Below are 268,268 nucleotides of genomic sequence, written 5' to 3'. Positions count from 1 at the left end.
TTCACTGAGGCTCTCGGAGGAGTTTAAAGCTCTGATGTCCTTCCTCTGCACTGCACTCTCCCCCCCTGACACAGAGTTTTAAAAAGTCGGCAGAAGAAGTTTAAATTCTGAGATGAAAAACATTTCACGCACTTAGAGTGTAGCAGGAGATTTCATGACGCTGTTCCAATGAGAGTCCAGCATTCGCCGCGATCGCCTTCTGAATGTCAGTTCTGTAGTCGAGCGGGTTCCGCCGAGTCTGACTGTATTTAGAAATCACAAAACAACAACAACTTATCAAGAAGTCCTTCCGCTGCTCCTCTCTGTACCCATAGAGATGGAAAAGAAGTCAAAAATAACTTTGGGAGAAGTAATCAAAGCAGATTGTCCAACGTTCTTCCGACTGAAAGATTTTTATGACAACGGTTCATCCAGGGACGAAGCTGCGCCAAGGAAAGGCAAAAGTGCTGGATGGAGTGATGTGCAAGAGGCTGCGATGGAAAAAAAGACAAAACTAATCAGCCCCATATCTCATCTTCTCTCCAGCTGGCTTTGCGAGGATGACGGGAGGAAGGGTGGGGGCAGCGACTGTCCTGCATCCCACAGTGAGTGTGTGTGTGTGTGTGTGTGTGTGTGTGTGTGTATATATACACGTATTTGTGCCAGTGATTTAAAGTGTGTACGGATTTAGCTAGGGTTGCACACTGTCAGTGCCAGTTGCACTAATTTAATTGTGTTCTACAGCTGTGCAGGTGTGTGTGTGTGTGTGTGTGTGTGTGTGTGTGTGTGTGTGTGTGTGTGTGTGTGTGTGTGTGTGTGTGATGGCTGGCAGCGTAAATTACATGAGGCTGGTGAGCTTGAGGTGACTGCTGCTTAGCTCTAATCTGCTAAACTATAATCTGAGGGTAAGACCTCTGCAGTGCCCACTTTATGCCCCTACCCATGTTCATCTGATGCCAAATAAACACCTGCTTAACTCACCTGCACACACACAGACACAGACACACAAACACACACACACACACACACACAGCTTCTTTCTGCTGCAATAACAACTACTTTTGATGTGTGCGTTTCTGTGTAACTTGGACCCTTAAGGCACAAACCACTGGTCCCAGTAAAGTTCTAAAGTTTTTTATGTCATGATCAAATGTCTGTGTTTGTGTGTGTCGGTGTCGGTCAGTGTGTCGTTCTCGCCTGGAGTCTGGCTTCCTTTTCTGTGGAAAACCTGTAGAGGCAAAGAGAGAGAGAGAAAAAGATAAGAGACAGAATGCCATTTACTGCCATTGGCCTCACTGACCAAATTGACATCTTTAATCCTCCTCTCCTTTTCCACTTTGATCCTCTTCATCTCTTTTTTAATTCTCATTTCCTCTTCTCTCCCCTCAGTCTAACCCCGCTCACCTCAAACTCAGGGGCGGAGGCAGACGTCGTAAACGTTCGTGGCTCCGGCCAAACCCATTTACGGCAGCTACATAGAGCTATTTTTCATGTCATTTGATAATAGAATGCCTAAAAATCTGTACATCATTTGGGAAAAACATGATAGTTGCCAAGGTAAAGAATCATCCTGTAGAGCCTGCATTCCGCTTTTATATCTAATTGTTCTTCAGCTGTCTTCATCATTCTGAAACCAGAACACAGCAAATGTTGAGGATGACTACTTTTTTTTTTACTTCTGCCACCTAAAAAGAGGCATACACTGTCTGATGTTACTATTTAAAGTTACATAACAAAAGGTAGGGCAGGAATTTGGCATCAACAGCATTACGGATCTTGAAACCTATTTGCACAGAATTCCCCAGTAATAGAACTTCTGCTCCACTGATTATCCGGTCCAGTCAGACAGACTGAGGGGAAATGAAGTTGAAGTTATTTTTAAAAAACCTAAAAGATTCAGGGCTTTTGAGAAAACATTAGGGGCTGGAGCCCAAGAAGCCACCCTGTCGCTCCACGCCGGTTTTTATTTGTCTTCAGAAGCCAGTAGTTTTGATTGCATCTGTTCTTTTTACACATTCTCTTCTTTTCTTCCTTACTCCTCTTGCTCAGTTTGTCTTTGAGTCCATCACAAGGGACAAGGGCAAACATTATGGAGCTAGAACAGGAGCAAACTTCTGCTCTGTCCTGTTTGTATGTCTGCTGATCGATACTGAAGAAATTATAAAATGTCATTATACTGAATTGGAAATGCTGAAGTAGATTGACAGGATACAGATTGAAAGAGTCGAGGCAGAATACTAAGCAGAGAAACAGACCTCCCATAAAAACTCCTCTCAGATCTGGAAGCTGCTGTGTTTATGGCTGCTACACCAGATGATCATGCATCTGGGGGGAGTTTTTGCTAAGCCTATTTTGCTAAATATTTAAATGTCATCAGCTCAAATAAAAGGTCAGTGATTGAATAAGATGTGAAAAATGCTCAATAATGTGGAGATTTTTGGTAAAACTTCTAGTCAAGTCAGGTCAATTTATTTATAGAGCACATTTAAAACCAACCTAGGCTGAACAATGTGCTGTACAAAGTTATATTATGTTATAAAAACAAAGGAAGACAATAAAAATACAGAAACAATGAACATCATACAAACAACACACTTCCATACAAATGTCCCTAAACTAAATCACACGCCAAAGAATAAAAATGTGTTTTAAGATGAGACTTAAAGATCTCGGCAGTATAGGAGGACCTAATATGAATGGGAAGTTTGTTGCAGAGTCTCGGGGCCACAAAAATAGCTAAAAAATAGCTAAAAGGAACCGATTAGACGACCTTAGGGTCCTGGAGGAGTGATGTAGGGTAAGGAGATCAGCAATATATAAAGGGGCCAATCCATGTAATGCCTTAAAAACAAGCAACATTACCTTAAAATCGATTCTATATTCGACCGGTAACCAGTGAAGAGAAGCCAATATCGGGGAGATATGATCCCTCCTTCTGGTACCAGTCAACAATCTAGCAGCCGCATTCTGGACGAGCTGCAGGCGTGATAAAGATGATTGGCAAATCCCAGAATACAAGGAACTGCAGTAGTCAATACGAGACAAAATAAGAGCATGAATAACAGTCTCCAAGTCCTTACGACAAAGGAAGGATTTGAGGGATTTTTGGATTTGTAGACTCCTTTCAGACTGTTGCTGTAAACAAAAGATTAAAATAATCTAACAGGCCTACTTAGTAAGTATTAATGGCTGACTTAAATCATCGCACACTAAACTTTGCCCTCTGACCTGCTATAGGCCGCTTAAAGTCCGGAAAAACACAAACGCAGGAGACCACTGACAGAAAGGTAGCCGAAATCATGCGATTTATCTGGTGTGCTACTTTAATAAAGTAACTTTGTAATGCATCTTTAAATGTGCTGCATTCTCATTTTGTCTAACGATCAATAAAGTAGAGCTGAGAGGAGCGATTAGTCAATCCACGGAAGAATAATTAGCTGACGAACGACCGTCAGCTAATCGATCGTTTGGGTGATTTTTCAATCTAAAATGCCAAAAAAAGCATTAAAATTAATATTTTGTTTGGGGTTTAGGAGTGTTGAGGGAAGAAAACAAGCAATTTGATGAAATCATCGTCAGGTTTCAGAAATTTGGATTGGCATTTTTTCATTATTTTTTGACATTCAATAACACGACCAGTTGATTAATTGAAAAAATAATCTGCAGAATAACCTATAATGGAAAATGGACACCACCATTTCTCCACCAAGAAATGGACATGTGTCGCACAATATCTGGGTGTGTGGGGGGAAGCAACGTGCTGTTGGGTAGATTCTAACTTATTTTGATTTGTGGGTTTATGTACTTGTAGGAATTTTATAGCTGAGTATGTATAAACATGTTTCACAATCCTTTTATTTTACTTTATATCATTTATTTATATCATTTACTTATTCTTATTTACTTACATGTAATTATTAAAAAATGTTCATTGTCAGGGAATGTTCTGTTGCTTAAAAAAAATGAAACATAAACAGTTAAAAAAAGAAAGAAGAATAATCGATAATGAAAATAATAGTTGCAGCCCTGCTATTGAGACTTTGTGAGACAAATGTCCTTCCCCCCCCCCCACCCCCCCTTGCTTCTGTTTTACCAGCACCTTACCTCTGTGTGGTCCTTTAGTAAGTAAGGACCAAAGCAATCAGGCTTCTTAAAGGCGCTGACACACCAACCCGATTATTGGCCGTCGGACAGTCTGGCGAGGTCGGTGACCCGAATCTGTTCGGTGTGTTCCGTGCCATCGTCAGTCGGAGGAGGAGGAGGAGCCGTTGGCGTTCATCTGGGCCGATTTTACATGTCGAATCGGCCAGCGGGCAGTCGGAGTCAATGACCAATTACCGGAAATGACGAGCGGGAGGAGCGTGACTAGAGCCTCTCAAAATCTGATGAAAATCTTTTAAACTGACCTTTGTCGATCTGAATATGAACACAGATCCAGCGACTGCGCGGCCTATTTCTCGCTTAAAATGGTTTGAGAAACACTTTTCGGTGAACTATTTTAGTACAATACGAGATCGTATACCGAATGAGCTGCCATTATGGTCTGGCTTTGAAATTTGGGAGAAGCCAGACCCACGTGAAGCGTTCGTCCAATCGTACGCTCAGGTCGGCGTCGCTTCGGTGTGTTCCGAATGCCTTTTCTGCCTTGATGGTCGGTCGTCGGGTTGGTGTGTCAGAGCCTTTATGCTGAAAACTAAAAATATCCCTGTGTGCTGTTCTGAGTCAAACAATACTTAGTTGTGTACTGGAATGTCTTGCTCTTTGTCCCCTCTACCTATGAGGATCAAATGACATTACCAAGACACTCTGCTTCCCTTTTTTGCTACCAACCTAACAACCCACCCAACAATCGACGAATATTTTCCACTACTCTATTTTTGATGCATCGCCATGGCAGCCAGCGAAGCAATGCACGGTTGTTACGGCAACACAAACCACAGAGTCCCCAACCTTGACCCATCTAATCCATGCTAGAGAACCAGGACAGACTCTGCTTTCCTCCAGTTGACAAATGTCTTTCTTTTTATGTTCCATTTATATAATTGCTGTATATATCACGCCTTCCGTGTCAGAGAGTTGCACATATTTACAACTGGAGTCACAGTCCTGGCTGTCCTGGTGGTTTGTCATAACTTTCCCGTTGTCACTGGATGTCATCCGGGTGTAAAAGTGCAGCTACAAACTACAGCTGATGCACACAAACACACATGCAAACTTATGAAGACAGCTGTATTCTGAGTCCTGCAGGTTTACAATATGAACTTAAGCTGGTTTACTTTCCTTCTAGTTACACTTGTTACACTCAAATTGTGCACTTTTCATATTCGGTGTAATGGCTTGTTAGCATTCCTTCTATTTGTCACTGAAGCCAAGGGATGCAATTAATTTGAGCATGACGCTCACCTCTGCCCCTTTGGTTTTAATTAGAAATCCTCCCAATGCAACTGCGAGCATTTTTTTATTGAATCCATTATTCATTTTTGAGAAAGCAAAGGACAAATGCAGATAATTGTTGACTATGGCAGCCGTTAATAAAAAACAGCTGTCAAGTATGTTCTTTAGAGTCCACACACAGCTGTCAATGAAATCTTCTGTCGAAATGATTCATCGCTTCCCTGAACACATTTCTATGCAGCGATCAGGCCTCATTACAGGGTTAATCTATGTTGCATTGATGCCAGGTAATAAGTCCTGCACATGCTGCATCCTACATCAGCCTGGAGACATCACCTGTCTAGGTGTTAATACATCTATACACCTTGGAAGCAGCTTTCGGTATGTGAACTTGGCTTCTGTGTTTTGTATTCTGCACAGTTTTTGTACACTGCTCTGCCTCCTGAATGGTAACTTTTCTCTTGCATTGATTTTTAACTTAACAGAAGCTCACCACTTTAAACTGTCAATCACCTCCCCCACGTTCCCCTACCTTCGCTCTCGCTCTTCGCACTTTTCTACTTTAGGCGTACCCATTGTCCCGTCAGATTCCTGGATGTTTGTTGCAATCACATTTCTACAGCTAGTGATTATCATCCAATAACCTCCTGCCGGCTTCCTTCCTGTAACAAATAACAGGTGCCGAAAAACGTCCATCTTTTCTCTCTGCCTCCTGTTGAGTGCTCTCGTCTATGACGCCGCCAGTCTACCCAGTCTCACCTCCTCCGTTTTGTGCTGTAGGTGAGAGTGTCTATTGACTGAACAAAACAATGACTAACTCGAGTATAAATCTCTCCCCATGCATCTGGCTTTCAGGCACGCAATCGTCGGCCCAAAGCCCAGGAAACATGCTCCACAGTGTACTGTACGTAAGTGGCAGACAGTTCTGGCACTCGCGGCAGCGGTTTTACTCCACGTTTCTGTGCACTGCTGCAGAACAGCGAGTATTATTATTGAAAACTGAAAACCCGCCGTGGGGAGACTTGACAGTTCTGCTCCAGCTTTGCAGTCCATGAAAAAAAAAATGTATTCAATTCAATTCAATTTTATTTATAGTATCAAATCATAACAAGAGTTATCTCGAGACACTTTACAGATAGAGTATGTCTAGACCACACTCTATATTTTACAAAGCCCCAACAATTCCAACAATTACAGTAATTCCCTCAAGAGCAAGCAGTGCGACAGTGGCGAGGAAGAACTCCCTCTTGGGAAGAAACCTCGGACAGACCCAGGCTCTTGGTAGGCGGTGTCTGACGGGCCGGTTGGGGATATGATGAACAGTGGCGATAATAGCCAAATTAATAATGGAACAGTGACTTTGAAGCAGCAGGGTTCAGCAGGACACAATTACAAATAAGTATAAAGATGGTTTTGTTATCCTAACATAATAAAACATTCTTTCACAGAGGTATATTGTGAAATATATCAATGTAGAATTTGCCCTCCGCCATTTAAATGGTAAGTCTGCCAATATTCTATTGTTCCTAATGTCAACAATTTCCATGAAAAGACCAAAACCAACATGGATTGATCCTACGAAGACTTGTAGCCTGTGTTGCCAAAGCATGACATAGCTTATTTCTCTGTGTCATAGAGCTCCATTGTTGTTCAACAAGGCAAAGGCCGCGTTCAGTGTCGCGTGAAAAAAAAAACCCACAGGACTCTCATTCATTTCAATGAGGCAAGTCTGGCGCCTCAGTGGGGACGCCAATGCAGGGAGCATCGGCAAATATTTCCCTTTTTTCTTCCACAAAGTCATGTCAATATAGTGAGTTGTTGACTCTAGATGAAACTGAGTGTGAGTAATTGTGTTTAAGTTAGACATGTAATGGGCTAATGGGCTAATGAGAATATCTATTCTGGGATAGGGGAAAAAAAATGCTCTGGCTCGTTTGTATTTCTTTAAACTAATCACAACCGACCGAGTCTAGTCTGGATCAACGGAAGTACATTTCAAGGATAATTGCCTTACATTCTGCACATGTGCTTTATGTCCCTCACCTTCCGCTCTCTGGGCCCTATTTTAACAATCTAAAGTCAGCGCGTGAAGCGCCTGGCGCAGGTGCGTTTAGGGTGTGTCCAAATCCACTTTTGCTAGTTTGACGGCGGAAAAAAGGGTCTGTGCGCCTGGCGCGTGGTTCAAAACGGTTGTAATTAGTGTCCTTATTAATCATGGGTGTGTTTTGGGTATAACATGCGACCAATCAGAGTGTCATCTCCCATTCCCTTTAAAAGCCAGGCGCGTTTGTACTTTGGTGCATTGCTATTATGATGGTGGATTTGCACCGTAATATTTTTATTTGTAATCTTCTGCATGTGTGTGTGCTGCTGCACTTCCCTGTGTGTGTGTAACAAGCATTGTGTGCGCGCGCTGTGCATAAGCCTAGGCGCATTTTACTAATTTGCTGTTAAAATAACAATGAACTGATGCGTTATTGACTTTAGACCAGGTTTTTGTTGGTCAACGGCGCGATCACTTCCCGCTGCCTCAAGATAGCAATACGCCCAGAATGCACCTGAACACACCTCCCTGTAAGACCAGCACGCCCATGGGCGCACAGATGGGCTCAGGTGCATTTGCTATTTAAACGACGCGGGCGCTGGACGGGACATTAACGACTGCGTCGGTCTTAAACTAGCAAAGACACTTGGGTCGGGCTTTGCGCTGCGCTGCATCGGGTGTGTTGCTGTTCTCAAAATCAGTTCGCTTTGGGAAACAACAAACTGAAAATGGCAAGTTTTGAAATTTGAATTCTCAGTCGACCCACGTCTTTCTCCCCCCTCCCCCATATCTCGTCTCGTTTTTTCTCTCATCATCACGGTTTCAAATGAAGCGTCAGCAACATTCTGCTGTAAAAACATCTGTTATTAGCAGCTGTTATCGTGGTACAGAGCATTTTTAATTACTTCTCCCAACCACCCTCCCATAATCTACTCCCCACCAGACACCGTTTCCTCTTCCTGCTACGGTTACCATTTGTTTCTGTTTATTGTCCTAGTCCCCTCATCCATTCCCATCTCCTCCGGTCATGACTATAACTAGAGTGTGTTTATGACGCCGAAAGATTGATGCCGACATTACAGGCGCACAGCGCCGAGTGTGACACATCCCCCCCACCACACGCGTCTTCATCGCTCCCATCTTGTTCCCTTTCTGCCGTCCATCCTCGCAGTAGAAACATCTGTCAACAGCTGTTGATCTCATTGATCTGCTTTGAAGGTTCAAACTGATCATTTTCCATCACTTCCCACTCCTTGCTTTCTTCCATTTTAGTCCCCTTAACTCGCAGTTTCATTGTCAGTGTTTTTCACCGTTCCACTCCATCACGCCTCTCTCTTTCCATTTCAATTACCGCTGCAGATGGCGCGAGTCAGAAACAATAAAATACAGCCATTTTGGTTGCAGGTGCCAGATATTCCTCCCCTCCTTACCCATACCCATGTTTTGTCACTCTCTTTTCTCCCCCTTCCCTCTCTTTCTTCTATGTATATGGGCTGTAGCGTTTGGCAATACAATGACAATACTTCATTGCACTTTCACAAACCAGAGCATTACATTTTAGATGTACGTTTCAATGGACAGTTGTCGTAAAACATGATCTATATTTTTGTCATGCAATCCTCTCTTCTTCACTCTGCCTGTTTGTGTTCTTTTTTTATCTACACATTTTGTCCGTCTGAACTTCACCTGTCCTCTGTTTCCTGGTCTCTCCATCCTCACTACAGCTACAATCAGTAACAGTGTGTGGATGATCCCACGGCTGCTGCTGTCTCCACGCTTTTGTAATGTAATAACCCCTTTTAGTCTCTTATTCCTATTACGGTGCACACAGACGCCTTGCAGAAACAAACTAAGCCTGTATGACACTCAAATACTTGACCATGCTCTTGTATGGATATATACAGTACAGGCCAAAAGTTTGGACACACCTTCTCATTCAATGCGTTTCTTTATTTTCATAACTATTTACATTGTAGATTCTCACTGAAGGCATCAAAACTATGAATGGACACATATGGAATTATGTACTTAACAAAAAAGTGTGAAATAACTGAAAACATGTCTTATATTTTAGATTACTCAAAGTAGCCACCCTTTGCTTTTTTTGACAACTCTGCAAACCCTTGGTGTTCTCTCAATGAGCTTCATGAGGTAGTCACCTGAAATGGTTTTACCTTCACAGGTGTGCTTTGTCAGGGTTAATTAGTGGAATTTTTTTCCTTATTAATAAAAAAGCAAAGGGTCGCTACTTTGAAGAATCTAAAATATAAGACATGATTTCAGTTATTTCACACATTTTTGTTAAGTACATAATTCCATATGTGTTCATTTATAGTTTTGATGCCGAGAATCTACAATGTAAATAGTCATGAAAATAAAAGAAAACGCATTTGAATGAGAACGTGTGTCCAAACTTTTGGCCTGTACTGTGTGTATATATATATATATATATATATATATATATATATATACATACATACATACATACATACATACATATATATATATATATATATATATATATATATATATATATATATATATATATATATATATATATATATATATATTGTAATGGGTTTTTTTTTGGTACATTTGGTTGCTGGTTTAGGGAACTGTCAAAACCCAACCATATCTATTTCTTTAATGTCATTTGGGTGAAAGCAAAAAACCACAAGTCTTCACAAAACATCTGGTTCGACAAAACTTGGTGACATAGGCATGTAGGGACTGCTCCTATGGCTAGATGAACTACTGTGGCTAAAGAGCTAACCGCAAACACACTAGCCACCAAGGTTCAACTTGACAAAAAAAGGTTGTGTAGCTAATCCATTAATCGCAGCAATTCCTTTTAAATGAATTGATTTTGCTGTGAAGTTTCTATATTGTCTAATATGACTATTTTGCAGCCTTTCATTTGTAAATGTTTGTATAAACCGTAATTATGCTACACAAAAAGGTAGATAAAATGCAAAATGCATTATATAAAAAAAAAAACACACAAACATTAACATACCAGAAAATATTGTTGAGCACCTAAAGACTAATTACAACATGGAGATGTTTCATCTCCGGTAAGATCACACTTCCCTGGTTGACGCTCTTTTTAAAGTTTGAAGGTGTTGTGGGGATATTTCAACCTCCAAGCTTTACTCAAAAGTCAATAGTCAAAGTTAATACTCTAGAAGTTAGCAGTCTAAAAACATGACCACATCTTTGACCAAAAAAACCTTTCTGGATTTTTTGAAGAGAAAACCACTTAAAAGGTCCAATGTGTGGGAATTTCTCCCATCTAGCATTAAGATCATATTTCGCAATCAACTCTCTGGTGCCACGCAGTTCAAAGTAGATATTACAGATAAAAATCCGGTCTCTTGCTCTTTTCGCTATCCTCCATCCTCCATCTTTTTCTGGGCGAAGAAGAAGACTCCTGTTCCTGAAATTTGGAAAATTGGATTTTGAATACGTGTGGTCCTCCATGTTTGCTTCTTCAAACTTGCCGGGGCCGGGAAGCTACGATACCCGTTAGCAGCATTAGCAGCAGCTGTGAGTTTATAATGTGACAGCGAAAACGTGAAAGGCGGAGCAGTATGTCCTGTATGTCCCTTACCGGCTAACGTATTTCAAGATGGCGCATGAATATGGAGCGTCTACCCGAGTTCATGCGAATGCAAATGTAAAATTTCAAGCCAAAAGGAATACTTGGAATTGATGGTGGTGGTAAATATTCATGGAAAAGGACAAGTTTGTGAACGGGCAACAGACCTTCAGCAACAACCTGGATCTTTTGTCTCTGCTTCGATGTATCTGAGACAAATACTCCTGACTTTAGAGGTAATCTCCACCTGGAAACAGCCTCGAGCAACACAGTAAAAAGAGAAAATGAAAACATGAAATGAAACACAGCAAGATGAGAAAATAATCCCAGACACAGTCAAAGTGCAGCCAATTTGAAAGAAGATAATAGGTTATTTATTACCCCAATTCTAATGTCTCCATTTTTATAAACTGCAAGCAGAAAACCGTTCTCTGCAACTGGGCTGTAGCCATGGAAACCCACTATCTGTATGCTATGAAAGGATATTATTCTTTCATTCCTGCCTTCAGTTAATTGTGTCATACAGCCACTCTGATTACACAAAATTACTGTAGAAAATCTTGTCTTGTAATTGGCAAAAACAGCTTTATTATACAATTTCACTCTGTAAAAACTGTAACTGTAAATTGGAAAACCTAATTAGCAACAAAAACAAAAACCATCCAGGATGCTTACAAAAAGGCCCAGGTTACCTCTAGATCTGAGCTCTAAAGCTGCTTACACACCAACCAGACGGCCAGCCGTCGGCAGAAAAGGCAGTTGGACTCCCCCGAGTTGGTCAAAACAAGTGCATCGGAACACAGCAAAGAGACAAGACGTAATACGTCTCCATAACAGTAGGCGGCGCTAATCTGTATTGTTGCCTAAAAAAGTGAAAACCGGCAGCTGATTGGACGAACGCGTCACATGGGTCTGGTTTCTCCGGAAATTCAAAGACAGACTGTCATGGCGGCTTGTTCAGAATACGATCTCATATTGTACTAAAATAGTTCACCAAAACGTGTTTCTGGAAACATTTTAAGCGAGAAATAGGCCGTGCAGTCGCTGAATCTGTCTTCATTTCAGATCGACAAAGGTCATTTTAAAAGATTTTCGTCAGATTTTGAGAGACTCTAGTCACGCTGATTCTGCTCCCCGTTTCCAGGTTAGCTCTCCAACCAATCGCCCCTCCGATTATACGTGTCAAATCGGCCAAAGTGAAGGCCGACGGCCCCTTGGACGGACGACGGAACAGAAGACACCGAACAGACTCGAGTCACTGACCTCGCCAGCCTCAGTTTTGTTTGACAATATTTTGAACGTCAACAAGAAGTAATGTCGCCCAACATCCTTTATTGCAACTTTAAGAAAAAGTTTCGTCACAGGATATAGCTCTCTAGCACAGTGATTTTCAACCACTGTGCCGCGGCACACTAGTGTGCCGTGAGAGATCGCCCTGTGTGCCGTGAGAAATTATCAGATTTTACTTAATTTGTCCAACAACTTTTTTTATTGAGTTACTGCAAATAATTTGCCATTTTTGCACATCTGTGCTGCAATATGATGACTGGATAAATCAAATACTATTCTGTATCAGTAGGTGACAGTATAGCGCAATAATGACCTTGTTGATTTAAGACAATAGAATTACTGCCAGCAGGGCTCCTGACTGTGACCAAAATTTGAGAGCGTGCGACTGAATTTTACATCCAGTCTCACATGTGCGACCAGTAAATTTGCCCCCTTTTTTACACGTTAAAACGTTGAAATGTCGGTACTTGAGAGCGCGTAAGCGCAAGCTTATCTGTCAAAATTGACAGAGAGCAGAGCTCTGACACAAACACACACACTCGCACACACGCAGAGCTGCAGACGGTGCAAACTACGTTGGCTCTGCAGTTTTGTTGAAGTCACAGCGAGTCACGGAAATGCAGATAAAGTGGTTTTAAGTGTGGTTACAGTTTTTCATAACTTAATGCAGACAGAGTTTGCTGCGATATGATATTAATGGCGAGCCGAAAGCGGTCGCGGTGCTGTTGATGTTACACTTCCTCGGAGCAGAGCAGCCAGGCACAACAGTGGTTTCTCTGCCCTGGGGACTGACTGACAGGCTGAGGTTGTAAGGCAAGGCAACTTGACTTCTACAGCACCTTTCAGCAACAAGGCAATTCAAAGTGCTTTACATGAAACATTAAAGAGCAATTAAAAAAATAATATACAAATACAATAATAAAAAAATATATATATTTGTTTTTACTGTCATGACAGCGATGGGGCTGTGAGTTTACCTTATATGTTGCATCTTCAAAAGTGACACTGAATTTGAAACAGCACATTGGAATTTATGCATCTATTATCAAAGTATTTATTAGTAATAGAAATGTAAATATTTGGTTAGCACGTTGATTTACAGTGTGTGTGTAGGGCCGAGATCATTGATGTAAGCCTGCAAAAGCAATGGATAAATTTTTATAAATGAAAAAGGCAGATTCTTATCTTATTAGGCTACAATGTGTCATTTTGTAACATTTTTGGTTGGTGGTGTGCCGTGGGATTTTTTGAATGTAAAAAATGTGCCGTGGCTCAAAAAAGGTTGAAAAACACTGCTCTAGAAAATCCTATAAAAAGGAGAATACACTCAAATTGGAATCTTATCAAAAGTGACTCTATTCTTAGGAAAGTCTTTCCCACTCTTCCTTCACTCCAGTTTCAAGAGGGCCCCTACATTACGGGATAGATTAGTGCCAAGCCATCTACCTGCTAATAATAGGAAAACTTGGCTTCATCAACCATTTAAAGGTACTTATAAATGTGGTCTTTGCAACCATTGTGCTAATATAAAAGAGTACAAGCAATTCAGTGACATTAAAACTCAGAAGGTGTATGACATCAAAACATGTATTAACTGTAACACTACGTTTATGCTGTACCGTTTATCCTGTACAAGTTGCTTTTACATAGGTCGGACAAAGAAACGCCTGAAAGACAGAGTCTCTGAACACAAGTATGCCATCAGAAAAGCTAATTTGGATTATCCGATGGCCAAACACTTTTAAAGTACATAACAGCAACCCAGACAGCCTTATGATTGAAGGGCCTTGAAGCCATAAATAAGAACATTCAGGGTGGTGAGTGACTAAAACTATTATTGCAGAGAGAAACCTTTTATATACAGTATTCTGTATGCAGGCCACAATTTATCCAGGACTCAATGAAGAGACTGATTACAGTCCTTTTTTTGTAGTTGTTCTCACTTATATGCTCTGATATTTTTGCAAAAAAATCCTGTCGATTTACATTCAGTCATATTTAGCTTTGTTCTCTTTTTTTCTGCTTTTCACAACCATGTTTTTTCCATTTGTTCTTTTTCTTCTATATATTTTGTAGAGCCATCTGGTGGTTGTACTTTGCATTTGTCACCTTTGAGATCACTGGCTGTGTGCTTAGGTGTTTACAATTATCAGGTGTTTGCAATCCTGATGTCTACTAAAGGGGACACTGTGTCTTGAGGGCTACACTCTGAAAAAGGCCGCTTTGTGCCGATACGCATGGGTTGCTGCCCAGATCTATTTTTAATGTTAGATCTCGATATGAAATATCCATTTAAATAAAGGCTTTTTAATTTTTTCACAAGAAGAGTGCCTTGGACCTTTTTCTCTTTTGAAAGGATAAGGAATATTGCCAAAATTAGGCTATAGGCCAATTTCAGTTTTAAATGTTGATTACAAGCTCTACACCTCTATTATATCAAACAGACTCCAACCATTAGTACCAGACTTGATAGATGAAGACCAAACTGGCTCTGTCACAAGTCGACAAACACGAGACAATATTAGAAGAATGTAGCACAGAATACATTGAAGCAATAATAATAATAGTGATAACATAAAGTAATAATTCAATCTACACAGCTCTATCAAGAAGGAATGCCACAGCTTGACAACAAATTTTTTCAACAAATTGAAATGATGCAGGAAAGGCGTTCCATATGGTCAATTGGGAATTCTTATATCTAACACTGGAGAAATTTGGATATAATTAGAAATCAATCCAATGCATCAAATCTATCTATAATAAACCCACAGCTACAGTAGAAGTTAATGGCTCTATCACTATAATACAGTAGTGATAGAGGATCGCACATATACGATAAAAATGAAGTACGATAAAAGGCTGGGGAAAATTGTTAATCTATCTAATAAAGCGTGACGCCTCTGTATGTGTGTGTGTGTGTGTGTGTTTGTCTTTGAAATAGGAGCTATGTAACGTTGGCTTTTCTGTGTCTATCATTTTGCTAAGAGGAAACACAATAAAAAGCCATTTGCCAACACTAGGCCTAAATATCAAACAAAAGCCAGACACTATATCGTATTAACTTGCTGTGAGCTCTACATTCACCACTTCTTAACACAGGCAGAACCTAACCTAATCTTGGAGCTTCGATCCTCTACAGCTCTGTGCAATGCAGACTATCTCGGAGCTGACCGGGGCAAGACAGCAGTTTGCATCAGACTCACCCTGGGTTAAGGCTGAGCAATTTTATCGATTCTGCGATATAAATCGATATTTTATTCCCCAAGAAAGTATTGATTTTTATGCCGCGAGTATCGATACATAAGTCCCATTCAAGTCTCCCGTGTTTACCCCCGTTCACGTTGCAGGAAGAGCGATTTGTCAGCCAGCCGCTAGTGTCGCTGTAGAGCAGCCAACGTCAACTGGCGGCCCGCCGCCAAAGCTTTTAGTCTGGCCCCCAGAATAATCATGAATTCACAAAATGTAGAGAGGAAAAAATTTGTTCTGTTATTTATCATTTCAAGCATTTAGAGCAAAAACCCAGCCCCCTGTATTTACATCTCTATTCACATGCCGGGATTCTCTACAGCGATGCCCGAGCTCCACACACACCGCTGAGCCGAGATGTGTGTGAGTTAAAACACACTGCTGAGCCGAGATGTGTGTGAGTTAAAACACACCGCTGAGCCGAGATGTGTGTGAGTTAAAACACACCGCTGAGCCGAGATGTGTGTGAGTTAAAACACACCGCTGAGCCGAGATGTGTGTGTGTGTTAAAGGTTAAAACACGCAGCACCTGACTGGGAACGATACAGAGTTACCAACGGCCGCTGGGGCAGATGAACTCACGCTGGTCTCTTTTCTGTAAATAGGCTACAATTAAACCTTCGTGAGTAGAAAGTCAATACTTATCAATGCACTCACCTGTGTAGACCGGCATCAACATGTAGAAGGCGATATTTCAATCTGCTCAGTCCACCGCGCTGTTTTACGCAAACACAGCTCTACCCTGCAAATAGCGAATTTTTACAAACAAGCTAAAACAAAAGCTGTCGGTTTGTAGTCTAACTGATTATCTTAGGTTGCCGGGAATCTGGAAATTTTGACAAATTCTTGTAAACCTCACTGCTGGCTGAACAAACCAAACTCTCCGCTAGATCGGACAATCTGGAGCTACTTAATATGCACGTGAATGACGCGATTGTTATGTTCAGTGATGATGATGATGCTGGTTGTATTATTTTGCAACATCGTTTCATTGCAAATGAGGCATACATGACGAGTGCATAGCCTGCTTATCAGTCCATTCATCATTAAAGCTGGGCTTTTGGCTTTTCCACTTCAACTTTTTGCTTCAGCCTCTTTGACAGTGACACGTTTACCTGACAACAGCCTTTCTTTCTGCAAGCATTTTCCACCAATCAGGATGCTGCATACTACAATAATGTTTCCATAATCATAGACTTTAACCATCACTCCTCGGTGAACTGCCTCCTAGTCTGAGATCTTTTTCTAGTTAAAGAGCCAGTTATCATTAGGGAGTTTCAATGTTTTTTAGGAGTTTGCTCACACTAATACATGTAAAAAAAAAAAAATAGCATTAATTCAGTAAGAAAGTGAAAATGAATAGGCGTATAGGTATAAATTCATTTTATTTTATTTTATTTGAAAGTCCGGCCGCCAGAGTGCTTAGAAAAATTCTGAAAAAAACACTCACAAGATGTCACCAAAATCACTCGGTCCGCTTTAAATCTTTCAGAAAATTATGTAAGTGTATTGAATTATATCGAATCGTATCGTTGGCTGAATATCGTGATATATATCGTATCGTGAGCTGAATATCGTGTATCGTATCGTGAGATTAGTGTATCGCTACAGCCCTACCCTGGGTCCAGTTAATTACGTGTACTGATAACTTATAACACTAATAACATTACCGTCGGCAAAATACCCCCGTGAATCAAATCCATACTTCAATGTTAACCAAGCCAAGCCAATAAACCGGTATGGAAAAACACTTCTGCTGAAGTGTTCAATCCGTTAACGATAATACAAGACGAGACGAGACGAGACAACACAACGCCGCAGTCATTAAACTGTAGTGATATCAACATGCAATATCGTTGATGAAAAAGACAACACTAAAATGTTTTCTCTCTCCCTGCACACACACACACACACACACACACACACACACACACACACACACACACACACACACACACACACACACACACACACACACACACACACACACACACACACACACACATACATATACATATACACACACACACACACACACAGGAGCCCTTCTGTAGGTAATTTTGAGGAACAATTTGGTTTTGGAGAATTCTACAACCACAGGCCGTTCCAAACAGGCACATTTTGAATGGGCACTGTAGTCTATCTATAAATGTGGATATCTTCTATTCTCTTCTGGTCTTTAAAGGTCCCATGGCATGAAAAGTTCACATTATGAGTTTTTTTTTTACATTAATATGAGTTTCCCCAGCCTGCCTATGGTCCCCCAGCTAGAAATAGCGATAGGTGTAAAACTGAGCCCTGGGTATCCTGCTCTGCCTTTGATAAAATGAAAGCTCAGATGGGCCGATCTGGAATCTTCTCCTTATGAGGTCATAAGGAGCAAGGTTACCTCCCCTTTCTCTGCTTTGCCCACCCAGAGAATTTGGCCCACCCATGAGAGAGAGACATCATGGCTTTCAAACAAGCAAAGTGGCAGTTGGTCAAGGCCACACCCCAACCCTCCACCTTGCCCCCCCCTCTCTCAGAAATGGCACATCCTAAGGAAAGCTCATTGTGGGACCCCCCATCCTCAATAGCTACAGACACAGAAATGGCACATAATAAGGAAAGCTCATTGTGGGATTGGCTTTAGTGGCTGTAATTCTGCACCAAGGCTGAATTTTGGGAAAGAGACTTCAGATACAGTATTAGGGGACCACTAAGGTCTACATAAAAGCATCCAAAGAGCACCATGTCATGGGACCTTTAACACTCACGAAGATTCCAGAATATCAGTTAATTCACCCAACTGGCGATAGTCTCTAGTAACCTCATAACCTCTAGGTGCAACCTCTAAAGCAGTCTGTGTTGCAACACCTACAGTATACCACCAAACAATTCCTATTGTTACACGTCTTATAGAACAGCTTATAGTTAGATAAAGTTGTGGATAAAAAATACTGGGAACCAAGCATTCAGCCCTCTCAGAACAGGCACACGCTCCAAATTGGCACTGCACTAGTATATGAAGAAATAATTGTTTTAATGCTGTCTAAATAGAATGTTCCTCCCTAGGCTGTGCTCACCTTTTATTGTATTTTCTTTCCTTTTCAATAAATAAGTAAATAAAAATGTAGTATGATAAGAAATCCACCAATCAAATCCAAAATGTTATCAATGCAACTAATGCTCATTTACAATATTGATTAATCTGCAAATTTTTAGGGGGGTAATAATTGTTTGGACAGTAAAACATCAGAAAATAGTTACAAAAAATGACAACCACATTTCCCTTAGCCAAACCCAAAGATATCTTGTTTACAATTATATAAAAGAAAAGCAACACATTCTCATTTTGGAGATGATGGAACCAACCAACCAATGAATAATTTATTAATCGTTTCATCTATTTCTGCAGTTTGTCTTGTGGCGAAGACAATTTCCTAATAAGCAAAAAGTTTGCTGTGCATTGTTTTATTGCATAAAATATAAGAACTAAAGTTGTATTTGTGTACATACTTGTAAGAAGAAAAAAAACAGGTCTCAAAACCAAACCCTAATCATGAGATATTTTAAGATGTAAATATTTAACACCTTCCCAACACCTTTCAAGCTAATAACAGAACATGCTTTCCAACCAAAATGTCTCAAATGGCACCAGTAAACACACATACAATTGCACATTAAAAAGTTTAAAACTTTAAAAAGAGGAAATAAATAATAATGTCAAGTCAGATAAGAAGGCAGGTACTCTAGGTCTTTAACTTCCTATTTAAAGGTCCAATGTGTAGCGTTGAGATCATATATTGCAATCAACTCTTCACGCAGTTCAAAGTACGTGTTACAGCTACGTTAGCCTTCACACTTCAAAAAGCCGGTCTCTTGTTCTTTTCAATATCCGGGGCAAAGAAGAAGACTCCTGTTCCTGAAATTTGGATTTTGAATACGTGTGGTCCTCCATGTTTCCTTCTTCAAACTTGCCGGGGCCGGGAAGCTACGATACCCATTAGCAGCACCCGTGAGTTTATCATGTGACAGCGAAAAGGCGGAGCAGTATGTCCTGTATGTCCCTTACCGGCTAACGTATTTCAAGATGGCGCATGAATATGGAGCATCTACCCCAGTTCGTGCGAATGCAAATGTAAAATTTCAAGCCAAAAGGAATACTTGGAATTGATGGTGGTGGTAAATATTCATGAAAAAGGACAAGTTTGTGAACGGGCAATACCGATTTTTTGATAATCAACAACTAAACACGTTACACACTTGGCCTTTAAAAGTGTAAACTGTGTCGGCCTCCCTATGAACCCCAGGTAGTGTCTTTCTTATGGGCGCAGGTTTTACATTTTGCGTGTGGTACAATCAGCGGGAAAGCTGAAGTGTAAAATCCCAGGTTATCAGAAAAAAATGGTATGGGCTAATCCATTAAAATCTTTAGAATCAGATAATAATTGAAAATCTAATGAATCAAAGAGCTTTCAAATAAATTTGAGCTAGCACAAGAAGATACTATAAGTCAAATAGGATGGGTGTTATGTGGTCTCTCCTTTTTTTGTCTTCGCCAAGATCACTGGCAGCAGAATTTTGGAATAATTTCAAGCTCTGCAATTGCTGAGTGCAATTTCTTAGTTTAGTGCTGTCAGCATGACTATAATTTGAAGAGCCTATGGCAAAAGATCACTTCAGAATAAAGTCTCCTGACCTGAAAACATTAACACTGTGCTACCAAGTCTGGATGCCCAATCCTTAAAAAACATTGAGAGTTTTGTAAATGTCATATGTTATATTTGTCACATATACTCACACACACCAAGCTAAAATGAATGCAGTCTAATTGAACAGTCCTGCTATACATTCTACCTTCAGTAAGGTTGAATGACCAGATTTGTTCAAATTGTTTCATAAGGTAAATGTAATTGGCAGTTGAAATGTATTTTTCGCAAACCCCTCTTTATCCACACAGATCACACATGCCATTCAGGGGTAGCTCACTGCCTTGCTAAAGGGCACCTCGGCAGTGCCCAGGAGGTGAACTGGCACCTCTCCAGCTGCCAGCCCACTCTCCATACTTTGTGATTGAACCAGCGACTCTCTGGTTCCCAAGCCCAGTCCCCACCATACAGTCCCCACAGACTGAGCAACAGCTGCCCTAACCCTAACTGTAATGCTAAGTTGTCCAGGACCTCCTTGATTATCCTCTTAAAGCAGCTTTTAGATTTTTTTCTAAATTGTATGACAATATCACATATGTCAGGAAATGATGCTGCTTTATATGATGCCTACCCCAAGTGAAATATTGAAACGTTAGACACTATTTTATGGCTGCACCGTTACATTAAGTTCAGTTGTTTAGATGGATATTCTGGATACCCTTTGCATTTTTTTAAGCACATTCCCTGAAATTCATCCTGACACATTCTGAATCTGAGGAAACTTGTTTGTGGACACTTTATAATTAGAATGTATTATACAGTTTGGTAGGGCGGCTTAACTGAGGTTTTTAGAGGTTAACAAAGTAGTGGAAACTTTTAGGGATTGAAGATGAAAGCACCAATGATTTGCTTTCCCAGAGGTCTCGGGAACTGACAAAGGGTCACAGAGATAATCACGCCAGATGGGGATTTGCATATTGAGGAATAACGCAAAAGGTTCACAGGAACAGCATGTTCCCAGCATAGGAAATTAAAAAAATAAAACGGTGAGGACATACAGATACGACATTGTCAGTGACATTTCTAACGGGTCAAAGGGACATTCAATATGGTTTATTAGGTAAGTTTTGTTCTCTAAGATTAAAGTCAACAGCAAAAATAGTGCAGCCCTTTGAACTGTTGACGTTAATTAATTACTGTCATTCCTTGGCTGAGAGGTATTATTTGCTTTTATAGGGTTTTTGGAACCATCCTTTGCATCACAAACAGACTTACACCCCATGGGCAGGCAAGTGGTTAGTTGTGCTCCGGCACTGTTGAGCAAAGCTGAGCCTTGAAACTCTTTAAAATTCCCAAGAGCAAGTCAGACCGCTACTGAAAGATAGCCTACATCTGCTTGTATATTGGAGATACAAAAACAATTTACCTCGCCTAACATGAAACAATAACAGTATACTCTTTTCATGTGTCAATGGATGTCAGGTAGGGATTGCAAAAATCATTTCGCAGCTAATGTATTCCAATTGTTCCAATAATATTGCAAGTGACATATTTAAATGGGTAAGTCAAAGAGAAATTCCCCAAGGAGATTCATTTAAGATGTCAACCTTTTTTTGAATTAAGTGATTGAAATTCATTGTATTTTCTAGCTGTAGCCTAAATGAGAGTATATTGTCAGCGGTGAGTCGGAATTAAGAATCTTTGTTTTCACCGGGTATGGGCTTTAATCAGCAGTTAAACAGAGAGAGAGAGAGAGAGAGAGAGAGAGAGAGAGAGAGAGAGAGAGAGAGAGAGAGAGAGAGAGAGAGAGAGAGAGAGGTCCAACAGCCCCCCAGTGGCCAATTAAACACATCAGACATTTCTGCTGGCTGGAGGAATTCAAATGAGTAATGTGTGCATGAATCTCTTCTATTGTGTGTCATGTAAGAATGTTTTATGAGTCATTTTGCCACAGTGAGACAGACAGGGAAAGAAAAATCAACTGAGAATTAATATGATACAACTATTTAAGAAACTGAGAGTCCCATTTAGAGCTGGGCAATATATCGATATTATATCGATATTGTGATATGAGACTAGATATTGTCTTAGATTTTGGATATCGTAATATGGCATAAAAGTGATGTCATTTTCTGAACTTACCAGACTGTTGTAACTCTTCTATTATTTGCCTTTACCCACTTAGTCGTTATATCCACATTATGGATGATTATTTATCAAAAATCTCATTGTGTAAATATTTTGTGAAAGCACCAATAGTCAACACTACAATATCATTGTGATATCAATATCGAGGTATTTGGTCAATAATATCATATTTGATTTTCTCCATATCGTCCAGTCCTAGTCCCATACTGTGCTGCTAGGAGGTGGCAAAGAGGTCGCAGATATGGCTTTTCCACTGAGGAGAGACCAACAAAATGAATTGTTCTGAGAAGCTTCAATGTGACAAAAATCTACTTTCTGTTGACAACAGTGGCTCAATGCCCACTGCTATTTGTTTATTATACAAGTGAACTTGTAACAACTCATATTCCAGCAAAATAATAGATAGATAATTTACCAGTTGAAAAAAAAGTTAAAAGCCTATTACTAAACATGCTACGCGATTATTGCTAAGGAGATCCCACAACTGTAGACGAAGCCAAGACGAGCATAAAACAATCTGCTGCCATCCCAACACGAGTGATCGACCGACAGAGATGGATGCCATTATTGAAAAAACTGATCGAAACCAAGCTGAAGAAACTGGAAAAAGGTAGAATGAAACTTTCTCATTAAAGACTTTAATGGAAAAATGTATTAATGAGAAACTTTTAGGTTCAGTTTTCAGGAAATTCTCTCTCTGATTTTCTTCCTTTATGGCACGTGTCAAACTCAAGGCCCGCGGGCCAAATCCGGCCCGTTGTAGATTTAGATCCGGCCCGTATATCAATTTGGGTTCACAATAAATTTTGGCCCATCTAGTTGTGCGCCAAACCAAAAACACAGGACAGTGTTTTTTAAACTGTACCTGACATTCAAAGCAGAATTTGGGCAGATTTGCCGACTCTGAGACTAAGAAATTCCCTCAGAAGAAGAGAGAGAGTTTTCATATTCAGGCTGAGAAATAGGTTGTTGTTAAAAAAAAATCATTGTTTTGCTTAATTTCCATCCATCCATCTTCGTCCGCTTATCCGGTGTCGGGTCGCGGGGGGAGCAGCTCCAGCAGGGGACCCCAAACTTCCCTTTCCCGAGCAACATTAACCAGCTCCGACTGGGGATCGAGGCGTTCCCAGGCCAGGTTGGAGATATAATCCCTCCACCTAGTCCTGGGTCTTCCCCGAGGCCTCCTCCCAGCTGGACGTGCCTGGAACACCTCCCTAGGGAGGCGCCCAGGGGGCATCCTTACCAGATGCCCGAACCACCTCAACTGGCTCCTTTCGACGCAAAGGAGCAGCGGCTCTACTCCGAGCTCCTCACGGATGAGTGAGCTTCTCACCCTATCTCTAAGGGAGACGCCAGCCACCCTCCTGAGGAAACCCATTTCAGCCGCTTGTACCCTGGATCTCGTTCTTTCGGTCATGACCCAGCCTTCATGACCATAGGTGAGGGTAGGAACGAAAACTGACCGGTAGATCGAGAGCTTTGCCTTCTGGCTAAGCTCTCTTTTCGTCTAACGGTGCGATAGATTGAATGCAATACCGCACCCGCTGCGCCGATTCTCCGACCAATCTCCCGCTCCATTGTCCCCTCACTCGCGAACACAACCCCAAGATACTTGAACTCCTTCACTTGGGGTAAGGACTCATTCCCTACCTGGAGAAGGCATTCCATCGGTTTCCTGCTGAGAACCATGGCCTCAGATTTAGAGGTGCTGATCCTCATCCCAACCGCTTCACACTCGGTTGCGAACCCGATCCAGTGAGTGCTGAAGGTCGCAGGCCGATGATGCCATCAGGACCACATCATCTGCAAAGAGCAGCGATGAGATCCCCAGCCCACCAAACTGCAACCCCTCCCCACCCCGACTACGCCTCGATATCCTGTCCATAAATACTACAAACAGGATTGGTGACAAAGCGCAGCCCTGGCGGAGGCCAACCCTCACCTGAAAAGAGTCCGACTTACTACCGAGAACCCGGACACAGCTCTCGCTTTGGTTGTACAGAGATTGGATGGCCCTGAGAAGAGACCCCCTCACCCCATACTCCCGCAGCACCTCCCACAGTATCTCCCGGGGACCCGGTCATACGCCTTCTCCAAATCCACAAAACACATGTAGACCGGGTTGGGCATACTCCCAGGCTCCCTCCAGGATCCTTGCGAGAGTGAAGAGCTGGTCCGTTGTTCCACGACCAGGACGGAATCCGCATTGTTCCTCCTCAACCCGAGGTTCGACTATTGGCCGAACCCTCCTTTCCAGCACCTTGGAGTAGACTTTACCAGGGAGGCTGAGAAGTGTGATACCCCTATAATTGGCACACACCCTCTGGTCCCCCTTTTTTAAAAGGGGAACCACCACCCCAGTCTGCCACTCCTTTGGCACCGTCCCAGACTTCCACGCAATGTTGAAAAGGCGTGTCAACCAGGACAGCCCCTCCACACCCAGAGCCTTGAGCATTTCTGGACGGATCTCATCAATCCCGGGGCTTTGCCACTGTGTAGTTGTTTGACTACATCAGTGACTTCCGCCTGGGAAATCGGCGACAATCCCCCATTATCCTCCAGCTCTGCCTCTAACATAGAGGGCGTATTAGTCGGATTCAGGAGTTCTGCAAAGTGCTCCTTCCACCGCCCTATTACCTCCTCAGTTGAGGTCAACAGTGTCCCATCCTTACTGTACACAGCTTGGATGGTTCCCCTTCCCCCTCCTGAGGTGGCGAACAGTTTTCCAGAAGCACTTTGGTGCCGACCGAAAGTCCTTCTCCATGTCTTCTCCAAACTTCTCCCACACCCGCTGCTTTGCCTCTTTCACGGCAGAGGCTGCAGCCCTTCGGGCCCTTCGGTACCCTGCAACTGCCTCCGAGTCCTCCGGGATAACATATCCCGGAAAGACTCCTTCTTCAGTCGGACGGCTTCCCTGACCACCGTTGTCCACCACGGTGTTCGTGGGTTACCGCCCCTTGAGGCACCTAAGACCCTAAGACCACAGCTCCTCGCTGCAGCTTCAGCAATGGAAACTTTGAACATTGTCCACTCGGGTTCAATGCCCCCAGCCTCCACAGGGATGCACGAAAAGCTCCGCCCGGAGGTGTGAGTTGAAAGTCTGTTGGACAGGGGCCTCCTCCAGACGTTCCCAATTTACCCGCACTACACGTTTGGGCTTACCAGGTCTGTCCAGAGTCTTCCCCACCCTCTGACCCAACTCACCACCAGATGGTGATCGGTTGACAGCTCTGCCCCTCTCTTCACCCGAGTGTCCAAAACATACGGCCTCAGATCAGATGAAACGATTATGAAATCGATCATTGACCTTGGCCTAGGGTGCTCTGGTACCAGGTACACTTATGAGCATCCCTATGTTCGAACATGGTGTTCGTTATAGACAATCCATGACTAGCACAGAAGTCCAACAACAAACAACCACTCTGGTTTAGATCAGGGAGGCCGTTCCTCCCAATCACGCCTCTCCAGGTGTCTCCATCATTGCCCACGTGTGCGTTGAAGTCCCCCAGCAGAACAATGGAGTCCCCCACTGGAGCCCCATGCAGGACTCCAGTCAAGGTCTCCAAGAAGGCCGAATACTCCGAACTCCTGTTTGGTGCATATGCACAAACAACAGTCAGAGTTTTCCCCCCCACAACCCGCAGGCGTTTTGCTTAATTTGCTAAATTCAATGATGGCTAAGGAACTCTTTTGATGACTTTTGTAGGGCATGTCAACAAAAATGCGACAAAAAGCGTAGAAATTTACAAAAAAGTTTGAACAAAAGCAAATAAACTCTCCATGTCTGGCCCTTGGTGGGATTCTCTTTTTCCAGTTTGGCCCTCTGGGAAAATGAGTTTGACACCCCTGCTTTATGGCTTGTAAAGCACATTAAATCGTATATTTACTTTTTCAAATTATATTTTACACGATACCTGAAGTATGAATTCAGTTAAATTCAACCTCCAAGTTATTCTTTAAGCAAGGCATGTGTTGTGATCAAATCAGAAGATAAATAGAACAGAAACCCTTTGACAAAACAACATGTTTTGTTCCACATAGAGAAAACCCGGGTAGCCTTCACTGCACCGGCCCATGGACCCATCGATACAGAAACTACTCAGTTTACAACACAGATTACAAACGTTGGTGGTTCCTACAATCCATCTACAGGTAAATACATCACATGCAGCCACTGCACTGCCACAGCCAATCAGAATCACCCGTTGATTTTTTGGTTTGAGTATAGTTGAGACATTTTACAAACCCAATTACAATGGAGATGGGACGCTGTGTAAACGTAAACAAAAACAGAACACAATGATTTGCAAATCCTTTTCAACCAATTTTCAATTGAAAACACTACAAAGATAAGATATTTAATGTTCAAACAGATAAACTTTGGGTTTTTTTTAGCAAATATTCACTCATTTTCAATTTGATACCTGCAACATGTTCCAAATAAGTTGGGACAGGGGCAAGGCCGAAAACCAACATTGAATGCTTGTGACCTTCGATCCCTCAGGCGGCACTGCATTAAAAACCGACATCATTATGTAAAGGATGTTACCACGTGGGCTCAGGAACAAATGTTCAAAAGCCAGCATCTGTCATGGTATGGGGGTGTGTTAGTGTCCATGGCATGGGTAACTTGCACATCTGTGAAGGCACCATTAATGCTGAAAGGTACATACAGGTTTTGGAGCAACATATGCTGCCATCCAAGCAATGTCTTTTTCAGGGACCAAGATGTTGGGTCTGGGAACTCACCATTGTCAGGGCTCAATCCGAGGGGCGGGATAAACGGTTGTCTTTCAAATTCCCTCTGCACGTAATAGGATAGCGCTACAACCAACCAGAGCAACGAAGAAGGAAGAGAAGCTAGTTGATGGATTAAACTTTTGCCGTATCCGGTCGGCAAAACTCCGAACACATCTTCCTTTTTTAAGAATGACTTCTGTGCCGTTCTTTTCTCGAAGAAAAGCTTAACTCCAAGTCTTCCAGAAGACCACTGTTCCCAGCAGCAGCAGCAGCAGCCATAAGCCCGCCCACCCACTCTATACACGATGTGATTGGCCTGACCAGAATTTGGTTTTTCCAGCTCACAAGCCAACGGAGAGTGCCTAGACCCCCCCTGGCTGCAAAATTAATTTGCTGCCACTAGGGTGCGTCTAGATTTCTAGGCTAGTCCAGACCTGTCTCCCATTGAAAATGTGTGGCCAGTATGAAGCGCAAAATACGACAACGTAGACCCCGGGCTGTTGAGCTGTTGAGTCGTACATCAAGCAATAATGGGAAAGAATTCCACCTACAAAGCTTCAACAATTAGTGTCCTCAGTTCCCCAACATACCCCATGCCCCAGCTTTGTTTGGAACGTGTTGCAGGCATCAAATTGAAAATGAGTGATTATTTGGAGAAAAAAAAACAATAAAGTTTATCAGTTTGAACATTAAATATCTTGTCTTTGTAGTGTATTCAATTGAATATAGGTTGGAAAGGATTTGCAAATCATCGTATTCTGTTTTTATTTACGTTTTAAACAACGGCCCAACTTCATTGGAATTGCTTAATAAATATATGGTAGCTGCGTATCATAAAACATATCAGTAATCCAACAACTATCCATGCAACAGTTTTTGAAGGTTAACTGATAATCAGTGCAATCCCTGACCAATACAACTTGTATTCTTATTGTATTTTTTTTAACTTCTTCAGGTTTAAAACATTTTTTTGAGAAAAAAAAATACATAAAATAACTAAAATAAAATGTATATGTAGTAAGTTTTGAATGTATTTCAATAAATGTAATTGCATATGATTTCCTACCCATTTAACACTGAAAGTTGTTGGACATTGTCAAGTCTGCTTCATGTTCTACATTAAATTATTTTCTATTCATCCATTCATCTATGAGTTTAGATGCCAACAAAATAACTGACTATTATGACCAAGTACCTGAATTGATATTACTGCAAACATTTGTTTTTCACATCTGCTCAGAGTGCATTATCTGTGCATATCCAAATACATTCCGTTACACCCTTACGATGTTGTGATAGAAAAAGAGCTTGCTTTACATTTGATCCACTTATTTTGAAAACATCTTAAGGCAAAACTAAGATTTTTTTCCACAATTTTTTTTTCAAAGCTTGATGAAATTTGATGAATACCCTGTTGTTTCAACATTTCAAAATCTTAGTTGACTAAGACCAAAACGACCGATTAGTCGACTAATCGACCAAGAGGGAGCAGCCCTAAAAACGAGACATCTTGAAGCTTCGCTGAACAGGCTCCGTCTTCTAGCAGAAAACTTTTACAACAATTTTGCATTCAAACTACCGAACATGTGTACCACCGGGATACATTGGTACAGATCGGAGAATATGCAGGACGCTTTATTACAGACGGAATACTCGACACGCCACGCGAGCTTCGCCTGCTACGGAGACACCTCAGCCTGCGGTGTCGCCCGATGCCGCTAGCCGGTAAGGGGACATCCTCAGCGGTGAAACGCAAACGAGGGCTAGCGTATCGGTCAATCCTGCTTGCAAATGTCCGCTCATTAGACAACAAACTGGACTACATCCAACTTCAACTTAACTCCCAACGCAAGTTCAGAGACTGCTTTGTTTTTGTTGTTGTGGAAACATGGCTGAACAACAGCGTACCGGACTATCCAGCTACCAGGCCTGCTGCTCTGTCGCCGGGTAAGACTAGTGGAGGTGGGCTGTGTTAACACGGACTGGTGCAGAAATGGGCTGCCTGTATCCAACTAACTGCTGGTGGAGTTTGTGACTGTTAAATGCCGACCATTCTACATTCCACGAAAATTTACGGCTGTGTTTACAGCCCAACAAGCGCTAATGCTAGCATGCGTTAGCTGAACTTTACAGAGCATATAATGTGTGTGCACTAAATGTAACCCGAGTTGAATGCGTTCTATTTAAAAGTCGGATTTTCATTGTTTTCATTAGCTCTAGCCTGTTTAGCTATTGTTAGCAATACCAGTTGATAACAACGCATTACGCAGTTTTTTTTTATAACTTTATGTTACTGCAGCTTTCACAACTGTTGATACAGGGGGCAGCCATGTTGGATTTTGAACACTGGCTACTGCGAGGTTGTACAAGTTCCAAGCTCGTAAATACAAGGTCAGGGGACCTGTTTCCGACTTTAACCTCGTAAAAAACAAGTTCCGAGGTAAATAGAACGCGGCATAAGCATGGCTTGGGAGTGGACTCTAAAGCAGCGAAGCAAGTGCATTCTGGTATTTTGGTGTCTTTCATCCACATGAGCCAAAAACACATTTTCTGGCTTTTCTCGGCCTAAATTCACATTTCTACTACATAAGTGACCCAATTTAAGATATATTCATCTTTCAAATGGTGAAATATCTCTTTAACACTATACTGTATAAACATACTGTATGGTCTGTAGGTTCTCACTCATTGTCAATCCCAACGCCTCATAGCCTATCAGATTGATTTGATTCTGATTCCCAAGGTCCTGATTTGATAACATTTCCAATTCAATTTGATATCAATTAACGGTAGGTTAGGAAAATTTTAGTTATAATATCAATACCAAGACCGATTTTAATTGGAAAATCAATTATTTTAACACAGCCCAATTCAGCGTTGCACAATTTGATACTGTACCGTACGTTCTTTATGCTCTTCATGATTACACCCCCTCCTTTTCATGACTCATTCTGTTTGCCTTATCAAAAGGTAAAAAAACACAACAAAAAACTAATTAAACTAATGAGAACCCAACCAGCTACTAATGGTCTTTTCTTTATTTTGCAGTTCATCAGTTTCTATTACTCAGGCAACATTATACAGTCGAGTTACATTATTATTAAAATAATGAGGGAGGGACTATGAGCAAACTTAATGGGGCTTCTCAACACAGGAAAGAAGTGGGTAAACACCTTTCTTTCATCGTCTCTCTTTCTGTTTGTCTATAGCCGTTTTCACATATAGTATGAACTCCGGACATGTCCTTTGAATCAGAAGAGGACATTTTCAGCATTTTCACTAGCCGCAATTTTGTGGAAAAATACGTAATATTCGAATAAAGTTGACTATGGTGTGCTTAACTAATTAACTTGAAGAACCAGATTTACAACCCTTTTAAATGTAAATGAGCACTGTAAACACCCAAATCAAAAATAAAATGTACAAAACTGCAGTCATCAAATATTCAGCTCTGATAATGTGTGCAAAGCTCCTTTTTGTATTAAAACATGCAACCAAATAAGACACAGACATAAAAAGAGTAGCTTCTTATAGGCTAAGTGGTGCAGGGGTGCGCTCGCGTGTCACTTAAGCAGCCGGCACGCGCCCTTGGTGACAGGAAGTGGAACGCACAGACCGAATGTTTTTAACAAGTAAATTGTCTTGCTGTGCGCTCTCTTTGTACTTCTTCTACAAACCTATACAGACACAACTGTTGCCTCAGCTGGCCGTTTCGCGTGGGCACACTGAACAGAGCTCGGGTGCGAATGTCAAGCCCTGAGCGTGACGCCGATTACACGTGGCCAGTTCGTAATATGTTCATAAAAAAACAAAATTGAAATCGTCGTTCCTTGAATTTGTCTAACAATTTGGGCGTTGACCCTTACGGTCTCTCCAGTTTCGTTGGCGTCTTGTTTTCTTCTGGTTTCGCCCCAGCTGCATGATTGAAACATCAGCTACATGCCAACTCGCTGGCTGTGAATCTTCCAGACAGTGAGCAGCTATATTCACACATGAGCTCAATCAGACATGACACCGACTCTGTACTAGGGAGCTCGCAGGGTAAAGACTGTTTAATGTCCAGTCCAACTGATTCGGACATTTGCGGTCCCACATACAGCGCCTCTGGGTAATATAAGTATCGATAATGTATGTATCGATAATTTCAGGATAGCAGTGCATGTGTGAAAGAGGCCTTTTTCTAAGTGTATCTCCAACATATGAAGGTGGATTTAGGCTGCTATACAGGCTATTTTGCATGAAGTCAAATTCAACAATGTACAAAGCAGGTGAGACGCAGCAAAGGCCAATTGAAGTGCACGTGTTCACTTTGTGTTGAACTTGTTTTGATTTCAGTTCCTACCAAAAAGACGGCATTAGCTAATGCACATGCCCGGTTCTATGAACAGCACGGTAAAATGCTATAAGATACAAAACCTAAAGTAATGTATCTGTGCATTTATCAACAGGATAGCTCTATAATTGGGTATTGTGTATTTACAGAAAAATCTCCCACAAGTGACAGCTCCATAGCGCTACTAGTGAATAATAATTTGACAGACCACCAAAAAGAACCTGTAGACACATGATTAAGGTATGAAGACAGGCACATGATAATTTAGAAAATGGGAACTGGACTAGCCCACTAAAATGTTCCTGGATTCCTAGTCAAAACAAACACATTTCTAAAAAAAAGCCTTAAGGCAAGATAACGTATTTGTCTCTACTGGTCATGTTGTGCATACTTTATTATCTTACTGATTGTGCCAAGCAATGCTGCTGAAATGTGAGGTTTCCACAACATCATAAAAACAGCATGTTGCGCATACAGTAGTTAAAAGGTTGTCCATTTTTCTGACAGCAGCATTCTGCTCTACAACCTTACATCATCTTTTGGAAGCAGAGTTCACCAGCCAACTGGGTAATGCCTGCCTGTGTGCTCTCATTGTTAAGCAACCCCAACCCCTGAATGGTGGCAGAGCTGGTAATGGAACATTGTGTAGAGAAGCCGAGAAATGTGGCAGAGGGTTCAGCTACAGACAAATTCATGGCAATCCTGTTACTTGTTAATTATGTTTTTATGGGATAACAGTTATACTAAATGTATGACTGTTATCCGATGAAAAGTACAGAATGAATAACAGATGTGATTTCTTTGTTAGCCCATGGACCTACTAAATTAGATGTACATTGTTATTTGTTTTTGTCTTGCCTTAATACTAGAAAACGCTCTCTATCTCCATCTATTTTTGCTTGTGCCGCTCTTGCATCCTCCCCTTCCATTATCATTCCACGGTCTGCCTTCTCTTGTCAACAATGACTATGTTTACATGCACATAATAATCCGTTTTTCGCACTTAATCCCAAAAAAGAGGATATTCCGACTATGCTGTTTACATGGCTAATGAAAGTGATTATTCTACTAATATTCCTGTTTACACATAGCCGTGCAAAATAGGATTTTTTTTCAAACTTTTCCACCAGTGGCGGACCTGTTTGACCATGCAAACACAGCCTCCCTCTTTCATTCATTCAACCAGCTTCTTGAAAATGTCGGCTCATATCCAAAAACCTCTTGATATCCAAGTCTTTCATAATGTTTAAAAGTAGGTGTGTTTGTGTGTTGGGCATGCATCTCTACCGCTGCCCTGCAATACCGGCACATCCCACATCTTAATCGGAAAATGCTAAATACGGAAAAATACCTTATTCAGAATACCCAAACGGAAAATGCATCAAATTCAGAATATCAACATATTCTGAATAATAGTCGAATATTGCTGTGCATGTAAACATACTCAATAATCAATAACTATCCTTTACTCTATACTAAAAGTTTCCAGCAAACAGTAATTTGTGTGACTGCCTCTCCTCCTCCTTCTCATCCTGGTCTTCGTCAGTCCTTTGATTCATTTTCACCCTTCCCTCCTCTCGCCCTGTGCTTCTTTACGGTCTTAAATCTGACAGCACAGATATATACTTGACCACAGAGTCATTACTGTGAAGTAAAAGGACGTGGCTTTCCTTCTTCAGTTGTTCGCTCACCTTTCTACTTCTGGATTTATGAGTCGTTACACCCTGTATCTGAATGAGATAGCATCACATTTGTCCAATCACTGAAAATAATGGATGCACTTTATGAGCACTTACAATATTTCTTCTCCGACAGCTGAATAAAATGTAGCGACGAAGTGGCCTATCACCAAAAACAATCACCTCTTTCTCTCGCTTTCATTTCCCAGCTTGATTTTCCTCTCGCTCCTTTTTCTTCATCCACATTTTATCATCTCTTCCCCTACGTTGTGCACTTTTAACCCTTTCTATCTTTCCATAACCACCTTTCTATTGTCTTTCATTCTACGGACACCCCATGTGGAAAGGCTTTAAATATCAAATAGTCTAAAAAAAATGAATTTTCATCAGCAATGTAATTGGAAATCCTACTCAGTCACGCAACACAGAGTTTGAGGATTGATCCATGCTAGCACCTCTTGACTCTCTCTGCCACTTGCTTGTCCGTCACATGTTTCTGTGGATCTCAATTATTTGTTTTCAACACTGTTCACATTCACACCCTTCTTATGCCAACACATCTTATGCCAACACAAGCTCCTTTCTCAAATCTGCCCATACTGCAGTACATTTAAGTCTTGATTGCTCCCGGCATCTCAGTACCTTCAGCCTCTTCTCTCTCACTTTTTCTTCGGGCCTTTTATCGTTAAAACACTGCTGTCACACGCAATTTTTTCTCACACTCCCTCCCTGCTCGCTATTTAATCTTTGCTCCATGTTATAATTTTCTCTGTAATTTGCATTTAAGTGAGAGCTCCGTAACCTATATGCAATTTACAACAAGCCCTATAATTTCTATATCTTTTAAACCTGTTTAGACCTGTTCACGGCTTTCATACTGTCATCGACTAGTTCTGCTGACTAGTTGGCAGAAACTGTATTTCACTGTGAGCATATTTTAGGGGCGCATGCTTGGCCATAATGTAGCATGCGCACAACGCGCATACACTTTGCTTCTCTCATCTACACGGACGCAGCAGTTCGGTTTTGCAAACCATACATAATTACAGGGAAAAATATTACTGAAAATGCACTTCAGGTGTTTGGATAGATCAGGAGACACTTTACAGTACAGTCCTCAAAAAGTCCCAGCATTCTTTGTGGCTTGTTGTGTTTTACACAACATTTCCATGAATCATGGATGTGTTGATGACATAACTACGGCGGGACTGGACACTCCGGCGGGATCTGGTCCGGGAGTGGCAATGCGCGATGCGCTCCTGGTGGAGCGGGTGGACGGAGATAGAGTCGGGGGAGGAGGAAGGGGCACAAGAGGAGCAGGTGGTGCGTTTGGAGGCCCACGCCCCATGGCTGCAGCAATCCTCTCCAGACTTGAGGAGTTGCGCCCGAGGGGCCGCAGCAACATCGCCACCCGGCCAAGACGGGCATTTATTACTTTGGCGCATCTCGGGACAGCTCCCGCTGGCGTGCGCCAGGCAAAACCGCCGTCATAATAGCAATCCGCCGTGGAACAAGCGCGCCTGCTCTTAAAGGGAATGTGAGATGACGCTCTGATTGGTTTATTGCACGTTACGCCCAAACCACACCTAGCTACTTCAGACCAAGCCATTTTAGATTTGCGTTGGGCGTAAGTCATTTATCCCGCCGGTATAATAGCAACAGCGCCCGAGATCCGCCCACAAAGCTACTTGCGTTTCACGTTTGATCCTTGCGTTTCAGATCGTTAAAATAGGGCCCGAAGTGCTTTATGGAGGATATATTTATTCATAATCCAAATTGAAAGTCCAAAGAGAAAACAAAGTGAGATCAAATTAAAAATATTATTATTTTACTACGCTTCTAGGAAAAATCATACCAAAATTAAATTTAAAAAAGAAAAAGGAAACTGAAATAGCAAAGTAGCTTAAATATAAATGCTTAAACTGAAATCTTTGAAGTTTTTTATTGAATGACAGAAACATCAAATATGAAACTTAAAATGGAAAATGGAAAAGCTTAAATAGAAATACTTAAATTAAAATCTCAAATAGAAAAAAAAAAATATTTTACCCTTTGCACTTAATAATTTTCAATTTGAAGTTTTAACTTTTGAATTTTACATTTGGTAATTGCCTTTTGACATTTTTAGATTTACCATTTCTATTTTTAATTAACATTAAGGCTTTTCATTTTGAAGTGACACTTGTCAATTCAAATTAGGAGGTGTGGCCCTGCAGCTGGTGGGAGGGTTGAGAGACTTCCAACTGACTGGCGAGTAGGCAATGCCGGTCGCAACCAGCTGGCTTGTCACGTTAGACTGGAGGTTCTGAAGTCCGACAATTTTCCTTTGCTATTTCATCCCTAAATTCACTTCTGAGACTTTTTTATGCGAGAAATCAACTATGTAGAGTTTGAAAATGGGCAGTTTTACAAAAATTGATGGCCAATTTTGCACATTTGCTCCGCTAATTGTCGGACTCTGTATTTCTCAGTATAGCTATGTTCAGAAGATTGTGCATCGAGGAGGGTTGGGGGTGTGTGCGCGATCACGTAAGGCTTGTATCATGTGGGCGCGCCGACAATGTTGTTGTCATTACTTAGAATTCTAAGTAGCTTTAAGAGAAAGTCTGCCGATTTTCAACCAGCTCTGTCTACTGCTGACGATTGGCACCAGTACCCAGAGGTCCAGGTTTACCCGCCAGTAAAACAGTAAAAAGAGTTAAAAATCTGCGACTTTACCACTTTTAGCGTTTAGCTTAGGGCAGCGTCATTGAAAACATGCACAACACTGGCTTAGATGCATTATTTTCCACACTTTTATCCAAATATGGCTCCAAAATACCAAGATGGCAACGGCCAAAATGCAAACTTCTGCCTTCAAAACAGCAGTCCACAGACAATGGTCACCTATGCTACGTTCAATCTTTATATAGGGGCTAAAATACAGTAGTAGCCAAGTGTTACTTAAAGCCAAAGAGCATATCATTAACCAACTAAGTATGTTTGTGGGGTTACAGGTTACATAAAATCCACTGTGTAGCATCTTCCCTGTATGTGGAAGTTGTCCTGATCTTATTAGAGTATGGGCTAACGTTAGCAGCTCTGTCAACCCAAGCCAAAGTTACCCAAGATCGCTTTAGGTTTCTCATTCACATTGCTCCGTCCTCATCATACCTGCCAACATTTGGTTTTTCAAAATCCGGGAGATTTGTGCGGGGGGTACTGTGAAGTGTACTGTAAGTGTTAAGTGAGTTCAGCTTGCATCACGTTTTCTGCCTCTGTCTGTCCTGTCGTGATGAAGGATGAAATCGTCTGTGTGCCCTTATTTGCCTCTTCTGCGCGATGGTGCATCTGTGTTTTAATGTGCTGGATAATGTCATTTTTCTCGCCGTGTGCTACATTAAATTCAATGCGACACACCTTACAAAAAGCGTGGAGGTTGTCAATATGACTAGGTAAGATGCATGTAAATTGTTGCGCCCAACACTGTTGAAATTTACAGCTATATTTCGATATCTTTGCGGGAACACCGCCTTCACCTGCCTTTTTTTAATCAGCTCGCTTTCGGGACTGAACTTTCAACTGCGCAACTGGGTTATAGGTTGCCAGGTTGAGGTGACAAACCAGTTGAAATTGTACATGGTGTGTGGATTAGGTGAATAGGATGCGTTTCATACAAGATCTGGCAACTGGTCAACATTAGACAAACATATTGGTCCGATTATTTATAAAGGAGTTTGGGCCATGCAAATAGAGTTTCCCGTGAGAAATAACAAACCGGGAGGGGTCTGGTAGATAGGGCTAAAACAACGGGAGAAACCCGGGAAAAACGGGAGGGTTGGCAGGTATGGTCCTCATCCTAATATCCTTTTCCCATGTTAAAGTGAAAACATATTACGTCCAAACTACGAACAGGTATGTAGCCAAGCAAGCAAACATGGTTATGTTTAAACAAATGAGCAGTCTTATCTAAGCCGTTCAATTTTTCCTTACCATATTTTAAATACTAGGACAAGCTAGCTCTACGCTGCAATACAAGAATAAAGTTTTCTAAATGGATCATTAACTTGTAAGGATTTGTATTTTTTGCCTGGGACATTAAGCTTTAAGTTTTTTTGTACAATAGGTCGCCATCAAATGCATATTTAAGACCCATTATACGATTCTTATTTTAAAAGGCGTCAGCTGGAAATATTATAAAGCTGCCGACAGCCTTTTTTAACCAATTCATAGAGCTAACACTGGCTTAATTAGCTTGCTAGCTATAGTTGTTAAAGTTATCTGGTGAAAATTGACAGTCGTCATCTGCAAATGTAAAGCATTCCCTAAAATTACTATGAATTTCATGTGGTTAATCTGCCACCATTATCATCAGTAAACTGAATATGCTGGATTTAGTTACAGCAGCACTTATGCACTTAAGTTTTCAGGTACTCAATCATCGGGTGTAAAAAAAGACGACTGCCAAAGTTAACAGATGGTGTATCTGCATTTGTATGGCACTCCTTCATTTTTAGCTGCACAGAAAGCATGAACCAAACACTTGTCTCTCTTCCCTCTCGTCTCCCTGCCAGCCCTGCTACTGTCTCTGGGTTTTTCCTTCACTCCCCTCCCCTCCCTTTTTTTTCTTTTCATTAGTCTTTAGTCCCAAAGAGATAGGCGAGAGGAATAGAAAAGGGAAGACGAGGAGGAGAGTCCTCCGTCCTGAGGCCCAGTGCCAGCTGCTACTGTACTGCTGCAGAGACCATCCATCCAAACCCAGGCAGGCAGGAATGACACTAGGGACATCACAATACCAAAAATCTAGTATTCACTACCGATACCAACAACAGAACACGATACTAGATACTAAAGTCGATACCACGGCGTGTGTAAGAAAATAATAATAATACTTTACATTACATTAAACATTAATACGTCAGTCTTCTGGACCCCACAGCCCGTTGCTTTGAAGCCCGGCGTCACCACACAGCCAGCGTACGGTACCGTCTTTCATGAGTTCACCTGGAACTCCCAGTTCAACAGCAAGCACGTTTACAGTAGTTGCGTCTGTTTTTTCTCTCTGCCGTTGTGGTTTTTCACCAAGAACCGGGCTGGTTAAAGTTAACAGATGTTATAGAGGTCCGTTCAAACAAGCGCTATCAGAGCACACGGCAGAGACTCGCTTATGGTTTGGGAGTTCCAGGTGAAGTCGTGAAAGCCACCGCCGTAGATGTAAGATAAAGCCAGAAGCTGAATGCGGTCGAGCCGTACAGGGAGATGATCGGGGGGCTATCTTAGACGGTGAAAGGGGGGCTTTTCGCTGTTTTTCCGCGCTGGTCGGTGTTCTTCTTCAGCATTTAGCATTTTTAACGTTAGGCATATATGCTGCCCCCGTCAGGTCCGGAAGGATTGCATCCCCCGGTACATGGAAAAATGAGTAGCCTACCGGCACGTTTTCAGAATTTTGGTACCAAGTTGGTACCGAAATATCGGTTCTCGTGACATCCCTAAATGACACTGCTTGGGGATTTAGCCCTTGATGCAAACTCTGGGTGCTATGGGACGATCTGCCTCTCATAGTGATAACAGAAGTTACCCCAGTCTCTAAACAAAGTGACGGTTACAAGTGTCCCCACCCCTTATCTGCCTTAACATATTCACATCTTTCCTCCATACGTCCATATTACTGTGTGCAGTAGAAATAATAATTACATGTATGTGTGCATGCACAATTCTGTCCACCCTGCTGTTTTTGGTATCGACAGTGACTGCGTTGCAATCAGTTCTCTGTGTAACATACCCCTGTCTGGTAAAGGCAGGCAATGGAATGTTTTGTCTAGCGCTATTTAGGGAGGCCACAGTAAGTCTTGTCACTCTGCTACAACAACAAGATCAACTTGAGTCAGCAGCACATCTGGTGTTTGTCACATTTATCACAATGCACGTCTCCCACTCACATAAACTGTGTGAATAAATGCGTCTTTTAAGGAGACAACGCGTCAGATCTTGTCCAAACACCAATGACAACGTATGTATCGGACATGCTTTCATTTCAAACAGCCCAAAGACTATCAAGGATCATGTATGAACTTCCATGAGTTGTCTATCATTAATCAGCTTTCCTATTAGCCAGCCACAACATAAAAGCTGCACTTGTTAACAGAAAACTGCTGTATCAGTTCAATAATAAAGTAAATAGATGCAGGAAGAGAAACAACTGCTTTAGATTACCAGCTGTTATTACCAAGAACGAGCTCTTGGACGAGCCAGGGGCAGTGTCAGCATGTGAGATAATATACTGTATTTCTACATAGGTCGAGGGAGTATAGTAAATGGACAGCTTTCAAAGGCCAGTCTCAACAGATGAGAGTTTACAATGCAACTTCTGCACATCAGGCAAATAATAGGCATGCCTGACATTATTTTGTAATAGCTTAATCAACGAAAAACACCATTATGTCCCAACAGGCATACCGACTGCTACTTGGGCGGAGTGATTTGCTATTGGGAGCAGTAGGCTAGATGGAGCCGGTTACCTCCAGGATTTGTGTTAAGCTAGGCTAGATGGAGCCAGTTACCTCCAGGATCTGTGCTAAGCTGGGCTAGCGGTGGGTGGGTCAGACAGAGTTATGACACGCACGGAGATGAGAATGGTATGTATGGACTTATCTAACTCTGGGGGATACGGTGAATAAGACAAAGTCCTAATAAATCCTTTAACAAATGTGTTTAGCTAAACAACCAGGAACTCAGGAACTCATATCTGGTGCATAATAGGGGTTAAATATATGAAATTGCTATAGTAAAAACAGCACTGGCTATTACTGTATAATAAAGTGCAAAAAGCTGCATTTTGGATACCGGATGTGTTACATTTAGATGTACTCAAATGTTCCAATCAGAATTTAGTGTTGCCATGACAAAAAGTAATCCTTAAGATCATTTCTCAACTTCCATGGTTTTGATAAATTCTTTTAGAGGGGGGACCTGGTTAAGCCATAGATATAAAACAATATTATATAATTGTTTTAATTTTATGGTTAAAGCAATGTTGCAAGAATTCAAGGGTTAGGAAAGTGGTTACCATTGGTTACTAGGAACACATCCAGTTATGTCAACTAGAGAGGGTATAATTATTAAATCCAACAGTCTCCATTCACATAAAACATGGTTGAAATGGCTACAGTTTCCATGTCACGTGTGATCAATCATAGTCAACTAATTTATGTAAGTATATGTAAAGTACATTGTAAATTCAAGCCAGGTGGGGGTTCAGAGCGAGTCTCTGTGGTTTTAGGGGGAAGTCGATTAACTAGGCCTCGTCCCTACACGTTTCCTGAAAAGAAAGCCGAAGGGATCCCTTTGCTCTTCCCCACGCTCTACCTTGGGTGCTTCTTCTCGCTCCACAGAGGGATGCGACGGTGAGAATGAGACAAAGAGATGATAAGGTTTCACGGAAGACAGATGAGATGACGCAAACACTTGACAGACAGCAGCCCTGGAAGCTGCTCCTGTCTGTGTAGCCATACAACAGAGAGACAGAGAGAGAGACAGAGAGAGAAAAGAAACTCACTTTTTATAAAACTTGAAGAACAGAGCCAGCAGGTTATTCTTTACGAGATGGATTAACTAAAAAAAAAATACCGTAAAGGATGGGATGAAAATCAGTAGCCATGTTTCCATCCACACGTTTTTATGTGAATTAAGTAATATCAAATGAAAAATGACTTCTGGAAACAGTAAAATTTGATTGAATTTCATGAATATCAACACAAAGTTTGTACGTTCGATCTCATTGGATTTTCTCTTAATCGGTAAACGGCTTATGCGATAAACGCCGATGGAAACGTTATTTGCCGAATAAATAATGAACTGTGTTTACGTTTTTAGGTCATTTTATGGTTGCAACCGGCCATAAAACGAAGACGAAGTTATGTTGTGTTTAAACCCCCTACCGCTAGATGGCACCACTAGTGTCTTTGCCTAGCAGGGCCTAGCAGTGCCTGACTTTTTGCTAGAAGCTAACAATATAGCTATGGCTGAACTTTGGCCTACTTTAGCATATAAAAATGTGCTCACTAAGAGCCTGTGAACCACAATCCCAAACTGGCAGTTTGATTTTCTGTCTACTGAATGATTTACCTAAAGTAAACTTCTTTGACTTTTATGAAGATCATGTCTTTTTTTAAATATTAGTTTTTCTAAAATTATACTTTAAAAAAATCCCAATATATTGCTTTACGCACAATATCAAAATATATTGCAATATATTGAATCGTGACCCATGTATCGTGACACGTATCGTATTGCCAGATTCTTGCCAATACACAGCCCTAGCAGACAGGTACACACACATGCACACACACGCACACAACATGCACACAACACGCACGCATGCACACACTAGGGCTGGGTATCATTTAAAAAATGACAATACCAGTACCAATACTAGTAGCTAGAGGTGTTGAAATTAATCAAATAATCGATGCATCGAATCGGGGACACGGACGATGCTGCATCGATTATCGGCCGAAAGTACTCCATTGGTATTGTTATCATAATCAATTATTGTTGTTAACAATTTAATGTATGCCTAACAACATTTCTGTTTAATCAATTATTGTTGTTTACAATTTAATGTATGCCTAACAACATTTCTGTTTACATATTCTGTTATGTTTTGCACATTCAGGAAGTGTCATGTGCTCAGTGCTGTAGTTTTATGTATCCAATTTATTTAGTATTAGAGCACTGCAGAATGTTTTGTTTTTGAAGCTATGAAAAGCTATGAATTAAATATCCTACATGGCTTTAATTGTAAAAATGTATTTGATGCATCGTGATGCATCGAGATGCATCGAGATATCGAATCAAATTGAATCACTGACATGATAATCGGAATCGAATCGGGAGATCAGTGAAGATTCACACCTCTACTAGTAGCCTTAACGTGATAACAATACCAATGGAGTACTTTATTTGATACCTTTTTTTCTACTTCATTCGATACTAGAGATGCAGCGATAGACCGGCCGGTGACCGGAATTGGCCGGTTTTCACGTGCTCGGCCATGACCGGCAGGTCAGTCTGACATATGCCGATTTCATGCCGGTCAACGCTACAAATAACTGACAACATAAGTTATACGAGTTACAGTTCTCAAGGACGCACGCATCCACACACACGCCAGCACGCAGTCTCTTTTTCCTTTCTCTCAACTTTTCCGCCGTGTGTGGCGCATGTCCGCGCTATTCTCGCACATTGAATTGAATTGAAAAAACTTTATTAATCCCGATAGGGAAACTGGTTTGCCACCAACCCTACAGCAATCGAACACAATACACAACTAACAGACAAATAAACAAACAAATAATTCTGGACTAGTAGACCAATAGACCCTAATAAGGAGACACAATTTCACAATACATGAATGTAAAAAAAAACATTTTTTTTAAAATTTAAAAAAATGTAGGGAACCTGGTGAATTAACCTGCAACGTGTCAGCTGTTTGGAAATTCTTCAGCGTGTGTGCAGAAGATAACAAGTTTGCAATATGCAACACCTGCAAGGAAAAAGTAGGGCGTGGAGGGACGACACCAAAAACCAAAATCACATTTTTTTTAGTTGGATATTGGACTTGCACTTCAGATGTGTGTGTGAATTTCCCACGCCAGGAGTAATTTATAAAGTTCTATTTTATAGTGCTACATTATCTGTTCCAAAAATGTTCTATGTTCTGTACACAATGTTCTATTAAAGAAAAGATAGAAAATAAATATTTGTGTGTGCTGTGGTTAGAAAAAAATCGGAATCGGCTAAAATCGGTATTGGCTGGCCTAACACAAAGAAAATCGGAAATCGGAATCGGTCTAGAAAGTTGTAAGCGGTGCATCTCTATTCGATACCCATCATGTGATTAGACGCTAAATTGCGAACTCCATCAAATACACCGCGCTTGACTTCACCACACCATAGACTGTATGGGTTGTAGCTTGCGGTAATTGGCTGTGAGCAAAACCATACAAATAGTAATTTTTTTCTACAAACTGGGCACAAAAATGACTGAATGCAGGTATCGTTTGACTGCAGAAGTTTCGACTACTAAGTTTCGGACTACCTGGTTATTTCAGTTCATACCTTAAAGTAGGGGCTGGGCGGCATGGCCTAAAATTTATATCACACTGTAATTTCAAGCATGGACAGTACCGGTAGGCAGATTTATGCATTGATAACACTGAAACACTGCAGCACTAAGCCGTTCATCTCAGCTGAGAACGGAGAAATGTCTGGTTGAGGCGAGTTATGTCTGATGTGTGTATACAGAGGTCTATGTAAGCAACAATAAAGTTGCATTTTCACATAGATGTTAACTTCTCCAAGCGGTCATATTTTACCTCTGGCACAGCCTCTCACATTGGATAGATGGAGTGGTCCCTGTCACGCTCAATCTCCCAAACTAATGCCAGAGCATCTTTATTATACAACCACAGTGACATATTGCAAGGGCCTGCCTGATACTGCACTGCATTAGATAAAATAGCTGGATTCTTTGCAGCAGGTTGGTACACAACTGGTAGTTGCTCTTGCTCAGGGGCTACTCCGGGGGGGATCTAAAGCTGTCACCACAAGTGACTCAAACAGCTACCTGGATACAGTCCTAATCATGCTGTCTGGTGGCATTTTCCTCTTCTTATGATGACGCACCAGCAGATACAACTACACCCAGATATGATCAGAGAGAAAGAGAAAAACAGCACACGATGCCACAATGCCATTTGCCAATTTGTTGCAGCACTGAACAACAACTGATCAATACGTGTGTGATTTCGAAAAGGAAATCAGGGACTGAGTAGCCTCGCAGAGGAGGGTCTGGCTAGTCCACACAGCATTCTGGGATGGGAGAAAAACGTGCTCTGGTTTATTGCCATTTCTTTAAACCAATCACAATCGTCTTGGGCGGTGCTAAGGGCCGTATGGAGCAACAACGCCGATGGAAAATAGCCTCGGGAAGGAACTTGTTTTGGTGGAACGTGTACGTTCAAAGGTTGTTTTAGTCGTGCAACAGAAAACTCAGATTGGACAGATAGTCTAGCTAGCTGTCTGGATTTACCCTGCAGAGATCTGAGGAGCAGTTAACCACAGTCCTCAGAAATCCACCCGAGTTTAGAACGCCAACACAAAGAAAGCAGAAGGTGTGGGACATCCGACCGAAATGAGGGACATCCGGCGGAATTTCCGGCAGCACCTGAACAATCCCGGAAGTGAAACGTCGTCGATATATAGACTAGGGACTGAGTAAATGCAATTGCCATTGCTTCCAGGAACCACAGGTGTCGCCAAATCAACGAGGACTGAAAATAACGATTGTAATGCTGTAGTGCTCAAAACTCTTCTACTAAGTGCTATATCAATATATTTCATGTTCATAATCACATTTAAAAACCAACATTTCGCCTTTTCGTGTACCTGATGTTTCTTTGACCACCGATAACCATTTATATATGTACTAACATAGGGATGAGTACGATATAGAGTCAGATTAAAGCAAAAATACACGGAAAGAGGATAGTATCACTCGGCGCTATCACAGCGCTCACTCGTGGGGCTAATTTAGATCCAGTGGTGTGCATAGACGTTTACCTGGAGCAAGTGTAAAATACAACAACGAAAAAGGCACCTGGGGCCAGAACAGACAATGGGGCATTCTTACACCATGTACGACAGGGACTACTGCATCATTACAAAAATCTGAGAGGAAAGATACAGAGGAGAGGGGTAAAGTGAAGAGGCGAGAAGAAGAAAAACCTAACCCAGTTTGGTTTGCGTGGCTCTATTAAACCTCTGCTCCCTAGGTATTACATTAACCTAGTTAAGCTTTTCCTGCTGAGTTAATTAGACAAGATTGGAAAGGGCTTCTGAGTCCCGCCACTGCAGATTTCTAATGATGTGATGAACGTCAACGGCTCTGGACTAAGAATTGGGAGTGTGAGCAGGATTGTGGAAAAGCCCCCAAAAAATGTAATTAAATAAAATTTGTTTTATTGTCACAACAGAACAGAGGAACATCAAAATATATTAAAGTTATGATAAATAAAATGTTTAAAAATACAAACTTAAGATAGGAAACCTCCTAAGAACCAAGGAAAACATTTTTTTCCTAATCATATTTTTTGTGATTCCATATCTGTTTAAGGTTAAAAAAAACATCCTACAATTTACACATTTAGATTTTTATTTATTTACAGCATGTCCACTGTAGTGGACAACAGGATCATTTGAGTACGAAAACAGACACATTTGGTAGATGTGTCGTCATTATTTACCGGAAGATATTCCTGATGTCCACTATAATTGGCATTCATAAAATGGCAAATTTTTCAAAAGATACATAATGTAGTTGCCATCAGAACTCAATATATGATTCCTAACACCTTAATGAACAAGAAAATATATGATTATCATAGTAACAAAACCACAGACAAACAATATTTGACTCATCTCTTATCTTTCCATAAAATGTGCTTGTTCCTATGCCGTCCATTTTGGATTGAAAGATAGAGGCGGTTCCCGGCCTCCCAGCCAATCAAATAACACATCACTGAAAAGCCCAGGATGTCCTCTGTACAGTACAGCAGGAATTAAGAGACTTGCACAAAAGATTCCAAGGAGAGGAATGAAACTCAAATGCCCGTTGACATAAGTCAACGGGCTGGGTCTCTTAAAGTCCTTTGAACAAAAACACAATAACAAAACAAAAAAATCAATGAGTGTTGCCCACAAGGACGTTGTAGAGCGCCCTCTGGTGGACAAACTATGCAACGCCAACACTCAAAACATGGTTGAAGGGTGTTTCCTCCGTTTTTATTTGAATTTTTAAATATTCATTTATCGGCCATTATAAATGCCGATACCGATAGTTTGGAAAATGCCTAATATCGGCCTGCCGATATATCAGTCGGGCTCGAGTAATTTTTAATTAACATAACCCACAAAATGTTATATTGAACACACAATCTGCAGTTGTTTCCCTACAATATCCGTTCCTGTCAACTGAAGCATGATTGATGTTTTCATGGGAATGGGCAAAGCATTTAGTTAATGTTTGTGAAACATTGTGGTCTTGGTTTAATGTGAGGCAACTGACAGAACACTGTGTCAGTGGTAAAGGGAGACTGTGGCCTTGTTTCAATTAAAGTCAACATTTACCTGAGGCACAGCATAGGATACCAATTCTGGTCTTTGGGTATTGAGTGCCAAACCCACAACCTGTCAAATAAGACAACCAAGTCAGTTTTCTGTGGACTGGCTTGATCCAAAAACATGTGATATCCATGCCTCAGTTGCACTTTGTGTTTAAGGCTTGAGAACTACGTCTGTAAAGGAGCAGAGTGGGCTTCACGAGAGGGGGCCCAGGCGCTAAAACGGAGCGTTTTAGACAGAGGGTGAAAACAGGTATATTCAGACAGACATGAGTATGAGAACAATAATGTTGTTTTTTTTTAACATTAAAGCAACACTGTAACTTTTCCTGCTTCGGTCCCCCTACAGGTTGGAAGCGGAATTGTCCATTACATTACATTGTCCAGTTCATTCAAACTACAGATCCGAGGCGACACGATCTGGCAAACTTGCACAGTGTAACGTAATGGACAATTCCGCTTCCAACCTGTAGGGGGACTGAAGCGGGAAAAGTTACATAGTGTTGCTTTAAAGCATGTAAAACGTGTTCTAGTAGAAACCCAAAATAATACAAGTGTGAACTTGAAAACGAGCATGATGCGTCTCCTTTAAGTTAATAAAGGCAATACTGGAAATGTGTTGTCTAGAAAGGTATTTGGTTGAGTTTTATTTGCAATATAATTCCATTCAAGAGCTGTGTTGGAGAGGGCACATTTTTGGCACAACGATGAGTTTTATTGAATTAAAACAAAGCATTATTCATTCAGTTAACCTGCCTCTTCAGTTCAATTTTGACATTGATTTGATTTAAATGGTGTTTTCCTCTTTTTCCGCTCTGTGAGCACAAAAGTGGTACAACATATCCCTGTCATGTATTGGTGATTGTGTTTTTATCAGCAGTTACAGAAGCCATTGATTGGTAACTAGACAAACAGAGTGGATATAAATGGTATGCCATCGCCTGTGTTATCTAATCTGATGGTTTGACTAGCTGGACGCTAAGATTTCTATTGGAGAAACAATAAGAGATAAACAACAATACCAGATAACCATCAAAGATGTGGCAGACAAATGAAGATTAACACACACAAAAGTCAGACTGAATTGATTTCCAGTAATTAATATAAATAACAGTACAGTCAACTACAAAGTACGAGGCTTTTCTTTGGTTTTACACTGAGTGGTTATTAGCGTTAATTCAAATACCCGTGTGAATAAAGGAATTAAATGTATGGGAGGAAGTTCAGTAGCTTACAATAATAGGACTGCGGGTGTGCACATGTGTGTGTGTGTGTGTGAGAGAATACAGTAACTGTAAGTAGTTTAAAATGATAGGATTATGAGTGGGTTTGTCCGTGTGTGCATGTGTGGAGGAAAAAAAAAAGACTTTTTTTTTTATTTCCACCATGCGCATCGTGTCATGTCCTATTAATTTTTCCCCCGCTGCTACTGCATGTAGTGTCACAAGCTGGAGGGGTTTTTGCATAATACCCACCACAATGTAAAATCAGCCTGGTGTCTTTTGGTATCAAGTCTATCATGAAAGCCCATAAGCCTTTTACCTCTAGGCAGTGTTTAAACTGGATGCACATACAATTTCTTTAGCTCATTAAGCACTCAATTTGCTGCCACAGCCAAATTTGCGCGCGCACACACACACACACACACACACACACACACACACACACACACACACACACACACACAGTGCCCCCAGAAAGCTTTGAAGTTTAAGATCGGTTTCTGATTTTTAAACTCCTAGCCTCCTAACAAAATTGTTGTACAAAGCATGAACTTAATTCCTTTTCTTGCGGATGACCACCCACAGAATTTCACCTCAGAACCAAGTTTCATTGCAGCCATTTTTTTGGGGGGGGATTTTGAAATGTTTGCATTTGGATTTGTAACTGTTTGTTTTAGGATGCCTTGTTGGTGACAGTAAATCAGAGTAACGGTAGGTTTCCGCACAGCGAAATGCCGAACGGCTTCGCTCGCATCTTTCTCCGCCGCCATTAAGGAACTACACCTCAAACTAGCGCACGACCTCAACGTCATCGTTCACAGCCACTCCCTCTGTTCGCTGATTGAACCGGTAAAGATTTGGCCGGAGAGAAAACCCGCTAATATACCGCAAACCCAGACGGAGTACTGAAGGAAAAAGAAAACTGAGCGGAAGTATGTAGGAGGGCGGAGCCAGGCTACAGGCACGATACTGATTGAATAGATTTTTTTCTGAGAAATTTGTATCATGTGGTGACACACTACATTTTGAACAGCATTCTTTTGACACAGTTGCGGTAAAAGGATCCATAACAGAAAACACGCCTGAAGCACGTGAACAGTTTTCATTAAATGCCACTTCTTCAGACCCTCGAGGGAATTGTCACTTCTTGGTGTTTTATGGTGTGACACATTAATATACAGACCAAAGATTTTTTTGGACATTTTAGGCCTTCATTTTTACAGGACAGTGGGGGAATGACACGCAGCAAAGGGCCACGGGCCGGAGTCAAACCAGCAAACCTCTATACATTGGCGCGCGCCCCACCAGGTGAGCTAGTACCCGGGCACCCATAAATGTTATTGCCGTTGATACATTAAAATCAGGGTCGTAACAGTGGCTGTTCTACCTGCGTGTAATCTAGTGTGAAGATAAATCATGTGAGACGATTATATTCTCATTAATTATATTCTATAATTATATTCTATCTATATATAGTAGTTTTTTTCTGCTCAAACAGAAACAACCCACATGCAGTATGTATGGGCACAAACTCTTGCTGTGAATGTGTTGTATCTGTGTTTGGAAATTACTAAAAATGTTAAATATTTCAAAAAAAGAATAATAAATAAGTTTACTTGGCACATCCGTTGTTTAGCTTTTTTAAATTTGTGTGAAAATATTTTGCTGATTTATACAGTTCTCTAAGATTATATATATCTTAACTGAAGAACAAAAAATAGCATCACAAATTCCTTTTGAGAAACACATCTGAGCTGAACAAACAGATGCAAAGCCTTTTATACTGTTCACTTAGCTACAAGCATTACTAAAAAGTTGTCTGTGTGTGTGTGGCTAATAGAGCCCGACCGATAAGGCATTTTTAAGGCCGATATCGATACAAATATTTGATGATTTAAAAATCCGATATTCTGATACATCGGCCGATATATATATATTTAAAAAAACAAAATCCTGAAACGGATTTCCCTAACATTAGTTATTTGTAGTTATTTATGATTCCTCACTAAAATATGATAATACAGTTTAAAAATAAACTTGTTTGTTTAATTGTCAGAAAAGAGGAACATCAAAATATATTAAATTAAAATATATAAGTTCTGATAAATAAAATGTATAAAAATACAAACTTAAGATATGAAAGTCCTTTGAACAAAAAGACAATAACAAAAAAATAAATAATCAAAGAGTGTTGCCAACAGGGACGTTGTAGAGCGCTCCTTTAGTATCCACCAACGCCAACATTCACAACATGGTTGAAGGGTGTTTCGTCCGTTTTTATTTTATTTTTTTAATATTCATTTATCGGCCATTATAAATGCCGATACCGATAGTTTGGAAAATGCCTAATATCGGCAGATAATATCAGAAGAGAAGTTAAAGGTTGATAAAGTGACACAAGGCCACCATGAGAACAGCGTTCCCTCTGATTAAAGGGCAGATTTTAGGTTTCGCTCCACAACTAAAATTCAGAAATAGTAGATTTAAAGCAATGAATACTGGCATGTTGATGGGTCTACAGTGTTATGTTAGACTACGCCAAAACACAATATCTATATAAGCATAAAATTATAGAAGAAGGGGTTTGGGTGTTGTATTGGCCATGATTACAAAGCCAGGTCTGCGTTGTTGCTGCTGCAGCATTTAAGCTTCTTTTAAAGCCAGGAAAAATCCAGAATGGTATGGAATAAAAGTACCATGAAATAATTACATTTATTTAATTATTTATGTATTTACTGCCTCATTTATTTATTTTATGATGTATTTCAAAGGCATATTTATTTATTTATTCATGTATTTATGTATTTATTCATTTATTTATGTATTTATTCATTTATTTAATTCTGAATAAAACGGCATTCCATAGAATGGAAGTTTGAGCATTGTGCTCAATTCATTAAATACACATGGTGTGTGGCAACTCATGGGCTGAATCTTAAAGGCAGTCTCAAAGCTCTTATTCCTGCCCCCAAGGATGGAGGAGCGAGCATCGAGGAGGGATCTCCGAGGAGCTATGAGCGAAGATTACACGGGAGCAGCCTTCCCGGAAGCTGTGCGGCTGAAAGCCGTTGCTAACTCCGCCCATACAGCTGACAAATCCACAGGACGCTTCAGAGGAAAGGACGTCTCATCCCTCTAAAACACATTTCCTCGTTTTCCGGCTCTCCTCCCATGATTTCCTCCGTCTCTCCCGTGCTTCCCAGGTGGGACGCACTAAGACGTGAGGAAGGGAAGCAAGTGGAGGAGCCAGGGATGCAATTTAAGGGAAGTAAGAAGCACCTATGCACAGTGGTGTAGTCTACGTGATACGCAGTATACCCACTAAGAAAGCTCCAGGATTTCCATATACCGACTTAAAAATGCCCAATGACACGCAACATACTTTCCATCATATTTTAGATATATTTTGAATCGTCATCTGTGTTTTTCTTCTTCACATAAGCTACATAAAAGGTATTTCCACCGTAAATTGGTGCATAAAAGTGTATCCGAATACAGGAAATGAAGTCGTGGATGCTCAAAACTTGCCTGGGGAAGGACACCCAGACGCCCCACTATGATATGCCCCCCAAAAAAAAAAAAGACATAAGACTATACCACTGCCTAGAGCTGGGCAATATATCGATATTATATCGATATCGTGATATGAGACTAGATATCGTCTTAGATTTTGGATATCGTAATATCGTGATATGGCATTAGTGTTGTCTTTTCCTGGTTTTAAAGGCTGCATTACAGTAAAGTGATGTTATTTTCTGAACTTACCAGACTGTTGTAACTGTTCTATTATTTGCCTTTACCTACTTAGTCATTATATCCACATTACTGATGATTATTTATCAAAAAATCTCATTGTGTAAATATTTTTGTTAAAGTACCAATAGTCAACACTACAATATCGTTGCGGTATCAATATCGAGGTATTTGGTCAAAAATATCGTGATATTTGATTTTCTCCATATCGCCTAGCCCTACCACTGCCTCACCACAGGAACTAGGAACTAATAAAAGACATAGTTACTAAAACACCTGTACAAAATGGACGCAGTTATATTTAGCCTGTGGAGCTTAGAGCGTGCGACCTGGATGAGGCAGTTCACAGAAACTGTTAGATTATACCAGAAGGCCAGGTTTACATTTAAGCCCCTTGGTTTTCTCAGAGGATGAGGTGTAGTTGTGCTCCTTTAAAAACATGTCCACATGGGATCAAACGAGAGAAAGGACGAGCGAGCCGTTTGCTAATATACTGACATCCAATTTAAGGTGGCTTTTTAAAACCAGGCAGGTAAAAGTAGGGACACATTTAACACGCGTTAAGGACTGTTAGGTCATGTTTCTCCAGCCATGTGATCACCACCACAGTTATAAAGTGTGTTCACTGGTTATCGAGAATACAATAGAACGTATTCCCCTTAAAGGCAAGCTTCTCCTACATGGATACAATATTTTCTGCCGAAGTTTGGGATATTTCACCTGAGAGGTTTCTGTATTTTTTTTATTTCTGTGCTTATTATTTAGTCATTAGTATGTAATGTTGGGCTAGATCCTTCACGTTACACTTCCGGGATTGCTCCAGATGCATGTATTTTCCCTTTCCTTCCGCTTTCTTTGTGTTCGAATTTTAAAGTCGGTGGATTTATGAGGACTAATTGTTGACTGCTCCTCAGATCTCTGTAGGGTAAATTGAGACATCTAGCTAGACTATCTGTCCAATCTGAGTTTTCTCCTGCACGACTATTTTGCAGCAGCTCTGTGCGGAGTTTAGCACCGCCCATGAAGATTCTGATTGGTTTTAAGAAATGCCATCAAACCAGAGGGGGTTTTCCTCCCATCCCTGAATGCTGCGTGGACTAGCCAGACCCTCCTTCAGCGCGCTTTGGAGGAGGGTCTGGCAAAGCGAGACTACTGTTGGCCTAACCTCTACACCTAGCACAGACCAGTTTCCGACTCCTCCACAAAATCAGATGGGAAGATGAAAGTTCATCAGACAGCCTTAACTGCATCTATTAGGAAATACATTGACATTGAAATGTTAGGGAGACACTGATATTATCTTAGTGTCCATGTGCAGAGAGAAGAGAAAAGAAGAGAAGAGAAGAGAAGAGAAGAGAAGAGAAGAGAAGAGAAGAGAAGAGAATCTCCCCTTACAATCTTCAACTCTTTCACGGAGCAGGCGAAGCAGCCCCTCCATCTGCTCTTTCCTTCACGGCAATAATGGCTCATTGCCGTTGTCTCTTAGCAACACCAGCCAAATCGATGGAGGGAAAAAGAGAGCGACAGAGAGATGAATGGGGGGGTGAGAGGACAAAAGGCGAGAAAGAAGTAGATAGAAGTGGGGAGAAGGGCAAATGAGTGTCAAGTGTACACAGAAAAGTAGAAGAGAGGGTGAGTAAAGTGTAGATATAGGGAGGGAGAAAGGGGGAGAGGTTTAAAAAAAAAAAAGCACAGAGAGGGGAGGAAAGGTGACTGGAGGAAGATAGGGGATAGAATAGATAGATAGGACAGAGAAGATTAGAAAGAGGGGAGGGAGACAGAGGAAACACTATCAGAAAGAAACTAGGGAGGGATGCTTAAATGTCAAACAACCAAGTCACTGCATTTAACCAAAATGTCAAAACGATAAAGTCTCAGCTGAGAGGCTGAGCCCTCTGCTGTGTTTTGACTACTATTGCACTAAACTATTGCACAAAAAGAAGATAATGCCTCTGAAAGTGGAAAACGCTTCAGTAACCAATGACGAACTGTGCTGTATGTATTTTGTTTTGGGACTTAATTTGCAAATAAATGAATAAAACGTTTTAAAAAAAAAAAAAAAACTTTAAAGTCGACTACATCATGTTTTCGACTACTTTTCTTGGAAAATAATTCTCTAAGAGTTTGGTTATATATAGGCTAGGCCGACAGAATACTCCCTGAATAGGCTACGATCTGACATCAAAGTAAATGTCAGACATCTTTACTGTAACTTTGTTTCCCGATTCTATAGCCTAATAAAAGCCTGCAAGATTAAATGTGGAACTGAAATAAGAATTGGGTAAGACAAGTGTCCACAGTTTGTCTAAGTGCCCATATAGGCTACTTAGTGTTACTCAACTGGTGCCCATGGGACGGAAAAAAATATTTTCAGCATTGTCAGGCAGGTCAGCGACTACAATGCATCACCGGCCGGGCAGAGGGAGATGTACAGAGCCGATGGCCTCCGACACCAGCAGCACACACTGGAGGAGAACGATGCCTGCTTCTCCATCATTAACGTTACCCCCAAAGCACTTTAACCGAGCGGTTTGTTTGCCCCCAAAACACCCTATGTAGAGACAATGTGGCTGCATAAGAATTTTGTTCTTAAAGGCTCACCTTGCTGTGCCAGTTGTATTTCTGGGTGAAATCCCAAATCTGCGTTATTTTCAACCGCCGGTCCTTTTCAGCATGGCTCGCCGCCGCCGCCGCCGCCGCTGCTGCTGCTGCTGCTTATCTCAGACATCTAGCGGTTCTCGTCGTTCGTGGCATGCAGTCGCGTTGTCCGAACCTAAATGTGTTTTCCCCCACTCTCTCTGGGTGGAAATGCCAAACGAGCAACGTAATTTTAATGGACCTCGGATAACGAAAAAGAAAAGAAAAATACGCTAGCGGTTTCAACCTAGCTATGCAAAGGCAACGGTGAACGTTAACGTACCAGATGCTGAAACGGCTAAAACCTGCTAACCCGCTCGCTGAATAGTAATGAGTGATGACTGGGAAGTGTCCAATACAAGAAGAAGACCGTGGACTGTTCTCCCCGGACGGCCCTCAGCGATGAGGCATGGAGCATGGGCAGAAGGAGCAGGAGGCGGCGTCGGTGGAGGGACGGGGACGGTCCTCGTAAACCCCGGTGGGAACGGGTGGGAACCGCTACATCTACAACTTCCTGTTATCTTTTCACAATTAAAATATTGGGTGTGGTTTAAACCTATGAAAATAAAATAGGCCTACTTTAAAACCATATAGGCAAAACTAGGCTTATATGCAGAACATAATTAATATTTTGTTTTGTTCTATCAAATGTTGCTGTATAAACCAAACGATATTCATAAAAAAACAATATATTGACTAAATTAATACAATTCATACCCCTCAAGTATATAGGCCTGTGTGTGTGTGTGTGTGTGTGTGTGTGTGTGTGTGTGTCAATATGTTATGTCCTGCTGCTTTCCAAAGATACCTGTGATCCAATAGTATATACTACTTCTCCTTTTATTTACCTTTAATATCGTTTATATATGTTTTTTTTATTGCAGCAACACATCAATTCATAGCACTACTGTACTTCAAAAGTCCAGTCTATTTGGTCAAATAATGATCTGTCTCTCATTCCGAGAGCAAATTTGCTCTCAGAATAGTTTAAACCACTATTTCTGACAGTTCTGACTCCACGGCTGCACAAACAGGCTGGAAACTCTAATTATGGGTTGCACTGATTTGGCTGAGAAACTAACCACTGCCTCTCTGATCCACACACCAATCAAACAAACCCACTTGGACTCTCTTCATCCTCATTATATTTTCTGGACAGAGACACCCATCTCTGGGCTATGTTGTGGTAATGATGTCGTTGTCGTCCGCTCATCCGCTCCCCCTCTGCAGTCCTGATGCATGCAAAACATTTGGGAATGTGTAGTTTTTACAAGTAGGCTACTGTAGTTTACTGCATTATCAGGGACTGTTAAATTGGGTTGAAAATCAAAAACCAAACTCTTAAAATGGGATACATAGACATGTTCACTCACAACACAAAAAAGAAAAAGAAACCAGGTTGCCAAAATACTTCTGCTCAGTTTTCCTTTTCTGGTTCACCTGAGCACATTAAATGGCCCATGGAACTGATAATCCATCAGAGCTGATATTAAGTAATGTCAAAATGACTGCAGTCTAGAGTACATCCAATCCAAACATAAGTAAGGCCAGCCATGCAGTAAAAAAGTGATTACACTTTACTTTGCACTACTATAATGGTGTGTGTGTGTGTGTGTGTGTGTGTGTTTGTGTGCGCGTGCGCGCATGTGTGTACGCGTATGTGCGTACAATACACTGCATTGCATACACTGAGAGAGAGAGAGAGAGAGAGAGAGAGAGAGAGAGAGAGAGAGAGAGAATGAAAGAGAGAGAAAATGAGAGAGCGCATGTAGCCTATGTATAACCGTTATTTAGGTCTTTGTCGACATCTGCTGGAGATTGGGCGCTACTACAGTATGTGTCAGATTTCTGTCAGGCACTGTGTCGGTCACCTCACATGACGGCGTATTGACGAAGGACCCACCAACGGCGTCTGATCGTTGGCTTCACGGAGTTCCATGGAGATTGTTTGTGTAAATGAAACGTTATCCATCTGAAATCAGAATCATCTTATCTAACACACCGGTAAATATTTTATTGTACAAATCTACATCTTCTTCGTAATCAAATGAACGTTGTATGCATGTAAACTGTGCACGGGCTTAAGTAATAGAGCACGGAAAAATGGGATAGCGTCCGGCAAAAGTGGCGCTTTCTATGAATGGGCTCACAGTCCGCAGAATAAAAGTCACTAAGTGAGCTGTATAGGCTAACTGTGCTCAGTTTTGACCAACTTGAATTGTCAAAGCTAAGGATAAGTAACGTTGTGCGACCATGGCTTTGCAACAAAGGAGCTAAGTTTGCAACACACGTAATTATTGGTTATTTGGACGTCTTCTAACTGCTAAGCTAACGTTAGCAATGTTCGTCGGTTATTGTCACGTAAACTACACCACAAGTTACGTTTGTGTGTCCAGCCAGCATGTTAACCCTAACTCTTAATGGCTATGTTGCGAGGAGTTTATTTGTTTTTGGAAGGTAACGTTAACTATTTTGACCACAGTGCTACTTCCTTAACAGTGCAGCTCGGTTCAGTTTGAATATCCCTCTTATTATTACAACCCACCGTTGGGCACGGAAACATTTGAAAGACTGGTCGTGGTGAATAAACTGTTCATATTACTAACCGAGATGTTACTGTTCATACATCTTTCTTTGTTTTCCATTATTTCTCTACAGTTTTGAGCTGGGCTAAGTGCTCCGTTCATAGCCCCTGAAGAACTTTGTGGGGAAGCCACAGAAAGGGAGCCATGTTTCTTTACAACATCACCCTACAGCGTGCCACGGGCATCAGTCATGCCATCCATGGAAACTTCTCAGGTGAGATCGCTGCCTGTTTCATCTTTTCTTGTTTAATTTGGTTTATCATTAGTCTGTCTGGCTATTTTCTACCTCTTTTGTCAAATGTGTTTAAAGCTAGAGTAGGGGGTAAGACCACTGCTTGGGAATTGGATGGTCAGAGTGCATTGTGGGTAGGGCTGAACAATTAATCGGAATCGCAATATGAACTAGTGCAATATCCAAATTGTTAAAGGCAAAATATGTGTCAAACCATGAAGTATTGTGGTGCTGCAGAGATGTCCCGGCCTACAAATCGTATCCTACAGACGAAAGGAAAAAAATCTTTGTTTGGTACAGATCCTCGCAAAATAATCACACTTCAATCATGTTTTTTAATATATTTTTCAATGAAAATGAGAATAATGATACACAAATGATCATTCCCTCCAATACCGTGAATCATATCGCAGTCAAAATAATTGCAATTAGATATTTCCTTAAATATCGTGCAGCCCTAATTGTGGGGTGGCTGTAACTCAGGTGTAAGAAACCAATGTCCATTAATTGGGAGGCTGGTGCCTGGTGTTACGATACCTGGCATCTTCTTTCCACATGGCAAAGTGTCCTTGAGCAAAACACCTAGCCTGAAATTGCATAAGCTGTGTGTAGCCTACATGTGGAAAAAGTTGCTTGAGATAGAATTTTGTGCTAAATAAATGTATTGTAATCTGTGTAACGTAGACCTGGTCTTTTTGCATTTTATAAAATGGTTCTTAGTTCATTGTCCTTCTGTCTGTTAGGGTAATTGGTAAGGGTTGGAATCTTTAGGCACCTCACGATTCAAATCCGATTCAGAGGGCTACGATGAGATGATATGGTTATTGATGCATCACTTTTTTTTTTTTTCTCTACATGATTCTTTTTTTTCTGGCTGTCTGATTACTTGCTACTTTTGAAACATAGTGTTATGATAATCCCTAATTAAAATAAACAGATTCATTTACTTCCATTATCGTTTAGTGTAATTTGACACAACTTGCATTAGGACTGTAAATGCAAAAATGATATCTACTCACATGTACAGAAAAATGTAACATTCAATGATGGCTCATTGGCCATCATTCTTGCTGTAAGAGTTAGGGCACTCAAATACTGGCATATTGTCAATAATAAAAAATAAATCCGTAAAGCTCTATGATAAGACTGACCCATTGATAATTTCTGATCTGCAGCGTGCGCTTGTTAATACAGGACAGGCACATCGGACTGATTAAAATACACCAGGCCATGACGCCAAAGGGTCCTGACCAAGCGTCCTTATGTGACGAGTTGGGAATGAAAACCAGTTATGTGCATATGAAGGCAAATTGTAGCGCTGCTCAAGCACTTTGACCACGTGCTTCACTCCTGTATTCTCTACGACGTACAGTGCAGTTGCATATATGCACAGCAATTAACACTTTTGCACGATCCAAATCTGCAGCAGGAGGCTGCCTGAGCGCTGTGGGGAGAACGATTTGCTTTCCTTTCTGTTTTTGTCTCGTTCTGTTAATTCACACATTCGGGCGATGCCGTCGTTAAATTTCCAATCATTTACTTTCTGCATCGAGCCTTAATCTTTCAAGACAGAATCACGATGCATCTAATGCTCAATTATTCCCCCCACCCCTAGTAATTGGCCTGGCCAGCATTCTGTACCTATTCTCTATGCCTATCCAAATGCAAGCTTTTGTGTTCCATTTGTGTTTGTATGTTGGGTCTATTTATCAGATGCACGTGTGATTGTGAGTTTTTATCATGTTCATCATGGCTTTTCTCTAACCTAAATCAGGAGAGAGAATGCAAAACCTATGAATATAACGCAAAAAAACCCCAGTATTGTTTTTTTTCGTGGGATTAAAATGATTAACGTTATGATATAAAGTTTGATTTGTAAAATGCACAACTGAAGAAACTTATAGAAAATTATATACTCACTTTAGTTTGCTGAAAAATGTATTTTTAAATGTAATAATATAACCGTTCTTAACTCAGAAATACATTCTGACTACACTTTTATTTCTGTGAAAGGGGGGCAGATTTTATGTTAAAAATCCTGTTTAAATATAAAGCATTCCATTGCTGGCGTTGAACCATAATACACCTATCTGAGAAAAAAAATATATATACAATGTTTCTTTTCAGTTGATAGCTGACATGTGCTCAATGCTAAAAAGAGATGTTTGTGTCTCGTTAGGAACCAAGATGCAGGAGATTGTCGTTTCCAGGGGAAAGATCTTGGAATTATTGCGGCCAGATGCCAACACAGGAAAGGTGCACACTCTGCTTACAGTGGAGGTGTTTGGCATCGTTAGGTCCCTGATGGCATTCAGACTCACTGGAGGAACCAAAGGTACGTAGCCAAGGGTGCATGCACTACAAACATGGATGATATAGTTAAAGACACCTTTCTAAACGTACGTTCCCCTCAGATGATTGACTTTCATAAAATAATGAAAGAGTGCGTGCAGAGTTAGCTACTGGTTTCACATTCCTGGGGGAAAGGTTTCCCTGAGAGCCTGTGTTTAACCACAATTTTCCTATGTCCTTGTATGTTTATAGACTACATTGTTGTTGGAAGTGACAGTGGCCGTATTGTCATCCTGGAATATCATCCATCCAAAAACATGTTTGAGAAGATCCATCAGGAAACGTTTGGAAAGAGCGGCTGCCGGCGCATCGTCCCCGGACAGTTCCTTGCCGTCGACCCAAAAGGCAGAGCTGTTATGATAGGTAATGTCAAAGAGTTGAAATGGTTGTATGAATCCAGTTGCCCCGAAAAACTGATGACGTCCGACGTTCGTACACCTCCAGAACACCATAACATTTTTGCCATTTTACTCTGATCTTTTTTTGTGGGGGGGTAAACCTCTATAAATGGGCGCCCGCTCCACCAACCGAGCTACCCGTGCGCCCTTACTTTGATCTTTTGTCCAATGCCTTTTTCTTACATACGTTAGAAACAGTTTATTGTATGTAGTGCAGTTTAGTACACTCTGAATACACAACATTTTTTAATTGCGCTAAGACGTGCTTAACATTAAGTACTTTTAATTATTCATTACAAATATTTTGTATTGGGCTGGGTCTCTGTTTTTCTTTTACAGAAACAGGAATTGTAAGTAGAGGCATGTGGACCTTAAGAAAGGGTTGAAGACTAATGTGTATTTGTTGCAACCCACTTTGATGTGCTAATGTTGCTAAAGTGAATTTGGATATTAGTGCAGGTACAGTTTGAGTAATTGTTTTGCTGTAAATTTTAAAAATATGAAGGTAGGATTTATTGCAGACTGCATTAGGCCTTTCCAGAATTCCTAAGAATGATGATGCAATCATAAAAAAAGTCTATTATTAATATATTATGTATATTGTATCCTTTAAATGTTTTATACTTAAAGGACAGCCATGTATATTAAAATGACATTACCACAAGTGAGATGAAATTTAAGTATTTTGAATGCATTTTGTCCCGGTTTAGGAGCCATAGAGAAACAGAAGCTGGTTTATATTCTGAACAGAGATGCAGCTGCAAGATTGACCATCTCCTCTCCACTGGAAGCCCATAAAGCAAACACGTTGGTCTACCATGTAGTGGGAGTCGATGTCGGCTTTGAAAATCCCATGTTTGCCTGCCTCGAAATGGACTATGAGGTAAGGTTATGCCTTTTTAAGACGATGCACAGTGGCTTGTGTCGGAGATGTGATGAGTTTGTCATGTCTCTTCTCTGACTATCACTGGAGAAAGATTTAACCTCTCTGATCTCAGCACATTAAGTAACATTTTCAAGCACTATAGGTAACAAATGTTGTCAAACCTGATGCTGTAAGCATATATATATTTTTTTTTTTACCGTTTGTTTAATTAGTTTAAAGTTGCCACCACTCCCATCGTGTCTTAGGCCGGCTACACACTGGCTGCGTGGTGTGAGCGTGGCGTTTCTGTTGCCTGGCGGCTGCGTGTCTTTACACACCAGAAACATGTCGGGGACGCGGCGCTGCTGCTGCTAGCCTTGTCTGCACACAAGCAGCAGTAGTATACTTCATGTTAAACATAAATATATACTGATTTGATTACAGCAAAGACAACGTTGGCAGTATTGACGGCAAATAGGCTACAAAATATTTTGTTCTGTATTGACAGGTGCAGTATTTGAAAATCGATAAGTATATCTGCATTTATCTCAAAACTTAGAGACTTTCAAACATGAAAATGTCATTTATTAATATACATTTGTGTCAAAATGACAAACAACTTTTCCTATTCTATTTTGCCTGGAAACGCTTCCAACACGCTTGTGTGTCACGTGAAAAATAGGCGTTTGTTCTATTTACCCGTTTTTGAGCCGCGCCTGAGACGTGCGTGTCATGCAGGCAGTGTGCAAGCTCTAACCTGTTAACATGGGAGCCGAAATAAATACGGACACGCCAGGCAGCTGACACGCTCACGCCACGCAGCCAGTGTGCAGCCGGCCTTCGGCTATGCTGTACCTAACATGAGACTCGTTTTGAAAACCTCTGATCCTATTTGTTGACACTTGGCTCTTTCCAGGAAGCCGACAATGACCCGACAGGAGAAGCTGCCGCCAACACGCAACAGACGCTCACCTTTTACGAGCTGGACCTCGGCTTGAATCACGTGGTCCGCAAGTACAGTGAGGCTTTGGAAGAGCATGGGAATTTCCTCATCACTGGTAAGCACACTCCAAGGGTGGGACAATAGTTGCAGGCATCAATTCTTAGTTGCTCAGGTAGTTGTCGGGAACAAAAACTGGCAAGCACACAGCTTTCACTCACTGGTTGGAGACTGTCAAAAGCGGAGCAGAGCAGAGGCTGGTATGTCAAGATACTCATTGTGTTTTGACAGTGTATTTGGGTGGTGATGGTGCAGTGGATATGAGACATGCCTTTGGTGTGGGAGACCTGGGTTCGATTCCCACTGCGATACATCAACCAATGTGTCCCTGAGCAAGGCACTTAACCCATAGTTGCTCCGGAGGCGTGCTCTGACATGTATAGCAATTGTAAGTCGCTTTGGATAAACGCGTCAGCTAAATGACATGTACGTTGCTCCGCTGCACGCTTGACAGGTCTAACATTATCACAGTAACGTTAGCACGGCCGAGTAACGTTAGAGCGACGGGCAACAACAGTGGCTAAATTATGTCCGATTTATTAGAAACAAAAAACTTGGGAACAACAGACGGCTCCTCTCTTGAGCACACACGTTGTTCTGGTGTCTTTCTTCATCCTCTAGCTCAGTGGTTCCCAACCTTTTTTCCTTGGCGCCCCCCCTACTCATGTCTAAGAAAAGCTGAGCCCCCCCACCCGAAACCGAAGTTGAGGTAACTCTCGAGATAGAGCCTCTCTTTCTTTTTTGATACAGAGGAGTTATCAGCACTGTTTCTCCGGCATGTTTCATTCATAAGATTGTGATGCCGTGGCGGCAGGAAAATTGAGGATACAACAAAATATATAGTTTTCATACAGACTTTTGTATACATTATATATTCTAGTGTATTATAATTTGTTTAACATGTGCAAAACATTTTTTTTTACCTCAACCTCAAACCAGATAAAGACTCGCGCCCCCCCTGTGATCTTTGCCGCCCCCCCTGGGGGTGCCCGGACCCCAGGTTGGGAACCACTGCTCTAGCTAACTTTCTTCTCGGTTCTTGAATGTGCAGTAGCGACTGGAGCCTCTCCCAGCTTAACAGACTGTTATGCTACCTGGCTAGCTAGGCTAGCAGCTGTAATGTTACCCAGCATGCCATTCGGCGGTGTAGCTACATTTGTAAATGTAAAATTATTAGTGTTAGAAACTGTTTGTCTCAAATTGTTATATGCTATGGTGTTTTATCCTTTTAAAGAGAGTTAGTGGGTTATTAATTGTTGTGTTATAAAGTTACTACCATGAGTGAAAAGGCTACGCCGTTAACAGGGGCCCCGGTGCTGCGACGGAGTGAAGAAAAAAAAAACTGGATCGGCACGTGGATCTGTTAATTTTTCCGATCCAGCTATTTTGTCAATATCGGGGCCGATACCCGATCCAAATATCGGATCGGTGCACCCCTAATAATTACCCACATCAAAGTGTTGTTGATATGATGAGTTTGTCATGTCTCTTCTCTGACTAACAATGGAGAAAGATTAACACCTCTGATCACAAGTTTACCAACGCAGAAACACACAATGAAGAGCAAGATAAAGTAGAAAGGGGGCACCTTGGTTTGGAAAACAAGAACCCATCTCGCGTTTGGATAGCAACTCCTTTCACTGCAGTCTTAATTAAAAAAAAAAAACATCCCATTAAACGCTCCTCTCTGTCTAGTTCCTGGTGGTGCAGATGGGCCGAGTGGCGTTCTGATCTGCTCTGAAAACTACATCACTTACAAGAATTTTGGAGACCAGCCTGACATTCGCTGTCCCATCCCACGGCGCAGGGTAAGTCCTTGATACAGAAATACAGCATGGAACAACAAAGCTTTCACACAGTCAACTTCACCACACACTTCCCACGCTGGCTTTCTGAGTGTCTCTAACTCCAGCTTCCTACGAGCATGGCAACAAAATGTGACACTTTTCTTGACTGTAAGGATTTAAGCTATAATTTAATGAGCATAAATGTTTTAATCCAGTACTATGATTTCAAATGGAAGTGTTTTTTTTTTTTTTTTTTTTTATTTGGAAGCTGCGTTACAATTACTCATTACACCCAGTCACTTTTTTTTTTTTTTTTTTCTGCACCTTTATGTTAATACTGCTCCCTTTCCTCATCTATCCCATCCTGCAGAATGACCTGGATGACCCGGAGCGTGGCATGATATTTGTCTGCTCAGCCACTCACAAGACCAAGTCCATGTTCTTCTTCCTGGCCCAAACTGAGCAGGGAGACATCTTTAAGGTTACCCTGGAAACGGATGAAGAAATGGTGAGCAAAAACTGAACTAAAAGCTAGGTGGAGGGTCCTGCCTCTGTCTTATTGTCTTTATGCGACATGACAATTCTTTAAGTTCACATTGGAACAATGCTGCGTACTGGTAATACTGGCACCCAGTTCTAATGTAAAACAGAAAAGCAGCCATGCGTTGGTTAATGTTACGTGGATTTTTTATCAACTTAATGTCATAGTACGAAATTGTATATTTAAAAGGGGTCTGTGTTGTTTCACAGGTCACAGAAATCAGGCTGAAATACTTTGACACGATCCCTGTGGCAACAGCCATGTGTGTCCTGAAGACGGGCTTCTTGTTTGTGTCTTCAGAATTTGGAAACCAGTAAGTCATTTGTCAGCATCAAATCTTCTTCCCTCCTTTATGTTATTTTGTATTTGTAATTTCTATTTGAAGGAATACAACGTTCAACCATTTTGTACGTTTCTTTCTGGGCTTCAATTGGTGTAAAAATATCTCCAAAGCCCTGCTCAGAATTCCTGCCTGCTTTTATTTCTGTTGTTCTTTTATTTTTTTCTCATGGAGTTCTACCTACTTTGTTTCCCTTAGTTACCTTTACCAGATCGCCCACTTGGGTGATGATGACGAGGAGCCTGAGTTCTCCTCTGCAATGCCACTGGAAGAGGGAGACACCTTCTTCTTCCAACCCCGCCCCCTCAAAAATCTTGTGCTGGTGGACGAACAGGAGAACTTATCACCCATCATGTCCTGTCAGGTCAGTGTGTGTGTGTGTGTGTGTGTGTGTGTGTGTGTGTGTGTGTGTGTGTGTGTGTGTGTGTGTGTGTGTGTGTGTGTGTGTGTGTGTGTGTGTGTGTGTGTGTGTGTGTGTGTGTGTGTGTGTGTGTGTGTGTGTGTGTGTGTGTGTGTGTGTGTGTGTGTTTGCATGCACCTGTGGCCAAACACCTGGGCCTCCCATATACCTGGGAGCAGTATTGCTGTAATAAAGTTTTTTTTTAAATTTGATTTCTTTTTGCCGTCTCACGGTCTACTCCTCCTTTTATGTTTTGAACAGATTGCTGATTTGGCCAATGAAGATACACCACAGTTGTATGTTGCCTGTGGACGAGGACCCCGGTCAACTCTGAGGGTCCTTAGACATGGATTGGAGGTACACACATGCACTTAACAACATAACATGTAGGCAAAGACACTGCTGGCTGAAAAGTGATGAGTTTGTTCATGTCTCTTCTCTGAATAAAAGCTGAAGATTCTGTCAATCACTCTGATTTCAGCACAAACAGAATCTGGTGTTTGCGTATCAGACACCGTCAAACACTTTAAGCTTTCGTCACTCGCTGCTTGCAGTCATGGCACCAAACAATTACTGGTTGTATGCGTGGTTGGTAGGCATTTCTGGTACAGTACAGATCCTACAAGACCTGCAGCAGAGCTTTTAGAGAAGATGGTTTTTCTCCAGTTAGGTGTTCTGAGCTCAACCGGGTTTCGGTACCAAACCCTACTGACTGACAGTTGCGCTTGGCACCTCATCTGTGCCAACTGAGAAGTTATACTGGGTTATCAGTGCTAGGCTTTTTTTCTGAGCAAGCATTTTTGACTGAAATCTGTGATGCTAAACTGGACCATACGTGCCCCAACAGTTCGGATTTTTTTTTTTTTTTTTTTTTTTTTTTTTTTACACAAAACGTTCCATCCCTACTGTAAGGATAAGCTGTTTTAATTATTGCATTAAATGTGATATTTTATACACATTAAATCCTCTTTTCTTCCTTTTTTTTTGTATTTTGTGCTTTCTCTACTTCCTTCCCTATCTGTCTCGATCAGGTATCCGAGATGGCTGTGTCTGAGCTGCCCGGTAACCCCAACGCTGTGTGGACAGTACGCAGACATGTGGAAGGTAATGCTTTTCCTGTTTCAGACACCTTTTTTTTCCAACCTCCTCTTAAAGCAAATTTACATTTTGCAGTTCAGGTTCAAACCATTACATTGAAAGTCTGTAGAGATGTATTTTTGTCTGTATGGTGCATCGGGACAAGAATCTTCAGCTCATGTTACTTTTGTTAAATGTAATAATTCATCATATGTTATGTATCGAGTGCAAACCAATTTAGTCACATCAATTTCACTTTGTTTAAACTGTGAAATCACACATAGTACTACGCCTTGTATTTAAACAATGCTGCTCAATTCTACTCTGGTTGAACAACTTTCCCATTGTCATAAATATAAACATGCAAGGCTTTAATCAGATGTGGGACTGACTGTGGGAAACACATTAAAGGTTTTTTTAGATAAATGTCACCGAAAATAGGTGTGTATTACAAGTTTTACTTTATTAATGTGAATTATGCTTTTAATGGCCAGTGCTAATTTCCTACAAAACCAACCGGCTGATGTAGTGTCTTCACCATGAGTTTGTCTTTGCGGTCTCTATTGGCTCATTTCCACTGCATGTTACCGGCACAACCCCTAGTCAAGCTCCTGCCAATAGCACCTGCAATCTTTTTTATACGCTCGACCCAGATGTTAAATATGGCAGCCCACAAATCCCCGGCGTGGTCACTTGATAAAGTGCAGATATTCCTCTGTTTATGTGCCAATGAAAGGATTCATGGAGCAACAGTCAATGACGCATTTAAGATGATGTTGAGCCAAACCATGCAGTGGAAATTAGGCCTATCTCTGCTCATTGCTTGCTTTAGTCATCACATTCAGCCTCAGCACAACTCCCATCAGCGTTATTTTTCTAATCAGTGCTTCTTTGTCTTTGTTTTTCTATACCTTTTTTTTCATCAGATGAGTTTGATGCCTACATCATTGTATCTTTCGTGAACGCTACTCTGGTTCTGTCCATCGGGGAGACTGTAGAGGAAGTGACAGATTCTGGATTTCTGGGAACGACGCCTACTCTCTCCTGCTCACTGCTCGGTGAAGACGCCCTAGTGCAGGTGGGTGCAATGTCATGGTTTTCCCTGCCATTATAAAGCCTAGGCGCAGCCCCTAAGCGTTTTTGCGCCGTGTTCTGCCCACAGCACGGGGTCTCTCCCTCTCCTCTTGCGCTGTGTGCAGGTAGTCAGTAGGTACGGGGCAGGCAGGAGGACGCCGCAGTGGTGGGAGTTGAGTTGTAGTGAGCTTTTATGGTTACGTTGACACGCTCGCTCTGAAACTTTCTCTGGATTGGATCTTTTCAAAGTGTGAGAAAGTGGTACATTATAGTAGTAGGCTACAAGCACCATAGCTCTCATGCCATTCAAATGTTTTGATGCAGAGTTTTCTATTGAACCTTATTCAGCCAAGTGGTTTCCCTCCCCTATTTACTGAGACCTATTTTATAAGATTATAATAAAGCAATCAACAATTACACCATCCTACTACTTACTTTCTAACCCATTTTCCTTCTATGCTTCTCTATACAGGTGTACCCAGACGGTATTCGCCACATCCGAGCTGACAAGCGTGTGAATGAGTGGAAGACTCCTGGCAAAAAAACCATTGTCCGCTGCGCTGTGAACCAGCGTCAGGTTGTTATTGCACTCACTGGAGGGGAGCTGGTCTACTTTGAGATGGACCCGGTAAGAAAGTAGATAGTTACAGTATTTCATATCTTATGTAACTTCAACTTCATTTTTTTTACAAGTCACAGATGGAATCAATGGAATCTCAAAAAGAATTTCAGGGTGTGTCTACTACAGCAGACCTCAAACAAAAATTCCTTTTTCATTTTGGAACTCAACCGTTTTTGCAAAATGCCGAGTTGGATACGTTTTTTATTTTTTTACAACATTTTCACACCGGTGAACGGAATGTCTTCATTTAGTGACAGACATGAAACACTCAATATTTGCAAAAGTACCACCTTAGATGTAACTGCACAATTAAAGTAAGGTCTACAACACGCTCTGCAAAAATGAAACATTGAGCTTTACATAATTTGTATTTGCAGAACAAAGTGACACATTTAAATGTGACAAAAGGAATATTAAAGACAAACTAAATCAATCTCTGGTACCATAATAAACACAGGACAGTAGTAGTAATACTGCTCCTCTCTTTGTCTCCTTCCTCTCTAGTCTGGCCAGCTTAATGAGTACACAGAGCGAAAGGAGATGTCTACAGATGTGGTTTGTATGAGCCTGGCCAACGTTCCACCTGGCGAGCAACGCTCTCGATTCCTGGCCGTGGGACTTGTTGACAACACCGTACGAATCATCTCCCTGGACCCTTCGGTATGAAAAGAAACACTAGTTTGTAAATGAAATAGACCAATCGGCACATAAACCAACAGCCAGCACCCTGACACATTACAATTAAATGTTGTGTGTGTTGGGGGGGTGGAAATGTAATGTTATTGTCAGTTGAAGTACTGTTGTAGTCATACTATTGCCTCAGACTTAGCAGTCTTGCTAGTGGTGGTTTGTCCTTTTCAAGTGAAAAAAAAAAAAGAATTAATTGAATGATAATATAACCTATTTTCAAAATATATGACAATTTTGCTGCAAACAAGGATTAAGTTATGACTCGTGAGGTGCAGCTTAATATTTAGGTAAAAAAAAAAGAGGTGCACTCGAATGTGGGATGGAAATTCCGTCAGACGGCTTCAGTAAATACCACTTATCTACTTAATAATGTGGAATCGGTACAGACATTCACTGGTTATTGATTGTTCCAAAAAATTGTAATTAACCAAAGCAAGTAAAAGGTTGATTTCCAATGTCCATACCACTTAATGTATTAAAGTGAGAGAACCTCTTATAACTAAACTACATATTCATGTGTATATGTGTAAGTGAGACTGTTTTGGTTTTTGGCAACCTTCTGTACGTTGAAATAGTCTTCCCTCTCAATCTCTATCACGTTTAGGACTGCCTGCAGCCGCTGAGTATGCAGGCCTTGCCAGCCCAGCCAGAGAGTCTGTGTATTGTTGAGATGGGAGGGGTCGAGAAACAGGATGAACTTGGAGAAAAGGGAACCATCGGCTTCCTTTACCTCAACATAGGGCTTCAGGTATTCTTTTTCATTCACCTAACTGATTGGTTTTAAATCACACCCCTGTAAATGCGCACATAAGACATATATAGCCACACTAAATGTTTGCATCGGCTCAGATTGATCTACTACTTAGTGATAGATCCAAGAGGAAAACTCTGATAGATCTAATCTACTACTACTGTCTTAGAGTAAATGCATGTAACACAAGCACACTTGGTCATAACAATGAAGAGGCATTAATCTACTTCTATAATACCATTAGAATTTTTTTTTATGATATATTTGAATTATATTTGAATATTTAATGCTCATTTTCAGCTTATTATTAATATTTACTACACTACTTAGGCTTATGCATTGCCAATGCCACTATCAGCGTGTGGTGGTTGTTATACGTTCTGTCCGCTAGGGGCGCTTCAAACATTAGCCTCGAAGGGGCACCTACTTCATGGAATTTGTGGCACGCCGCTTTGTTTACATTCGTTTTCAACCACAAGCACACAGCGACAAACACAAAAGAACAGAAAACCCTGTAATGAAACATTATGTAACCAGTGTAGTGAAGCAGCTCTGTTGTAAAGGTAACCTTACTCTGTTAGCACAATGACAGCATGTTTGATAGCACAGCTGAAATATTATAAACAGAGTAGCCTATATTCACGACCTTCCACTTCCAAGATTGCTCAGTTGCCGCCGGAAATCCCGCCATATGTCCTACTTTTCGGCCGGATTTCATTTTTTTATTTATTTATTAACTCCTCAACTAATGTGTGTGTGTCCACTTTCTCAGAACGGTGTGCTGCTGAGGACTGTGCTGGATCCAGTGACCGGTGACCTGTCAGATACCAGAACACGCTACCTGGGCTCGCGACCTGTCAAACTCTTCAGAGTCCGGATGCAGGGACAGGAAGCTGTATGTAACTCATACTCAACATTTATATACAATTAATACACACACAAATTATTTCAAATAATGCTGAAATAACACCAACTTATTTACAAAATGATACATCATCAGTTTGCTCTCATAAGTATGATAATACAATTATTTTTAGCTGGTAATCAGACAAAGGACGGAATCTTAAAATTTTAAGCTCTAAGGACTTTGTAGTTTTTGTCATTTTAAAGGGGAACTACGCCAGTTTTCCACATTCATAAATGTTATTCCCATGGTCTGAGGCCAAGTCCATAAAGACAAAAATCCCCATTTAGGTGGTGTTTCCTTTTTAAAACGTCAAATAATCATGTAATTAATCAGGAATTGTCGGTGTCTCTTCTCACTGACAGGTGCTGGCAATGTCCAGTCGCTCCTGGCTGAGCTACTCGTACCAGTCTCGTTTCCATCTGACCCCTCTGTCATATGAGACTCTGGAGTACGCATCTGGCTTTGCCTCGGAGCAGTGCCCTGAGGGCATAGTGGCCATTTCTACCAACACACTGAGGTATGGATACTGTTATACACATACATTGTAATTATGAACCTCAGCCATGAATTTATAGTGGAAAATGTAAACCCAATTATTTCAGCTGTGCAATGGCTGTTTAGTGGTACTTTTGTATTTGTGATAATGGTAGTAAAGCCATTTCAAGTGCAAACCTTCCAGCCTTTGCTCTGTATCACATCAGTAAATAAAAATGTGTGTTATATAATGAATGCATCACATTTCCTTATTATACTACACCTCCATCTTCTGTCATGATGTTGGTCTTACAGTCAACAAGTTAAATGTCTGGAACAGGCAGAACAGCTCAGTGGAGAAGCATAGATCCAACTTCGCAGCTCCCCTCAAGTTAAAAATGATTTGTAACCGTCTCTCCCTTCTCTTTTTCTTCTCATTATCTGTCTGGCAGAATCTTGGCTTTGGAGAAATTAGGAGCCGTCTTCAACCAGGTGGCCTTTCCTCTGCAGTACACTCCCAGGAAATTTGTAATCCACCCGGAGACCAACAACCTCATTTTGATCGAGACGGACCACAATGCATACACTGAGGCAACCAAAGCCCAGAGAAAGCAACAAATGGCTGAGGTAGGAAGTGCAATGCCAGGCGAATTATAGTGTAATGATCCTACTAGCAAAACTGAACTCTGCTCCTGGTATCTGACAGTATTACATTTATTAGAGCAGAAAGATTATTATTATTATATTATTATTATTATTATGCTTCCAGTTTAAAGCTTAAAAAGGACTTAGATCATTTGTAGCCGACACTTTGCTTTTCTCCCTTTTTTTGAAAAGTGGTCCACTATCATTCTGTGAGTTTCCTATGAAGCATGTTTGGTTCTATCAAACTATACTAGGGCTGACCTGAATGCTTTGAAGCTTTGATCGTTGCCATGGTAATCTACGTCCAATCCAGTATTCGAATTAGAGCTGAGCAATTTGGAAAAAATCAAATATCATAATAATTTTGACCAAATACCTCTACCGATTGTTGTGGCGATATTGTAGGGTTGACAATTGGTGCTTTCAAAAAATATTTACACAATTAGAGTTGAGATAAATAATCACCAGTAATGTGGATAGAATGATTGAGGAGGTAAGGGAGGGAGGGAGGGGCTGGGGGTGCGTGTGCGTAGGCCAAGGTGCGGCACTGTCCCAGGTACTGAAATCAATAGACAGAAAAACATGTCATGGCCTCCCTGACTTCATCCTGGAGCCTGGCCTGAGCTATCATCTAACCTTATCAGCACCGAAATGGAAAGTTTGACCGTGTGAGGGCTAGCAACTCAGCTGCAACTATTTTCTGTAAACGTCTCTGCCGTCTGTCAGCAGCAAGCAGAGTGCATAGCGGCTGGCTGAGTGTCGGGCTGGGCGATATGAAGAAAATCCAATATCACAATAGTTTTTACCAAATACCTCGATATCGACATTGCGACAATATTGTAGCGTTGACAATAGGTGCTGTTACAAAATATTTACACGTTGATATTTTAGAATAAATAATCATCAATAATGTAGATAAAATGACTAAGTGGGTAAAGGCAAAATAATAGAACAGCTAGAACAGACTGGTAATTTTTAGAAAAGTATATTACTTTACAGTAATGCAGCCTTTAAAACCAGGAAAAGACATATTACAACATTCAAAATCTAAGATGGTATCTAGTCTCCCATTATGATATCGATATCATTTCGATATATTGCCCAGCCCTAACTGACCGATACACAGACAGCAGTTTACTAAACTCAAGTTAAAGTTAATTGAACTAAATCCTCACTCACCCGCCGGTTTGTCTGTAGATTGATGAATGGCGTCTTCCGTTTGCCTCTTTTGCATATTCAGTGAAACGAGCCATTACCCCTCCCACAGCCAACTCTTGGTCACTAAACAACAGACATAGATTTTTAGATTGCAAATTTGTTGTATTAAACAATGGAGCGGATAAAAGTGTATGTGGTTTGTACATTCACAAAATCACCTCAAGTGACCAAAACTGTTTGTCACACTGGGTAAGATAATGTTTTTTTTTTTTCACAAATTCCAGCACACTTCTAGAACTAGTTTTTACAACTTGTTTATTTACTAGTTATTAAAAAAAAAAGTACAATCATGAAATACATTCTACTTAGATATCATTGTAGCCGAACTTGTGCTTAAAAAAATAAAAATAAATGGTACTGCTTACATTTGTTGAAATTGACAGTTAATAATATCAAAGCATGCCAAATCATGTGTCTCTCAAAATACCCTCAGACCCCAGAGGGAGTCAGACGACACAAAGTAATAATGGCCAATAAATGGCCTAGTGTCTGTGGCAGGGCCTTTGATGCATGCCGTAAGCCAGACCTCCTTTATGGAGATTGATTGGGCTAAGAGTAGGGGTCAGCAGATGGGGGCAGTTTTTTTTTTTTTTTTTTTTACACTGTTCTTTGCGGTATTACACAAGTTTAGCCCACTTAAGACCTGTAGCCGCTATAAACCTAAACCAAGAGTTTAAACAGAATTGGACTGACATTATCTGCTTGATCAGGCTAATTCAGCAAGGCTGAAGGAAAAAAAACACATGTCGCTCAAAACAAAAGAACAGTAATGAAAAGGGGTTTTAAAAACTCAAATGGATAGAAGTATTCTATCTCACCATTATTATTACCAAATCAGTGTTTGAAGAAAAGAGATACCGTGTTTAAGTTGTACAATTTTAGTTTTTTACCTGCAAGTTTAATTTCAACACCAGGATCTGTGTAGCAGTGTATGGCATGACAAGACATGACTCTGTCCATGTCCCCTTCAATAGCCTGCTTAGCCGGACATTTATACACCCCTGGAAAGCGAATGTGGGAAACGTTACTGTCAGGGGCATCTTCAAAAGCAGCAGTAGTAGTTGTTCATTCAATCGTCATAAAACAATAATTATAAACATATCGTAGCTAACCTGCGGTGTTCTTTGTTCTTGCTGCCTCTGTAGGAGATGGTGGAGGCTGCTGGTGAGGATGAAAGAGAATTGGCTGCTGAGATGGCCGCCGCCTTTCTCAACGAGAATCTCCCAGAAGCCATATTTGGTGCACCTAAAGCTGGAGCGGGACAGTGGGCCTCGCTGGTGCGTCTGGTCAATCCCATACAGGGTTCAACACTGGACCAGGTGCAGCTGGAACAGAATGAAGCCGCCTTCAGGTGAGCATGTTCATTTCCATGGCTCTGTACAACTGGAAAAGTACATAATCACGGTCAGATGATCAATGAATGAAAAGGCAGATGGGTAGCAAAAAGGAAAGGGTGTAAATCAAACCAAAAATAAGGCTCGTTGCCATATCTTCTAGGGCAGGGGTTTCCAACTCATTTTCACAAATTTATATACATTTTATAACTACAATGCTAGTTAGGGCCCGAGCGCCGACAGCGGCGAAGGCCCTATTGAAACTGAAGGAATTATTGTTTCTTTCTATTATTATTTTCCCGTCAAATGAATTGGCTTTTTGAGGGCCTTAAAATATTCAAAAACTCACCAAATTTGGCGGTCGCATCAAGTCTGGTGAAAATTTACGTATTTTAAGGGTTTCGGGAATAAGTGCACAAAAATGGCTCGCTAGCGCCCCCTAGAAATTTAAGAAAATTGAGCCCCTGCAGTGCGTTTAACGTAGACTCACGAAACTTGGTACACATATGTAACATGTCAAGATGTACAAAAAACTTCATTAGAGCCATACCCTAAACCCAACAGGAAGTCCGCCATTTTGAATTAAATGTTCGAAATTAGTGCAATTTTGGCCATCCACATGTCGTACTTTAACAAACTCCTCCTAGAGATTTCATCCGATGGACTTCAAACTTGGTCTGTACCATCCCAACACCTTAACGATGAAAAGTTATTAAAAGAAAAACTTTTCGTCAGACGGTGTGGGCGTGGCGGCCATTTTCAGTGTTTAGCGATGAACAAAGAAGTTGTTGTAACTTGAGTGTACGTTGTCGTATCTGCCCGAAATTTCTCACAATGGACAAGGGTCCAGGCCTGAGGACACCTATAGGCCAAAATTGACTTTTGGTCATAGCGCCCCCCGCTGGCAACAGGAAATCTGCCTTAAATGACAAACATCATCCGATTTGCATGAAACTCAGAATGTGTGGTCTAAGTGTGATACTGAGCCGCCCCCTATAATATGACCATGCCCACTTACTCAGGCCATTTGAACTGTTTAAGGTATGCCCTTGTGTGAGGTATCATTGAACTCAGCAGAGGCTTCCTTCTTCATTGGTGATGGTTTGGCCCACCCCCTATGTTTAAGCCACGCCCCTTTCATAACTTTTGACCCGTTTAAGGTACTCTTATGTGAGATATTAACGAACTCAGCAGAGATTTCCTTATTCATTGGTCATGGTTTGGCCCGCCCCCTATGCTGAAGCCACGCCCACTTTCATAACTCTTGACCCATTTAAGGTAGAGTCTTATGTGAGGTATCATTGAACTCGGCACAGACTTCCTTTTTAATTGGTGATGGTTTGGCCTGCCCCCTATGCTTTGGCCACGCTCCCTTTCACAGCTAATGAACCGCATGACGTAGAGTCTTGTGTGAGGTATCGTTGTACTTGGCGGGTAGTTCCCTTTTTCATTGGTGACGATTTGCGGCGTAAGAGCCGCGCAATGCACGGCCGCAAGGAGCAGCGTCCGCCGGTGACCCAGAGGCTCGAGGGCCCGTCCATCGCTGCTCGCAGCTTTAATTAACATTAGTAATTAAACTAAAACAGGTAATGTAAGTCGAAACTGCCTGCAAGCTTCTCCTTTACTGTACGGTAATTTGTCTACTATGCGACAGTGAGTTGCGTGGTTATGACACAATCGTTAGCCTATTTTTACAAAAACATCTGCTACAGAGCCATAACGTGAGATACAAGGTAATGGAGCCTTTTACACATTGTCGTGTTTCTTTAGAAATAAACAATGGACAAATAGTCTTTAAACGCTTCAGATGTAAAGTTATTCGCTGTCAAAGTGACGCCAACATGAATGGCAGTCACTGGAATGCTAACGGGAGGTGATGGCTTGATAGCACAACAATGGCTCCATAGGAGGTACGCGTTGTGGAGGCTCGCTTACCCCCTTGATCAGTGCCCACGTGAAAGTGTCTGCTCCGCTCTGTACAGCAGAGTCACAGCACAGAGTAGCAGGCCAAGACTGACAGGATGATGGCGGAGGATTTGGTATCAAAGTAAAAAGCAAAAGTGCAGAATCAGATGATTTATGTCATTATATATTTATATAGTTTATTATAGATTTCAGTGTGGTTTCTTGCCTGATTTGCTCGTGGAGAAAATAGACCAGAAACTAGATCGCCAGAAGACCATTTATCTCCGCGATTATGGTCTGAGCCGCCCAATTGGTTATCATCATATTGTCTTATCCCGACAGCTGCCTAAGTGGGCAGCGCGGCAAAAGCTCGTCTGGAAAGTGCATTTGTGGTGTACCCTGGCTCAGCTTGGCATCCCTAATAGTCAGTCGATCATACAGTTGCAGGACTTTATCATCTTACTTTCCTGCAGTAACTGCCTCCCTGCACTGACAGCAAGCACACTAAACATAGTTGCAACAGAAATAGTGTATTATTATTATTATTATTATTATTATTATTATTATCCCTTTTAATTTCTTATACATGTTGAAGATCAAATGTGTAACATTTTAGTGGTACTGATGCTCTGAAGAAATATTTCTGTCGTTTCATTTCTGTGTGGCACATCTTCTATCATTTGTTCTTAATTCTCTTATCTTTTTAACTACTTTTCAAAAAATGAAGAGCCCATATCTCACAACTCCTGGCTTTACCTTTCATGTGTTTTGATATTTTTCAGCGTTGCGGTGTGTCGTTTCCCCAACACAGGAGATGATTGGTATGTTCTGGTGGGTGTTGCCAGAGACATGATTCTCAACCCCAGATCAGTGAGCGGCGGCTTTATCTACACCTATCGGCTCATCAGTGGAGGGGAGAAACTGGAGTTCGTTCACAAAGTAGGTTTGACACTAAATTGAACTTGAATGAAATATGTACGCCGCTGAAAAGAGAACTTCTCTTTTTGTCATTTTTTTTTTTTCTTGTATTCAATCATTTTTACATGCAAACCACTAGATTGCAACTTACTTACAAAGTTACTTTCAAACTCACTCATTCACATAAAGCCGGCAACACAAAGTGGACAACTTAACATTTATTGACTGCAGATGGCGCAAGTGCAAAACAATCGCAGCTGCTATTCTTTCTTTGCCTGAAGAGCATTCTTATACGTTGTTATTATGTATCTTGCTAATAGGTGAAGCAGGTTGGACTGGTACTGCAACTCAATTCAACTAAGAGTTACCTCAGGATTTTTTGTTTTATTAGCTCAGTCCAAATACAGTATAAATAATTTGGATGTTTAACAATCTTTGTTGCACAGTGACTTTTTACTGCACTGCAGTGCAATGCACTTTAATTAAATACAATAAATATATATTTTTAAAATATATTTACAGTTCGCAGTTATTTTGTTTTAAAGGAACACGCCGACTTATTGGGAATTTAGCTTATTCACCATAACCCCCAGAGTTAGACAAGTCGATACATACCCTTCTCATCTCCGTGCGTGCTGTAACGCTGTCTGATGGTTCCAGCATTAGCTTAGCCCAGCACAGATCCTGCAGGTAACTGGTTCCAACTAGCCTACTGCTCCAAATTGTGACAAAATAACGCCAACATGTTCCTATTTACATGTTGTGATTTGTAGAGTCACAGCGTGTACAAAAAAACAATATAACATGAGACACAGCCATCTTCTAACAGTAAACAAACCGGGAACTATATTCTCAGACAGGCTTGCTGCGAGCATATCACTCCGCCCAAGTACTATATTCTTCCGCCTGAGAATATAGTTCCGGTTTGTTTGCAGTTAGAAAACGGCTGTGTCTCATGTTATGTTCGTTGTTTTTTTTTGTACACGCTGCCACTCTATAAATCACAACATGTAAATAGGAACATGTTGGCGTTATTTTGTCACTTATTCGGAGCTGTAGGATTACTGGAACCATTCACCTGCATGTTCTGTGCTGGCCTGATGCCGCTGGAGCCGTCAGACAGCGTTACAGCACGCACAGAGATGAGAAGGGTATGTATTGACTTGTCTAACTCTGGGGGTTACGGTGAATAAGCTAAATTCCCAATAAGTCGGCGTGTTCCTTTAAATGGAAGGGGGGAAAAAATCGAATATTGAGTTTTTTATAAAAAAAAATCGCCCCGGTTCTAATTCTAATTCGAAAAAGTGTGTGCGTGTCAGTTGTCAGCATCTAACGTTAGCTACTCCGCTGTGCTGTGGAGTCATGTCTGGCTATGTGAGACGAGCGTCTAGCAACATTGTTGTGGATGCTGCGGTCTCAGCATGGCAACCTCCATGAACTTCCAGTCCGAGGAGGAGGAGGGGGCTGGGGGCGACTACTCTCTCCGGTATTCTGAATTTGTACTGCAGTAACTATTTTTAACACTAGCTGTCAGTATTACATATTGCACCTTTAAACACAGATGTTACTGCCCCTGGCACCATGCTCTTCTCTCCGGGCAATTCCCCAGAAACTCAAACAGGGTGGACGCCATCGGGGTGAATCAGTCCACATGCGATTGTTACCTGATGTGGATTAACAGGGGAAGTGAGTCATGAGTGGTGTCAGCCACTTATTTTTACGTTAGAGGAATTTCCCAACCACTTAACCAGATCAGATATTTTAGATGAGTCTATCTGGTCTAAACTTTTTTTTACCCAAATCATTCATACCCACATTGACACACTCGGCTACAATAGGTTAACACATTTATGACTACAGACCAATATCTGACCACAAACACTGTCACACATAATACACATGTATTTTCGTGTGCATGCTACAGTCAACATTGGCAGACACTTGTGACGTGTAGAGAGCCATTGTTGATTATTATTGTGTTAAACGGATGTAAAAGGAAAAAAAGAAACAGTGACTCAGTTTGCGATCTGATGGCCAAAAAATTATCCCAGTGTCAAACTGTCACTGAGGCGACTTTTGGTAAGGGGGCAGTAAAAGATTCATTGTAGAGATTTTCTACAGAAGTAGGCAACCTTAAATCATCATATCTTGTGACCTTAGTTGTATGTCATACCCCTATCTCCTACCCAGTTTCCAGTATGCCTCACCCTGTCATCTGTCTGATAAAGGCGAAACGTGTCAAAACATTTTTAAAAGTTAACCTCTCTCAGACAGAACAGCATTTGCATCAGTAAAAAAGTACATTTGAAAGACCTCCCACTGCAGCCTTAATGGAAGCGTAGTTTGTTGTTCTTTTTAAACCCTCTTCAAAGACAACTCAAAAGATTTGCATGCCCTAAACAAGATCCAAAATGTTACTTTTGCCAACCGGAAGAATGTCTTCTTCACTGTTGAATCGGAGCTAATGTGAGAAGGTTAACCACCAATCTGAAGTGAGTAGGTTGTAATGGATCAGCTACATAGTGACCAAAATGGAGTACCATCCTTTTTTACAGACTTACCATCTTTTCACCATCTTTCCTTTCACCTCGAAACATGCCAGTTATGTCGGGCCTGTGTAAAGGCCTTAGAAAAAAGCAAAGCGTGCAGTCTTGAATGGGCTTCTCTGCTCACCTGGACCTCATCCATATTGATCAGTGGACACTTAGACAAGGCAAAACCTACTGTAACAAGGCACTCTAAGTGATTCTCCGGACACATTTGAACTTGTGACCACTGTAATCTTGCTAAAATGTACCTACCTTAAAAATAAACTGCTGGATTTGTTGAGGTCTGTGGTAATTCTTAGGTCATGATATCCAATCTTTTATATTTATGTCTAAAATTTGAGGTAATGGTTTTAAATTCAATTTCACCTTTGCTTTTTGATTTTCATTTCTTTCTTTAAAATCTGATTTTAAGAATTTAGTTCATTGTCCTGGCTTTGCTAAAGTGATATCTTTTGCGGTAGAGATGGCCCAATACCATTTTTTGCTTACCGATTCCGATAACTGAACTTGCGTATCGGCCGATACCGAGTACCGATCCGATACCAGTGTGTCCTATATTTTATTATGTTTTAACAGCTGTATACTACTATCCCTGTATGGATGTGATATTATTTCTATCTTTGCGGTCGGTCTGGCTCAGGTTAAAGTCTTTGTGAAACATGAACAAACACAGAACTTTCTTTTATTTTCCAGTTTGACAGTCAGTTATAACGGAAAAAGAACCTAAATAAACTACTTTAACGTAGATTTTCTTTAGGACTTTATTACGTGGTATCGGATCGGTGCATAAACTCCAGTACTTCCCGATACCAGCGTTTAAGGCAGTATCGGAGCCGATACAGATACTGGTATCGAAACGTTTATTTTGCGGGTGCCATGTGATCGGCAGTGTTACTATGCAGGCTGGTACATAGATGGATTCTTTATTGTCCTTTTCCAAAGAAATTTGTTGCTGAGACTCACATAACTAAAAAAGATTGCTGCATGTTCGTCCGTTTAACTTATATTACAAATTACCTTAAAGTCTTCCCGGCGGGGAGTGAAGCAGAGGGGCCGCAGGCTCTATTCGGTTCTGCCGCTGCTTGAGCAAACTGTCTTTGTTGTGGGTATCATAGCAGAGTAATCTGGTTTCCCTTGTAGAATGACAAATACCAGCCGCCTGCTGGTATGGAGAATGATATCCTCTCACGCAGGCGCAGAATGTACGTGGTACTTGGCCGTCGGCTGTAGTCTCTGCGGTGAGTTCCAGTGCTAATTTTTTTGGCAAAGACAAAGGCGACGTGGGCCGAAGAGAGGCGGAGCCACTGTCAGCCGTCGCCACCACTAGTGTCCGGCCATCGGCTTGGTGTGTCAGGGCATTAACGCCTTCTTGAATCACAGTTATGACCTTAAGGGTGGTGGTGGTGGGCGGGGGGGAGCTCTTCTACCTCTTAAGAAATGTGATCAGTTACTGTTTAATCAAAGCTGCTGCATTTCAACCTAAATACATGTAAGTGTTGCCTAAAATGATCTGATTAGCTGCGGTTAATTAATTCTGTGTTTTGATTGGCAGACCCCAGTAGAGGATGTGCCTTTGGCCATTGCTCCGTTCCAGGGACGAGTCCTGGTGGGAGTTGGGAAACTGCTGAGAATCTACGACCTGGGCAAAAAGAAGCTGCTTCGCAAGTGTGAAAACAAGGTAAGACCAGAACCCAAACACACACAATTCTAGGCACCTAATGTGTTCTGTGAGGTCTTGATGTGAATGTGACAGTCACATTGTGTGTTAAGCAAAGCTGCTGAGAAGCCAGTTTGGTCAAATGAGGTTTCTCAATCTCAAATCTACCTGTTTTAACCAAATTTTTCTTAACTTAATGTTATAAAAGAAACTCTATTACAGGTAAATCCATAGCTGTACTATCTTTCTATCTATCTTTTTTTTTTTTTTTTTTTTTTACGTTTTAAGCCAGTAAACTATAGTCTCTGGGTAACCTCAATTCATTTGTAGATAAATAACCTGGAACTCTGGCTTTTCCCTTCTGCAATGATGTGCGTTTCTGACCATGCACGGCCGCCCTGGTTTAAATAAGTTGAATTGTTTAATTAAATAATGAGTCTCCTGCTCTTCCGCCTCTTCCTTAATTCTGCATGAATCGCAGCAAAGGTGCACGGTCCTGTAAGGACAGAAATTATGATCTGTCTATCAAAGTGCCTGCTTTTCTACAAAGAATAAACTACCTTCAGCCTGGGTATTTTTTCTCCAAATATCAGTATGACAACTGAAGGTCACATCTATGTGCATCAGTGTAAGGGTGTGTCCCTTTTTGTTTGCTGAGGCTTTGTGTTTAGGAGTTAACGGTTATGTCATTGACATAATTGACACAGTTGTCAAGATATACATTTTAGAGTTTCTGAGCTGGTGGTGAAAATGTGCTGTTAAAAAATAAAGATATAGCAATTTGACGTTGACATTGCTGGTTTATGGTCTGTTTAATAAAAATAAACAGGCTTTGCAAATATTTGAGGCAAGATGTGATTTTGCCATGTTTTTGAGATCTTACGGATATTTTTTTTTTTTTTTTTTTTTTTTTTTTTTTTTTTATACAAAGAAAACTGAGCAGCCTATCTGTAAAAGCATGGTTGATGTACAGCTCTCTTTCTGCCCAACTGTTATATTGTAAACCATTGATTGGCATTTTAATTGATACCACATACACACAAGTGTATGTACGGCAGTTGTGGACTGTACCCAGCTGAGGCTTGTACTTGTTTTTCTTACCGGTTTGGTTCCTCCCTTATTGGTTATGTCCTTCAAAAATAACCAACAGGAACAATGAACAGTGCTGCAAACTGCAGCTCGCCGAACAGGGCTACATCCCATCGTGTTTTCCTTTGTCCAAACTGAAATTTCCCTCCACAGTATACATGCGTCATGTCTTTTGAGTGGACTTTATTGCTCTCCTATTTAGCACGTTCCCAACCTGGTGACTGGCATCTATACCATTGGCCAGCGTGTGATTGTGACGGACGTTCAGGAGAGCCTGTTCTGGGTTCGTTACCGACGCAACGAGAACCAGCTCATCATCTTCGCCGATGACACCTATCCCCGCTGGGTGACCACGGCCTGTCTGCTCGACTACGACACCATGGCCTCTGCTGACAAGTTTGGGAACATTAGCATCGTAAGTCTGGGGACACAAAGTGTTGGGTGTGTGCGAATACCTGACTTGTATTAAATGGCAGATAGTAGGCACAATTACCTCTTTGTAGCATTTGACTCAAAAACATCAACAGTGATCGTAACCCAAAAAAACCAAACTTCTGGAGCCCAGTAGGACTGACGAGCTAAAGAAATTCATGTCTTCATTTTCTATTTCATTTTCTCAGGTGCGTCTGCCCCCCAACACCAGCGATGATGTGGATGAAGACCCCACAGGGAACAAAGCTTTATGGGACAGAGGCCTCCTTAATGGAGCATCACAGAAGGTAAAACAGTCATTCGTCAAACCGTCTGCCCTGTGAGGCTTCCGAAAGTGTGCAAACATGTCACGGTTACATCAATCTAAATTTCTTTCCCTTTTATTTGTCTGTGGTAGGGCTGGGCGATACGGAGAAAATCAAATATCACGATATTTTTGACCAAATGCCTCCTATCAATATCGCAACGATATTGTAATATCGTGTAGATAATGTGTGGAGCAACAGCACAGACATGCTGGAACAGAAAGGGTTTATTTTTTACTTGTTTTTTTTTTTTTTTTTCATAGGTGCTTTCACAAAATATTTACACAATGAGATTTTTGCTAAATAATCATCAGTAATGTGGACAGTTACAACAGTCTGGTAAGTTCAGAAAATGGCATCACATTAGGGTTGGGCGATGTCCCCCTAGTCCCGTAGCTCATATCTCTTTACATAAATATTTTTTTCTACTACTATAGGCCAACAGTTAACATAGAAACGATTAGACATACATGTAAATGCCCTCTGTAAATGGTGCCCTGCTGGTAGGTTTTACAACTTGACCTACTTTCACTTAAGTACGGTGCAGTAAAGTCAATCAGATGTCCGTGATCTGCGTAACGACAGTACAGTGGGACGTCTGCCTTCAACAGAGTGACAGTAATAACCTAATATACCATAATTACGGAGTTTAAACTACATTCTCGGTTATGTTTGCACTGAATAACGCATTCAATAAACAAAAACATAACTCTTGCAGCGCACATGAACAGATGCGCAATATTAGCTCACACATAAAATAGCACCCTCGTTAATTAGCCTACTGTTGCTAACGTACATTCATAAATCCTGCATAACATCGTCCCGTACCTACAGGACCTCAGACTTATTGATGCACGCACAGAGTAGTGTCCACAAACTTAGCTAGTCCAATGAGGGGAGAAAGGAAAGTGTGATAGCGTTCCATCGTGATTTCGGCCAGCCATCATCCGATGATATCGTCCATCGGCACAACCCTACATCACTTTACTGTAATGCAGCCTTTAAAACCAGGAAAAGACAACACTTACGTATGCCATATTACGATATGACAATATCTAGTCTCATATCACAATATCGATATATTGCCCAGCTCTAGTCTGTGGTTTTTAACAACATAAAAAGAAACCTCTAGCATACTGTAGGAACCAGTGATACAGATTCCCTGAATAAAATGCTTTCTCTATTTCACCGGTCATGCCAGCATATGTTGTTGCGGTGTAGAGGTCTTGAACTTGACATCATCCTGACAGACTAGGTCAGCCTTAGCATGTTTTGTCCAGGTTCAGGCCAGTGCTGAGGGTTGGGGCCAGAAGTAGAAAAATGACCATCAAAATCAAACATTATGTTGGGATGCTTTGATTACAAAAAGTACAGATCACAAACACAATTTTGCACCTAATGATGATATAAAAGCCAATCAAGCACAAGACTAGGCCACCAATGGTCTATTCCTCAGCGTTTGTGTAAGACAGAGTGTGACAGGAATGTAGAGAACAAAAGTGAGTTTTGATGTTGAGCCCAGGCGGCGCTGGTTTGAATGATTCAGGCCGGCTCCTGCTACCGCCAAAAAAGTCAGGTCTGTGCACTCTTTCTGCCTCCTCCACTGTTCTGACCTCCAACTGCCGACACACAGAGACACAACACACATGCACGAACACAAAGTGCATAACATCGTCAACCACAAGTTTAACCTACTCACAGATGCAAGTGTGTATACACACATACACACACACACACACTCATCCCATATTTAAATTCTGGTCAAAAACTGTTTAGGTAGCAGATAGACTGGGAAAGTCCCTCAAATTTAGACATGAGTTGGTCCCAGTTGTCATTGTGATACAATGTTTGTCAGCTATTTCTGTCTCAGTGCACGTTGATTGAGAATTCCATTTGTGTTTGGAAATGGAGAGAGAGAGAGAGAGATATCTGGCTGGATGAACTTAATTATCCATACATTGCTGGGAGCTAAATGCGGTCTTAAATTAAATTAGATGCATTCCACTTTTATTTGATTAATGTATCTCAAAAGATCAAGGTCAGGGAGACAGAGCTGTCTGTTGAGTAAAAGGCAAAGACTGACTGTCTTAACCCCGTGTGTGTGTGTGTGTGTGTGTGTGTGTGTGTGTGTGTGTGTGTGTGTGTGTGTGTGTGTGTGTGTGTGTGTGTGTGTGTGTGTGTGTGTGTGTGTGTGTGTGTGTGTGTGTGTGTGTGTGTGTGTGTGTGAGAGATTTCTGTCATGATGTTTTAAGCTGTCTACCGGGGAGTCCTTCCCTTCCCCAAGGCTCCATTAGCCTTACTTTCCTCAGCACTTTGGAAACAAAAAGCTTCATTCATAACATTGACATTCAACTTCTAAATTAACATTTAAAAACTTCTCTCTTTTTTTCTTTTTCCCATGTCTATTCATTCATTTCCGACTCGTGTGATCAAAAATTTCCAATAACTCCAGAGTGTTGTAAAGTCCAAAACTCCAAATGTAGGGAAAAAAGATGGACGTAATCTTTTCCAAAATTCTCAACGTGTTTCTATCTAACGAAATATTCTGCTTCAACCCGTATTTGTTGGCGTTTTAGCCAATCATAAACAAAATTTTCACTGCGGTCAAAAAAGCGTTTGCTCTCCTGCTTGCCTCACACAGAGAGAGGCACGCACCTGTATTAACAGCTGGTCTAGAAGCAATCTAACGGCACCATAAATGACATTTCTATAACCAAATTGAGGTTTCAAAAAATTAAAACATTTCGGGTGATGTCATAAAACATGATGACAGACATTCAAAAGCCTTATTTGAAAAAACCTGGAAAAGTTATGGAATTTGAAAAATGCAAATTCCAGGCCTGGAAAGGTTTTGGAAACATAAAAAGACCCAGAAAGTTTTGGAAAAGTCATGGAATTTTTTTTAACTCAGTATGTCATTAATAAATGTATTTTCACATCTATTCGGGGAGCGATATTATGAATCCCACTATAAACCGCATAAATTGTCATTAATTTTATAGTTGTTGAGGGTAAACTTTTAACACTGGTTTTTATTCTTATTGTATAATGTCGACCGACATTTTCAGGAACACATAGCCATGGAAATTTCCCGAAAAATATTGGTTAAAATGCGTATAAACCTTGATTCAGGGGAAAAAAAAAAACTTATAGAAGCTTTGAATGTAAAAAAAAGTGGCATTCAGTTCAGCCCTTTGTAGTCTCATATCTGTGCTTTGGGGTTTATGTTTAATCTTCATTAATCCCTCTCAGGAGACATTGTTGTTGTTGCTCTCATCCAGACCTGTTGTTTCACACCAGAGGGAAGCGGAGTTCTGTACATTTCTGTCTCAGTTGTAGAGGTTAGATTCTCAGCCCGAGCCCGAACTGGACATTTCCCGCCACTATCCTTGGGCCGGGCCCTTGATCAAGCATTTTTTTTTAAACATTATTTTATTAGCCTAATTGGGTGAGGAGAAAGCAATGCCATAATCATGCGCAGCGTCTCCTCCACTAGCACGCATCACACCAGGCCTGCTTGGGCTGTATGGTGGAGCTTAAGTGCACCATGGAGCTTGAAGATGTAAAGAAAAAAAAGAAAAACAGGAGAATTAGCCTACCTTTTGAGCAAGTATGGAGGAAAGTTGGAGGTATGGAACCATTTTAAACAAGTCGTGTGCAGTGACAACATATGTGTTGGCTTTGTCGAGTGCATTAAGTGCCGCACGCTGCTCGCCTATGACAGAAAAAAAAACGGGGACGATGAACAGACACATGAAGCAGGCTCGCCATGGCAGAAAAGATGATAGTCAGCATCAACCTTTTTTGTTACTTCTCCAAGTATACCCCTTCTAAACAGATTTCTGTAGTTCAAACTATTCTGAATTGTAATTGGGAACATCAGTTATAACGGCCCACGTATTAAAAAAAATTTTTTGGATTTAAATCGGACTCATAATTCCAGTTAATGTGTCGGGATGCGGTTTACTCAGACCAATACTGTGGTTTTATTGCTCCCGAATGCTGCCTTTGTATCCAGGGTACATCCTGACCTCCCATATGACCTCTAATTATTGGCAAAACGGTTTTTTGATGATTATTGGATTAGATTTGACCATCCGGACAAATTTCCTCTAAGCAGAGGATGACTGTGTCTTCTTTGTGACCTGTGTACAGAGGCCACTGTTCATGTACTTTAAACGTACATGCAGCTGTTAGAGGATCTTGGGACCTGCATGGCTTCAATGACCCATCTGCTGTCTTATCATATGATCTGACTTGATTCCTCCTATCTTCACTGAGCTCCTTGAGATCTCCATTAGGCTGCCACAGGCCCTCATATTCCACTAATCAGAATAATAGCCCCATCAGAATAAAAATGCCTGTAACCACCTCAACCGGAAGTCACTGGCCCAATCAGAAGACATTTTCATCGGGTTGAGAGCATTTTTACTCTATCGATTTGGAGAATTTCCAAAATGTAGCAGTTATTTAAAGGTGCTGTAGGTAGGATTGTGAAGATCCAGGACTTAGCCAAAGAATTTGAACATCGACAGCCCCCCCTTGCTAAAGCCCAAATGGTCTCCTAAGCCCCTCCCCCCACAAGAGAGAATGAATGTGTGTGCATGAGCAGTGATTGACAAGCACTTAGACGTTCTGTAAATTGGCGCTCCTGAATTTCTGTTCCGTGAGGGTGAATACTAGGGCTGGGCGATATGGACCAAAAGTCATATCCCGATATATTTTGGCTGAATATCGATATACGATATATATCCCGATATTTTTTTCCGCAAAGTGAGAGCAAATGTTCAGTCAAAGCCAAAATCAAATATGACATGTCACAAGTAGTTTCATAGAGACAGTTGCAAAATCAAATAAATAATAAACCGGTTTCTTCACCTGGTTCATGATTAAATGCTCAGCTGTTCAAATAACAATAAAATGTAAACCTAAATACTGTATAACAGGAGTACCTTTTTTGAAATCAAAGCTCCATATTTGTGATTCGTTCCAAAGGTCAATTAAGCTTTTGATATTAATATAATCTACTTTGTTCAAAATGTAATGCCTCATGCCTGTAAGCCTAGGTTTATAGTCCCATTCTTCCACTTGATACTGCTTCCACTTAAGTAAACTAAAAGATGAACTATCGACTACAAAACAAAGAAACTAATTAATGTGTTAATACAAAGAATATTTATTATGATCGGTTCACAGATCTGAGTCCAAACGGAAACTTCACCCTTCTGAACTAAGAGTTTCTGCTTCAAGGTGAAGTTTAAAACAGACTGAAATGTCCAGGCTCATTCCTCCACTATTTATTTCTGTATGTATTTATCGTTACATGTCATTTTAACGGGCACTGAGCTCCAGATCCTGCAGCTGCAGGCGGTCTCTGCTGCCCGCTGTAGCTTCTCTCCGTCCGCCTGCCGCCGGCAAACTTAGTGGAACTTTCCGCCGATATCGACATACAGGTCGTCCTGGACTACGTGTAAGATCCTACCGATCACCACTCTGTCTTTGGCTGGTCCGATTTGGATCAGCGGGGACCGGCGCAGCAGCGAGGCAAAGCTGTGTTTTTCCCGGGGGAAGAGACGCTGCGGCCGGCCACGGAGCTCTCCGCCTCCCGCTGCCGCCGGAGCTCAGGTTGCTGGTCGAAGGCGGCATACATAATCATAAAACACATTGTCACCTGTTAAATGTTATTCATTGCTGTTTGTTCTTTTCATTTCCTCTATCGAACATAATTAAGCAGTACAAAAGTCCGGCATCTTTAGCGTTGATCTGAATGCTTCGCACCCCTGTTCCAAGATGGCGGCGGTTTTGACGTATGTTTAGAACCTCAAGGCGACATCTGTGTATATATCTATGGGAGCAAGGATCACATTTGAACTATATCGATATATGCGATATGGTCTAATTCCATATCTCATTTAAAAATATATCGATATATTTTTAATATCGATATATCGCCCAGCCCTAGTGAATACTAGACATAAATAGACTACTTTTACAGTAATTGTTTGGGTCACGGCGTACTAAGTGTCCTGTACCGAATGTTTGGGGGCAAATACAGGTACCATTACACACTAAACTATTATCTAGATAGATATATTATCGGTTTGTGTCTGGCTGACGTCTTTCTCTCCCCTCACTGTCTCTCCAGGCTGAGGTGATAATGAACTACCACGTAGGAGAGACGGTGTTGTCCCTCCAGAAAACCACTCTGATCCCTGGGGGTTCAGAGTCCATGGTCTACACCACTCTGTCTGGAGGCATCGGCATACTGGTCCCATTCACCTCGCATGAGGTACACCACAAACACCCACACACACACACCGTGACCTAAGGCTAATGTATCATCGTGGCCCCCAAAATCCACACTGTCTCCGTCTCATGTAATGATAAATTTGATTACACAAAATTAGGTTTCTCATCTCCTTTTGCCTCATTGTACTTTTTATTGCCATTGTTTTTTTGGGCTGCTCCACTTGTCTTTTTCCTCATGTCTCGCTCTATTCCTTGTCTTTTTGTTCAGGACCATGACTTCTTCCAGCATTTAGAGATGCATATGCGCTCTGAGTTCCCTCCACTGTGCGGCAGAGACCATCTCAGCTTCAGATCCTACTACTTCCCAGTGAAGGTTGGTTTTTTTTCTGTATTTTTGTTGTTGTAAACATCTCATCTGATCAATTTATCTCCTTCAGATGTGGATATTTAGCATCGCAGACTATTAGAAATCAATATTTCATAATTTTTTTTTTTTGCCGTCTCGTTTTTTTTCTCTCCAGAATGTGATTGACGGAGATCTGTGTGAGCAGTTTAACAGTATGGACCCTCACAAGCAGAAAAGTGTGGCGGAAGAGCTGGACAGAACGCCACCCGAGGTCTCTAAGAAACTGGAGGACATTCGCACTCGCTACGCCTTCTAGGCGTACACCTTCATGCAGCAGGGGTGCACGGAGACACACTCATGAGTAATATTTCACACATACAAACACACACACACACATACAAATCTTTCTTTTCCACAGTATGCCTCTGTTCAGGACACCGATTGACAAACACTTATGGATTGTTATATGGTTGACTGTGGGCCGACACAATCCTTAATACATGCAAACATACCACAAGCTGTCACATGCTCGTTATTTCCCATACGTTGCCCAGTTATGATGCAAGTCACATACACCTCTTTACCAACGTAAATACCTGGAATCCAAACTAAGTGTGTGAACATACACCCACACAGCATTGCCGTAATCCCCCGTGTACGTACTTGCCGACTCACTTACTGAGAAGTTTTATTACATTTTTCACACCTCCCCTGTGCTGTTGTCACCAGAAACCGCACACACACAGCGACACCATTACATGGAAACATGGCAGTTCAGCGCTCTTACATTGCAAGATTGCAGCGGTGTGAACAGAAACCAAAATGTTTGACGAGTAACTCTCTGCACCCTAAGAGAACACACACATGCTGACCCGAAGAAGGGGAGGGTAGTTACGGACGGTAGAAGTCAGGCTTCCTGGACAGAAGACACTTGAGGCCGGGAATATTTTTAGTGTTTTTATTTAGTAAGAAGGTGTATTTCAGTTTGTGTGTCCTCTATCTTTGATCTTAGCTAAATTAAACGAGCATGTTTTTGTATGGTATGATTTGTTTAATGTGTATTGATTACGATTGTTATGATGCACATACCATAGTCCACAATGGTATTGTTAAATCCTAGCCCCTCGCCCTACCTGTCTGTGTGACAGCATGTTGGCCCCAGGCTCATTAAAGCATATTGCTTACTTGCAACTGGGAAGCAAACAGAAGCCACCGACTAACCCACTCGAAGCCTCAGGCCACAGTCAAAGCAGTGTTGCCACACTGTGGCATTAGACGCCGGCTGAACTCAGACTAAATAAGTGGGTGGAAGAACACTGAAGGTTTGCACTGGGTGGTGTTCTTCTCAGTCCTGTAAATTCCCAACCTCAGGCACAGACATAGCATTCCTCAGTAGTCACTGAATTTCGGGGTTTTTGGGATGGGGGCAGTGGTCTGTTTTTGTAAATAAAGTTGTTTTTTGTGCTTTATAATACCATGTGTTTGTGTCATTTCCTGCCACTGTGTGTGCAGAACCATCACTCAGCCAAAAAATGTATGACTGCATTTGTCGCAATAATTAACACATTAGAGGTCCAGTATTAGGTTTTGGGATTTTGTCATGGTGTTAGCATAGGAATAAACGTTATATAGCTTAAAGTGCCATTATTATTATTCCTTTTATTTTGTGTCTCTGGTGCTTCCACACGCATACAAACTTGGGGGGAAAACCCAAGTGAGATACGGGTTTCTAAATGTATCCTGCCTTCAGTCTCCGGGTGAGCTGGTCAAAATCGGCATGGCTTTGTCCGACTTCAGAAATCAGGTGGCTAACCGTAGCATGCTAGCTCGTTCTGAATGGCAAAACACTGCTACAACACACACTAGTTCACCATAATCTACAAAAGAACTACTTCCATGTCCCTGTTCTGCAGGTATTCCACACAAAGTTGGAAGTGCGCCCTCGTTTAGAAGAAGTCTCCCGGCTAATCCTGCTTTCTACTAACTGAAGTTGGAGAAACAAACCGCTACCTGATGTGATCCTTACCTAGCTACTGAGCATGTGCAGAGACTTGAACACAGGGTGAAAAGAAGAGCTGCAGCAATGTGCAGTACAACAAAAATATGGTGTTTTTTTTTTTTTTTTTTTTTTTTTTATTAAACCATGTAAACCTATTCTGGTACAACCTCAAAATACAATTATGAACCTGAAAATGAGCATAATATGAGCACTTTAAAGGTGTAATATGCAGTGTTATCCTAAAAAAACAATGTATAGACTAATACACAAATAATCCCTCTAAATCAACACTTATGACCCACTAAAGGTGTGTGGTGGTGTCTGTATGAGACCCTGCCCTCTGCCTAGGTGTTTTCTTATTTTACTGAGCGTGGGACGTTTGTGTGTCAGCTAAGAGCGTTTGGGTCCCGTGTGGGTGTGTAACCCCCAACAGTGGGCAGGTTGTGCAGCCTGTTCTTATTTCTAACTTCCACTTTGCCCATCAGCTTCTCAGAAGTTTAAATGGACAGATGAAGCTCTGCGTTGGCTCATGATACTTTCCCGCTGAGGTGTGGGTGGTTTTTATTTGTGCTTTAGAGCATAACCATCGTGAAACAATCCAGAAATAATCTTCTATTTCTCTGATTCACAGCAGTGTTCGGGGCTCCCTCTGTCATCATTCACTCTAGCTCCCTCGATCACTGATGTGCTCGCTCTCTCACTTTCTCTCTCTCTTTCCCACATTTGGTGAGATGCAGACCCCACAACGTTTTAAGGCCTAAAGACGAGGATAGCGATTTGTCACAGTGACAAACACTCTGCTACAACAAAGTCTTCACATCTGGCTCAGTGCTTCTGCACATGATGGGTTTTGCTGCTGTGGGAGAATAGCAGAGAACTTGTCAGACTAAACCATCCCTCTTAGAACAATGGCATTGTTTTATAGAACAACAACCACATGGGCAGTTTTTAAAAACAACAACACGGTGCCCTGCAGTGAATTTCGTCGATAGGGCACAGAAAAAAAAGAACTGCATCTATAAGAATACCCATCCAGGGAAATGACTGGTTTCACATGCTACCTTAGCAGTTCATTTCAAAACTACTTTATTTGGAGGGTATGACCATCCTAAAAATTGAAGTAGTGTACAACCTTGTGATGTGAGGAGGTAAGTGGATGGATTGGTTGTTATTTACTGTTTGTTTTGTTGCAAAACGTGAAAAATAAGCCATATATATATATATATATATATAAAAAAAATCAACATAACTTTTCCACCTAACTTATATCAAAAGTATCAATTTAAAAAAAAATCTGATAACATACCGGCCAAATAGCTTTTACTCATGTAAACAATGGAAGAGTATCAGAGATGAATATGAAGAGATGAAGATCAGTTAAAGTACATACATTTAAAAAGTCAAACACCTAAAAAGACAGCCTCTAAAACGTTCACAGTAGAAACAGCAATTTATGCTTTTATTGCATATCTGGCCGTATATACACCGTATTATTACCGATTTATCGGTAATAATGAGCCAATGTTGGCTACTAACTGTGTTGCATCTGCTCTGACTCTAAACAGATTTAACTAATGGTTTGGTTTTTGTTACACAGTAGAATAACAGAATAACAAACTCTGCTTGTGCTGTGCAATTCCTTGTCCAAACATGAATTATTTTTAAAGCAACACTGCAACTTTTTTTTAATTAATATAGGTTTCGGTACACAGCATGGCAAAAAGGGAACCTCCTGGTAATGCTACTACATCTTGATCAGACAAGTTGGTGCCACCATCGCTGCTGTCCTCTTCAGATGTGTCACTCATTTAAACTGCATGACCGTCAGGGTTCATGACTCCGTAGTCCATTTCAGTAGCTCATTTGTCACACATTCCTCTGACACCTACATACATTTTTTTTTTTACAGACGCTCAAAGCATTTCATCTTGACTGTGGCTTTATCGTTACAACAGTGCCTGTGCTTCAGTACTTCCTACGTACTCTTCCCACCAAGTGAGGGTTGATGAAATCTTGGTTCTACTCTGGTTTCTGTTTAAGTTGCAATGTCTGCATAACTTGATTATGATGAAATATAATTATACTCTTTTGCCTTCTGCTTGCTTGTGCTTTGTGAGGAGCTATTGCTTAATTTAAGGATTATTGTTTTTCTAACTTACAATTGTGACTAGTGAATTCTGCCTGAAAGCAAGGGAGGTGGTAGCGTGGTCTGCTTACTTTAAGTTTTTTTACTTATTGTCGGCCAGTGAAAGACGTGTATTTCCATATTTGGGGCTTGTCAGTAAGTGTTCAGACAAACTGATAGATAAAATGCTTCTTCATGGGTTGAGGAGATTCATTGTCAACCCTGATTTTTTTACTGGACACCAGCAATATACAGTAAAGTTACATCAGTGACCAAAAACATCAGTCAAATTAGCCAGTGCTTAAATAAAAAATATCACAAATGAGACTATTGTACCGCTAGCCGGACAGGCCAGACCGACATCAAGATGTTGGATCTGGGAACTCACCATTGGCAGGGCTCAATCCGAGGGGCGGGATAAACGGTTGTCTTTCAAATTCCCGCTGCACACAATAGGACTGCGCTACAACCAACCAGAGCAAGAAGGTAGCAGAGCTAGTTGTTAGATTAAACTTTTGCTGTATCCGGTCAGCAAAACTCCAAACACATCTTCCTTTTTTTAATAATGACATTAGTGCCGTTCTTTGTTCTTTTCTCAAAGAAAAGCTTAAAGGGATACGCCACCGTTTGTTGAAATAGGGCTTAGGTCTCCCCTAGCTGTAGATAGGTGGGCCAACGCATTTTTTGTGCATGCATTGTTTTAGTCCGGTGCAACACCGGCAGCGCCGCCGCTAGTTAGCTTAGCGTAGTGGATGGAATCCTATGTTGCCGGTTAGCATGTTGTGAGTAAAAGTGAGCCAACAAAAGACAAAAAAACAACCTAATTACTTGCACTGAGACAAAAAATGTGTTGGCCCACCTATCTACAGCCAGCGGAGACCGTAATAAGCACTATTTCAACAAACGGTGGCGTATTCCTTTAACTCCAAGCCTTCCAGAAGACCGCTGTTCGCTAGCAGCAGCAGCCATAATCCCGCCCACCGACTCTATACACAATGTGATTGGCCTGACCGGAGTTTGGTTTTTCCAGCTCGCAAGCCAACGGAGAGTTGCTAGACTGACCCTGGCTAGGGCTAGGGTGCGTCTAGATTTCTAGGCTATTGTAGGTCTTTGGTGTTTTTTTTGCTTGTTTTACCATTCTTACCTGTACTGTACAGGTTTTATACACCTAATAGTCTTTATGTTTTTTGTTTTAAAAACCTGTTTATTTTATTTTATTTTGCTGTTTTGTGAAGCATTTTGTAACGTGGATTTTGGAAAGTGCTATAAAACATTATTATTAATAATATTAAATCAGCAGCTCAGAATGGAATTACACTATTGGTCATCGACTAAGTAACACAAATGACCTTCTTACGGATTCAAAATGTATATTTTCAACAATATTTCTTGAGCACTTAACAACATTTTAAATGACATTTGGCACTGTGGCCCCGCCATGGTGTTTGCTGTTAGTTCACCTTGTCATAATCATCAACAGAAACCGCTAACATTAATGGCAAGTGTCACACGGTTTGAAAATGCTCAAGTTATGAAGCTATGACTAAAATTGAGTACTGACACGTGATGCAAAAAATACCAATATTCACGGCTGACACAATTACAATTCATCAAATAGGCCTACAACTTTGATGGATCTGTTTGAAAGGAGCATTTGCCCAACAGCCCTGTTGTTACAACGAGTTTTGCATGTGAGATGTCCCACTGAGACTCCCTGTTGTGTTTGGAACTTTTGGCCAGGTTGTGAATTTTAGGCCATGACCCTTGCCCTAGTCTCACGTTGCCAGACCTACAGTTTGTCCACAGCACTTTGGAGATACACCACACATACATTCTGGGGTTAGGAGAGAAACTGTTCTGGGTTGTTCAGGTTCTTTTTTATTATTATTTTTTGGCATGGGGCCGGGATCTTCAACAGGGGGTCCGGGACCCCTAGGGGGTCCGCAGAGTCACTGCAGGGGGGCCTCCAAATTATTGTTAATTTTTGAAAGTTTTAAAAAAATGAAAAAGTCTTAACATGATTCCAACATATTATTATAAAATATAAATCCCTACTGATGATAGGCTTACTGGCCAATAATGTAGTCACTAAGGTAGCCATCCACAGATACAGTTCATCCCAAAGGATTGACTGTTCTACATGTGTGTTTAATGCTACGTTTACACGTGGCCGGCTATTTTCATTCAGAACACACATTTTAATTGTTCGTTTACATGTACCCGTGTATACAGTGGGGGAAATAAGTATTTGACCCCTTGCTGATTTTGCAGGTTTGCCCACTTACAAAGAATGCAAAAATCTACAATTTTAATCATATGTACATTCTAACAGTGAAAGACAGAATCCCAAAGAAAATTCCAGAAAATCACATCATATGAATTTATTAAAATTGATAACCATCTGATGAGGAAAAACAAGTATTTGACCCCCTGGACAAAGAGCAAGTATTCTGGCTCCTACAAGCCAGTTAGTTTTTCTTTAAGACACAGCCCCAATCCGAACCAATTATCGACATCAAATACACCTGCCTCACCTCGTTACCTGTATAAAAGACACCTGTCAACACCCAAACAACCAGCATCCAACATCATCACCATGGGCAAGACCAAAGACCTTTCTACGGACATCAGGGACAAGATTGTTGATCTGCACAAGGCTGGGATGGGCTACAAGAGAATCGGAAAGCAACTTGGAGAGAAAAGATCAACTGTCGGTGCAGTTATCAGGAAATGGAAGAAGCACCACACCACCGCCAACCTCCCTCGGTCTGGGCCTCCACACAAGATCTTGCCTCGTGGGGTGTCCCTGATCATGCGAACGGTGAGGAATCATCCCAAAACCACAAGGGGGGAACTGATGAATCAACTGAAGGCAGCTGGGACCACAGTTACAAAAGAAACGGTTGGTAACACACTACGCCGTCATGGATTGAAATCCTGCAGCGCACGCAAGGTCCCCCTGCTCAAGAAGAAACATGTACAGGCCCGCATGAAGTTCGCCATTCACCACCTGGACGACTCAGAAGAGGCCTGGAAGAAGGTGATGTGGTCAGATGAGACCAAAATAGAACTTTTTGGCCTCAAATCAACTCGTCGTGTTTGGAGGGCAAAGAACACCGAGTACAACCCAAAGAACACCATCCCCACCGTCAAGCATGGTGGTGGCAACATCATGCTTTGGGGGTGCTTTTCAGCCAAGGGGACGGGACAGCTCTATCGTATTGAGGGGAGGATGGACGGGGCCATGTATCGTGGAATTCTGGACCAACATCTCCTTCCCTCAGTGAGAGAGCTGAAGATGGGTCGAGGATGGGTGTTTCAGCACAACAACGACCCTAAGCACACCGCCAAAGCAACAAAAGAGTGGCTGAAGAAGAAGCACATCAAGGTTCTGGAGTGGCCTAGCCAGTCTCCAGACCTGAATCCGATTGAAAATCTTTGGAGGGAGCTTAAAATTCGAGTTGCCAGGCGACAACCTCGGAACCTGAATGATTTGGAGGCTGTCTGCAGGGAGGAGTGGGCCAACATCCCTGCCGAAATGTGCACAAACCTTGTCACCAACTATAAAAACCGTTTGACATCTGTGCTGGCCAATAATGGCTTTTCTACAAAATATTAACATGCTGTTTGTCCAGGGGGTCAAATACTTTTTTTTCCTCATCAGATGGTTATCAATTTTAATAAATTCATATGATGTGATTTTCTGGAATTTTCTTTGGGATTCTGTCTTTCACTGTTAGAATGTACATATGATTACAATTGTAGATTTTTGCATTCTTTGTAAGTGGGCAAACCTGCAAAATCAGCAAGGGGTCAAATACTTATTTCCCCCACTGTATATGCCGTCAATGTCGTCAAGAGCACGCCAAACCTGTAGGTGTCAGTGTAACGAGAAGCTCAAGCCCACGTTAGCCAATCAGAATCCCGACAATAGCAACAACAGCAACCAATCACGTCCTCTTTCTCTCTCTCGGCTGCCTAAACCTCCGTTTGTCTCAGTTTACATGCAAACGTGCAAACTAAGTTTTCAAAAATCCCCATTTTGGCTGGAGTTTTTAGAAATAATCGTTTTCTGTGATAAAAACAGGGTTTTCGTGTAAATGAGAGGCCAAACCGCAGGAAATCTGCGTCTTCTCTTCGTGTAAACGGGAACTAACATTAAAACATGATTTATAAAATCATGCCAACAATTTTAAGGCTATTTGAATAGCTTAGTATTCTATGAAAAAAAGGTATCTATAAATGCTTTAGGCTACCTTGAAAGTTATTGTAGCCGTCTCTATTTCAGTTAAGGGGTCCTTGGCTTAAAAAAACGAAGACCCCTGGCCTAGGGCATAGGACAGCTTAAGACAGGAAAGTAGGGGGAAGAGGGGGGACAACATGCAGCAAAGGGCCGCAGGTTGCAATCGAACCCTGGGCTGCTGTGTAAGGACTGAGCCTTGGTACACGGGGCGCATGCTCAACCAGGTGAGCTACCAGAGCGCCCCTGTTAGCATTTCTTTAAACCAATCACAATCGTCTAAAGCTCCGCACAGCGACGGTGGCTCTGCAAAATGGTCTCTGGAAGGAACTTGTTTTGGTGGAGCTATTTAGAAGTCAACTAAGAAAGGAAATAGTGACTGAAAAGGCTTACACTGAAGCAAAATCTTAAATATGTCTAGCCTATGTTCCTATCGATTAAATGTATCCACCTCAAAGAAGAATTAAATAAAAACAAAATATAAGTAAAGAAACAAAGAAATTACCCATATTTGTAACCCTCAAAAACTGCTTCACAAAAGGGAAAAGAAAAAGAAACCAAGATGTTAATGAGGAAAGACTAAATTATTCACATTTGTAACCCTCAAAAACAGCATTACATCAAATTAGCTGGATACATGGTTTAACTTCATTTGTTCTTACCAGTTTGTCGCAGTGTGTAACTTTGTCCACAGCAATGCCACCAATCAGTCCCAAAAACATCGTAGTTAGATAATGCCGTAAACATTTGACTTTTTAAATCTTTACGATCATTCTCTTAAAAACAACCAAGCAGACCTGCCTTGTTGCACGATCCAAAATTTCCTTCAGCACTTGCCATTTTCAGCGTGTCGCTTGCTAGAGCGTAAAGTGAGGGACATCTGGCGCGTGGCTCACACGCCGTTTGTCAGGCAATTATCCTGGAAATGTGCTTCTGTTGATCCAGACTACACTTGACCATAACCCTCACCTTGACTAACAATTAGAGTGATACGCAATACCCCCGCATTGGGAGGAGGCCCTGCTACTTCCTGCAATGCCGTGCTATGTCCTGCTATGCCCTGCAGTGCCCTGCTACGCCCTGCAGTGCCCTGCTACGCCCTGTAACACCCTGCAATGCCCTGCTACACCATTAACTACTACAACTACTATTTCTGGTCATAGTTCCATTATCTTTATTGTGACTATTACTACCACTGTTCATCACACCCCCAACCGGCACCGTCAGACACCGCCTACCAAGAGCCTGGGGCTGTCCCAGGTTTCTCCCTATCCATCCATCCATCCATCCATCTTCGTCCGCTTATCCGGTGTCAGGTCGCGGGGGGAGCAGCTCCAGCAGGGGACCCCAAACTTCCCTTTCCCGAGCAACATTAACCAGCTCCGACTGGGGGATCCCAAGGCGTTCCCAGGCCAGGTTGGAGATATAATCCCTCCACCTAATCCTGGGTCTTCCCCGAGGCCTCCTCCCAGCTGGACGTGCCTGGAACACCTCCCTAGGGAGGCGCCCAGGGGGCATCCTTACCAGATGCCCGAACCACCTCAATTGGCTCCTTTCGATGCAAAAGAGCAGCGGCTCTGCTCCGAGCTCCTCACGGATGACTGAGCTTCTCACCCTATCTCTAAGGGAGACGCCAGCCACCCTCCTGAGGAAACCCATTTCGGCCGCTTGTACCCTGGATCTCGTTCTTTCGGTCATGACCCAGCCTTCATGACCATAGGTGAGGGTAAGAATGAAAACTGACCGGTAGATCGAGAGCTTTGCCTTCTGGCTCAGCTCTCTTTTCATCACAACGGTGCGATAGATTGAATGCAATACCGCACCCGCTGCGCCGATTCTCCGACCAATCTCCCGCTCCATTGTCCCCTCACTCGCGACCAAAAAACCCCAAAGTACTTGAACTCCTTCACTTGGGGTAAGGACTCATTCCCTACCTGGAGAAGGCATTCCATCGGTTTCCTGCTGAGAACCATGGCCTCCGATTTAGAGGTGCTGATCCTCATCCCAACCGCTTCACACTCGGCTGCGAACCGACCCAGTGAGTGCTGAAGGTCGCAGGCCGATGATGCCATCAGGACCACATAATCTGCAAAAAGCAGCAATGAGATCCCCAGCCCACCGAACTGCAACCCCTCCCCACCCCGACTACGCCTCAATATCCTGTCCATAAATATTACAAACAGGATTGGTGACAAAGCGCAGCCCTGGCGGAGGCCAACCCTCACCTGAAACGAGTCCGACTTACTGCCGAGAACCCGGACACAGCTCTCGCTTTGGTCGTACAGAGATTGGATGGCCCTGAGAAGAGACTCCCTCACCCCATACTCCCGCAGCACCTCCCACAGTATCTCCCGGGGGACCCGGTCATACGCCTTCTCCAAATCCACAAAACACATGTAGACCGGTTGGGCATACTCCCAGGCTCCCTCCAGGATCCTTGCGAGAGTGAAGAGCTGGTCCGTTGTTCCACGACCAGGACGGAATCCGCATTGTTCCTCCTCAACCCGAGGTTCGACTATCGGCCGAACCCTCCTTTCCAGCACCTTGGAGTAGACTTTACCAGGGAGGCTGAGAAGTGTGATACCCCTGTAATTGGCACACACCCTCTGGTCCCCCTTTTTAAAAAGGGGAACCACCACCCCATTCTGCCACTCCTTTGGCACTGTCCCAGACTTCCACGCAATGTTGAAGAGTCGTGTCAACCAGGACAGCCCCTCCACACCCAGAGCCTTGAGCATTTCTGGACGGATCTCATCAATCCCCGGGACTTTGCCACTGTGGAGTTGTTTGACTACATCAGTGACTTCCGCCTGGGAAATCGACGAAAATCCCCCGTTGTCCTCCAGCTCTGCCTCTAACATAGAGGGCGTATTAGTCGGATTCAGGAGTTCCTCAAAGTGCTCCTTCCACCGCCCTATTACCTCCTCAGTTGAGGTCAACAGTGTCCCATCCTTACTGTACACAGCTTGGATGGTTCCCCGCTTCCCCCTCCTGAGGTTGCGAACAGTTTTCCAGAAGCACTTTGGTGCCGACCAAAAGTCCTTCTCCATGTCTTCTCCAAACTTCTCCCACACCCGCTGCTTTGCCTCTTTCACGGCAGAGGCTGCAGCCCTAAAAGGGAGTTTTTCCTCGCCACTGTCGCGCTAAATACTTGCTCTTGGGGGAATTACTGGAATTGTTGTAAATTGTTGTGTGGTCTTGACCTATTCTATTTGTAAAGTGTCTTGAGATAACTTGTTATGCTTTGATACTATAAATAAAATTGAATTTATTTATTAATAATTTAAATCTTTACGATTGTTCCCCTGAAACAACCAAGCAGACCTGCCTTGTAGCACGATCCAAAATTTCCTTCAGCACTTGTCATTTTCAGCGTGTCGCTTGCTAGCTCGACGTTTGGCAACGCACAGAGAGCGTAAAGTGAGGGACATCTGGCGTGTGGCTCACACGCCGTTTGTCAGGAAATTATCAGCCAATTATCCTGGAAATGTGCTTCTGTTGATCCAGACTACACTTGACCATAACCCTCACCTTGACTAACAATTAGAGTGATACGCAATACCCCCGCATTGAGAGGATTCCCTGCTAAGCCCTGCTAAGCCCTGATACGTCCTGCTAAGTCCTGCTACATCCTGCTAAGCCCTGCTACACTGCTATGCCCTGCAGTGCCCTGCTACACCATGAACTACTACAACTACTATTTCTAGTCATAGTTCTGCAATCTTTATTGTGACTATTACTACTACTGTTCATCAAACCCCCAACCGGCACCGTCAGACACCGCCTACCAAGAGCCTGGGGCTGTCCCAGGTTTCTGCCTAAATGGGAGTTTTTCCTCGCCACTGTCACACTAAATGGTTGCTCTTGGGGGAATTACTGGAATTGTTGTAAATTGTTGTGTGGTCTTGACCTATTCTATCTGTAAAGTGTCTTGAGATAACTTGTTATGCTTTGATACTATAAATAAAATTGAATTGAATTGAATTGAATTGAAATTTTGGGTTCTCCTATGGGCTTGCAGTCAGACTGGACACACAAACTGGACAGAGCAGAAGGGATTGATGTAACATGGTAACTTTTAAGCTACATTTCTATATCAGAAGTAACAAAGGAGAGCCCTGCAAACAGGCCTCAATGTGCATCAAAGTGCTCCAGTCACATTACATGTTCAGTTCTGCTCTTTCCAACAAGTTCGACATACATGAACACGACGTGGTGGAGCTACCGCTGGGCTCAAACTGCCCTGCTTCAGGAGGAACCAATCATTATATGAATAAATGACATTTCTACAAAAATAAATCCACCTTTATGCAAATGAGAAGACATGATTACATAACTATTCAAGCACCTGTAACTCTGATAAATGATGGCATTTCATCAACCACCCAGGATGCCATTTTTACCAGCCGTGTCAGAGACACTACTATTGTTTTTACCTGTTACGTGTGTGTGTGTGTGTGTGTGTGTGTGTGTGTGTGTGTGTGTGTGTGTGTGTGTGTGTGTGTGTGTGTGTGTGTGTGTGTGTGTGTGTGAGAAGGGGCTTTCTGTGTGACAAATATGGAGGGCATAGAGAGCAACAGGAGGAGACAGTATAAATCAAACAAATTATAAAAAGAGAAATAAGAAGAAAAAAAACTTAACTACTGTTACTAAAAACATAAATTGGCCTACAGTATGCAGGCTTGTTAGTATGAGCTTGGGGGCAGCAGGGTGTTAAATAGATAGATAGCTTTTTATTATTAGTGACAAAAGAACAGACACAAATTAAAAAAAGACAGCTATACCAGTATTCCCATGAGGATGACTGGTATCGCACAGCACTTATACATTAGATTCCTCAGTAAAGCAGAGATTGTATTGACTCCCGCTTGGGTAGTATGCGCAACCAATCATTATAAGCAACCCGTAGATTATTGAAGCTTGCCTTTTTAAACTTGACCCACAAGGGGGCAGTGTAAAAAGCAGTACAATGCGCTCTAAAGAGGTTTATCTTGACAGTATCAGAACACCATGACAACTTCCTGGCGAGCATGTTCGCTTGTATATATAACATGTGGCGCTGCTTGTACATGTCATCATCATCTGACATTTGATCCGTTATCAGATAGCACTTGCCCTGACAGATGAAAAGATGGGAAAATAATAGGTTATTCATCATCATAATAGATTATTATCATCACAGAACTGTAGCAAATGCTCAGCAAAGAGTGAACTCCTGGCTGAAAGGTCAGCATTCATATCTCCCACCACATAAACAACTTGTAGGATGGTTATCGGAAATAAAAGTTTATGAAAGCCAGTCTATTCAAGGATTCATCTTCATTTTGATGTGACTCGTATGGTGTATGTACATTCAGGATACTAAACTCCTTATTGTTAATTGTTATCTGGACAGCAATACACCAGTCAACTTCCAACCTGATGACACTACTGTAATCACAGTTTTTCATGCCAAAGGATAGCCACGCCTCCTCATATCCTTCCTCTTACATTTCCCATAGATAGGTCTGTCCGTCACTATAAGAATTCACTTTCTCCAAATCCTTGTTTTGGTAAAAAAAAGTTTCTTGTAAACATAAAATGTCACAGTTTTGCAGCAGGTTATCCACCACTATACGCCGGCTTCTGTCACCTGCACAATTGCCCATACGCAGGCCGCAACAGTTATATGAACCAACCCGCATACAATTTAGTTGGGCAGTGCAGTTGTATCCGCATTCTGTGAACTTAAAGGAACACACCGACTTATTGGGAATTTAGCTTATTCACCGTAACCCCCAGAGTTAGACAAGTCCATACATACCCTTCTCATCTCAGTGCGTGCTGTAAGGCTGTCTGACGGCTCCAGCGGCATCAGGCCAGCACATAACATGCAGGTGAATGGTTCCAGAAATCCTACTGCTCTGAATAAGTGACAAAATAACTCCAACATGTTCCTATTTACATGTTGTGATTTGTAGAGTCACAGCGTGTACAAAAAACAATGTAACATGAGACACAGCCATCTTCTAACCGTAAACAAACCGGGAACTATATTTGTATTTATAGTTCCCGGTTATTTTGTCACTTTTTGTCACAATTCGGAGCAGTAGGATTTCTGGAACCATTCACCTGCATGTTCTGTGCTGGCCTGATTGGAGCCATCAGACAGCCTTACAGCACGCACTGAGATGAGAAGGGTATGTATCGACTTGTCTAACTCTGGGGGTTACGGTGAATAAGCTAAATTCCCAATAAGTCGGCGTGTTCCTTTAAAGCAGGCCTAACTGTGCTAGCCCCCATCACTCCCACTTTGCGTGGCTCATAATGTCGCCTCACAACAGATCCTTCAGGCCACAGTTCTGGTTTATACAACTCGGCAACTTCGTTGCACTCAACTCGCGCACACTTTAAACGAGCTGTATCTGTTGCTCGTGGTGACAATACGCTGACAGTTAATATCACGGCCAAGTTGTTCAGATAAGTATCCAGATAGTGTCTCTTTGGGGTGCAGTGCACCCATAGACTGTATAATATTAATGGATCCGGTTCAGCGAAGTGCTACAAATGCGGAAGTGCCTTAAACCTGCATTCTATCTGAATTCCAGCAGGGGGCAACACGTGCGGTTGCAAAAGGAGTTTGGTTTCTGTAGAAGTCTATGAGAAAGTGACCCACTTTTCACTTGATTTATTACCTCTTTAAACATTTTCATAATGAGTTTATGGTCTCAATTGCTAGTTTGAAGTCTTCTGCAACACAGAGTGATGTTAATTTTTTTTATTAATATTATACAGTCTATGAGTGCACCCCAAATTCTAAAATGTAATTAATATAGTTAATATTGAACACATGGGGCTCCATACTAAGATGATTTAAATGTATTGCACTACACTTAGAATCTACCTCTGAGAGAAGATAAAACTATTATAACAGCTATTATAACAGATAAACGCTATTATAACAGACAGATTATAACAGCTATTATAACGGTCGTTTCTGTTTGCAGTTAGCGTGTTCTTTTTGTGTTTTGCCTGCTGGGTCTTTTCCTCCAACAGCCCCAAAGAAATTTGAGTCAGACTCTCAAAAGCTCATATCAAAGTGAGCAATCCTGTGATTGACGGGTAAACGTGACCAAGATGTTGCCTTGCTCTCTGCCCTGTGCATGCTGGGAACGGCTCAAAACCGCTGCGTAACAAAAGTAAATGCTTTAAGGTAGATTTCTCTTAACAAAAAAATGAAACCCTGTCCCGATTCCAGCCTCTTATCTTTGTTCTTTTTGGACAGCTTTCCAGCGTTTGAAGGATCTGATAAAGAGATAGTCGACATGTAACAAAGAACCAAGAATGCATTGAAACTCAGGACATCAAAAGAAATATACCACACATGCATACCATGGCTGACTGAGCCAACAGGGTTCTTACTTTGTGTTGTTTTAATAATGGCTACCGTTGGGTAGAGTCTCTCCTCGCTAAACTAAAGATCCATTAAATAAGAAGTAAGAAACAGCAGATCCAAGAAACCTGCAGCTCATAGACAACTTGCCACTGTCACAGGTTATTTTTCAACTTATTTTTATTTCATTTACACTCTCAAATATATAAATTCAGTTTTTGGCCAGTCCTTTCCTTTATTAAATCTTATTATATATATAAAAGAAAGGGGAAAAGCCAAAAAGCATAATATGAGCACTTTAAAGGTCACATATTATGCTTTTCCATGTTTTCTGTTATAATGTTGGATTTTCATGTTAAATGTGGCCAAAACTTTATATAAAACTAAAACGTTCACATTTCCAACTGTTCTGCTCAACAGTTTTTTCTACTCTCGGCTAAGTCTTACGCAACTCTAACTCTTGCTGCTATATTCTGTTACTGCTAACTAAAGTAGTTAAATTGCTAATGACAGTAAACAACCAAGTCATCTTGGCTGCCAATGTTGTTAAATTTTCCCCAATTTCGGGTTGCATTACTGCTAAAACATGTCCGATTGGGTAGCGTTTGGTTCAGAAGCCTTTATCTGTGATTTTTGATGGTAGAAAGTGCTACTTCGTTCTACTACAATCTAACGCTAACATACTGCTAACTATTAAGTAGCTACATGCTAACGCAACATAGCTGTAATCTTGGCCGATGCTGGTCATTTCTCCCCAAATTCCAGTCACTTTACTGCTGGGACATGTCCGGTTGTGTACTATTTTGTATAGAAGCCTTTATTGGTGATTTTTCACTTTACAAAGCCCTGCTAGTAGCTCCAGCTTAAAGGGATACGCCAGCGTTTGTTGAAATGCTTTTTTTTTTGTCCGGTGCAAACCGGCAGCGCCGCCGCTAGTTAGTTTAGCGTAGTGAATGGAATCCTATGTTGCCGGTTAGCATGTTGTGAGTAAAAGTGAGCCAACAAAAGACAAAAAAACAACCTAATTACTTGCACTGAGACAAAAAATGCGTTGGCCCACCTATCTACAGCCAGGGTCGACCATGATAAGCCCTATTTCAACAAACGGTGGCGTATTCCTTTAAACTAGTGAAACACGGAGTGGAGCATAGACAGTATATATAGAATGGACCAAAAGATCCCATTGCTCTGGATGGAGACCAGCGAAGGATATTAGAAGCACTTTTCCGGGAGGAGGGATTAAAGAGACAGGTGCTCCTACAGAGCATCTAATACAGAGGGTGAATACAGGTGCAGCAGCCATGGGTAGTATGAGAAAAACAAAGTTTTTTCAAGGAAAAACATGTTCTAGTACAAACACAATATGCAAGTATAATCTTGACAATGCAACATAATAGTTGCCCTTTAACATTAAATGCAGCATAGACTTTATAGGCAGTGTATAGGTTCATCAGTCCACGCCATTAACCAAGTCTGTGTGTGTGTGTGTGTGTGTTTGTGTGTGTGTGTGTGTGTGTGTGTGTGTGTGTGTGTGTGTGTGTGTGTGTGTGTGTTTGTTTGCTGTAGGTAGGTGGGCCAACGCATTTTTTGTCTCAGTGCAAGTAATTAGGTTGTTTTTTTGTCTTTTGTCGGCTCACTTTTACTCACAACATGCTAACCAGCAACATAGGATTCCATTCACTATGCTAAGCTAACTAGCGGCGGCGCTGCCGGTGTTGCACCAGACTAAAACAATGCATGCACAAAAAATGCATTGGCCCACCTATCTACAGCTAGGGGAGAACGTGATAAGCCCTATTTCAATTTTATATTTGGCGTATCCCTTTAAAATGTTTTCTGATCTGTGTTTTATGGTTTGTGATAGGTCTCTATGTTGTTATAAAACTGTTTAATGAAGCATCATTTTGTTTTCTGTTGTGCGCTTCTGAGCCACCGTAGGAATCAGTGGTACTGTATTGATGGACGACTAAAAACACATTTATTCATCATTTTCCCTTTATTTAGACAGTGACAGTGGATAGACATGAAAGGGGGAAAGAGATGGGGGATGACACGCAGCAAAGGGAAGCAGGTCGGACTCAAACCCGCGCTGCTGCAGGACCCAGCAAACATGGAGCAAATGCCCCCACTAGGCGAGCCAGAGGCCGCCCCACATTTATTTACTGTTTGCAAAAGCAAAAAGCAACATGAGGAAACATTTCAGTCAATCTAGAACTACTGTATACAGTCTCCTGAGTGATGGCAATATTTCAAACTGAAAGTTGGAACTGTCTGTGAACAGTATGTAACTTATAAGAGACTGGGACAATGGGAAATGAACAAATACCAAGAACTGAGGGGGCCCAAATACATTTTTGATAAATAATAATTAAATTAAAATTAATAATAAAAACATTTTAAAGCTTATTTTTGGGGCTTTTTCCACCTTTAATTTTGACAGGACAGCTAGATGAGAAAGGGGAGAGACAGGGGGAAGACATGCAGGAAATCGTCACAGGTCGGCTTCGAACCCTGGACCTCTGCGTCGAGGCATAAACCTCTCAGTATATGTGCGCCTGCTCTACCCAATGAGCCAACCCGGGCCACCCAAATCCATTTTCATCACCGTGTGCAGTGCAGAATGTCTCACAGTTGTGAATTTTCAGTCTGCCTCTGAGAATCCGAATTGCTAAGATCAAAAGTTGCTGGCAGTTAGAGCATTCACTGCTTGACAGATAATATTTCCACAGATGGCTGCACCCTACAGAAATCGAACATTGTGTTTTGGACCTGCTTAATGTTTTGCGCATGGACCTGTGTGCTCAGGGTCATGAGTGAATGTACCGGTGGCATACAAATTAGGTAACACACGGTGTGTGTGTGTATGGTTGCCTGGATGCCTCGAAATATGCTCTGACTACATGGGGATCAGCTAATAAAATTTATTTTTAACTTCATTCTGGAGGGAGCAAGTTTTTTTTCTTTTTTTTAAATAATCCAATGCACTTCAGCAGTAACCACTTAGTGGTCTGAAACAGATCAACCTTTGAGGACAGAATGCCACATTTTGTTCACTTCTTCTGGTTGAAGGAATCAAAGGTTGACCACAAGTATTTGCCGCTCTACAGGGACTTGTGGTCAAAACTCTTTTCAAAACCAAAGTCTAAAAATCAAACTTGTTGAAGTGTGTCATGTTTTTTCTGCACATGGTCTTTCTTTTCAGAGATGGATTAGTTTGTGCCTTCCTGAGAAATGCAAGTGAAGACAGCCGGCCCTGCAGCTGTGTGCATGTGTGTGTTGTTTTGAGTAGATACATGTGTTATTTCTTTGCAACGTCAAGTCGGAGTAGAAACAACCGAGATCAAATGCTCTGATACAAAAATGTTTTAAATCTCACTTGGAGAGCCTTTGTGCCTCTTAACCGACACAAAATGCAATTTAAATGTCTGTGCAACATGAACAGGGCCCTTCCATGACAACAAGATGCGTTTTCAACTCAGATATTGTTTTAATTCACCTAGCAACCCTGTCTCGATTCTGCTGGTAGCTAGCTCGCCCTGTTAGCTGCTAGCTGCTAGCTGTTAGCTGCTAGCTGCTAGCTGCCGTCCGTGATAAGTGTGTTCAGCCAAAATATCACGCGGCAGTTCCGTGTGTATTTGTACCTCATCCATTTTGTGTGTGATCGATCTGGTGTTGGTGAGGAGGAGGCTTGGCAGTGTTGATTTGTCTGGTAGTTCCCAATGAAAGGCAATGAAAACAAAGATTTTTGTTTTTGTTTAACTACATTTTAGTGTTGTCTTTTTCGTCAATGATACATAATGATATCGCCACAGTCAGCGTTTAATGACGGAGGTGTCCCGTCTGGTCATTATTATCGTTTACAAATTGAACACTTCAGCTTAGGCGTTCATTTCCCAGCCTGGTCTCCTGGCAGTTCGTGATATGGTCACGTTATTGAATCTATTGAGTCGTGGGCAGGACACGATAATGTCGTTTTTTTTTCGTGTGGTGATTACGAATTTTAAAGCAATGTATTTCAATGGGAAGCATATTTCGTGATCACAGAACTATGACGGTAGCGAGTAGTATTGATAAGGCGAAAGTCCGCTCAGGGAGGTTGGTCGGGGTGGTGGATGGGTCAAACAACACAGGACTTTCACCCCGGAGACAACCGTCCCACACACACACACACACACACACACACACATACAAAGATATCCTGATTTATTAGAGAGATGTCTGTCTCAGGACCAGGGCCTTAAAATGAACACCCAACCACGTCCAAAATGCAGGTGAATTTTGCCATTGGCGAGTGAATCTGTCAATCTACCTGCAACATATTCGGGTAACCAATGAGAATTGAGTGATTCATTAGTTGTTTTTTGCCACTGTTGTTTTTTTTTTCACATTTCAACCAAGTCCGCCATTTCCTTGGATTTAAGTTAAAAAATGTGGCGGCACATTACTGTGCTGAAGAGTCTGGCTGAAACAAGCATATGGAGTTAGAATCATGCCAAAACCTCACACACACACACACACACACACACACACACACACACACACACACACACACACACACACACACACACACACACACAAACAAAAGTGTTTTACTCACGCCCAACGATTCACAAACAAACTCAGTGTGGTTTGCAAATACAAAACATCATTCACAAACTAATGCATTTTGTTCTTCAAATAAGAAACCTACCTATCAAACAAATACAGTATGTTTTACACATAAAAAGAAATGTATTTCTTCAATGACAAAAAATATCCTGCAAGTACAAACTAAAATTTTTCAAGTACAAAAAAAAATGTTTCAAGTACAAAAAAAATCCTTCAAGTACAAAAAAAAATCCTTCAAGTACAAAACAAATTCTACAAGTACGAAGAAAAAAAATCCTTCAAGTATAAAAAAAAAATCCTACAAGTACAAAACAAATTCTACAAGTACAAAAAACTGTCACTTGACTTTTGCCACTAATTTTCCGCCTTGCAGATCCACACACAAATGCAGGTAAATTTACTAACAAATGTCCTGTAATTTGCCCTCCACAACAGCAGGTGGCGCTGTTAAGTCAATTTAAGCCTACCAGGACCATACATACACGCAGATTTTTTTAAACGTTATTACGGTTCATAACTTACTGGAACAAAGCTGAGCAACGTGTTGTTGCTGTGACAAAACCACTGATTATATATATGTATATTGTAGCGATACTGGCGTTAAAGACCCGCTGATCGTTGTCTGATTCTCTGAAATGAATGCCGGCATTGCATTGTGGGAAATCGGCTTTGCATGCGCCCAACTCTGATCATATCTGTTCTGTCTTACAGCATACTGTAATATTTCACCAGTAATAAGACCAAAATAATATTATTAAAATAAAGAAAGGCATACTATGATAATATCTACATATATGTTGCTAGATGTAGTATTATAGTTTAAAAAATATCAAAACAACAAAGCAATCCAGCTTCCCTGGCTGAAATAGACCGAAATAATAACATTAAAAGAAATACAATTAAACCATGATAAGATCTGGTGAATAAATGTTGATTAAAACAGCGGTTATTGGGCTAAAAATACCAATAATAGCAAAGCTGTATACAGCTTCTCTGTACAGAAAGAAACGTGGGGAATCTGTGCGTAGACCACGGATGATGCCTGTCATTGACCTACATACTGTATATCGCATCCGTGGGCCCGTCACAGAATTTTCGGAGAATCTGTGAAACTGCCACAGTTTTTGAGTTAAGGGGCCGTGTTCATTTCACAGAATTCTGTGAGACCGGCAGCCTGTAGGCTACTACAAAGCAAGATCAACATGCTGGATTTCTTTCAGTTACCCGGCTTCACCTAACCTAACAACCGCAATACAGTCGCTGTTTCCTAAAACTGGAAAAAAAGCTGGCAAAAAAAATAGCGGACGCTGTAGCCTAGATTCGTAGGCCTAAATCACATGGCTTATCAATATTGCTTCCCCATCAGTCAGGCCCAATATCTGACCATAATTACACTTGTGCTTTCCATAAACTGTCGCTGCTATAGCCTATTATATGATCAGTTGCAATGTGTAAAACATACTGTATTTGTTTGATAGGTAGGTTTCTTATTTGAAGAACAAAATGCATTAGTTTGTGAATGATGTTTTGTATTTGCAAACCACACTGAGTTTGTTTGGGAATCGTTTTGTGTGTGTGTGTGTGTGTGTGTGTGTGTGTGTGTGTGTGTGAGGTTTTGGCATGATTCTAACTCCATACAGGCAACCAACAAAAAGATGAGCATGATTCAAAGAAAAGTAAAAGAAGACGTTTTAATGCCAAGTGGACCATTGGCTGATTCATGACAAATATACTGCAGTGCAGTGTTGTTTTATGGTTATATTGTTTGTATATGTTGTTATATATAGTAGAGTATTGATTTCATTAAAACCTGATAACACTTAAATGTGTATTCTTAACAAGTTAAATAACAATGCTTGTGCGTTTGCTCTATTTTACTGGATTTTACAGTAATATCCACCTGCCACAGTGGCTGGTGGCCAAAGAAGTTAACTTCAGGTCCTGCTCAGGACTATGAAGCATCCTGTAAAGCCAGTTTACGTGACATTAATTTTCTTATAACTGACTATAATAACAAATCATAATCTCCCTTTAAAGTTCACTGGCAACAATTTATGAAAACACATCAAAAGTTTTCAAAATCTTTGCTGGGAAGACTAGTTCTTTGATATTTTGTCAAAACAGATTTTGTGAATATGAAAAATATCTGCAGAAACCCTAACTTTGTCTTGAGAAGTTGCCAGACATTGGTAGGGACTTTCACCTTGCATCGCAGCTGGATTCTCACGATATCACAAGAATATCATAAAAACATATCACATGAAAATCCATCTTGTCAAGCTTCAAGAAAAACTTTAAACTACCAGCTCACCGAACCAATCAGCGTCCGGTTGAGGAGCTACTGGCAATGTGTGTGACGGCCGCGACTGTTCGTTCAAAACAACAGTGGCAGGCATGAAAGACAGATGGTTCATCCAATCACCTGCCATGTCATTTTTTAAAGTTTTAAATTTTTTAAAGCGCATGCCCTTTTCCAAACAGTTTCCAACAATGGCTCCTCAGATGTTTCTGTGTAACAAACCATCTGGTTCGTCAGGTTAAAGACACTTTCCCTCCAGCATAGATTACCCCTTTGATCGATTGTCCTTAGATGATGTGGTTTAGAGCAGAGTTGTGCGTTTTTTATTAAGGACGTGCCACATGTACCCGAACGTCCCAGGGTAGGGATGTGTGAGCATGCATACTGTTAGTGCAGGGTCCGATCCAGCGAAATACTGCGAGGATTCCAGTGAAACATTACAAGCAGAGTTAAGACAGGCACAACAGTCCAGCTCCTGTCAACACGCACATAACCACAATCTGGCAAATGTTAACGCTGGTATTTCCAGATGATGTAGCTTTTAGGTGGCTAATTCTGATGTTGCTGCACTACCTTAAAGGTGCCATGGCACGTTCACCCCAGCCTGCCTATGGTCCCCCAGTGGCTAGAAATGGCGATAGGTATAAACTGAGCCCTGGGTATCCTGCTCTGCCTTTGAGAAAATGAAAGCTCAGATGGGCCGATCTGGAATCTTCTCCTTATGAGGTCATAAGGGGAAAGGTTACCTCCCTTTTCTCTGCTTTGCCCGCCCAGAGAATTTGGCCCACCCATGAGAGAGAGAGACATCATGGCTTTCAAACGAGCAAAGTGGCAGTTGGTCAAGGCCACACCCTCACCCTCCACCTTGCCCCCCCCTCTCTCCTCCTCTATAGCTACAGACACAGAAATGGCACATACTAAAGAAAGCGCATTGTGGGACTGGCTGAATTTCGGAAAAGAGACTTCAGATACAGTATTAGGGGACCATTAAGACCTATATAAAAGCATCCAAAGAGCACCATGTCATGGGACCGTTAATAGTTAATGAAGGTCCTGTGGTAACAAGGTAATTTCCCCCCAGCTGGTCTGGAACCCTCCTCTTCCCTCCATGCATGAGGGCCATGGTCTATATTATGTGTAGTGTATTGTGTAATATGTCTAAAAATTACAGATTTTTTTGTCTTGTTTTCGTGTCTTTATGTTGTCAAAATGCCTTGTGATGTGATTTTTGCTGCAACCTAATGTTCCCACGGGGATAATAAACTAAACTAAACTAAACTTTCAAGTCAGAATAGCCATCTTGGATCCACAACTCACTCTTTTATGCACTAAATAGACACACAGTTAGCATGAGATCATACACAGTTACAGTCATCCACTGTCATAATTATTTTGGATTGAAATGATGTTTACGACAGTGACTGCTGTCATACGTTGGATATAGAATGTTGGCACTAAGCCCGCAAAAGGAGTTAGTCAGTTATCAGTAATCGACGGCTGTATGTATGTGACCTGCCTGAACATGTTATCATTTAGTTGTGAAAAAGGATAAACAAAGGAATGATTTTGTGATCTTAGTGAGTGGCCTGACTGATGTTGGGGCTAACAGAAGGGCAACAAAGGAAAAAGTCTGATAGACCGAGTGAAGGGCTGACCTGAACTATGAGCACCATTAACATATGGCAGCAGTGCCATTGGAACAAGGGAGCAAGAAGTAGTTTTACAACAATGCAGAGAAACTGCTGAATGTTTAAGGTTTTCTTTATTTCAAAATAACACAAGTTGAGTCCATTATAATGGATCCCTGTAGGGCAGACATGTTGAGCCCACCAAACCAAACCATGTGAGTGCAAAGAGAGCATGACCACCAGAAACAGATGCACTCCGCTGGTAGATAAACACTCCAATACATTTGTGCAGCTGTAAGTTCTCAAAATAACTATGTTGTACAGTAAGTGTCTCCATCCTGACACCTGAATTTGCCTCCTGAACTGTGAACTGTGAAAATATTGAATTTACTTTGTATTAAATGTTTAAAGTTGTTTATTGGGGAAATCTTTCCTTAGAAAACATATGTTAGTTGTTTTATTGTTTAAATCAATGTATTCTTTTATGTGTTAGCTTTGGGGTATTTGAAGAGGGGCAGAGCAGGGTGGAGCACAAATAACTTACAGAGGGGCCAGAAAAACTGAAAAAAAAAAAAAAAACGTAACACAACAGGGTCAGGGAGACTAAGCTCAACGGTACCCAGGACCCAGGGTCATGGAGACTAGCTCAGTATATACAGGACCCAGGCTCATGGAGACTAGGTCATGATATACAGGACAGTCAATTTTTTATTCACTCGACCCAGATTTTAAAAAAGTGGCAGCCCGCCAGACCATGCTGTGACAAAGTACCGACGTTCCTCAGTCTGGTTGCCGATTGAGGATCCAGAACACACCGTGTTTGTGTCGTGTTGAAGATGATGTCACAGCTATGACGATGAGCTAAGAATCCCACCTACATTGATGGGGTACTAGTAGAAAACAGAAAAGTATTGTTGACGTGCTATACAATGCAGTGAAAATTTGGCATTTGGCACACACAATGACGCCAGTCGCCCTGCGCTGAAGTTTTTGCTTCACTGTGCCAATGAATATAAATGAATATATATATAATATAGAGCAGAATAATACAAATGCAGATTTGTAACCTTTGCTATGAGATTTGAGTTGGATTCATAACTGCAGGTAGACTCAGTAGGGCTATGTTAACTTTAACTGCAGGCAACACCATTAAACAGACTCAGTCAGTGAAGTGGTGCTTTTAATGTGACAGCAGCGATTCAGCACAGAGGACTGATGACAATAATTCTATAATTAATCTAATTTGCACACTAATTGGCAACAGCAATTATGTTTGAAAGAAATGTTATGCTGCTCGGAGTACATTTTCTATCAGCCTAACGGAAAATGGTTGTTAATCAACGTATCTGCCAAGTTGCAAAATGTTGACACTGAACTTATCAGCAAAATGTTTACTGACATTGTACAACATCTGCTCTTCAATACATGTTTGTAGCAGTTAAAGCATAATTCAATATGTTTATGGTTATGTTTAGGTATTGGTATCCCCATTCTCAAGAGTTTTCTATGTTTTTGACAGAGACTTTTTTATAACCTTGGTATGATTTTTTAGTCATAGTTTAGTTAATTGAATGGTGTATTTCTTCAGTAGTTTTTTTTTTCAAAACTGCAAATTCAGTAGTATATACATGCACATTTATACATGATAAGAGATACATACAATCTTAAGGAGGAATTTTATCACAATTCAGTCCTATCCACAGCAGAATAAATCAACATAGGCCTATATAGTACGCAACTCAATTAAGACTCATCATCCCTTATTTGAACAACTGTCTATGTATCTGTTAACCTCATGCATGTTTAATATGAAATAATGAACTTACATTAGTAAGTTCATTACAAAAAAAATTATTACATTACAAAAAATTAAATACATTTTGCTCCGACAATAACAGAAAATACAAAACAGACTTGATCCCAGAGCAGGATGTTCGTGCAAGTCACACACTATTCACATCCGACAGAATGCTGCAGGAATCAGTGTCTCCTCATTGAAGATAAGCAATCCCCTTTAAAACTAAATGGATGTTCATAAGAGAGTGAAATCAAAATTTGGGAGGTCCCACTCGGTTTTATGAAATAAAATCAAAACAAAATAAAACACCTGACATGTCATTTGTGTTTCACATTACAGTAATGATTTGATACCAAAGTTCACAAACAGAGTTGTTTCTAGCTCTCTGCAGTTGTGGCTGACAGTGAGCTGCACAGCGCAGTGACGCACAGCACTTACCGTTACAACATGACGGTGTATTATGAGTCACAGGGGAGCCCTACAAGTTTGAGAAATAGATACCTTTAAAAACAGACTTAGGTTTATGTACAGTTTGGGAAATTGTAGCCAGATTTGTCTGTGCCGTTCAGTATCCTAACTCTTGCTTTCACAGCATGTTCTGTTAACAGTCCAAAGAGAGGACATGACATACAACTCTCAGCCATCACTGGTGCTCTGTCTCGGAGGAAATTTCTGCTATATTTAGACTCTTCATTGGATTTTCTTCTCAGCTTTTAAGGGTCTATGATGTAGTGATTCAATAAGTCTCTTTCATTCAGGTCCATGCATGAGCTCACTGCCTGACTTAATTATGGGTTTCCAGCCATGTGTGGTGGAACTCACTAAACTAAATGATAGAAAAGAATTGAGAAATTCATAAATTACGTCTGAGTAAAGCCATGATAATCGTCTTTGTCACAACTGTAGTTGGTATTTCTTTCAAAGCTGTCTTAAAGCGGGCCCGTGTAACTTTTGTAAGATGGAGCCCTTCAAATTCATAAGCAATAGATTGCACTCTTGTCAAATTCAATACATGCAGGGGTTTTGCAGCTACAAGGTTTTTTGACTTTTCACGAAAATGTTTGTCAAAAAAAGAGCAGATGTTACAGTAATTTTCCTAATCCTTATTCTTTGTTTCTTCTACTTTTCACAAGAATTTCATATTTCACAATCAAATCATTTGATTAAATCTGCCACTGACTTTCACTCCTAATTGAAATAGATGTTGAACTGTTGCCAGTTGGACAGTTTTTATTGGATTTTACATGAGATTATGAAAAACCATGACAATTTCCAAAATATTAAGACAGCCTTTGGCATATCTTAGAGCCCATCAAATAAGACTAAGCCAAAACCCATAATTCAGAATACAAAATTCCATTATCTTTGGCTAGTGGCACAACTCTTTCACCATACATCACGCAGTTTGCTTTGAGTTTGAATTCTGCCTCATGTTATGCAACTACAGTCTGCAAATTGCATGTTTAATTTCAAACTACTATAACTGCCATTAGTAATTAACCACATTATAATGGCGTATTAAAATCAAGTATTATATTATTAAAAGGCACACAGTATGGATCTGGCCTAGATCTAGTCATTAGTCTGTTTTACAAATCACTAAGATGGGGTCTTAAGTGTGACAAGAGGGCAGATAGAACAGATGTATAAAACTGTAGATCAATAAGCACAGCATTAGTCAACAAGCCACTTGGCTGTACATTTACAACACTGTAAACCCAAATAATAGGCAGAACTCCAAAAATGAGGCAATCAGTTGCCAGAGTTTTTCAATAACTCTACCAAAAGTATCTTATTTACATGCGCTACTGGTTTGTTCTGTCAAAATAGCACATAAATTATGTTAAAACTATAGAGTTATAAGTAACTGTGAAATTATCATTTTAATTAGTGGTTACTTAATAGTAGTCTATATCCTTCGCATTCCACTTCCGGGATTGCTCCGGTGCTGCTGGATATTCTGCCAGATGCATGTATTTTCTGTTTACTTTCGCTTTCTTTGTTTTGGAATTTTAAATCCGGTGGATTTATGAGGACTGTTGATGACTGCTCCTCAGATCTCTGTAGGGTAAATCCAGACAGCTAGCTAGACTATCTGTCCAATCTGAGTTTTCTCTCGCACGACTATTTTGCAGCGGCTCTGTGCAGAGTTTAGCACCGCCCATGACGATTCTGATTGGTTTATAGGTCCAATATGTAATATATTTACTGTAATGAATCCAAAAATGGAAAAAGGAAAAGGAAACATGCTAAGTTGAAATACAATTTTTTCTGACAACAATGCTAATGCTAATGTATTTTCTCCTTTTGAAATTTCCGTTCCGTGACGGAATGTCTGTTTGTGTTTTGGCCTGTGTGTTGTTATCAACTGCCCAGTTTGACAGCCAGGCCAGGTTGCCAGATATACCTTTAAAAACGTAAACCCAGCGCGCTACAGGTGTAACGTTAGTACAGCCATGAAAGCAGCAAACAAACGAACGGGATAAACAGAGAAAGATTCTACCTGCCCTAAAAAAACCTGGCAGTTGCGTGACCAGAGACGTAAAAACCCCCTAGTAAATATTGGAGATGTATTTGAAAGATGGAGACAGCTTTGATCCCAAAAGGACGCAGAGTTGGCTAATTTCCTCCTGAACAGGTAAGCATTAGCTTCAGGCTAATTTATCACAGCCACTAGGGACAGGCATTTTATTGTCATTTCAACATTTGTTTACTCACATTGAATTATATAGCTAGAGTTGGTTACTCGCAAAAACAATTGAGACACAGCCAGTAAAGTGATCCCGCTTGGTCCTGGCTAGTCCTGGCTAACACCGCCATGCTAATGGCTAACGTTACTGGAAGACCAGGCGAGCAGCCCATGGCTGTTTACAAAGTGTAGTTCAGCGGCCGGAGCCAACAATGGTGAATTATTTTAAGCCACGAGAGGGGGGCTGTAAATCGGACTTTGAGAGGACTTTGAGTTTGCAGTGTGTTTAGCGATTGTTGCCTTAATTCTAAGCCAATGAAGTGTGTTCAGTCGGCAAGTTAGTGGTATTTTTAACGGTTTCTATTGTAATTCTAAGCCGAGGAAGTGTGTCTGTCTGTCGGGTGGAGAGGACGGCGAGGTTGTGGTTTTTTTTGGCGGTTCCTACTGTAATTCTAAGCCGAAAAAGTGTGTCTGTCAGTTGGGTACAGAGCTCCGCGTGAGCACGGGCTTTTATGACTGTCAGTATAGCCAGCATCTAACGTTAGCTACTCTGCTGTGCTGTGAAGTAATGTCTGGCTATGTGAGACAATCGTCTAGCAAAATTGTCAAGCTGGCAACCTCCATGAACTTCGAGTCTAGGGAGGAGGGGGCGGGGGAGACAACTCTCTCCAGTATTTTGAATTTGTACTGCAGTAACTTTTTTAAACACTAGCTGTCAGTATTACATATTGCACCTTTAAAGAAATGCAACTAAACCAGAGCAGATTTTCCTCCCATCTACGAATGCTATGTGGAGTAGACAGAATCTAGTTCAGCGCGCTTCGGAGGAGGGTGTGGCAAAGCGAGACTACTTAATACTTCCGTTAATAGTATAAATGTTCGTATTAATACAAAAATAAGAGTTTAATAAACTCAAAAGAAAGTTACAGTGAAGTCCAAGTTATGAATGAATAGTTACTATTTAATGAAGACTGGCAATTTGGAGCAGACCTCTTGTTTTCTGTTTGTTGCAGATATGTGGTGAATAAAAACTAAATGCTGCATCATGTTCAGTTGTAACTCTGGGGACAGAGCTGCCATAGATGATCTGAGAGTTCGAGACGGTTCGTAACATTGGAACATATATACAGTACAGGCCAAAAGTTTGGATACACCTTCTCATTCAATGCGTTTTCTTTATTTTCATGACTATTTACATTGTAGATTCTCACTGAAGGCATCAAAACTATGAATGAACACATATGGAATTATGTACTTAACAAAAAAGTGTGAAATAACTGAAAACATGTCTTATATTTTAGATTCTTCAAAGTAGCCACCCTTTGCTTTTTTTGATAGCGCTGCAAACCCTTGGTGTTCTCTCAATGAGCTTCATGAGGTAGTCACCTGAAATGGTTTTCACTTCACAGGTGTGCCTTGTCAGGGTTAATTAGTGGAATGTTTTCCCTTATTAATAAAAAAGCAAAGGGTGGCTACTTTGAAGAATCTAAAATATAAGACATGTTTTCAGTTATTTCACACTTTTTTGTTAAGTACATAATTCCATATGTGTTCATTCATAGTTGTGATGCCTTCAGTGAGAATCTACAATGTAAATAGTCATGAAAATAAAAAGGAAACGCATTGAATGAGAAGCTGTGTCCAAACCTTTGGCCTGTACTGTAGATAAGAAAAGTATTTTGGCAGTAAACCATTAAGTGCTTTACAACCCTTTGCTTTTTTTGATAACTCTCCCAGGTGTGCTTTGTCAGGGTTAATTAGTGGAATTTTTTCCCTTATTAATAAAAAAGCAAAGGGTGGCTACTTTGAAGAATCTAAAATATAAGACATGTTTTCAGTACATAATTCCATATGTGTTCATTCATAGTTGTGATGCCTTCAGTGAGAATCTACAATGTAAATAGTTATGAAAATAAAAAGGAAACGCATTGAATGAGAAGGTGTGTCCAAACCTTTGGCCTGTACTCTATGCTTATATAGATTATCATACAGTTTCAACAATGCAACTTCAGTATAAGAAATGAAGAGTTATTTAAAGAAAAGCAACATCAAAAAGATAGGTCTTTAGCCTTGATTTAAAAGAACTGAGAGTTGCAGCGGACCTGCAGTTTTCTGGGAGTTTGTTCCAGATATGTGGAGCATAAAAACTGAACGCTGCTTCCCCCTGTTTAGTTCTGACTCTGGGGACAACAAGCAGTCCTGTCCCAGACGACCTGAGAAGTCTGGATGGGTCATAGTGGAGCAGCAGATCAGAAATGTATTTTGGCCCTAAACCGTTTAGTGATTTATAAACCAGCATTTTGAAATCTATTTTTTGAAACATTTCAGTACTGAAGTGATGTGATCCACTTTCTTGGTCTTAGTGAGAACTGATTGATTTTTTAGGGAGACCTGTAAAGACACCGTTACAGTGGTCAAGTCTACTGAAGATAAAAACATGGACAAGTTTTTCCAAATCCTGCTGAGACATAAGTCCTTTAACCCTTGATATATTTTTAAGGTGATAATAGGCTGACTTTGTAATTGTCTTAATGTGGCTGTTAAAATTCAGGTCTGAGTCCATGACTACACCAAGATTTCTGGCTTTGTCTGTTGTTTTTAACATTGTCGTTTGAAGCTGAGCGCTGACTTTTAATCGTTCCTCTTTTGCTCCAAAAACAACCACCTCAGTTTTTTCTTCATTTAATTTAAGAAAGTTCTGGCACATCCAGTTGTTAATTTGTTCAATGCACATATTCAGTTGTTGTATTGGACTATAGTCCCCTGGCGATAAGGTTATGTAAATTTGTGTGTCATCCGCATAACTATGGTAACTTATTTTGTTGTTTTCCATAATCTGAGCCAGTGGAAGCATGTAGATGTTAAACAGGAGAGGCCTCAGAACTGAGCCTTGGGGAAGTCAGCACCTCATATGACATTTGTATGCTCAGATGTATAATTATCTATAGACACAAAGTAGTCCCTTTCTTTAAATAAGACTCAAACCACTTTAGTACTGAGCCAGAAAGGCCAACCCAGTTTTCCAATCGGTCTAATAATATGTCATGGTCAACCGTATCAAATGCAGCACTGAGATCAAGTAATACTAAGACTGAAATTTTGCCACTATCTGTGTTTAAGTGGATGTCATTAAAGACTTTAACAAGAGCCGTCTCGGTGCTGTGGTGTGCTCAAAAACCCGACTGGAAGGCATCAAAACTGTTGTTTAGTGACAAGAAAAGGTTGAGTTGTTGAAAAATGGAAGGTTTGATCGATATCAAACCTTCCATTTTTAAGTAAAATCATTGAAAAAGCGTTTTTTCAACCTATAGCCTATAGTTGCTTATAAGTGATGTGTCTAGATTGTTCTTTTTTATCAGTGGCTTGATGACTGCAGTTTTCAGGGCCTGTGGGAAGATACCTGAGAGCAGAGACGTCTTTACAATCTGTAGAAGATCAGAAGCCAAACAATTCGAAACATTTTTGAAAACACCCGTTGTTAGAATATCAAGGCAACAGGAGGTTTTCAGATGTATAATGTCCTCCAGGTTTTTATGGTTGATCGTATGAAATTGTGTCATATTGGAATTTGTTTTGCGTGAACAATGTGACAACATATATCCTGTACTTGATATGGAGGCGCTGACTGTTTGTCTAATTTTCTGAATTTTGTCTGTGAAGAAGGAGGCAAAGTCATTGCAAGCCTTGGTAGACAACAGTTCAGATGCTACTGGTACTGGAGGGTTTGTTAATCTATCGACAGTAGCAAACAAAGCACGTGAATTATTATTGTTTCTGGCAAGAAAGGACCGTCTTGCATTCTTTAGTTCCAAATTATAAAGTCTCTCTTTATAGGTGTTATAATGGACCTGGAGATTAGTTTTTCGCCACCTGCGTTCAGCTTTTTGACACTCTCTTTTTTCTGTTCTCACCACTATAACATTTCTTACCAGAGACAGCTTTGACCTTAGTGGGAGCAATAGCATCAATAACATTTGTAATTTTACAGTTGAAATGATCTACAAGCTCAGTGACTGAGACCCCAGTGAGGGTGGGTGTGGAGGAGAAAAGCTGAATGAATGTTTCACTGGTGTTTTCAGTGATATACCGTTTTCTGATTAACTTTGTTTGAACACTTTTGGGCACAGAGATAGTGCCATTAAAGAAAACACAGGAATGATCAGAGAGAGCAACATCAGTCACCACAACCTTGGAAATGTTTAGACCCTTGGAGATAATCAAGTCCAGAGTGTGCCCCTTATTGTGCGTGGGCTGTGTCACATGCTGAGTCAGTCCATAGTTCTCAAAAACGCAACACAGTTCTTTGGTCCCTCTGTCCTGGGGGTTGTCAACATGAATGTTAAAATCACCAGCAATAATTACACGGTCAGAGTTAATACAGATTATAGACAGCAGTTCAGTAAAGTCGTCAAAGAACATTGCACAGTATTTAGGTGGCCTGTAGATATTTCGAAGTATAGCTTGAGGGGAGGATCTTAGCTACAGAGCCACATATTCAAAAGAAGCAAAATTTCCCTAAGATATTTGCGTACATTGGAATGAATCATTACACAAAATGGCAACTCCACCTCCTTTCTTCTTCACTCTATTCTCACTCATAAAACTGAAGTTAGGGGGAGCTGACACAATGAGAACAGCAGCACTGTTATTATGGTCCAACCAGGTTTCAGTTTTAAACATAAAATCAAGATTGTGCTTAATAATAAAATCATTGATTAAAAATGATTTTCCTGCCAAAGACCTGACATTTAGTACGGCTAGTGTTAGTGTGTTTTAATTTTTTGGGACAGGCTGTGGCTGACGAGGAATGGATGCTAAATTTGCTAAATTTGCAGTTAAGTGCTTATTCGCCATTCTTTTTCTATTACCTATCACAACATAAATTGAGGAAGACTTTAATACACAGGGCCCGGGCTTGTCTTGGAAAGAGTCATGAGTGCTACTAGGCGTGCAGCCTGGACCCGGCCCATATCAGTTAATGCTTGCTGCATTTTCTACACAAGCATCCTTATCAGTAGTTTTTTAATGTCTGACACACAGGAAGCCGGTGCAAAAATCTCACAACTGAGGTGACGTGATGCACTTTCCTGGTTTAGTGAGAACTCTAGCAGCAGCATTTCAATCAATTTATAGAGAGACTTGTAATTTCACCATTAGAGGTGAATCATTTCAGGAACAAAGGTATTCCAAGAAGAAAACCGTATGTTGATGGCTCATGAGAACAGCCCGATGAGCCTGGTAGCTGAAGGCTCTGGCTACTATTCTACTTTTGGATACTCTAGGAACCACATGTAACTCTGCTTTCTAGGAGCGCAGTGTTCTGTTGGGCCAACAGGGTATTGTCAGCTCTTTAATATATGATGGGGCCTGACCATTAAGAGCTTTGTAGGCAAGGAGAAGGAATTTATTACAGCACAGAGCTGCACGCTGTGTTTTAGGCGTTCATAAATCAGCTCCTATACGTTGTCTGTTCAAATTAATATGGATTCCCGGAACAAAGGGACAATGTGAAATGATTTTTTTCATTTTGATGATTCTGCTTTCAGAATCAGAAAGCAGTTTGTTGCCACAGTAGTGGAACTACATGGATTTTAACTTGGTGATTGGGTGCATACATACATACAAACATATTAAACATTAAAATAAACAATAAATACCAAAACAGAGACAAATATATGGGGGGGGTGGGGTTGAGTGTCTATGTCAGTGGGGGACGGGGAACGGGGGCCTTGTTGGCGAGGCTGACTGCAGAGGGGAAGAAACTGTTTTTATGGTGTGAGGTTTTGGTCCTGAATGACAGGAAAGGGGAGGAGAGTGTGACCTGGAATGACACGCAGCAAAGGGGCCTGGGTTGGATTCGAACCCTAGCGTAAGTAAGTCGTCCTTAAGAAATAAAAAATTTTGGTCTGATGTCATGATTCTCAACTAACCTAATGACTAAACTATCCTTAACCACCATGAGGTTGATGTTTGTGGTTTTGAGTGAAATATCTCAACAACTTCAAGATAGATTACCATGAAATTTAGTACAGACGTATGTTGGATAAATTGTCTGTTCGACCATGATCAATTTCAAAATTGAAGGTCCCATGGCATGAAAATTTCACTTTATGAGATTTTTTAACATTATTATGCATTCCCCCAGCCTGCCTAAGGTCCCCCAGTGGCTAGAAATGGCGATAAGTGTAAACCGAGCCCTGGGTATCCTGCTCTGCCTTTGAGAAAATTAAAGCTCAGATGATTATGAGGTCATAAGGAGCAAGGTTACCTCCCCTTTCTCTGATTTGCCTGCCCAGAGAATTTGGCCCACTCATGAGAGATAGACTGGCTCTAGTGGCTGTTTTGGGAAAGAGACTTCAGATACAGTATTAGGGGACCACTAAAGTCTATATAAAAGCATCCAAAGAGCACCATGTCATGGGACCTTTAAACTTCTAATACATTGTAATGACCAAATACCTGCGATACTAATAACAATCCTTCATTAGCAAATGTTAGCACACTAACACACAAACCTAAGATGGGAAAGATGGGAAACATTATACCTGCTTACTGTAACATCAGCATGTTAGCATGCTAGCCTTAGCATTTAAGTACAGCCTCACAGAGCTGCTATCATGACTGACTTCCATGATGCAATGGCATTTGTAACAGCAGCTGTGGTTCTGTGGACACATTAGACATTAAAGGTGCTCTAAGCGACGTCACATGTTTTTTAGGCTACAACATTTTTTGTCACATACAGCAAACATCTCCTCACTATCCGCGAGCTGCCTGCCCCCTGAACACAAAACAAACCCGCGGTCTCTGTGGACAGCCCAGGCTCCACAAACGCCGACAAAAACAAACTGTGCCAACCTGCACCATGTAACATAACAAACAGTCTTCCAGCGTTCCAGCCAATAACCGACAAGAAGGATTTGGGGGTGGGGGTTGGGGGGTTAGTACCCGGAAGCATGGAAGGGAGGGAGAGGGGACGGATGAGGAGGAGGGAGGGGCAATTTATCCTTGTTTTGTTTGAAAATACTTTGAACGTCAACAAGAAGTGCCGTCACCCAACATCGCTTTAGAGCACCTTTAAGACTCACAGATGATGCAGTCGCTCTCTGTCAGTCTGTCAATATGTGTAAAATAGCGCAATCTTAGTCTATATCCTCGACGTTCTACTTCCAGGATTGCTCCGGTGCCGCAGTAAATTCCGCCGGATGCATGTCTTTTCGACGATGTCCGTTACCTTCCGCTTTATTTGTGTTGGAATTTTAAACTCCGGTGGATTTCTGAGGACTATGGTTAACTGCTCCTCAGATCTCTGCAGGGTAAATCCAGACAGCTAGCTAGACTGTCCAATCTGAGTTTTCTGTCGCACGACTAAAACAACTTTTGAACATATGCACGTTCCACCAAAACAAGTTCCTTCCCGTAGCTGCAGCGGCTCCGTGCGGAGCTTAGCACCGCCCAAGACAATTGTGATTGGTTTAAAGAAATGCCAATAAACAGGAGCATGTTTTTCTCCCATCCCGGAATGCTGTGTGGACCAACCACCCCCTCCTCCACTCTGCAGCGTGTGTGGATGGTCTGGCGAAGCGAGTCTAGCGCAATCAACATTAACAACAGACATCATGACTCTTAGTCTGGTCTGCATTCCATCTGCAGGGTCAACATTAGCCAACATCCAATCAATAATATTGATTAAATATTTCACATTTTTACTTAATTTACTAAAAAAATTAAATAAATACATTTTCTGGTAAAACTTCTTAGTGGTTCAGTAGCTATTGGAAGAAACAAACATTAAACAAATACAGACAAATCAGCCCCACAGTCAAGAAGGCGATAAAGCACTAAACTGCTCCAGAAGTTCCCTTATGACTCATGTGTAGCCTACCACTGAGGTCAGTGAGAGCGTCTGCCATTTGGAGAACAATTTCAACTTAAAGTAACAGTTCCTGGAGGTCACTTTGGTCTTTCAGGTCAAAAGGTTTATCATTCTGCGGCAGTGATTTGTGGAGCTGCTCTGTAATTAAGATATTGATGTTTCGAGAGACGACTAAATTGAATAGACATGCCAGCACCAATGGTGGAAGAAGTATTCAGCTCCTTTACTTTAGTAAAAGTACTAATACCTCTCCAGTCTTTCTCAGTCGCTTTGGTACATTTCTCAGATCAGAATTGAAATTCTCAAAACTACCTGTTCAATCTTCACATCATTGTGTCACTTGTTGCACATCAAAAAAGCCGTATCTCATTTCTTTGAACAAGTTGCAAATGCTTTGGTACATCCATGCAAATGATGATGTACAATTCTTTGCTGTTTCCTACATTATCAATTGCTTATGTCATGTTGATAAAACTGTATTATAATGGGTCTCTGTTGAATAGTCTCTCATGTCTATGTCTATGTCTCTCTCACTCAATTTTGTGTTTTGCATTACTATATTTTTTCCACATAGGACTGCAAGACAACTTCAAAGGGGTGGAAGAGGGCCCCTTTTCACACCTGAACAGGAGGAGGCTATTTGCACCATGGTTGTAGAACCCCCCCAAACTCCCACATACACTAAGGTGTAACCTACAATTTACAATAATTGTCATCAAAACTTTAGCCATAGTTTACATCAGAACATCCCTCCAAGGTACACAATGACACAAGGACTTGTCATTCTGATGGCACTGACATGTTCCTTGGCACAGATATTTACTTTTGAGAGATGAATTAAGGATTTTGAGCAGGAGACTGGCTTTTGCATGTAATCCATGGTGTTTTGCTATTTGTACGAATTGTTTTGAGAAATGCACTTACTTTTGCGAATGTCGAGGATGATTTGAGAAAATGTACCAAAGAGACTGAGAAAAACTGTAAAAGTAAAAGTCCTGCATTAAAAATGTCACTTAAGTAAAAGTATGTATCATCAGGACAACGCACTTAAAGTATTAAAAGTAAAAGTACTCAATGCAGAAAAATCCTCACACTTTAGAAACTGGAAACGATCCAAAAAGTTCCGTCAATCAACTAAGTGTTTAATCGTCTAATCATTTCAGCTGTGCTTGTAGGCCTATGTTCATTGTTGGGTAGTTTAATTTATTAGAAAACATTTATGTGCAAACATCTTAATTTTAGGGCTGTCAGCATTAACGCGTTAATCGCGATGCGATTAAGGGCCAAGCATAACACGTTAATTCTTTTTAATCACATTAATCGCATGCCGCCATTTATTAATTTATTTTCACTTCACTCAGCTTTGCGTCATGCCTAACAGGCTACTATTTTGATCCTTTGCCGCACTTTGCCATACTTCCTCGTAACACATCCTGCTGTTGCAGGCTGCTGGCATGATGGAGAAAGACAGCAGCAACACAATTCTGAATGGCGCTTTTTAAATTCCAAAACGCCCGGACGGGTCGAAAGCACATTGTATAAAGCCGAATTAAAATATCACCGAAGCACGTCAAGCTTGAGCTACCAGCTACGAGCTAAGCATAGTACAGTTAACGTGACTCAGGTTGATGCTAGCAGGCTCAGGCAAAGCACTATTTTGGAGATTTCTACTTGCCGACCTGTGGATGAAACCAAATCCCAAAAAATGACTACCACTCTTGCAAAATGGATGGCAACTAACTGCAGACCTGTCAGCATCGTAGAAGACTCGGTTCTTAAAGACTACGGTTGACATGTTCTGACCCATATATACATTGCCGTCGAGGGGGACAGTAGTTTCACGCATACACAGCCTGTACGACACGGAGAAGCCCAACTGGAACTGCTGCAAAGTGATGCAAGGTGATCACTAGACGTCAGTGAGTAATCAAAATTATTTAGGAGTTACTGCACAATGAATCCCCTGCACTCTGGATTCAAATGTGTGACTAGATTCAACACATTTTTCTTTTGCTTACAGTAAATGAATAATAAACAAATACAAATCTTAAAGTCAAATTCATAAGAATTGCTTTCCATTGTTAATATGTCCTTAAAAACAGTTCTGAAATGCAAAATAATAGAATTTTAATCATGTGATAAAACGTGATTAATCGCGATTGACTATAGAAATTCAGCGATTAATTGCGATTTAAAAAAATGTATCGTGTGACAGCCCTACTTAATTTGTAAAGTAACTAATAACTAAAGCTGTCAGATTAAAGGTGCAGTAGGTAAGACTTATAAAACTAACTTTCTGTCATATTTGCTGAAACGGACACTATATGTCAGTAGAACTACATGAAGCAGGTAATTTAAAATAAAATCTGACTCCTCTGGCACCACCTACAGCTTGTAGTGCGATTTGCAAAAATCCACCGCTCCCTGTTCAGATGCACTAATCAGGGCCAGAGGGGGGGAGTGGGGGAGGAGTCTAACACAGTCAATCACTGCTCAGGCACACGTATTCATTCTCCCTTGTGGGGGGACGGGCTTAGGAGAACGTTTGGGCTTTAGCAGAAAGGGGGGAGGGACTGAGAAGTTGTCAATGTTCAAATTCTTTGGCTAAGTCCTGGATCTTCGCAATCCTACCTACAGCACCTTTAATGTAGTGGAGTAGAAGTAGAAAGTGACCTGAAAGTAAAGTACAAGTACCTGAAATGTGTACATAAATACAGTACTAGTGGCCAGCACATTATGGCACATTATTCTTTAAGATTGACAAAGGTCCCATATATTTTCTCTTAAGGACCACATTCAATTAAAAACCCACCTGAATAACATATTTGTATTTGTGTCTGTACAGGCAGGACATTTGACCAACAAATCACAAGAGAACATGTGTTTGACAAATGTCTGCAGTGTCCTAATGACTCATTGTGTTTGAAGGCGTCATCCATTAGGATTTATGTTGGTAACCAAAGCTTCGGGTGGCCTTTATGTAACCATGAACAAATGAAAGGGAGAACTGGACACAATAACCAATATAAATACAACCACAGAGTCCTCTATTGTTGGCCACTAAGCATTTCTACCAGAGCTGAATCACTACTGTTGGTGGAAGGGAGAGCACTTCGTAGATTTGACTAACATTTTACTTTTTATGTCAGGATTTAAAGTTTTTTTTTGCTATTACATTTCATGTCTTATTAAAATGTTTGACATGTTTAACAGATACACACACGTATTTGGTTGTTTTCTGTAATTGGTGTGTGTTGTGTTTGCAGGTTAGTCCTCTACTGCAAATCAAATGTCCCCTCAGGGGACAATACAGGACTGAACTGTTTTACCAGTTATACTCAGGAAAACAAATTAGGTTTTGAAAAATCTGTTTGGCTGGTCAGTCCACCTGACAAACTAAACAGCTAAAGGATGTTTTAACAACCCCAACATTTTTCTTATTAATGGATATAGTTTATTTATAAAGAATAAGTAAATTATGCATTAGACATTAATAAAAGACATTAATTGCAACGTAGAACCCCTTTATACTGTATAACCCCATTATAGAGGATGACTTGTTAGAAAGTGGAACCATTTTAGTGTACTGCTCTGCCAATGTATTTTCCCATTAGAGAACCCACAAAAATCTTGCTTTTGCTATATGGTTTCAACGACTTTGATTATACAATATGGATTTTGCATGCAACTCCCATCATAATCCTAGCTGATTTTCTTGACCAGCTCCTTCTTGAAATGATAATGATAATGATAAGAATGGTAAAAAAATAATGTCACTTTTTAAATCTGGTTATAAACAATATCAAAGAGACCTTCCATTATAAATGGAAATATTCATAAAAAAAAAAAAAAAAACCTTGCAGGCCGGGCTGCGTCCACGCTGTTGCTCTCCTGGTTGAGGGGGCTTTCCCCTCTGAGCTAAGCAGCCAGTATGGAGCGGGATATCCGGTTGTGGTAAAGGGTTGGCTCCTTTACCACTCTGACGCCATTCTGTCAGCCTTATCCCATTCTTAACGGAATAGAATTGCATGGCTGAAGGCAGCCCTGGAGCACGTTGTAACGCAACAAATTGAAATATGATTTGATTTGAGAACTATTCGATTTTAAGATTTATGTTTTTTAACAGTCAGGCCTACATTCTCTGATATTGCAGGATAACACATTCGGAAATGTCACATTTGGGTTTAATCTTGAGATCTTATTTTGCCAAATGAGCTGTAATTTGATTTGACCAAAAAAGGTTCAAAAGCTCTAAAACGCATTGAGTCAGTCCTCATTTGCCCTCTTTCTGAGGCTTTTATAGGTCATAGCAGCACAGATGCTTAATTTGTCATTTGCCATGAACATGTGTGGATTTTATTTGTCAGAAATAGATTTCAGGTGACATGTTTTGGAAGCAAGCCCATATGATAAAATAACTTGATAGGAACAAGAATTTCAGCAGGCACTTTTATTGTACAAAACAAGAGGAAATAATAATTTTCTTCTTTTTAAGTCTAACCATCCATATCAATGATCTATAAAATGTAAGAGAAGAGAAGCCTGTAATGTCGATCAAGCCGCTTTGTGAACGCACACTGACAATCAGCAGAAGTCCAGTAGTCTATCATTTGAGAGCCAGCAAGACAATTACCGTCTTTTAACACTACTGTCTATAAAAATGGGATACAGTACCGACAGTTCCGGTTAAAACTCAAGAGAGAGAGAATGAGAGAGAGACTGAGAGAGAGAGAGAGAGAGAGAGAGAGAGAGAGAGAGAGAGAGAGAGAGAGAGAGAGAGAGAGATGACTGCAAGCCATGCAGAGGCTCCGGCAGCGTGCGCTTTTATTTTGAAAGCAGGCTGTATTTATGTGTGTGTCTGCGGCTTGACTGAAGGAGCTAACAGGCCAGCCTATTGCGCACTTGGCGGCACACACAGCCAGAGCGCACAACAGCCGCGTGGATGGACGAAGCCACTAAAGGACTTCCCTTACTGACTTTTACAGGCAATGTTATGATTGGATACCTATTGGATCGGCGTTTCTTCTAATTTAACGAGTGCTCATTACAACGTGCCACCTCTGACCGGATATAGCCTTTACGCATCCCGGGAGCCGGGGCAAAAGGGATTCTCCAGGTGTGTGTGTACCCATGTGTGCTCTTGAGCGCGCGCTCCTGGGTGTATATTTTAATTTCTCAAACTTTCCTCTTGGTCACACAGATGTGCTCTTGTGTGTGTGTGTGACGCAGGTGAATGTGGCCGCAGCTGATAGCCTTTAGTTGTCCAGCAGTAGCCTATACTTTCACTTTCGTCATTGTGCCTCAGTTATTTATTGAGCCCTTCCTTTGGCGGAGGACAGTGACAGGTTTGCAAGGCAAATAAACGCATGCCACCAGCAACAGCTGTCAGAGATCATGCACGATAGTGTGTGAGAGCTTATTGAGCCCAGAAGAGGACTCGGGACGGGTTCTAACAGCAAGAATCCACTTAGATTTGGCCATATAAACATCCTCATCAAACCATTTCAACACTAGAGCAAAGGTAGGAGTGAGAGAGAGTTTCATTCTTATTCTTTCTTTATTTATTTATTTTTATAAAGGACAACACAGTTTAGGTTTCATAATTAGTCAGGCTGCTGGGGCAAGACAACACTGTTACTCATTTGCGGGTTTAAAAAGTGTAGATCTACTGAAGCGAGCAGCGCAGTGTGCGACGCGCTGAGAACTGATGCTGAATTGAAAATGATTATTTTTGATACACATGGTGAGAGGAGTTCGTGCAGCCACAGAGAGTAGGCTACGCTTTTCCATATTGCCCATTTGACCCGGGCTTCAGATTATTTAAATGCAATTGAATGAGCATTTTTGGCCAGGATATGCAACTGCAGATTCTAGCAGATTCTAGCTTCTAGTGCTGCAAAATTAGAGCCGATATGCTACTGTCATATGCAGGGCCTCTTCTCTACTATTGGCTAGACTGTGTTGAGTGTGTGTGTGTGTGTGTGTGTGTACTTAAATCCTTGGGAAGACAAGTCTGAGGTGTGACGACTGTCTTTTTGTGTGAGGACAGTCTCATTTTCAAGACTGGAAGGCGCTAATATGACCAATGTACTACCAACTACAGTAGGCTGCAGATGTGTGACAGTGTGCAGAGCTAACTCAGCTCTGCTGACACAATATTATAATAATACTAATAATAATAATAATAATAATATATTGTTTTTATCTGCAACATAACATCAGAAAAGTATGAATAAAATTAGCCAAACCCTGATAAAGATATATGTCGGTATATTGGTCATTTTAAATGCCACGTAAAATAAAGGAATTTTCATTTTGTCACAAACCAGTGTGCCTTGGATCGTTTTCCGAAGAGATTTGCATTTGAGAGTGGATTCTACCCATGCAATGAGTCCTTCCCAAGAATAGCCCAAAAAAAAAAAAATGGCAAAAGAATATGTAATAGAAATCAATTTATACCTGATTTTTCATTCGTTCCTTTTTTACTCAGATATAGTTTATATCTCCTTGTAGGGCTGCTTGATTATGGAAGAAAATCATAATCACAATTGTTTTGGTCAATATTGAAATCGCGATTATTTAACACAATCACTCAATGACTTTTGGAAAGATGTTGCATTTATTGAACTTTTAAAACGCATCAAAAACACCTTGAACTGTGAAATGTCCCTTAATACTTTTCCCATTTGAACATTTTCAATTCCCCTTCATAAGAACACTAGACAAAATAAGAATTTACTTGCAAATTGTAATGTGAAAAAAAAATAATTCTAAATTACCTTGTTTTTTTTTTTTTTTTGATTGTTAGGAGCCAAAATCAAACTTGTGATCAAAATTCCATTAATTGCACTGCACAGCCCTATCTCCATGCTAATGTATCAAGGTTGAGTCTTTCAAAATTAATCATTGTTATGCTTAGTTACTGAACATTACAGGCAAAGTCAGGATTGTGACCGCACGTGGGTCAGGGGAGTCTTGGAATGGGCCGCTTACGCCTACACCCCCACCCCCCTACCCCAAAAAGTAAATTAACTTACTCTTGTCCTCTTCAGATTATCTCCAACTTAAAATAACTTCCAGAAACAACCCCATTCTTTAACATTTGGTTTTTAAATGGGACACTTGCCTGACACGCTGCCTCTAAAGCTGCATTTACACAAAACTATTCTTCTTTCTCGTCACGTTTACTTTTCCTACATGTGACCATGCTGTACTTACAACCTACACACTGTTCCACTTGTGCGGCAAGACCGCACAAGTGCTAAGGGTGTGATGTGCAGCTGTAGATTGCTGGAATGAGTTTGGCAAAAGCTAGATGAAGAGGACGAGCAAGGGAGGAAGAGATGAGGCGGCAAGTAACGATTTGAAGAGAGAAGAACAGGAATAAGAGAGGGAGAGAGGGAAACAGAGAAGGAAGGAATGACTCATCATTACATAGTGTACCGCCTGGGTAAATAGAAGTGAATACCGAGACGTTTTTAAACCTCTTTATAATTAGCTATGACGAATACCATTGACACATCATCAATACATTGGGTTGAATTGTGTAACATAAACTTTCTCTCCCAAAATAGACATTTTTCGTTTGAGTGAGTGTGTCAAATCAGTGACACTCACCAGTGCTTATACAGCATCTTCCTGTGTGTTTCATCAGAACCACTCCTGAGCTTTTTTTGCTGGCGTTTACTTGAGATTTTAATGATTTGACGACGAGATAGAAAGACGCACGCATCGCAGCGCCACAGTGGTAAACTGCAGACAGCAGTTCAGTGCGGCTGCTGCGTTGCACAAATCTCTCTCTTTTTTTCTCTCTGTCTATTTTAAAATGAGTCGTGAAGACAACAGGAAAGCCCATCTTTACTACTATTGAGATTACCTGCGAGGCAGTGGTTGTCGGCAGGTGAAGTATTTCCAGTAACTGGGAAAAATAGTTTGACACGACAAGGTACGTGTGTTGTTGCATCTAGAGTTCATGGCTGGGCACCTTTCCGGGTTTCTCTGTGTTTCAATTTTCCACATTTTCCACATTTCGAGTCTCCTTGATCACTTTCTCTCTTTTTTAGGTTTCCAATTGGGCTTTCCTCTGCCTAATCCTCTCCTGCGGATTTCCTGCACCGCTCCACGTGACTCACCCTGCAGGTGAACTCGGAGTGCAACCTCCTCAGACTGGCGAACAGTTGTAATGGTTTGGGCAAGTGTAAGATCAGCCATTAGCTGGCAATTTACGTGACAGTTCTTTGTCCAAAATGCCCACCACAATGCGGTCACGGATGCGTTAGTCTCTATTTACACCGAAGTCACAGTGTTCTGATAACTCATACAGGGATCTGATAAACATTTCAGCTTTCTTACCAGGCCGCTGCAATCTCTGGTGAAAACAGGCGCTCTCGTGAATCACGTTGCGTTTAGGATCGAAGTATGTGTTTTCCCAACACAACGCCAATCTCCTTCTCATCCCCCTCCGTCTCGAAGGTGAAAGACTTGAAGATGTTTTCAGCCTCAGGCCCCATGGCATAAGGGGCGTCACTAACGGATGCCGCTCTAATGCCTCTGGGCGCAATTGGATAGTCCTTCAACCAATCAGACCAACGATCCGAGTGATGTAGCAGCGACAGCGACAGCGGCATTAACGAGAAATTGGAAATGGGCTTGAATGGGCTCTTGGCCACACTTGCAGAGCAAATCTCAAATTTGCCGGAAATTCGTCAGGGTTTTCCCAGGCTATGACAATGCTGTTTAAGTGACAAAATTACTGTTGACAAATAATGATACTTAAGGCAAAAATATGTAAGGGATAATGTAGAGTGAGGCGGTTGTTATAGCGAATACAACCCTGACAGGGTGATCAGGACTTTTTTTCTGCTCCTTTACACCTATATGACGTACACTGTCGTCATGCTTCTCAAAATCCACCAACACATACACTAGGCATGGGCCGGTATGAGATTCTGATGGTATGATAACCTTCAGCAAAATTCTCATGGTTTCAAGGTATTGCAATTACAGCTTTAAAATGTATTATTTTGAAATTCCTAGGTAAAAAGAAAACTTTTTTTCCCCCCTTTGAACACAATATATTTTTGAACACACTGCACACTGGCAGGGAGAGGGATTTCTAAACTGCACTTTCTGTCCTTGATGACTCATAAAAAACAGCTCATACCGCAGGAATGGCAACACGGAAATTTTTTGTGGCTTTAATCCTTGTGGTCACTTCAGGTCAAATTGACCCATTTTCAATTTTAGTTTTATATCAGAAAATATGGGACGAAGAAATAAGCGCTGAAAATGTGTAGAAGAAAAATGTACCAATTTAAAATGTTAAAAAAACAATCTGAAAAAAGGCGTTAAAAATGTCGAAATTTTTTTCAATGTTGACGGGAAGACAACACAAGGGTTAAAACCAAAATCTTAAAACTTGTAACTGGCCCATGCCTAACACACCCGTGAGCCTGTCTCAGTTTTTCCTGCATTCTTCTATGACGTGTAACGTTTAGACAGCCAATCAACAGCATTATTAGATCCAGGTACAACCATGCTGCATGCTTATTGGCTCACCTGATGAGATTTACTCCTTAGGTATTGAAATGTGGGATTGAATGACAAGGCGTTTTTCGATACTCGATACTCTGGAGGCAATTCGGTCGGTGCCTAAAAGTATCAAAGTTTGGTACCCAGCCCTGCTGAAGAGGCAAACATTTAAAATGGAATAGATCCCCCTCTAAAAGAAAAAAAACAACAACAATCTTCCCATCAAAAAGCTGTACATCAGTGCAGGTGCCCAGGTCAGATGCTGTAGTGTGAGTCGGAGGCTGGTACGGCGTGGGAAGTGCCGAATGAAGTTGAGACCATGCATAAATCATCATGTACAAAACCAAGCATTCTGTTACAGGTCTGAGATTACGAGTAAATCAAAATATGTGGACATTTTTATTTGAAGACTTAGGCTTTAACCCCATCTGTTTGATAGTTTCCGTATTTCACTCTCTGGCTTCCTGACCGTCTTTTCTCACTTGTTTTCAGATTTTCAGAGCAGGGAGCAACAGAAGTCCAAGAGCCATAAAAACTAGCATCTGTCTCTGCTGGCATTTTCCAAAGATGCTCAACAATGCCATAAAGACCTGAAGCCCAACAACCCATGTGTATCCCACCGAACAAACACACTGAAGAGTTTCAGACACCAGTGTTGTGTGTGTGTGTGCTGAGATTAAAGCACTGTGGAACTGAGGACTTAAACTCAAGAGTATGGTCCAACTGTCCACCTCAGTCTACTTGCTGGGAGGCCTTTTGGGTAAGAGACATCTTACGCACATCTGTGTGTGTGTGTGTGTGTGTGTGTGTGTGTGTGTGTGTGTGTGCAGTGGCCGGGATTTGTCTGTGCTCTGTTGCAGTCTGGTCAGTGGCTACAACAGATTATTGCTTTAATCTGTTTTGGCAGCAGTTGATATCATTGTAAACACTGTCAAACAGTGTTAGTTTAACAGCACAACTTTATTGCAAGGCACATACTGTACAGGAAACTCATTAGGTTGAACTACTGTATATTACTACCATAAATTGTGACTCTTATGCACCCAGGACAAGAATAGCGGGTTGCTTTACGAGAAGCTGCTTGGGCTGTAGTGTTGTAGGACTGAAAGCATCATTATCAATTCATCTGCTGATTATTATTATATGCTGATTATATTTTGGGGCACTTTTCCCTTTATTATATAGTGACAGTGGAAAGGTGGAGTGATATGGGGGATGACACACAGCAAAGGGCAGCAGGTCAGATTCGAACCTGTGCCGTTGCAAAGGACTCAGCCTACATGGGGTGAACGCTCTTACTGGGTGAGCTAGAGGCCACCCCAAAATATGGCACTTTTAAAGCTGGTTCACCTCTTACTCCTGTTATTTCCTTTTTCCAAAACAGTGGTGAAGAACACCAGGAGAAAGGTGCCAGGAGTTGAGTTGTCATTATAACTAAATTGTATGACTGGTGTGTTAACTGCACGCCCAATTCATCAGAGCACACAGAAATTATTTCCTTATTTATTCATTACCATATGACCAGCATTTAAAAAGGCTATTTTTCAAACGAAGTGCGGTGCAGTGCTCAAACTACGCTACCGACAATGTTAACTTCCCTTCACCTGTCTCTCCTCCGCTCCATGTGGAAAAGCTAAGCCCTGCACTCGGTGAAACACGAGCTTTGACACGAACAATAATTAAAAACAAACTGCTTAACAGTGACAATGTCTGGGGGTGTTAGATCTCAAATCCTCGCTCATCCTCGACTCTTAAAGTAGAGATAGGGAGTTGTTTGCTTTGGGGAAGATTTTTATATCATCATTTTATATATTTATTTATATTATATATCATTTAGGAGCTATATGCGGGGTTAACAGTGGAGCCATAGAACTGCAACTAATAGAATGTGCACTGTAGCATGACAATAACGATCATCACTGTAAATGCAGATCCTGGAGACATTTTAATCGTTCACGATCTAATATTGTCATATTGAAAAATCATTGAGGACTTTTGTGAATCATTAGTGCAGTCTGGAAATTAGGAATAGCAATATTTCACACTGCAATGTTCAGTTTATTATTTATCTATGTATTTATAGGTATTAAACATGTAAGACTTTTGGATGTTGCTAGATAAGACAACAATTTCCATTCTGAGATAAATTGCTACCGTAAAGACAAAAGGCAAAAATGGGCTGGCTGAGTTTCTGGAGCAAATTAAGTTCTCTATAGTGGGCTTCCCTCATGACAAATCACTAGACTAAGTTATTTCCCATGGGTAATTCAAAGGGTTTCACCCACAGGGGTCTATCATTGAAGTGTACATAGTCTGTCTCAACACAAACCCTATGCAGCACACTAAAGAAAAGCGTCGGCAAAATAGGCTACAGAATATTTCATTTTACTGACGGGTGCAATTTTTTTAATTATATTTATATCTGCATTTATGTCAAAACCTAGAGACTTCAAAATGTAATTTATTAATATGTATTTGTGTCAAAGTGACATATAAACATCTTTTCCTATTCTATTTTGACTGGAAACGCTTCCAATACGTAAAAAATAGGCGTTGGTTCTATTTTTGGCGCGGCTCGAGCCGTGCGTGTCACGCAGGCAGTGTATAAGCTCTAACCTGTTAACATGGGAGCCGAAATAAAAACCGACACGCCACGCAGCTGACATGCTCACGCCACACAGCCTTAACTGACCTTGCCTTAAACCATAAAAACAGGGCTTTTCATCTTTGTGAGAAAATTGAGTTGATTGAAGCTCCTTAGTGTTGCTGACATTTACAGAGAGGTCGTTCTCCTGGCACCAGTTCTCCAGGTGAGTCACTTCCTCTGGGTAGGCCTTCTCTTTGTTGTTGGAGATCAGTTGTTGGAGATCAGGATCTGGCGAGGTCGGTGACTCGATTCTGTTCGGCGTGTCCCGTGCCGTCGTCCGTCTGGGGTGCTGTCGGCCTTCATTTTGGCCGACCTGACACGGAGCCAGGGCAGTCGGGACTCACCCGGAAACGGGGAGCGGAATGAGCGTGACTAGAGTCTCTCAAAATCTGACGAAAATCTTTTAAACTGACCTTTGTTGAGCTGAAAAGAAGACAGATTAGCAAGTGCATGGCCTATTTCTCGCTTAAAATGTTTTCTGAAACACGTTTCGGTGAACTATTTTAGTACAATATGAGATCGTATTCTGAACGAGCCGCCATGACAGTCTGGCTTTGAATTTCCGGAGAAAACAAACCCATGTGATGCGTTCGTCATATGGGTTCATTTCTTGGGCAACAGTACAGAGTAGCGCCGCCTGCTGCTATGGAGACGTATTACGTTTCTCAAGTCGGTGTCGCCTCAGTGGGTTCCGAGGCAGTTATTTGGACCTCGGGGACCCGACTGATCATTCCGACTGGCTTTTCTGTCGACGGTCAGCCGTCTGGTTGGTGTGTCTCGGCTATTAAATGCTGAGCTGTCCCTCCTCCCCCACATGGATCTGTTGGAGCGGTATGCAAACTGCAGCGGTTCCCTCAAAGCACTTCATCACCACAGGGGTCAGAGTTACTGGCCAGTAGTCATTTACACAGCTGGGATGAGGTTTCCTTGACTGTTGATAGCAAGGGGATTAACAGACTGGGGGAGGGAGAGGTGGTCGGAACACAAGTCCTGCTGCCTTCCTAGTGTTGACCTTTCTGAAGCTATTCTTCACATCTTGCTACTTGTATGACCCTGTACCTGCAGATGATTAGATAATCAGAATGAAGGTCTATTTATCTCCCTTGCAGTCAGGCTGGAGTCGCTCCCTTGTCTTCTTCACCAGTCACATGAAAGATTTACAAAGCTGCGTTAGCATCTGGAGAGCCACCAATTTTTTTCTACAATAAAATAATATTAAAAGTAAGTGTTTCTAAACAGGTATTGTACGTAAAATCGAGGACCGGTCGTGAAAAAATTAAACTTTGACAAATTATTTTCCGGGAGACAACACTAAAAATATAAGGACATAGATAGAAATGCGTGGATGTAGATGTGACTGAACAGCATGAAGAAAAACAGCACTCTGGGAAGATGTTTTAACTGCGTCTAAATGTATGAACAAACCAGTGTTTCATGCCAAATACATGTCAAACTACACTGGCATTGAGTATATACTGTACTTTGGCTCGTAAACGCCATAATACATTTTCTGTTCAATATTTTAAATGTTTACCTGTGATATATCTCCAAATTCCACAGTACCTTATGATCAAAGCATTACAGCCAGGGGAAACATGCAGACACAGTATACTTCGATCACTTTACAGATGATTGATTTCAAATGCCAAGGCAACAGTCAGTTCACTACAAACGCAGTTGGACATCTGTTATGTATTTGCTACAGATGTCCCTGCAGTTAATCCAGAACACAGTACTGTACAAAGAGAATATTAGCATATTTCCCAATCACAGTACAACTTTTTAAACCTACACATGCATATGGTCATGCATGTGTTCTATGTGTCTATGTGTCTGTGTATGTCTATGTGCATTCAGCTATACTTATTTAAAATTGTGTTGGAAAATTTAAACAATACCAGAGTAAGTTATTCTGATAATAAGCTCTGGGTAAAGAATGGCCTTATCTAGAGACAAAGAAGACAGATGTGTTGCAGCAGATAACTGACAGCTCACATGTCATCTACTGTGTAAATTGTCAATGTAGCCAGTCTTGTTACTCGGGCATGCTTTGTAATGGTAATGTGGAGTGCAGTCTGTCAAAAGAGTCAAGAATTTGTTTTCCCCCTAAGCAATGCAAATGTCCACTCATGGACACAATGTGCTTTTAATTAAGGCTAGGGCTGGGAAAGATATCTATATTATATCAATAGCGTGATATGAGACTAGATATCGTCCTAAAATTTGGATATCGTAATATCATAATATGGTAAGTGTTTCCTTTTCTGATTTTAAAGGCTGCATTACAGTAAAATTATGTAATTATTATTATTTATCTAAAATTTAATTGTGAAGATATTTTGTTAAAGCACCTATAGTCAAACCTTTACGGTGCCCCAGACATGACATCCGAAAAAATAAAAATAAATTGTGGCCACAAAATGCTAATTTGTGGCCTGGAAATGCTATATTGTGGCCATGAAATACTAGTTTGTGACCAAAAAATACTAATTTGTGTCCACGAAATGTTAATTTGTGGCCACAAAATACTAATTTGTGGCTTCAAAATGCTAATCTGTGGTCATGAAATACTAATTTGTGGCCACAATATACTAATTTGTGGCCACAAAATGCTAATTTGTGGCCAAAATACTAATTTGTGGCCACAAAAGTATTTTGGGGATAACGACTAACTATAGCCTAACTATAATACGGGCAGATCTGCTATACCTGTGTGGGGCACATAGGCTACCCAGAGCAAACTAAAGGTGCAGTCATGGACAGAGATGATTTGATTGAATTGTATTTTAGGCTGGGAACGGCGCAAACATTAATACATTACACCCACGCGTGCAAGCTGTATGATTATTCACGGTTTGTTATTGCTTCCTAAGGAGAGAGTAAACCGCTGGTGACCATATTAACCACCTCAGGCATAGTAACATATGTTTATCTGAAAGTAAATAAAATATTTTAAGGTACATTTTCTCTGAAATGTTTCTAATCATGTATTTCTTTGTGACTGTATGCACGAGTTACATTTGTAATAACCTACCTAAAACCTTTCTCTAGACTTACATTTAAAACTTAAAATAATCATATTCTACTGTAAAGAAAAGAAAGAACGACATATTTAATGGACCAGCACATTGGGTAAATTGTTAGAATATGTGACCCCACTGTAACTGCTTAATAAAGGAGTTAAACTTCAAAATATTGTTTGGGGTAGTTATATCATCCCTTCACACTAATCTGGACACATGTTTTCTTATTTGGAGTCATCACAGAGCCAGTACAACAGAGGTCACCATATCAAGTAGCAGCCATCAGAATATGTGACCCCGCTGTAACTGCTACTGTAATTATAATATATGGTGGCCTCTGAGGTCCTGGCTCTCTGACTGTGATGACTATAAATAAGAAAACATCCAGATTAGTGTGAAGGGATGACTACCCACAAAATATTAATATTTTGTGGCCACAAATTAGTATTTCGTAGCCACAATTCTTTTTCGGATGTCATGTCTGGGGCTCTGTAAAACCTGGAATAGTGTCGAAATATTGACATCGAGGTATTTGGTCAAGAATATCGTGATATCTGATTTTCGCTATATCGCCCATCTGCATTTATTTTATTTTGCCACTTTGATAACATTCTCTGTTTAGATTATGCTCAGCATCATCATTAGGCTTGGGTGGTATCTATTTCTATATTATATATGCTGGGGTTACTGTATGTGTGTAGAGAAAGAGCAAAGAGTTGTAGGAGTGTGCATTTATGGTTCAGCTGATCCCATGGAAGATACTGGTGTGATTAAGTGATAAAATATATGTGACTGCAACAGTGTAACTCGGAATCTATGTTCTGCATCGTGAATAAGATGTTTACACTGCAGAACCACATATATGGGAAAATATTTTGTGTGAAGGACTGTTTTGCAATTGTGGTGACCCATACATTTCTACCAACCACTATGATTGGTTTCTGTGGGTTTCCTCTGCAGATATAGAATCACAAGCAGCTTGGTAAACGTCAAGTGCACTCACTGTCTGACCTGACTTATTATAGCGTCAAGTTTCCTGCCAGGTGTGTATTTCAATCAGGAGAGCAGAGAAAGGAACCTTTTTAAAGTTGGACAGCAACGATATGATTGGCTCAAAAAGATTGCGTCAAAATCTGATTGGTTTAAAGGTGCTCTAAGCGATGTTGGGTGATGTCACTTCTTGTTGACGTTCGAAGTCTTTTCAAACAAAACGAGGCTAGCTTGTCCTTCCCTCCTCCTCCTCATCCCGTCCCTTCTCCCTCCCTTCCGTGCTTCCGCGCACTAACCCCCCAACCCTCACCCCCAAATCCTTCTTGTCGGTTATTGGCTGGAACTGTTTGTTATGTTTGTTGGTGCAGGTTGGCACGGTTTGTTTTGTTGGCGTTTGTGGACCCTGGGCTGTCTACAGAGACCGCGTTTTTTTACAGTGTGTTCAGGGGACAGGCAGCTCGCGGATAGTGAGGAGATATTTGCTGTATGTGACAAAAAAAAGTTGTAGCCTAAAAAACGCGTGACGTCGCTTAGAGCACCTTGAACTGAAAGAGTGAACGCTTATAGTGAGCTGACTGAGTAGAAGCGAGAGAGCGAGACACAGAGAGAAAGTGTGGATGAGTGAGAGTCTTCCTGACTGAACTTCCACTAAGCTTCATGTGTTAGGGTATTTGTTAAGTTGGAGGTGGATTTGTTTAGTGTAAATGTACATTTTTTTTAGAGGGAATGTGGGGAATGCAGAAACATGAATTACCCACATACCCACAAACAGTGTTTTTTTGACAAACACAGATTCCATAAATGGTTGTGGTTGATTGAAGACCCTAACAGGAGATAGTCTTCTATGTGCAAATCAGAGGAACTTAGTTTCAACTCTTATGACACACAGGACACCACTCAAGGAACTCAGTTGCACTACCTAAGGGGGGTTAATTTTTGTTGTTGGATCACCCACCCCTTATGCCCCATGTGGTCATTAACCACGTGCCAAAGACAAAAGAGAATTATGACTCTTTTAGCATGTAGGGTGGATGATTTAGCAGTTTTCTGCAGATGACACATCAGCCCCCCCAAAGGTGAAATGAAACCTACGCAATTGCTGTCTACTAAGAAAAACCTGTTTAGCCAACGAAGCTCCCTTGAGTGTGTGTTTGTGGTTCAGTTGTATCCAGCTGAGTGAAACACACAATGAAAAGCTCACACAATTTACAACAAAAAAAAACGTAAAAAATCTTAGGTTGTACAGTACAAATAAATCAATTCACACACACACACACACACACACACACACACACACACACACACACACACACACACACACACACACACACACATTTGCATGTGTACAAATGTGCCGACATGCAGGCTAAGATACAAAAACATTCAAACTCTCCCTGCATCTTTTACCTTAATAGGTCACAGGTTATTGGCAGCCGGCATGGTGAACTATACAAGCTCAAGTTGTTTCAAGTTGTTTTCCCTGATTCTAATCAAATGTTTTTTGCAACACTTTCACTCTCCCACCTGTAGATGTTTAACCAAAGGCTAGTCTTAAGGCATAGATCTCGAGTACTACAACTATTTGCAACTGTATTGTGTACATCTTCACTTGTGTTTTCCAACTCGCCAAACCAGTTTATAAAAAGGAGCCCAGCCAGCGCAGCTGCAACAGATAAACAAATGAACACTAGACACATTCTCACAGTCTGTAGCCAATCAAAACACAGCAAATCAAGTGGTGTAAAAGACCTCCCATTGAAAAACACATGCAAGATCAATTCAGTGAATTAATAAAATCAGATAACATATGCAAGATTAAATTAAGAAATTACTACATGAGATAAAACATGCTAGATTGAATAAAACATATTAAAACATGACTACAGAACTATTTTGAAACAGCATTCAACCAGTGATTTCTTTGTGACTGTTACACATGTGTAGTACATTCAAAAGGACATGTGGTTCTTTTTGTAGAAACTGGAATACTGTAGTGAGGGCTAGTGGATTTCATATCCAGTTCAGACAGTAAAGGAGGTTTCTATGTATTATTCTATTCAATTTTCTATGTGAAAATCTGTCACATCTGTAGCCGGCAGATGCTTCTGCTTTGGCTTAAAAAGTTGTTGCTGCTGTTGTTTTGTTAAACATGACTATGCAGCAAAGTTTTGGATGAATGGAAAAGTTTGATTTTGATTTGATTTGATTTATTTAATTGTATCAAGAATGCCATAAACCAAAACATGAAAAAACATCTAATACAATCGAGGATAAAAACACAATAAAGTCCAGGACTTATTTCCATTGTGGTCCTCAACACATCAGGACAAGACAAGACACTTACAGAGTATGTGATAAAAATCGACATGACATAAAAACATTTTCCTTAAATAAATAAACATAAAAACGGTAATTTGCCTTTTGTTCTATTCCGCAACCCTATCTAGTAACCAGGCCTTGACTGTCTTTTTGAAAGAATTCATTGTGGAAATTACTTTAATTTTCCACTCTAACTTGTTCCACTGAACTGCCCCTATATAGGCAAAGGTTCCTTTCCCTAGCACTGTCTTAAATCTATAAGGACACAGGTCAGATATGCTGCCACGCTTGTAAATATTGTGTGTGTCCTTTACCTTAGTTATAAGACACGACAAAAACATTGGGACACTACCAAACAATATTTTATAGATCATGGTCAGTCTTGACATAGTAACACAAAACTCAACAGGGAGCCAATTGAGCTCAACAAATTGTGACCTACCTATATGACACCTATGGCCCAAGTTCAGGATTACTCGTATTAATTTATTCTGTGCTGTTTGCAGCCTCCCTTTAAGTTGGTTTGTTAGGCCTTCAAACCAGGAAGTACATGCAAATTCAAAATGATTTAAAATTAAGGCATTGGTTAAATGATCATTGTTGACCGATCTAAAAATTTTGAATTTCTGGCTAAAAACTTTGTGAAACCAGTGACTTTACTCAGAACCTTATTGGCCATATCCTACCATCCAAGTTGTTTTCTAGGATGCAACCCAGGTATTTTACTGACGCCTTTGCACTGACCACACCATTATTCAAAATGACCTTAAATTCCGAGCATCTATGCAATCTGTTTTTTGAAATGAACAAGATGACCTCTGTCTTACCAAAATGTAGGGACAGCATATTGTCAATCAGCCAGTTGTTTACAGAAGATAGCTCTGAGCTCAGGGTACTCTCTAGTGGATTGATGTTTATGAGACATTAAAAGAGCAGAATCATCAGCGTACAGAAATACTTCACATGAACAGGAGTCTGCCATATCGTTAATGTTTGTTAAAAATAATACTTCCTTGAGGAACGCCGCATTCAACTACACGAGGGTCAGACAGCACTCCCCCTAAGACCACCAGTTGTTCCCTCCCTGATAGGTAAGACCTAAACCACCTACAGGTGGAGTTGTCTGCACCCAAGGCCTCAAGTTTGGCAATCAGTCTGTCATGATTCACCATATCAAATGCCTTTTGCAGATCCAATAACACCATTCCGCAGAGATTTCCATTATCTAATTCCCTGCAAATGAAGTCAGATAAATAGAGTAGGCATGATTCAGTAGAATGTGACTTCCTGAATCCGGATTGGAATTTAAACATGAAGTTGTTTTTATTCATGTATGCATTAAATTGCTCATTGACCAACTTTTCAAACATTTTTGTGCACAAAATAGAGACTGGTCTGTAGTTACCAGGATCGTGGCTGTTTCCCTTTTTCCCTTTTTTTTTAACCTTGGCCCTCTTGAGGTCATTGGGGAAAACACCAGATTCAACAGACAGGTTAAAAATATGGGAGATGTAAGGGGCTGTTTGGGCAAAATAGAAAGATCTAAAAGTAGATCCCAGATAAATCTGACCTATGAGTCTTGCAGATTGTACATATTCTTGGTGCAATAGGTTTAATAGAGTGGTAGCTAGTACAGCTACAAGCTACTACTTAAAGTTTTAGTGCGTAGCTTTTTGATATTAATAAACGTCTGTTACATTCAAGCCATTGCCAAATGACTTGCTAGAAAGCTAATTAAGACTATCAGCTCCACACAACTCTCTATAGCCGCTTTCCAACCTGAGGGATTTTTGCAGTTCCTATAACATAAAATTCCTAGAACCCTTTTTTTCTCGTGCTCCGACTGGACCAATTTGGAGATTCTTAAAGTGATGGTTTGGAGTAATTTCACCCTAGGGTCCTTTGCACCAGGACCTTGAGCCAAACACCCCCAGAAGCTTTTTTCACCTGGGTCGAACATTGGGAGAGTTAGCGTAGAGTAGCGTTATCAGCTGAATATCTTAGCGCAGGGGCTAATGGATCCAGTGATGTATCTCATAAATGACCCCACTAATAATGCCCGAAATGATACCAAACTTCTACACTAGTACAAATAGTTTATTTACTCATAAAACGATGGATTGGAAAGTTTGTAAGTACACCAGAAGTGTATGTAAATAACACTTGCCTGTTGGCTTCTCCTCTCTGCTTAATAAATATTTTTATTACGGCCCTAAGCACTCGTCTAACTGCCGGCAGCAGCAACAACAACAACAGCAGAGAGGAAAAGCCAGCAGGCAAGTGTCATTTTGAGGGTAAAGCATTCCTTTAATTGAGGAGGTTGAATACTACTACTATTGTAACTGCCTCCTAATGTCAGAATGACAGAAATGTGATAAATGTATAATGTCATAACCAATGCACGATTTTTAGCATGAGTAAATCATGCTATAGACCACTGTATGTTGTGTGGCTTACCTAAATCACCCCTGATCTGGGACTCCTTGTTGGGAATTTTTAACTGTAGTTCAAGTTTAGAGCTCTCTGACACCATTCCTTAAACTGATAGATACGGCCTCTGGGGGTTGGAGGTACATTGAGTGACTTTCTTTCAAGCGTCTGGCCCAGTCACTAGTTGTGATTTACACAAAGATTAGTCTTTAAAAATACCCCTGACCATCTGGAGGCCATCTGGTCTTGATTCAGTTTTTTTGTAGATACATTCATTTCTGTCAGTTTACATTTTTACCAGTATGGTGTAAAGGAATAGTAGAACGTCCTCACATGCCTTTATTTGTTAGAAAAAGCACAAGTATCTTTGGCAATCAGACCCTGGTGCCAGCTAGTAGAAACCCCTTTGAACCTATACAGGGATTCCCCTACCTCAAGTTTGATCCACACCTAAAGAGCTGGAGGCTGGATGGAGACCTGGTTTAGTAAAGGCCCTAGACTAGACCTGGGCCTAGATTCAGACATATTCAGCCAGGGAAGGCAATGTTGGTTGGTTGCTCCACTACTTTGGTCCATACTGAAATATCTTCAACAGATATTAGATGGATTTGCACTGGTTGAGCTACTACTAGTTGAGATTAGAAATTAATGTTTAAAAACAATTGTGCTCAGTGAACATCTTAAGGACGTGAATACATAAAACACATATTTGTACCTACAGTATGATTCTTGGGTTTTCAAAAAAAATGATTGGCCTGTCTTTGATTAATGTCTTAACTGTTTTTTTCCTATTTATGTATTCAAATGCCATCTGCTCCTGATGCTAGTATATTTTGCCAATTGAGTGTAAGTAAAATAAAGGCTCAACAAAAAAAAAAAATTGGTATAAATATTCTGACAAAGATCCATACTAATGACAGTTGTCTGATTGATGGATTGACAGAAGTCAATGTATGTTTCACAGCATGCATGGATATGTGAAGTCCGTCAACTGCCGGTATGATTACTTGCTTGCTTGATTGGTGGTTGGTTGAGTGAGTGTAACCTGTGGTTATTGTGAATCTTTATGGTCACACAGCTGTTAAAATAATGACAAAGCTGATTAGACCAGATTAAAAGACAGAGAAAGAATGTTTCCCCTTTCCACTAAAAGATATGCATTACCTTTTGTCTTTGTCCTGAAGAGTGGCCTGAAATCTGAAATGTTTCCTTATCCGAAGTGAGGGTCTAGGGATACTTCTGCCAGACTTTATTTCACACGTGTAAATGTGTTTCAACTGTACTTTGACTGTATTCTTTATACACACTTGATCAGGACATCCCTAGTGGACAGTGTGAAAAGTAAGAAAAAATGGTAATGCAGGGGCGCCCTGATAGCTCACCTGGTTGAGCTTGCACCCCATGTACCAAGGATCAGTCCTTACCGCAGCGGCCCATGTTCAATTCCGACCCAAGGCCCTTTGCTACATATCATCCCCTCTCTCTCCCACTTTCCTGTTTTAAGCTGTCCTATTCAATAAAGGCAAAAAATAATCTTTAAAAATGACAACGCAAATAATCTCATGCTTTGTGGTTTCTGTAGGCCTGTTGCTATCACCTGTTCGGATGGCCCCGACACCAGCCAGCATGTGCACACCCTTGAAGACGCTCAACGACAGCCTCAGCCACAGGCGACGGTACATGGTGAGAGAATGATGGCACATTTGCAAGCAGGTCTCAGTCAACGTGGAAGCAAGCAGATTTCCCCCTCAAATAAGCACATTTGAACTATCATCACCCGTATACGAAGTTCGGTGTGTTCTAGGGGTCATTTTTAGAAGCTTTGTCAACTTGTACTGAATTCAGTGACTTCCTGCTATTCCCAGAATGACTTTTGACCGGCCCCAGCCAACTAGACAATAAAAGGAGGCAGCGTTAGTGATAACAGCAAGATATTTTCCACCAAAGGGTACTCAGTTATTCAGTCAAATTCCATAAAGTTTGTGGCCTGGTTGATACCAGACCCAAGGTTCATTCGCAGCTCATTTCCAAAGGGGCGTCACCAACAGACGCCGCTCAAATGCCTCTGGGCGCAATTGGGTCCATCAACCAATCAGACCAACGATCCGGGTGACGTAGCAGCGACAGCGGCATCAACGGGTTGCTGCGCTTCAGTAGCCGTCATGTTGAATGTAAACAAAAAGCTGCTCGCCGTCGCTGCCCTATAGTCATCGTGTAAAGCTTGCCTCAATGGTTGTGATTGGTGCCTCGATTTGGAAAAATTGGCTTGAATGGGCTCTTGGCCAGACTGACTTGCAGAGCAAATCTCAAATTTGCCGGAAGATTGTCAGGATTTTCCCAGGCTATAAAGTTTGGGAACAAAATTTTAAAATAATGGTTGCTGACATATCCTGACTTTTAGTTACTAATCTGGCACAGGCTCCATAAACACTTGCTCCTACAATTCCCATAATGCAACTCAATAGTGTCTTCCCTCTCTGCCTGATAAACGGGCACGACTTTAGAACTCTACGCCCCCCAGGTCTGTTAAAAATATTTAGTCCCCAAGCCCAAGTTGAGATGACCCTAATGACATCACTATATCACTTTACAAAGATCCACCAGAGTGGCAGAAAACATTTTAGAACTATTTCTGAGTAGTACTCCCAGTTAAAAAAAACTGACCTTGTGTAAAATTGGTGGAGTGACCCTTTACATTGTCATTCAAAGTTGATAATTGTCCAAACAAACTGCACAAAATGGATCAGTGCTATCTCATTATCCATCATATACAACATATTGGATGCTGAGAGAAGACAAACTTCTTTGTTTGTATGCAATGTTATGAATTTATGTTGAACTTGCATGTGCAGGACACAAATAAAAAAGCAATTACAATTATCCAATTATCCAATTTTGACAGAACTTATGGAAATGATTGGCCCAGATGGGAAATTGAACATGACATGTTTATGGGTTATTGCTGTTTTGGATGTGTGTGATTTCACAATAAGTTGTTTGAATGTTCTAGTTTTGATGGTAAATGTCACAACCACTTACTGCTCTCTGATTTATGAAATGCACATGCTCATTTTTTCTCTCTCTTTTTTTCTTTGCATTACAGAAGCACAACTTCCCCATCGCCTACACCATCAAGGTTCATCAGGAGGAAGTCTTTAAACTGTCAAACATCAACAGAATGGTAAAAGTCACAATGCTGTTCTTGATTCAGTGACAAATGGTGGAGGAGATGCCTTTGATGATGCTTGCCATGTGCCTTAGCGTGCATTCACACTGACTGTGTTGGCCATCAGACGATCCGGCGAAAAGTTGAGGCTGATTCAAAAGCAACCCGATGTCCCCCTGCAGTGACCAATAGATCAGACTTGGCATTATTTTTCAGGCTTTTCTGCCTTTAATTGACAGGACAGCTAGGTGAGAGAGAGAGGGAAGACATGCAGGAAATCGTCACAGGTTGGATTCGAACTGTGGACCTCTGCGTAGTATAGTAAGTATACGTGCCCCTGCTCTACCCACTGAGCCAACCCGGCCACTTGGCTGTTGTCTGTTTTGAGGCGGTGTGAGAGTCCCAGTAAACAGGAAACATCCCTTCCTCTATCGCTGCCACAAGATAGTTTTAAAACACTATGAGTGTAGAAAACGAAGCCCAAGCACTGAACTGCCCAGGAGTTTGTGTAACAGCTGACGGTTTCCTGTAACAACAAAGCAGAGTCCCGCCGTCTCTTTCTTTTTTCTCTTTCTTCGTGAAATAAAGCTACCTTCATCTGCGGTCGGAAACGTCGAGATCTATAAAAGATCTGACTGTAAACAGTAATTGTGAAGTATAAAGTCTACTTGTGCTGTGTTGGGGGGATAAAAAACACATCAGCATGTCACACAAATGGACCATTTCAGTAAAACTCCCACACCGCCACACAACCCTGCAGCTATAGAGACTAATGGAACTCCAACCACCACTGAACCTGCTTAACCATTACCATAGTTTTCCATTTCAATATAGCCAATACACTGTTAAGTGCTATATGCTTTATGTACTCTTGTGTGAATGCTGAAAAAATGTCAAAATAAATTTGTCAAACGTTCTTCAACGTTCTTCTGAATGTCGCAGATTCACATAATCTGATGAACCTATTAATGACATTTCTCTCCTCTCCTCGACCAATCAGAGGTTACAGGTGGAGGGGTTGGATGAGCTGGTTCTCCAGAGGTTGTGGTTCCAGGTCAACCAAGGCGTGTTAAAAAAGGTAGGAATATTTTCTGCGTAAAGATGCAATATGTGAGATTGGTAACACTTTACACTAAAGCTATAGTGTGTAGTTTCTGTCTCCCCCATAAGGAATTCTTAGTAATGACAAACAACAATTGACATGACGCAAGCCTTCGGTGATCGCGCCCCCACCCCCCCCTCCACGCATTTGCTAGTAGTGTTTATCCTGTCAAATCAAGGAGGACACGGAGGATTTAAAAAAACATGATGGACTCTTCAGAAGAGGTAGTTATCCTGTGATTTGTATGTCCTCTTTGTCTCCAAAGATGAACGCTGCTGTTGTGTTTTCTCAGCGATGACATAAAATGCATCACTCGCGCTTCTGCGCACAAATGTCCCCAGACTACACCATTTTGTGAACATACTGAGAGACAGTTTTGTGGAGCTGACAGTCTTAATTAGCTTTGTATCAACTCATTTGGCAATGGCTTGAATGTACAGACGTTCATTAATATAAAATAGTCGCGCACTATAGCTTCAAGGTACACAAAATGTTGAGTAGTTAGTTACCAGGCAACAAATGAGGAACAAATGAGGAAATAACTGCTAGTGAACCATTAGTTAATGAGCAGGGGCGGATATAGAAAAATATTTATGCGGTGGCGAGAGGGGGGCAGGAATTTTTGAGGGGTGGCAACATATGGCGTACGACGTATATATACTGAATTTAATCACAGTTTGATGAGAAATAGTATGTACACACTACAAAAGGGCACAGGCTGCCATTTACAAACTCATACAGACAAACTTAATCTCATGCAATCAATGTCTTGCAAAACAGTTTTTGACTGACTGCAGTCGGACATTGGAGATTTGCGCTCGTAAATGATCAAATTGGCCATAACTTTTAATTCGTTGCTGCCAACTGGGGTGGCAGCAGGGGAGGCAAGGCTTTCTTTTAGGGTGGCATTTGCCACCCTATGCCACCCCGGTAGATCCGCCCCTGTTAATGAGTAACTCCTAATCAAATTTTATGGACCAGCTAATCACATTAATGAAGTAAACAACATCCACAGCAGTGTATTTTTCATTTTATTTTATTTCCCCACTGTTTGTTCGGTGTAGGGCTAGCAAAGCTAGCAAAGGTTGACTGGTTAACACAAGTTTTTAGCTGTGACTGTCCTTCCTTTGCGGTATCTGAAGTTGCTGCATTTTGGCTGCCGTCTGTAGATTCCTTCATGCACAACTCATATTCTTTTGGATGTTTCATACGCAAATGTTCTAACAGCGGCGATGTTGTGTATTGTTTAGGGTCCTCGCCACCACGAGACAAATCGGCATTGCAAATTGAACATGTGGCTCGACTTGAATCGCCTTCTTTTGACTGAAAGTACTGCCAAACAACACTTTTTCTGCTCATGAGCACATTTTTCACTTTCTCACAGCCCGCGTAATCAACGGCGGCGCTATACGTCCACCAGCGTAGCACGCATAGTACCAGCATAGGGTTTGGTTCGGTGAAAAAAAAAGTCTAAGGTTCAGCAGAAACCCAACCCCGTCAAAAAGCCCAATATTCGGCCGAATCCAAAGCCGAATCCTGGATTTGGTGCATCCCTGATTGAGATATGAGTGAAGAACAAATCAGGAACGACTTATAGGACTTTATAGTAACTAGAGGACAGCACAAGGGACACAAAAAGGGAAAGTAATCATAAGATTATGATGGAGTAATGAGGAATTACTTAATAACTATTCAGTTTATTATGTATCATATAAAGTTCTCCAAGAGGAAGTAAAAGAAAAGTACTTAAGTTTCATCAATTATCAAGCTGTTCCTCATTTATTCCTCACCTGTTTCTGAATTAACTAATCAGGAACTAATCATTAGCTACTGTATACAATTTGATTAGTTACTCATTAACTAATGGTTCACTAGTAGTTAGTTCCTCATCCTTTCCTCATTTGTTCCCTGGTAACTACTCAACATTCTGTGTACCTTATTGTAAAGCGTTACTATTGATTTTGTCCCAAAACAATGATTTTATTCTCCTCGTGTAAACAGTCTGTGTATTTTGTTAAAACTACTGCCTATTATCCTTGTCTCCCAAGTGCCTGAACTCTCAAAATTAATTTATGACACCTGCAATTCATATTGTGTGAGGTCATTAAGGTTCCAGTGAAATTGGAGCTTTTTAAACAGATAGGAGTCCACAGTTGTTCAGTCAACAACTCACTTTTGAAATGTGTCCTTGTATTTTTTGCCACACAGATAAAATGCAGCTCTGAGGTGAAATCATAAGACTAAACCTCCGTTAGTCAGTCAATAAAGATCAGAATTTTAAAATCACATGTTAGTCATTGACTGATTAAGGAAACAGGCACATACTGTGTGCGAGGGGCTATTCAATTACAAGTTCAATTAGGCCAGATTTTAAAACCACAAAATGTATTTGGACCATTTTCAGCAGCCTATGTAACTGATATATATGTGAAACACAATCACAAACAAGCAGTGATCCAAAGCCACTTTCTAATAATAATAATAATAATAATAATACATTTATTTTTTACTTTAAAAAAGGTACTCAAAGGTAGGCCTACTACAAAGACTATGCGGCCGGGGAGCTCCGCATTTCTAAAAACTAATTGTTTTCTAAAAAGAATGCACATCACATGTCAGTCAGTCAGTCTGACATTTATTTCATTTGTAAAGAAGTACATAACATGGATTTTCTGCATTTTCTGCTTTCGGTCTTTTTGTATTTTGCTGGAAACGGATATAATGTCGTCGCCATCGGTGGTAACGTATAAACAGGAAATATTTAGGTGAATCATTGGTAAAAAAAAAAAGCCACCCCTAGTTTATAGTAGATAGTTGAGTGTGTTGTTTGCTGTCTTTAAGTTTAAGAGCATTTTGTTGCCTTAAAGAAATACGCCACCGTTTGTTGAAATAGGGTTATTCACAGTCTCCTCTATATTTATATAGGTGGGCAAACGCATTTTTGTCTCAATGCATGCATTGTCTTAGTCCGGCAGCGCCGCCGCTAGCTTAGTTTAGCGTAGTGAATGGAATCCTTTGTTGCCGGTTAGCATCTCGTGAGTAAAAGTGAGTAAAAAACAAAACAACCAAATTACTTCTTGTGGCCTGCGTATTCACAACGAGTACAAATAGCAATACAGATTAAGACTAGACGATTTCCTAGGCAGATATTGATTTGGGACTATATTGGGTGGAAGCACAGGCGAAGCACTGCTACTTGGGCGCAGAGATATCATGCAGCACCTGAAAGTCCCCAACTTCCGTCAACATACCGGCGTGAATATTAGCTGGCTATTTTTCCTACAGTAGACAGTGAATGGCAATGAACATGGCGGATTTTGTGCGAGACGAAGAGGATGACTTCTGCGTGCTTTGGAAACACAACGACAGGAGGAGGAGGTTGCCATCGCTCAACAGCCTGAGGACGTGAGGATGAGAGACGACATGAACTGGGGGTGTGAGCGTGGGGGAATATGCCAACATATGCCGACTGAAATAGAGTGTCTGTGCTGTGGCGAGCCGGACAAGGTACTGCCATCGATGACCAGGCTCAACGTGTCAAATCAAGATGAGCGTGCCCGCAGTTGTGTCACAGCTATCTCTCGGCGTTGATCCATTCTGCAGTCCTCGACCCAGTCAACTGGGAAAACACCGAATGGGCCCAATAAAAACAGCTGTCCACAGAGTAAGTGATTATTGTAAACATGAAACATGGTTATTTTACGGGATAGATCGACCCATATTAGACCTGTACTCACACAGAGTTGTTGCGTGACATGACATCTCTGTGCCAAAGTAACTGCGGTCAAGCCAGCCGACACTTGGATCTCCGTGGTCAAATCAGCCGACACTAAATTTGTAATGCGCTCTTATAACGGTACGCGTGGTAAATGCATTCAAACGGCCCAGATCAAGTAGCGAAGTTAGGGAGATGATACACATGGGACTACTTCCAGTTTTCAAAATAAGGTGTTAATACAACGTACATTTAAAAACTAGATTAATGGATTATATTCACCTTAAGTAAAATATATGTAACCTGTGCCTGCCCTTTATACAAAACAAATAAGTAAATTGTGAAAGGAATGTATATTTTGAGTTTTACAAGAATACAACATTAACAAGGAATAATTCCAGACAATGATTTTTGTCAGCGGACACCTCTGACTGCACCCATATTTAAAATCAAGCAATTAAAACGGTATACATTTTGAGATTTTAGGAAGTAAAAGTCCCATATTTCTAGGGTAAAATTACGTCAAATCTGAAACTTAAGGTGCAATAAAAAGACTTTGGTCCATAGTTCCAGGTAATGACTGACATATTTGAGTAGAGGACATCTTTGACTACACCCATACTGAAAATGAAACATTTTTACTATATAAATATGGAGATTTCTGGAAGCAAAGTCCCATACTTGTGCTGTAAAATGAGTCATAATATCAAATTTGAGGTGCCATAAAAAGACTTTGGTCCATAGTTCCAGGCAATGACTGACATAGTTGAGTAGAGGACATCTTTGACTACACCCATACTGAAAATGAAACATTTTTACTGTATAATTTTGGAGATTTTTGGAAGCAAAGTCCCATACTTGTGATGTAAAACGAGTCAAAATATGAAATTTGAGGTGCCATAAAAAGACTTTGGTCCATAGTTCAAGGCAATGACTGATATATTTGAGTACAGGGCATCACTTAATACCATCATACTGAAAATCATACAATTTTACTGTATAAATATGGAGATTTTTGGAAGCAAAGTCCCATACTTGTGATGTAAAACGAGTCAAAATATGAAATTTGCGGTGCCATAAAAAGACTTTGGTCCATAGTTCCAGGCAATGAATGACATAGTTGAGTACAGGAAATGTGGTACTAAACCCAAACCAAACATTTTTACTGCTTAAAATGATTTGCTACAGAACTTTGAGAAAATCATAACACTGATCCATAATTCAAGGAATAATATATTTGATTAAATGTCATCTCATTAGTTATGATACTCTGAACATTTTTATAAAAAATATTTATCTGAACTGCAATCTGCATATTTTTCTAGCATTATAGCCTTGGTTATCCGCATTTGCAAATATGAAAGCTGTTAATTGAAATAAATGAATACTGCTGTCTGTGAGTTCTGGTTTTATTTAAAGTTGACGAAAGGTACTACAACACTCTGTTGTAAAATATTTGTATCCAGATTAAATTATTTAACCTTCTAACAGTAAAAAATGTCAGATTTATACATTCCTTAGGCTACCATAAATATGGCAATTTTTGTGAGATTGCCTCAAGACCTTATGAAATCCTTCACAAAAGGCATTAGAAGATTCATTTTGACTAGGCTACTTTCTTTACATTTTAAATGATTTATTGAACTTAGTCACACTGTTTTTGTTTACAGTCAAAAATATGGAGGGAATATTTATTCATATTTCAAATTGAAAGTACAAAGACAAAACAAAGCAAGATCAATTTTTTTTTTTCAATCATTTTAATTCAAAATAGTATTATTTTACTATGTTACTAGGAAAAATCATGCCATAATTAAATGTGAAATGGAAAAGCTTAAATGGAAATGAATGGAAAAAAATATATATATTTTAGCCTTTCCCCTTTATAATTTTCAATTTGACATTTTATCTTTTGAATTTTATGTTTTACATTTGAAATTGACATTTTAAAATTCACCTTTTAGATTTCTATTTAATATTAAGCTTTTCATTTAGAAGTGACAGGTGTCAATTTAAATGAGGAGGCGTGGCCCAACGGCTGGTGGGAGGTTCTGAAACGACTTCCAGCTGACAGCGGTTGCTGTGAGTATTACTGGCCGCTGGTGGGCAAGCGATCCCGGCCACCGCCAGCTGGCTGTCACATAAGACTGGAGCTTCCAAGTCCGACAACATATCGGAGAAAATGTGCAATTGGCCATCAATTGTTGTAAAACTGCCCATATTCAAACTGTACACCGTTAATTTCTCACATCAAACAGTCTCAGTGGCGATGATGCCGAATCTCTAGATGAGCCGCAGCTGAGCAAATTTGATATTATGACTCATTTTACAGCACAAGTATGGGACTTTGCTTCCAGAAATCTCCATATTTATACCGTTTTAATGGCTTGATTTTAAATATGGGTGCAGTCAGAGGTGTCCCCTGTCTTTTTATTGCACCTTAAGTTTCAGATTTGACGTAATTTTACCCTAGAAATATGGGACTTTTACTTCCTAAAATCTCAAAATTTATACCGTTTTAATTGCTTAATTTTAAATATGGGTGCAGTCAGAGGTGTCCCCTGACAAAAATCATTGTCTGGAATTATTCCTTGTTAATGTATTCTTGTAAAACTCAAAATATACATTCCTTTCACAATTTACTTATTTGTTTTGTATAAAGGGCAGGCACAGGTTACATATATTTTACTTAAGGTGAATATAATCCATTAATCCAGTTTTTAAATGTACGTTGTATTAACACCTTATTTTGAAAACTGGAAGTAGTCCCATGTGTATCATCTCCCTAACTTCGCTACTTGATCTGGGCCGTTTGAATGCATTTACCACGCGTACCGCTATAAGAGCGCATTACAAATTTAGTGTCGGCTGATTTGACCACGGAGATCCAAGTGTCGGCTGGCTTGACCGCAGTCCAAAGTAGCAGTGCTTCGGCTGTGCTTCCACCCAATATAGCCCCAAATCAATATCTGCCTAGGAAATCGTCTAGTCTTAATCTGCATTGCTATTTGTACTCATTGTGAATACACAAGCCACAAGAAGTAATTAGGTTGTTTTTGGTTGTTGTTGGCTCACTTTTACTCACGGCATGCTAACCGGCAACAAAGGATTCCATTCACCATGCTAAGCTAAGCTAGCGCCGGCGCTGCCGGACTAAGACAATGCATGCACTGAGTCAAAAATGCATTTGCCCACTTATATAAATATAGAGGAGACGGTGAATAACCCTATTTCAACAAACCGTGGCGTATTCCTTTAAACTAAAGACAAATTGAAATTTCAGATCATCCAGGTTATGCCAGAGAGACATCCTTCACGTCCATACGCCACTGAGTTGGAAAGACGCTTTAGGGATGTGGAGGGCGTCTTTGTACAGTCACATCCCGCTGAGGTAAGCTAGAGTTCAGGTATCTGTACCATAGCTGTATTCAGTCCCTCTTCAAATGAAGCCATTCACTTAGTAAGTGAATTTCCCTCAGACCCGTAGGGGTCAGAGGATATTTGACAGGAGATGGATGTCACATTGATCCTATTTATCAATATTCAGAATGAATACCCTTATCATTAGATCATTGAATGCGGCTTCTGTTTATGATCCAAGAAGAGTTAAGTGAAGGTGAATTTAGTACACTCATTGATCATTCAGTGAATACTTGGGCATTTCTCTAAATGTAGTTATCCTTAAATGGTGACTCATCTGTGCTGGTATTTTATCGGAAATGTCCTCTTAAGACCACCTTAAACCATGTTGGCCCAGCGGTAACAGCGATTTAAAAAAAACTTTCCAGGGGTAATGTCATCCCCCCTCTCTCTCTCCCTTGCATTCTCTCTCTCTCTCTCTCTCTCTCTCTCTCTCTCTCTCTCTCACTTTCCAATAAAGTAGAAATGCCAAAAGAATATCTTTAAAAAAACAACTTTTCACTCCTCTTCCACACAAAGCCTTGTAGCCTGTGTTGAAGTGGACAGTGAGTCTAAAGTCAGCAGACAGTAAGTGTGGACTGATCACAGCCAGATCAGATGTCTTTATTGTGATCAGTCTATGATTGTGATCCATATTTGGTCTGTTCTTTCTTGTGATTTGCAGTAAAACGCATATCCTCTCTCATCATTTTTACTTTATTTGGTTAAATACACATGCTAAGTTGAGAAGTGAACCTCAGTGGAGTTTGCAACTTTAGTTACCTGGCTTCTGCTGGTTACCCTCAGTTTTTACTGCCTCATCTGGCTTGCTGCAATGGACTCAGTACTCAAGTATTTTGTCTTATCACTATGAGTGATAACACTAATAACACTGGAAGTGTGGAAGTTCTGGTGCTTTTTCTTCTATCAGGCCACGATGAACCACCATTATTATCACATTTTTAAAATGCTCACGGCCAAAGCTCTTGCGTGATAGTGACATTTATAGATGGATCACATTATTAAGCCTACCTGGCTGTCTCTCACTCATGCGTCTGTTTCTGTTTGTGTTTTCGTGTGTGTCCAGCTGTTCCAGCAGGAGCTTCCAGAGACTATCCAGGAAATCTGGGATAATTTAACAGAAGAGTCTGACAGAGTACCAGAGTCCAGCTGGCGATTAGCTTCCCCGAAATCCCTCCTGGACAACTTCTGCCACACCATGCACTGCCTCTTCAGCGAGTGCTTTGCCAGCACAGAAGCCCAGCAGGACTGTAAGTATAATATATAAATATATAAGTGACACTTGGCAGGCTTTAACTAAAAACACACAAACAAAAAAGGCTTTGTAATTAAAAGATGCAGTAGGTAAGACTTATAAAACTAACTTTCTGTCATATTTGCTGAAAGTGACCCTATGTTCCAGTAGAACTACATGAAGCCTCTGGCACCCTGTTCAGATGCACCAATCATGGCCAGGGGAGGGTGTCTAACCACGTGTCAATCACTGCTCATGCACACACATTCATTCTCCCTTGTGGGGGGAGGGGCTTAGGAGACCGTTTTGGGCTTTAGCAGAAATGGGGGCGGGACTGAGAAGTTGTCGATGTTCACATTTTTTGGCTAAGTCCTGGATCTTCCCAATCCTACCTACAGCACCTTTAACCCTACCTACAGCACCTTTAACCACTCAAAGCAAAGAAAACCCATTAGCTAGCTAAACTCCCTAGGCAGGGCATTCTAGTATGTTGGAGTCCTGATGTCAAAGGGTTCATCGCCATTTGTTTTTCATCTACATTTTTGGTCAGCCAGTGGCAAAAACACTGAAACCATGATCTGCCTCATTTGGGGTTAAAAATTGTGTGAAGCAAATATGTTGTAGTGGGTGTGCATTATTTCATGTCACATGCAATCAGGAACTAACTCAAGTGTTAGATTAGACACGAGTTGTTAGATTTGACATAAACATCATTTAGTTGACAGGACAGTACATACCCATAATTTTTGTGTCTCTGCCTCGCTATGGAGGATGTTGTGTAAGTGTCCTCTTCTGCTCTCAATCAAAGCCCTGCCGAGCCTTTGATGCTCCGCGTCGAAGTTTTGCCATGTGGACAAATCTTTGTGGCTCCAGATTTCCACAAAGTGATATTGTTAGACACGCAGAAAGAATACTTGACACTAACATTCCTGCTTGTCAAAACATTGCCACACACACACACACACACACACACACACAGACACACACACACACACACTTGTTTGTTCATAAAAGAAGGAGCAATGGGAAATACCAAAATGACATTGTTCTTACTAGTTACACGCACACACCTTAAAATGTTCAATCACAAAATCATGGGAATGGGGCAAATCATACAATAACTAAAATGCCGTTAACAAAATGAAACAAAAACAAAATATGGATTCAATTTTGTAAACATTTTGGCCAACGTGGTTGTTCTACATTCTAGCTCCGTTTCACAACAATTATCTATTCGAGCCATCTCGCCTTGACCCCACATTTCACATTTGGTTTGATAGAGGCGTTACCTGTGTTAGTGGTCTTTACAACAATAGGGTTTTCTTGTCCTTTGCTGAACTACAGTATCACTGAAATTTGGCCTGCCTAAAAGCCACCTTTCCTTATTTTTTCAGCTGAGGCATTTTTTGCAAAAGCTATTTCCTCATCTCCCCAGTCGCCCTCCTGACTCTAAATTGACAACCTTTTGAATCTTGATCTCGGTCAAAGTGATCTCATCTTAGTTATTTATAAGTTAATATGCTCTTGTAATCCTAATGTCTTTGCGAATCTTAAAAGAACATAGGAGGATGACTTGGGAACAGGAATGTCTGATGATAAATGAAAACACATTTTCATTCAACAAGTTCATTCCTCTTTTATGGGTGCAAGGCACGGCGTTCTTCAATGCAAGATCCTTCACATAGCTCATTACACGAATGCTAGCTTGGCCAAGATATTCCCAAACCTAGCCTGCCAATCTCATTCATCTCTACACGCATGCAGATAATTACCTCTTTTGAAGCGTCCCTGATTTTTTTAATCCTCCGTGTCGTCTTTGGCTGCTAGCAACTGCGTGGAGGAGGGGTGGGGGCGCGTGCCCGATCACGGAAGGCTGTATCATGTGGACGCGCCAACAGTGTTCTTAGAATTCCTCATAGTGGCGACAGAAACTACGCACTATAGCTTTAACTGACTATTGGACAAAAATATTCCATACTTATCAAAATGTATTTCATATTTCCGTAGATCCCAACCCATTTACAGCGATATATGGAATTCATATGGAGAACAAGTTTCCCATAGGCATGCAGAGGGTTATTGCCTTCACTACTCTGTTAGCCAGATGCCTTATTTTCTTCAAATGGAAACACATACTCGATGGATGTGGAGGCCTGCATAGCATCACACTTGAGAAAATTAGATTCTCTTTTAAAGGCTCCCTAAAGACCTGTGGTGAGACCCTTTTTAGATTATATAGACACACTGTTTAGCCTGATGACTTTGTAAGCAATAGTTGTTTTTCAGTGTAAGAGCCCAGGCTTCCATTCTGGGAGAATGCATAGCGTTATGTGTCTCACCCCTGCAAGAAGGATTTAATAAGGCAGTCAACATTTACATACACCTCTGAATCTGTTTCATGGTTCATCACCAAATATCAAATGGCAGTGTGCATCACAATCGCAGCATGTTGCAATAGCACAAACATCACTACAGCAGCCAACACTTGACGCATTTCAGCAGCAGATGACAAAGTGATTAACAGCAACACATCACTGTCCTTCTCAGCTGAGTGAGTAGTCAATAGCTGATGAGTTATTTGTTGCTTGGATGGATTGATCTACGCGTGGCCCTAAACTTGACACACCGCAGTGTAAACCTGTTGCTTCTCCAGTATTAACCCAGCACAAATGTACACTTTTTCTCAGCAGTTGTTTGTTATACATGGGACCGGTGTCGAGTCACAAGAAGCAGTGAATTCATTCATAGGAGGCTGCTGTCACATGTTCGTCTGCGTTTTATGACTTTATTCTGCCAGTGCAGTTTTTCACACATCACCGCCAATTGTCAGAATTACATGACCTACATAAACTAATTACCAAATACAGTAAAGTTTCAATCCCTTTTTAGAATACTGGGCTGGTTCATAAATGCAATTTACAAACCCCAATTCCAATGAAGTTGGGACGTTGTGTAAAACGTAAATGAAAACAGAACACAGTGATTTGCAAATCCTTTCCAACCTATATTCAACAAAGACTACAAAGACAAGATATTCAATGTTCAAACTGATAAACTTGATTGTTTTTGTTTTTTCCGAATATTCACTCATTTTGAATTTGATGCCTGCAACACGTTCCAAAAAAGCTGGGACAGGGGCAACAAAAGACTGGGAAAGTTGAGGAATTGTTAAAAAAAAAACATCCTCGCCCCATCCGTGCTTGTGAACGACTGAGTCTTTTGGGGAAGCTCCTTTTATACCCGATCATGACCAATTACCTGTGGAATGTTCCAAACCGGGATCTTTTGAGCATTCCTCAACTTTCCCAGTCTTTTGTTGCCCCTGTCCCAGCTTTTTTGGAACGTGTTGCAGACATCAAATTCAAAATGAGTGAATATTTGCAGAAAAACAATAACATTTTTCAGTTTAAACAATAGATCTGGCAATGCAAGATATAGGCTAATAAATAACAGAAGTAGACGACATAAGAGCAGGAATGTTAGTAGTAATTAGGGCTGGGTGCCAATTTCAGTACTTTTTAGGCACAACTGAATTGCTTCTAAAGTATGGAGTATAAAAAAATGCCTCTACATTCAATACCAGATTTCACGTAGTTGGAGCTGAAAAATAAATTAAAAGATTTGTGTCGCAATGTTATAATTTCTTTTTTTAAATAAAATTGGTATCTAAAAAAGTATCGTTTAGGAAACGGTATCGAAGTCATGGTATTGGTATCGGTACCAGTATAGAATATTTTGGATCGATACCCAGCCCTAGTAGTAATATCCTAAAAATAAAGTTATTGTATAGGGGTGCAACAGATCACAAAACTCACGGTTCGGATCACAGTTTTGAGTCACAGATCGGATACATTTTTGGATCAGCACAAAAAAGGGGGGAATTTAAATGATTAAATGATCAAGTTAACCCTTGTGTTGTCTTCGGGTCAAATTTGACCCGTTGTCTAAATGTCTATATCAGAAATCTGGGTTTCTACTGGGTTTACTACCTAATTTTGATTACCCAAAAATAACATCATTCCATACAACGTGCTTCGCAAGTACAACAAAAATCTATACTTTCATTGAATTTTGTGTGTTTTGTTAAATTTTGTAGCATTTGAAATTGAATTGAAATTCTTTGAAACAGTATCTCGACTGAACGTTGATATGCCATTCTGTGATCATCCTTCCATTAATTTCCATAATTTGTCTAAAAAAATCATAATTTCTGCATTTTAATTCAATATTTAGGTGTAATTAGGGCTGGGCATCATTCATTTCGATCCGGTGCCAATTTCGATACCTCAGTTTCGATGTCGGTTCCTTAACTACTTCAACATCAACAAAAATACATTAAACACAAAACTTTTATTTTCCACCTTAATTGTGAATCTAAACAGTTATCAAAATTAAAAAGTTCTGGTAACACTGCTCACTCAGAGTAACATTAATAAAACTGGTTGTGCTTTTGGATAGGGTTGCACCAGTCAGATACTCAGGATTGGTATCAATCTGTCAGGGTTGCAGCAGGAGGACCCAAATGCAAGACTCTTCCAGCAGATGTGCAGAACAAACACACCTTTATTTTGACTCAACAACTGACAAACTCACAACTACAAATAAACAGAGGCCTGTACTACGAAGCAAGATCAACATGGCCTGGATTTCTTTCAGTAATCCGGCTTCACTAACCCTAACAACTGCGGTCCCGGATAACCGGTGTCACAAAGGTGGTTATCAGCTAGTTCAATCAACCCAGGTTTGTCCAATCTAGAGACACGCGCGTTCACATAAAAGAGGCGGTGTTTGCACACCACGACCAATCTCAAACATCTACCAGAGCCGCATGTTATATATAAGAAGAGCAAATTATAATTCTACATAAATATGAAGGACACAGACACGGTTTTCCAGGGAAAACGCAATACAGTAGCTGCTTCCTGAAACCGGAAGGAAAGTTGGCAAAAAAAATAAATAGCCCACGCTGTAGATGTTTAAATCACGACTCCAATATCACTTCCCCATCAGCCAGGACCAAGATCTGACCATAATTACACGTGTGCTTTCCATAAACTCGTTGCTTTAGCCTATTATTTCAGTTGCAACCCTGGCAGTGGGAAGCGATCGTGAGAGCGAATAAAAAATATAAAAAGTCAGTACCTGATCCGTGCCGCCTGCACGATCCGTTCTGCGCATGCACAAGATGTTCGCCGCGCATGCGTTGTTGTACGAGGATTTACGACACTACCCCGATTCTCGCGAACATCTTGCGCATGCGCAGAACGGATCGCGCAGGCGGCACGGATCGGGTACTGACAGCGGAACAGATCGGGCAGGTCGTAAAACAGTATTATCATCTGCGCATGCGTGAACATCTTGCGCATGCGCAGAACAGATCGTGCAGGCGGCACGGATCGGGTACTGACAATAACCATTGCCGCGGTGCCTGGAAGGTGACGTTTGGGGGCTTAAAAAAACCCAGCACCGCACGGTGGGAGGAACTGTGTGTATGTGAGCGAGACACAGACAGAGACAGAGAGACGGAGGAGAGCAGGGAAAGGAAATACAGAAGAACGTGTTTTAAATAGCCTAGCGTTTAAAAAAAATAAATAATAATAACGAAACGCAATGTGCGCGGCCGGTGTTGATAGTGAGGCGGACCGCCACACAATAGTCTGTGTGGGAAACACTGGATTTATTGATGTTAATCTTCTGCTCCATTTGTTGTTTTTATTGCCACTGTGATTGTGTGATTTTTACATTGCTTGTGTGTTGTGTGTGTCTGCAGGCTCAATCCCCAGCCTCACTGCTATAAGAATGTGGAAAAATGTGGCTCAAACCACCTCTGAATGTGGTTTTAATGATCGGATCTCAATGCGTCCTGAGAGTGTTTTCACCTGTACTTCACTCAGATCGGATTTTAATACCAGGTGGAAACAGGGTCTAACAATCTACATTAGCTGTTAAACAACTCCGACTTATATATGTTTTGTAAAAACAAGCCAGACTAGCTGTTTCTCCCTGTTTCCAGTCTTTAGGCTTAGCTAAGCTAGCCGGCTGCTGGCGGTAGCACCATATTCTGCATAGACATGGGAGTGGTATCAATCTTCTCATCTAACTCTTGGCAAGGAAGCAAAATAGTGTATTTCCCAAAACGTCAAACCATTATACTACTATTCATTTCAGCACTTTATGCATCATTCAGTAAAATATATATCTCATGTATACCACAGTGTCAAAATAACCTTTATTAGACTTCATCCATGTATTGGATGAATTTGGAGTGGCCAGAATGCCAGATGGAAATAATAAGAATAATTATATATATATAAAAAAAATATTTATTGTTTAAGAAAGCCTGTGTAGGCTATGGTATGTACAGTAAATACGTAGATAGAGAAGTGGTGCACTTCAGATTCATAGTGTTCCAGTAAAACATGTAGCGAGATACACGGAATAATATTTATTTTAGGAATTCATCAGATTTCTCTTCTCTTCTTTTTTTTTTCAGACTGTGCTGTTTCCCATTGGAGGAAAGGCAGGAAAAAACCCTCCCATCCCGAAAGCTGAGAAGAGGACTGCGGGTGTAGTTGTCCCTCTTGATACTGATAAGGGATTGATAGCATTATCTCCCTTGAGCGAGAGGGATAAAAGAACAATCCACACGGTAACCAGAAAGTTCAGTCCTGTATGTGAACATCAACACGTCTTTCCCAAATCTACCAAACAGACCTAAGATTGTCATGATGATATGATGAAGACACAAACAATGGCTCCATCAGCCAAAGCAGACTGATATTGTAGATACAGCAGCAGTGTGCGTAGGCGATTTCACAAGCATGTGGACTTTCCGCTAAGATGAAATAAAAGCTCATTTGAGATACAAGCTCCAACTCATATTTTTCCAATTCTCTGTCACTCAGGAAGCCTAAAGTATGTGTCCTTTGATGGCAGCTCAGATTGATGCTTTAGTACTTGGGTTTCAAGTTTTTGGAAGAGATATGTTCATTTTCACATATACGGACTAAATCGATCATCAAATCAATGTCACTGTGGCTTTGCCAAATCTGTTTCCCAAAAAGTCTGTGATGTGCTCCAGTGGACCTGCCGGGTTCACCTCAGAGACCAAAAAGAGTAAGAGAGACTGCACATTGGATTGTTACTATATTGAGAAACTTCAAATGACTTTGTACCATAGCAAAACGTCTCTTCTATGAGCGCCTATTTCAAACATCAATGATCTACAGCAAGAGCAATCTACATGAGCTGAACTTCAGACCTACACGTAAACTGATAACTTCTGTTTTCTCTTTCCTACTATGCATTTCTCACCTTATTTTTAAGATATGTGCTATAAAGGCCCGCATTGCCTATTCAGAATCTGTCAAAACAAGTTTATTCATTTTTGTCCCATTTGTATATATGCATATGTATTTTTCATGTACAAAGAGTGAGAGTTAAACCCAGAAAAACAATGACATACAATCATCTCTCTCCGTCCAAGTCAAGTATTGTTATACTTACTGTAGTGATGGAGTTGTTTTTCCCCCAGGCAACTATTGAATAATTTGATGACACAGTTAACATGTGTTTATACTTTATAATCAGGCCCCAAATTGACAGATTTAACTAGAATGTAATAAATTAGATAAAATAATCACATGGAAAACTGTTTTCTGAAAATTTGCAGTTTGGTAGGTTACATTTCGTCATAGCAGACAACATTGGCATCCCAGGCTGGTTTGGGGAGTTTTTAGTTGCTCCGTTCAGAATTTCAGCTCTAAACATGGTACCTGAAACTCAACTCCATACCTTTCCATACTACACTATAATAGAATGGAATAGGTATGCTTAACATTTCTAATCTTTTACACTTTCAAATTTTAGTTTTAAGACAAAAAATTCGGACTAAGATTTCACTTCAAACAAATCAGCACCTCCCGTCATTGTTTTCTGTCTGAGATTGCCTCTCAGGTTGTGTCAGCCTTTGTTTATTTCATTCCACTCGTGCAATTCAACTCAAGGCTATATTGTTGCTGTTCTGTTTTGAGTAATTAAGACATACAATATATCCGTACAGTATATATCATAGAAATCACACTTTAGTTTAATAGTCACTATGGTTATGAAGTGCACATATGTTACCACAGTTGTTTTTTAAAAACCCGCTCAAAATCCTGTGCAACTAGAAACATTATTTTCAAAAATGGACGGTTTAAATTCAATTTTAAAATAAAGCTGCAAGCAGCGTTTGACGGGACCTTGCACCTCCTTGCACGTCGGGGTTACTGGCCAACGCCGCTCCTTGCGACCGTGCATTTGCGTGGCACTCAGACACCGCAAATCGTCACCAATGAAAAGGGAACTCTCTGCTGAGTTCAATGATACCTCACACAAGACTCTACGTCATACAGTTCATTAGCTGTGTGGGCCGTGGCTAGAGTATAGGGGCCGGCTCCATATCACATGTAGACCACACATTCTAAGTTGACATGTAAATCGGATGTTTGTCATTTAAGGCTGATTTCCTGTTGCCAGAAGGGGGTTTGACTAAAAGTCAATATTGGCCTGTAGATGTCCTCAGGCCTGTACTCTTGTCAATCATGACAAATTTAGTCCACATTGGAAAATGTACAATCGAGTTACAACAGCTTTCTTGTTCATCGCTAAATGCTCAAAATGGCCGCCACGCCATTTCATTCATAAACTTCAGGTATTTGTCCCAAAGACAGTTTAGTTATTCCCAGGACCGCACAAAGTATTTGTTTGTAAAAGCTCACTGAGTTTTAGTTCCATGTGTTCATTCCTTACTTCTCATGTTCAAGTGTTGAAAGCCTATGTGTGTCACTCTTCAGGGGCATATGATGATGTTTAATGATGATGTTGTTGAGCCTGAGTCTGAAAGAACTTTAATTAGCACAGCTTTAATTATGTATAATGATAATTGGTGTATTGATCTAAATGCAGCAAGCTTATTTTTTGTTATACCTAATCATATATAACTTTGTGGTTGTCTTTTTGTAACCATTAGAACATTTTAAGTGTATTCAAAGATCCCTCATTGTGTACATAAAGTGATATTTCCCAAAGCTGACTGGCAACAACAGAGAAACGATTACTGCAAACACATGGATGGTTGTTGTCTGTGGTCTTTAGAAACAGTTTTTTTATACACAAGATATTGCATTTATTTATTTTTTTGAAATGTATAATGCTATGTGACAATACGTTCATGAAATAAATAAAAATCAAATAGCTATTTTTATCAACTAACCCTGTGTTTAGTGTCCAGTCATTGTTAAAGTGAGTCTTTAAATATGCTGTCATTATTATGCCATTATGTCCAATTTTTTTTGCATAATAAACTTAAAGTTTTTCAATCCTTTGTTGATAATTTTATTTCTCTAAAATAATAGTGGATTAATTTTTTTTAACCTGGTTAGTATATAGGTTGGAAAAAAATATGTAATACATAAAGTTAAAAGCTGAACAAAATTATTTTCTTAAATGCTTAAATAACCCTAGAAGGTACAATAGACAGTATTTTGTACCTGAAACCAAAAGAAAAACCTGTGCTTGTGTTCACTTCTTCCAAATGAGTTGTAGATTGTGGTTACTAGACTAGTTGGTTATTATATGGAAGCACAGAGGGGTCACCCACATGCATGACATAACCTTAATCTCAACATTGTCAGAAAAAGGTAAAAATATTTAGTTGCCTTGTGTTACAGTATTTAAAGACCTGCCAATCAAGTCTGCAGTAATAAGAGGTTCCAACTACTAAAGTGACTTTGGTGGAAGAGGTATTTAGATCCCTCAACTTTATGTAGAAATACCATATTGTTGGCTCATTGCACTACTTAAGTAAAAACAGTGAATCTGCAAAATGTACTTGTATTATCAAAGTTAAAATAAAACATTATGCAAATTGGCCCCTGTCAGATTATATTATTTTATTATTGCGGATGTATTACCATGTAAGAAGCATTTTAATGTTGTACCTGGTCTAAATAGTGCGCAATTCTCAAGTACAAGTACCTCAAGATTGTTATTAAGTACAGCACTTGAGTAAGTGTACAGGGTTACTTTCTATCCTGGGAACCAACATTAAAAAGAAAAAAAAGAGCAACACAAAGGCTGAAAACCTCATTGCAACTTATTTTGCAGCGCAATAACGTACAGTTTGTCCCTATGTACTTACCGTAGCCAATCCAATACAGGAAGTCAAGGAAGTAAGAGCATTAGTAGGAGCTGAGCAACTCTTAAATGAGTCAGTTCAGGGCAAAAGGTGAATGCGAAAACAAAACACACCGCGTTTTAATTTCAGAAACATTATCTTTAAAAAACATGCTTAATTAATTTATTTTTTTACACTTGTAGGAAATTATGTGCTCAGCTCGTCAATGAATTTGATGAGTTTTATTTTGAAAATACTACTCGGAAGTCTTCTGTTTACACTTGCCTGGGCTGTTTGACCGTGTAGGGGGGTGCGTATTTGTTGACAGGAGTTGTGTTGTACACAGTGACCTGGCTTCTCGAAATATCGGACAATGGCTTCCGGCGGCGGAATACAGATACCGAGCCGTCTCCCGCTGCTGCTGACCCATGAAGGGGTGCTCCTCCCGGGCTCCACCGTCAGGTTTAGCGTGGACTCTCCGCGGAACATGCACCTGGTCAGCCAACGGCTGTTGAAGGGCACTTCTCTGAAAAGCACAATCATAGGAGTGATTCCCAACACCAGAGACCCAGAGCACGACACCGACGACCTCCCCACCTTGCATAAGTACTACACATTTAGTTCAATATGTGGATAGAGAGTAAACAGTTGAGTCATTTCCTAAATTTGATATGGTGGTGTTGATGTTGTTTTGGAGGTGAGATGTACAGCTAACAGACCGTTTTCATGGCAGACATGTTGACATGTCATAGTAGGAAAAGCACAGGTGTATTCAAAACCATTAATGATGGCTGCATTCCACTATCTACTTTTTATCAATTTCAGCTGTGCTTTTCCTACAATGACAAGTCAACAATGTCTGCTGTGAAAAAGGTCCATTGTACAGGAGCCCCAACCTGGGGGTCAGGACCCCTCCAAGTAGACAAACTTAGCTAGCTAGGTGTCGCGAGATGATTACAGGATAAGGAAGAAGATAAAACATACTATAGCTAGTTCTGCTACGCAATATTTGATTTTTTAAACTTTTTTTCCCTCAAATCTGGCTAGTTACATGTAGCATCAGGTTAGGTGTTAAAGTAATGGCCTTTCACTGGTATGGCAGAGTATAATGCAAATCAAATTACTTTTTCGCCTTTATTATCTTTCTACACGTCATGTCAAATTTAATGTAATTGGTATTTTTGTGTTATGCACAGTTCATATTTTTTTCACAGCAGTTGTAGTGTGTGAGTTGTTCTAGAAAAATCTTAACAGTTTTATCAGTGGTCCTGCAGCCAAGCACATTAAAGTGGACTTTAACCTTTCACCAGCAGTTTACCAGGCCGGCCTGGTTACTAAGTAGCAATTGTTTGTCTCTCGATGGTTTGTTTCTATAAGCCACAGTTACTAGAAAATAAAATCTGGTTCTTCCCACTGCTCCTTAATAGTTAGTTCAATGGATTAAAGGATGCAGAAGATGAATTTGTAAATAAATAAAAAGAAGATAATCTGATGTCCCTGTTCCTTGTTGTGGTAGACCACATGTGGCATGGATGTTAGGGGAAATATGGATTTAATGCTGGCTGTCCAAACATATTTTCCATTAAAGCAGTACATTTGTCTTTAATTTAGAGCCACAGGACATTTTAAAAGGCTTCTCAAATCAGCTATTATCCACACATAACTGTAGGCATCTATTCTGTGGTTGCTGCCACTTAACTTCACATTGAATACAGGAATATATGTGTGTGTGTGTGTGTGTGTGTGTGTGTGTGTGTGTGTGTGTGTGTGTGTGTGTGTGTGTGTGTGTGTGTGTGTGTGTGTGTGTGTGTGTGTGTGTGTGTGAGATTCAGGCAACATTGCCAGAAGCTGCTGATGTATTGATGCATACAGATACAAGTTGTACAATGTGCTGCCGTACTGCACACTGTCATGCACACTCACAGTAATATTTTAAGACGCTCAGCTGTTAAAGTATTGGAGCTGTCACACTCAAAGATTTACTGTGTCAGTAAATTGTGGGGATCTCGTGTATAACAAGCCTTTTGACAATCCTATTTAGGTCATTGAGGCCCCCACACTGTATGTATGACAATGATAGGACTACAGTTGAAAATTTGCCAACTGGCTAACACTGGCGCGTTTACAGAAATGTTGATTAATGTGCATTGTCCTAATAAATAAATCTTAAATGTAGCTTGTGTTTATGAAAAATCAAAATGACAATCCTTTTGCGTCACTGAAAATAAGGCTTTGTTTAATTACTTTTTAAAGTTTATTGGGTTCAGTACACTGTGGAGCAGCATAGCTTGGCTCTTAGTGTTTATTGACGTGAGACTGAAATTAGAGACTTCCACATATTGCAGCACACCTGCCAATTGTAACAGAGTTGTTTGAGCCAAATCAGCAGGTATTTGAGAGGTCTCGACCAGATCCAAGGTGTGAAGACGGAATCTGTACAAACTTGAAACAGTCAGGGTAGATTATCGTTTAGTATGTGATTATGACGCTCAGGACAGGCCAAATCGGCCGTGATCCTCCTCCAGTAGGTTTTCTGTCATCGCCCACCTCCTCTGTCTCACTTTCTCTCTCTCTCTATCTCTCTGTAGAATTGGTACAGCGGGGATAGCAGTGCAGGTGGTGGGCAGCAACTGGCCAAAGCCCCACTACACCCTCCTTATTACAGGATTGTGCCGCTTTAGTGTGTCAGGTCTGCTTAAGGAGCGACCCTTTGTCCTGGCAGAGGTAAGAATAACAACCCCATCATTCTGACAATGTCTCACAGTTACAGATAAACTTAAAGCTGCCCTGTGGGCGTCTTTGGCAGTCACCATCTGGCAGTGCCTGCGTCACATAATCCAAAGAGGTGGAGCGTCGATGGAGCTGAGGCGGGTTGAATGACGTCTACAGCCTATACTCGCTGCCTGTGACAGTTTCACCTGTCACTCAAAGCCGCATGTCCCACCTGTGACTGTGTGAAGCCACGGCGCCTCTGTAAAATAGCCTCGGGAAGGAACTTGTTTTGGTGGAACGTGTGTACGTGTTCAAAAGCTGTTTTAGTTGTGCAACAGAAAACTCCGATTGGACAGATAGTCTAGCTAGCTGTCTCCATTTACCCTGCAGAGGTCTGAGGAGCAGTTAACCATAGTCCTCAGAAATCGACCGGCGTTTAGAATGCCAACGCAAACAAAAAGCGGAAGGTGCTGGACATCCGGCCGGAAATGAAACACCGTCGATATAGTCTAGGCTGACTGCAATATGTGCCTCTTCTAATTGGAGAATCATTGCAGGTGCAGCAATTGGATAAACTGGAGCAGTACACGACCCCAGCTACAGAGGGTGTCCCAGCGGAAGAAGGAGAGCTGGGGGAGCTGTCCCACAAGTTCTACCAAGCTGCTGTACAGGTGTGTGTGTGTGTGTGTGTGTGTGTGTGTGTGTGTGTGTGTGTGTGTGTGTGTGTGTGTGTGTGTGTGTGTGTGTGTGTGTGTGTGTGAGAGAGTGTGTGTGAACCAGGGTTCATCAACTACATTCAGACACTGTGGGGGCTGGACTTGGATACAAAAATAATACAATTTATTTTGGCCTAATTAGTCTATCATTGTTTGATATTCTGAGATGCCTTTTCATCTGCTGGGATCAACTTGCTAGGTGACAGATTTGACTGATACTAGGGCTGCCACCGATTAGTCGATTAGTCGTTTTGGTCTTAGTCGACTAAGATTTCTTTAGTCGATTAGTCATTTTTTATGCTTATTCATGCTTAATTACTCATTTCCAAGAAACTTCTGAGCACATTTATGGTAAACACAAGATTTAAAGTGGTGCTTTTGCAGGATTAATTGTGGAGAAACTCAGTTTTACAGATGGTTAATTAGATACATTTATATTGTGCTTTTCTAGTCTTAACCACCTCTCAAAGCGCACAGCTCTGTCAATTAAATCAACTAATCGATTAGTCGACAAAATTGTGTAAGTGTTAGTCGACTAAGAATTTCTTTAGTCGAGGACAGCCCTAACTGATACATTAAAGTGCTCATATTATGCTCATTTTCAGGTTCATAATTGTATTTAGAAGTTATATCAGAATAGGTTTACATGGTTTAATAAAAAAAAAACACCATATATTTGTTGTACTGCACATTGCTGCAGCTCCTCTTTTCACCCTGTGTGTTGAGCTCTCTGTTTTAGCTACAGAGTGAGGCATCTTACTTCTATCCCATCTTTGTTGGGAGTCACACATGCGCAGTACCTAGGTAAGGACTACTAGCCAGTTAGAAGCAGAGTATGAGGGCGTGCCACGCTAGCAGCTAGGCGAGCATTAAAGTGACGCACGTTTGTCTCTGAAGTAAAGGATGGACTACAATAGAGCTGTTTGGAGCAGTTTGTGAACAGTGTTTTCTGCTGGAGATGGTAAGTCCCTTTGGGGTGGACTTTGGGCTTTTTCACTTTGGAAGCCTATTACATGCACACAAAAAAGATATCTAACAATAAAGGAAAGGGAAAACACCAAAAAGCATAATATGAGCACTTTAAAAGACAAATGGACTGCATCAGCAAGCATGTACACATATTCAACAACGAATGAAACAATGACTTGAGTTAGTGAAGCTGGTCACCAGTTCATTGTGGGCTGGTTGCCTCCACAAAAAAAGCTCTGCAGGACTCCCTGCATGCAGAGAGAGCATTCCCAGTTTGTTTGGAAGTGTTAATAGCAAAAAGTTGTCCTGTGGCGTTTTCTTATAAACAAACAAAAGCTATGTTTACATTCAGTGTTACTCACCAAAACGCTGTGTATCTAACAAATATGTTTTGAATCCACTACATTTATGCTTACTAGCGAGTAGTTTTTCTTCTTCACTGCCTTTGCTGGCACAATGCAGCATATCTTGGAGCATTGAGCACACCCATTTCCTTCAGGATGAATAAATATCTTTCTTATCTTATCTCATCTTGCTGTGAGAAGACCTGCAGGTTGCAGGTGTGTAGCACTTAGGGAAGTTGGAAAATCTATAACTCAAAGTACTGATGAGACCATTCATCAATTACTGAAAAGGCTTCGTCATATGTCTTTGCATTCATAATTCATATCACAGCTATACCAAATTCCCGGGATTCCTGTTTTTTTTGTATTGCACCTTTCAACTACAACAACTAAGGCACTTCAGTGTTCATTACATAGGAGAGAAATAAATAAAAATAAAATAGGCAATAAACTGTGATGGATCATGACAGCAACAGGCTGTGATGGATTGCACTTAAACCTCGAATACACACTTAATTGTGTCAGTAAATCTAATGTTTCCGTGTGTGTGTGTGTGTGTTTGTGTGTGTAGTTGTTAGGTATGTTGGACATGTCAGTTCCAGTGGTGGCTAAGTTCAGGCGTCTGTTGGACAGTCTGCCCAGGGAAGCTCTGCCTGATGTGTTAGCCTCCATGATCCGCACCTCAAACAAGGAGAAACTACAGGTGAAGTGAACTGTTGGGTCTGTGTAAACCGAATTTCAAGCTAATAACTTTCAAAAAAGAGAAAGAAACCGGATGTGACAAACCACTATTTGTAAAGTTTTTAATGATCTGATTACAGCATCTTTTGAATTACTCAGATTAAATGTTTTTATTAATTTATTTAGGTTGAGAGACAAGTCAAACACGGTGAAAATGTTGCGTTGCCTGTAGCAGTAGAGTGAGCGTAATGTAAAGATTATTTTATACAGTGAATGTATTTTGAAATGAAGTTTTGGTTTCTCCATGTGTGCTGTGAAGGTCCTGGATGCGGTGACTTTGGAGGAGCGATTTAAGAAGGCTCTGCCCATGTTGACCAGACAGATCGAGGGACTAAAACTGATAAAGAAAACCAGGAAAATAGGTCCTGACAATGAGAAAAGGGTAACAAACATTCGTATTTCTCCTTTCCCTTTCAACAATGTCTGTATTGATGTGCCTGTTCACCTCTCTGTGTCTCATCTGATCAGGTGTTATCGGTGCGTAAAGGTGGCGTCTTCCCGGGCCGGCAGTTCAACCTGGATGAAGAAGATGAAGATGAGGATGGTGATGACACTGCAGCCTTGGAAAGGAAGGTCCACGGGGCCAAGATGTCTGAAGCTGCACTTAGAGTTTGCCTCAAAGAGCTCAAGAGGTAAACTTGCCCTGATAAGCCATGACGTTTGTGGTCTCTCTGTCTTAGTTATCTCTGAAATGTATTTAACAGCTGTAGCTTAAAATAAGCATTTATTTGCAATAGCTTTCTTGGACTGTGCCTTTGACTGCACAATTCTAAAATGCAAATACTTGTGGTGAAATAATGGCACATGCTGATTAGGGCTGCAAGATTTTTTAAATTTATTTTTTATTTTATTTTACAGAATAGAAGAAACAAAGCAAACATATTGACTTAATGTATATTACAATTAACAACCGTTATTAAAATACCAACACGGTCAGAAAAATGCATCCATAAAAAACAACAACAATTGCTATACTCTATCTTTCTATTCATCTCATTCCCATCACATCCAATCCACAGTATGCAAATGCTTTCTGGGAGTTGGAGGAAATAGGGTCAAAAACCAATCCGATATGACGCCTCCCACAACTGCTACAGTTTCCACACACAGCATTAGAGTTGAGAAGATAGATTGTCACGTACTTAACATAAGTCGGATAACAATTGCTATCAAGCTAGGACGGTTTTAAATAAATTGCGCCGAAGATGGAATTACAAATACTATCTTGCAATGGGCATCAAACATAACCGAACTGTACACAAATGCATGCATGCATGCTACTTTTCCTAACAAAAAATGTTCATTCATTGACTACACAATAAACAATCTGTGTGTTTACAGCCTACATTAGGGCAACACAAATCGACATACATGTCAGCTTACCCAGCCAGAATAATATGATCGCTAAAATGTTGGTGACAGTCAAGTTTAGCCATCAACTTTGGCTCTATCTCACTTTGTTAGCGTAACAAAACTAAGCATAGCCTTGTATTTACAGTAGCTATTGAGGTTGTTCCCACATCCCTAGCCAGCCTGGGTGAGATGAGCAGAGCCAAAGTCATTCTACGTAATAAAAATATCTCTGATAGAGGTAGTAGCAGTAACAGTGCTTGGTGTACGATGCCGTTATTCTGCCATGCTTTCATGTGTAACTTACTGATGCCAGGTCAACAAAGTAACTTTATCTTATCTCCGCTCTGTCTGCAGCTCTCCGCTCTTGGAACTGCATTTTTTCTTTAGGAAAATTAGCTTTGGTATAGGATTTCTTCTCCTCTTTGGCTGGGAGTAGTCATCCCGGTCAAAATGTTTGCACAGCTAGCGACAAGTTCAGCCTATCCGTAACGTCGATGAAATTGCTCGACATTTTGTCGGCACAACTCAGAAATGCGCAATTTAAAATCTTTTAGCCAACACAAAGCTACACTTTCTGTACTCCAACACATACAACTCTCCTCTGCACGCCTCTCTCCAACTCTCTCACTCACCTTCCGCACCCAAGGGGGTAAGCCTCTCCCCGGAACGCGTAGCTCCTATGGCGCCATTTTGATGCTAACAAGCCATCGCCTCCCGTTAGCATTCCATTGACTGCCATTCATTTTAGCGCTACTTTGACAGTGAATAACTTTACATCTGAAGCGTTTAAAGACTCTATATTATGTTTTTGTAAAAATAGGCTAACAATTGTGTCATAACCACGCAACTTACTGTCGCATAGTAGAGGAATTACCGTGTAGTACAGGAGAAGCTCGCAGGCAGTTTCGACTTACATTAGCTGTTTAAGTTGAATTACTAATGTTAACTAGCATTTTAGTTAGCAATAATTAGCCTGTGCCTGTGTTATCTCCTTACATATACCTACGCTCTCTGTCTCTGTAAGATTGGGAATGATGATTTTTCTTGGCACAGCTACCAGAACACTTACAACCTTGAGACAGGTTGCTCACGTCACATCTACGTCTTCAAGCTCAGTTGGAGGCTGCTCAGTAACGCTCAGCGCTCACCGGAAAAATGCTTCTAATAGCCTTCACTGGTCTCCGTCCAGAGCAACGGGATCTGTTGGTCCATTTATATACTGTCTATGTCCGCACCGATGTCTTCTGGCAACAAGAACCTTGCGAGATTTCAGAACAAGACTTTACAATCTTTCCATAAAGTAGTCCGACACTAATAACAATCTGAGCCTGTCGTGGTAAAAAAAACTTTTAGTGGACGCACATTGACGGTTCGTAATTGTTGCATTGCAGCCCATTTTGCGGCTGCTATTGCTTAATACTGGACCCATTTACAAAAATTGTTGTTCCCATTAGTCACTAAGACACAAATACATGGAAAAATAGGTTGCAAGTTGAAAAATATGAAAGTTCCCCTTTGGCCATTAATTGTGCAGCCCTTATGCTGATATTTTTTAGATGATGTACTTTTAGGAGAACAAAGCTTGAATTTTTTTTAAATTCAACATTTTAAAGAACAATTTCAGTTCTTCTTTGATCCCTTCAAATCATTACTTAGATGTGGTTTTGTCTTGAAAGCATAACCCTACTTCTTTTCTGTTTAATGCGTCCCGGTCCACAGTCTGAGCAGCGTTACATTTCAACTCCTTCATCTGTATTCAGGTTGAAGAAGATGCCTCAGTCCATGCCTGAGTATGCCCTGACCAGAAACTACTTGGATCTGATGGTAGAGTTGCCATGGAGCAAAAGCACCAAAGGTAAACAAAGCTGGTGTCCAGATCCACAAGCCAGATGTTTCAAATGTTTCATAAGCCTAAATATATGTTTCAATAAATGTTTCATTAGCAACTAGCTGGTGAACATCGTGCAGCATTTAGCAGCTAAAGAGACAGATATTTTACACAACAGCTGGTGGAGAGCAAACCAGAGCTGAAAGGAGAGTGAATATTAGAATTACATTCATCATTTTAATATGATGATATGTACCATGTTTACAGCTTGTTCTACTAGGGCTGTGTATTGGCAAGAATCTGGCGATACGATACGTATCACGATACATGGGTCACGATTCAATATATTGCAATGTATTGCGATAGTGTGCGTAAGGCGATATATTGGGATTTTTTTAAAGTATAATTTTAGAAAAACAACAAAAAAAGACATGATGTTCATAAAAGTCAAAGAAGTTTACTTTAGGTAAACCATTCAGTACACAGAAAATCAAACTGCCAGTTTGGGATTGTGGTTCACAGGTTCTTAGTGAGCTAATGTTTATATGCTAAAGTAGGCCAAAGTTCAGCCATAACTACATATTTGCATCGATGTTGGCCTTAAAAATCCTATATCGGTCGGGCTCTAGTGGAGACTAGCCAAAGATCATAGCCGTATTACCTGCAAATAAATCTGATTGTTTTTAAAAAGCTTTAAGCAAACTTGTTTGTACTGTCCTCTTCTTCCTCCTCACTTTCTGAAATTACAGTCACTCATCCCTCTGTTTCTGCAGCTCCTACTGCAACGTCTTCACCTTCACTAACTTCAATGTTTTCTCTTTTTTTCTTTGATCCATCATCTCATCTGCACACACACACACACACACACACACACACACACACACACACACACACACACACACACTTCAGACTGCCTGGACATCCGAGCCGCTCGCACTCTATTGGACAACGATCACTATGCCATGGACAAGCTAAAGAGACGCGTGCTGGAGTACCTGGCTGTTAGACAGCTGAAGACTTCCCTGAAGGTGCGTCTATTAGACCGCTCTGTCCATTAAAAGTACAAAAAGTCAGGGATTTCTTTAATGTGTCACATAATACCTCCCTTAGTATAGCCACTGTAATTCTGTAAGATGTCCTTGGGTTTCATGAAAGACACTATATAAATAAAAGTTGTTATTATTTCTGTAATTGTTGTAATTGTTGGGGCTTTGTAAATTATAGAGTGTGGTCTAGACCTACTCTATCTGTAAAGTGTCTCGAGAACTCTTGTTATGATTTGATACTATAAATAAAATTGAATTTAATTATTATTATTATTATTATTATATTAATCCTGTGACTTTTATGCCGCTGCTCTGTCTTTAGGGACCCATCCTCTGCTTTGTGGGGCCTCCAGGAGTCGGTAAGACCAGTGTGGGACGCTCCATAGCCAGGACTCTGGGCAGAGAGTTTCACCGCATCGCTTTGGGAGGCGTCTGTGACCAGTCTGACATCCGCGGACACAGGTACGCTCATTAAAACGCAACTCCACTGGAGATTCCATAACAGCAGATGTCTCATGACCACAGTGTAGAGGCTGAGTTTTCTGGAGCAGAGGGGAGAGTTTCCTATATGGTAGAGGAGCACACAGGTAGAGGTGAGGCAAGCACAAGTACATAATATAAATATACATATTTCCTTAGACCTATCAAAGATAAGAATTTATAGATTTAAATTAGAGGTTATTCCTCATGTTAAAAACTTGATTCACTGCAGATGGGTTTTTGTTGTTAAACAGTGTGTAATTCTGTCCTCTAGTTTCAGGACACGGATAATCGAGACATTGGCTATAACACTGTGCCACTGCAGTATGAGCAGAGCAGCCAAAAAACTGTACTCCGGTCACAGTACTGTTACTTTGCAGAAACAGGTACTCAAGTAGAAGTAAAAGTAGTCATCAAAATAACTACTTGAGTTTGAGTAAAAAAAAGTATTTGCTGAAAGAATTACTTAAGTAGCGAGTAACTTAAAAAATAAATAAAAAAACACCGGCACACTACTGTCTTTTCCCCCCAAGTTTTTATTTGACTGGATTAATTTCAACAATGAATGATCTTTGTCAGGTTAAGGTAAAGAAAGTGAACATACACCTGTTTTTAATTGTGATTAAAAAAAAATGCCAAGTCATCATCTCCTGATTAGATAACCTGACACATAAACACCAGACAATATTCCCAGTCTGTAACTCTCAAGTGTGGAAACAAAATATTACATTAATATTATACTCTACGTATGTATTAAGTACACCAATAATGTTGGTTATGTCAAAAAGTAAATATAAAGAGTCTCGACATGTGTCCTAATTTGACGTGTATTAACTTTGATAATCCCAGTATAAAATGTCCTTAGTCCTGGTTTCCATAACAGAAAGCCACAGATCAGTTGTTAGCCACCCCCCACCCCCCCAATCTACTCAAGAGGGCATTGAAACTAATCTGACAAGTACAATTTACTCAAAAGTTACTTGTACATATAATGGAATAAATGTAACTTGTTACTACCCACCTGTAAGTATGAGTGTATATTGTGTGGATGGTGGCGCTTACATTGGCTCTGTGGAAGTGTATTGGAGCACATGAGTAAAGTATTTGGATTACATTTCAAACATCACGCTGACAAGTACAACCCAGGAAAGATTAACGCAACTTGAAGTTTTTCTTAAAAAAAACATGTTGGAGAGGAGTAATGAAATATTTCCAACAGACTGGCTCGAGATGTCTTGAGATCGCTTGGAAAGCCCGCCAATATTTTTCCAGCCCACCTGTGTGTCATTTAAAAGACTGATGATTAAAACACACCCATGTGCATGTTAAGGTCCTGCTGACATTTATAGGTTCTAACAGCACATCAGTGATGGGACCTCCACATTTAGTGATGTGGAAAATTGGCCTCTTACAGGCACAGTAAATCCCAATTGTTGTTGACTTTTATGTCATATATATGTTAAATCAATAAACCTCAGATAGGGGCCAGAGAGGATCACTTGTTATGTTCTGGCAAAAAGTACGACAGCGTTAATCTGTGTGGAATTGACTTTCTTCTGAAACTACAATCTGACGACCATAAATATGTACTTTTTTGCGAAATAGATCATCAGCTGTGGTAATGAAAGATTATGGTGTTGTTTCTCTCACATCATATATCAAGTAAAGTTCACTGCAACGCAAACAACATATGAACTAGGGCTGGGCGATATGGACCAAAAGTCATATCCCGATATATTTTGGCTGAATATCGATATACGATATATATCCCGATATTTTTTCCGCAAAGTGAGAGCAAATGTTCAGTCAAAGTCAAAGCCAAATATGACATGTCACATGTAGTTTCATAGAAACCGGCTATTTCAGTGAACAGTTGTAAAATCAAATGAATAAATAATAAACAGGTTTCTTCACCTGGTTCAATGCTCAGCTGTTCAAATAACAATAAAATGTGAACATAAATACTGTATAACAACAGGAGTAACTTTTTTGAAATCAAAGCTCCATAAGGTTTGTTTTAGTTTTAACGTTTTAAATTGTAAAATTTTTCTTGTACACATATTCAGCGCTTATTTCTACGAACCATATTTTCTAATATAAGGCTGGGCGATATAGAGAAAATCAGATATCATGATATTCTTGACCAAATACCTCGATATCGATATTACGGTGATATATTCTAGAGTTGACATTTGGTGCTCTCGCAAAATATCTTCACACTTAGATTTTAGATAAATAATCATTAATAATAGAACAGCTAGAACAGTCTGGTAAGTTCAGAAAAGTACATCACATGCAGCCTTTAAAACCAGGAAAAGACACTTATGTCATATCACGATATTACGATATCCAAAATCTAAGACGATATCTAGTCTCATATCACGATATCGATACAATATCGATATATCGCCCAGCCCTAATATGAACTACGGTGTATTAATCAACTCACACCTACGCAGTGTCATTCGTAACCCGAGTCGGTAAAAATCCGAGTTTGGCAGTAACGTCACTCGGCTCGCCTTTGATCGTTGTGTTAACAGCCTCGGTCCCGAATGAGTCTGAAGAAGGGATGTCCCGATTGCAAGTATCGGATCGGGGCCAATATGGTCTTTTTTTTTTAACTGATCAGGGATCGGCGATTACCCTGATCACCTTACTCCGATCATTAATGTCAGTTAACCACAATTTGCGGCAGAATGTAAGTTGATTTTATATGTGAGTTTAATAAAAATGTTAGCTGCGCTAAGTTAAATGTATTAAGCTAAAGACATCTTATAGTTACTTTGTTTACTTAGTTATTTTTGTAAACTAAAAAACGGCGCGCAGCTCTATTATCTAGGCAAGTACAAGTATCGAGTGGGGACTCCGTATCGGAAAATATTACATTTTTAACTTAACTTTTTAAAAAAAGGTGATCAGGACATCCCTAGTCTGAAGTCTATCAAAACACACACAACACAGACGCTCTGTTGTGTATGTGCACTAGTATATAGTGTTAGGTTGGATTAACGACGTGTGTGTGTGTGTGTGTGTGTGTGTGTGTGTGTGTGTGTGTGTGTGTGTGTGTGTGTGTGTGTGTGTGTGTGTGTGTGTGTGTGTGTGTGTGTGTGTGTGTGTGTGTGTGTGTGTGTGTGTGTGTGTGTGTGTGTGTGTGTGTGATAATACAACAACATTTAAATACAAATAGAAAACAATACAAACAACCATAAACCGTCTCGACTAACTAAAAGCCTGCTGGATTAGCAGAGTCTTCAATTGCTTTTTAAAAGATTCGACAGAATTCACACAACGTAGAAAGGGAGGCAAGATGTTCCACAGCCTAGGAGCCACTGCTTGGAATGATCGATCCCCTCTAGTTTTAAATTGAGTGCGGGGAACCACTAAAAGCCTCTGACCCAATGACCTGCGACTAAGGGTGGGGTTATGAAGCTGTATCAAGTCAGAGATGTGGGGAGGAACTTGACCGTGAAGGGCTCTAAAAGTAAGGACCAGGATTTTAAATTTAATTCTATACTGGACTGGTAACCAGTGAAGTGCTGCTGAAACAGGTGTGATGTGTGCTCTTTTGTTAATGTGAGTTAAAAGCCTTGCAGCAGAGTTCTGAACAGCCTGGAGACGAGAGGAAATTAAAGCATGAATGATCATCTCCAACTCCCCCTTTGACATTAGTGTGTAAGTGTGAGTGTGTGTGTGAGTGAGTGTGTGTGAGTGTGTGTGAGTGAGTAGTTCATCATAGGTTGCGGGACTGATCCTGGTATTTTAAAGGAAGGCAGGACAGCCAGATGAGAAACATGTGTCTGACATACCAATAGCAGGAGTGCAAGGGATACAGATTTTAAGTTCTTTATTGATCGATTATTCTATTTGTTCAACAACAACAACACAATTTCTGAAAATGTTTCTTTTATATCCTTTCTTGGAGCACATTCCATGCTTTCAGGTTGCAAATGCTTAAAATATGCTCGCATTTGTCACTGACAACTTTGTGTCTGCATGCTTTTATTATTGTTGCGTGGTAGTGTAATGCACTCCTCTGGAATTAGTCTGTGGTAAGGCAGGCCATACACATCCAGTTTGCCCCATTAATAAGCACAAAGCCACTAGCCTCTGTTATGTCCCCAGACCTGAGTTTATTGTTCCCCCTGAAGACCAGACAGATTCCCAGTTGGCCACGGTGCAGCTAAATTGTAAACCCCACAAAGCCCTGTTAGACTCTGGTTGTTCCGAGTCCCTTGTTCAGTCTCAACTTTTTTGCAAAGGGGGTTGTGAAGTGAGGGAGAAACTGTTATCTGTGTCCATGGGCATGAGGAGCCGGTGCCCACAGCAGATTTACATTGAGGCTAAGACAGACACACTGCAGCCAACGCCATTCCATGGGGAAGAGGTTGTGGCAGGGCCCATAGTCATAGTTTTCAACAGTTTCACATTCAGTTATTCCATGGTTTTTCTTTTGGTAAATATTTTCTTCGCTCCAGTTAATTTATATATATTTTTGGGCCAGACTTGCACTGTAAATATGGCTGCACGAGATGGACGTTACCATCCTATGAATAAAATACATCTGGACTGCAAACTGGGTCTTCCTCTCAGTTTTTGTGCCTCCGCCTTGGCCAGCGTTACAAAGTCGATAACAGCCGGCTATGTGATTACAAAATAGAATAGAGACATGATGTTCACCTTGACATGTATTTTTGCACTTTTCTGTTGTCAGTGTTTACACAGTAGGTTAATAGTTCAAATTCTGCTCTTTTTCTCTCAGACGCACATATGTAGGAAGCATGCCCGGCCGCATCATCAATGGTTTGAAGACCGTGGCCGTCAATAATCCTGTGTTCCTCCTGGACGAGGTGGACAAACTGGGAAAGAGCCTGCAAGGAGACCCTGCAGCTGCACTGCTAGAGGTCAGCTCTGTTTCTCCAGTTCAGTCACTTGATGAGTCTCTCTCAGTTTAGTTATTATTTCAGTTACGGCATTGCTTAATGGTTGAAATTAAACCGTCTCTTTCCTCACAAGTGTTTTAGCCCCGTTTCAGATCTAACCTCCATCTATACTAACACGGCTGTAAACACATACAGCCGCGACCAGTCGCGTACACTGGGCAAGCGTGTGCCGAGTTTTGCATCCACCTCGCGGGCAGCAGGGTAATGCTACAATGATGGAGTACTCGAGTCCGACTCAAATCGATATTCCCTGGACTTGTGACTTGACTCGGACTCAAACTCAGGTAATGGGGACTTGACTCAGACTCTTCTTTGGGTACTCGGACTTACTGTTATACTATACTATACTACTAGGCCCCATTTCAGGAAGGAGGTTTAACAAACTCTGAGTCTAACCCTGATGTTGGAGTTGATTTACCCTGAGAAGGGAAACCCCTGAGTTTTCGGTTTCAGAACAGCTGATACGGTTTCAGAACAGCTGCTATGAGTTGGTTCAATCAACTCAGAGTAGGTTCATGCGCGTGCACCACCACAATAAAAAGGCAGCATGAATGGAGCCATGATACTACGATTAACCATGGTAACACCCACAAACAAACGGGTGAGCGGAAATACTCACGCGCACATACAGCAAGTTAAAACAAACAACAACACAGCAGCTGCTGCAAAAGAGAGAGAATTTGCGAGGGAAAAAAAATTGCTGCTAGAGTAAATGCATATATTCCAATATAGTGAATATCATATTTAATCGTATTGAAGCTATAATCTATTTCATTTAGGTGCAACACTGCGGACGAAAAAGTACTAGGCCTACTAATCCCATTCTGAGGCTGCAGCACCATCATTGACAGAATTATAATTAATAATCTTTTATTTCAAAGGGTTTACATCATTCACCTGCAATACTGTGGAACTCCTTTTAAAAACATTTAACACACATTTCAGAGCGAGTCACACTCTCCTGACGGCGCTTTGCTACAGTGGCTTTACTAAAGTGCTCCGCATCACCAGTGTTGTAAAGGCAAATGCCATTTGCAAAAAAACCTAATGTGACACAAATAATCTGCTGGGATGTAAGATCATTGATGGGTGACGTTAGTGATATGAGGACGGATAAGGTTACGTAGGCTACATAACTGATCGACTGGGAAGAAAAACGATACGTCGGGGTTTCAATATCCTCTCCCAAATATAACACCCTGCAAAGTAAAACAGCTTCTACATCAACGGGATCATCGACAAAAATAAATGCCATGTTTTGAGAAATAAAATATTTAAAATCTGCCTAACATGGTTAATAAACCAACATATATATTTTTTTTATTCATGCCGATACCAAACTGCGCTAAAATGCGCCTGACCTACCTGAGCCTACAGACTGAATTAATGAATGAGGAAATTAAAGTGCGCTGCGGCGCCGTGTCAGACGGAGGAGACTGAGAGAAACTCAAGATTTCTGGAAGAAAACCTGCTCCAGGTTAGGTTCACAGGCTCAGTTACCATAGTAACTGACTCTGAGGTGAATTTACCTCTCTTTCTGAAACAGAAAACCCAGAGTTTTTCCTCATCTCAGGGTTACAAGTTTTCACTTAACCTGCTTTCTGAAATAGGGCCCTAATACTTTCCCTATGGATGCAATTCTTGGCAGGGATGCAAAACTTGGCACAGCACCTGTAACGACGCTAGACACGGGAATTGTCGCAAGTCGCTCAAATAGTAGCTAGCCTCCTGCGCAAGTAGGCAGTAGTAGCATTTATAAAATGCAAAAATATTACTGCACAACAGCTGCTAGCATCAACAACCAGGTCAAAACCGGCTGTAATTCGTTATCCATGTTGAATTAACCCCCCAGTAGTCAAGGCTGATGAAGGATGTGTGTTCGTGACTGATAAGACCCAATCAGGAAGCGAACGTGGATTTCTGCATCATTGTTTTCAAATGACTTTGTTTCTGCCCGTCCAGACCACACCGCAACCCCGGAGATTTCAAATTTAAAACGGGGTTTTCCAAATGTCTCTGTTTTAGGGGCTCGGAAGTGTGAGCACCGCAAATACTTGAAAGTATGGACACTAGGCGTAAACATAGAAATGTTGCAACAGATGTTAGTTTTAAAACGTAGTGTGGATGTAGCCTCAGAGGACTTGTGTTGTGGAATCGGATGTCTTTACTGCTTTTTAATTCCTGCTTTAACCATTGGTGCATTAAGCTTAACCTGACTGAATGAAATTAAGTTTGATTAAACAGTAAAAACACACACACTGAAACGGTCTCTACTGTTCCCTAAGGTCCTGGACCCAGAGCAGAACCACAGCTTCACAGACCATTACCTCAATGTGGCCTTTGACCTCTCCCAAGTGCTCTTTATTGCCACTGCAAACACCACAGCAACCATTCCCCCTGCCCTGCTGGACAGGATGGAGGTGCTGCAGGTACCAGGTGGGTTTAGACAGAAAGTCCCTCTCAGGAATCATCTCCGCAGTTCCCACTTGATCTTAAAGACAAAGGGCCCTATTTTAACGTTGTAATGTTTTTGGTGGCAGCCGGCAAAGAAGGAAAACTGACTTTGTATAAACTATACAATACCTTATGTACTGGTGGAGCAATTCTTAATTTGATCAAATTACACTATTAGATTGAGGGAATTAAGTCATTTTAGGGCACACATTTTCAATTCGAGGGAACAAAGAAAAAATGTAAAAGACTAACTTAAGTAACTTTTGCACATCAATTATTAAGCACATTGTGTGTTTTGGGAAGTACTATTATTCCTTTATTTGTTTATTTCATAGGGACAATGGTCAGTCACTGACTGTCCCAGAATTAGCTCAGTGGTTAAATTCCATCAGCAGTCCCTGGCTGCTATTAGCATAACACACCCAAATCTGCGACCAAACTTTCGGCGGTCCAGTTGCATTGTGGGCAATGCAGGCACCTAGAAGAAGAATGGAATAAAAAAGACAATATCTTTGCTCCTTCAATTTAGATAATGTATCTACTACTTTTAAACAGTCAATCATAAGTCTGACACTCTTGCAGAGCTACTGTTATCGGTTGAGTACTCTTTAAATGTAATTAGATAGTATGATTTACTACTTTTAGGGGATGATTTATCAATCAAGTGTGTCTGTCGGTCGGTCTGTCTGTCTGTCTTTAGGCTACACTCAAGAAGAGAAGGTGGAGATAGCTCACCGTCACCTGATCCCAAATCAGCTGGATCAGCATGGATTAACGCCTCAACAGCTGCATATACCACAGGACACCACACAGCATATAATCAGCAGGTACACACAAACACACACTAAAAAACGCATACATACTCATCGGCACATCAGAATGAGTTTGATTATGTAAGTCTCCTGGGCCCAGATGTATAAATGATGCCTACACCTTTTCCCACACATTTCTGTAAAATGTAAATCACAGGCCCATTTATAAACTTTTTAATTTGTGATTTCATCATTCTTTTTATTTACATTAAAGCTGTCATCTCCCTGTTAATGATCTGTTCATTTGATCTTGAATTGTAAAGCACTTTGTAAAGACAGTTTCAACATAAGCAGTATGAATAAATCATTGATCATTCTTCTGACCTTTAATAATAAGATAAGATAGAGTTATTATATTAATATTAATCCCACACTGGGGAAATTCCTGTGCTACAGCAGCTCAAAAGAAAAAAATGTACACACATCAGTATAACACAAATACAAGTAGACATAGTAGAAAAAATATACATAAAGTATAAGAAATAGAAAAAATAGAATTAGTTATAATAATAATAGTAATAAAACAAAAACAATAAACACACTAATATAAACGGACAGTATATATACACAGATGAGTAAGGTGCGGATGAATAGAAATGACATATTGCACAGTTGGAGGTCCATCCATCCATCCATCCATCTTCGTCCGCTTATCCGGTGTCGGGTCGCGGGGGGAGCAGCTCCAGCAGGGGACCCCAAACTTCCCTTTCCCGAGCAACATTAACCAGCTCCGACTGGGGGATCCCGAGGCGTTCCCAGGCCAGGTTGGAGATATAATCCCTCCACCTAGTCCTGGGTCTTCCCCGAGGCCTCCTCCCAGCTGGACGTGCCTGGAACACCTCCCTAGGGAGGCGCCCAGGGGGCATCCTTACCAGATGCCCGAACCACCTCAACTGGCTCCTTTCGACGCAAAGGAGCAGCGGCTCTACTCCGAGCTCCTCACGGATGACTGAGCTTCTCACCCTATCTCTAAGGGAGACGCCAGCCACCCTCCTGAGGAAACCCATTTCGGCCGCTTGTACCCTGGATCTCGTTCTTTCGGTCATGACCCAGCCTTCATGACCATAGGTGAGGGTAGGAACGAAAACTGACCGGTAGATCGAGAGCTTTGCCTTCTGGCTCAGCTCTCTTTTCGTCACAACGGTGAATGCAATACCGCACCCGCTGCGCCGATTCTCCGACCAATCTCCCGCTCCATTGTCCCCTCACTCGCAAACAAAACCCCAAGGTACTTGAACTCCTTCACTTGGGGTAAGGACTCATTCCCTACCTGGAGAAGGCATTCCATCGGTTTCCTGCAGTTGGAGGTAACACAGAGTAATAAATATGCATAGTGCAGAATATTGTCCAGTAGCAGTGCTACATTATGATGTTGCTTTAAAGAGTCTGACGTTTGCTGGAATGAAGGACCTGCGGCAGCACTCCTTCTTGCACTGAGGGTGCAGCAGTCTGCTGCTGAACGAGCTGCTCAGGGAACTCCCAGTCTCATGTAGGGGGTGACAGGTGTTGCCCATGATTGATGTCAGCCTGGCTAACCTCCTCCTCTCCCCCACCTCCTCTATGGGGTCCAGAGGGTAGACCACAACAGAACTAGCCCTCTTGACCATTCTGTTTAGCCTTTTCCTGTCCCTCTCTGTGCTCCCAGCTCCCCAGCAGGCTATTGCATAAAAGATTGCAGACGCAACCACAGTCATAAAATGTTTTTAACCGATTCCTGCACGCACCAAAGGACCTCAGCCTCCTCAGCAGGTGGAGACGGCTTTGGCAGTCATCATAATGATGATGGAGATTTTAGGGTAGGAGAAAAAAAAAAATGCTCTGGGTTGTTTGCATTTCTTTAAACTAATCCCAATCGTCTTGGGCTTGTGATTAGTTGTGTTTGAATGACAAGAAACTAAACTGAACTGAAACTGAACAGAACTGACCTGAACTGAGAAATTTGTAGTAAAATGAATATTTATGATGTCATATGTACAGGCATATCAGTTTCTATAAGACATTTTTCTCCTGCTGCAGTAACTGTAAATGTAGTACTTGTGCAAAAACAGGAGGAAGAATTGAATCAAACTAGACTAAATTTTTGTTTATATGGACATTGTGGTTGCATCTTCACTAAAGCTTCTACATTTAGGCTGTGAAGAACAGGGGCCTGTTTCAGGAAGGAGCTTTAACAAACTCTGAGTCTAACCCTGAACCTGAGTTGAAGCAGAGGACTTTAAGCATAATTCTAATAAAATAAATTCTATAGCTGCCAATAAATCAGGAAAGCATTTGACCTCTTTAATAAAGAAAGTTTTGAAAAGGAAACCTATAGTTTTAAGAGATGTAAACTCAAATAAAGTCCACACAAATAATCAGGCCATAAATAATGAATTTAGATCATTTTATGAAGAATTATATACTTCAGAAATAAAAGGCCAGGACCCTCTTCCTTTTTTAAAATCAATTAACCTAAAAAGTCTTTCTCCTGAGCAAATTGAAGATCTTAGCAAGGATATAACCAACATAGAAATACAATCCGCTATTAAAAACCTTCCCCTTAAAAAAGCTCCAGGAATGGATGGTTTTCCTATAGAATTTTACACCACATTCTGGGCTAAGATTGATTCCCTATTCACAGAAGTGGTTAACTCGGTCCAAAAAACTAATAGTCTTCCTGAAACAATGTACCAAGCGATTATATCTGTTATACCAAAACCAGAGAAAACTTGTGAAGTACCCTCTGATTATAGGCCTATAAGTTTAATAAATTGTGACAAGAAGATCATAACTAAAATTTTGAATAATAGACTGGTACAAATTTTACCAAGCTTAATTCACTACGACCAAGCTGGTTTTTTACAACATAGGGATTTAAGAACTAATATCAGAACTTGTATCTCCCTTACAGAATATGCAAAGAAACACCAAATAGATTTAACATTAATGGCAGTTGATGCAGAAAAGGCTTTTGATAGACTAGAATGGTCCTACTTGTGTAAAGTTTTGGAGGTATACAATTTTCCATAAAATGTTATGAATAGGATTAGAACCTTGTATAAGTTTCCTAAAGCATATGTATATACTAACTGAATTCTATCAAAACCTTTTTTATTAACTAGAGGAACTGCCCAAGGATGCCCTCTCTCACCATCATTGTTTGTATTAGCAATTGAACCCTTGGCTCAAAAAATTAGAGAGACAAAAGAGATAGGAGGTATCGAGATTGGGGAAACAACAGTTTAAATTGAGCCTATTCGCGGATGATTTATTACTTTACTTAAGTAATGTGGTCACCTCAGTTCCACATGTTATCAAAATAATTACAACTTTTTCAAGGGTCTCAGGTTATAAAATGAATATTACAAAAACGGAGCTGTTGGCAATAGACTCTTGCAAAAAGGACTTGGAGAATTTAACACAATTTCGAACACAGAAAAAAAATATAAAATACCTTGGAACTTATATTAGCCATGATAAGACCCAGTTGTATAAGGATAACTTTCTTCCACTTGTGAAAGACTTTAAGAAGGATGTTAGACAGTGGCAAGACTTGAAGATTAATTTAATAGGAAGAGTAAACCTCTTTTAAGATGATGTGGCTACCGAAATTCTTATTTAAATTTCAAACTATTCCTATAATGTTCATTTGGTCAAATAAAGCATCTAGATTGAAAATGAAACTTTTGTATCACTCAAGAGCAGAAGGGGGTCTAAATCACCCCCTAACTTAGAGTTGTATCACGTAGCAGCCCAGTCATTTTATATTGATTGTATAATAAATAAAACAAACGAAGATCCATGGATAGATATAGAAAATAATCAATTACAGTGCAACAGTTTACTGTTGGCACTTTTTTCTAAGGGCAACATCAAATCAACATTTTGTTAATTTTGTTATCAATAGTACATTAAAGGCCTGGAATAAAATAAAAAAATTCTTCATCAAGAAATAGGGCTTCCCAGGCATATACCTATTTGGAGCAATCCCTCAATAAATATACAGAGCACGCTGCTTTACTGGGAACCATGGATAAAAGGTGGAATAAAGCAGTTGTCAGATGTCATAAACCATGACGTTGCACCATTTGGTGATTTGAAAAGTAAATATAATCTAAAAGATACAGAATTATTTAAGTATATGCAACTGAAAAACTGGATTGTCTGTAATTTTGACTTGGAAAAGAATATCAGCTCTGAAATGTCAAATATTTTCAGCCAAATTAATAAAAAAAGGAGGCTCTATGTACAATTTACTGATAAGCATGGAAAATATTGATATATTATTACAAAGTATATACAATAAATGGACAGAAGACCTAGGAGTTGACGTTAAAGGAAAATGGAAAGAAAGTTTGTCACTAACATACAAATTAACTACTAACGAAAATCTGCGTCTAATACAGTTTAAGATAATGACAAGAATATATTACACTAGAGATAAAATAAACAAGTTTGATAATACATCATCAGATATGTCTAAAATATAATCTATATGGTGACTCCCTTATGCATACCTTTTGGTACTGCAAAGGAATAAAGAAGACTTGGGAGGGTATAGAGACTTGGTTATCTAGTAATAGAGAAATGATATTCTCTCCAAAAATATGTATTTTTCAAGATATAAAGGGAATAAGATATCCAACTAGTTGGCAGATACTTTTTTACTCTATTATCTTTAAAAAAATTGATCTTGCAAAACTGGAAAAATAAGGAAGCACCATCAATAGAAAATTGGAAGGCCCTAATGAAGTACAGTATTATCTGTGTATTGAAAGGTCAATGTCAGAGGACAAAAATAAAAAGAAACAATTTGATAGCCAGTGGAGCCAAATTTATGATGCCCTCTAAAACCTGTCTTTAGAACCCCGTTAATTTATTTGGTGTGTGTGTGTGTGTGTGTGTGTGTGTGTGTGTGTGTGTGTGTGTGTGTGTGTGTGTGTGTGTGTGTGTGTGTGTGTGTGTGTGTGTGTGTGTGTGTGTGTGTGTGTGTGTGTGTGTGTGTGTGTGTGTGTGTGGGTGGGTGGGTGGGTGGGTGGGTGGGTGGGTGATCGGGGTGGGGTGGGTCGATAAAATCAATAAGGATTGAGGAAAGTATACTATATAAAAAAAAAAAAAGAGATGAAATTTTAACGAAACTGTTTTTGATGAAATTTTGAAATCTGTTTTTATTGACTTATTTTCCTTTTTTGTTATTTTTTATTTTGTTGTTTCGCCTTGTTTGAAGTATTTCCTGGAACCGGATTATGGTGACCCACAGAAATTAATAAAAATAAATTTTATATATATATATATAAAAAGATTTACCCTGAGATGGGAAACTCGTGAGTTTTCGGTTCCAGAACAGCTGATTTGAGTTGGTTCAGTCAACTCTGAGTAGGTTCACTCAGAGTTAAGCGCGTGCACCACCACTATAAAAAGGCAGCATGAATGGAGCCATGATACTACGATTCACCATGGTAACAACCGCAAACAAACTGGTCAGCGGAAATTCTCATGCGCACATACAGCGAGTTTGAACATGTATTTCATTAAAAAAGCTTTGGTCACTTTGTTTCAAGCCATTCTAAAGCCTGCAGGAAGACTCCGCTCGATTTCTGCCAGTTCTCATTAATATTCAACAAGCTAAGCGGCTAGACTCTGATTGGCTAACAGCTAGCCAATGAGAGTCTGGCTATCAGCATCCTTTACCCAGCGCAACTGGGCGAGCTCATGAATAGTAATGAGCTCAGGCAACATGATGTCAGACTGACCAGCTTTTGTAATTGGCCTGATTTCTCTGCTTATTTCTTTTCAGTGACTAGAGCTGACAAAGGAGGTAGCAGTTCATTTTCACATTCACAACATAACACAAACACATATGGACCTAACATATTTCAAAAAATGCAAGTAAAAACAGTTTTGTGTGGCAGGGCACCTTTAACTCCCTGCAAAGAAATACAGTATTCTTCATCAACAAAAGAAAATGCCATGTTTTGAGAAAGAAAATTGTTATAGTCTGCCTAACACGGTTAATAAACCAACCCGTTTTTTTTATTGATGCAGATAACAAACTGGTCTAAAATGCGCCTGATACAGACTGAATGAATGAAAGAGCGCTGTGTGAGAGGGAGAGAGAAACTGGAAGAAAACCTGCTCCCGACCAGGTTAGGTTCACAGGCTCAGTTACCATAGTAACTGACTCTGAGGTTAAGTTACCTCTCTTTCTGAAACGGGCTGGAGTAACTCCTCTCGCTCTCATGTTTGATGAACCAGAGTTTCCCCTCATCTCACGGTTAACGAACTCAGAGTTTTCACCAAACCTGCTTTCTGAAACGGACCCCTGATCTAGTGCGTGATATATGATGTGTGAAGCAGAGCACTCAAGCCAGCTGGCAGCTTACATCTGAGGCTAACCTGGAAGTCATTAAATTGTCAAGTGGTTTTGTGGCTATTTGTTTATAATGTTTACGAGTACTTCTTTGGCAGGGTGGCTTTTTGTTCAGAGAAAACATCTTTCGACCAGATGACCGATGAGTGCAGCCTCCTTTTGTTTTGATAGCATCTGCTCTAGAGCAGTTTTTAGTTAAAGTTTTTTTTTTTTTGGATTACTTAATTGCTTGTTTTTTCCCATCAGTAAATCCAAATGCATCCAAGTAACAGTGAAGAGAAGCAGCAAGTACTGACATTAGAGAAGCTGGAACCAGTCCAATTATCTGTCAATCGTCTAGTCTATTAATCAACTAATTGGTTTAGCACTAGTGTGACTTTAATAGTAATATTTGTAAGTACAACCTACACAACAACAGCCCGATCAAACTGTCTGGCATGTTGAAAAGAAATCGGCAAAAATGGAGCTGCTGATACACAGGCTTTCCAGTCTTTTCGGATGGTTAGCAGCATGGCGCCTGCAGACCTGCAGAGCCTCTGTACAACACTCGCCACACTCCAGTTTGGTTACTATAGAAACCGCCAACAGCACAGAGCTTGGTGCTCATCCATCGAGGGATACTCCTGATTTTACTGGCTAGATCTCTTTTAGAAAATCAAAACCGAAGAAACGGAAGAGGCCGGGGTGGTTTGGGGTTAAAGAGGATTTAGGAGAAACCAGGCAGGTTAACAAAAGTATCCTCACATACAGAATGAGATGTGATTTCTGTCAGGGCTTCAGATATTCCAGTATATGAATCCTGTTTATTTTAAAGGATCATTTCTATCTTCTCCCACCCCCCCAAGTCTTTGTTCTTTCATAATGCTGCACTAATGCGGTTTATTTAGAGTTTAAACAATCCTGATAATCGGCATTAGTGCAAACACAGTTGCAGGTCAAACTGAGATGTTTAAAATGAACTGCTTTGGCTACGTTTTGTGTTCCTGATCACAACTCTGACCTGATCCTTGATGCACACCTAGCAAAGGAAGCTTACAGCACCAGTGAAACCCTTATCCTCCACGTTTGTTCTTTTTAGTTATACTCGTGAGGCGGGTGTGCGCTCCCTAGAGAGGAAGTTCGGGGCCATCTGCCGAGCCGTGGCTGTGAAAGTTGCTGAAGGCCACAGAGTCCCCAAGACAGATGCTTCCAGCCCCGAGGACCCAACGCAGCAGGATGGTAAGAGTCGGAGTTCTCACTCTGTGGGCACATTGGATTGGCGGAAGGTAGAGGGTCAAATGTATGAGCCGCCTATACATGAGCTGCGTTCCGTTCCACAGTGTACATAAACGGTACTCCCTACTCCCTGCTACCTGTCCAGGGAATGTCTGTTAATTCAACTTCCCTCGACAAAATTCTTCCCTTCGGAACACCCTGCACCAACTCAGATGTCACTTCCTCTATGCGTTACCCTGGTAAAGTACATTTTACACTACCAAACTAAAATACTAAAACAAAAACTGATACCATTATAAAAACTTGTTCTATTGAAATGTCTGTTACTTGTGAATAAATGTGATTTGATTTAATTTACAAGATGTAGGGTGTCATTTGAGCGAGGCGCAATGACTGGTGGGTAAATTTGCTTATGAACTTCAGGCGAAGCGATGAACCGTTGTTCAGTTCTTCTCTACACAGTTCGCAGTTCCCATCGAGCTGAACCCGTTTGCTCCCTAACAATCAAACACACATTATTATAGGATTTCTCAGTTTCTACTGACAATCCCAATTTTCTACGGGTACGCTCGCACGGAACGTTTCACCGTTGCTTCTTCAACTTTACTGCTTACAACAGTGGTTCCCAAAGTGGGGGCCGAGGACCCCCCGGGGGTTCTTGAGGGTGTTCCAGGGGCTCTGCAGCAAAAAGGGAATAATTTATTTTCACGAGGCGAAGCGAGGTGGCTTTATTTATATAGCACATTTCAGCAACAAGGCAATTCAAAGTGCTTTACGTAACACATTAAAGAGCAGTTAAAAACTGTAAAGAAAACAATTAAAAAGAATGACAACAGCTAAAATAGAATAAGCAACAAAATACAAAAGTTACAGTGCAGTGTAAGAAATGAACAATTACTTGATTTAAAAAAGGCAGCATCAAAAATAAGTCTTCAAATTGGATCCATAGTTAACACAATGACAGAATGTATGACTATTTTGGTCATTGGTTTCATACACTTTCTGTTATAACACATCTAAAAGCAAAACTCCTATCAGATGGGGACCCTGGGACAAAGTCATATCAAATGCGGTCCGTGGTCTTATTTTGTGTCATTTTAGTGGTCCGCAACGCAAAAAACATTTGGGAACCTCTGGCTTAGAGGACATAATGATGCACACCTGTTTTCACCGTCTCTAATTAAGGGAAGCAACAAGTGCAATTCATGATATAAATGATTCATGTGCTCCAGTTTCAGGGTCCTGGTATTGTGCATGCTGGCTCCCTTCACGTTACTTATGACCTTAATGTTATAAGTAACACCCTTTTCCTGCCATGACAAGTTAAAACTTCTCCCATGATAAAAGCCTATATGAAAGATAATGCTGCTAAAACGGGGCCTTAGCAGTCACGACCCAGTATGTACACACCAGTCAGCACTGAGGAGAGCGCTAATCGGGCACAATAAGTGAAAACACCTGCGTGGGTGTCCCGTGGCCACAGAGTAACAGCTGATCAGCACAAGATGGCGATAGTCAGTTTGAATAGGAATCAGCAAAAGTGCCCCGATTTTAAATGGCAGGGTATTAAAGGTGCAGTTATTTAGTCAGAGAGCCTTGAAGGGGCTAAACTTAAAATACTGACAAAAAGTTGTCTGGGATTGCCTCTCACAAACCGTTCCCCAATTTTTTGTCACAGACTTAATTCTCAGCTCGGGATGCCACCATATCTTTACATTGCAAATATTTGAATGTTCAGTACAGAACCTTTTTAAGGAAAGGAGTGGAGATGGAAATTAGAGCTGGGGATGAACAGAGGATATCAGCTGGTCGTTTTGTGCTGCTTTGTAGAAAGCCCTCTGTGTTGCCAAGTAACTGATTGTGTGTGTGTGTGTGTGTGTGTGTGTGTGTGTGTGTGTGTGCGCAAATGATGTGCTTTCTAGTGCATGTATTTTGCATTTTTTTTCAAAGGGAATGGTGTGTTTGATGTCTCTGTTCACTGTCTGTAGTGTCACTGTAGATTTATATCTGTTTGGTTTTCTTTGCATCTTTGCATAATGTCTGTGTGTGTGTAACATACATAGTGTTGGTTCTCTATACAATATGTAAGATGTATGGATGGTTTCAGCATGCAGTGCGTTTACATGCACTTTAATAATGTGATTGTTTCTCACATTCTGCAGTCGCCTGATTCCATAAACAAAGACGTTTTTTCATTTAGCCTTGTGACTCTTCCAATGGGACCTCTCACCCAAAGCGTGAAATACATTTGTATTTTATACAGATGCTGCATAATGAATTAGCTGTGTGACCAACATCCAACAGTACTTTCATTTCATGTGTTGCTCAGACAAGGCGGTGCCCCCCGAGCTGCCCATAGTGATCGACCACGTGGCCCTGAAAGACATCCTGGGACCTCCGCTGTTTGAAATGGAGGTAAGCAGGACCAGTAGAGGTCCACAATTGCAGAAAGCTGTGCACAATTAACCTCCATATATATATATATATATATATATATAGAGACAGCCACAGTAAAAAAATAAAAAAAATTATTTATATATATATATATGTATATATATATATATATATATATATATATATATATATATATATATATATACAGTGGGGGAAATAAGTATTTGAGCCCTTGCTGATTTTGCAGGTTTGCCCACTTACAAAGAATGCAAAAATCTACAATTTTAATCATATGTACATTCTAACAGTGAAAGACAGAATCCCAAAGAAAATTCCAGAAAATCACATCATATGAATTTATTAAAATTGATAACCATCTGATGAGGAAAAACAAGTATTTGACCCCCTGGACAAACAGCAAGTATTCTGGCTCCTACAAGCCCGTTAGTCTTTCTTTAAGACACAGCCCCAATCCGAACCAATTATCTACATCAAATACACCTGCCTCACCTCGTTACCTGTATAAAAGACACCTGTCAACACCCAAACAACCAGCATCCAACATCACCACCATGGGCAAGACCAAAGAGCTTTCTCTACGGACATCAGGGACAAGATTGTTGATCTGCACAAGGCTGGGATGGGCTACAAGAGAATCGGAAAGCAACTTGGAGAGAAAAGATCAACTGTCGGTGCAGTTATCAGGAAATGGAAGAAGCACCACACCACCGCCAACCTCCCTCGGTCTGGGCCTCCACACAAGATCTTGCCTCGTGGGGTGTCCCTGATCATGCGAACGGTGAGGAATCATCCCAAAACCACAAGGGGGGAACTGATGAATCAACTGAAGGCAGCTGGGACCACAGTTACAAAAGAAACGGTTGGTAACACACTACGCCGTCATGGATTGAAATCCTGCAGCGCACGCAAGGTTCCCCTGCTCAAGAAGAAACATGTACAGGCCCGCATGAAGTTCGCCATTCACCACCTGGACGACTCAAAAGAGGCCTGGAAGAAGGTGATGTGGTCAGATGAGACCAAAATAGAACTTTTTGGCCTCAACTCAACTCGTCGTGTTTGGAGGGCAAAGAACATCGAGTACAACCCAAAGAACACCATCCCCACCGTCAAGCATGGTGGTGGCAACATCATGCTTTGGGGGTGCTTTTCAGCCAAGGGGACGGGACAACTCCATCGTATTGAGGGGAGGATGGACGGGGCCATGTATCGTGGAATTCTGGACCGACATCTCCTTCCCTCAGTGAGAGAGCTGAAGATGGGTCGAGGATGGGTGTTTCAGCACGACAACGACCCTAAGCACACCGCCAAAGCAACAAAAGAGTGACTGAAGAAGAAGCACATCAACTCTCCAAGTTGCTTTCCGATTCTCTTGTAGCCCATCCCAGCCTTGTGCAGATCAACAATCTTGTCCCTGATGTCCGTAGAAAGCTCTTTGGTCTTGCCCATGGTGGTGATGTTGGATGCTGGTTGTTTGGGTGTTGACAGGTGTCTTTTATACAGGTAACGAGGTGAGGCAGGTGTATTTGATGTAGATAATTGGTTCGGATTGGGGCTGTGTCTTAAAGAAAGACTAACTGGCTTGTAGGAGCCAGAATACTTGCTGTTTGTCCAGGGGGTCAAATACTTGTTTTTCCTCATCAGATGGTTATCAATTTTAATAAATTCATATGATGTGATTTTCTGGAATTTTCTTTGGGATTCTGTCTTTCACTGTTAGAATGTACATATGATTAAAATTGTAGATTTTTGCATTCTTTGTAAGTGGGCAAACCTGCAAAATCAGCAAGGGTTCAAATACTTATTTCCCCCACTGTATATATATATATATATATATATATATATATATATATATATATATATATATATATTATATATATATATATATATATATATATATTTTTTTTTTCTGTGGCTGTCTGAACTTTCTAGAGCGCTCTTGCAGCTCGTGGATATAAAGGCAGCCTGTTACAATGTTTTACAGCTCCACAACAGCTGCTGTACTTAAAGTCAGAATAATGCAGTTTATACCTTTTCATCTTACTTCCCTCTCTCCCTCCTTCACTAACATGTTTGCCTTGTGTTTGACATTCATTCCTCAATTGTTTAAATTATTGAAAAGATGACAAACCCTCCTTAAAGCTGCTCTGTTTTATCTTCTGATTATTCCACCAACTACAGCTTGACAGATTGTGTGTGTGTGTGTGTGTGTGTGTGTGTGTGTGTGTGTGTGTGTGTGTGTGTGTGTGTGTGTGTGTGTGTGTGTGTGTGTGTGTGTGTGTGTGTGTGTGTTGGAAGGTTTCTGAGAGGCTCACCCTGCCCGGCGTGGCTGTGGGTCTGGCCTGGACCCCCCTCGGTGGGGAGATCCTGTTTGTGGAAGCCAGTCGAATGGAGGGAGAAGGTCAGCTCACTTTAACCGGTCAGCTGGGAGACGTTATGAAAGAATCCGCCCATTTGGCTATCAGCTGGCTCAGGGCCAACGCTAAAACCTACCAGCTCACCAACAGTGAGTTCACACAGATGTTGTTGCACTGTACATGTCTTTACCTTAATCACATAATTCACAGAATACAAATCGTCTTTCACTCCCGACATTTGTCTGGGTTTGAACAGTGGTGGGAAGTCCAGACCCGCTAGAAGCAACAGACATCCACCTCCACTTCCCTGCTGGAGCTGTCACCAAGGATGGCCCTTCTGCAGGTGTTACCATAGTAACCTGCCTAGCCTCGCTGTTTAGCGGCCGATTGGTGAGATCAGACGTTGCCATGACAGGAGAGATCACCTTGAGAGGGCTGGTGCTGCCGGTGGGTTTTCACATTTCAACCATAGACTGTAAAATAGTGGATGTAGAATTGTGAGGTCACCCATTGGTTTGTGGACTGCTGTTTTGATGCCTCGAGTTTGGCGATACGGGCGTCTCAGGAGGGTGGAGCATTTTTGTTTATGGTTGTAACGACGCTGCGCAACGCTAATCACTAAAGAGGGAAAGTTGGCGGTTTTCACCCCTTCTGAAGCGAGTCATCCGGCAGAGTTTTACTGGCGGTTAAACACGGACCTCCGAGTATTGGTGCTATTCATCTGCATCTACACAGAAAATCTTGGTTGGCATAATGCTAAACAAGACATTTTTAGGTCACCAAATGTTCCAGTTAACTTTGATGAAGTGAAAACGCACAGTGAGAGGGTTAACGTTTAAGATAAAAACACGGACAACGCCAAAAAACAAGTTCACGGCTATTTTAATGTACACAGGGCCGCGCTTAGCATTGCTAAGCCGCTGTCCTGATTGACAGGTTGACGTGTAGCCACGCCCCTAAAGCATCCCCTGCTTTATTGTCAATTTTAAAATAAATGGGACCATATTTTACAAAATGAACATCCAGAAGACAACCAGTGCAACCACTTACAACCAGTGGCGTCGCCCCCTGCTGAACATTACATAGAAGGCAGATTAAAGGCACATCCAGCACTTTTGGCTAAACTTTTCAGGCCTGGAAGCTCCGTCCATTATTTTTGCAGTCTATGATTTCAACACACAATACGATGTGAACCCGTCCGCAGTTTTAACAGACGGGATTGGTCTGTTTTCCTCAGGTTGGCGGAATCAAGGACAAGGTCCTGGCGGCCCACAGGGCAGGAGTGAAGCGCGTCATCCTCCCTAAACGCAACGAGAAGGACCTGGAGGAGCTCCCGGCTAACGTCCGAGCCGACCTCGACTTTGTCACGGCTGCGAACCTGGACCAGGTCCTGAACGCCGCCTTTGATGGCGGGTTTCCAGGGACAGCCAGCACGCACCCTCAGCTGAGCAGCAAACTGTAACCCACTGATGAAAACAAACACACACATTCAAATGATTACTTTCCTATTGAAGAGATAATTTGAGGTAAATTAAGCTGCAATTTTGAGTCAAGCCCTGTAGGAGGAGTCGGTTAAACTTGGACAAATGTTACATTGTTGTTATTCACATATTGGCTGTACAGCCATTCACAGCCAGCTCGATGGTGTTTTAAGCCCCCAACGTCGACTTAAAGGCACCTAACCCTTACCCTAACCATTGCCTAATCCAAGTGCCTTCCAGGCAGCGCTGCCTGGGAGACGACGTTGGGGCTTAGAACACCAAACACCTCACAGCCAAGACTCTATCCAGGTCACGTCACCACTGCGTGTAATCGCGTTGGTGCCTTTAAGGGTTCAGCCTTAGTTTTTCTAGACTGACTGGCTGCTGTTTTTTCTGCTATTTGCATTATATTAACAGCACTGCTGTAGCCAAGTCGGCTGGATGTGAGCTTATTAAAGCCTCAACACATTGGTGAGCAACTACAGCACCCTGTTGATTTAGCTTGATTGTTAAAGTAAAGGTAAATTTGCTGATATGTTTTTCTTTTTGTAAGTGACTGAGGCTGGTGAGATGTGATCAGATGGTCTGATGTGTGGTGCAGCCTGATTCCAGCTATTTCGGTTTTACCAGTTCTTGTAAACGCACATGTTGAAATTTCTTAGCTGTGCAAATGTTACAACAACTGTTAACAAAAGACTACATTTAGTTTGATGTGTTTGGTGTGGAAACAATTTCCCTGGACAAATATTCTTATTCCAAAATGCCGTTTATCTGGCAGAAGTGATCAGACCTATTTAATATCTGGAGTCCTGTGCACCTGTGGGCATTGTATGAGCTGACATTGTATGGAGAAAGATTAAGGGTTGGATAATTCCAGGAATATTCAAGGTAGAAACTTTCCATGGGAAGTAACGGGTATAAAATGAAAATATTGGGGTTATCTGCTCAGGCTGTATTTACCATGTCATATGTAGAAAGAAACCAATCTTGACAAAGAGACAAAATCCATTAATTTGCCATTGATTTGTCAATTGCATACAATATTAGTGAGTTAGCTAACAAGTTAACTAATGGGGAAGGGTAGTTTTGAAAATTCAAGTGGACGATGTGGTCTGCGTGCAAACTCAGGGGCCGTTTTCACCTGGTATTAAAATCCGATCTGAGTGATCAGATGACAAGTGGACACCTCTAAGTACAGGTGTGAATGCACCCAGGATGCATTGAGACATGATCACTAAAACCACATTCAGAGGTGGTCTGAGCCGCAAGTGTCCACATTGTTATAGCAGTGAGACCGGGAGTGTGTCCTGAGCCACACTGAAGACTACTCAACTGTGAGCGGAACTACCTACTCATTCAAAGTATTTCTTATGCCACAGAAACCACTGAATGAGCCGAGTGTTTTGAATGTTATTAACATGCTGTCGGTAATGTGTTTTTGTTCCTGTGCTGCCTGCTCTTATATCCCCGGCTGTCTGGAGCTCTGTGCGGAGCTGTTTATTAGAAAAGGCAGCCGCCGGTATACAATAATGTTATTTTTAGTTTCACAAAACGTCCCCGAATTCACGTGTGTGTAAGATGTTACTTTACAGCCTGAGTCGTCAAAGGAGCGGATGTAAAACTATTTTGCACAATAAAAGTCCCTGATTATTTTGTTATTTAAATGCTTTTTTTTTTTTTTTTTTTTTTTTATGAAGCGGCAAAATCAGGAAATGTTGGGTCTTCATCAGCAGTAACGTAACACGACTCCTATAAACGGACATGAAATGTAAAATGAAGTAGATATAATGTAGAAACTAAACTTCAGCCCACAGAGATCCAGTAAGAAGCTAGAAATGTACTGAGAGTTGAACTCCAGAGACTTTTCATAACGTCTTTATCTCCTGCAGAGGACCCGCCGCCCGTCAGTAGACATCCTTCTGTCGGCACACAGACAGTAGGCAGCGCTTTTTCATTAGTCATCGCACGTTTCTAATGTATGATTTATGTCAGAATAACAAATGACATTTATAAACTCGTTCAGACACAACCAGCCTATATGCAAACGGAAATGAACTGTACTTGTTTATTTGCATATAGAGCGGGGAAGTGAGATCCGATCACAGGATGCATTTGGAGATCCATTGTGCTGCCAGGTGAAAACACACCTAGAGCTGTCCACTTGTGATCCCATCACTCAGGACAGATGTTCAAACCAGGTCAAAACAGGCCCTCAGGGTTTAAAGAGAGCACCTAATTTATAAAGAAAATGTTTAAGAATAAAGAATGAATGGAAATAGATGAATTAGGCTAAAGCTTTAGTGCCTAACTTTTTTTATATTGATGAATGTCCTTTACACTCAAGCATGGGATTAGTATTACCTGCTGACCTCTAGTAATTTGTAATAATTACGGAGGTTGTGATCTTAATCCCGTGCGAATCGGCCATGTCTGTAAGTAAAAATTCCCCTGCAAATGACCGCGGCGGAGATAGAGAACCTTGACCCAAGTGCATTGCGGCGGCCTCGCCCTGGCTGCCCTCCGGGTAGCCAACTCTCGGAGTAAAATCGCAGGCTTTGCTTATCCCGTGTGAATGTGCCATGCGGAAGTTAGATGTATGGCAATGTTTAGAAAATGGTGTCGTTCGGCGACTTTCGCACACAGAAACTCGAGTGAAGATAATCCTCTGTGTCCTCCTTGGCTACTAGCAACTGCGTGGAGGAGGGAGGGGGGGCGATCACGGTAAGCTTTTGCCACGTGGATGCAACAGTGTTGTTGTCATTTGTTGTCAGTGTTGTTGTCACTTAGAAATCCTCATGGGGGAGACAGAAACAACGCACTATAGCTTTAAAACTCTTCACTTAGCATGCTCAATCAAGCTCCGTCCCACATGTTAACAGCTAGCTAGCAAAAACTAGCAGAAGATGTTAACAAGTTGTATTACAGGCTTTCGGGTCAGGGTCCTGATCTGATTGCATTTGCTATAACAACCGCCTCGCTCTGAATTATCCCTTACCTAATGATGGTCAGTGCTGAGTGGCACAAGCCGAAGTCCCGCCCTTATACTTCCAGTCCAGAAAAAATATGAACCAGATTCAATGGAGAGATAATAACAATTTTTTTGATCCAGTTTGAATTGAGCCATAGATTACAAATATGATGTTCGTCAATTTAAAACATATATAAACCGAAGAAAGTCTCAGTTTATTGTTAAACTGTTGAAGTATAAGACTGTGAAAATATGTAATTAGAAAGACTACAAACTTCAATGTCTCATGGATGACGTCTCGCTGATGCTACAATGTCTGTGTGTATCGTACCGGGGATGTAACGTTACTCTAATGAGCAGAGGATCTCGCTTGTTCTTTTGTTTATCTGCTGAAAACACTTCACCGGATAAAACCCAGCAGTTAAGATAACGTTACATGTGTTGTTTAACAGAGCTAAGCTAGCTAGCTAGCAAGCAAGCCGAGCATCAAGCTAGGTGACGTAGATTGTGTGGGACGATGTAGTTCACTGAGCGGTTTCACACAAACCTAAGTGGTACTACGACAAACCTACGGCTAACTGAGACTTTCTTTGGTTGAAAAATTATCTTTTAAATTGACGAACATCATATTTGTAATCCATGGCCCACTTCAAACGGGATAAAAAAATAATTTGCCTCTCCCCGTTCACTACCGTTCATATTTTTTCCAAATTAAGGTAGGGTGACCAGACGTCCCGGTTTGACCGGGACAGTCCCGATTTTTAATTGCTTGTCCCGAGTCCCAACAAAAGCCTGTCGGGACGCTAAAATGTCCCGGTTTACACCAGGAGCGGCGTCAGACGATTTTGCCGTGTCTTCAGCCCCGAATGTTTTGAGTGTAGCCCCGAATGTAACTTTGTCCATTTATTTTTCCGAGGCAAATAGAACGGGCAGCTACGTGCGGGGTCCGACCGTGCTGTAATCGTAGCCAAATCAGTCTAATAAAGTGATGCCATCAACACAAAGTTTAGGAGCGCAATACTAATGATTTAGTTTGAAGTTCCCGTGACGTGACGTTTCCAGTCCACGGTTCAGACTCAAACACACGGAGCTCTGAAGCAGACCTGTGGGTCTCGTAGTGTCCACTCTCTCTGTAAAATGCAGCGCAGCTTCAGGTTCATGGATGCAAGGCAAGGCAAGGCAAGGCAGCTTTATTTGTATAGCACATTTCAGCAACAGGGCAATTCAAAGTGCTTTACATAAAACATTAAAGAGCAGTTAGAAAACAATTAAAAAACAATAATAAACAAATTAAAAACATTAAAAGACAAGAATAAAATTGATAGTGCAGTATAAGAATAAAAGTTACAGTGCAGTATAAGAAATTAAAGTTAATAAAATAGATTATTTAAAGAAAAGCAACATCAAAAAGATAGGTCTTTAGCTTAGATTTAAAAGAACTGAGAGTTGCAGCGGACCTACAGGTTTCTGGGAGTTTGTTCCAGATATGTGGAGCATGAAAACTGAACGCTGCTTCCCCCTGTTTAGTTCTGACTCTGGGGACAACAAGTAGACCTGTCCCAGACCACCTGAGAGGTCTGGGTGGGTCATAATGTAGTAATAGATCAGAAATGTATTTTGGCCCTAAACCGTTTAGTGATTTATAAACCAGTAAAAGTATTTTGAAATCAATTCTTTGAGGAACTGGAAGCCAGTGTAGAGACTTCAGTACTGGAGTGATGTGATCCACTTTCTCGGTTTTAGTGAGGACTCGAGCAGCAGCAGCGTTTTGAATCAGCTGCAGTTGTCTGATTGATTTTTTTAGGGAGACCTGTAAAGACACCGTTACAGTAGTCAAGTCTACTGAAGATAAAAGCATGGACAAGTTTTTCCAGATCCTGCGCTCAGCTGTGGCCATGCTGCGGCAGATGTGTTGCGTTTGTGCTCCGTGTATTTCTTTAGTTTCGGGTTTCCACCTCCGACGTAGAGCAGCGTACAGCCACTTCCATAGCTAAACAATTTGTCTCATTCAGAGACCAGAGACCCAAACGGGGCTCTGTGTCTGTCAGAAGGTCTGAGATCTACCGTATCAGCAGAGCAATCACGTAATGCACAGCAGACTATGGTGCAGATATAGATTATTTTCTGAAATATAGCTTAACTTTATTCTTGTAATAGCCTATTATCACTTTATTTTTCTCAAAATATCACGACTCCTCCAAATCACAGAGAACACTACTGTGTTTATATACTTTGGATGTGCACAAAGTTTTGGACAAGAGCAGTAAATCTTGCTCTAACATCTGAAATATTACAGTCCAGGGGTTTATTAATACATTAAAATGAATGAATGTATCATTGATATATACACATTATATGCACATTAAGGTATTACTTAACCAACAAAAGACGCAAAACAGGAGGTAAGAGTAAATGATGCCTATAGGCTACATGTGTGCTGACTCAGATATAATTAGAAAAGTCCATCCAAAGGAGAATAAATAGTTGAAAGCAATACAGAATGCCTGACAGCCTTACCGCAATATATTCCATTATGTTTTTATATTTGGATTCTAATCTGTTTCTCTTTTAAATAAAAATATTTGCAGCATACATTGATTCAGAAAAAGGTAGAAATAGGTGCATAAAAATTCACCAGAATGCAGGAAATAAATAAATCATTTTAATTACTTTGCTGTTATTGGAATAAATAACACTTAAAAAAATCTTTTTTAGAAAAAATTTCAACATAAATCTCACACCAAACTGAAAAAGGCTGTTACTGCAATTTTGTTAATTTCACAGGAAAAACACTTATTATTAGACGAGGAGCCTAGGATCAAAATGATGAAGTTACTGTCTGTGTCTGTGTCTGAACAGGGCTGGCACATGTTCACGTTAAAAAGCGTGTGCGTGCACAAACACACTACGGTCACGTGCAAAGTGTCGGTTTTAGGGGGCGTGACTTTGGCTCTCTATGGAGAACTACCAAACAACTGAATCTTCTTTTGAGGAGGAATGGTAAGAAGTTATCCTATGTAGTAACTTTTCAATAATCGTTAAAATTGCCTGTTGATTTATAATATGAACTGAAGTACATTCAGTTCATATTATATACTTTATCATGATTGTCGGTTGTGTTGTTTAGCTAGCGGGCCACATTTGACTGACGACTCATTCCTTTTACTATAGGTAAAAAAAAAACAGTTGTGGTAAGAGTATCTAAGTACATGTACTTAAGTACAATTTTGAGGTACTTGTACTGTACTTGAGTATTTCCAGAGTACTTCTACTCCACTACATCTCAGAGGGAAATATTGTACTTTTTTTGACAGCTTTAGTTACTTTGCAGATTGAGGTTGATAATACAAAATATTAAACTGTGAATGTATTACTATAGGTTAAACTACTAAGCAGTCTATACAATAATTACAATTTGCTATAATATATATACATCTGAAATTAAACATTCTGCATAATGAGTACTTTTACTTTCTGTACTTCAAGTAGTTAGTTGATGCTAATAAGTCTATACTTTGATTTAAGTATAATTTTGAATGCAGGATTTTTACTTATAACAAAGAATTTTAACACTGTAATAATGCTAGTATTAAGTACAAGATCTTAATATAAAAGCTGGGTGGTGTAGAAAGCCGTAGCACTAATAACTTTGACACAACTCTGATTTCAAACTAACCCGAGATGCACTTGTGTCTTGTTAAAGGACAATTCCGGCACAAAATGAACCTAGGGGTAAATAACACGTGTACCGAATCGACCGTTCTCTGGGATATGTTTTCATGCTAATCAATAGCACCACACTTCAACGGTAGCATGAAGAGGGTCCCCGGTCACGACCAGTCGAAGCCGTGCAACCAGTAACCAGTAACATAGCTCAGGGCGTTTGTGGTTCGACTGATGGACTGTTTTCCCAAGATGGCGATTGTCTGTATACCCAAAGGTAATGTCTTTATAAACTATCTTTTTAATAAACTGTCTGTACACTTAGAAAGTTCTCAATGCTTCGGTTAACATTTAGGGACCCTCATTATGCCACTGTGGAAGTGTGGTGCTATTTTGAGCCTCGTTAGTGGTATAAAATACATTTTTACTCTTCCAGTGCCCCGAATGCCTAGCGTTAAGCTAATCAGCTTGTTTCAAGCTAGAGACATTTTCGATTAGCATGAAAACAGATCCCAGGGAACGGTTGACTCTGTCCACATGTTATTAACCCCTAAGTTCGTTTTGCGCCGGAATTGTCCTTTTAACTCTCAATTTTTTGGTTATTTAAATTAAAGACGCTTGAAATCTTGAAAAAGTGCTTTGTTTATTTCTTCAGATGTCCTTGTCTTTCAGTGAGGGAGAATGAAATGCACACAGCAGGGGGTACAACTGTATCAGTATGTGTGAACATGTATCCCAGCTGAATTCACTCTGAAGCAGAAACATTAGATTTTCAACGCTGTGCTACAGATGGGATTGTTTTTCCCTCCCGTGTAGCGATATAATGTGAAACACCAGCATGCAATGTGGTTTTTCCATATTTAGACACCCATGAAAAGATTAATGGACCCATGCACAAATGCATGAACAAAAGCCAAGAACATGAAAAGAGTTATGCGTGTACATAACAGATTTTGCAAACGGCCCATGTGTGCATTCTAGGAATATACTTCTAGAAATAGAAAATATGCAAAAAAAAACGTGCGCCGTGGCAGCTCACCTGGTAGGCTGGAGGCTCAGTCTTCGACGCAGCGTCCGCGGGTTCGGTTCCGGGCCTATGGCCCTTTGCTGCATGTCATTCCCCCTCTCGCTCCCCTGTCGTGTCTGAGCTGTACTATCAAAAATAAAGGCCTAAAATAAAAATGCAACCGCCAGCAGTGCTGTTTTTATCAATGTGAAGGATTAATCTTAGATTTTGTTGTGTTGTTAATTTCTCTTATGATAAAAAAAATATTTATCCATATCTGTCTCTGTGTATTTGTCTTATCGTTACATTGTAAGTAGCAACAACAAAACAATACATCATAGCCATACTGAGAAATCCAGAGAGTTGTGTGCAGCTGACTGTCTTAATTAGCTTTGTAGCAACTCGTTTGGCCATGGCTTGAACGTAACGGGCGTTCATTAATATAAAATAGTTGCGCACTATAGCTTTAAGGTTGTTATGGCGAACGTGTTAGCAAACATTTGCTTATTTACACATCCAGCAGAAAAGGACAATCCTTCACCTCGTTTCTGGCCACCTGATGAATGTCCAATGTTTCGTAGCTCTGTTGTTGCTCTTCTCCAACTCCTGAAGAAAATATCTGGCTCTTTAACTGCTAAATGCTTCACTATGTTCACCATATAGCGACTTATTGACGGCGTTTAATTTCCGGGATTGTTCAGGTGCCGCCCGAAATTCCCCCCTGATGTCATTTTCAGCCGGATGTCCGTCACCTTCCGCTTTCTTTGTGTTGCCGTTCTAAACTCTGGTCCATTCATGATGACCATGGATAACTGCTCCTCAGATCTGTGCAGGGTAAATCCAGACAGCTAGCTAGACTATCTGTCCAATCGGAGTTTTCTGTTGCACGACTAAAACAACTTTTAAACGTACACGTTCCACCAAAACAAGTTCCTTCCCGAGGCTATTTTGCAGAGGCACCGTTGCTCCGTCCGGTGCTCAGCGCCGCCCAAGACGATTGTGATTGGTTTAAAGGAATGCCAATAAACCAGAGCACGTTTTTCTCCCATCACGGAATGGTGTGTGGACTAGCCAGACCCTTCCTTCGCAGCGCTGTGGACGAGGGTCTGGCAATGCGAGACTAACTAGTCGCTAACTGTGCCAGTCTGCCATTTGGTGCCGGGCAATGTTAATTGGTGTGTAGGCCACACTGAAGTTTGTATGTATTTCCTGTTGGTATGTTCTGTCCCCAGAGATCTATTGTTTTCAATCAATTCCTGACCATTCTTGCAACGACATTTCCATTTGTACACAAGAAGAATTCATGCTCTCCTCCAGGACTCTTTCTCTTATACCGCCATCAGCCCAAAAATGTCAACTTTGCACGCAAGCTCTCTCGTGCTCCAAAATGCAGCGGCTAGGCTTCTCCCGAATACAAAAAAGACGTGAACACATTACACCTGTCCTAGCCTCCTTGCACTGGCTTCCAGTCCAGTCTAGGATACAGTTTAAAATACTGTTGATGGGTTTTTAAATCTCTTCACGCCCTGGCCCCCAGCTACATGGCTGATATCATTCATCTTCACGTAGCCCCCAGGTCCCTCAGATCCTCTAGCCAAGGCCTCCTCCATGTCCCACGGTCCCGGCTTAAGCAAAAAGGTGACCGAGCCTTTTCTGTTGCTGGTCCTCAGCTGTGGAACCGACTGCCACCTGACATCAGAAGTGCCCCTTCAATTGTGATATTCAAAGCCAGGCTCAAACTCATCTTTTTACATTGGCCTTCCCGGCATCTTAATTGTCTTATCCTGCTATGTTTGTAATTAAGTGTTTGTCTTTCAATGTACTTTTTAGCCTAAATCACTGATTTCTACGTGTGTTTTTATTTTTATTTTATCACCCTGTGGCTAATGCGCTATGTACAGCACTTTGGTCAGCGTCCTATAGGAATAAACTTTACTTACTTACTTACTCATAATCTCACAGGCTGTGTCATGTGTTGAGCACCTTTAGAATTTTTGGTGTAATGATGATTTCTGCCTCTTGGGGCTGCTATTTAGTCGAAAAAGAAAAGCGGCACAGAGGCCCTGCAGATGGTGCTGGGTGCTCGCCACTGAACTTTACCACAACATATATCGCCTGCATTTCACATCCCTCCTTGGTCACGAAACACTTGAGCCAGAGTGTTATGGTGTTTGCATGTGGCCCTTTAACGATGTCTATGTCCGTGTTATGTACACTGCACGTGTGTCACGGTGAGTTTGCTGCAGACACACCCAGTATTAGGAGTCCCTCCTCTAAGCCTCCTGGATTCAACATTCACCGTCACCACAAGCACACATGTTCCCTCCACTGAATGGAGGACCTTAACGTATAACATAAATTACCCAGAGGCCCTTGGGGGTGCTTAGCGTACTTGCGGCATGCCCGCTTCACATGGCAGAGCACCCCTACACACGCACACAGAGCTCATACTGTATGCTCTTACTTCAGCTAATTTTAGGTGTGGTCCCTGCAGAGCGGCTGGACCCCTGTGACCACATGATGGCAGGGAAGGGAAGGTGGAGAAAGGGTTGAACCATCATGTCTGGATTTGTCTTACACCCCACTTCAGGTTGCAGATGGTACTGTCCAGTTCAGAATGTTCAAATATTTTGTCTGTGCACCAGTCTTTTACAGAGATAAAATACATAAACTAATATGTAGGATGAAATGGGTTCTTTTGAAGGAGAAGGATCATTAGGGACTGTAGGAAAGTTATTTGTGTGTGTGTGTGTCCGTGTCCGTGTGTTCAAAATGAGCAATTATCAGATTTTTATCAAATAAATCTCCCCCTGCCACTCTGTTTCTTTAAACCATGAGCTACAAATGTTTGTTTGTTTTATGCACAAGTGATTTATGGAAACGTAGCTTTAAGTGTCATGGTTACAGTGGGACAGCGGACAATAAAGTGTGTGTGTGTGTGTGTGTTCAGATAGCCCAGGGACTGGAGAATATGTACAGGAAGAAGTGATCATAATGGCAACGTCCCAAACTGTAAATCACAGGTGTCAAACTCAAGGCCCGGGGGCCAAATCCGGCCCCTTGCAAATTTTTATCCGGCCCGCATATCAATTTAGGTTCACAGCCAATGTTGGCCCGGCTAGTTGTGCACCACACCAAAAAAAATTTGGAAACTGTTTTTCATACTGTAATTATGCGACACTGCCGTGCAGAATTTGACAGATTTTGAGACTCAGAATTCCCTGCAGAAGCAGAGTTTTTTAATATTCAGGCTGTGAAACAGGCTAGGAGGCAGCTGCTTTTAAAAATGTAATGCTTGTTTTTCATGACTTGCTAAATTCTACGGTGGCTAAGAAACGTTTTTGCTAACTTTTTTAGGGTTTTAGGTCGACCAAACTGTATGGGAGAAAGCTATATGAGACATGCAATAATACAAAGTTAATTGACTTTTTTTGTTAAAAAAAAAGCATGTCAATAAATTAAACATGTCTGGTCTTTATTGTGATCCTCATTTCCAGTGTGGCCCTCAGTGAAATTGAGTTTGACACCTCTGCTGTAAATGATCAACTAATTACGTTAGTGGAACATGTTGGTGGAAACTGTAATTATAACTTCAGATGACGCATTTTACCCAAATATGTATTAAAAGATGTCACGCGTTTTTTAGGCAAAATTTTTTTGTTACATACAGCAAACACCTCCTCACTATCCGCGAGATGCCTGTCCTCTGAACACACTGTAAAAAACCACGGTCTCTGTAGGCTGCCCAGGCTCCACAAACGGCAACAAAGAAGGGGGTGGGGGTTGGGGGGTTAGTGCGCGGAAGGGAGGAGGAGGGGACGGGATGAGGAGGAGGGAGGGGCGAGCCTAGCCTCCATTTTGTTTGACAGTACTTTGAACGTCAACAAGAAGTGACATCACCCACCATCGCTTTAGAGCACCTTTAATGTGTAAACACTCACCATTAATGATGCAAAACAAAGGAGCGACTGTATAGGCTTGTAAAATATATATATATATATATATATATATATATATATAAGCAAAAAAAAAAACATTAAGGACCTGTTAAGTTCCTGGGGTCTCAGCTGGTTGCCTGGAGACTGGTCACAGCCAAGAAATAGTCCAGCACAGAACACAAGGTAAAACAGTGCATTGTCATTTTTACACTTTTGCTTGTGTATGTATTAAACAAATGAGATATTACACGTTAATTAGAGAGCTTTAGGTGTGCTAGTGAGTGTTACCTTCAGATAGAGCCAGGCAAGCTGTTTCACCAGTCCCAGTCTTTAGGCAAAGTTAACCCTTGTGTTGTCCTCGGGTCGAATTTGACCCGTTTTCAAAGTTCTTTATATCAGAAATATGGGTTTCTTTCAACAAAATTGCCCCAAATGAACATTGATGCATGGAGAGCAGGTGAAATATACGATTACTTTAATAGAATTTTGGGTGTTTTATTCAATTTGAAAGCATTTGAAAAAAAATTGTAGATGGTTTTCTAAGAAAGAAATAGGTATAATGTCATAAAAATTAGGTTTCTTGACCATGAATCAAAAAAAGCTTTGAAAAAAGTGACAAAAACATTGGGAAAAAGAGCCAAAAAAAAGTTCATTTTCAATTTTGACGCAAGTTAATGGTCGACAGAAATGGTCGACAACACAAGGCTTAAACTGACCGGCTGATGGTTACAGCTACATATTTAGCCTACGGACATTAGGAGAGGTATGATCTTCTCATCTAACTTTTGGCAGGAAAGCAAATAATCCTATTACCATGTCTTTTTGATGGAAGTAAAATAGTAAATCTCCCAAAAATAATTACAGTACCATCCCCCTTTTCTGACCTCCCATCACTCACAAATCATTTTGCTACAGTCCCTAACCTCCAGACATTACTGCGTGAACGTTGACGGACAGGCTTGTCAAAGGCACAAACATCAGCATCTCCGTGCAGGCGTGCACACATTTTCTTGTTATTTTCAGCAAAATGCTTGTTCTCCTACGCACAAAACTATTCCTGTGTTCCACACTTCCTGTCTGATCTACCTATCTGACCTCACAGGCTGGCCTACATTCAAAGACCTACTTAACGATAAACTTGGGAGGCCGGCCGATGCATCGAGGACAGTATCACTGGCTCAAGCTACAGAGTTTTTGGCTCACACCTTTAAAGTGCTCATATTATGCTTTTTGGCTTTTCCCCTTTCCTTTATTGTGTTATATATATCTTTTTTGTGCACGTTATAGGTTTACAAAGTGAAAAAGTCCAAAGTCCACCCCAAACAAACATCTCCAAACATCTCCAACAGAAAACACTGTTCACAAACTGCTCCAAACAGCTCTATTGTAGTCCAGCACATTATAATGCTCGCCTAGCTGCTAGCGTGGCACGCCCACATACTCTGCTTCTGACTGGCTAGTAGTCCTTACCTAGGTACTGTCAGGGCATGCCCTCATACTCTGCTTCTGACTGGCTAGTAGTCCTTACCTAGGTACTGTCAGGGCACGCCCTCATACTCTGCTTCTGACTGGCTAGTAGTCCGTACTGCAGCATGTGCGACTCCCAACAAAGATGGGACAGAAGTGAGATGTCTCACTCTGTAGCTAAAACGGAGAGCTCAACACACAGGGTGAAAAGAGGAGCTGTGTGCAGTACAACAAAAATATGGTGTTTTTTGAAAATTAAACCATGTAAACCTATTCTGATACAACCTCTAAATACAATTATGAACCTGAAAATGAGCATAATATGAGCACTTTAAGTAACTGTAATGTAATAAGCTTCCTGTACATCCCTTTATAATGATTAAGACTACACTATGCTTGTTTATGCAGCAGCCTCAAATCAAGTATCACTTCAACATCAAACAGCATTGATTGTGTTAGATTGGGTTTGCGTTGAGGTGTTTATTTGACCTGGGTAAGAAGCGGAAATAAACCATATGGTTCATAATAAATGGCTTTGACGTATTATTGAATATTTTGAATTAGCAGCGTCAACATATTTAGCCGAAGCGTTGCTGAGACTGTATGTTTTCCCCTTGATGCGGTAATAAAGACTCCCCGATTCACAGCTAGGGGCTGGCCAGCACAACAACGTGCAGCCTGACCGCACAGAGCAGATGTCACCGTGGGAAATTAACCACCTAACGGCATCATTTTAACTTCCTTCTGACTTGGATCAGAACCAGTGAATTCCTGGTCTCGCATATTCTACCGAAAACACCGAAATATTCATTTGACGACACATGAGGTTTGTTCTTAGCGGCTCTTGTGCTGCTCTGCAGCCAACCCAACTTTGAGCTTTCTGTGAACCAAGGATAGAGACCGGAAACAAAAGGTTGTCCAATGTCTATACACTGAAATTTGCAAGCTCTTTAAAGATTTTATTTTTCGACCTACAAAAAGGTTGTTTTTTTTTCCTGCTTCTTGTCCTGGCCCTGTACCGGTTGTGTGCACACTATCCACCTTCCACTAGTGAAATATTGTACTCCTACCAACACAGATTCTAGCCATTTCTTCAGGTACTTTAATCCCACATCCATTGCAGTTTCGATCATTTGAAAGAAGGTCATTTCGGTGCGCTTCAAATGTCCTTCCCGACACGACAACAGCTTGACGAAACAAGCTTACCTCAAGGTCCGTGGCACGCAGTATGCATTATGGGGCTTTTGATCACATGACATGGTCTTCAGCAGCAGTTTGCCCAGCTGTCATGAAAATGAACTTTAAAAACCTCTACAATTCCAGGACAACTGGACAAGCATGATTTGCTGAGACCGCTCACGTGATATGATCGAAAGCCAGAAACACTAAATGGACCTTGAGGAGAGATTGTTTTTTTTCATTGACATTTCGTATCTTGAATGAGCAGACTTGACAACCAGAGCACTTGAGGGACTGTAAGGAAAGTATCTCATAAATATAAATAAAAAAAAAAAAAAAAAAAAAAGGTGCCCTGTACAGTTTTCTTGTAAACAAAGTTCTCAACCAATTGGATTGCATATCATGAGGTCCAACAGATGTGTCCTTCCTCAAAGAAAATCTTAAACCTTGCTTTGTGTGCATCTACAGGATGAGAACTCTAGCAATCTTCTTCGCTCAATGGTGTTTTAAGCCCCCAACGTCGACTTCAAGGAACCTAACCCTAACCATTGCCTAATCCTATTGCCTTCCATAGACTGTATATAAGAATGGACCGACAGATCCCGTTGCTCTGGACAGAGGCCAGTGAAGGATATTAGAGGCACTTTTCCGGTGAGCGTTAACGTAAATGTGATGTGAGCAACCGGTCTGAAAGTTGTAAGTCTTCTGGTAGCTGTGCCAAGAGAAATCTCAATCATTCCAAATCTTACAGAGACGGAGAGCAGGTATATGTAAGGAGATAACATGTGCACAGGCTAATTATTGCTAACTAAAATGCTAGTTAACATTAGTAATTAAACCTTAACAGCTCATGTAAGTCCAAACTGCCTGCGAGCTTCTCCTGTACTATACGGTAATTCCTCTACTATGTGGTTATGGCACAATCGTTAGCCTACATTTACAAAAACGTCTGCTACGGAGCCATAACGTGAGGTACAAGGTAATGGAGCCTTTTACTCATCGTCGTGTTTCTTTAGAAATAAACAACGGACAAATACAGTCTTTAAACGCTTCAGATGTAAAGTTATTCGTTGTCAAAGTGACGTCAAAATGAATGGGATGCTAACGGGAGGTGATCGCTTTGTAGCATCAAAATGGCGCCATAGGAGGTTCGAGTTCTGAAGCAAAGCTTACCCCCCCCTTGGTGCCTTCCAGGCAGCGCTGCCTGGAAGACGACGTTGGGGGCTTTAAAAACACCAAACAAAGTCTTCTTCACTGCCTTTGTAAGCACATTGGTACATTTTGCACATTACTGCCACCAACTGTCAATTAGTGGGATATTTTGAAACCAGCAGCAGAATAAGACAAATAATGCAGTCATGATCAGGATTGCAGATCCTACAATAAAAGAAAATGCACCAGGTATGAAAAAGATAGATTTATTTAATGACAAATTAAAACAGAAAAAGTCAAGGAGTTGAGGGAGAGCAGCAACATTACTGAGACTCCACGTGAAGAGAAAGGGAGAGATGATTGGCTTGACCTCCCTCCCTCCTCATAGACAAAAAAAAAAAAAAAAAAAAAAAAAAAAGGAAAAGAAGAGACTTGTCCACACAAACAAGAGGACGGAGAGACAAATAGATGAAGGGAAAAACAATCAAACTTCGGGGGTGGGGGGGGGGGGGGGGGGGTGGAACACAAACCTTCAGAAGAACAACACAACTTGCTTTTTAACTACAAACACTGAAGTTTAGCCACAAGTTTTACAACTGCCTTTTAATTTTTTTTGTTTTTAAAAGTCATTACAAAAAATGATAATTATGATAATCTCCATTTAATAATAACAATAGCAACATTGTAACGGTAGAAACTGTCCCTCATTCCTGGTTGGGTGATCAGTCAGTCAATCAGTGGTTGAGGCCGACACTGGCAGACAGAGAAGAAATGAAAGAAGAGCGGAGAGAGAGAGAGAGAGGGGAGAAAGTGAGCGGGCTTTTTGCCACATGTCCATCTCGCCCGCACACACATACACGCGCGCGCACACATACACACGCGCACACGCACACACACACCTGACTTCTATCCTCTTATACAAAAAAAGACACCTAAAATAATTAAAAAAAAGAAACAAAACAGACTTTAAAAAGAAACAAGACTTTTTAAAAAAAAAAATAAAACCACAAAAGAAAAAACGGACTCAGCTGAAATGCAGTGTTTTTTTTTTTCCTCATTCTGAAAACCCAAAAATAAAAAAAAAAAAAAAAAAAAAAAAAAAAAAAGAGACCCCTCTAATCCTCGGTCCAAAATGCTCCGACACCCACTCGACTCGCCCACCATTACACCTGCACACGCGACCTGTGATGCAAGGAACAGGTGCGACAACTCCACTCTTGTGCCAACACAAAAATTCCAGGGGCCGACGTAGCTGAGGCCCTTCCTAAATTCATACAGTACGAGAGCAGAGGCCCTTCTAATAACTAGGAACGGCGACAGCCTATTTTCAGAGTGTCCGAAGCACAATCTTTAGCCTTGGGTGGACCGATGTGGGCCCGGGAGCAAACCGGATGAGCCTGTACGGATGTTCTGTAGACAGGACGGCGCCCGGGTGTCTATGGTTATGGGTGCTACTGCCATCCGTGTGTGTGTGTGTGTGTGTGTGTGTGTGTGTGTGTGTGTGTGTGTGTTTTCCAGTCCCCAGCCATCGATCGCTACATCAGTCACGGGTGAAGATAAATACCCAAATCTGCGATAAGGAACTTTGTGGGCTCTGGGTTCCAGTCTGAGCTAGCCAATACACGAGGACGCCCACTGTGGCGAGTCCCAGCCACGGCCGCGAACCGTTCAATCCAGGAGTTTTTTTGGGGGTGGGGGGGGGGGGGGGGTGGATTACAAAAACAGCACGGAATGGTGGGAGATTAGAGCTAGCTAGCTGGCTAGCCCTGACCGGAAGTCCCGTGTTGGAATTTAGCTCCGAGTCTCGCTCAGTGCGTAGCTGTCAGCGAGTCGGCCACGCTCCGTGGCGACCGGCCTCCAGCGGCTCAAAGCGACGGTCGGAAGCCTGTGGTGTCTGAAATGTCTGATGAGGATCGAGGGAATGAGAAGAAAGAAAGACACTAAAACAAAAATAAATAACGAGGAGTGGTGGCAAATCACTTGGAGAGACGAGTTTGACAAGCACGTTTGACTGAACAACTTTGCCGTGTTTTATGACCAAGAGAGGGCGAGACAGCATGTGCGTGCATGAGTTTGTTTTATATATATATATATATATATATATATATATATATATATATATATATATATATATATATATATATATATATATATATATATATATATATATATATATAGTGTGTGTGTTTAGAAGTCTATAGCCATCACTACACGGTTATGTTCTTGGGTTTATTCATTCCTCCACTCATCCTTCCACTCATCCATCCATCCACTCATCCATCCATCCCACCCCCTGGGGCTCCACGGCTGCCCGATCAGACAGTCCAGTTCCACGTCTCAAGGGGTGAGGCAGAGAGGGGGGTGGGGGGGGGGGGAGAGGCGCTGTGAGGTCACAACGGATTTGACCCCCTTAAAAAAATGCCCCCTGACCATCTGTTACTTTTTTGACCCTCTTTTTCTTCAAAAGTTCCTAGCACATGGAGATGGTGACGTTGATGCCCAGGTTGCCGTTCTCGGCGAACAGCTGTGCGATGGACGTGTCGAACACGAGGCAGTCGCTGTTCATGATGGCCGTGGCGATGCCCTCGTGGATGGAGCGCGGCGTGGCCTCCCAGGTCAGGCGGCGCCGGTGCCCGTTGAGCTCCAGCCGGTAGGCGAAGTTCTCCGCCTGCTTGCGCGTGCCGATGAGCTGCACGATGGCGAAGAACTGCTGGTGGCCGTCGTACTTCTCCTGCTTCTCCAGCACCAGCATGAAGTGGAAGCCGAAACACGACTGCATCATCACCCAGTCCACGGCGCCCGGCAGGTTGATGTCCGTGGCCAGGAACACAATGTCCTCCCCCTGGACAGAGACACACGCAGGTCAAACCGGTTCAGTCGGCATTCATTAAGGGCTACTATTTCTATACTCTTGAAAACGCTAACATTTCAGCTAGTTATTTTGCAGAATGAGCTAACATTAGGGTTGGGCAATATATTGATATTATATCAACCTTGATATACCAGAGTAGATAGCGTCTTAACCCTTGTTCGACCACGTACTTGTCGTCCTGACAATCAACACTTTCTTGGGGGCTTTTCCCCTTTATTAGTGACAGTGGATAGACCAGAAAGGGGGAGAGAGAGATGGGGGACGACATGCAGCCAAGGGCAGCGGGCCAGACCCGAACCCGCGCCGCTGCAGGGTGAGCTCGAGCTCTTGTGTTTTTTTTTGTTTGTTTGTTTTTAAAATACACTCATTTTTTTGGAATTCATGGTCCATACACCTCATTTATAGCAAATTATACCAAATTCTTGAGTTAAAAAAGCAGAAATTATGAATTATTTAGACTTATATTAAAAAGGATAATTACAGAAGGGTAAAAGTCAATGTTTAGTCTGGTTTTTCAAAAGCAAATTTTTTTTTTTAAATATAAAAACACCGAAAGGTTGCTACTTGCAAAGCAGTGTGTGGAATAATCAAAATTAGGTAGAACCCCCCTCAGAATACACTTTTCTTTTTCTTTTTTTTAAATGTTTTAAAATTGAATAAAACTTCCAAAATTGAATTAAAGTAATCATATATTTCACCTGCTCTCCATGCATCAATGCTCATTTTGTTGAAAGAAACCCATATGATAGATAGATAGATAGCTAGCTAGATAAAACACTTTGAAAACCGGTCAAATTCGACCAGAGGACAAGACATGGGTTAAATCACCTAAAATGCAAAACGTTTTTTTTCCTTCTTCTTCTTCTTCCAGTGTAGGGATGTAACTATTACCGGTGTAATGGTAAACCACAATAAAAATGTTGGCGATAACCATTACCGTTTTCATTTAAAATATTATTACCACGGTGTGGAAACAGTGATAATTTTGGTCACAAACATGAGGTTAAAGACCCAGGTGAAAAAAGCTTCTGGGGGTGTTTGGCTCGAGGTCATGGTGCAAAGTACCCTAGGGTGAAATTACTCCGAACCATCACTTTAAAATGTTCATACCGTTACATCCCTATTCCTGTGTCCCAACAGACTCCCCCCCCTAGGCGTAGTTTATAAAAGAAGCCAAGGAGATGGGTCGGTGTCTGACCTGCAGTGTGGTGATGGACTTGTGTTGGTGCATCAGATGAGGCATGACTGCGTCCAGGGAGCCCTGCCACTTGCAGGAGGCGCCGGGGCAGGGGCACGAGTACGGCCGAAACTCGCACAGCTCTTCGTGCTCCGTCTTGTCGGTGTGAGGCAGCGTGACTTCGCAGCCCGATGAGGCGTACTTGCAGGGGAAGAGGACAGAGTTGGCCACCTTCTCCATGGCCAGGTTCCTGATGGAGCCCAGGGGGCCTCGGCAGGTGGGGCAGCAGGTGAGCTTGGGCCGGCAGTTGGAGCATACCTGGGAAGGGACACACGAAAACAAGGTAAGCGTTTAGCCTCCGCGAGACCTTCGAGGACATTCTGAAACGTCATCATGGGCCCAAGCACCCACGGTTTGTTTTCGTAGTCGCTGTCATTGTATTCTGGTTGGCCAACTATACATTTCTCAATATATACTATAAATCTCTTTCTAGTGCCAGCAGTTTGAAGTACAACTTACATTTGAGCCTGTAACTTAGAACATTTTCCTTCACTCTCGGTCAATCAGGCTATTAATTTTGCAGCCTTGCACATATTAAAAAATACATTATAATTTTTAAACCTAATCAAACAATATTTTAGGTGAGACAGTCCAATATAGGAGCAAATACAAATGAATAGTTCCAGTTTTAAAGCTGCATCAAGCAATCTGCTTAATTTGACCAATTAAAACACTGATTTCTGAAGGTCCTACTGGATGAATATTGACCGTGATTCATAACATTGGAATTCAGTATCTTGTCATTTACTTACTCCAACGGGACAGAATTAACCTTCAACTCAAATACTTTTAACTGCTGTCGTGATGATGTACGACTGAACCGCACACCTTATTAAATAGCTAATTTGTACACTTTATATATTTGTGCATAGCACAAAACACACTGCTGGTAGCTGTAGCACTGAAAGCCGCGTCATGCAGGTTCTCACTGAGCTTGGTAACGGTAACACAGGAAGCTGTGCTATACACACCTATTAAGGGTATTGTGACTATTAAATCAACACTAATAAAGCCTGACTTGTTCAACAGGGAAACTACCCCAATAATAAAAACTCTTTCCCCATGAGGGAACGTTGATTACTTTACACCAAGGTGTCCCAACTTGTGGCCCACGGGCCAAGTTTGGCCCGTGCTCCCTATGTTTTGGCCCGCCATGGCATTGGACCTGCTCATGCTTATTCTCCTCTTAATTTGAAAGTGTTGTACAATCATTACTGTAAATGAAACTGAAATGTACATTTTCTGAAGCTGAACCGTACTTAATCTGAAAACGTACGGCAATGTAACACTCAGTGCTGGTTAATTAAATTACCTACATAAGTTTTATTCATGAAGATTTACAAGATTCATAGTATTCTCCAACATCGACATTTATTTTTGACGCGTGGCCTTCCATCCAGATACATTTTGGCCCTTCATATGAAAGAATTTGGGCACCTCTGCTTTACACATTCAACTTTATGCAGTAGGCGAACAACACATTTACCTTAAAATGTAATGCAAGTGAGAGACTCAACTCGATAGGACTATAAAATGTGCTGCGTACAACAACCGGCTCTGCTTACTTTCCAGGCTGGTAAGTACATACCAGGTGTCCAGACTGGCACTGCAGGATGGGGGGTAGGACATAGTCGAAACAGACAGGGCACTCAAACAGGCTGGCCAGGTCGCTGTTGGAGGCAGTGGTGCCTGACAGGGTGGGCACGCGCTGGGAGGGGGGGCACTTGGAGGTTCCTGTGGGCAGCGCGGTGGCAGTCTGGCGACTCATTTCTGATAAAGGGAGAGGGCCATGATAAAAGTGTTCGGACATGATAAAGAGACTGACAACATGGGGCTGGCATGTGTGATATGACATCAAATCTTATTTGTAATTCCATGCAAATAAACAAAACATAAAATAATTTCTTTATACCTTGTTTTTACCTTTGTGAATATATATTTTATTGTAGAAATGTTTACTAGCTCATTCTAGTTGTAACCATTTCTGGTGTCAATTTGGTTTTTGTTTTGTCATCCGGTGAACAAGCTTTCATCATCATCATCATCAGCATCATCATCATCAGCATCATCATCAGGTGAGAGGTTGCCATTTCGATGTGGCCCTCAAACAAATCTTGTGCTGCATGAAATATAACTTTCCTCGTTTGCCTTCACCAGTTTACATGGTGACATGCAGGTACTTGCTAAGCTAATCTAACCTCGTCCGTGCCACTCGCCTCGCTTTGTAGCTCTCAGCGATAGAAGCAGAGCCACATTCCACTGTGTGCGGGTCCATATACTGCATGTTTAGCCATCAACAATAAACACATTTCTGAAAAAAAAAAAAAGTATCCAATCTCTGTGATCAAATGTGCATTGTGACAGTATTCAGGGCTTGACATTAACTTTTTGAGGCACTTGTCCTTCGGACAAGTACATTTACGTTTCACTTGTCCATGAACCAAAGTCACTTGTCCGGGTAAAGATTCATCATTTTATAATTTCTTTTGTGTTTTGCTAATGCAGAATTTGAAGAAACCATTGAAAGCATCCAAACACTATCAACATTAATACAATTCAGTTTAAACCGTAGAAACAAATGTGTCCCAAGAATAGATTTCCCCTTCAACAAGAAAAAAGGATCTCCAGACTCATAATACAAAATTATACTTTGCACGCCGGTGTGCAGAAGTTAATATATTGAGATTCTAAGTGAATATTTTAAAGTTTCTCATTACTTTCAGATTCCTAGTCAATATTCTAAGTTACTATGTCAATATATTGAGATATTCTGAGTTACTAAGTCAATATATTGAGATATTCTGAGTTACTAAGTCAATATATTGAGATACTGAACCAATATGTTGAGTTACTAAGTCAATATTACGATACTAAGCCAATATATTGAGATTAAGTGAATTTTATAGTTTCTCATTACTTTGATATTCTTTGTTTATATTCTGAGATACTGAGTCAATATATTGAGATACTAATTCAATATTTTGACCAGAGGTAGTGGTGACTTGAACTTATACTATATCTAAAATAATTTTGTAGACATAACAATGGATTTTGCCACTAAATGTTGGTGTCAGCGTGTTTTTTTTTTTTTTTTTCTACAATTTCACTTACCAAGGGATCCTTTAAAAAGGTGTAGCTACTTTACAGTTGATTATTACCTGATATTTAATCCGCTACAAACGAGTAGCGGAGCAGCTAGTAACGTTACGAGACAGAGAGCCAGCCGTCAAGAGTCAAATTAACTTCATGCTTCATCCGCACAAAGCACACTTCTATCGCCACGGTGACAGCTTTATTCGCTCGTTTTCTGTGAACGATGTGGGGACGGAGTAACGTTAAAGCGTAGTTAGCATGCTAACGTTAGCTAACTAACACCGGCTGCCTGGCTTGCTGGTTCCGCCGTGCTTTCTTGCTGTATCGCTTACAGAGAAGGAGCTGAACAGTGGGCTGGGTCTAACGTCAGCGGTCCGCTCTCCCGCTGCTGCTGGGTCTAACGTTAGTTAATGTATTTGTTTCAAATCGGTAAAGTAAAATCTGTAACATAAACGGAATGAGTGGCACATAATAACGATATAATGCTTCATCCACACAAAGCACATTGCTATCGCCACGAGTGACTTCTGTTTTCAGCTTGTTTTCTGTGAACGATGTGGCGAGGAGGTAACGTTAAGGTGGAGTTAGCAAGCTAACACCGGCTAGCTCGCCGTGCTTTCATGCTGCTTCGCTTTCGGAGAATGCGCTGAACAGCGGGCTGGGTCTAACGTTAGCGGCCCGCCGACCCGCTGCCCGGGATTGTGGGGTAAAATATGTATTTGTTTCAATTCTGTAACATTGACGAAATGAGTGGCATTTTGTTTTGTTTGAGTTTTAACTTGTCCAGTGGGGCAAGTAAATTTCTCTTCCACTTGTCCTACAAAAAATCCACTTGTCCCGGACAAGCTGACAAGCCTTAATGTCGAGCCCTGGTATTACTACGCATGTCATGGATTCCGTAAGTGTAAAGATGTAAAATCAAATATCCAACACCAAACAGCTTTACTGCCTTACAGAAGCATCCAGTGCGGTTACCCACTTGTCTCAAACTCTGCGGACTAGTCATCCTACCTACACCTCTCCATTTGTCTTACTGCTGTACAGCAGTGCTTCAAACCAATTTGACTGTTCTTTGGGGGAGTTTAGACACCGGCAACTGCAGGCATTTGGATTTCATTTGGAGCATCTGGACTCTTAAGGGGGTATATACCATCTTTCTATGCTACTATACTGTATGAGGTCATTCCTCATACAGTATAGTAGCATAGAAAGATGGAACATGTTAGTATCCTACCTGGCTGTCTCTTTATGGTCTGAGCCTACCATGTGCAACATGACTATTATTGTCCCAGCAACAAGTCAGAGCTCTGCAGACTTTCTAAGTCATATATATATATATATATATATATATATATATATATATATATATATATATATATATATATATATATATATATATATATATATATATATATAAAAAAAGAACCACCAGACACTAAAGTGAATTCAGATGTGGTGTGTGGAGCTGCTGTTTCCTATCGTGCTGAGCAGTTGCCTTGGTAACAGGTTTGTGGTTAAGTATGGGATGGCCTGTGAAGCAGAGAAAAGGAGAGGGTAGAGAGGAGGACAGTAAAAATGATGGGCAATGTGTGTTCCGGGGGAGGGGGGGGGGACAAAGGAAGCATGGAGGGAGGAAGAGATGACAAACAGGGAAGGGGGGGGGATGAGACAGCAAAGTTTAGAATCATGCAGGGTAAGTACATCAGAAGTGGACAGAAAGAGCTTTAAAAAAAAGTAACAGGAACATTGAAAAAATAAATGAGGATGGGTTAAGAGGACACTGGAGGAGGATTGAAAATGTGCAAATAAGCAAAGAGTGGACACAGCAGTGTGGGTGTGGAGATAAAAAGGGAGGGAAGGACAGGAGGATAAAAGGAGATGTTTCACAAGTCAGGTCTTTTCTGAGCAGTATGGGGTTTGGGGTGGGATGACTGTGCATAGTCAGCCCCCCCCCCCCCTTACTCCGCTACCTGGCATAGTTCATCCTTTTTATAGCCCTACCCACAGACAGATGCAGCACACTGAGACCCAGAACAGAGGGGAGAAAATGTGGAGAGAAGAGAGGATAGTATGTGTGGGAGGTGAAGACAACAAGAAGAGAATAAGGTGGTGAGACAGTGCAGCAATATGTACACAGACAGTACAACAGCTGGGAAATTAACACCCACCAGCAGAATCCTGCCAAAGCTTTAGTGATGGCGCCTCAATGTGCCTGACCTGGTGGCTGATTTAACAATTTGTAGGTGTTGAATAAAAAAAAAAAATAATTCTGCTGGAGTCTGGGAACATCATAGGTGTTTCAGGATCTTTGTGGTTAATGCAGCATTCAAGTCCTACTTTTTTCTTTTGACCTCTTTTTGATGATTCGATGTTGACTACTTCTATGATTAGCACGGTACCATTAAAAACATTTTTTTTGTTGACATCTTCGACCACTCCCAGAACATTTTTGGTTGGCGAATACCAAATGGGATGCTTTTATCTACGTCATAACTACTTGCATAAGCTTCCCTTTTACGTTTAGCTTGGTAGCTGGCAGCACTGCCAGCAGGCAGACCACTTCTGTAAGTGCATCTGTTAGGGTAAAGCCTCTCTGCACGCACACATGCCAACTGCAGAGGTTAAAAAACTGGACCTAATGAGAGACAGTATTAGCTAGCTGTAACTGTGTCTGCCGGCTTGTAAACACATCTGCTGTGGTGGAGATAATGCCTTAGCAGCTATTTATAGAACTTCTTAGCTAGCTAGCATGCTAGCAGCAGCCCTGAGAGCAGTGGGACCAAATTAGCCCAGGACATTCAGCTAGGCCGAGGCCAGGGTCACAGTCCGCTAGCATGCAAGATTGAAAGAACTAACACGGAGTAGCTTCGTACAGGCAGTCACTAACTAGACAAATGCAGTTTGAAGACCATGCAATTCACCCTTAAAATGCTTCACATTGGGGCGATTTTTATACTTTTTGTCATCTCTTTAAGTGGTCATCTCTTTGAGCTGCAGTTGCCTTAGTCTCTTTGCATGGCTCCCTCTTCTATCGTCTCTTGCTCTATTCTTTCCATGTCTTCTCCGTCTCCTCCGCTTCATCTCTTTCCACTTAATAACTTAGTAAATTTTTTTTAATAATAATAATAATAATAATAATAATAATAATAATAATAATAATAATAAGTAAACTTCTCTTAGGGCGGTCAACCTCTGAAAACAGCATCAGATTGCTGAGGTTTGTAATAGGCTACTCTGGGAATTTATTTTGTTTTAATCCAGATTTGTGTGCTGAATCCCCGTTTCCGGCATGCCATTTTGTAACATGGGCTAACAAGGCGCAGCACCGTACATTTTACAATTAGAGCAGGTCATTTCAGTTTTTGAATTGGTCTGAAACTTGTCTTTCGACTGCGGCTTCTTAGTAACATTAGGGTTACCGGTCTGATAAATGTTTTAGACAAACTGCTATTTGCACTTTGTCTTTCAACTTCCAGTAATTTCCTTGAATGGGTTCCACACGTGGATGTATACGTTTTACCCAGGAGGTCCATTCATTAGGGGTGGGAATCACCAGAGGCCTCACGATACGATATCATCCCGATACTTATGTCCCGATACGATATTATTGCGATTTTAAAGATATTGTAATATTCTGCGATATATTGCAATATTTTACCTTTTTTACAACTTCAGATTTTTCCCCAATTTCAAATGATGTCCTGAAAGGACAATTTTGTCAACATCTGTTGTATCTAAAAATATACATTTCTCTGTTTGTTCATCACACTTCAGTTTTATTGGTTCAAAATGTGATTGTCAAGCAGACAAACTGACCAACACATGTCATAAAAGATCGATACTTGGCGTCTGTGTATCGATACAGTATTGCCACGAAAAATATTGCGATACTATGATGTATCGATTTTTTCCCCCACCCCTACCATTCATGTTTTCATGCAGTGCTTCCGGGAAGTCGTCCCACATTCCGCACATGACGCCGCACTGATGCAGTTGTTGGCTGAATGTTATGAGACAATGCAGTTATTTGTGCTGGAATGTCCCGCATTATAAGTGCTGGATTTGCAGGGATTGAGAAATTACGTGCAATCCAGCACTGAAATTCAGGCCCAGAGTAATCCTGAATATTTCTAAATGTATGGTATTTATATAAAAATAACTACAACTGACCCATCGCATGCACTTAAATGTGTCGTATGTCCATATGCTAGGAAAATAATTTAAATCCTTTTGCTAAAACTGGCCAGCGGTGTGTGTCTGTGTAAAACACTGCAATGCCGTCTTCATGAAATGTGCGACCGCTCGAGATGACAAGTGTGAGTGGACCTCAGAGAGAAATGTGGCAATCTGCCAAGCTGGACTGGCTGGATCCAAAAAAGAAAAAAAATACTTAAATTGTAACAAAAAGATACATTCCCTCTTTAAATTGGTGAAAGTAGCCTAGAAAACAATACATGGTTTACAGTTAATACAACTTGAAAAAAAACTGCTGCTCAGTCAGCAGAATTCCTGTATGGCTAAACACACTTCACTGAAATAGAACACCACTGGACCTCAACCGGGAGGCCAGGAAAGGGGGGGGGTAAGTGTTGTAGTCTCTCAGAGTTGAGAAACATTTGAGCTGCCACACCCAGTCCTTGTAAGAGTGAATTAATGTATTGTTTTAATGTACAGTAACTCAACTATGAGGGTTTCATCTCTTTAGAGGTTATATTGATATCAACTTAAAATTTGATTTGAAAAAGCCAGCTCAGTTGCGATTGATGTGATTAACACGTCGCTCCCGATTGGCTGAGCTATGGACACACTTTTGGGATTTGGGCACACCACCAACAGCAGAACCGGTGATAGTATAATGGCTGTAAGAACAATATAAACAAGTTCCATTCACATAAACATAGTATCACTTTTTCAGTTGGCACACTGGGAGCTAAGAAGTGACCCTAACAATAAAATGGATAGAAAGATTGTCATGGTAACAACGCGCATCAGTGTGGCCGTAAACACGCAGCTCGGGAGACATCCTCTGGAGCAGTGGGGAGTAAAGAGGAGGACAGTTAGACCCAGCGGCAGCGGGTCAGCAGACTGCAATAGAACGATAAAAAGGGAAAGGAGTGAACATAAACTATTCTGTGACTGTTAACGCAGCATCTTCTAACAAAAAGGCAAATTGGGAAGGCTGGTAGCAGACAGAAACATGTTGCACACCTCTCAGTGTTGGAGAAAGCGTAAATGGTGCTACATGTTGCCCAAATGGAGCAAACGTTTGTTGCAAATACAACAGAAAAGGCTGCTGGAACCATTTTTCATCAAATACAACGGTAGATGGCCAGGGGAGACAGATGAAAAGGGTGGGAAAGACAGCAACAGAAACAAATACCAACCTTCGTCCATAAGATTTCCAAATAAGGCTTTCGTCTTCTCTTGAAATGTTGGGACCTCTGAAAAAGAGAAAAAAACAAAAAAGAAAACCGAAGGTAAACAACATGACTTTGTGGACACAGCTAGAAAGTACTGTGTGAGAATCATACCAACTAATCACGCCACAACAGTACACCTGCAATAACCATGAAGTAACAGCGAGTAAAATACTCTGGTCAGCGAATGAAGAGGTTAGTTTACCACAGAGTGATGGCCTGGTTCTGTCGTTTCTGACAGCGGGTATTACACATGCCCCAAGTCAGTTCACATATGAAGCAGATCTGATTTACACAATGACACAGTCTAATGTTTATGCTAACCATCTCTGCTGTGCCAACAGGCTGTAAGAGACCAGTAAAAAAGGCATTACCCATCTTGTGCACTTCCATAGACTATGCAAAGCTCATTCAAGGCATTTAAGGCACTTACTGCGCTGCTAATGCAATGTACATTAGACTAGACTTTTGAAAGCATTCCTAATGTGCTGTCTCGGTTGGCTCCACACTGATTTCCCATATTTCACACAGCAGATAAAGCTCCACCCGTGAGTTAAACTTTGTGGCTCCTACAGTATGCGGCTGATGCATCACTTTCCAGAAGTGATCGAACAGCTGGCTGAACGCCGTTTCCTACGCTGATATTAATGAGATTTTAACTAACTCACTATCAGAACTAAGGTTATAAAAAAAAAAATTATCTCTAGAATCTTGGCCCTACTGTGCATTTTCAGATGTTTCTGGTGGAGCAGCAAGCCTGCCTGCTGAGCCCCGTAAATAAGCACGAGTAACGAGTGAATTTTAATCCTTTAAATCCTTAAATACAAAACTAGTTTGCCGTCTTTCCCATGGATCTGACACTTGATGGGCTATGCTTCTTTCGGACTTCTGTAAATTGAATAATTAGCCGCTGTAATATCGGCGATACAAAAATAGTAGCCCAACCCTAGTTCATATGCTCACTTTTGACCACATAGCTGCAATCATCCCAAAAATATATCATCCAGTCCTTAGTGTATTGTATATCGGTCATTTAAATATAAACTTTACAAAGTATTGTTATTTAGCTATGTTTTAGCAAAATACCCATCACCACTTTAGCAGCCACTGAAACCATAGCAACATAGTATACCAGCTGCAGAGAAGCCGTTCTCCACTGAAACAGTAATAAACAGTCATTATTTTACGTGAATAATACGCCTACACTGCTTCAGCAACCGTGACCGAGCCCTGAAATACCTGTAATGGGATAAGAGATCACTTCTGAAGTGGTAAACACAATCATGATACTTCTAAATTCACTATCTGGCCCTGGTTTCAAATGCACACATAGTCCACAGTATTAAGATCACCTGTTACAAGGTTTTGACATTTTGGACACAATTAAAAACACAACGTGTCAGTGTGTACACTATAAACAGAAAGAGATCACCAGCTTCCTCTCTCCACTTGCAACACTTTCTTAAAAACAACACAGCAGGCAAACCTAGCAGACAGAAAGTATATTTTCTAAACAGCGTGTACCTGCATGTCATCTTTAGTCAATTTGTTGTTGGAAAAACGGCAAAGACAACCGGGCATTCCTTTAAGAAGCACTGTGACATTCCCTCAGTCGTTAAGAGTCACAGAAATGGTCAAATCATGTGACCGAGGCAGTGATGCAAGCAAGGTGGAGCCAATGTAAACAATACACAATTTATAAGCTATGCTTGTTTAACATAATGACAGGGCATCCTCATAGAAAGACGTAGAGAGTTTCCGATTTAGGAATGCTAAAAAGGCATCTTTGCCATGTAGGCCTAGATGGATTAATCCAACTTCAGTAGATTATTCAATAATTTATGCACCACAAATGGCAAACCAATGCTTGCCAACACATGCCAAGCGTGTTGCACTCCGACTGTATATTAAATGGACAGAGCATGTGTAACGTCACCCATTGGTTTGTGGAGATCTGCTATGAGTCGCCGAGTTTGCCGTTACGGGCGCAGCCGTCTTGGTCGCGGATGTGATGATTTTTAGACAAGAGGGAGGAGCTGCTTACACTCTATACACACTTTCACTGGCAATCCCATCATAGCCACGCCCTGAAACACCCCCTGCTTTATCGCCGATTTTAAAATCAACGAGACCATAATTAAAAAAATTATTCTGTGTTGCAGAAGATTTTAAACCACCGATTGAGACCATCAACTCTTCATGATAATATTTACTGAGGTAACAAATCAAGTGAGAAGTGGGTCACTTTCTCATAGACTACAGAAACCAAACTCCTTTTGCAACCGCACATTTCGTCCCCTGCTGGAATTCAGATAGAATGCAGCTTTAAGGCACTTCCGCATTTGCAGCACTTTGCCGAACCGGATGCTTTGTCCATTAAAATTATACAGTCTAGGGTTGCACTGGGAAGGCAGAAAGTCCAGCTCTATTGTTTCATTGGTTATCAACACTGTCTAAGCTAAAAAAATAAATAAAAAATTCTTCCAGTGGTTCAAGCTGCATTATAACGTAGAGTGCGTTTTTAAGAAGAAACACCTTTGCTTTATCTATGTTAAATCCAATAAAAAACTGGCTTCAAGCAGTTTTAGTGCAATATCTTTACTAGGGAAGGACAAGTTAACGCGTTCTCATTAATTAATTAACACAGACAATTATTTTATCGCGCATTAACGCAGTTTTTATTATTTCTTTTATTATTCTAAAAGTCTGTGCTGACTGCTGCTGCGCTTACAGGACCGGAAAAGAAAAGAATTGGCGGATAAACAAACCAACAAACATGGAGAAGGGTACGGAACTTTTGCATGGCTATTTTCATTTTAAAGTTCTTCCAGACGGCGCAGTCGGCAGAACCAAAGTCATTTGTAACCACTGCAAAGTTGAATTTTGTTCATCACCGGAGTACTTCCAGTCTGAAATATCACCTAAATGCAATACACACCGTTGATGCCAGCAAATCATTCAACGAAACAAACAGTGGCGCAAGGCTTCGGCAGACTACGTTAGATGCAGCGTGTGGGAGAAGTATAGATTAACAAAGGCAAGAGAAGCTAACAAATGCCATAGCGAAGTGGATAGTTACAGACTGCAGGCCCATTAGTGTCGTGGAGGCCGTCGGTCTGAGAAACATTCTGAAAAACGCAACAAATGACGGCAGGTATGAGATTCCCTCAAGACGCACCATCACAAGTAGAATACACAAGTTGTATGAAAAAGGAGAGGACCGCAAAAGCGACACCTTTACAACGTGTTACTCTCATTGGGGACCATAATTACCTCGGAGTTGCAGTGCATTATATCGATGAACAGTGGGCGCTGCATTCACATGCTCTGACTGGAATGAAAACAGAGGAGACATTATGCTGAAACGTTGGTGCTTCACTTCACTCTAACAGGGACATTTGGTACTGAACAGACTCGTTATGCTACTCCCTGATAAAAAAAAAAAAAAAAAAAAAAAAAAAAAATGTTTAAATGTTATGATTGTGGCTCAGGATTTTGTGGGCAGTTTTATTTTATATATAACAAACAGGATAACAATGCCTTGGCAGTGGCAATAAGGTTTAATTTTGTATTTGCTTTGATTTTGCTTTCTTTAAGTTGAGATTTACACAAAATATTTTATTTAACTGCTACTGTATAAACAAGATGCTGACGTTAAGAGTTTGCAGAACAAATGTTATGGCACAACATTTAAAATAAAATTGCGCTATACACTACTTTTGAATTCATTATTGGGTTTTGCGTATAACAATGAGATTATCTGCGCGCAGAAACTTGAGTGATGTGCTTTACGTCACTGTTGAGAAAGAACAACATCAGCGTTCAGCTTTGCAAAATCTGTTTTTTTATTATCGTTCAAGGTAAAATGTGCAACTAATCATGATTTTAGGTCATATCGTGCAGCCATACTATTTACCTCATCAAAACAAATAGTGCGTGTGTTTTGAGTGCCGTGAGGTCTTCTGGCTAGCTCATCACTCATGCACAGTGCACAGCTGGGGGGGTGTCTATATTTTATATTGTGCATTTGATGAGTTTCTCCATTCTCAGCGGAGAGGGATGACCTAGCGTTGCAGTCTTTCAGTATATATGTATAGTAACAAAGTACAACTACTTCACTACTCTACTTAAGTATGTACTACAAGGCTGTATCTGTACTCTACTGGAGTATTATTTTTTTTCTCCTACTTCCACTTTTACTTAGTAAATATTTTCGATGAATAAAATACTTTTACTCCGATACATTTTTTATGTGCTGCATCGTTACACGTTACGGTTGTGAATCCCTCATGCTACAGAAGGCCGTGTAGGTTACAGTGTGTGTAGTTAAGGCTACGTTAGTTACGTACGATAATTATGTAAGTTACGTAAGAAATCCCAGAGATCGCGTCAGGTTTCTTTTTATTACGGCAGTCGCCAGTTCAGAAGTAAGAGACGATGCAAGTTTGTATTCTTTCTATTTAGCCATTGTTGCAGCAGATGAAGCTATTCCTGAGTTGTTTGAGTCTGCAGTGAGTAGTGAATGTACATCACACATATTACTAGCTAGTGTGTGATACGATTTTTGGGGCTTTAATTGTTACTGTGCCGGAGAGGATGTTCATTTTACTTGCACTGTGTGATAATTGTACATTTTATTTCAGTATTTGTTAATTTGTTATTTTTAATATAATAAATTGAATATTTGTTAATTCCCTTGGCTACAGCCTTAGGCTAAACATTTGAAATAATAAACAATATGATATTCAAACTTTTGAGTGCTTTCTTTAATAAATAACAATACTTGTACTTTTACTTTCAGTACTTGAGTAGTAGATTTTAAAATAAACTACTTGCAATACTTAAGTACAAAAAATGTTGAATACTTTAGTACTTTTACTTAAGCGTGGGGCTTAAAGAGCACTTCTACTCAAGTCACATTTTTGATAGAGCACTTGTACTTTAACTCAAGTATGGGTCTTTAGTACTTTATACATGTCTGGTTTACAGTGCATAAATTAGCCTAGCGGCTAGCGGGCTTTTCCTTTGCTCTTAGCTTAAAGGTGCAATATGTAATATTGTGTGTAATACTGGCAGCTAGCGGTTAAAATAGTTACTGCACTACCAATTCAAAATACTGGAGAGTCGTCTCCCCCGCCCCCTCCTGCCCAGACTCGAAGTTCACGGGGGTTGCCAGGCTGAGACCGCAGCATTCACAACAATGTAGCTGGACGCTTTTCTCACATAGCCAGACATTACTCCACAGCACAGCGGAGTAGCTAACGTTAGATGCTAATCTCACATAGCCAGACATTACTCCACAGCACAGCCGAGTAGCTAACGTTAGATGCTGGCTATATTGACAGTCATAAAAGCCCGTGCTCACGTGGAGCTCTGTAACCAACTAACAGACACACTTTTTTGGCTTAAAATTACAGTATGAACCGCTAAAAACACAACAACCTCACTGTTAAAAAATGCCCATCCCTAGTAGCTGTGATAAATTAGCGTCGAGCTAATGCTTACCGGTTCAGGAGAAAATAAGCCAACTCTGCGTCCTTTTGGGCTCTAAGCGGTCTCCATCTTTCAAATACATCTCCAATATTTACCAGGGGGTTGTTACGTCTCTGGTCACGCAACTGTTAGAAACATGCTGTTTTCTTTTTTTTTTTTATGTCATGTAGAATCTATCTCCGTTGATCCTGTTGGTTTGTTTGCTGCTTTCATGGCTGTACTAACGTTACAGCTGTAGCGCGCTGGGTTTACGTTTTTACAGGTATATCTGGCAACCCGGCCTGGCTGTCAAACTGGGCCGTTGATAACAACACACAGATCAAAACAAACAAATTCCGTCACGGAATGTAAATTTCAAAAAGAAAAATATTGAAATTAGCATTGTTGTCAGAAAAGATAGTATTTCAGTTTAACATGTTTCCTTAATATCTGATGAGGCATTGGTGTCATTTTTGGATTTATTACAGTACAAATATTACATATTGGACCTTTAATCCCGACAGAACACCATGGTGAATATCAGCCTGCGTGCACGTGTTTTCAGCCTAACATTGTTCAAACCGATCAGTTAATATTGGTAGCAAGGAGAGAAAGACAGCAAAAAAGTAGTAAAGACTTTACTTCAGAGCTAAAACTGGAACACTGCACTGCAACATGTGTCTTTCGATTTAATTGAAAAAGTATTTAACGATTTTTTTTATTCTACAGAAGGGGTCACCAATGTGGCGGACTCTGGTCAAAAACCGGACCGCGAGAGGCTTCCATTCAGCCCGAAGCCTCTCGACATAAGTGGGAAATATGTATAAATTATAGGGCTGTAAGAAGATGCGATATGAAACCAAAATCGCAACACTCAAATCCACGAACCTGTGTCGCGGTGTGAGAAGGCAGAATCGCGACACACCCCTTCTAACTCCCAGAGTTATCCTTCCCGTCCAGATCCAATGCTATCACATCTTTAAATTACTATTAGTCGTTTTGGTGCCTTATCCCCCTTTTGTCAGGTAAATTTAGCTAATCTTATGTTACCCACCAAGAATTAGCTTTCGTTTTAGACCAAGCATTAGCAACTTGTCAACCAGCACCTTTATAGTAGGCTAACCTTAAGCTGGATCGATCGATATTGAATTCAATCAATCTCAATAAATAAGGTCTCTGTTGTATTACTGTGTTGCAAAGTGGCATGTAATCAATGACAAAACGATGCCATGTGGCCAAAAAAAAAAAAAAAAAAAAAGTATCGCGGGTCAAAAATTGTTACAGCCCTAATAAATTATGCATATTTATCTAGTCATTAAAAGGAAATTTCAACAGGCTGAACGAGGCCAGCTCTGTAGACCTGTTTAGGTCCTGCAACCACCTGCGACTGTTTTGTTTCCGTTGCAACGAGTTCTGCGAGGCTGGCGTGCCCCGCGTGTGCCTCATTTGCACGGAATCTGTTGCGATGGTCAAAAGTGGAAATATTAAAAACGCCACTATGTGAAACTAGACGTTGAGGCAACTTACCCACAGTAGTCTGAGGTGAGGCTGTGGAAAATCAATGTGCTCAAAGCCTATATTTGAGCAATCTACACAAGTCCTGCCTCACTCTCTGCAACACGGGCATGCGTGTTCGCTGAGAATGCAGCGGATTTCAGGACAACATAAAAATCTATTTACCTATGGTGAAATGGTAAAAGGAGCGCATGTATTATTATTAGTGACAATGCCCAGCTTTTGGTATGTGAGATTTTATAATGCAGAGAGGGAATATTTTTGAGAGGACACCCTAGGTGTCACGGCTCTTACAACACATACCAAAGGGGAATTTGGGAAAATTGCCATATTTGGAATAATAGTGAATATTGGTGTGCATGTAAATGTACTCAGGTGTTGATTAATCGGTCATTTATTAGTCAATAAGTTGTTTGGTCTAACATGTCAAAATTGTGAAAAATTTGAGTCAAGTCCAAGATGACGTCCTCAAATGCCTCGTTTTGTCTACAACTCAAAAGATATTCAGTTTACGGTCATACAGGAGTGAAGAAACTAGAAAATATTCACAATTAAGAAGCTGGAATACATTTTTCCTTCTTAAAAAAAAAAATAAAAATGACAAACCGATTTATCAATTGTCAAAATAGTTGGTGAGTAATTCAATAGTTGACAACTAACCGCTCTAGTCACAAGTCACCAACCGGTGGGAAAACGTCCTCACCATGGCATCCCTAGCCTGCAGAAAGCGTCACATTGCCTTAGACAAAAAATAAATAAATATACACACAGTACAGGCCAAAAGTTTGGACACACCTCCTCATTCAATGAGTTTCCTTTATTTTCATAACTATTTACATTGTAGATTCTCACTGAAGGCATCAAAACTATGAATGGACACATGTGGAATTATGTACTTAACAAAAAACTGTGAAATAACTGAAAACATGTCATATTCTAGTTCCTTCAAAGTAGCCACCCTTTGCTCAGATTACTGCTTTGCACACTCTTGGCATTCTCTTGATGAGCTTCAAGAGGTAGTCACCAGTTTTCCAACAGTCTTGAAGGAGTTCTCAGAGATGCTTAGCACTTGTTGGCCCTTTTCCCTTCACTCTGCGGTCCAGCTCACCCCAAACCATCTCGATTGGGTTCAGGTCTGGTGACTGGAGGCCAGGTCATCTGGCGCAGCACTCCATCACTCTCCTTCTTGGTCAAATAACCCGTACACAGCCTGGAGGTGTGTTTGGGGCAATTGTCCTGTTGAAAAATAAATGATGGTCCAACTAAACACAAACCGGATGGGATGGCATGTCGCTGCAGGATGCTGTGGTAGCCATGCTGGTTCACTATGCCTTCAATTTGGAATAAATCCCCAACAGTGTCACCAGCAAAGCACCCCCACACCATCACACCTCCTCCTCCATGCTTCACGGGGGGAACCAGGCATGTAGAATCCATCCGTTCACCTTTTCTGAGTCGCACAAAGACACAGCGATTGGAACCAAATTTGGACTCAGACCAAAGCACAGATTTCCACTGGTCTAATGTCCATTCCTTGTGTTTCTTGGCCCAAACAAATCTCTTCTGCTTGTTGCCTCTCCTTAGCAGTGGTTTCCTAGCAGCTATTTGACCATGAAGGCCTGATTCGCACAGTCTCCTCTTAACAGTTGTTCTAGAGATGTGTCTGCTGCTAGAACTCTGTGTGGCATTCATCTGGTCTCTAATCGGAGCTGCTGTTAACTTGCGATTTCTGAGGCTGGTGACTCGGGTGAACTTATCCTCAGCAGCAGAGGTGACTCTTGGTCTTCCTTTCCTGGGGCGGTCATCATGTGAGCCAGTTTCGTTGTAGTGCTTGATGTTTTCTGTGACTGCACTTGGGGACACATTCAAAGTTTTTGCAATTTTACGGACTGACTGACCTTCATTTGTTAAAGTAATGATGGCCACTCGTTTCTCTTTACTTAGCTGATTGGTTCTTGCCATAATATGAATTCTAACAATTGTCCAATAGGGCTGTTGGCTGTGTATCAACCTGACTTCTGCAGAACACAACTGATGGTCCCAACCCCATTAATAAAAGGGAAAAAATTCCACTAATTAACCCTGACAAGGCACACCTGGGAAGTGAAAACCATTTCAGGTGACTACCTCATGAAGCTCATTGAGAACACCAAGGGTTTGTAGAGTTATCAAAAAAAGCAAAGGGTGGCTACTTTGAGGAATCTAAAATATAAGACATGTTTTCAGTTAATTCACACTTTTTTTGTTAAGTACATAATTCCATATGTGTTCATTCATAGTTTTGATGCCTTCAGTGAGAATCTACAATGTAAATAGTCATGAAAATAAAGAAAACTCATTGAATGAGGTGTGTCCAAACTTGACATACATACATGCATACATACATACATACATACATACATACGCCTTCAGCACTACACACAGATGAAGAATTGATACAAAAAAAAAGGCAAATGTTTCCTGAGACAGCAAATTCTACACTGAAGCCAAGGATAGTGAGAAATAAAACAGAAAAACACAAAGGGAGAGAAACCAATAGCAAGGAAGGAAGGGTAGCATACAACTGAGGGAAAAGATAAGCTACAGTAGAGAGGATATGGAAGAAGACCGATGAACTGAGCACAAGCAGAGGGGGAGAAAGAAAACAAGCTGGGCTTCTACACAAAAATGCCACTCTTTGTGCTCAACTCATAGCCCACTCCACACACACTTCTGTACTCAAGACACAAGCTATTCAACACATTCTGTCACAACACACACAACGTACACACTTTTGTTAGCCAAGCTCCCTGAACATAAAGTACCAATTTATCAACCTAACACAGAGCTACGGCCGGACTGTGCACAGGAATTTATGACATTTTACAACATCTTGGCTGCAGCTACGAGGACAGTTGCACATAACATATTAAGCTAATGAGGAGAAAAGGGTGTAATGTGTTTCCAGAAGTAAGTGCGCTTTCATGTGCACTATATTTTTTAAAAAGCTCATTCACCTTTAGTCCTGTGCATGCTCCTTGTGGCAACGCATGAGAAGAGTCGGTACAAGGAATTCCAGGGCGGAGCTTGCAGTGCTACGCTAGCTGGCTTTGGTTTCACTTGGACCAGAGACATAGGAGTAGAGCATTCACGCAGCCCGTCAACACCATAGTTCTCGGTCCTTTTCCATGGATACCACACTGTTGCCGCTGGCCAAAACTCACCACAAAAACAGAGGATCACATCTGTGTCCAGACAAGGGTAAATAGTAGCTCAATACCCGGAAAAATAATAGCCCATGAGGGGATTGGACCGGAGGACACCAGAGTGTCTATGTCCATGGAATTAAAAAAAAAGAAGTAATAAAGTCCAAAGTCCCTAAGTCACTGGAACACCAAGCAAAACTGGCATTCACCAGACCTGCCTATCCAGCCAAAACTGAATGCCAAAATAAAAAAAGAACACCACAGTGCTTTTGTTGCAGCACAGAGAAACTCACAGATTTGCTTTCTGTTAAAACTGAAAGCCTTGCACATTTAGGCAACAGTCTGTTAGCAGTTTGTCAGTGTGGTCAACCTGCCACTCCCTGGCTCCTCCCAATCAGCCACTAGGAACTAAATGCAACATGAGGGTTGAGCCAAGTCACTGCAGATTGTATTCAACACTGAATTATCATCCTGTTTAAAAAGTTCCACCGTTGGATTTCCTGGTGCCAGATCTTTAGGGACCGTTTGGCACGGCACCACTGCAGCTTTAAAAAGGTATATCCTCTTCCAAAACCATTTTCCAAACTTGCATGTTTGCAGTACAAAAGCACAATTCCCACAGAAAAAGAAGGGCTGAATTGTATAAAATAAAAACAAAAAATCTTGTATGGTTTACAAGAGGTGCTGGAAGAATAATCCTTTGCTGATTGGAAAACAAAGCCCTGCTCTCTCTTGCTTTCCCGGTGGAAGAGGAAAGGGTTGTAGCTCAAGAAAGGAAAAGGAGGGAAAGTCCCGAACAAAGTAACTCTCCCTCTGACTTTTTTTTTTTTTTTTTTTTTTTTGTTTAAGCCATGTTCTTTCTATCCCATGGAGTGTGGTAGGTGTCACTGCTGCTGGGTGTGTTTCTCTGCAAGACGGAGAGAAGCTAAGCCGGCATCCAATGTCAGTCCAAACAGAGCATGCTCACTCACACCCTTCCCCTCTCCCTAAACAAACACATAACCCCTTCTTCTCCACGACACATCATTTCTCTTTCACACAGACTAGGACTCGATTCTTACAAATTGTGTCTGCCACGCTACACTTCATCCTTCATGTCAGTATCACTCCATTTTCATCTCTCTGCCCCACACTTTCTTGCATGCTTCCCCTGCCCCGAGCCTGCATATTTTGCCTTCTCTTTTCCTCGATGGCCATTCTTGCTCTTGTTTCCCCCCCTCTGCCCCTTCCCACCGCCCGGCTCTGTGGTGTGCAAGTCTCAGATTTCAGCCTTGTCTGGCTGGGAGGCTGCACCACCAGCTGCCCTCATTGACACCATACCTCACTGCCTTTTCTTCTTTTCATTCTATCCTTCTATTGACTTCCCCTCTCAGTTTGCCACAATGTAATAGGAGTACGTATCACATTCAATAACTTCACACCGCTAATTTTGAAATATGTGTTAAAACTCTGGGAATGTGGTGTGTTACCACCGAGATCTGACATTGGCGAAATTACAGATTTGACCAAAAGCCACAATTTGCAGATCAAAACAATGGGACGCATTTCTCAGATCATCATCCCTCATGATGATGAAATTGTTAACCACCGTTAGCCCTTTAGCATTCGGCCCCCTGTTTTTCTAAGAGGGGTAGAAGAGGGACACAGGGAATGTTTAGGGGGAGAAGGCAGGTCAACAGTAGAAGTCACATAATTCCATTGAATTAGTCTCTTCTCTGAAGTGGCATACATCATCTGAAAACTGGGAAACTAAAGATCAACTTGAGATGCAGCGCAGTCCCTTGCACCGAACCAGTGTAACTAAAAACTTGACAGTTTAACTATTTTTACAGTTTTTTACAATTGCTTACACACTACAATTAAAACTTTCCCACAATTAGCAAAACCTTACACTCAAGGAGCAAAACGCTAGGCTAGATCTGCACAACTGTAAGCACATTGTCAGCTTCACACTTTTTTGCAAAACATTACACAGTGATTGCAAAACACTAAACACTCTTGTATGCATTTGACACAGAAATTTATCATGATGTCATTTCCTTGCAATTTCAAAGCAAAGGCTTTCAAATGAACACACATGAACCAATTGGTTAAACACAGCCACCAGGTATGCAAACACATGACTGCTAAATTGCAGACACACCAATCAGGTTTAAGCACTATATAAAATGCAGCAGGTAAGTTCACCTGCCTTCAACAAAAATGGAAGGAGTCAGAAGAAGAAGAATGAGAGTGAGAATCCACAGAGGAGGAAAAGGAGGTAGAGGAAGAGGCCCAGCCAGAGGTAGAGGCACACTAGTGGACCATGTTGTGAACCACGGATTGATGCTGAGGGAGACTGGACTAAGAGTCAGCCAAATCTTAGTAGATATACAGTGGCATCTGTCATAAGGACATTTCAACAAGGAAACAGGTTAAAGAAAATCTGTCTACAGTTACAGTAATCAGCTGCTCATTGGATGCACCATAATCAGCACTTTTGAAACCCATCCCTGTGACATGAGGATTGAGGGTCGAGAACGACGAGGAAGGGGGCCCATATTCACGCGATGGTTTACGATCTCCGGCCCCAGGCTCAGGTAGCCCTCATTGAGGCCCCAGGCTCAGGTACCCCTCACTGAGGCCATGGAGGACGCCTGTGACCAAATCTACGCTGCAGCTGCAAGGATGGATTCGACATTCAAGACAGTTCTTCCCACGTTGTCTTGCCAATGAGGATATCGCCTGTGATGTTGATGAAATTCTCTGGGCTGGATCCAGCTAGGCAAAGAGATAATGTCTAGTATTTTCTGTACTTTTTCAGATATTTTCTTTTTGTTTTGTCTGTTTTTTCTGTGATTGTAACCTGTACTGGATAGAATATTTTAGGTTTGTTGTTTGTGGAGCTAACAGTGTTATGCACACTACTGTCGTAGAATGAAAACTGGGACATGTTTTGTTGTTTATTCTCCATGTCGACTGATTTGGGTATATGGAGAGAAATACATTATATTTCCTCAGTCTGCAGCATTGGTCTTGTGTAGTGTTTGGTGAACTTATTGTAAATTTCTCTGTGTAATTAATTTACAGTACTCTAATCACTGAGAAGTGGAATAGCTAAAAGTGTTTTAGGTTAGCAACAGCAATGTGTATATGGTTCAAACTTAATTAAGTCAAATGAAAGGTGTGCTTTTCATATGGTAACAACATAGGTTCTTTATAAATTAGTGTATAGTTTTTGCAAGTGTGTTTCATTTTGCAAAGGTGCAAAGGTGTTTTGCTAATGGGGTGTGTGGTTGTGCTAATTGTGTGTAGTGTTTTGAAAACCCGGGCCCTGTTTTGAAAATTGTGCTTAAGCAATCCAAAAAAACTGTAGTACCCGAGAAATGACAAAGAAATTGATATTGCCCAAACTGCATGGGATTAGCCTAAAGTGGGCATGTCTGTAAAGGGGGCACTCATGGGTAACCCATGGAATAGGCTTGGGCGATCTCTAATATTTTCAAATCATCCAATCGTGGATAGGCGATCTGATGAACATGTAACTGGTCATAATGTATTAAAAAGGACATGCAGAGCAGCTTTCACTTTCATCAATGAAACTGGCAACACCGGCTCGGCTGTCCTGCCTCCTGCTCGACTTGCTGTGTTGCCAAGAGCTTCAGTAGCTCACTGCAGTTATTTTTGTCATATTCTTTATTACAGCGGTGGCTGGGTGACTGTGTCCGAAAGAAGCACAGCCCATTAGGGGCCCTATCTTGCACCCGGTGCGGCGCAAAGCCCGACGCAAGTGTCTTTGCTAGTTTAAGACAGACGTAGTTGTCAATTTCCAGGCCAGTGTCCACGTCATTAAAATAGCAAATGCGCCCATCCCATGGGCGTGCTGGTCTTACAGGGAGGTGTGTTCAGGTGCATTGTTGACACATTGCTATCTTGAGGCAGCGGAAAGTGATAGCGCCATTGAACAACAATGCAGCATTTCTTTGTTATTTTAACAGCGCATTAGTAAAATGCACACACACACACACACGTTTCTTGTCCTGAAAATCTCTCCTTCCTGCTTAGCAATTCCGCCATCATAATAGCAATGCCCAAAACACACCTATGATTAATTAAAGACCCTAAGTACAACCTTCTTGAACCATGTGCCTGGACCCTTTCTTTCCACCGTTAAACTAGCAAAAGTGGATTCGTACACGCCCTAAACGCACCTGCGCCAGGTGCTTCTTGCCGTGCGCTTAGATCGTTAAAATAGGGCCCCAGATATCAGGTGTGTGAAAAAGGGACGGCAAACTATTTGTAATTAACGTTAAGGATTTAAAATTCACTTGTGCTGATTAACGTGGCTCAGCGGGCGGACTTACCACTCCACCAGAAAATAAACAGCAGGGCGCAGATTCTAGATATTATAGTTCTGATATGCATAGGAAAACCCAATCGCTGATTGATCTAATCGCCAATGGGCACAAGCCTACTAAGGGTAGGATAGCGATATTTTCTGTGGCAATACTGTATCGACACACTACGATTCTTTTATATGTTGGTCAGTTGGTCTGCTTGACAATCCCATTTTGCAGCACTAAAATTATAGTGAGATGAGCAAACCGAAATGTATCTTTTTAGATAAAACAGAAACAATCAATTTTCCTTTGGGGACATAACTTGAAATTGGGAAAAGGGTAATACACTGCAATATATCGCAGAATATTGCAATATGTTTAAAAGCTCAATAATATCATATGGTGCCATAAGTATCGTGATGATATCGTATTGTGAGGGCTCTGGGGATTTCCACCCCTAAAGCCTACCATGGAACCCACTGTCCTTATATCTTGAGGGGAGGGGTCACAGGCCCGGCTACAGCCCCTGAAAAGTTTGGCCGGGCCCGCTGGCGGGCCGTCGGAGCGGCAAAGGGGATAACTTGTTACTTGAATCATTCTAGCTGTGAAAAATGTTCACCCCCCCCCCCACCGGCTCCTTTCTTTTACAGACTCACTCTCTTGCACACACTCTGGCTCCCTCCCCCTCCATAAACACACACACAAAACTGATCCAGCCAGGAAAAGAAGCCCTAAGTGAAACCAAAACATCACTGTGAGCCAGAATCTGTCTGTCAGCAGGAGATAAAGTGATAGCTAGCTTGGTGCATACAGAATGACTCTGGCCCCGTTCAAACGTAGCACTAAAATACATCTTGGGTGATTCAATCACAAACAGTCAAACAATTCATGGTCCACAACACCATCATCATAGGTGCCAATTTTGAAACCACCACACAGTTGCACTACCTCCCTTAAAAACGGCAAAGCAGTGAATTAAAGTCCTTCACTACCCTCCTAGAACTATGTAGCATTAAGTTGGGCTTGAATGTCAATCTCTGCCAATACATCATTATGGGGCTGCAACATGATTTTCATTAATGATGACATGGCCTGCAACATTTTTGATAAAAGGGAGGATCCAGATTTTTGTTTGATTCAGTTTATTTAAGTTGTCCCCACAAACATAGCAAGTGTGAGAGGAGTAGGGGCCAAAGTCATTCTACGTTTAATAATATCTGGTAGCACTAACATACATTTCCAGTGACATCGGTGCTTGGTACACATTAGAAAAGCTACAGGCTACGCATGTGTAACCGGGACCGAAGAACGGACACTCTTTGCGTCAACCCAGCCTGAACTCACAGATACAGCGCCTCATACGGATGTTACCCACTGATAACGCCTGCTTTCCGACCTGGACGGTTAACTTTACCGCTGATGAGCACGGCTCTCCCAATTTTCCCGCGTCCTGTCACTGTTCCAGTTGCTCATCCTCGTAGCAGAGAGAGTGTGGATGACTGTTCACTTGAGTTCAGTAGAGTAGACCGCTCTGCAGAGTCGTGTAATTGCGACTTCACCACATTCCAAAATATTATGAAGCGGCCTGCCGCCGTTATATGTATACAGCAGAAACACTGCAACGGCTAGTATCAACCGGTAAAAATTAGCCGTGTGACGAGACACCCAGCTCATGAGACGAGATGGGGTTTATCAGGTTGGGACGGGATTTTAAACACCATTTTATAAAAAGGTCCCATGGCATGAAAATGTCACTTTGAGGTTTTTTAACACTAATATGCATTCACCCAGTCTGCCTATGGTCCCCCAGTGGCTAGAAATGGTGATAGGTGTAAACCGAGCCCTGGGTATCCTGCTCTGCCTTTGAGAAAATGAAAGCTCAGATGGGCTGATCTGGAATCTTCTCCTTATGAGCTCATAAGGAGCAAAATTACCTCCCTTTTCTCTGCTTTGCCCGCCCAGAGAATGTGTCCCACCAATGAGAGAGACACATCATGGCTTTCAAATGAGCAAAGTGCCAGTTGGTCAAGGCCACACCCCCACCCTCTGTCCTCCTCAATAGCTACAGACACAGAAATGGCACATAGTAAGGAAAGCTCATTGTGGGACTGGCTCTAGTGGCTGTAATTCTGCACCAAGGCTGAATTTCGGGAAAGAGACTTCAGATACAGTATTAGGGGACCACTAAGGTCTATATTAAAGCATCCAAAGAGCACCATGTCATGGGACCTTTAAAGAAAACGTCAATGAAGAAATAAGACTGAAAAATGTGTCCTTTATTTAAATCGAAAGTCACAAAATCTAAAACTTCTCTCCAGTATAACTAACGGTTGCCATTACTTATTCCATATATGGTGCAGAGCTAGTCTCTTTACTCAGAAAACCAAGGTTACAACACAACAGAGCATTTTCTGGCAGTAGTTGAGACTAAACGTTTGGCACTTTTAATTTGTCATTTTACAGTAGACAGAAATAAAGCTTATTTCACTATGGTTTCACAGTGATTACGTTCTAAAGCACAAATAAATGACCAACAAACACTCAGATGATTTTGGGAAGACCGATGCTCTTTTCTCCTCCTCTGCATTTTATTTATTGCAGCAGTAAACAAGGAAGTAGGCTACTCTAGAATCGATTCATGACCAGTATTAGGACAAAGGGAGAACATTTCTCTTTGTTTAATATCATTAAAAGTAAAGTGATGCGACTCATTTTAAAAAAGGGACAGCACCACACTGAACTGCACGCTGCAGGTGTGTGTGTATATGAGAGAGAGAGAGAGAGAGAGAGAGAGAGAGAGAGAGAGAGCGAGAGCAGTGGCACTCTAATGTTGTGATTTAAAGGTAGCTTTTTTTCTTCCACATTCTTATCGTCGGTTAGCGGTTAAAGGGTGACTTATTAACATCCCTACAAATGACCAAAACATCCAAATATTATTTTAGGCTGCTCCTGGATTATGGAGCAACGACCAATGGGAAAGCTCCATTTAGACTTGTTCAATTTAAAGAGAAGACCGGAGGCACACTGCTGCACTCCCTCCGCTCTATTCTCTTCACTATCGTTACACTACAAAGAGAACCCGCTGTGACTGACACACACACACACACACACACACACACACACACACACACACACACACACACACACACACACACACACACACACACACACACACACACACACACACACACACACACACACACACACACACACACACACACACACACACACACACACACACACACACACACAATCTGGACCAAGCAGCAGTTCATCACCAGGGACACAAACACTTCAGAGTGAGAGACAAATTATTTACATCTTCAACACACTGGCAGTGCAAGTGTCTGAAGGTTCTGGTGCTAATAAAGCATTACTGAGTTGAAATTAAGGGAGTAAGAGAAACAAGACAAGTGAGATGTTCAAAGCTCGCCTTGGCGGGGAGGTTGCAAAACATGTTAGAATAGAGTAGGGCTGGGCGATATGGAGAAAATCACGATATTCTTGACCAAATACCTCGATATCGCGGCGATATTCTACAGTTGATAATTGGTGCTTTAACAAAATATGTTCAAAAACTTAGATTTTCGATAAATAATCATCAGTAGTGTGGACATAATGTCAAAGTGGGGAAAAAGGCAAACAATAGAACAGCTAGAACGGTCTGGTAAGTTCAGAAAAGTACATCACTTTACTATAATGCAGCCTTTAAAACCAGAAAAAAAAAAAAAAAAAAAAAAAACACTTGTGTCATATCACGATATCCAAAATCTAAGACGATATCTAGTGTCATATTACGATAGATACAATATCGATATATTGCCCAGCCCTAGGATAGAGTTGAGCACAAGCCCACATTTCCACATGAAATGACTGCTGCTGCTTTTACTTCCATGACAGTCCGGCTTGTACCAATAGTGTGTTCCATTTACCTCGGAAGCCGAAGCTGGGAATTTTCAATGTTCTCATTAGCTCTAGCCAGGTTAACCATTGTTAGCAATAACAGTTGATAACTAGGGATGTCCCAGTCATTGATTTTTTAAATATTGAATATCTGCATATACGCATATACAGAGTCCTGATCCGATACTTATTACTAGTTTCTCAGATAATGGAGCTGCACAGCGTTTTGTTTACAAAAATAACTATGTAAACAAAACTAAAAATGTCTTAAGCTTAATACATTTAACTTAGTGCAGCAAATTAGTCTTTTCTCTCTCTCTCTCAACACCAAAACAGTTCTCTTTAGGATCCCATCAAACCCCCAACCAAAGAAAAAAAGTCTCAAGTTCACCACTGCACAACGAAAACTTAATAGTCAATCTGTGATTTTCTTCTTGCGTTTACCGATGTCGGCTCAAGGGAATAAACAGCCTGTAAGCGGGTCTCCTGGTGGAATCACGGAAGAAGTGTGGAGAATTAGAGAAATCTGCTTCTATAAATAACCGATGACTAAGAAAGACTGACTTATTCCTCGCTGGCAAGCTACGAGACACTCTGACGGACACTGGCGATTGGATCTCGGTTGGTTTGAAAGTGCCGGCATCCAGGCAGTCTGGCGGTGCATCTGTGGCGCAGGGCGTGTGCGATTAAAGGCGGCGATCACTACGAGCAGATGTACGCAATTGGATTAAGGTTAATGGGGGTGAATGCAGATCCCGAGTTCCGAGCTTGGAAATCCAGAGGTCAGGGGGCGCGTTTCTGACTTTGACCTCGGAAAATCCAACTTCCCGAGTACAAATAGAACGCACTAAAATCCGATACGAGTCGCTAAAGCAGAAATAGGCTACGTTCACACCGCAAGTCTTAATGCCCGATTCTGATTTTTTGCTAAGATCCAATTTTTTGTTTGGCTGTTCACATGACCTTTTAAAATGTGGCCTATATCAGATTTAAGTGTGAACTGTTTGCGGTTTTGAACTGACCCGCATGCGCAAAAGAACAACAACGACATCAGACGCAGCACGCTGTTGTGCTAAAGTTAGGGAGGTTATGGAGGAAGTCAGCATTTTTATTTATTATTCAGCTTTTATTTTTTTTATTTTGTATTAAAATGTTTGTGTAATGGCAGCCATAACATTAATGCGCAAGTGCTGAGGAGGAGAAGACTTGAGAAGAGCGCGTTAAACTCCTTGGTCCGTGTTTACAGACGGGTGGGGGGGGCTTGCTGACATCACCTTTTTACGTGAGCCGATCCCCGCCCTGGCGATGCGACGCGCGTTTGGGTAACAATGAGGACAGTCTGCCCCGGTTAACAGCCGCACTGGAAGCAGGGGGCCCCGCCCCTCCCCGCGGGGAGAGTGGGCGCAGCGAGGGTTTTTGGAGGTAAAAGTCACATCAAATCCACCTTGGCTGTTCACACCGCGGTCGCATTGAAACAAATCTGATCTGGGTTGGATTCAAGACCACATGTGGAAGTGGCCTGAATCTGATCTGAAAAAAAATCTGATCTGGGCTAGATTTGAGTGTTCACACTACTTCTGAAGAAGCCTGACCTGGTTTTTTTTTTTAAATAATATATTTTTCAATGAAAATGCGAAGGATACAAAAACGATCATTCCCCCCAATATTGTGATTCATAACACAATCTCAATATCAGTCAAAATAATGGCAATTAGATATTTTCCTAATATCGTGCAGCCCCAGTTTAAAATTGCAATATCATCGTATCGTGGGGCCTCTGATGATTTCCACCCCTATAAAGGTGGTAATGTTGTTGGCTTCTTTTGCGTCTGCAGTCACATCTTTTCCACAGCAGGAAAAACAACTGAGTAACAGTGCAGCTTCTTGACATGGAGAAGCCACACAGAGCTGGGACATCAAGGCAGAGGCAAAACTCAACTCTAAACCCCAAAAACGCCACACACCTTGTGTTTTAAACAAGCAAATATGTGACTGACACACACGACAAACAAACAAACAGGGACTCCCTTTGGCATTAGTAACCGATCTAGAATTACCTCACGGTTACAGAATCTCTCTCTAACTGAAAGAAGCAGTCAGACCTGAATGCTCAGGATCTCTCGATCTCGCTCTCTCGATCTCTCTCTCAACAGCTGCCATTCTTGTGAGGAAGAGCTGAGCTTTATTCACTAGACACGTGCTGCTGATGTTGTGCCAGGACAGTTAAAAAAAAATAAAAAATGCAAAAAAAAGGTCTGCTGTAGGGAATTCCCCATCAGCTTTTTTGACCACGATCCAATTTTTTTTATATTTTTTTTAAATATTGAATATCTGCCGATACAGAGTCCCGATCAGATACTTTTAGTTGCTCAGATAATTTCTTTTTACAAAAATAACTATGTAAACAAAGTAACTAAAATATGTCTTACGCTTAATACGTTTGACTTGGTGCGGCAAATGAGTCTTTTCTCTCAACACCAAAACAGTTCTCTTTAGTATGCCTCTCCCCCCCCACCACCAAACAGTTTAAAAGTCCAACAACAAAAATTAAACTAAGGCCACGTCCACACGTACCAAAACGATCTTTTTTTAGCCGTCTTCCCCGGATTCGTTTCAAGAATAGTTGCGTCCAAACGAATCCACTTGTAAATGACTCAATACGCTACTTCATAGTCCAGGCCTATAGGCGGCGCTGTTTCTGCTACAGAAATTCACCAAAAAACTTCCCATCATAACATGACTAGATTATAACTTTCCCTTAATACATCCGTGGACTATAATAACTTTCACGACTGCTCATTTTATAAAGGCTGCCGCAAGAAAACGTCTTTGTTTACGTTGTATAATGTGCTGTTTGATTGCATTTTATTTTGGATGATTGCAGGGCGCTAGCGCGCTAACGTTAATTAGCTCTAACATCGGCAGTCAAACAAACATCAATGATCCATGAATGATGTCGTTTTAATAATCTATACGTTTTTCTTGCAGTAGCCTTTCTATAATAAGCCGTGTTAGAACTTACTATAATCCGTTCAAGGAGTTGATAAGCAGACAGATTAGCTAGCTAGTTGATAAGTTGTCTACTTCCACTTTATAAACAGATAGCCATAGCAGCTAACGTTAACGTTACTTCGCTGCTGGAGTGGTGAGCTACTTTAGCGATGTTGAACGTTGGCTACATAACGTTAGCAATATATCTTGTGTAGAATCCAGAGGGAAGGGTCAGGGAGCAGAGAGTGTTTAGATATAGTGAGCTGGTTTGACCATGGAGATGGGACATGCTCGCTTAGCTTCACCGCAGTTGTGTGCGTCAGCGGCCGTGGGAAAGGGTGTAAAAGAGGGGTGTGGCGATGACATCATCAATACGGATTCGTATTCACCATCCATACGAAGCCAAACGAGACCCGTTTTTGGATTTTTTCACCCTGAGACATGGTTTCAAAAAAGTGCGTTTTCAAGATTCGTCTGGAAGGTCGGCCCAAACGATGCAAAACATGTTTGTTTGCACAAAAAAACTTTTCCGTGTGGATGGCCCCTAAGAGACGCCTCTTGCGCTCAATCTTTGATTTTCTGGCAAATGCCAGGAATTGAGTTTTCATTAAAACAAAATTATGACTGGTGTGTTAACTGCATGCTAGTCTCGCTTTGCCAGACCTTCCTCCACATCGCTGCGGAGGACGAAGGTCTGGCTAGTCCACACAGCATTCCGGGATGGGAGACAAATGTGCTCTGGTTTATTGGCATGTCTTTAAACCTATCCCAATCATCTTGCTAAGCGCCGTACAGAGCCCCGGTGCCGCTGCAAAAATAGTCTCGGGAAGGAACTTGTTTTGGTGGAACTTGTGTATGTTCAAAAGTTGTTTTAGGCGTGCAACAGAAAACTCAGATTGGACAGATAGTCTAGCTAGCGGCCTGGATTTACCCTGCACAGATCTGAGGAGCACTTAACCATAGTCCTCATAAATCCACCGGAGTTTAGAATTCCAACAAAGAAAGCGGGGGGAAAATGATATCCGGCCGAAAAGAGTGTGATCCGGTGGAATTCCCGGTGGCAACGGAGCAATCCCAGAAGTGTTAGTGCTCACTCCACGTAAAACGCACGCAGGGCTACGTAACATCACTTCCAGCAAATTTCATGAACAACAGTTGGGGCAGAACAGCATCCCTGATCCGTTTTAACCCAATGTTCTCTGGTCTAGCTCAGCTAAAAACACAGAATCAGTCCACATGTTAGTGTGCTGTTCAAGACCAAAGACTGTAACTGGTAGGTTACCGACAACTCTATCTTAACTTCACCCGTTCAACTAACTCACCGGTTCGACTTCATTTGATCAGTTTAGATAACACACTGTTGACTGTCCTGCTGTTATTGCAGACATGTGAACCAACCACAGACACTTGCCTCGTTAATGGACTCACGGCTGTGCGCTGCTGCAGTTCAGTTCGTCGGCCCGTCAAGCCTGTACAGCCTTTACGGAAACACGGATGTTACATGACTCACAGTCGGAGCTCTTCTACAGCCTGGATCAGGATCCAACTCTCCTGGTTAAATCATCAATACTAAATACTGCCTCAAAAAACGTACACTATGCCATTTTCTGCCAGTAGGCCTCTCTCGATCAAAACAATAACAAAAGATATATGTTTTGAAGACATTGTGAGCGTTGATCTATTAAACTAGGGCTGGGCGATATGGAGAAAAATCAGATATCACGATATTCTTGACCAAATACCTCGATAGCGATATTGCGGCGATATTCTAGGGTTGACAACTGGTGCTTTCACAAAATATCTTCACACTTAGATTTTAGATAAATAATCATCAGTAATGTGGACATCATGTCTAAGTGGGTAAATGCAAATAATAGAACAGCTAGAACAGTCTGGTGAGTTCAGAAAATGACATAACTTTACTGTAATGCAGCCTTTAAAAGCAGTAAAGGACAACACTGATGTCGTATCACAATATTACGATATCCAAAATGTAAGACGATATTGTGTACTTTTGCTTATTTTAGCTCATCAGACCTCGTCTCAAGACTGCAAGGGCATGTGCAGACTGACTGCCCGTTAAGTTTAGTTGCACCCGTTAGGGCTGGACAATTTAAACCTGAGCCAAGGTCTAACCGGTCCAAATAACGGAATTAATCTCCAAAGCCTTTAAACAGAAAAGGTTTCAAAAGGATTTTGTAGTCAAGCTTTAGGCAGGTTTATGGAGAGAAGGGTCTGGAGAGAAGGCTTTTACCTGGATTTATTCCCACAATCACATCTTGTACGTGGTTGTAAATGTGTAAAGTCTGGATGCTGAATACTCTTTAGTGCTGTTTCAATGTGGCAAAAAAAAAAATACATATTCCTATATGTGTTGTGGTGTTTTAACAAGCTAACTAAGGTACTAGGATAGACAGGACACACAGACTAGTGTTTTAAAAGTCCATTCCTCTGGACCCCAAGCATCACTGGTTTTCAATTAAGTTATCCAAACAGGTTCACATGTACAAATTATTACAAGCTGTGGGCAATTCCAAATCTTTAACACCACATGGGACAACCTCTCTCCCTATCGAAGCAATGCCGCTCTCAAGTCTGTCTTCAGCTTAAATGAATGAAAACTGAATCAATATCACAATGTAATAATACTTCATTTTCAAATCCTAACCCGCAGAGCAAAAGGACTTCAAGTCCATTCAAAATAGACCACTTTATAGTTCTGTCTCGTTTCAACAAAATGCCCAATATGCTGTAGGTATTTATCAAGTTAAGATAGAAGCACAATTTGTGTGCCATTAATAGCTGCAATAGAACCACCAATACAGGGATGACGTTGAGGTTCTTTCGCTACAGTTTTACAAATATTTAATGAATTTTAAACAACTCCGATTGACTCAGGGTGTTGCCCAGGAAATTGGTAAACAGAATTTACCACCTCTGTAGAAATCTTAACTCTTCGGACAAACTGCTTTGTCTTAGGTACAGCGTCGATGAGTTTGTGTAACATGCTATACGCTAAGTTTGAAGTGTGTGTATTTTCCATTGATGAGATGCAGTCAGACTATTAATGTGGCTGTACTTGCGGAGTACTCTACCGTGGTCAGCGAAGACCACAAACTAAAACTATAGATAGATAGATATTCCCCCCCTATACATACTCAGTTCTGGTGACTCAAAACAATAACCAGACAGGCTCAACAGCATGTCCTATGATTACTAACACAATCACACATTAAAAGTGTGTCATTTTGCATGTGAATTCCGTTCTGCTCAAGTGTGTGTTTCTTACCTGCGTGCCTTCACTTTGTGTAAAGCCTGAAAATCGTTGACAGAATAAAAAATTACTTTTTCCATTCTATATTCCAAACTGTCAATAAATCATCTCTCGTCACCACAGGGTGCAGGGCCATGGCAAGAGTTTTCAAACTGGCAAAGCTAACATTAAGCCTCAGTTTTTGGCCTTTCATGTTGCAGCAATTTTTATTTATTTTATTTACATCTGAACGTTTTGCATTGATAATGGCAATGGGATCACTTCCACGCACTAAAAGTTACTAAACTGATGTACATTTTAGCCCTGGATAACTTACTAGCCCTGGATAACTGACCTTGTCTTTCTTATGGGTCATTAAATGGGTCGACCTCACGTAATTCCCAGCATAGATCCATCCCCCTCTCCCTCAACCTGAGCAGAGACCTTAATAGCCAGAACAACAACAAACACAAGTGATCATTAACGAGCCTCTCTTACTTGACTATAGTAACTTAAAACATAAAGGTCACACTGGGATACGCTTGGTTTTGTTTTTGACAGCTTAGCTCATAACACGTCTACAAGTGTCAACGTTAACAACAATAATGTGACCTGTTCAACTGCTGCACTAGCAATGCACACAGAGGTTAACGTGCAATAAAGCATATCAGAGCAATCTCATGAACAATTTAAAGCTGACATTCACTCGTCCTCCCCTTCAGACAGGTCATACACACAGTCACGATGGGTCTCTGACAACAGCCGCAGTAGTTGCTTTGAGTAAACATTAGTCATCACTTCCTCCACAGCCGTCACTAAACCAGGTTATGTTAGTAACATTGCTACACAAAACAAAGCCATGATGGGCTTCTGTTGACCTGGACTAACCGGCTTTGAAAGCACAATGGTCTGACAAGGCGGACAACGGCGTAGCCTAGCTGGCCATCAACTGTTTCAGACATACAAGGCCTTGTCTTGCCGTAAAGCTGTACCCCCATAGCATACTAGCTAGCTTGCTGAATCGGGGACTTGTTAGCTTAGCAAGTGTGTGAACAAGCTAGCTAAGAAACCAACACCATAACGTTTTTCGTGCACAGTTCAGTGGACGTTGACAACCACGTTTGCTCACCAGGCCTGCAAATCGACTGCACATCGCAGACAAGTGTGCATTTTAAAACGTCACGAAAACAAACAAGCTAGCGACACGGCTAGCCAGCTTTCTGCCAAGTACAGCTAGCTAGCGAACAGCCAACATTAGCACCGCGCTAATGAAGGAAGCTAACGTCTGCTAACAGCAGGGCTGTTGTTTTCCCCAGTAACGTTACACACACTGTACTCGAAAATCCGATGTTTCACTTGCCACGGCACAGCCGCTTACCTCGGACGAAATATCCTTCAGTTCACTGCAGATAAATAGGTGACTGTATGGCGAGGTGATAGACCCAGTATCCCTTTTTGTCGTCGTTCATTCGGTGTACACACTCGCACTGCTGCTGTAACAGCGACCAGACGCCAGGCGTTAAGTACCAGCCGCTCCAGAGCGCGCGCAGTTGTTGGAGTTTGTCGCGGGAGCGCGCTCTGCACGAATCGCATATAGTAGGCTCCGAATATAAAATTCATCATTTCAAAATGAATTTATGCATATACATACCTGCCTTACACTCAGTTTCCAACTTTGATATTGTTTTAATCAATTTCACCCAATATGATATTCAATTAATCATAAATAAACTCACCCTCCCCATCGCACGCCCACACACACCTGCAATATCCCCCAGGGAATCAAGGTTGGCAGTCAGCAGTGCTGTTTACATTTCATGTTACTTTCACATCATTTTGCTTTCACTTCTCCAATTCATCCAGAAACTGCACGTGTTTAAACCAAAAAAGCTATACAATTATTTGAAAAGTTGATAATGAATGTGAAGCAAACAAGTCTTCAAAAAACAAGTGTGGTTACCTTGAGATGAGAATCAGTATGATAATCTGTATTGGCATTTCACTAGTGTGCATAGAAAAGGTTCTAAAAATGGGACATTTTAATCATGATGTCCCTTAATAACACATGGTATGATAAGTTGAACAGCTGTCAGTATTTTATTTTATTTTTTACAGCAAATTACAATAAGGTCTGAAACTATCACGCTTCCTAAGACAAAACCAGGGACTCAGCAGTTGAAATTGCAGCCATGTGATTCAGTCTTGATACTGAGCATACATGTAACTGGGTGAGATTAAGATTAAGAGGTCATGTTGCTTCCTCCATAGTAATCTGGACATAAGGGAGTCCCCCTACCAACACCGGGAGTACCAGGAGGGCGAGAGATTGGAAGAGAGAGAGAGAGAGAGGAGAGACAGAGAGGAATGTGGGGAGGGGGTGGGAGGGGCTACACAGGCTGGGATTACTGAGAAAGATTGGTTATGTAAGTGCATTGTCCCAGTGGGCTATAGCAGCAGTACAGGACAAAGCAGACCACATCTAATCACAGAGTTCATCAACATGACCTCTTTCTCTGGATGTAAACGATATGTTTCTTATTTATCCTTGGTATGTCATCTCCTTATAGTAGATGGTTAATATACAACACATTTTTTTCTGGAGATATAGGTTATGTAACACGTTGTTTTCTGGACAAATAGCATACACCACTTTCTATGTGAATATGCATTCTCTACACAAAGAGTTTACCATCGTTTAAGCCTCGCTAGCGCTGGGTTTTAAGGTTTTAATTATGTCAACAACTATAAATTGGATTGCCATAACATTTTGCAAAGACATTCATGCTCTCCTCAGGATAAAGCCTAATGCTTTTGGTAACCCTCTGACTTCCCTCTAATGCCACCATGAGGCTGACATTTGTGGTTTTTATTGAAATGTTTTGACAACTGTTGGATGTCGTTTGGTGCAAATTTTCATGGTGCACAGATGATAACTTTTTTCTTGAAGTGCTCATATTATGCTCAATTTTCAGGTTCATAATTGTATTTAGAGGTTATATCAGAATAGGTTTGCATGGTTTAATTTTCAAAAAACACCATATTTTTGTTGTACTGCACATTGCCGCAGCTCCTCTTTTCACCCTGTGTGTTGAGCTACAAAACAGTATTTTACTGTATTTTTATGGTATTTTGTAATTTGATGGTATTGTACTGTAATATGCAGTTTTATTAATATTGATATATTACTGTTAATTATTACTATATTATTGATTATTACTATTATAAATAATATTATATAATAATCTCCAGCTACTAATATTGTACTACTAATAAGGTATACTTCAGAATAACAAATACAAATCAAAAGGCAATCCACAACAATGTTCTTAATTTAAAAAGTAATTTTATTTAAAAAAAAAAAAAAATTTCAATATTTTCCTGTCTTCGACGACATTCACATTTTTCCTGCAAGTTCAGAGAGCTGCAGCAACTTTCAGTCAAATGTGATAGTGTTGCTATCCTTCAACATGTTTTAGTTACAGAGTGAGGCATCCCACTTCTATCCCATCTTTGTTGGGAGTCGGACATGTGCAGTAGCTAGGTAAGGACTACTAGCCAGTCAGAAGCAGAGTATGAGGGAGTGCCACGCTAGCAGCTAGGTGAGCATTATAACGTGTGTTACAAAGTGACCACGTTTGTCTCTGAAGTAAAGGCTGGACTACAGTAGAGCTGTTTGGAGCAGTTTGTCAACAGTGTTTTCTGTTGGAGATGGTAAGTCCCTTTGGGGTGGACTTTGGGCTTTTTCACTTTGTACACCTATTACATGCACACAAAAAAATATACAACACAATAAAGGAAAGGGAAAAAGCCCAAAAGCATGATATGAGCACTTTAAGCCCCACTATGAGGTCGACATATGTGGTATTTGTGATATTGGACGACTCGCAATTGCATTTGTTACTGACATTTATGTCCCCCTCAGAATGAATATTAATAACTTTGGTGAACCTATAACTTTCTATTTAGTGCCATCATCAGGTCATTTAGCTCACAGCACCGCTTACATAGCTGCTAGCATGGCTGTAGATTAGTTATCCACCACATGCTTATAACCATGTTTATACCATGCTTATTCCTTCAAACTAAACTGTAAACTCGACCGGGAGGGTAGAATAAATAGAAGGCTATACAATTCCATTACTGCTTATGAAGTTTGTTTTTTTTTAAAAGGAGAGAAATAAATGTCTTTGCTAACTGGATCTTCACTGGCCAGTTATTTTCAAACTCAACGTCATATAATGAGCTTTTCGGATATCCAGTTGTGGATGTTTCGGAGAGATTTATGAAGTGAGCCCACTTCCTTATGATGATAAGAAGAATACAGTGAGGGCAGACAAAGAAGGAATGAAAGTGCAGAAAGAGCGGCAAGGAGTATGTGGGAGAGGGGTTGGGGGAAGGAGGGGAGAGGAAGTGGGGCGATCCAAACCCAACAGAATATTAAGCTGCGCTGGTATGCTGTTATAGTATTCGAATTTCCGGTTGGACATAGCAACACACGTTTTATTTTTTTCCGTATCTAAGTGAAAAGGAAAAAGACACTGGAAGAGAGTTTTGAGGGAATGGGAAAATGTGGAAGGGAGAGGTCAAGGAAGAGGAGAGGGGAGGCTAAGGAGAGAGTTAGAGAGAAAGGGAGGAAGGAAGTGAGGAGACAGGGGCGGTGGATGGAAGGAAGAGGGGAGAAGGGCAGAGACAGGAGAGCGTGGAGTGGAACGGCAAAGTTAAACGAAAGGAGAGTGCGAGGGAGAGGAAGAAGGTGACCGGGAACCGGAAGAACTGAACTGAATCAGCAAATTCCAAACGTTGAGTTTGGGAGTAGATGCTTATCCTGAAACCAACGCAAATTCTTAGCTGTGGATTTCTCACGCTCCTCACTGAGGACTTGTTTACTGCTGAGATTCTTGTGGAGAACCCTGACCGGACTCCAGCTCGAGTTGGCTGACTGCGACAGAGGAGGTCAAACGTGGGAAATAGCCGAGTGTAAGGCAGGCAGCTGGTTGGATTGGGAATGTGCATGGTATTCAAAGCACTTGCCGCTGACGATGTGGCACAGTGGAAGAGCACTTTCTCTGAATATTTGTTTGTCTGAAAATGAATGTACCATTCAATATTATCAGATATCAAATACATTTTGCATGGAACCGCCTGTGTGTGTTGTGTGTCTCTGTGTGTGTGTGTGTGTGTGTGTGTGTCTGTGTGTGTGTGTGTGTGATTGCTGGCGTTTACCAATGATGCTCTGTTGCTCTTTTAGCGTTTCAAGGGATTTCAATTATTTCAATAATATTTTTTTGTGTGAAACAAAGTATTGTTATTATTTCTTTTTTAACAATTATTTTTTGGGGTATTTTAGGCCTTTAATTCCACAGGACAGATGAAGACATGAAAGGGGAGAGAGAGGGGGAATGACATGCAACAAAGGGCCGCAGTTCGGAGTCGAACCCGCGGCTGCTGCGTTGAGGAGTAAACCTTTGTGATTTAAAATAACATTTTAATGCTTAGAAAAAAAAAAAACTAAGGGTTCATTATAAAAGAATTTTAAAGAAACCCATAGGTGCTTTGGAATGAGCCCTATAGGTTATTTATAATGAATCAGGTAAAATGGTTTTTATATTGAATTGTTTAGGGGTGCCATATATGTACTAAGATATGGTACCTGAAAAAGATGCATTATAAAAAGTGTCCAATTCTAAAAATCCACAGGGAGACAAAAGCATTTGCTCTGTTCTTCCTGAAATCTAAAGTCAAACAGTGTTACTGCCAAACTAGTTGTAGCAGTAGCCGGACACGCTTTGCATGCAAAGGCCTCTCACTGCAACAAGAAGCACCCCCAATCTGTCCCAAATTAGACCGCTTGGCCCTGGCCTGCAGGGAATTCCCCCAAAGCAATCTTTTGGCTGGAGCAGACCTGCATTCGATAAGTGTCAGTATTTATCTCTGCAGTCACACTCTCACACACACACACACACACACACACACACACACACACACACACACACACACACACACACACACACACACACACTTTGCCTGAAACACAAGCCACATGCATTTGCAAAATGAGAGCCAGGTTTGCGAGCTGCATGTTGCTTATGTAATGCTGTTCCTGGTATGTGTTGTGTTGTGTCTCTGAATAAACCGATACAATGAGGGATATTATGATAATGGGAATCTCTAACTAAAAAAGAAAGAAAATGGAATTATTCTGGTCAATAAAGACAAACATGTGTAATAAGTTTACCCAAGTCCATGTGTTTGCTTAGCAGGGATAAGGCTGGATGGGATCTGCCTGAAACACACACCGCACACATTTGCATGAAGGCAAAGCGACTGAAAGGTGTGCCCTCCTTATATAAGCATTTACCTCATACGTGTGTCTGTGTGATCCCGACACCTACAGGGCTCCCCCCCCCCCCCTCCCTTAAAATCCCTCCATATCCAGTATCAGGAAGTACAATATTGAGTTTCAGTCTGGCAGGATTGATTACCTTTTGGCATCCGTGGTAGCCTGCTTTGGTCGGTATCAGCAGACACTTGTGTGTCTACACGGACACAACCTTTAACCCGGTTGTCTTCCCTTCGACCAGGAAATGTTTTTTTTTTTTTAAATACAAACTTTTTTTTCCGTCTTTTCCTTATGTTTTTGTCACTTTTTTTTCCCTCCAAATCTTGGTGGTCACTAGTTCCAAAGTTTTTGTAGATTTCTTTCTGCGCTTTTTGATGTTTTTGAATCTTTTTCTGACATTTTTGTCACTTAAAAAAAAAAAAAAAGTGATGAACTGATCGTTTATTTTACTTGTGAAGAGCGTTGTAGGGAACCATCCAAGTTATTTTGTTTTTGACAATTTGGTTGAAAGAAAACCCAAATTTCTGATATAGAAGCTTTTTGAAAATGGGTCAAATTAGACTCGAGGACAACAGGAGGGTTAACTCTGGGCAGCATTATTTGATAGGATAAATTTGAAACTTTAAAAGTGGGAAACGGTTCAAAAAGAGAATCATCAGTCTACTAAAAAAATATACTACCATTTGACCCTACCAGCTGAATCTTTTACTTTCTTTTTTCTTTTCTTTTTTTTATAATATAGAGAAAAGAAAAGCTGTAGTTTTTGCAATGTGGATGTAGGACACGAGGTGGAATGCAGGGGAATGCTACTTGGTCAAAGACCCTTCACAACCAAACAGATGTTTTCAGTTACTCTGCACAGGTTTAAGTTGGGTGGGGCTCCGAGTTTCCCGATGAACTAAATGTGCGTGAAAAAAGAAAGGAAAGAAAAGCAAAGGGAAAGGTTGTCCTGCCCTAACAGGTGAAACAAACCAAACAGGAGAGTCAGGGACGTGTTATCCAGGCCCAGTTTATACACGGCACACCCACACAGTTCTTGGAAAAGGGTTAAATCAGGAAAAAGGTGCTTTTAAGCACACACAAACTTATAGGACAAGGATAAAGCATTTGAAATGCACAAGCTTCAGTGTGGTGTGCAGAGGGCCACAGATTTGGAATGAGGTTGAATACACTACAAAAAATGTCTCTGTGTCCTCGGGTCAAATTTCACCCATTTAAAAAAAAAAAAAATTTTGGTTTCTTTCAACCTAATTGTCAAAGAAAATAACGTGGATGGTTTCGTTCTTCACAAGTAAAATAAATCAGTTCAGTGCTTTCATTGAATTTGGGTGTTTTATTCAATTTGATAGCATTTAAAAAAAAAAAAAAAAAAAAAAACGTTGAAAAAAGTGACAAAAATGTCAGAAAAAGCTTTAAAAATGCAGGAAGAAAAAGAATCGCCGAAATCATCTTTAAAAAAAAAATCAAGCAAAAACATCGGTGTTCGAAAAAAACGCCACCCTCTGCTGTCAGATTTGAGCGTTTCATTCTCTGGGGATAATCATGTGACAATAGCCTCTTTCCGACCAAGTAGTTACAGGAACGTAGATATAAGAATTTTAGGATTCTCATAACGGAGTTCGAACGGCGGCGTTTGAAGACTAGGCTGGAGTACTTAACAGAGAAACACAGAAGACGAAGTCTCCAGTGTAATATGATCCTAATTAATATGATGGAAGAAGATAGAAGAGCAGAGCGCAACAGGCAAACAAAACGACGGGTAAGTTTAACTAGCATTAGCTGCTTTCCGACTGGAGGGATTTTTGCATTTCCTAGAACATAACATTCCTAGAACCCTTTTTTTCTTGTGTTCCGACTGGACCAAATTGGGGATTTTTAAGTTCCTGTAACTCTTTCAGCTTCTACTTGAGATGAGGGTCATTTCGCTGTGCCCTTTTCCACATAGGAACTTAGGTCAACGAGGGTCAGGTTTCCGGTACAGAGAGACCAGCAACGGGACAATTTTAACAATTTTCGCCATCTTATTCATCACTTAATTCACTTCTGACAACCCTTTAGGCGAGAAATGAACTGTGTAGATTTCGAATAAAGGCAGTCTTGCGAAAATTTATGCCGAATTGACAATTTGCTTCAAAGTTTTCGGAGTTGAGAAGCTCCATGTAGCGCTTGCCCCGGCCGCTAGCTCAGCGCTTGCCCCGGCCGCTAGCTCGTCGCTCGGCCAGTCATGCGCAGAGACCCCGCTGTAAGCTGCAGGTCTCTCAGACCGGTCTCGCAAATAAGAGCCTTTTATTTTGCCGTTGACGGTTCGTTTGTTTAAATATCAATTCAATTTATTTATAGTATCAATTCATAACAAGCGTTATCTCAAGACACTTTACAGATAGAGTAGGTCTAGACCACACTCTATAATTTACAAAGTCCCAAAAATTCCAGTATTTCCCCCAAGAGCAAGCATTTGGTCTGACAGACCCAGGCTCTTGGTAGGCGGTGTCTGACGGTGCCGGTTGGGGGTGTGATGAACAGTGGCAATAGTAGTCACATTAAAGATAATGGATCAGTGACTAGAAATAGTAGTTGTAGTAGTTCATGGCGTAGCAGGGCATAGCAGGGTGTCACAGGACGTAGCAGGGCATAGCAGGGCATAGCAGGGCATCACAGGACATAGCAGGGTGTCACAGGAAGTAGCAGGGCGTAGTAGGATGCAGCAGGGCACTGCAGGGCGTAGTAGGATGCAGCAGGACATAGCAGGGCAATGCAGAGCGTAGCAGGTGTAACAGGGCATAGCAGGGCGCGCAGCAGGACCACGGCGACAGGCTGCAACCATGATTTAGGTGCCACCCTAATCCAAGGAAACATGCTGGGCAAAAAGAAAACATAAGGACTCCGGGGAATAAGCTCCCCAGAGCTAGGTTAGTAACAAGCATTTCTGGAACATTGAAGCACACAGATGGAAAAAAAGATGAGAGAGAAGCTCAGTGTGTCAAAGGAAATCCCCCGGCAGTCTAAAACTATAACAGCATAATTAAGAGAGACAGGGTAAGGAGAGGAGCCTGGTCGGCCTAGAACTCTCCCCTGCCGGTTTCCCTCTACTTTAATTGTATCATTGATTATATGGTAGATGAGTCTAACGACTATGAAGAGAAGCAGAGAAGAGAAGGGGTGCCATGTCTGTAGCTATACACCCTCCTCTGCCGGTCTAGGCGAACGCTGCAACTCCTCCCTAACTATAAGCTTTATCAAAGAGGAGAGTTTTAAGTTTATTCTTAAATGTGGTGACGGTGCCTGCCCCCCCGGACCCAGACTGGGAGCTGGTTCCACAGGAGAGGAGCCTGGTAGCTAAAGGCTCTGGCTCCCAATCTACTTGTAGAGAATCTAGGAACCACAAGTAACTCTGCATTCTGGGAGCGCAGTGCTCTAGTGGGACAATAAGGTACTATGAGCTCTTCAAGATATGATGGTGCTTGACCATTTAGAGCTTTCTAGGTCAGAAGAAGGATTTTAAATTCAGTCCTGGATTTTACAGGAAGCCAATGCAGAGCAATGCAGAGCAGCTAAACCCCCTAACCCTAACCCTAACCCTAACCCAGGAGAAAAATGATCTCTTTTCTTAGTTCTTGTCAGAACACACGCTGCAGCATTCTGGATCAGCTGGAGAGTCTTAAGGGTTTTATTTGAACATCCTGATAGTAAGGAATTACAATAGTCCAGCCTGGAAGTAACAAATGCAGGGACTAGTTTTTCAGCATCGTTTTGACATCGGACGCTCCTAATTTTGGCAATATTACGGAGGTGAAAAAAGGCTGTTCTTGAGGTTTGTTTTAAGTGGGCCTAGATTTCTGACATTAGTGCTGGAGGTTAGGGCAATACCATCCAGAGTAACTATATCTTTGGATAATGAGGTTCGGAGGTGTTTAGGGCCCAACACATGTCCATCAAAAGATCAACAGGAACCTGTGGTTAACTGCCTTTTCGGAGTTAAACTCCACAAGCGTGCCCTTCAGGCTTAACAACCTCGCTGGCTGGCTGTCACTCACACACACACACACATACACACACACACACACACACACACACACACACACACACACACACACACACACACACACACACACGTCCACAGCGCAGCAGGAAGAGGCGGGGGAGAGAGAGATACCCGTTTCTCTTCGGGAGACTTGTTTAAATGATCACAAATATGCTATTTAGGTAATGTTTTTGTCCTTTTTATATTTTTAAGGAATTTTACAGTTTTTTTCGATTGCTAAACGACAGTGGGCACAACTGGAGTCACATGTGCAAAACGCTAACTACAGTCTGCACAGCAGCAGTTCATGTGGACCAAACTCTAGTTCGTTTTTCATTGCTTGAACACAGTTTTCAAAACTCTACACACGTATCCCATGACTTTAACCACAACGTGCACAACACTGTAGATTTACAGCACTTTGTTCAAATGCTAATACACTGCTGTCAAAACTGTTAACCACACATTCAAAACAGAATAGATTTCAGTCTGGTGCCTATCAAACACTGCTGATTGCAATTTTAGCTGAAAGCCTAAGCAAGTGTCTTGTTTTAGACTAGTTAGTGAACATATACGGTATTTATACAGAGAAAGCTCAGAAAGCCTTTTTTTGTATACAAACACCAAATAACTGTACTGTTTGAGAGAAACAGGTTAAAGAGCAAAGATACCAACATGTCCAGGTAAGATGTCTGAGGTTATATACACAGCTATAAAAAAAAGTGAAAAACACTATATCTTTACAATAGTAAAACTGCGTTCTTACTGTTTTTCAGAAAGTAATGGAGGTGAAAGCCATAGAAACACCACATTCATTAGTATTTAGAGATGATGCAGAGATCCAATGTGATGAAGAAAACTTGCCACATGGTGCTGGAGCGAGGCAGGATTAGTCACACTATTCTTTGGTACTGTTATGTATGTACCTTTAGTTTTTTTTCCCCAGTAATTCCATAAATTACTAGAGACAAAATACTTTAAACTGAAAAACTGCTGATTTTCATTCCTTCTTGTTTACCTTATGTAAAAATTGGTATGCTATACAATCTATATTTTTTCCCTTAATAAACTGTTGAGTAGTGTCAAGTCACTCAAATTGTAAAGATGAAAAAGTTTGTAATTTCTGTATTGGTGTTTGACGCTAGTGTTTTTTACCCTAGTGTGTACTGAGTGACAGTGTGTGTTATCTCAGTGAGGATTGTGCATAGTGTTTGGCTGCACTGAGCCTGTTTTGCAGGTGATGTGAACTGTTTAGCTCAGGTGACTGTTGGTAGTGCAGACTGTAGTTTGAGTTTTGCACATGTGACTCCAGTTGTGCCCACTGTCGTTTAGCAATCGGAAAAAACTGTAAAAGATGAATTAATAAAAATCTTTTTTTCCATCATAGATTTGTTTAAAATGTTTTACAGAAATGTATTACCATATACGTACACCAATGATTAACAGAAAAGTTAAATTTGTATTGCCGTAAGTAATTAACAAAAACGGTCATCCTTATTTACTGTAGTTAAACCTTAAATAGAACATCACAATTTATTAATTACAGGAAAAAATCCCGGTAATGAGCTTTCAGTACATTTCCTGTTATTTTACGGATTTATGTAAGATTCACAGAAAATTTTGTTTTTTTACTGTAGGTACACCATTAAATAACAGAAAGATTCAGTTTTTTAATTACGGGACAATGTACGGGTAATGAGCTGCCAGTACTTTTTCTGTTATTTTACGGATTTATTTCTTAGAGTGTAGTATTTAGTTCATACTTTTTTTGGTGTATTTGTTTTCTGATTTTAACGCTATAGACCGTTGCCGTGCTTGCATCACTCCCTTACCCCTCCTATAATCCCTATGGCCACTTGGCCAGTGCAAATGCAAATGGAAAAAACGGTTTTGGGCGAGAGTAGTTAGTAGATCTGCTTAGAATGGGACTTTTCCTACAACTAGGTTCCTGTAACTACTTGGTCGGAAAGCGGCTATTGACAATTAGCTGGTTGAATGCGTGATGTTTGTCTTATGAGCAGGGGTGGATCTACCGGGGTGGCATAGGGTGGCAAATGCCACCCTAAAAGAAAGCCTTGCCTCCCCTGCTGCCACCCCAGTTGGCAGCAACGAATTAAAAGTTATGGCCAATTTGACCATTTACGAGCGCAAATCTCCAATGTCCGACTGCAGTCAGTCAAAAACTGTTTTGCAAGACATTGATTGCATGAGATTAAGTTTGTCTGTATGAGTTTGTAAATGGCAGCCTGTGCCCTTTTGTAGTGTGTACATACTATTTCTCATCAAACTGTGATTAAATTCAGTATATATACGTCGTACGCCATATGTTGCCACCCCTCAAAAATTCCTGCCCCCCTCTCGCCACCCCATAAATATTTTTCTAGATCCGCCCCTGCTTATGAGTTAGCATACGTAGGCCAATTGCAACAGACAGTGAAGAATATGCACGGTTAGGGTTTCAGACGTTGCTAGGTCACTATGCGGAAAAGGGAAAAGACCCTGCTCTGAAGTAGGAGCTGAAAGAGTTACAGGAACTGTGGTCAGAGGAATTTAATAATCCCCAAATTGGTCCAGTCGGAACACGAGAAAAAAGGGGTTCTAGGAACTGCAAAAATCCCTCCGGTCGGAAAGAGGCTATTGATGGGAGCCAGGTTAGAAATCAAAGCTGATGCCATAGGGATTTATAAAATCATTCCCCGTTGGTCCTGATAAAGTCATTAAGATACTTTTTTGTTTTGTTTTTCACTGCAAGACTTGATCAGGCCTCAACTGCAACTTTCCAGATCCTGCCTGGTGAGGGACAGCTTGGGCTTGAGCGGAGACTCCTTCACATATGTTTCTTTTCTTTTCTTCTGACCTTCTTAACCCTTGTGTTGTCCTCAGGTCAAATTTTTACCCATTTTCAAAGTTTCTATATCAGACATATGGGTTTCTTTGAACCAAAATGGCCACAAATAACATGGATGTATGCAACCCATACAACAATCTTTGCACGTAAAATTAATGATAATTTCTATTGAATTTTGGGTGTTTTATTCAATTTTATAAACCGTCGTGACTGAACTTTGACATAAACCAGTCTGTGATTCACTCAACGTCCTTTGATCTTAACTATTAGTCAAAATAATTCATAATTCTTCAAAATTAGGTATAATGTCATATAACTTAGGTTTATTGACCATGAATTTAAAAATAAAAATTTGAAAAAAAGTGACAAAAACGTTAAAAGAAGTGTCAAAAGCATTAAAAAAGAGCCAAAAATTATTAATTATTATTAATAATTCAAATTCACTTTTGACCTGGATGGACAAGTTCATAGACGAGGGGAAGACAACCCAAGGGTTAGCATGAGTAGAAAATATTGAGGTGCTAACCCTTCCCTTTTCCACTAAATGGGCACATTTGATGAATGTGACAAAATGGAAACATAGACAGACAGACAGACAGACAGACAGACAGACAAATAGATAGATAGATAGATAGATAGATAGATAGATAGATAGATAGATAGATAGATTTCTCTGTTACAAGCAGCAAGTTAATTGGACTTACACACATACTCACTCACACACATACAAAAAAATACAAGAAATATACTAGAAAGAATAAATGAGATATAAAAAAAAAGATAAAATAAAATAAGATAGCAAAGATAAAAATGCCAGAACAACTACTGAAAAATGTACTTAGAGGAATGAAAAAAAATGTACATGTACAAGTGTGGACTAACATTTACAACCTACATAGATAGTATATATATATAACGAAATAAAATATGTATAATATTAACTAGTGTGCAAGTAGCAAACATAACCACAAAGCATTTTTATTACACCAAAAAAGGAAAATATTTCACATTTCATACATAAAATATTTTCTTTTTTTTGTGTGTGTAAAAAGTACTGCTCCCACCAATCACATATAGCTAGAGCATAATCAAATCCATTGCATGAACCAGTTTTTAGTCTTCTTTTATGTTGTGTTTATGATTGTTGAAACCCATTGGTGTCAGGTTTCACAAGAACAGGTATGCAAATGCAGACCCAGACGAGGTGAGTTGAATGAACAAGGTGAGGTTATATTTGGATATTGTACGTG

At 41.0% G+C, this 268,268-nt stretch overlaps 4 protein-coding genes across 11 annotated transcripts; 3 read left to right on the top strand and 1 right to left on the bottom strand.

Moving 5' to 3' along the window:
* Nucleotides 1-55,691: 55,691 nt before the first annotated feature.
* sf3b3 (splicing factor 3b, subunit 3) lies at nucleotides 55,692-88,970 on the top strand. Its single transcript, XM_028585168.1, has 27 exons — nucleotides 55,692-55,862; nucleotides 56,517-56,657; nucleotides 58,855-59,010; nucleotides 59,220-59,390; nucleotides 60,136-60,308; nucleotides 61,207-61,348; nucleotides 62,986-63,098; nucleotides 63,448-63,585; nucleotides 63,828-63,931; nucleotides 64,157-64,322; nucleotides 64,620-64,715; nucleotides 65,390-65,462; nucleotides 66,362-66,513; nucleotides 66,982-67,137; nucleotides 67,636-67,791; nucleotides 68,426-68,569; nucleotides 69,345-69,467; nucleotides 69,842-69,996; nucleotides 70,406-70,580; nucleotides 72,962-73,167; nucleotides 75,838-75,994; nucleotides 80,075-80,200; nucleotides 81,471-81,683; nucleotides 81,889-81,987; nucleotides 88,151-88,294; nucleotides 88,523-88,627; nucleotides 88,776-88,970. The coding sequence occupies exons 2-27, from the start codon at nucleotides 56,588-56,590 to the stop codon at nucleotides 88,914-88,916; spliced, it is 3,654 nt and encodes a 1,217-aa protein (XP_028440969.1). The 5' UTR covers nucleotides 55,692-55,862; nucleotides 56,517-56,587; the 3' UTR covers nucleotides 88,917-88,970.
* A 41,134-nt stretch (nucleotides 88,971-130,104) lies between these two features.
* Nucleotides 130,105-166,422, top strand: il34 (interleukin 34). 4 transcript variants are annotated; one of them, XM_028586308.1, is made up of 9 exons: nucleotides 130,105-130,350; nucleotides 133,298-133,373; nucleotides 135,258-135,525; nucleotides 147,757-147,857; nucleotides 149,278-149,355; nucleotides 150,341-150,418; nucleotides 157,441-157,548; nucleotides 158,644-158,827; nucleotides 165,305-166,422. In XM_028586308.1, the coding sequence occupies exons 3-9, from the start codon at nucleotides 135,480-135,482 to the stop codon at nucleotides 165,361-165,363; spliced, it is 654 nt and encodes a 217-aa protein (XP_028442109.1). In that variant the 5' UTR covers nucleotides 130,105-130,350; nucleotides 133,298-133,373; nucleotides 135,258-135,479; the 3' UTR covers nucleotides 165,364-166,422. The 4 variants fall into 4 exon arrangements, with proteins under 4 accessions (XP_028442109.1, XP_028442108.1, XP_028442111.1 ...); XM_028586307.1 differs by lacking the exon at nucleotides 133,298-133,373; XM_028586309.1 differs by lacking the exons at nucleotides 130,105-130,350; nucleotides 133,298-133,373 and adding an exon at nucleotides 130,583-130,755.
* Nucleotides 166,423-169,012: 2,590 nt separating this feature from the next.
* Nucleotides 169,013-202,843, top strand: lonp2 (lon peptidase 2, peroxisomal). Of its 3 annotated transcripts, XM_028584979.1 has the most exons (19): nucleotides 169,013-169,081; nucleotides 169,317-169,576; nucleotides 171,559-171,694; nucleotides 172,240-172,353; nucleotides 174,283-174,414; nucleotides 174,712-174,834; nucleotides 174,921-175,084; nucleotides 177,566-177,660; nucleotides 178,543-178,661; nucleotides 179,002-179,141; nucleotides 183,919-184,060; nucleotides 186,385-186,535; nucleotides 187,254-187,380; nucleotides 194,793-194,932; nucleotides 195,034-195,168; nucleotides 197,259-197,344; nucleotides 199,640-199,847; nucleotides 199,955-200,145; nucleotides 200,936-202,843. In XM_028584979.1, exons 2-19 carry the CDS (start codon nucleotides 169,344-169,346, stop codon nucleotides 201,158-201,160), a joined length of 2,661 nt encoding a protein of 886 aa, XP_028440780.1. In that variant the 5' UTR covers nucleotides 169,013-169,081; nucleotides 169,317-169,343; the 3' UTR covers nucleotides 201,161-202,843. The 3 variants fall into 3 exon arrangements, with proteins under 3 accessions (XP_028440780.1, XP_028440779.1, XP_028440781.1); XM_028584978.1 differs by lacking the exon at nucleotides 169,013-169,081 and having other exon boundaries at nucleotides 169,245-169,576; XM_028584980.1 differs by lacking the exons at nucleotides 169,013-169,081; nucleotides 195,034-195,168 and having other exon boundaries at nucleotides 169,245-169,576.
* A 15,901-nt stretch (nucleotides 202,844-218,744) lies between these two features.
* siah1 (siah E3 ubiquitin protein ligase 1) lies at nucleotides 218,745-255,345 on the bottom strand. 3 transcript variants are annotated; one of them, XM_028585503.1, is made up of 6 exons: nucleotides 255,188-255,345; nucleotides 232,445-232,502; nucleotides 229,139-229,195; nucleotides 222,250-222,431; nucleotides 220,623-220,919; nucleotides 218,745-219,394 (listed from the first exon to the last, which is right to left on the bottom strand). In XM_028585503.1, exons 3-6 carry the CDS (start codon nucleotides 229,146-229,148, stop codon nucleotides 219,023-219,025), a joined length of 861 nt encoding a protein of 286 aa, XP_028441304.1. In that variant the 5' UTR covers nucleotides 229,149-229,195; nucleotides 232,445-232,502; nucleotides 255,188-255,345; the 3' UTR covers nucleotides 218,745-219,022. The 3 variants fall into 3 exon arrangements, with proteins under 3 accessions (XP_028441304.1, XP_028441305.1, XP_028441303.1); XM_028585504.1 differs by lacking the exon at nucleotides 222,250-222,431; XM_028585502.1 differs by lacking the exon at nucleotides 232,445-232,502.
* Between the last annotated feature and the right edge of the window lie 12,923 nt (nucleotides 255,346-268,268).

The sequence above is a fragment of the Perca flavescens genome, chromosome 8 (genome assembly GCF_004354835.1).
Source record: "Perca flavescens isolate YP-PL-M2 chromosome 8, PFLA_1.0, whole genome shotgun sequence".
NCBI lineage: Eukaryota > Metazoa > Chordata > Actinopteri > Perciformes > Percidae > Perca > Perca flavescens.
This window is presented reverse-complemented; position numbering and strand designations above follow the sequence as displayed.

Excerpts from the sequence above, each read along its gene's own strand:
- lonp2 (XM_028584979.1), top strand. The coding sequence starts at position 169,344 with ATGGCTTCCGGCGGCGGAATACAGATACCGAGCCGTCTCCCGCTGCTG. Across the intron at positions 184,061-186,384 it reads CTGCAGCTGCACTGCTAGAG|GTCCTGGACCCAGAGCAGAA; the intron begins GTCAGCTCTGTT and ends CTGTTCCCTAAG. Across the intron at positions 186,536-187,253 it reads GGAGGTGCTGCAGGTACCAG|GCTACACTCAAGAAGAGAAG; the intron begins GTGGGTTTAGAC and ends GTCTGTCTTTAG.
- siah1 (XM_028585503.1), bottom strand. Across the intron at positions 220,920-222,249 it reads AGTGCCAGTCTGGACACCTG|GTATGCTCCAACTGCCGGCC; the intron begins GTATGTACTTAC and ends GTCCCTTCCCAG. Across the intron at positions 219,395-220,622 it reads AGTCCATCACCACACTGCAG|GGGGAGGACATTGTGTTCCT; the intron begins GTCAGACACCGA and ends GTCTCTGTCCAG.
- sf3b3 (XM_028585168.1), top strand. The coding sequence starts at position 56,588 with ATGTTTCTTTACAACATCACCCTACAGCGTGCCACGGGCATCAGTCAT. Across the intron at positions 70,581-72,961 it reads GAAAGCAACAAATGGCTGAG|GAGATGGTGGAGGCTGCTGG; the intron begins GTAGGAAGTGCA and ends CTGCCTCTGTAG. Across the intron at positions 73,168-75,837 it reads CAGAATGAAGCCGCCTTCAG|CGTTGCGGTGTGTCGTTTCC; the intron begins GTGAGCATGTTC and ends GATATTTTTCAG.
- il34 (XM_028586307.1), top strand. The coding sequence starts at position 135,480 with ATGGTCCAACTGTCCACCTCAGTCTACTTGCTGGGAGGCCTTTTGG. Across the intron at positions 135,526-147,756 it reads CTTGCTGGGAGGCCTTTTGG|GCCTGTTGCTATCACCTGTT; the intron begins GTAAGAGACATC and ends TGGTTTCTGTAG. Across the intron at positions 157,549-158,643 it reads TACAGTCACATCCCGCTGAG|CTGTTCCAGCAGGAGCTTCC; the intron begins GTAAGCTAGAGT and ends GTGTGTGTCCAG.